Source organism: Echeneis naucrates, chromosome 22 (assembly GCF_900963305.1).
Source record: "Echeneis naucrates chromosome 22, fEcheNa1.1, whole genome shotgun sequence".
NCBI classification, from domain to species: domain Eukaryota; kingdom Metazoa; phylum Chordata; class Actinopteri; order Carangiformes; family Echeneidae; genus Echeneis; species Echeneis naucrates.
In genome coordinates, this window is record NC_042532.1 from 12448624 (window position 1) to 12685939 (window position 237316).

The following is a 237316-nucleotide window of genomic DNA, read 5'->3' on the forward strand; positions in this document are numbered from 1 at the left end:
AAGGTACAGAAGCACACTGGAGCACATGTGTTAATGGATCCAGATAAAACGGGACAAACAGAAAGGCTGAAAGATAGGATGATGCCCCAAACTATGTAAAATAAACAGATTAGATGGGATTAAATTCCCAGTACAACCTTTCTGTACGAACAGAATGCCCAGTAATGTTTCCTACATGTAGAAACCTACAACTGCCACATAGAGGAGGAAGGCCAGACAAATGATGCTGACAAAACATATGAATATTATGACTTATTACATTATGATTATTAAACCTGAACCTGTTTAACGTCTAAAGATCTTTTAGGGGGAGCTGGCAAATTCAAATAGTTAATAGATTTGTTTTAATTTTAAGATTGAATTTGACAGAATTAGACCCAAATTTTAGTTTGAATTGCTACAATGTTATGAAAACACAGATCTGTCTTATCTTTATGGTTTGGTATAGAAGAGCTTCCCTTATGTCTCTTGATGTGAATTGTCGGTACGGGTTCATTTATCTGTTTCAAACTCCACAGCCCTTCGGGTGTGAAAAACTAAAACAAACATGTGATGTATCAACTAATTCATTTTCCATTCTGTCAATGGAGCAGCTCCAGGCGATGCATCAAAGTAACATCTTAAGTCAGAGTTACATTTTTCTCCCTTAGAGAATAGTTTGTTTTTTCACAACGGAAAGGAAGAGGGTTGTGCGGGGTTTCAGGTTTAAAGCTTCCTCCCCGCGGACACCGACTTCCAGATTCCTGCAGCCACAAGTGCTGATGCAGTTTCTCCCCAGTGTCTCCTGGTTTTCGGAGGGTGGCATGACAGTGATGGATAGCTGTGAGCTTAGTACCAATAAATGTCTCCAAGTGGTCGATTTGGGGCCCATGGCTCCAGTAGATGGGCCCTCCAGGAGACCCACTCTAAATTAAATCCTCTGAGGCTGCCAAGCTACAATGATGCTTTCCCTGTGCCCTACGCCCAATCTCAGCCGCTGCCTCCAACCAGCCTCACTTTTGTTCCCCGAGAACAAGTTTTTCCTCTTTAATTAATTCAACAAAAAGTAATTAAACCTTTGCATTTTGCCGACGTGCCTTGTATGCCCCCACCCTTAGGAGACACAAAGAAAAGGTAGGATGGAGAGTGGGGGTGCAAGAAATTAAGAACACTCAGTGCCAAATGACCGTCGGAAGCAAAACAATATTAGCCCCCTGAGTTAGTGGCCAGGACTCATAATAAAGGAATAACAAGGCCGGGCATAGAGCTGAGATGAATGCTCTGCGGTGGTGGTGCAGGTTGTATTGTTCTGCAGGGAGGCGGAGGCTGCTGAGGCGGACGGCCCCAGCTACAGACCCTGCTCTTAATTTGCTGAGTGATGTAAGTCCTCAGGGGTGCATGTTGTTTGGCCCTGAGGGGTAATAATGTACTTGGCAACTTGTTGTCGTCTCCCCTTGTGTTCAACACTTTATGTGGAAATTTAGGGGGAAAAAAAAATGTTTTTGCTTCAGCTGCTTTAGCAGTGTCTCCAGGGGCTCAGATTGAATTTTAGTTACCTGACATTTAATACACTTTTTTTATTTTTTTTTATATATATGAAAGCTTTCAGCTGTAACTTTATCACTGAACAACTGTGATTATGTTTTAGTTTAGTTTTTTTTTTTTTTTCCTTCATGAGTGCCAGTTTTCATATAATGAGGACTACTGCCACTGCCAATCAGCCAAACAGCCTGAGGAGCCGTTCTGTCGATGGAGTCCACTCTTTGATGCATCACAAGCGTAGTGTGGTGGTGTGTGTCAGACTCTTGTTCTCAATATCTTCTTCTCTTGAAAAGGTGTTTTCTCTGGCATCTCCCTTGCGTTGTCTAATCCCACTCAAACTCAAATCGCACTCAGGTGAAACTTCCAGCATGTAATGAGCCAAAGCCAGCACTTCCCCTCATGCTACATCACTTCTGCTCTCGCTAACCCAAAGACACTCTCCCAAAATAAAACCATCAACCTCTACTATATAATGGGTGAAAGATGCGAGACATCAGGCATCTGGAGTTGTACGACACTAATTTCCTATTTTACGTCTTAAATTAAGATGTGTGCTCAGATCTCAGTGTTGTAGTTAAAGTAGTTTAAGGAGTTTTATCTCAGATTAGGAAATCCTAAATAATCAATAACTGACACTAGAGTTATCACCCTTCATGTCTTCAATCTAGTGACCAACGCTGTTTTTCTCATTTGCTTTTGCTCAGGTGCGCTTGAAACTCACTGTCGTCAAAATGTATGGAAATGACACAAAAGGAATTAAAAAGTTCCCAAATTGAAATGATATTATTGCTCACTCTCCTCCACTGGATAAGGTTGGCCTTTTCCAGCTCCCCATGAGAATGTATTTGTAGTAACAGTATGCATGTTTAGGTTCTTCAGACTGTTTAGTTATTACCTGTTTGAGTGGGATCCATGAACCATCAACATTTCACTTTAATTCTAAGCATTTCAGATCCATTTATAATACACACAGCAAGCAAATTCACATTAAAGCACAGTTTAGTAAGACTACCTGCCATTTTCAGTGAACTCTGGAGGTTATAAATGATTCATGTGCTATGCACTGGGTGTGGTGTGGGGATGCCTTGATGGTTTGTCAAGTAAAGAGAAAAGTTGGTTAAGCCCATGTCTTTGAACTATGATGTTGGGTCAGACAGCCAAAGCAGATATTTGCCTAGCAAATATTTTAATCCCCAACTAATCACTTGGTGAGTCCGGTGGGTGGAGGTTCGGGGTTGTGGGGGCTGAGTGCTACAAGTGGGGGCTGCCACGGTGGCCGGCACATTCTTCCTGTCAGTAACACGCCCTTTTTTTCCAAGGGGATTGTGGGAAGAGTCAAACAGGGCGACCTCAGGAGCGAGCCAATGGGTGGCAGGAGGCACTGACTCTGGTCCTGTAGGAAGGCCACGTGGGTGCATGCATGTGGCACCCAAATCCATCAAACTTCCATGAACAAATGCCTGTAATTAATCAGAAATGAGGCTCAGTTTGTCACTGATCTAAATGTGAAATCTAAGGTACAAATGAACTCTGCGAGCATGCGTCTCTTTCATCTTCAGCATAAAGACTCCCTCTCAAGAGAAGCCCTCTCTTTCTGCAGTCTGGATTACATTTTGCTTTGAGTGAAAATGCTGTGCATGCACTGTTCACTCTAAACATTTTTTCCACTGATGCAGAGGAGCACACTCTCTCACGCTGTTGCTCTCCAGATTCCTCAGCCATTCAGTGACTCTTGGCATTTGCTTATTATCAGAGTATTTTTAATCATAGTGGAGACAGTGCCAGTGGAGAAAGCGAGCCGAGAGAGACACGTCAAAACATCTTCAACCGTAAAGGACCAGACAGCAAGCGTGATGGGCAAATTAGTCAGAGGCGCAGCCTAAATGGATGGTGAGGGCACAGGGGGAGAGATAGGGAGTACGAGTGTGTGTGGAAATCGGCGAGGGAGCAGAAAACAGAGAGAGAGAAAGAGAGGAACCTTCTCCATTTCACCATTCAGCAGTGCCTCCTATTCCCGAAGCACTTCGCCAGATCACAACCCACTAACTGATAGAGAAATAAATTAAGGAAAGGCTGCTCAAATAGATATGATTCTGAAGGAGATTTAAGGAGTGGAACTGATTGTGCATGTCTGATTCCTGCGCTTCAGAGTCCTCACCCGGGGGGCTTGGCTTTCAAAGCTGAGTGACTTGCACGGAGAAACACTCCATTAACAAAGTTCAGCTCTCCTCTGAGCCCCCCCCCCCAACAAACCCTCCTCCTCTCCCACCACAGAAGACCTCTCCCAGGCAGCACTGCTTTTTTTTTTTTTTTTTTCCTCCTAATGATGTTTTAGGATGTTGTGCTTTAATAAACAGGAATAATGTACATAAGAGAGCGAGCCCCAGGCCTGGTTAGAGTACTGGAGAATGAATTCACTTTCATGCAACTCAGGTTGTATTTTCATTGTTTCTACAGCTTATGATAACATTGTACTCGCCAAGTTAATTGCTGAGTTCTGGCAGTATGTCACTATAAAATCCCACTTTGGGGAAAGAAACACAAGGCATCAGATTACTAAAACAGAGAAGCACTGGTCTGATGAGGTAAAACCAACAACTCCAACATAACTGACCACATGTGTTGCCTGACCCAACCCTTAGACACAACCCATTGGTGCGTGGACATTTGTCATTGTGGTGACAGTAATGAATGCAGCTTGAAACAGTTTGTTAGGTTTTCAGACAGAAGCTACTTTTAAGGTTTAGGATGTGATCATGGTTTGGAATAACAGGAGTACTTCTAAAGGGTTAAAGGACATTTTACTGTGTTTGCTGAAAAGATCAGCACAAGGCCAAGGTCATGAAATGGTTCACAGCTTGTATCGGTTTTACATGGAAAATGAACCGTGAACTCCTGCGTGAAAGTCCTGTCTTTGGTCAACCCAGCCTCCTTCGAATGCAGATTTCAATAACTTTCTTCTAGAGTCTCGCCACAAGAGGCCACCCAACAATCCAACACAGCTGCTTATATAAATGAATATGGGTGAAATTGAAAGCTACAGCTTTATTTTAACTCTTATAAACATTCATTGTTTCTTTGTATTGCCACAGCAAAACCTGGCATCCCATTAGCTTGCATGAGATGGCAAGTTCCATAGAGAAGGATTTATTCCAACACCCCCCACAGTATTAATGGGCACCCTGAGCCAGGGTATGGGATGCCAATCAGAAGAGAAAAAGTTTGAATCTTTCCGTTTAGTATTAATATCTATTGAAAATCTGTGTGTGCTCAAAGAACCTCCACTCTGTTGCTCCTGTGGAGGTTTAACTCCTCTTGATGTGAGCCCATATTGACTCAAAGCAACAGTGTAAGGATGGAGGGTGCTTTATGTTCTATAGATTGTAAAGTCCTTTTAGGTATGTATGCAAACTAGAGTTACATAAAATTGGCACTTATTCATATTTTTATTATTCTCTCCAATATGAGTTTGACAAATGTTCGCGAAAATCAGTCAGGCTAGCTTTTTACCTTGTCTTGAGTTTTTGATAAGCTAAGTCTGATAGCATACCCACACGACGTTTACCACCAATCTATCTTATCCTATTTGTAATAAACCTTTTTGGTTATTTAAATTTATTTTCTACAAAATTTCTTTTTGTTCTATTTGCTTCATTGGAGCTAAAATATTGGATTCTTAAATTGTGCTATAGGGTTAACGTCAGCTGAGGCAGTTCAGAGAGAATCAGAGAGGCATTGAGCAGGCAGCATGGAAGAGAGCAGTAGCTTGGGTCCCGAGTCCCAGGATTAGAGTCATGGGACTAGGCAGAGGCAGGACCATTACCTCTGAGTGGAAAGGCTCAAACCCAGTGACTCCTTCTCAGATCTGATGGAGAAGGAAAGACTCAGAAAAAGAAGAGAGAGAAAAATAAGTAGGGAGGGATGGAAGGAGGGTTTACATGTCCGAGAAGCGGATTGCAGAAGTGCGGGGCAATTAAGTGTGGTGGGATGGGAAAGATGTGTTTTTATGGTCAGGGAAGAGTCTTGTGATCATTTTGAAAGAATGTGTTCATAATCTCTATGGAGGGGTTACCGTCGTGAGAATGATTTTGGTAATACAGGTCAGACTGTGTGTGAGGAGCCTGAATGGGCCACCGCCACTTAACTTCTTTTAACTTAGTCCTTCTGAATCCATCTGATACCAGCCCCCCCAAAACCTGCACATAAATCCCTGTATTATTCCACCCAGGCTGTTATCAGCTGTGCTGAAACTGTATCACTCATCTTGTGTCTACGACTGAGCTCTTGACCATTAACTCCTTTAACGCATTAATATAGCACTGGAAATACTTTATTTATTTATTTAGTTTTATTTCTTTGCATGGGTGAAAAGAGGAACGTGACGAAGTAGAAGCAGGTGAGTGTGGATAATTGAGCAGTCTGCAGGCATGGAGCCCAGAGATAAGTGAAAGAGTCAGAAATTGAGTGTGATGCTGAGGCAAGGGCCGGGCCCTTTATTTGATGGAGAAAAGAGGAAACGGGTAAAAGGAGAGGAGGATGTCTCTGAGGAGGAGAGATAGACAGCAGCAGAGCAAGGGACTCAGAGACATACAAGGGGAAAGATATGGATGGCAGGCAGCAATTACTGAGACTGAAGCTCAGTGTGAACACTGCCAAGTGTGTGTGTGTGTGTGTGTGACAGTATGCGAGGAGGAGAGAGGCACAGAGTGAGGGGGGGGGGGGGGGGGGCAGAGGGAGGATTGAGATCTCTGCCTGCCTGGGCCCCTGCTGACTCTCATACAGGCAGATCACAGGCTCGTCATGTCAGCTCTGTTTGTGGAAATCCTCCCTCATCAAATGACAAATTTGCTACACGTTTACCTTTATCAGATCTGGGAAGAGAGGCAGAGGAGATGAACAAGAGGAAAGGACTGACTGTGTGTGTGTGTGTGTGTGTGTGTGTGTGTGTGTGTGTGTGTGTGTGTGTGTGTGCGAGTGCCTCTCTCTGTCGCCGCTACTGTCGAGGGGCCAATTACTTGCTCCTCCGAGAGCAACTCTGCCATCTCAGGCCTTTCATTCAGCCACCCACCCTCCTCCTCCTCCTCCTTGGAAACATCTGTCTCTGAATATGCAATGAGCACGTCAAAGAGAATACACCCACGTCCTGCACAAAGCTAATATTTGCTAACATCAAACCTGTCTGTTTTTTCCCCGAGCGCCGTGCACTGCGTTAGAGCAGGATGCCACCAGTGCTGCTGGGAAGCTCTCCCCCTGCTGCTGTATGATTACTGGCCTTGTTACTGACACCATGCCCCCCACCCCCCGCCCGCCCCCGCCTTGGCCATCCTCATCTTATCAATCAGGCTGCCCCTTCATCTTCTTCCTCCTCCATTAAAGCTTAATTAACTGGACTTGGGCCTCATCAGCCTTCTTGAATAAACATCAATATTGACCAAAGTTTTGCGTGACAGTTTAGGTTATGTGGATTTCTATGGCTCATGGATGATGAGTGCATTTAACCTGTCTTTACTTCCTAGTCTTAAATAAGAAAACAGTCAGGATCTTGTGGTGTTCACTGGCTTAATCATCTACTTTGAGGAGAATCCTAAAATCAATAGACAGATATGGAGATTGGATTAAAGCTGTATTGAAAAAAATGAGGGCATTTAGGAGTCCTCTTCTCATATTGATTTTTTTGCTTTCATATTCTTTTGGGCACTCTGACTTTGTGGTTCTTGATTTCATTTGTTTGCTAAATAAATATGGACTGTTAAATAAGTAGCTGGATATAATTTGCAGCCACTTCTTAGGCTTTAAATTCATGTTTAAACCAAATATCTGCAGCCAAAACAACAGAGCTAATGACAGACAGTGTCTGTGTGATATTCAGTGTTAATCTTTGTTGTCACCCTGCTTTCTGTGTCCCAAACAAACACCACCCTCATTCAACTTGAATAACATTTTTTAAAATGAGTCAAAGGGCCAGTGAAGCTCAAGTGCTCCATGCCAGTCTGTAGATCACAACCAGGGATGTGGGAGTGTATCAGCTCCCTCTTCCTAAAATGTTTCAAGCAACTTTTATTTTCATACCTATATAGATGTAGATATGTTTTTCCTCTTTCGGTTTTTCCTTATTTGGGGTCACCACAGCAAGTCAGCTCCATGACTTGCATGATTGACTTGGCTGCAGTTTTTATACCAGATGCCCTTCCTGTCGCAAATCTCCCAATTTATCCGGACTTGGGACCAGCACAAGCATACCAGTGGTTTGCCTTTTGGCTGGGGTTTGAACCCAGGGCCTCTGCATGCAAAGCATGTAGCCCTAACATGAAGCTACGTCCACCAACTATTTCACATTTATATACATGAATAGTGCTTTTTAAACCTGAAAACAAACTGTGATGTGTGAAATTGGTGGAGCTGCTTGGGAAGTAAAGATTTTGCTGCCATTTCTGGGACCCTCTTGATCATATCCCCTGATTGATGTAGGTCGCTATCTGGGTTCTAACATTTTTAAAACGGTGACTTTTCTTAGTGTTGTGGGTCAGACCTCTGCTGTTGTAAATTATAGGACGTTACAGTTTGGAGAAATGAGAGAATAAGGTGTTGGAGAAGACACTTTTTCTGCACTGTGTCTTTCTCTTGACTGATGAAGATTAAAGAGAGAAACAGAGAGGGAAAGATTATAGGAGGGCAGCGACTGAAAAGCGAAAGAGAGAGAGAGGAAGGATGAAGGAGGGAAGGCGGGTGAGGGAGGGAAGACGAAACCATGGATGATAGCAGGCTATGAGAGAGAGAGAGGGGAAGCATTTGCATAATGTCCTCCACCACAGTAAGTCCCTGAGGCTAGCCATGCTGGATAACACACGACCAATACTCTTAATTCAATCTCTTTATTTTTCTAATACTTCATAAATTAATAATTCGTCCCCATTCCACCCCCAGCCACCCCCTCTTGTCCACAAACCACCGTGAGCGTCAAGCCGAGCTGCCTAAGTTTGTAACTTTAACCCAAGAAATTGATGTGAGCAGGCCTTGAGGCAGACCTGCTAATGAATGGATAGAGAGAGAAAGAAGAAAGTTAAAAGATGGTCTTTTATAAAGTAATTTAAGAAAATCCTGTTAGCTGGATCAAGTACAAGAGTATAATTTCTCAAAATGGGAAACAGAGGAGCTTTTGCGCCTCTCCCGCACACTTAATAACAAAATTAAGGAGGTAAAAAGATAAAGAGAGGGAATCAATTAGGCCAGGGCTGGTAAACAGCGCTAATTCTAGCAAGGGTGGGATGGCCCATGGAGGTGGGATGATGGGTATGATGCTCAAGTGCTCACACCCTTGGGTGCCCTAATCTCATGCCACCTCCCACACTGACATCCCGGATGAGCTTTGGGCTGGGTGAGGCCAGAGGGGGATGAAATGCAGGACAGGAATGGGCTAACGGCTCTGACCACACACTTGCTGGATTTGTTGTCAGTGAAAGAAAAAAGTTTTTTGGCACAGCATTTAATTTATTTGTTTATGTAATTTTTTTTCATTGAAATCTAGAACCCTTTCCTCTATTTTTCACCTTCCATCTTCTCTACAGTAGCCTTCATTCAATTGTGGACACCAGTACCTTTTATTTTATTTAATTTTTTTTTCAGCTTTCATGATGACACTATGGTGGAGGTGTGGAGAGACACCCATCTCATAGACTGCCTGTTAACCAGCCACTAAACACTGTGGCGATAAGAGGAGATTATCAGACTGTTATTGTTCCAAAGGGGAGTCCTCTGTCACACAGGCCTGACCAGGCTCAGTCAGTGAGAGAGGAGAGAGGAGGGAAGGGATGGATGGATGGGTTGATGGATGTAGTGCTGATTATGTGAAGAGGATCACTCACTATCTCTTGCTTCTGTTGTGAGCACAACCTTGGTTGTGTTGCCTCCGGGAATGAAAATGAGATAAATGCTGAGGCGGATTGTTGACATTTGTTTTGAAATTGCCAGCATATTAATCAGTGTCAATTGTTGTGTTTCATGTTAATGCAATATTTAGTTAAATTCTGAGGTTAAACCCCTCAACACATTTCTGTTTTTAATTTTTAGAAAATCACTTTATTCACCACTGACAGTTTCAAACAGATCCTGTATGGAACGCTTCATTTACACTATGCTTAACTCCATAATATATCTATACTGTATGCCACACACACTACTTTTACTCAATATGTTTTTGTATGCCTGTTCCATATTATTAAGTTTAAATGCATGGCATATTTTGTGCACCGTTTTATCCAAGTACAACCGAATGGTATCAGTAGTAAAGTTCTACTCAAATTACAGTCATATTTTATTCTAAGCAATTGCACCATTACCTCACACCCAGCATCTACACATACTATCAGAGATTATAAAACTTTGATTTGTAAGCCAATTTTCTTCTGTAATAACCGAAAAATTATTATTTTTTATCAGTATTATAATATACTGTAATCAATCATATAGAAGATATGGGAACAGCATTTTGCCGGATGCCTTACACAGTAATGCCACCAACTGAAAATAATAAATGCTAGACTTTTCATTCAATTTGTACATATTCCCATTGTTTTAAATTACTTTATGTTCATTATTGATACATCTGAACGACAGGTAATATAACTAATTGAACCAAAACAAATTACTTGATAAAACAAAAAGCAAAAATGAATACAGTGTTAAAACATTTCCGAGGAAAAAATAATTGTACTTTACCGTTGATATGTGTATAATATATACCCTTGCCTTACATGTGGATGTGACCTTTTTGACCTTTTATCCAGTGTTTCACTTGTATTCCACTTCCTCAGTAGATAAAAGCGTGGATGAATGGTCTCTGTGGGCATACCAAACACTGAGCATTATTTGATTCCGGCTCCCCTGGGTGTTATGACTGGGAAATAATTGTACGTATTTGTATTTGTTTCTTTTTCACTGTGGTGCGCTCTGGGTAATTCTTAATACCTTCTAGAGATTATACGGTAACTCCCAAACTCCCATGATTATAATTAAGCCTGACTTGGTTATAAAATGAGCAAATAGCAATTTAGTTTTGCATCGTGTGAGGGAGCATCTCTGTGCTCCTGTGCTCCTTCCTCTGCATACATCTTTACATTTCTGAATGGTCTGACTAAGCTTGAGAGTTTGAATATGCACATGCATTGTGTGTGTGAGAGGGGAAAGTGCTGCAGAGGAAAGGCATATATGCAGGGAGGTTTGGTTAGGCTTGGAGACTGCTATCATCTTCCTTCTGGCAAAAAGAGAAGAAGAAAGAAACACAAACATTCCCCATCCATTCTCTTTCTCCTCCGTATTCTCTATCTAGCTCTCACTCGCTTCAGCTTTCTCCCTCTCTCTTTCTGTATCATTTACAAAGGCAGCCGTTTCCTCCAAAATGAGGCCACGTACGGAAGGTATGCAAATGAAATCATTGCTCGTGGATTAGAATGGGACACCATATACCCTAAATCATGATTGTCAATCATGGCTGAGGATTAAGGGATATGGGCTCACAGACCTAAAAAAGCAACATTTCCCCCCACAGGCAGATCCCCATTGTGAGGAGCTCTGAGGAAGAGGGGGCTCAACAGGGGAGGAGAGTAACACTGGAGCACTAGTGCCCCCTTCTGTCTGATGTTCTCGGCACCATTTCATCGTCAAACACAAGCCAATCTGAACAGAAATAGAGGCTGGCACTCACAAGCCTATTCATTTACATTCAATGTAGCCAGAGGCAAAAGCTTGATTAGACAAATGCACATGCTTTGGTGATGCAGTGTTTCATCTTCAGTGGAGGAGAGAGAGACCTCATTTGTTTCTCTGGCATATGTGCAGGCTTGGTTCAACATCAGTGGGTTAGGAGGGCCATAGGCCTTACAAATGTAACAGATGTTTGTTTGCCCTGTGAGTGAATGTGTTTAGCATGGAAGTCCCTCAACCATCAGAATCAATTTGTTCTTTATACTGTCACTGTGATTTTAATATGTAGTGTATACTGTATGTGCACTCGTGCACTGTTCTTTTACGACATGTGCCAATTTGTATTGGATGTATTTAAGAAGGCATCCATATTATAATAGAAAGAATGGAAAGACATTTTAATTACTAATATTGTTAAAGCTAATAATACAGAAGAATATTAATCAAACAGCATCAGTAGCATCAGTGAAAATCTGGAGTTGTTCATGTTTAGGAGTAAGTGCAGCTTCTCACACACAGACATGTTTAGTGGATTGTGTGTGCAGACCCTGGAGCCCTCAGCTAGAGTGCCAGTCTGTTCCTGTGGAGCAGTCAACCAGACAAACCCAGCCAAGAGATTGCAAGGTGCAGGCACCGGGCCAGGAAATAGCACTGGAAAACACTCCACTATGGCAGAGAATTAATAAGGTTTTTTTTTTTGTTGTTGATGTTTGTTTGTTTGTTTTTAATAGGAGAGATGTCATGGTGGAGGGAAGGAGGAAAAAGGGGACTTGTATAGCATCATCAAAAGGAATGCAGGAATCAAGGGAGAGTTTGGTGATAATGAGAAAAGTGAGCCAAGGATGAGAGTTGGCACCATTCACATCCTGCACAGTGCAGCTCCAGGCTGCCCAAGACTGAAGGTGGGGCGGCACCTGTGCCATTTTGGCCCCAGCATCGTATGGGCAGGAGGTCAAGGCCAGGGCAACATCTGCATCACATCAGAGGGCCTGGCTCCCTGCCCACTGAGGTCTCTCACAGAGAAATCCTAAAGAATGGAGTTGAAAACGACCACAAAGTGTGTTCTGTGTATATGAAGCTTTTCCTCCATTGTGAGCAGTATTATTGGTACTATGGAGATTCTTGCCATTAAGCTGGTTAGCCATTAAACAGTTAATACCGATTACATCTGTTGTACCATTTAGAAATGTAGCTGGGTTGAAAAATAGTTAAAAGCTGTACCTGCATGTGAAATTTGGCGGTGTGACCTGTGCGAGAGAAAGACACTCATTGTAGACAACATAAATAAGGGGGATCCTTAATACCATCCCAACCTACTACAGCGAGACCACCTGAGTCATCTTACTGATGCTGGGTAAAATAAACCACTGAAATTGATACGAGCTGCCAGCACACTAAAGAGCAAATCATTATGCATCATTAGGTGAAGATTTAGTTTAAACGTGTTTAGCAGGAATTAAGCAAAGCTGTTGTTGACATGGATTGACTGCTGTAATGCTTTATTGTCAGTGCTCCAGGAGGCAGAGGGAGGGCCGGCCTATTTGGGGTAGCAGCAACGCGCCGAAAGCAAGGATTTATGGGATATGGGGGACAAACTGAGTGTGCAGAAAGGGTGGACAAACTTGAACATATGGTTGGTGATTTGGCCGAGGAGAAAAACAGGATGCATGAAAATGGGTGAATGCATTTATCCAAATCGTCCAAGATCAGGCAGGGAGGTGATTCAGTTGAAGTAGTTTGAAGTTTTAACTTCAGCGTAAAGGCTGAGGTGTTGGATTCTGAATGCCTGAAGAGGAGGTCCTGTTTAAATTTTAAAGATGGGATGTTTTACACTTGATCTTCATACCATTTGGGTTGTGGCCTAATTGTGAGTTAAAAGGTATTAATTCGACATTAAACACAGGTTTCATAGTATCCAGAGACTGGGGGAGATGCATTATACCACGTACACTTCAGTGAGTGTCCGTATTTAGGAAAAACTCTAAACAAGAAACAGTTAAAAGGTGGAACATGAACAACTTGTCCATGATCAGTCCAGCCACGGACAAGTTTCCCTCTCCTGTTCTGATGCCCGTGTTTGTATGTGTTGGCGTCTTTATGTGTCTGAATGTGTATGCAAGAGCTGCTCAAACTGACGAGTAAGAGAGGACAGTCTTATCCAGCTCTCCAGTGTTGACAGTATTACTAATCCCCTCCACCTGCTCAAACACCCACCCCAAAAAACACATCCCTCCCCCTCTTCCATGTGCCCGTGCTGGGAGTCCCTGGGGCCAGGCTGCGCCTCTGCCTTCGTCTCCACACCAGTTATCGTCGCTGGCCCAGCTCCTCTCCCCCAACCCCTTCCTGCACGGCGTACATTAATCGCTGCAAAAACAAATAGTTTTCAAATGTTTAGAAAAGCCCCACTGTTTGCATCAGGGCCTAACAAAATAATTTTTACAAGCTATCCAGTTGTGATTAGGGCTGAGAGAATTGAATTTATGTGGCATTGATAATATTAATATTAACCTAATTAATTATGTTGTTTGAACTCTCACAGCACTGTGTGTACCTTCTACACAACACTAACCAGCCGAAGCTGGAACTGAGCTCTCAGGCGTCTCTATCTCGCCAGCTCTGCCCCAGTCCATGACTACTGCACACAATTCATCAACTCCTAGATATCTAATCCCCTCTGGCTCCGCTCACTTCCTGAAGTCTAAGAAATAACTTTACTCTAGTGGCAAGAATTCCCATGAATACTTGATGACTTCTATAGAAAGGAAGACTGTTTCATCTCACTTTGAAAATGACATTCGAAAACTCGAGTAACTTTTAATTCATAGCTCCGCATCTACGCAGGAGAGTCAAAAGAGGGACAAAAACAAAATGCAATGCCTTTTTAATGAATCACTAATTAAGGTAAACAGCAGTACAGTGGGAGCAGCTTTGAGCAAGAGACAGTTTCAGGCATGAAGGACATGATCTGTCTCTCTGTGAACCTCCAATAAGCCCTGTGTGAAGAAGTCCCCTCTAGTTTGTTTCCTTAATCAGCAGAGGTCAACATTTCAATGTCTCCTGACCCAGAAACACTGCATATCCTAGCAGCAGTGCCTTTGGCCTGTGTGCACTGCTGGATGAGCTAGTGTTGATCTGTGCAATTACGGTGACAGATACTCAGTGACCCATCACACCAGTCATCTGAGTTTAAGAGGAGACCACCCAAATCTCCAGAGAGGATCTAAGACCTGTTAATAGTTCAAATCGCAGTTCTCTGTGATGGTCTCTTGACCTTTACTTTGTGCTAAGGGCTCAGAGCTTAGAGAGGTGGTCATGTGTCTCTCTTAGTCAGACAGAGCTCTGTCTCATGCTTGGTCAGTCTGTCTCTGTTCTCTACAGTTCTTTACAAAGTAAAGCCATTTTCCAAAGACAGTGCTACTGCAGGTTGTTTGATAGTTGACAGTCTTCCCCTACAGCAGCTTTAGCATCTATTCTTGAGCACATTGGCAGCCACAGAATTGATATATTTGGCAAAAATCACAAAAAGAAAAATCCTTTCATGAGCACTGAATTCAATGCTTGATTTACTTATATATCAGAAATTGTAGCCTTGTGGCTTGATGTTGGATTAGTATTTAAAAACAAATTAAATCTTAAGTCAATAGATATTTAAATTTCTTCGGCTTGGAGAAATAAATTGGTAAAATGCACATGTCCCACATTCAAGGAGCAGTGGCCTTTGTCTCCATGATAATACAAAGCAATCCCGGTAAAGTCTGTTTGCTGGGTGGCCAGACCAATGCATTCACGGATACAGGGAGGGGTTTCTTCAAGGTGCATTATCTCATCAAAGTATAGGTTACTGGACGGAGGGCAGCGGAGCGAGTCTTTCACTAACTGAAATGTCGGCCCAGTCTGGCTGAACGGTAGTCCACTCGGAGCTGGACGAAGGCGTGCAGGAGGTTCCGGTCCAGATTGGTGAGCTGTTCACCTGAACAGACCTGCTTTAGGTTGTCAGGGGCAACCACAAGGAGGTTACAGAGGGCGTGGAGTGTGTCAAAGAGCTGCAGCACCAGAGGGACCTGTATCACAGAGTCACAATAACACAAACTTCAAGTTACTACAAGTAAAAATGCAAATCTTTCATGGCTATGACTGTAAAAGACAAATCTTGCTTTCTTTTCCAATTGTAGCCATGGGCACAAAAAAGACAAGTAAAATGTCCCTCAATATATGTTATAGCAACCTCTCTGCCCTAGGTAACAGCAAAACATGTTTTTGCCACCCCTCTGACATTTAGATGAGTGCTGAGAGGATTACTTGTTTAACTGACTAGTTGAAATGTAGAATTAAAAAAAAAAAAAAAGACTGATCATTTTAAGTAATTTACCAAATTCAAATATCAAATATCTGTGGATTCCATGTTCCATCATTTATAGCTTTACCATATCATATAATTACAAAAATAAAACAATTAAAAAAATCAGCTGCCACTAAAGAACAGTTTGGGTCTGGAAATTTGCAATGTAATTTGCCCTTATTATTCTTTTCGAATATTAGTTAATTACAGAATGATTTTAGAATGATTTTTTTAGCTGTCCTTATTAGCAAAGGCTCAAAAACATTTATCTGGCTTGACTGGCCAGTTTATTTAATAACAAACACAGGAAAGAGCCATTGCAGGAACAGTTATGTTTTGCCCTGTGACCACTCTATCCTGGACCTATGCCCCCCCCACTCACCCTGAAGTCCTTGGCGCAGCGTCGGTATTCAGCCACGTCGCAGATGGCCAGCATGCCTCCCATTGAGCTGTAGCTGTACTGCTGTAGGTGCTCATGGATGAGCCGGTGGAAACGCACGCCCAACTCCGTCAGCACTGTGTCCACATTTTTGCCATCCATGGACTTTCGCACATGCTCCACCTGCCGACTGACGTATGTGCAGACCTTGGAGCAAGCCTGCCGGGTAAGAATGCACACAGGGAAACACGTAGATCATGACAAAACAACCGACAGACACCAGAGGCCAATTCAGAAACTTTCTCTGTTTAGTTTAAGAGCATGTGTACAAGCAATGATTTGCAAGTTGCAAATGCTAATTTGTTTTGTTTTGCATATAAACTCCAAGGCATAGGCCTTGTGTGCCTTACTGTAGTGTACTGGATCATGACATTGTTCTCATCTTCAGGCCTGAAGTCAGTCTTCTTCTGCTCTGTTGCCAAGATGTGCCTCATTTGCCCCACCATGCAATTTAGTGTTCTGTGTTAAGAAAATGTATAATCATGTCTTGTTTTAACATTTTACGAAACTTAGTTTGCGACCTGTACAAACATACTGACCTGTCTATTCCTGTATCCAGTTTCACTTCCATCTGTTCAATCACTTCTTTTTTCTTGTGCAGGCATTCTGCCAATTTTGGAGATGAGCTGGGAAGCGATTTTAAAATGATACAATCAATTGAGAGGACAGCCTTTTATCTAAAAATGACATATCCATCAGAGACAGGAGAAAATAGATCACTAAATGCTGTAATTTAAACCTTTAACTGACCTTATTAGTGGCATTAGCTGGTCATTAAACTGCTTGTCAAATAAGTGGAAGATAGAGTTTGCCTGTTGAACAACATCCAAGAAGTACAAATTGGCATTCTTGGCATCTGCTGAAGGAATTGCTGCAGATGAAAGAGAGAGACAGAATGTATCTGGACCATAGACCAAAGGTAGCTTAAAGGATAAATCAATTGTTTGACATAATAGAAATATAATGCGTGACATTGAGATACTCATTTACAGTAATGCTGTGCTTTCTGTCTCTGTCATAGCGGAGAAAATAAACAAGCCATGGTGACATCAGTAAAGCATTCCTTTAAGCAGAATTTGCATTATGAATCAACAAGTGGAAGATACAAACATGTTTTGTTGCACTGCAGATGGTAAGCTGACTCCATATTATACAGCGAAAAAGAGAATGCCCAAGACACAAGCTTCCTTTTCAGCTTAATTGTGAATTTGTTAATCCGTTAGTTATAGCTTTTAATGGTGTCCATAGCAACAAACTTCATCTTGTACCTGTCAAATTGGGTTAAAAGGCTATAGAAAGTGGTAGACACGTGTAATTTACTGTCATGTGGTCAGCATCAAAGGCAAAACAACTGTGGTCACATCACTGATTTGGGTGTGGCCTGAAGGAAATTGAGATGGGTTTAACTTGTAAGCTGCATTGTCAAGTTAATCTGCTACAGCAGGTAGACAAGGCTCTGGTATTTCAAAAACGCACAATTTGTGTATTATTTGGTCATGCTGCAGTTAAACTATTTAATTCTATCGGTCCAATACTTCCTTTTTTTTATATGTTCTGTGCTCTGTTCAGTCTGTTTGAATGAAGCATTGTTAGTTTAATTTGCCTCATGTTTGGGGGTGGGCCAAATCTGGTCATTGCAAAGAAAGCATAGCAAGGTTGATGTGCGTTTGATCGGCTGTACCTGAGAGGCCGATCTCCAGGGCGTAGTCAATGTGTTCCACACACAGATGGTCAACCAGCAGCAGGAAAATTGAAAAGGCGTTCTTGGGCAGGTCAGAAGGATCTGAAAGCTGTATTACACACAAAAAAGGGGGCAGAAATTTAGATAAATTAAGATCCAAAAGGCTTCGTTACAACTTGCTTCAAAGCTAACAATGCTGAGTGGCCTAACCCTGTGGCATCTTTCAAAGGCATGGCGCGTCTCCTGCAGCAGGTTAACAACCAGCTCTGGGGAAAGGAAGGTCTCGCCATGAGTGTCAATGCTTGGGCCCAGGGGGAGGTTGGTGCGCTGTCTGATACGCTCCTTCAGATCTTGAATACTGTAGAAGGATGGAGATTAGGATTATGTTTACGCATTGGATTCCATTTTTGTGGAAATTCCTAATTCTTCTGATTTTTAATAATCCTCATTTGTCACTTTGTGAAAGCCTTGAGGTCTTACCTGCCAGTGCCAATTGGGCGTTTTTGATGGTTCTTGGAGTCATAGTATCGCTGCAGAATCATAGCACCTCGAGTACGAAGGTATTCCCTCTCCATGCCAATGTAACTCTCCAGGTAGGAGGAGAAAATGCTCTTTATCAGCTTGGACAGGAAAGTGTGCTTGTCTGACCCCAGGTTGAACTCTGTTAGCTTGGTGGCCAATGCTGTTGTCCTGGTAAATGTGTAAAAAAGTCTGTTTTATAATAATGAAAACATAAAGATGTTTTCACAGGATGTGAATTAAAGGAAGGGAAGAAGTTGGTTACCTGGTGTAAAGGTCATAAAGATTCTTGAGGTACTGTTCCACATCAGAGTGCCTAGTCCCATCCAGTTTTTCTTTGACGTGGGCCTGCAGACACAAAGCCACTCAAATATAACATGACAGATGAGGCACATCTGCAAAACACTGAGCAAATGCATTAGAAATACCTGTAATTTGTTCTCAAAGATGTTCTGGATGAGTTTGGCCATTACTGTCTCTGGGCTACTGAAGACCTCGCCCACTTGCTTATTGACTCTCTGGCAGAGGATTGCAGTGTCCTCAAACACATCATTTCTCAGGTAGGCACCCTTCGGAGACAAAAAGATTGAATTAAGAGACTGTGGATCATACCATCCGTCAAAAAATTTAATGTAATGTACAAGAGGTAGTTTTTACACTCACTTCCTGGCACTGCTTGATGTAGACATCCACACAATGTGCATAGCCCTTGTGTGAAAAGAGACAGGATTTACTTTTAACTGGAAAGGCTCTAATGCAGTACATCAGGTATAAATCAAGTGATGGTTTCAATTATCAGTCTCAACACAACAAAAGACTAAATAAGAAGGATTCTTCTAAGTCACCTTGAAATGTAGCAGAACTGCCGCAACCTCCCGCATACGTCCAATTTCACCCCTGCGCTGGGCAGCAGTGAATTCCTGGATTAACTGCCGCTCCAGGTCATGGTACTTACCTGCAGAGAAACAAAGAAACACAAATAAATGCAAAAACTCTATTACCAGTTGTATCTAACTTTTATTGTGCTTTTAAAGAAAGAAAGAAAGAAGAACTTTTTTGTGCAGATTACAGCGTGGGATGAGTTTTGTCACAAACTTACTAGCGATTTTGGCCTTGACATCAGCAAATCTATCAAAAACACAAAAGAAAAACAAACACAAATCTCACTATTACTACTACATAACACATCCTAATATTAATGTTAAAAGTTACAGTACATTTTCCTCTACAAAACATATTGACACTGAAATGAAATGCTTAAATGCTTTCTGTGGTGAGCACAAACTCTGAGGAATAGTTGACATCCCTAATACACCACCTTCTCCTTGTTAGACAGTGCTCTTGTCTAAAGCTGCCTCCAGGATGCCTGACTCACCTGTCGAATGGCAGCTCCTGGGCAATGAGATGCAGCTTCTGAATAATATCAGCAGCCTCCTTAATCTGAAGGAGAGAGCGTATGTGTAAATGTGAGTGTGTGTGTGTGTGTCAGACAAAGAAAAAGAGATGTCAGGTGAGGGAAGAAGAGAGAGCCCTAGAAGACCCATGAGAGGTGGACATCCAGACAGAAAGTGGGCAGGCCACCGGCAGTGTCTCCACTTGGGGGATCATCATCTTAGAGAAGCCCTCCTCCACCTCCCCGCGTTGGACAGGGAGCTGATAACAGACCGGCTGTGCTCACCTGGGCATCAGCAGCAGCAACAGCAGCAGTCCTGACTTAGCAGCACATCCAACTCTTTATTGGCATGCCTTTTCTGAATGGGCTATAATCCCACAGGAGTCTAAATCGCCTTCAATAATCTGTCCGGCCAGGGATATCTGTATAAAAAAAAGAGGACCCTGTTGGGACCCTCCTCCCCCCACCTCCTCCTAACATACACACTAGCTGAAAAAGCCCCAGACCTTCGAAAGGCCCGCCGTCCGCAACTCCTCTGTTCCCGCAGATGCCTGCCTCAGCTAACATCATTACTCTGCTCCCGTGAGGAGGATCCAGCCTTTCTGCTCGGCGAAGGTTTTCTAAGTATCTGTCCCCCAGCTAAGATTAGCTAAATCCCATGTAAGTAATGTAGCCGTCTCCCTGCAGTCAGGGTTTAGCAGCACTTGTCTCCACGCTGGCGGCCCAGCCCTCCCTTTCAGAAGGATTAGCAAAGCCACCCCCCTTCAGCTATTCACTTGCAGCTTTCCTCTTTCTCCCTCGTCTGGAGGTATGCTCAGGAAGAGGAATCTGGCCAGATATTTCTGCATGCCTCTCAAGAAAACTAGCTCCATCTCCAGCTCTCGTCTCTGGGATTGACCTCGAGACTCACTGCTCTGCATCCGGTAATGACATTCCTACTAACAAGAATTAATCTAAAGCATTCCAATTTCTTGTTGTCACCTACAAAAAAAATCCAACTTTCAGGGGTCACTTGTCTGAGATCAACATGGCCTCTGTGTAGGCAGGAACTTTGCCAAATTGTGCCCCTCATCTCCCGGCATCCATGTTATTGCCGCCCTGACATGTACCATCATGCCACAAACCCTTTGCTGGAATAATGCGACACAAAGCTGAGGACCAACTAAATTCTTGCTCTCAGACAACCTACTGTAAATGCAATTAGGGTTGACATGAGCATGTTGACATCCGTGTGAGTCAATCAGCCAGCTATTGTCAGACAGCAAATGACAGTTTATTAATCCAAATTAGCCGAGGGATCCAACTAAAGGGATAAACTTGACAAATTAATATGGATGGTTTACCTCCTAATCCTGTTCATTCTCACCTCCAGCAGTATCACAGCATGGCTCCTCGTCAATGGTCACACATGCACACCTCCACTTAAGTGAATCGAACACATACTCACCTTGTCTGGGTTGTTGAAGACATCACTACGTAGTTCTCCGTCCAAGAACTCGTTGAAATAGGTCATCAGACGCTGAGCCTCCACAGCTCTCTGCCGGGGTGTGTTGACCCCCTCCAGCTGGTCGCCAAGGTGACAAACCTTCGTGGCTACGTAGCTAATATGCTCATCAAGCTCTTGGAAATGCTGAAAGGCCACCTGAATTGACAAAGCAGAGTGGTATGGTCAAGCAAGGAGGAGGAAATGTTGTGCTATCGATGTGACTGATGCGATTGATTCAGTTTAACCATATGACAAACCTGGTTGCTTCTCTGCAGGTCTTGAACCTTGTGGGCAAACTCCTTGGCCTCACGATGACACTGATGCTCAAGCTTTTCTACTCGCCGCTGGATCCTCTCATCTAGTTGCTTCAGTTCTTCTATGTGGTTCTCAAACTCTTCCAACAGCCTAACACGGGGTAAAGAAGGTATCTAGATGGAATAAGTCCTCAATAATCATCAGGTAAAAACACAGAAATATTGCTCTTACTCAGAAATAATTGCAGACCTCAAGGTTAAATCTGTCCCACTGACCTCACAGTTATAGTTAATAGATACAAAATAGCACTGGATGCTTAATTCTTGGGTGCCCAGACTTAAGGAGCTCTGGGAACTAGCAGCTTCGTCAGCTGCATTTTAAGTGTCATCAGGACTGCAGAGCAAATGTTCTAAGTCAGCACCACATTTCACAGAGTAGGAAACATCCCGAAATGATGAGTGTATAATCTCTCGACTAATTCTGTCAGCAGTGGTTACAGCTTAAAGACATCTCCCATCCCTTCCCAATAGACACTCATTCCCTGGCTGGTGACTCACAGTATGGTGGCCTCCACAGATATGTTGTCTCTGACTCCTCGCTAAGAGCTTTCGAGGAGGTGGTGGCAACAGTTTTATGAAGGCAGAAGATAAGGCAGGATGGATATACAGTACAGTTAAACTGTTATTGCAGTTTTGCTTATGAGACGTAACTTGGTTCCTAAGTGTAAACACAACAACAAGCAGCGAAAACACTGGAAAGAAAAATCTCAGACATTTTGAGGTTTTCTCCAACCCAACCATAAGAACATTAAAAGAGCAAAGAGTAGACCAAGATGAGCTGACATAGTTTCACTCCAAGTATTTAGCAAGTTCATACTGACAGCGGTAAATGAAGAAATTATTTACATTAAAATATTTTTACTTTTACAACAAGAATTTGGGGTTTTTTTAAAAACCAAATTAGGGGGACATTAAATTATCAGAAGTTACCAATAAGTACGATACAATATTAATAAAAAATAATGTGGACACAGCATTTTCTCCTTGGACTACTTAATAATATTTGTAGAGATAAATATTATCTTTCTTATTAGCGTGACACGATCTAATCGGCATTGCTTAACCTCAAGGAAGAAATCTGAGGCCTGATATATATATCATGGAAGAGGCCATGATGACAGTAAGCAGTATGAAGGTGTTTTCTTGTTATGGAAAAGATTAGAGTGGCCTGGACATGAGTTAAATTCACACACAAGACAAGAATGTTCAACTGGCAAAAAGGCATTGTAACAGAAAAAAAAAAAAGCTGTTTGCTGGTGATTTCAGTAAAAGTTTAGTAAAACTTTGACATTGAACTGAGCTTCTGTCTTGCATCCATCAGCTGCACCGGTGCTGCTGATATTAGATCTTATTTATAAGAACTCCCTGCTGTACCTTTTGGGGTCAAACGCCTCAGCTCCTCCTTTGGAGCCTCCTCCAGGAGTCCTCCACGCCAACCTTTCAATGTACTCATCAGCGTCAAAGGGCTCCTGGGGGAGAGAAAGTCATTAATGTGCTGGTGGTTAACTCTAAATACGATCAGCAAAACATTTCAGGCCATAAAACGCACACACAGCCTGGGGGATCTGACGAAGCGTTAACGGTACAAACGCACACTGACAGCTAATTACATTAGCACTTCTTACATTTATAAAACTCTATGAAATGAAATGTACTCGTCCTACTTTCTTCCTATTTTTCGATTGCATGAAGCCAACATTTCGCTCACTGTTTGAGTCATTATTAATCCTTAGTTACACACTGAGTGATGAGATAAAGATGGTACCGTTAAGCTGCCGTAAACGACAGTTAGCGAACTAGCTAGCTAACACAGCTCCGGTCGTTTTACCTCGAACAGCTGGGCAGTCGTCGCCATGTTCAAGAATCGGCCGGTAGCCAAGTGAAATGCAAATCAGGAGAAGGGGCTGGGAGTCGGCAGTGCTGTCGGCTTCCACATCGATTTGCTGATTTGGTGCAGTTTCGCCCTTTGTTGACAGATAGCTGGTTTTCAGTCCTGCTTCCTGTATGGGAGAGTAGGGTGGGACATCTGCTTGCGAGTGCGCATGCGCGTACGGCGGCTGATTGGTGATTGCTGTCACGTGAAACAACAGCAGGAAGTTCGCAGCATTATCGTAATTCACGCAAATGCACGACAATATTTTATTTTATTTATTTTTTTAGCAGATTGTGAGTCAGAATTTTTCTTAGTTTGAGGATTTATCTGCAGATGGACAAATGAGCTTCCGTGCTTTGTGGATTATTTCTCACGACAAGGGGGAACATGCGTCGATACGCTTTTCAAGGTTTGTGAATTGATCGTCACATGATTACATCTAACTTTAATATCGAGTACTGGAGTGGTGGTATGGTGTCACACAACCAGCCTTGGCTTTTGCTCTACTTTGTGCCTGCGTTGTATTTTAATGTCTTATGTCTCTCCCACCAGGAGGTTCTCCACTGTGGAGCACCGTGCAAAGCGCCTGGCAGGTTCCTCATATGTAGCCGTCCCAGAAGAAGGCACTGTGCTGCAGCTCCTGCTCACTGAGCTGGGCCTTTCAGACTCAGACAAGTCTTATGTGGCTCAAAGAGACGATTGCCTTCGTTGCCATCGATCACCAGCCTTGGAGCTGCAGGTGGATGGTCCTGGAAAGGGAGCACTTTGGCCAGTGTTGACCATCTCACAAGGACCTCTTATCCTGGCTTGCCTGTGTTTAGTGGATGCCCCCCCTGAGCCAAGACCACCCTTGGCTAATTTGCTCTCCATCTCACAGGGCATCACATTCCTGGAGGGCCTGCAAACTTTCCTCCTCGGATCGGGGAGTAAGCCTGATAATGAGGGACTGGTCTCTCGCCTGGCAATGCTGCCCTCTGTAATCCTGCAGGTCTGCCCACTTGGCACACCCCTGGATGTACCAGCACTGGGGGCACCCATCACACCCACAGTGCCCACACCTGCTGGGAACCAGAAGCAGCCAGCCTGGAAGACAGGAGTCCACCGCGGTCGGGCTGTTGTGAATGTGGCACTGATAGAAACAGTACGCTCCATGCAGTATGGCAACCAGAGCAGACAGGACCTCTGGGATGTTTATGGCACAGTGACTTGTAAAGTAAGTGCACAGTGAAAAGGAAAGTAAGTAATATCATACATACATTGCTGTTTACTAACATTTACTTAACTCCACTCATTTTTCTTCCCATCTTTTAATAGTGTGAAGTGGAGGGAGTGCTCCCAAATGTGACAGTGACCCTCACATTGCCACCAAATGGTTCTCCACTGCAGGACATCCTGGTCCATCCATGCGTCACTTCACTGGATTCTAGTATCCTGACTGCCAGCAGCATAGATAACTGTGACGGCTCAGCTTTCTCTGGGCCGTATAAGTTCCCCTTCTCTCCTCCTCTGGAGCCTTTCCGACTATGCAGCTACACATCTCAGGTAGAAGACTCACAACTCCCACTAGCATACTTTCCAGTCCTCACATTATGATCACTATCTTAGGTAAATTTTTATCAATATTATCAACAGGTTCCCGTTCCCCCTATCCTTGGATCCTATCACTTGACGGAGGAAGATAATCAGCTGCGTGTGTCATTAACGCTCAAACTTCATGAAACTGTGAAGAATAGCTTTGAGTACTGTGAAGCACATCTGCCCTACTTTAACAGGTAAACAGCACAGGAGAACTCACGTGTGTGATTATTGTCAGAGCAAAGACTTTTGGTGCTTTGGTGTTATTCATGTCATCTTTAAGTTAGGTTGTGATATTGCTAGCTAATTAGAAATACAGGTATTTTCGATTAGTTAAGGCATTCTTGTATGATAAACTATACATATGTTGCTATAGGTTACTTGATTTAAGAGACTCAAAATAATTATTGTAGGTGCTGATATAAAAGATGGATAATTCATGAATTTGATATTCAACTAGGTTGAATAATCTCTTTAAATTCTGTTGTCCACATGTTCTACCTAAGCCAGGAAGAAAATTATGAAAAGTATAATGATAGAAATGATAGTTTTATATTTCCAGTGCTGCATGATTAAATTGTAATAGAAACACTAGTTATTTATCAAATTTATTTTAGTTTTTTTGCTGAGAATTTTTGCTAATTTTTTCATTTTTTAAATTTTATATTACACAAAACGCTCCTGCATCCCCATTTGAACTGCATAGTTTTCTTTGCAAAACAGTTGCACTATTTAAAACCAAATGAATGTAGGTAAATCTATGAAATTTAATTATGAAAACTGTCAGAACTGGAAAGAATTGTTAAGTAATTTCAGCGTGGTTTCCTTGTGTAGGGATCAGATGGGTATTGTGGATGTAAAGGTGAGCTCAGGACAAATGGATGTTTCAAAGGAGAAAAACCTGCTGGTCTGGACCCTGGGTAGGAAATGTGCTTTAAGATATGAATGCAAAAAGTGTACCTTTACAGAAGCAGTGTATTTGAAAAAGAAACTGAGTACATTCCCCTCACTCTCACACAGGCCAAAAGTTCCCTAAATCTCGGGAAGTCACAATGGAAGGCAGGATCACCTTCTGTGGGCCATCGCCTGGACCTAGTGACCCCCTCTGTACAGATCTTACAGCTTACATCAAAGTGAGTTCATGTGATTATGGTCAACATTCTGCTTCAGTATAAAATGGGCCCGCAAAACTCTGCTAATTTTAGGACTCATGACACTTTGTTATTTTACAGCTACAGCAGGTTGCAGCAAAAGCTCACTCTGTGAGGGATCTATTGTGGTTTTAAAGTTTTGACAATTTTCTTGTTCACTTTTCTCTTCACAGCTGTATTTCAAGGTGCCTGACATGACACTGTCTGGGTGTTGTGTGGACCAGCATTCAGTGCAGGTTTACTCTTCTACCAAACCACGGATTGTGACATGTAAGTTTAGTCTCTTTGTTTCAAAATGATTTTGCAATGTATGGATTCTCTGTGAGGGAAAAAAATCTGTCTGTCTTGTTTTTTCAGCTCGAGAACTTCACTCGGAAGAGTACTTCATATGGAATTCAACAGGCAAGGCTCCAGTGTCCTCTGGACAGATGATGCTCTAGGCTGGATCTATATGGAGTTGCCCAATGCTTTAGTCCATAGTAATTGGACTGAGGGCCCAGTGAGGTACATTCAGTGATCCAGACTTATTGTGTGACTCCATTACATTCTTTGTAAAGTGTTCACACTTGAATAAATTTGAAATGCAGTTTATAGATTTTCCATATTATCTAATATCCATACAAGGACATTTAGGCATATAGGGCAGATCGTGCTGTGAAAGCGTTGACTTATTTTTGTTAATGGACAGCTACTTGCTTTCTGCCCCTGCAGTCCAAATTATTTCATTCCCCAGCCTTCACCCTCCCTCAAATTTATCCCATTGCAGACACAAGGGCCACCCTTCGCTCTGACAGTTGCACTTCAGTGACTCTCCATCAGCCGGATAATTAGCAGCTGGGACCTTGTCATCAGCTGCTGTGGGCCTGGAGGAGCGGGCGGCTGGGCTGTGAAAGGCCAGGCTGCTCTGGCCAGTTTTTTTGGCTACAAAAGGCTCCTCTTTTAGAGCTGGCTGGAGTCCTTACCCAGACCAATCACTCACCCCGCCTCTTTTGACCCCATCCCTGCCCTGTCAACTAGTGGGTAGTTCAAACACACAGCCTCTCCAACCAGACTCTGATTGAGCACTAAACCCCTGGACTTCTGAGTCTTTAAAAGCAGCCTGTGCCATTCAGCTAGTGGGACCTGTCTAATTGGTAAAAAAGTCACAGGGACACTAATGGCTAGGTTGCCTCTTAAAGTTTTAGAGGTGCTTTACCTCAATTAATGTAAAACTTGGAACTACTTGATTTTAATTTTGCCATATCATAAATGTCAGGGTAGACCTTTATTCATGTTTATTTAATTATATTGCAGGAATTTGAAGAAATACATTAAACCTTTCATCAACGTTTCTATAGTTTAGCATTATTTTACACAAATAATAATGAGATACTTGCTAACTGTGTTCCATTTCTGCCACATACCCTCCGCCTCAGTGTATTAAGTTGAAAGGATAGCAGGCAGGCAAAGGGTTAAATCGGAGAAGATTGTACGCCACAATCCCCTAAGCAGCCAGACTCCTCTGAGTGCCCTCATTGTCTTCTGTTGGCCTCTTGTGCCCCTTGCTGGTCCAAATGCTACATTCTCACGTGGATTTCCACTCAAAAGGCTGACCATGACCAATCCTCTGTCAATTGGAATCAATTGCTCACACGGCATCCTTCACCTTCTTTTTATGTAGCAGCACAGAGTGGCAGACACCAAGACCTCTCTGCTCTCCCCCTCCACGATGATTTGGCTTTAAGGCCCAGTGTGTGTGGCTAGCGAACTGGAAAAGGAGAATTTTTTTTTTTTTTTGAGGAGTTGGGCCACTCTAAATCTCTTCAGTATCCCAACATGTGGTCAGTCTGGCTCCTGAATTCTGAAGTCACCAGCCTCTCACTGGCAGACTTCGCTCTGTGGCTGAGTGGCTTGTTAAGTAGATGGACTTGTTTTAATGTGCCGCTCTGCTCCAGTGACTTCAGCTCAGACCTCTGTGCTTTTCAGAATCAATTCAACTAACCTATTCATTCATTCATTGTTTAATCTTATATGAAACATTACACACAAAAGACATAAAAGGAATTAACAGAAAAATGATCAAATACATTTGTGCAAGTAAAACAGTGGTGTACATTGTTTTAAGTTAGATGAATACATGATGAGAAAAAGTTGTTTGTCCTCAAAATCATCTTTCATGCCAAAAGATATTCCATAACAATAACAATAAAAACACGTTTAGTACGCTATCAAATACAACATAACTGAGCTCACGTCACTGTGTCCCTCAGCCCATTAATGACACCCAGTGGTAGAGCACAATATGGATCATCTTAGACTGTTCAGATCTCTTAAATACTGTCCAGTGCACATTTTTGGATGGAAATAATGCCACTCAACCATCGCCAGATCATTTTTGCACATTTAATTTTTTTTCCAGCTCACTGTTGTGTGATGTGATTCTAGAAATGTTCATACAATGCACCATGTCTGAGGATAAGGCATGGTGTCATCTGGTGTGGCCTCAGGTGTTTGGTTGGGGTCCAACTCCTCTCAGCTGCCCTATGTTATCTAAGAGCCAACCTTGGGGAGAACACTTGAAGAATAATGGTGCAATTAGCAGTTTGCTGTTTTCAGTCTAATCATTTAACAGCCGTGTTGAGGGGGAACCTCCATGTGCTGGAGGAGCCTTTTGTCATTCTATAAATATCCAATAAAATAAAAGAACCCGTAAAGTTCAATGATTTACATCTCTTTGAACTGATTTAAAGTTTATTTTGTTTCCTATCAGTATTGTAAGAAGAAGAAGCAAGTTTTCTCTCTTCAGTGTGTCCCTTTTGGCCGTAGAGGGCGCCACAAACTCAGTCATGCAGGAAAAATGTCCTGAACATAATATACACAAGGTTATCTGATGGCACTTCCAAACATCCGACCCACTGACCGTATTTATTTCTAACAGTGTAATGTGTTACAGCAAATTCAGCAAAAACTCCCAAGGCAGTGGTTAGTTAGAAGGGGTTATGGTTAGAGTTTGACTATTTTTTTTTTTTTTTTTTTTTTTTTTTTTTGCCTTAAGTTTTAGCTCTAGTAAAATTATGGTATACAACAGCCATTACTAATTTATATTATATGATCTAATGTTCAAGCACTAGTCGGATCCAGATTATTAGATGCAAACATGCTCTTACTCCAGCTTACCTTAACCGCCCTCCACGGCAGTGTTTGGTAGACTCAGGCCACATCCAACTATCTCTCTGTATTTTTCCCCTATCTTATATAAACCAGGGCTTAAAGTAAGAAAAAATCCTGAGCCTGAATTTTTTTCTGGGGGGTGCAATAGTAAACTATTTGATTCTTATTCTAAATATAGAATAGGAAATAAATAACCAAAAGGCTTCTCGTCTCTGCCCTTATACCGTTTTGTCTAAAAACAGTCCCCAGATTGCTGACCAGTTAGTCCTTCATGTCTGTTTTTGGATCCTTGAGGTTGATCACTCTTTATTACATCTGCTTCTTTGCACAGGAGCAGATGCCATGACTCTAGAAGGCCGGTATCAGCCAGGCTTTCTCTTGCAGTCTCATCCTAACAGACTTTTGTTGGTCTTCTTGCAAGTCTGCACGTCCCCTCTGTATTTGTAGCACGTACTGTTTGAAATCAGTAGGCTATTAGTAGTTAATCAGTAGTCCATATTCAGTTAGACTCTGTCCTGGTTGTTAAAACATTTATATTCTAACCATTAACTATGGAGACAACATTAAGTCGTCTTTGTTCTCTGACTTGTTGGAGGCAGACCTCCTGTTGAGCCTGTTGAGTCAGAGCTGCCTGGGCCCCCAGAAATCATCTCTGGAAATCAAATCAAAACCAGATTTATTTATATAGTGCCAAGTCATAACAAAGTTACTTCAAGGCACTTTACATACAGTGCAGGCATAAGTGAAACTCTATATAGAATTGTTTAAACGAAGCCAACAAATCCCACCATGAACAAGCACTTGGCAACAGTGGCAAGGAAAAACTTCCTTTAAGAGGCAAAGAGGCAGAAACGCCAGACAGAACCAGTTGGGTTGAGAGAGAGCGGGGGGGACAGTGGAATACAAGCAAGTGTACTGATGTTACGAGAATTAATGATACTACTAAAAGTCCATCAGTAAATATCTGCAGTAAGTTAAAATGACAAAGAGAGCAAGAGGAGTAGTATTAATAATGACAGAAAAAACAAAAACTAATAATTATTGCAGCGGCAGGTTTTGGTGATGATGTAAAGTCAGCCAATGTTAAGACAAAGGAAAACTTAAAAAAAAAGTCCATAGAATTAGTAGACATTGTTGCTTGGTACTCTCGCTTCTTCGCGCAGTCCAATTTATGCATTGATGCATTTCCTGAATGGATCAGACCACCTATTACAGCTGTCAAATGCACTCATTGAAATGTTCAGTAAAGTGTTCTACCATTAAATTACAGGGCAAACTTAACTTGATTTGTACTCCAGTAAACATTAATATAGTAAACAGCACGCCCTGCAGACAGAAGTGATCTGGAGGAATCAACATTCAACTTTTCTTTGTGTCTGTGGGAGTGTTTCTAATAGAGGCGCCTTTTCTGTTCCCTGTTCCCTGAAAATAGATCCCATCGAGGGTAAGTCATGGCTGTAGCCCACCCTACTTTCCACTCCACCGGCACTTTAATCAGATCCACTGGGACAGAAGGAGCCCACATTCACAGCTGCTTCCCTCTCTCTTCTTCTTTCTCTTTTCATCTATACTCTTCCTCTCTCTTTCTCTCTCTCTGAAGCTGCATACTTGCATTTTCCTACAGAGTAAAAATGTATTACCTGAATTATTGATGTTATAGATGCACTTAATCTCTTCTGTAAATTGTGCTGATGCTTTACCTGAATCATTCAGTGCCAACGGTTCCTGTTTGGCAGGTTGTAAAAAACTGGTGGACACCCCCATCTGTGCAGGCGCTGTCCTACAACAAACATCAAAATTCATTATTGGCTTAAAAAAAAAAAAAAAAAAAAGTGCAAAGATGGAGATGGTAGGACAGTCAGCAGGGAATTTTTTCTTGTTACCAATGTGGCCAATTTAAAGGGTCAGTTGTTGCAGTGCCTGAGGAAAGAATATGATGGGATGCCCGGGAAAAAATCACAACCAGTTAGAAACAATAATGCAAAATTATGTCTACCAGAGTCCCAGCACATCAATGAAGGAATAAGAAACTTACTAAATAAATTAAGCATCAAGAAGGGCTTGACATACAAAATAATCCACCGCTAGGCAATCCTTGCTTTGCTTTAGTTGCAGGCCGACAAAGCGTGGTTTTTACAACACAGCGTACAAGTGTCACAACACAGGATGATGGTTTAAGAATGATAACTTCATTTGTCTGAAGGGTTCTGAAAAATTAGAGACAAACAAACCTGAATTAGAGGACAGAATGATTTCCTGTTTCTGTGGAGGGGAAGTTGTCCTCTTCTGTCCCGAGGAGCCTGATGGCTGCTCAAGGCTGACTGGCAGACCAGGGAGTGTCCATTGTGATTTGAGCTGTTCCTTCTCTTCTTGAGGTCTATTATATGGGGTTACTTTATGCATCCTGGGTCTGGAACCTTTGGAGCCCATAGCCCTGTTTTCTGCGCCAAAGGCCCGCTAAAATCTACTAGCTCTTCCTCAGTTGTAATAGGAAAAAAAAAAGTGCACCTTTCCTCAAATTGGGCATTCATTCATTAATAAGCTCACCTTTTCAGTCATCTCTCATCACTCAAATAGAAGGTCTGTGATAGAACGTCCACTTGCGCTGACCTATTCTAGTAAGAAAATGTAGAAAGGTTTTGTAAGTCCAGTTACAGAATATCAGTTCAGGTGGCTCCAATTTCAAGACAAACTTAGTTTATCCTGAAGCGCCTCTGTCTCCTGCCAAAGCACAAATGAAATAAACACTTTTGGTTGTGTTTAACAGGGTTTACGTGTACGCCATGCCTTCCTTCATATTTCAATTTCTCATTATAATGAGCAAGGTTTCTATGGCAACCTTCCCTTTAGGTTACTTTGCAACTCATAAGCTAATGCTTGAGAGACCCCGTCATTTCATTTTCCTGCATCCCCTCTCCTATTGGAATGCCCAGAGGGATGCTGAAGAGACAGGTTCTTTAGGAAATTATTACTTGAGTGACAAATTTGACTCTACTGGTGCTCAGAAATCCTCAGGGGGAAGACAAAAGCTGTTAAAAAGATCAATCTTACTGGCTTGCATGTCAGGCGTTACTTTTATGAGCCACCTCTGTATACATTCATTATATCCCCACTGATTGCCTTAAAAATGTAACCTCTGTTCTTCTGTACAAGTGATTTAGTGATTAATCAAACAAGGCTACTTTATATTTTGGCCTTGATATACGAATTATTCGAGGGATAGCTGTGAAAATCTTTACTGACATTCATGATGTTCAAATGATGACTGATCCATTAATTTCCCTTTACCACCACCACAGGTTTGAGATGCTCATCAGAATAAAATTTTACCCCATTTATGAATAAATACATGCAAAACTAACATTATGCTCCCTTGAAAATTAGCAAGTGTAAAAATGCTACCATGCTAAAGTAAAGTGGCTGGCTGTACACAACGTGCCAGACATCAGCATGTTATTAATGTCACAGTGAGCAGGTTACTGTGTCATGCTGATGTTAGCGCTTAGCACAAAGCCCTGCAGTGGCTTACTGCGGCCTGATCGTTTTGCTAACATGGCTGTAGACTTTTTCGAAGTGCTGTTTGCAGGGCCCTCATTTGCAAATGATGCAGATTTTCATTAACCTGTGACCAGACTTCGTTGTAGCGCTTTGCAAACCTTGACAATTTCAGCTTTTATTTTTTTCCATTAACTATCTAAGATTGTGTTCTAAATTTGGTTGTTGTGGCTAAGGCAGTAATTTTAAAAACCTCCTCTGATTAACATCTCATCAGTATCCAGCTGGGTGTTAAGAACCAGCAATCATTTCATTTTCACCCACTTATCAGAGTGTTGGGAGGGCTGGAATCAGTCCTACCTTGTGTCTGGAGCAAGGGCGGGGTACAACCTGGACCAGGTTGCAGGCCCATCGCAGCAATGACCAACATGGAGATGAAACTCTGAACATTACAGATACCAGGGTTCATGTACTTTATTTTATTCTATTAAAATGCCACTGCAACCCTTAGGCTGAAAATGCCACTCAGCGAATACTTCATTAGAGGTCTCACCTCACAGAGTGTAGCCTACTCCAGCATCTGTGGAGGCACAGTGGGCAGACTTGGGAATCCATGTGTGTGACAGAGAAATGCCTGAGTGAGCATCCTACTGACAGTCATCGTCTCCATTGTCATATTTGGACTAACAATTCAATTTGCCACCATATTATGTGACACCAGAGAATCATTTCAACAACTGCCTATCACAGTATTGTGCTCTGTAGGAAAAACAGTTCCCATGGGCTTTTTCTTTATTGCCTGAGAGATAGGCGCGCCTAATTACCACAGATTCTGTCTTTCTGTGAAAGACGATAAATTACAGTCTAAACAATTATTCTCAATCATTTTCAGCTTGCTGTGTGTGTATCAGTGGAAGCTAAGTGCAGCACAGAAAAGCACGTTCTAATATATTCTAGTGAGATGAATTCTGCAAAGTCATCACTGCAAAATCAATGCAATACACTTTACAGATTACTAATAGCCTACAGTATGAGTCACGCCACTTAGTTCTGCTAAAAACACTTGCCCATGATCCAGGTACGGTGCTAACAATAATAATTTGGCTTGTATACGTTTAAGGACACATGGTCAGTTTTATTGTTTGTTTGTTTTTTTTAATAGCCATCACAGCCTGAATTTAGCCACTTTAAGGTCAAAATATTTAGTGAACGAGGGTTTTCAAGTATTTTATTATAAAACCAAAAGAGCCTGTACATTACGCATAGTACATTTGCCATTCTTGTATATAATACTATTCAATAAGATTTCAAATGAAGATTCTTATTGATTGAGCTCTAAATAAATATCATAAATACATATAAGATTGAGCCAAACTGGCCCTGCCAATATTTATATTCACAGAATACAGTCTGCAGAGCAGGTCAGGGGAGGTCTTGGTTCGGGTGCGTGCAAGTATTAGGACTGAGCGTGGCAAGTAGTTCAAGAAAGTAAATAACACTTTCCACCCTTTCAGTTTTAGTAAAATCCATAAATGCCCTCTCTACTTCTCATGTTGTGAAATGACAGACATAGATACACCTCCAGAGTGCAGTTTAAAAGTTCAAGACAATACTTTCTGTCTTCCTGATAGTGAGTCCATGTGGACTGGACATCCCGCCACACCTCCCAGGTGGGCAATGGAGGTACATGAGCAGACAGGGCTCCAGCGCTGTACGACTAACAGAGTTCAACAATGTCACGCCATGGGAATGGAGACGGTTCCATTTGCCCGACTGCGGCTTCGAGTGTGGACGCTGGACTCTGTGAGATCCTCACCGTGTTCCTCTGACTTCTTGTCTGCAATGGTGGCCAGGAAACGCAGCGTAACTGAGTCCCACTCCTCCGGCAGCAGCAGCAGCAGGAAGCCCAGACAGATGATGCAGGTGGCTGCCAGGCGCACCATGCTGAAGATCACCTCATGCTTTAAAACATCCACGGCTACAGCAGGTGAGCATCGACGGGAACAAGAGAGGGAGCCAGAGAGCAGGACAGGGGGAGATTGTGGGGAAGGCAGAGGAGAAACAAAAACAATTTGAGATTAATTACATAAAGTAAGATAAACCACAGGACACTGTGGCTGTGCGGGATGAGCGCAGCAAATGCGGCTTATAATCAGCAGAAGTGATCCACTTCATCTGCTTGTGTTTTTGCGGTCTGGTGCCCTGGGACAAGTTGGCATAACCCACCGTCCTTCACATAGTCCATTGTAGTTAAAGAAAAAGAACTCGTCTGCAGGCATTTAGTGTCGCCTTGGCAACCTGATCCTCCCTGAGCGAGAGAATAGTTGCAGGGTCTGTTGAAGCGCACCGATGATTGGGTTTCCAGGATGAGAGAGGCAGGCTTGCTGCGTAATCTGTTTGTCTTAGTGCTGACCTCTCAATACAAAACCACATCGTGCGTAGCAAACATATTCCTTTACCACATGTTTCTCTCGTTTTAATCTCTACCATAATCATCGAGAGATAATTATCAATGCATTAGAAGCAATACTGAACCCTACCTGCATTTCCTGGCACACTGAGCAACGTCCCTATGGAGATGAGAATGGGGTAGGTCAGCACCACACCAACATGGACCAGGATGTTGAACACTGTAAAAGACACAAAAGAAGTTGAAAAGATCCATCCATCTTTCCATTAGGCAAAATGCGTCTTCTTCTTATAGGGTTTAAGCGTAGGCTGGCTGCCCGTGGGTGAAACTGTAGTACACCTCAGACAGGATGAAGTTGAAAGCAATAAATGTGGATCTATTATATTGAACAAAAAATCTGGTAACAATAGACATTGTTTATTTAAACATATAGTCCTATATTTAACAAACCAAACAATTTGGATACCTTATTGGGTAGCTTGTGGAGTTTTCTCCCGCTATCAGTCTTTTTTCATGTCTTATTCGTGACATGCACATGTGAGCAGTAGCAGTAACGTGCTAAAGAAACACACAATTACCTACAAAGAGCAACTAGCAACTGAACATAAATAGAAACAATGCAAAGGAACTGCTTTATGATGAAGAAAACTCATTCAAGATGTTTAGACTTAAACGTGTTTTGGTGGGAAACATTTTCAGAATCCAACTACAAGAAAAGCCAACTTGATACTTTTAAGAGCTCTGCAAACTAAAAACTTAATTTAAAAACTTAATTTAACCAGCAATTAAAAAAACTGTTGGTTGCGACAATAAAATGAGCTCATATGCTGTGTTCATGGAAACCCATGACAGAAATCATGACCCTCACAATTCCTCAGGCTGTATATGCACTCTCACCCAGCCATAGCCCTGCCAATCCACACAGGTATCCCCAGGGCAGTGAGGACAGAGAGCCCCAGTGCTCCACCCTGGTGAAGTAAAGGATGAGGGGCACACAGGAGATGAAGATGAGGTTGAACATGCCCATGGTGGACAGGAAGTGAGCCACCTCTCCAAGGTTGGCACTGCCCAGGAACATCTTGAACAGAACCTAAATGATGTAGACAGTCAATTTATATCAGTAACTACCCACGTCATTGAATTCAGTGCAAAGAAAAATCACACAAATGGTGATAAAGTTGGTGGTCGGACCTTATATAGAGCTGATGTTGAGGCTGAACCCACAGCCAATGCCACACCCACAAAGGAATCACCATGGAAACCATCTGCATAGGCCATCATAACGATGCCTGTGATAGCCATTATGGCTGCCACAATCTGCAGGTAGAGATTAACAGTGTCTCCTAAAAGTCAAAGAAATTGTCCAACACAATAATGGTCACTGTAGCTTTTTTCATACAGACCCGAACACCCATGAAACGATCCTTTAGAACGATCCAGGACAGGAGAAAGACGAAGGCCTTGTGGCAGCAGTAGAGTGCAGAGACGTCAGTGGCGGTCAGTTTCTTCAAAGCCAGGAGGTACAGATAGTTGGTCAGTGTCCACAAGATTGAAAAAGGTGCTGTTCTCTTTACAAACAGCTTGAGCGTCATCCCATCCTCGCCAAAGAGTTTGCTGCACTCCCTGTTTAATGAGAAGCACCACAGGAGAGTTAAGGATGGAACCTCTTACCTCTGGGAATCTTTGTTTATCAGTTTTGGCTTTGCTACCAAGAGGCTGTTGAGGATGGATATGTTGGTTGCTTAGCTGCCTGGTTTCTTGTCAACAGTCAGCTGACTTTATTTTGTTCCAATTGAGTCTATTTAATATAAATAAATCAGAGCAGTCAGAGGGCAGCACAACAGCATAGTGGTTAGCGCTGTTGCCCCACAATAAGAAAGTTGTAGCTTTGGCCCCAGGACCTGGGGCCTTTCTGTGTGGAGGTTGATTGTTCTCCCCGTGCCTGTGAGGGTACTCTGGTTTCCTCCCATAGTCCAAAGACATGCATGTTTAGGTTAATTGGTAGCTCTAAATTGCCCGTAGGCCTGAGCGTGTGTGTGAGTCGGTGTCTGTGTTGGTCCTGTGATGCACTGGAGACCGGTCCAAAGTGTACCCTGCCCTGTGAAGCTGGGATTGGCTCCAGCATCCCCCTTCGACCCAGGAACGGATAAGAGGTAGGAGATCAATGCCAGATAATTAGAATTTATTTTGGTGTCTGAGTTTCCTGACATGCCTGAATGTAAATGCCCATTTAAGGAGGCTTTTGTCATTTTCATTCCAAAGCATTCATATTAATATATTCCCATTTATTCGTGTACTTATTTTTCTTCTTTGGTGAATGAGTGAAAATTTGATTTTATGGATGAACTACCTGAATTTCTGTATAGGGGTTTGCTTCTCCCGTGTGGTAAAAACATGTCCAGAGTAGTAGATGGGAAAGAAGAGGATGTTCCAGTTGCTGCTGAACCAGGAGATGAGGAAGGGACAGGAAAATGACTGGAAGGTCAGCTTCACTACCTGAGTGGTGCCCACCCAAGAGGACGACACACACAGCACCACCAGCAGACCACCCAGCACCTTTAGGACTGCATTGGTGCAGGTCTGGTAGGATCGGCTCTCTCCACTTGTCTCGCTGCCTGGCGTCTCAGCATGAGACTCCGAACCATCTTCTCCTGGTGAGTGACATGATGAGAAAAGAAAATGTGTTTTAGTGTCTCAGCACATCAGTCTCTGCATTTGCTACTCAACATTCAGTAAGGCTTACTCAAGGATATACACTATGATGGAGCATATAGTAAGACTTCCCTGGCTGGATCCAGCCCATAAGCATTTATTGATCAATCACCCTTTGAAATCACTGGCACAGTGTGCATTTCTTGTTCTAAAAGCACTAATGCATGAGGCATAGCTTTGTTTAAAATGTGTTGGGTTAGCATCAAAGCAGTGTCATAAATAACTTTATTGCCGGTAAATGCTGTTGTAGTCAGATGCTCGGGGGGGTAATACAACTACATGACATTCCACAAGAGTCAAGTCAACCTTGGCAGCCTCTGTTTTGACAGTTGCTATTTTCAAGATGGATGGATAGACGGACGGACAGACATTAGGGAGGTCCAGCGCAGTGCAGTGCAGAATTGCAAGGCATTTGGACCTTAAAAGTAGGATATCTGTAGTGCTCTGTGTGTGTGTGTGCATTTCCTGCGATGAGCTGTGATCCGTTCTTTACCTTTCAACAGTGTGATCAATTTACACTAGGGCAGGAATAAAAGATGACATGTGCCGGGTGTTTGCAGCCTGTGCTCTCTTAGCCAACTCAGCACGTGAATCCCTACCATTTTGACTATGGCTACAAATACTAGTGCCCTGCAAGCACTGGAACTAACGTCCCTGCTACGGTCAGCGCTACTAGTGTGTGTCTGAAGACAGCAAACAGTAAGTGTGTATCATAACTGTGATAGTCACAGGTCAGAGTCACAATGTGCAGAGGTGGAAGACACAGCCGGAGCCTTTACTCGGGTAAAAAGACTAAAAACACAATATAAAAATACTCCATTACAAGTACAAATCATGGATCTGAAATCTTATGGAACTAAAACAGAAGTACTATCAATCTAAATAAAAAAAAAAGTAAAAGTGCTCATTCTGTAGAAACTTGGCATATACTGTATGACTGATATGTTGTCGTAGCTCACATTTATTCACATTTATTCTGAAGCATAAAAGTACCATATATTTATATACATGGTATATATAGTGTTACTGTTGATCAAGGTCTCAGTATTAACTGTTTTATGTAAATTGTTTAGTGGTTCCAGGCCTTGGGAAAATGAAAAAGATAAGTGTCAAGTGTCGTCAGAAATATGAATTCCTGTGACACAGAATTAATATTAAGGACTTTTCTTTTTCTTTCTGCAGTGGAAATGCAGTAGAGCAAAAAGCACTGAATTTTTCTGATAGGTGTATTACAGCTGAAAATGAAACTAAAATATTAAAGTTACATGTAGTTTTCTTCAAAATGCACTTCAGTGGAGTACTTGAGTAAATGTAATTAGTTTCCACCATCGTGTCAGCGCATTACTGGTCTTGAGCCTGTTCACACTGCAAAGCTAAAATTTCCACCTCCCACTAATCACTTAAAGAAGAGGCAAATGTGCAATTTCAATCTATGTAGCATTGAAAATCTTTACTGATGATGACTGCAACAGACCAAATAGTATACAGACTATCACCAAACACCTCAAAAATGTGAAAAACCTCAGATAGGATGCTGCCAGTGGCAAAGCTGTAGTTTACTGGGAAAGCAAAACGTTTAACACAGAGACAGATTTGTTTCTACAGGATCATCAAGGGATTCTGTCTAATTACATTATGTCACGGCAAGGATTCTTAATCAACCTAATGATCTTGGTGGTTTCTAACTGTAAGGCTGATGTCACTAAAAGAGAGAGGCTGCTCTTTTATTATTTTTGTCTTTACATCTTCTTTTTCCTCTTCTACCAACTGAGACGGTTTGTGTTTCCCTGCACTGACGAAACCTGAAGCATTTAGTGTTGGATACTGGCTCTTCTGCAGCAAACTACAGACTGATCAGGTGCCAAGAGACAGTGATGTTATAACTGAACTATTCCCCTGTCTGAGGAAAGCAATCATTCTATCTCATAAGAAACTGTTTCCTCTGACAAATAAAGTTAATGTAAAAGTTGCAGCCCAGGGACATTTCTTTTATCTAAAATTATATAAGATGGGATATATTCATATTCCAAAGGTTGAGTAGTTGAACCCTGATAGCATCATGTTTAACAATAAATAAATGTTCAGTGATAGACTGTCCACATATACTATTTCGTTAGTATGTGCCTAAATTTAAAAGACAAGCTGCTTTCCACCTCAGTTAAAATCAATTTAATCAATCAATCAATCACTATGAACTAGGATACAAACAAATGCAATTCATTACCGTTTTGAATTTGAATATTCAATGATTCAATTGATTCAGTAGCTAGTCAGTGTATTGAAAAATATTAATACTATCCCATTTCATTTCCAAAATCACAGTGCAGCGAGGTATCATTCAGTACTGGCGCCCATTAACATTGTTTACCCTCTCTGTGTGACGCAGTGTGCTGCTCGAACCTCATATTTCACTCCGTTTCATCCTCATCACTGATGCTGCTTGCCAGTGACACTGATGGATGGAGCCTTCCAGTCACGTCCTGCAGTGTGAGGCAGACTGACTACAGGTCAAACAGCATAAAGCCTTTATCTAAATTAGGTCAGATGATGAGGAATGTTTCTGATGATACTGATGAAAGAGTCTCTCTAATCAGTGTTACAAAAGTAAAAAGCGGCGGGGCGGCAGTGTGGGAGTAAGGGGAAGTATTTCGCACAGGCAGACAGATGTGAAAGAAGCTGAGTTGGGCCTGTTTGTTTTTTGAAACGTCAGTAATGGGCCACACAGGGCAGCAAGAAACAACCAAACATATGCTCCTGCTGCAATTTCCTGTCAAAACGTTGCAGCTCTTCAGTAGGAATCTGAAATGACACAAATGCTTCTTTTTTTTTTTTTTTTTTTTTGCACTGTCCTGATGAAAAGCTGCCAGAAGGCCTTGGTGAAAAGAGTGCAAGTCAATAGCTGGTCTGATTTTCTTTGATTTCCATTTATGATTTGAGAGTCAATGCAACACACACAGATTTGAGAGGCAAACGGTCACATCAGGCTAATATATCTGGGAATACATGTGCACTAAATGACATTGCCACAAATACCTTAGCCCCCGCCCCCCCGTCACATGGAAACAGTGTTGTCAGTTGTAAATGCTGTCCATAAAAGTCGAAGTACTCTATAACTTTAGTTCACCTATTTGACCTAACGCTGCCAAAAATTCAGCTTATGCTAAAATGCACCGATATACAAGCACACAGTTTAGTATAAAAGTTGTGCTGGGCCTCCCTGGTCCTTTGAGTTTACCTTCAGAGATGGGGCAGGTCAGGACCTGAGTGCTGTACGAGCTGAGAGGAGCCACTCGGGCTGAGTGCTTCTTCATCCTCCACTGGGGGCACAACACACTGTCCTTCTTGGGACGTGTATGTGTGTGAGAATGTGAATGTGTCTGGGCTGCTGCACGCTCAGCAGCACCTCCTGCTAGCTCTGTGCATCCTCGAACTCTTCACTCCTCCGCTTCGTCTTCACGCTCTTGATTGCCCCCCTCCTCCCCGATCACTGTCAAGTCTTCTGTCTTCTTCCAGTACTCCAGTCCTGACCTTGCGTTGCTCTCCAGCCCAGAGCTGCCACTGTCACTGGTGATCTCTCTGTCTGATAGTGACACAGCTCAGTGGAGAAAGCTCACTGAAAGTGCAGTGAAGGGGCGACTCTACTGTTTCACTGTCATGCCGTGATCCAGCGCTGCCACCGTCTCCAAGGGAGACTGAGCTTCAAGTGTGTGTGGCATGGCGCAATCACTCCCCTCATCTCTCTCTCTCTCTCTCTCTCTCTTTCTCTATCCTCCTCCTCCACTTTTCTGTCTGTCTCACTAGCTTTACCCCTCCTCTTCTTTTACTCCACAAATCAGCAGCTTTGTTTGGAGGGTAACCAAGCAGCCCTGGCTAATTATGCTGCGTTAGCTGCTGCCCCCTTCTTCCCTCCATCCTCTCCCCTCCCCTTTCTACCTAACTGGCTCTTCTCCTTCCTTCCCTCCTCATCACACTCTTTCTTCTCTTTATTTCTGTCCTGCAGTGACTCTTTCTCTCCCCTTGGCACATCTCCTGCTCTTCACTGCTCCTTGAGAGTCAGATTATTAGTAGAGTTCTCTACTGTTGGCTTCACCACTGCAATATTAATCAATTTGGCTCTGAAAAAGACAAAAACTATTGCACCCACACTGCATACAAATAGATGAAGACCTCATAGATGATAATTCTCTTATACACTGAGGTAATGATGGTGCTTTTAGGAATTCTAAGGAGGCCAAAGAGCCTTTTCTACCCACATAATACTCACCACACAGCTGCATTTCTGCACACCTCCACTATAATATACTATGCAGATGATGCCATATTATCCTGCTGAAAGAGACCATTGCCATGCAGTTTGATACTTTATCTGCAACAATATTTATGTTGTACATGTCAATGTAACATCCACATGATTTACAATTTACAGCATCACACTACCTCCACTAGCTTTGCTTATACCCATAGCGCGTCCTGCTGCTCTGCAATTTCATACACACTGACCACCCACATGATGTAAATGAAAGTGCAACTCATAAAACCATATAAATGACATTTCTTCCATTGGTCCATCATCCAGTTTCTGTTGTTCACATGCTCTCCTTTGCAGACTTGAATCAAGCCTGGGCTCTCTGCTCTTTTCTGTCTCTCTTATTATTGCTGTAATAATAAAATTCCACCAATTATATATAGATGTAAAAGATATGCATGTAAGAAATTAACTCTGGTTTATTTTTACATAAAATATTTATAGTAATGTTGCTAATTTGATAAAAGTGAAAAGAACCCCCCCCCCCCATTGTTACACAGTGATGAGAAACCTTCAGCAGCCAATGTGAATCTCAGGAGTGTCAGTCCGGCCTTGTGAGTCAGCCTCACGACTGTGGTCAGGAGTTTCCATCTCAAGGAAAGCCCTCTCCTCATTCTATCTCCAGCTGTGGTTTATCTACATAAAGATTTAATGGCTCTAAAAGTTGCTTAGGCCTTCACATCAATGACATTTCAGTGTCTGGTGTATGCGGTCAGACACACAAGGCCTCGCTGCCTGTAATACAATCTTAATATAACCTATGCTATGCAGTGTTCACCCTCTCACAAGTAAAATCAATATAAGCCAAGTCAGGAGCAGTTGCACTATATATGACCTGAGAAAGAGAAATCACTCAATGTAAACATGTAATACAGTAAGAGCAATGCTGATTTGCTTGGGTTAAAGAAACCCTAAATCAGTTCTGTTGTGTAGTCATGTTTGCACCAGGATTTCTGTCATTAGATCAGTATCCCGCTAAGCGCATCCCCCCACCCCCACCGAATGCCTGTCTACTCTCCAGCGCTCATCAGCCAAAGATCTGGCACTTCTATAGAAAGAATAGCAGATCAGAATATTTGTTCAGGCTGAGCGAGAGAGACGAAAACAGCACAGCTCTAAGTAGTTGATTGTTAGAGTGGGAAAATGCAGAGCCACATCCCAATAAGACCCTGAGAATTAATTTGTTTGAATACAAAATTCAACATTGATGTGACACCTTGAAAAGGCAGAAACACCCTGTTGTGATTCTTTTATGGACCATCCCATGGCAGCATGTACTTGTCCAGTCAGCGTGACAGAATGAGTGCAGCAGTAAAGCTAATGCATTAAGTGATGTCGTGAGGTTCAGCCTTACTTAAAATGTTTGTGCGTTAGGTGTGTGAAGCAAGCGTGGCTGAGCATCATGTTTGATCAGGTGTAAGCAGGGGATGATCTGGGGGTATGGATCCCCTGAGGCAAGGAGGGTTAAATTTAAAAATAGCCCTGCTGATGAGTGGAGCCAACAGCTAGACAGGGAGGGGACAGGGAAACAGCCCAGTCAGCAGAGCCCAGGATGCTAATCACTATCAGATTAAGAGAAGTACCTGGAGCATGGTTGATACGGGCACCCACTTGTAAAATATTAGCCCAAGAACTGTTGAAAATATTATTTCTCTCTGTCGGGTTTCTGCACTGTTCATGTTGTCTAACTTTAGCTTCAAAACAGCAGTTCAGTGCCAGCTCATTGAATCACTTTCATGTTTTCTTTTCTGTTGTTCTGATTAAAACCTGAACAAAGGTGGCAAGTATTTAGCCCTCATTTTCAATAACCCTTTCTGTCCTTTATTTACACGCCAACACATCGTATCCCAGACAAAGAACTGTACACATCCGCATGATACATTAGAATCCAGTCACACCATCAAGGGCAGCTCCAAAATAATTTACCAACACCTCTTTAAAGGGTTTGAACACAAACCACACACATTGACACTGTATAACCTTGCTTGGTGTACCTAATAAACTGGAAACTGAGTGTATATAACACAATGGTGCGGTTGCATCACAGATCAAAGCACAAAAATGGTACAGCATCCTCGCTCTTTACCACCATAGCAACAGCGGGTCCCCTGTGCACACTGATGCTCTAAACCCATTCATGTTCTTTTGTCATTTAGATTAACACATGCTCCTCAGTGTATGGTACACGGTTCTTTGTGTTTGTCACGTCACATCTCGACAACGAGCAGGAGCAAAGAAAAGGGTTGAAGGATGCTGATTGAGGCGGAACCAAAAAGGGACAGGACTCCCTCTGAATGAAGTTCTGGCTATTTGATGCGTTTCCATTCAGTGGACTCCTTCAACTCATAGACCCAACTCAAAGTAGTCGGAAAATTGGAAGATGAGGACACCTAGTGGTGAACAAACGGAGCACAAGCAGGGTGATGTTTATTGAGAATACAATTTGCAGTCCACCTATTTCTCTTGTAGAAAGCAGTTGTGATGAAAACTATTCATGGGGCTGCCTGTAGGTCATCCCCAGTGAAAAGGACATTATTGGAACTGGACTGGACTGGACTAGCCTGGATTACCTCGTCCCAGGATCAAAACACCAATAGCTGTTGTGTTTCTTTTTCAGGACCTCAGACCGTAACTCCCAACACTGTGTAGCTTCATTATTTGCCCAGAGACCAACCAGTGTGATTCAGCTACAATACTATCTGCCACCACCTGTGTCCCTTCATAGCAGTCTGATCAAAAACATCTCCTTGATTCCCATAAAATTTTAATCCTTAGGCTCATCTGCAACACAACATGATACAATGACTCATGGAGTAGCTCTTTCATGATACAGGTGCAAGATTTTTAACAAATTAGCAATTAACAGTTCAGTCATTCAGTCAGTTTTTCAATTAGTTGAGGGTTCATCAAATGACAGTTTTGAGTTCAATCTTTATGACAACAAACGTAATTCCTGTCACACACATTTGTTTGTGTGAACGATGAAACTTTCAGGAACACTCATCTCAAAGCAAGACAGAGATGACACTTTACCTCTCCCCCGGATGTGTCTGAACACAATAATATGAGCATTTTTCATTGCACTGAACTGGAACAACATTATGTAGTGTCCCGTTGTCCAACTGTACAATAAGCTAATGCTACTTTTGGCTGTGAGCGTGAGACTGCGTGTGTGTCTGTAGGCTTGGAAGGTCACTTTATCGTTGTTGTTAGATTAACACACCACAAGAGGGCAATATGAGGTTGCTGATAAGATTGCTAGTGTACTCATACCTTACACATGTCGTGATCTTATGTAATGTCACTTTTTACTCACAGAAACTCTCAACCATGAGGCAAATTGCAGCAGCCTGCTAAAATATACCACTACAATCCATGACCAACAGTACTGGGACATGGGATGTTCTGTAACTCACGTGGAGAAATATTGTATCCATCATTTGCAACATGATTCTGCTCAATCCCAGGAGTGCCTGAGAGTCATTCAGGCGAATCTCATATCCCATTCGATAGTGGGTTGGTTATAAATAGCGCAGAGTGAACAGGCATGGGAACAGGAGAGTCCAAAAAAAGTGCACACTCACACTGAATGTTTGACCTTGAAGAAGAGAAAGTCAAAATTCACTTGCTGCTAACACTGACTACGCAGGGCTTTCAAAAGTGGAAGATGTACCTGTCAGTGCGAGAGCGACTGGATTCAAATGCATTTGTCGCTTCTCTGTGTGCCACTCTACATTTTTTCTGCAGAGTGAAATGCACATAAAACACACTGTGTTACATGCATCACATTTTTCCTGAGTGCCTGGGTGAGCTGTTGTGTTGCTGTGATGCCAGTAGGGAACAGCACAGACGCAGGGCTCAGTGAGAACACCACTACTAAGTAGCCCACCTGTCATTGCGTGCCGTGCACTGCAACTACTACTACAGCGAGGAGCATGCCAGAACTGCAGATTTTTTTACCAATTCAAAACACAGCAGGTGTTCAGGCAGGTTTTACTGGACTCATCGTTGCTGTCCACTCTCACAGGGGCCAAAACAGCTGCTGTAACAATAGGCTGCTCTTCTTTCTGAGTTAAAGTCAATTTCAATTGTTCGCGCAGCCATGAAAGTGTGCTATTATCTCCATGAAGAAGTGCAATTGGAAATATGCAAAACTAAAATGGCTATTACCCTCTTGTGTTATCAGTACAGGTACACTATTACATCAAAACATAGAGTACGTATTACATGTTATGCCCAGTCACCAAATGTAGATCATAATCCCCCTCAGAGGCATCTTCTTATTGAACGCAGATGGCAAGAGGCAATAATGACAAATTGGCAATGGAATCTTACTAAATATATCATTACCCCGTAGGCTTGGCAGGACGAGCCTTCTCCTCCATTTACATGCTCCTTTGTCTTTGTCACCCTTTATGGAAAATGATACTGACCAGTCGTGATTCAGAGCTCAGAGTTTACAACAGCGCAAACCAGAGGTCTCGAAATCCGGTCCTGGATGTTTCCTGATTCAAATGAGTGACTCCTGATAAGACTTCAGCAGAGCTTGATGACGAGCTGATCATATGAATCGGGTGTGTTGGAGCAGGAAATAGTTGGTGACCTCTGACGTAAACCAAAGAAAAAATAAATGTAACGCTTTTCAGACACCAAGAGGCCATTGAGAATTTGACTTTTAAAGATTGTATTTATAAGAATTAGACATGTTTAATAGGATGGCTGGCATGCCATTGGCACTTCAAGCTGACAGCATATGCAACAGTATGTGAAGTAGCTGTTGACTCTGGCAGAAAACTACTCCGTGGATAGATGGAGAAACACGAGGCAACAGATAGTAGATTTTATCTGGGAAATTCGAAATGTCGTTCGAATCAAATAACTTCTTTGCTGGCAGACGCAGTAGGTTTTATGGGCTTCATATGGGTGTTTTTACAATCCACAGCTGCTCCTTAGACATGAAATAACATCACAAGTATCTATCCTCCTCTCATCCCAAAGTATACAGCACGCTACAACATGAGACAGATGGAGGCCTGTCTATTGGAAAACAGGACTGAGATTAACAATGTTTTTCAACACAGATTAGTCAGATGCTTGTTATAACGTACAACAGCTCGAGGATGTAGTCCTGCTTTGCCTGGGAAACAACCCAAACGTACTCTGTTTACTGTGGTATATGGCAATTAAATGCAGCAAATCTCTGCCTCAGAGAAGCTGAAACGTGGAGTTTTGGCACGTCCGTCTTACCTGCCTGTTTTAATGGTATGTGTTGATCATTCAGGCGTGGGCAAAATGAAGCCATTTGAGTTTTTTTTCTTTTTTCGAAACACTAGTCAGGGATTACTTGAAACTTGTTTTCTTTTTTCTTCAATATTTCACCAAGTAGTGAAGACAACATTGGTGTTACGTTTTAAAGTTATTTTCTTGCCTGGCATGTAAGAGTTGCTGTGTCAAAAGTTGTTAAATCTATTTAAATTTTCAAATTTGGTCCACCCTTGTTATTCAGTTGTTAGTTCAGGAGAGGGTTAGGATTAGGATTCAACCGCTTCATCGGGACACGATGATATATTCTCAAACGGAGAGTGATTGGATTCATGGTGGATCTGCTGCACCTGTCAGTTCTAATAAACAGGAGACAGTTAATAAGAGACAGACTCATTTCCTTTCCCTCTGTCTCAATCATAAAGATCCTCTAAGGTGCTCTCATCTCATCTAACTGAGCCACAGCTGGAACTGTTCCTGATTGAATGAGGCCTTATCTGCATGCGCACTCATTTCCATTGAGATTTCCAAGGCTCAGTCAGAGATTTGGGCAGGGATGTCATAATATTAGGAGAGCAGTGTTCTCCTCTTCATGTATTTCTAAATCACAGCTTTGCAGTTTGGCTTTTATGTAACAGCCAGAGGGAGACGTTAAGGAGTGTGTATGAGAAGTCACATTCAGGCGGGGTGAAGTGTATTAGCAGGTGAAAGACAAGATGGTTACATACTGATATTCACAGTTTACATTTGGGGGAATCAGCTCAAGAAAAGAACTAGTTCCTTCCCGCCCAGAATGAAACCATTTAATGTATGATCTTAATGTGTAACAGAGATGAGTCTCTGGCCTCCCTACAGCACCGTCTGAAATCCTGCTCCACACACCTTGTTTTATTACAGCAACGCTTTGCAATGGCTGCGCTTTTTCTCTGTTATAATCCCACTGGCACCGGCCGCACTGTAAAAAAGTGGAAGGCAACATTTTAAATATCACCTTTTATATGAAGTGCATCATCAGCACTCCTGCCCAATCCCAGCCAGTGTCCCTGCATTAGCCTCATTATAGGTACAGTATTGCTCTACTAATCAGAAGTACATTCACAAATGACAATTGCAGAGAAGCTGAATGGGTAGAAGCACCTAAGGAAATAGCTGGCAGGGTTGACATACGTCAGGCGAGGAGCTGCTTTATATGTCAACTGGGAGACTGATTGTTTTCATTAAAATCATTAGGAATCCAGCATCAGGCTGCCATGTAAAACACTGTTTGCAGAGTTCCCCCAATGTGGCTGTTTGATACGGACAACATTAGACCGCAGTTTAAACAGTTTACTCTGAAATTGAATTTGAAAATTGCTGCATAATTTGTGCATGACACTTTCCCATGTAATTGCATTGTTTGATAGGATTGGATTTGTATTAGTATCCTCTCTCACTGAGATGGATAGGCCACTGACTGCAATCCCCAACCTCCAGCTGATAAGGGCAGTGATTGACATCATGCTGCTCCATAACAGCCATAATTAAAACCCGGTTAGTCCAGTTTACAATAGCGGATTTTATGGCTTAATTAAAATGAAAAATGAAAACTAATTTGCAAAGTGCGTTCTTCTCCCGCACAGCAGTGCCCCGCATTACTGTAACATTGTCTGCATTTCCTCATCAGGACAGAATCCCTTCAAAAACACCCTTCTTCAGCACAGTCTTTAACTGACACCTGTCTGAGAAACGCGTAAAGCTGCCGCAGCCACTGCTGAGCAGTCCAGTTAGATTTTTGTGTTTCACTCACTTCTGTGACTGGAGTAACCCGGTTTGTAGCCGTAGTAGCCGGTGATCCGGAGGATCCGGTCCTCTATGTCGTGCACCCCGTTGGCCGTCACTTGGGGGCCGCCGGGCTCCGAGAAGACGCCGCGGCTGCCGCCGGCCGGCGTCGCTTTGCCGGGCAAGTGCGTGTTCTTCAGGGGCTCCAGCCGGATGCACGGCTGCTCTCCGCTCTCCAAAACACTCTCGGTGCTCATCGTTTCAGGTCCGAGCCGGGGCGGCGATGAGAAGCCACCAGATCGCCACCATGCGAGGGGCCCAGGAGGGGGAGGAGGGCAATCAGCAGGCAGGAGGCGGACATCCACATCCACATCCACATTCACATTCCTTCAGTGATGCTCCCGGACGCAGAGGAAGGTTGTCCCCCTCCAGCAGACACTAGGGGGCGTGTCGACACTAACACACGCTGTCTGTGGGAGCTCAATTAGACGGAGAAATAATTGGTGCAATTAGGCTAAAGTACAGTCATTAGAGCCCACTGACATCATGCACTGCATCTCTGGAAGGTTCAGGGAATTCATCTTTCTGTGGCTGTTCAAAAAATGAGCCACTGTGATATTTTTCTTTTCTTTTTTTCACCCTGAGTGGTGTTTGTGGTGTTTTTTTTTTTTTTTTTTATTATTATTGCACCACAGTGTTTTACTATAATAATGTAAAACCCTCACAGATCCTTTGACTTTAAAGTGTCCTTTGGATCTTGATATTTGATTCTTTTTGATGTGAGCTCCCTTCATCTAAAATAAGCTTCTCTCTCAGGTAGGCTACTTTAATTTTAGTTCACAATCAATGAAAGATGATCAGGCTGTACAAAATAAATCCTGTATATCAGTGGCTATTCTGAGGATGAGGAAGATCAAATCCAACGGACTATCTGCAGAGATTAGACAAGAAGCTTCCATTTAACCCTGCACAAAAATAGTCCAGTAACAAGAGGCCTTTTTATGACAGTATTTTCAGCTTCCATTCATCGCTCGCTCTGGTATCTGTGGACTAATGTTGAACTGCTCTCTGATGCTTCCATTTGTTGTTCACGATAAAATATGTATGTGCTCTTTGAGAAACACAGGTTTTCGTGTCATGCACCGCTTCACAGCTGTTGACTGCCCTCTACATTTGAATGTCGGCCAGTGTTACTCATGTTTCCAGCATGTTCACCCTTTTCATTCATCTAAAATAACTTACAGATGATGAAGTTTATATATACGTTTCCATATGGCATACTGAAAAAACTTTTTTTTTTTTTTTTTTGGTATTATTATTTTCAAGCACTTATAATCATATGAAGGTTTATTTATTTATTTTTTTTAGGTAAAACCCAGAACAATCTCTTTCCCGCAGCTGGCCGCAGGTTCTTGTGCTGGCTCGGCAAAGCTCCCTTTGACTGGATCACCCAGATTGCAGTTGATGTGCTAAAAAAAAAAGAAAAAGAAATCAGAGAACTGGGTTCCAAATCCAATAACACAAGATGCAGTATTGCAGTGTCTCCCTGATACGCCTCTTTCCAAGTCCTCCACTCGCTGTGTTAAATTGATTCCCAGCGTGTGAAGAATTCGCGCCCCTGTTGGCATTGTTGTGCAGACACATGCTGGGGTTTATGATGCCCTTGGATGCCAGAAGTGCATCCTCCCCCTCCCTTACTTACTAAACCAATCTCCACCTCGTGTTCTTTTGTTTCAGTTTGTTTGTGCTCCAAAGCACTTATCTCACACATTCAGTTCAGGGACAGCTTTGGGACAACAATGAAATGCCAAAGCCCACAAAGTTTCTCCACGCCTTTTGAGAATTGCTAATTTATTATTGGACTCTCTTTTACAAGACCATGCGGTCCAAAGAAAGTTTTCTTCCAGTTCTTACTTTTGCCGTCCTTCTTTAAAATTCTGTATAGTACATGCAAAACAAAATGTAAATGGCTACATTAGAAGTTTGGTTGCTCTCTATCATGTCTAAATCATAGTTTTCCATCAGATGTTATTGCATTTAAAAATAATTCAGCTCAAGACAAAATTGCCCTCTGACAGCACAAAGCTCATTAGAAATGTCTACAGGAACAAACCAACATTTACAAAACAATTTCTATAAGAGCTGTGCCAGTGTGACTTCTGTCTTTTTACATTTTAATGCAGATTCACCATCCTGTTAAAGTGTCATTGCCAAATAATTTTTTACTGATGTCACAGAATCCCCAGAACAACATCTAAAAAGCTATCATTAAAGGAGGATCCTCGTATCCTTTTTAATATCATCTCTTATTTACCCTCAGCTATTAGGATGGAATGAGGCTGGCAATCTCAAACAACAAGATTAGCATTTAGAGTGTCCCCACAAAATAATCCCGTGCACGGCAATTGTGCCCTCTCTGCGTTCTCTTCTCCTGTTCAAGAAGATTTATTCAACAGGCCTTGTTGAAAAATGATTCATTAGATTCCCAAACATTAGCTTTCACTGTTTATTTTGTTATGATCAAGGATTTTCTGCTATTGTAGAGTGTTGCTTATTTTGTGCAGCCTGTACAGTGAGTATGTGTGTGTATGTTTGAAGATCAGCCAAACTGACCATTGACCATTTAGTTTGACTATTTCTGCCTTGCTGTGGTTGAGTCTAGTCTTCAGTGCTTGTGGTCGTCACAATCTTCAGCCTAAGTGGAATAAAAGGACACAATGAGGAGACAATATGCCCCATGTGACTTCATCCCAGGCCGATCCCAGCGTGCTAGCACCCCCTACAAAGGCTCAGCAAGTCACCTTAAAGATCAGTGACCAACTCCCCAGCCACCTTCTGTATAAATATTCAATGTGCACTAAAGATATCTTGGCTCGTGCAGTGGGGAGGGAGAAAGACGGCTGTCGAGCAGAAGAAGGGCTTGTCATTTGAATATAGTGAGCTCAACGGTGTCTGCATTGTGTGTTGGCCGCTGAAGGTCACGTTTGAAAGCTTGGTGAATATTTTATAACTTTGATCAGCAGGTCTCTGAGGTATTGTATGGCTTTAATTAGAGAGCAATGGGAGGTGAGAAGAATTAAAAATAAATAATCCTATTAGAGTTGATTTGTTAGTTTGAATAATCACTTTTTTGGAGACAATGAATGTCTGATGATGCCAGAAAAGAATGGGATGTTTGTCTTCTTCAAACAGAGACGTTCTCTTGCACAACAAGCATTTATTTTACGTCCTCTCTTTATTGTGGCTGTGCGCAATATAAAATATCATGTCTCTTGAAGCCTGATGTGACCTTTCTTTGTTGTCTCCATGCAAAGAAAAACACAGTCACCTGTTTAGAAAGTCTCACAGAGCATTGAATGGCCTCTAGAGTCCCCCCCCCACCTCCCGTACCTCTTCCCTCTCCAACAACAAGAGCCGATTTGCCTCGAGTATGCAATTGGTGAACAAATCTGCTTTCTCTCTTTTAATGATCCCAGTCCATCTACAAATAAAATATAGAATGACCAGACCATGTTTTTAAAAACAGACAATCCACGGAGCCGTCATGTTAAATCACTCATATTTAGAATAGAGTGACAGTTAAATGCTGTATCCCTGGTACACACTACGGACTGTACATGCTGTCACGTGTACTGTTCCTCAGACTCGGCTGTCAATTATCTTCTTGTACATATACATGATCTTCATTTAACCTTCAGGCATTTTCGAACATGAAAATGTAATCAGCAACTGAGTTAATTCACATTTGCGAATGTCAACAGCTGACGGTACAATGTGATTTATTTCTGCCTGAGAGGTGACGCAGTCAGACAACTTACAGGCAGCTGCTAGTGAGATGAAGATTACAATGTAAAATGAATATATTCAAAACGTGGCTTGCACATATGACGACCCCTCCCCTTGGACATGAGACAATATTATCAAAGATCAAATGTTACTGTAAAATATCTGTCCCGAGGAACATATTGAATACTTTTATTGAATCTTTTTTTTTTTCATCACTTAGCTGAACTAATATATTTCAGCACAGTTTAATGTAATGGGTTTTTTTTTCTCACTTAATGTTTGTTTTAATGTCTGAAAAACCACATCTTAGAGGAGAACAAGAAGAACAAGAGCCTTAATAGCAGCCTTGTGCGTATGGGCATCAGTCTTTTCTGAATCAATCAAGACTTTTCCTCGTTTCTTTTTCTCAGTTATACTGTCACGATACATCATGTTTTTAATCCCATTACACTGATGTAGAGTGTTTCTACTCTCATTTTATAAAAGTGGACAAAGGTCGGGTTCCCTTGAGGGATGTTTGACTTGATCTCGACCACAGAATCTGTGAGGCCACAACTGGAGATTTATAGCCCCTGGACGTAACAAAGTGAAATCCCTCTCTGAGCTTTTCTGCATGCTCCATCCCTCCTCACTGCAGTCAGGATGATGGATTAGGCTGCTAGCGTGAGGGGCCTGAGGAGCAGAGGCTGCAGACAACAGCAGCATTGAACATTTTGTCTGATTGACCAGAGGGGATTGCGAGTAATGGTCACATCGATATTAGTTTGGAGTCCGTCTCACTGTCAGCCACTGTAATTTAAATCATTCCAGGATGTTTATTGCAACAGATTCTGTTCAGCCAATTGCATCCACAGATATTTTATCTCTGTTTCGCTGCTGGGATGCAGACATAAACACGGCTGTACATAATGGATGACAAACACATTTTTTGAGCGGCTTTAAAATAGAATAGATTAATAATAATGTAAATAATACAATAACATAACACCCTCAAAAGGAACCAAACAGGGTTGTTGGTCTTCATTTTCCCCCGTGACATATGACGTGGTTTTTATTCATTTGTTAAAGCTCATAGATGATTAGAAACGATTGGATTTCATTCAAATTAGTTGATGGGATTTTATACAGTTGTTGTCCTCTGACAGTGCTGTGATTGGATTTCATTCAAATTGGTTGATGGGATTTTTCAAAAGCTGAGAAAGCTAAAGTTGTTCATAGCTTTGACTGACCAGTAAAGCATAACTATGCTCTAATTCCCTTTTTGTAAAATTGTCCAGAATAAATAGCATTTAGGTTTAACATTATGTTGTCCTGCATGAAAGTGCAGGCAGTGCTATAGCACAGTGGTGCTTTGAGATGAATGTTAATGTTCACCATCACAGTTTGGCATGCTGGCGAAAAGGTTTACTAAATGGAAGCACAGCTGAGGCTGATAATGTTTTGGTTTTGCAAGAATTTAGTCAGAAAACGCAGTATTGGATTCATGTTAACCTCATGGTGGTGCTCAAGGAGAAGTTAGGCAAGCACAAAATTTATTGAAATACTTTAGTTTGGAGCAGAGTTGTGGAGAAACAACATTGTTATCCCTAGAGTTGTGTTGTTTGAATGACTGTGCTGCGATACGCTCATTAGATGGCATACCACATTTTTGTGCATGTAGAGACACACATACAAAGCTGCACACCCCATACACACACACACACCATCGCCTAGATGAATTCAGGTGCTTGCCTCATACACACAGGATCAGCAGGACATCAGCCCTGGAAGCGGATGAGCAATAACTTGAAGGACAATCAATGAGGACTTAAACCTCAATTCAATTTGCAGCAGCTATTGAACCGCAGCTGACCTTTCTGTCTCTCCAGTGAATGTTTAGCTTTTGAGTTTGTGATGCTTCACCATAAACCAATACAGCACTGTTACAGTACATCAACTCAGCTACCTCTGATGGTTAAAATGGGTGTCTCTCTTAATGCGCTATAGGGTGATAAACGGTCCCCACAAGGCCTTGGTCTAAAGCTGCTCATCTTACAGCTCATTATGTACAATCTAGTACATGGTAGGGGGGGGGGGGGGCTGCGTGTGGAGGAGCCACAGAGGGTCAATTATTGGAGTCAAACTCGTTTAAATCTAATGTGAAAGAGGCCCGGTGACACGGGGAATTCAAGGGCGAAATGTGTATTGATCTGTTAAGAGTGTTTGAAATTCTCCACAGAGCCTACTGTACCAGACACCGTCATCTGTCCTTTAAAGAAGAATAGTGTGGGAAGCAGCCATTGTTCTGGCAGTTGTCTCCTGCGGCGGGCTCCCAGGGCGAGGCATTTAAAGTGCTAGGCGGAGTGCGCAGCAGAGAGGGTCAAATTTAGTATTTCTCTGAATAATCTTCTCTCAGCAGCTTTGCCATTACTGCAGCTACATCCACTCTGATTTATTAAACTCTTGTTCTTTATGGTTCCTCACACACGTAGCCAGTATCCAAGGAAGTAAGTGCTGTCAGGAAATAAAAGTCAGCAAACACTACCAGGATAATGTCTCAGAACAGCATTTTGCAAAACCAATGAGAGTGTGATTATAGTTCTGTTGCAGGGTTTTTGGGGTTGGTTTTTTTTTTTTTGCTGTAAAGACCGATATGTCTTCAAGTGATACAAATTCAAGAGATTCAACAGATTCAAAGTTCAATGTGTGTGCAAATCACAGAGAACAATATCAGATGTCCTGTGGAGACAATCTTCTCATGTCCCCGTATCTTTCACAAAATATCAAACTGCCTCACCTGTGACAACAACGCCTGGTGAGGAGTTATTTGACTGGTTAAAGACAAAGTTTCACATCTCGGCTTGTTGGTTGACTCTTGAATCCCAGTTTGGCCTTTTCATGCTCCGTGCGTGCATCGAGCCAACTTCTTCCTCAAAGGATGAAGTTAGATTAAACCTCTTCTTTGATCGAGGTGTTGTTGGTGCAGGGTCACGCTCTCTCTCATGGTCAGTGTCTCAGAAGAGATGCGTTCGCAGAGGATCGATGCTTGCTGATGGCTCCTTAAGGGCTTTCTCAAACTGCTGCTGTGCAGTCAGAGGCTGATCCTGACAGCGTTATTGATAAATCATTCATTTTGTTATGTGCGGTTTGCTAATGACGCTACACATTTAGACAATCACCGTGTAAAGTGAGTAACTAACCTTCTGTGGCCTTCCCCTCCAGCGAGCTCAAACATACAGTTGTTGTCCTCTGACAGTGCTGTGATGGACGGCAACCGCTTCCAGGAAATAATGGGACACTTTTACAATAGATTTTTATTAACAGAATTACAAATCCATTTACTATAAATCAAATATTTAAATATTTAAAAATACAAGAAATGTCAAAAAAAAACAAAAAAAACAAAACAAAAGAGCACTGAGTGATTCTGAGCGCAGCTACAGCTTCTAATTCAAGCTGCTCTCTTTTTGTTCCCGCTCAACACGAACCCTTCAATTCAGCATTAAACTTTTAAGTGGACTCAGAGTAAATGCAGCCATTACCATATGTCTTCCCATTAACTTTAATGAATAATAGCTTCTGTCCACTGCACTAAATCTCAACCATCAGTGTTAGCGTGACAGATGTTTTTACCACTGTATGAATCCTATAAGTGAGACTTATTATTACACATCAAAATTACACCGCAAGCGTGTTTGTATAAATAAAGCCTCCTACATGAGCCCAACTATATATATATATATATATATATATATATATATATATATATATATATATATATAATGCCATGTGTATGACACAAAGGAAATCATTATACAGAAAAGCTGATGTTAAATCTAAATAGAACTACTTACTCTGTTCCTCCAGCTTGCCATGTAGATTAAACAGATGTGCATTGTCCTTTTACGTTTCCTGGGATAACAATGTGAGTATGCTGCTGGTGCTGTATGTGCATCCTGCCTTGCATGTTGTGTTCTTTACCATTATTTTACAGCTGTTACCAGAGTGCCACCCTCTGGTCAACCTGCTACTCACAGATCCAGGACCGCTCCCACAGGGCCGGTAGTTACAGATACAAAGATAGAGAAGGATATTTAGGACTGAGATCACGTTTGTCTTCAGATGATTCAGAGCCCATTGCTGTCTTTCAGGATTTATAAATACATGTTGTCTTCTTTAAAGATTAAAGATCAGAATTTTAGCATATCAAAGACAACACTATCCTCACTTAGGAGCACAGCACTTCAGAGAAAGCAATGAGCGATCAGTTATGTTGCTTTTCTCTGTTAAGTCGGATTATTATTTACGAAAATCTTTTGTTCAGTGTGCACAGTTCCGACATGCTACTTTTGCTAACCAGCATTATTCTAGTTTTCAAAATGGTCTGCAGAGATAAAGATTGAGGATCATTCTAAAAAGTTATACAACAACTCATAAAAGAGTTATAGACCTGCAGTAAGATGAAGAATACTGTCTGACTAAAATCTATTTGGACCTCCCACCGGAGATTTTGATTGAAAGCTTTTATCTGTCATTCAATAAACCAGGATGGGAGCTGCTTTAACAGCTACAGAGACAGCGCACAAAAGACATAAATAATGAAAATTGGATTTGACGTAAAAAGTTGGAGCTCAGTTAGACTTCATGTCCTCCAAATGACCGTCTTCCTTGGCCAACAGATTAAAAAGTTGCATCAGTTAAATTCCTTTTTATCTCAAGCATTTGCAACTATTTACTAGCTGACAGTTCAATTTAACTTAATTAACTAGGCAATGAACCCTGTGATCTCATATCCAAGGGAAGATGAACTTTATCTGACGTGCATCATCACTCAGTCGTAGCAGTCAAAAACACTGCTGCCTCTCACCCTTCAGCCTGCAGCGTCAGTGTTCACTGTGATTCGACCAGACTTCCCTTCACAAGCCAAAAGTCATCACACTGGCACCTCATGAAAAGCAGAACTTAATGGGTGCAGGAGTCAGGGTGCTCCAACTACATAGCAAGACAACATTTCCAAACAACTTTCTGGGAACTGAGAATACGAGTCATTTCAGATGTTAAACCAATTGCCAGCTGTCCCAGAGCACAGTCCAAAAACCCCAGTTTATATGGCAGGTCTGTGATATAAAATACATATATAAAACATGTAATATATGGAATAGACTGAGTACCATCAGTGCAAAGTGATCAATATCGCTTATGAGACAGTTGGACTGTGGAAACGAAGCTGGAACATAACATATAGTACATCTAAGTAACCAAGATACACTAAAGTTTATAGATCAATAATTTGCAATTCATATAGGCTCCTACTGTGCATATTAGGACGGCTTTTCAAATGTCTTTAGGTGAATCAAGTGTGGCATATATGGATGGTAAATGCATGCTTATATCCCGCTCACATATCGTATATCTCAGCTTCAGTCCATGTTCAGTCGATGCACTTACACATGGACCAAACACTGAGGTATTGTCAGCTCTTCTCCCACTGAATGGTGGCTTCTGCTGAACTGTATAGATTTTATACAGCTTATTTATGACTTAATAACTGGGGAATTATCTCTGTTGACTTTGACACACAACACACTTTCTCAATTTCTTTCCGTTTCCGGGTTGTGGGAGTTGCTGGAGCCAATCCCAGCTCACATTGGGTGAGGGCGGGCTACACCCTGAACAGGTGGCCAGTCCATCGCTGGGCCAATTTAGAGTCACCAGTTAACTTAAGCATGCAGGTCTTTGAACGGTGGGAGGAAACCCGAGTACGCAAGCACATGGAGAACATGCAAAATCTTCACAAAAAGGCCACAGGGCCAGGAATCGAACCCGCAACGTTCTTGTTGTGGACCAGCAGTGCTAACCACTATGCCGCCATGCTGCCCTTTCTGAATTTCTTAACATAAACTTTTAGCTAAATCTTGAGTTTCACGTTTTCTCATACCTTAGATTTTACAACACGTCTTACACATCTTTTTACAGATCTTGTTTTCTAGCGTTCTTTATGCGCTGCATCTAAAGCTAAAATCTTCAGGACAGTGGACAGCGCACTGTAACAGATGTTTCTTATTCTGATCCAGTACAAGTATCGAGTGTCCATGTTCATGTTCTGTTTCTCATTGAAGATAAATCAGTTCAGAGTTAAATTGACACACCCACAGAAACCGATGGCCAAATTGCATAACATATGTTGTCCTCTGTGAGCCAAAACACAAAATTGAACATAATTTAAGATTTTTCACTTATTTTCCAGTGATTTCTCAGGAGACTCTTGAAAGTATCACATCATCTCTCACTCCATCTGCTTTGGATTGGACAATGAGTGTAATACTTATTACTTATATCTGATACATATCTGCCAACCTTTGAAACTGCAAGAATACGAGTAAAACCTTAATTCTCAGAGACCAGCATGGTGAAATCAATTCCATATTCACATGCTATTAGTTGAACAACATGACAGGCTTTTACATGTAAAACATAGCAGCGTGAATCAGATATTTCATGAGTACTTATTTCCCATGCTGTAGTTTCTGATGTCTCACAGCTGTTCAACATCTGCAGATTTCTGTTTCCTGCCCAGAGTAAAAAGGTCTGTCAATTCATGAGCACATTTCCCATGCTTGCGTGCTCAGCCTGATCCTGTTCCTTCCAGGCTCTGTGCTCTGTACCAATCAGTTTCTCCGAGGCCTGTAATCTGATCCTGGATCCAGCAAATGCACAACGCAGATCTTGTAGCACACCATCCGGACTGCCACAAGGCACCCCGTCTCACGGTTATGAGACATTCTGTCCCCCTTCCCACCTCTTGCTCTTGCAAATCCCTTGTCACTTTAGACAGAAGATATACAGCAGGGAGCAAGTTCCTCAAGTTAAGTTGGCATTTCCTTCAGCGACTTCTCCACATTGATAAGAGTCTTCTCGGGGGACACAGTGAGCAGAGGATGGGGGTGGAAGGAGGTTACAGTGTAATTGCAGGTATCACGTGAGCGTGTTGTAACACCCACTTGCCAGAATCAATTTGTCAGAGATTATCTGTTATTTGGAGGACTGTAAAGAGCTGGGCCAAAGGTGGCGGAGTGGGGGTGGGGATGGGGATGGGGGTGGGAGATCCCCAGGGATGGCGAGCCCCTCACCCCTCCAGCCTCGCCCTCGGCAGAGCCATAAAGCTGCTGAGTATCCCTGCAGCAAAAAAAGTTACAACAGAAAGGACCGGGATTTTCTCTCGTCGCAGTGTGGGAATATGTCCTCCCAGCAAGGGGCAGGAATAATAAGAAGATGAGGAAAACCACAGGGAAGAGCAGAGAGGGGGATGGGGGAACCACTTGTAACTGCACCATCAAAGGCGGCAGATGTGGAGCTGCTCCTTCCCCTCAGTTCCCCTTCTTACCAGAAAGGGGAACCCCCTTTGGCTTGAGCTCTCGCATTGAATTCCACATAATGGCCCCATTTAGTCTCCTGCTGTACCCTTTAGTCTTCAGGCCTTCCCGCATATACATTTCTGTGTGTTATGACCACACCGTCACAGTTTCACATAAATCGCCAGCATCGTACAAACTGCTGCGTGATTAATCTCCCCATCTGCAGTGTGCTGGCTGCGCAGGTGCCTGTGGGCTGCTGTTTCTTTTCAGCCAGGTGTAGTGGCGTGTGAGCCTGGAGATTCAAGAGGTTTGACAGTGGGACATTAGAGCAGAGTGGCGATTGTTCAGTTTCAAAATATGTCACAATGATAGATGAGTTTAGTGCAAAGTGCTTGCTCTTTGTGTTTTGAGAGAAAACAGGATCGGGGTAAATAAAAGGGTGCGATTCTTCTCTGATCACAGGCACAAAGACAGCTAATGATTATTTGAGTCTTTTCACGTCAGATTTTCAACATAGGGAGTCCTTAAATGTTGTCACTGGGATCAGAGGTCATCAAACTGCGTATAGTCAGTGTCATCTGTCAGGATATGCTGCTTTATCTAAAAAGCTCTGATCTGTCACTTGTTGTTTCTTCTGCGTTGATCAGCTCAAGACTTGTGGTCAAACCGACCAAGTCACTCTAAGACCCAACTCATTTTCTAATGGTTGTTCACATGCCATTAAAAGCCTTGAAGAATTGAAACCATCCCCGAAAGCATCCTCCAGCCACAATCTGAAACCACTGAGCTTTATCTGGCAAATTGCAGGTGTTGGAATCTCTGACACATTTTTATCACATTACCTCTTCTCACAGCAGGTAATGTGATATTCAATGTGTTCAAAGTTTAATTAGGTAGCCTAGTTTTTATCTTTCTGTTGTGTCTATCTGGCCTGTTTGTTGCGTCGCCATTTGATACGGAGAATTTACCAAATGATTAGTCGAATTAATAAGGGAGCAGCTCTGTGGCTAATGCTTGCAAATATGCATACCACTGGATATCCTGCTGATATGAAAGCACCCTTACAAACCCACATTGGCACCGGTGTGCCATCTGCGTGTCTGTGTGTGCGTGGGTGTGTGTGTGTGTGTGTGTGTGTGTGTGTGTGTGTGTGTGTGTGTGTGTGTGTGTGTGTGTGTGTGTGTGTGTGTGTGAGTGAGTGTGCGTGGGTGTCTGCCATCAAGCCACCATAGCCTCCTTTTAATCCCAGGTCATTCAGGTCTGCTTAAACAGCGAGCTGCAGAATGTAAACACAGCCTTATTAACACTGCCAGACTCAGTAATCTTCCTCAGAGACCTTCAACCATAACCTGGGCTTCAGCTTCACACGAGCATAGTGCTCTGCTCCTTCTAGCACGGTACAGCTTGGTAATGGCCCATGTCTCCATGTCCTGTAGATTTTATTGGTTTCAGTTTGAATTGACACGCACACATTCTGTCTTCAGATAAGTGTCACCAATGGATTTTAAGTGTGCACTTTGACATCTAAGCAGTGGAGAAAAAATTGTCGGCTGATGTTTAGTCGCTCTTTAACACCACGTAAACAAGGCCCCCTTCATGTGCAGATGATGATAAACTGCAAACAAAATCTCTGGCTTAAAACATCCAACTATTTATAAAAGTTTGCGCAACAAGGTCCAGATGTTCCCTGATATTCTCTTGATAATGTTAACTGTCCTAAAATGCCCTCACCGAATCTTTTTTCTTTTCTTTTTTTTTTTTTTTACACTTGCCAGCCGAATGTCATGATTATTTTCTAACTCTGACAGTTAGAAAAACACGCACACGCTCCTGTATAACATTTGAATGTCTGACATTTGCATCAATATGGATGTGCTTGTCTCAAACACAAATGTAGAGCAGTAAAGAGTACGTAGGTCTGCACAGGTAAATTCACTTCTTTCTTGCACAGCCCAAGCCCAACCAACACTGCCTCCTGGTACAAAGTTTATCAGACTTTGAAATATGATGTGTAAAATCAAGTCAAACATGAAATTGAATACAATCTCAGAGTCAGTATCTTAGTTTTTTCTTTCTAAAGAGGGGGCTTTAACCTTCGAGCTTTGCTTGAGGGATGAACTTCCTAACCGTGAGGCCACCCTGCAGTCCTGGCGTGCTCAGAAGTCTCATGCCAAAAATGTTATCTGACATGATGGCTGGAAGCATGGATATTTAACATGCCTCCATGTAAGCCTTATATCTCATCCCTTTGCTCTCCCACCTCAGGATAGCCAGTTAGTCTCATCTCCAGTTGGAGCTCCTGTTCTCCCTCTTGCTGATCTGTTTACAGACCAAACACCCAATGACTGGCCCAGAGTTCATCTCTGTCTGTTTATGCTGTTAGCTGGAGAAAGCACGTCAAAACTGGGCTTCAGGAGCCAAGGGCTGTGACTCTGGGGAAGACGGAGCAGGACTCTGGGGAGCTGCAGGTGCACAAGGCAGAGCCAGAGAAGATTTATGGCTTAAGTACCAATTCTACAGGGCTCATGAGAAGAGGACTAAACTCCATGATTCCTCTTCCTGCCAGTAGTCAGGGGTCATAAACCAGATCATCACTGAAAAAAAAAAAAAAAAAACTGTAAATCTCGAGTCCACCTAGAACAGCCAGCTAACCAGTGCTTGTCCATCTTAAGTGGGAATCTCCAGAACATGACGTTTTTATCAAATCGTCTTGTTTGTGTTTTCCATGAGAAAGTTGGGAGCTCTTGGACGGGGTCCATGTCCTCACAACTCTGTACCTAAAGGCAGTGCCTCCCACAAAAAAGGGCGCCATGGTCATGTGATCGTGCTCAGGGACAGCCACCCTTCCCATGGTGCTCATGTTCCTCCCCTGTCTCTGGGGGGACAAAGGGCCAGGTTAGCTTCAACGAGAGAAGGACAGAATCGGAGTTGGTGCAATAGTGCGAGAGCGAGACAGAAAAAGAGAGACATCTGCTTCTCATCTCGATGGGAAAATTCCCCTGATCCCGGAGATTAGAATGGAGGAGTCCCCCAGACAGAGCAAGCTGGCTCCTCCGAGGCTCCCTCAGGCCTGCTTGGCTTTAATCCAGTCCACTCCATTTGAGTGCTTGCCTCGTAGTGACACACCCCCAACAAGTCATGCAAAGCATGAGTTATCAGCATGAGTGATCAGCGGTCGGATTGTGTTTTGACTTCCATGTAAAACTCTTCTCTGAAATTACCATTTTGTATTTCGTAAATTTTCGTATTCTTCTGATTCTTTGAAAACAAAAGTGAACGATAGATGGCTTGACTGTGCCTCATGATTGGCCTCACCCTCATGCAGTCATTCCTCTGGTTACCACGAAGCCAGTGGGGGGTGCTCTGTTTATTTTCACCTGATTAGCACTGCACATTTTCGCTTGTTCACGGCTTGGTGTGTGTGTGTGTGTGGGTGGGGGGGGTCGGTCAACGAGTGGTCTGTGTTCATTCAACACCAGCTCCTTCCAATGTGGTAAAAAAAAACTTATCATGACACCTTCTAATCCCTCCCCCTCCCAACGCTTTGAGACCTGCTTTTGAGCCAGACAAGACCCATGTTCTGATCTTTGTTGATCTTTTTGTCAAACACTAGTTTTCAGTCATTTCCCAAGCAAACCGATCACCGAGGAGATAAAAAGCATTCACCTATGCAGTAATGCAGGTTTGCATGGTCTGAAAGCAATCATGCCATTAATCACACTTTTTTATATTTCTTGGATTCCACAGTCAATGAACACAATGAATGTCCAGGTCTTTGTCAGAGATGGATATTGGTGGGACTTCATAGTTGGTTTCTAAAAAAAAAAAAAAAAAAAAAAAAAAAAAGATTGGCTATGGATTTGTACAGATACAGATTTGTTTACTGGATTACACAAATCTCTGCAAATGTAAAAAGAAGAATTGAAAGATCAGCATCATCATCAGTGATAAGCTTTTATATAAACATAAAAATTCAATAGTCACCAAATCCAAATCCTAAGAACACAATATTTAATGTCCAGTTATGTGTGGATGAGGGTTTATTCATGTGAGATGAAGATGAAATGAGAAACTACGGAGCAAGAAAACAATTACTTCTAAATGCAGGGCAGACAGGCTCCTCCTTTCTCACAGCCCCAGCCTCACCATCCTGGAAGTCGTATATTTATTTGCTTTTTTTTTTTTTTTTTGGTAATGGAAAATTAAACATCGGTCAGCGTCATTGAAAGTGTTTCCTTTTTAAATGGGAAGTTTAAAAAGTCATTATGTGACAGAGGACTGACACCCGTTTGTCCGAACAGAAGACTATCTTTGGAGATGCCCTGGCCAAACCTGTATTTATCCACGGGACTTAGTGAACATAATGCATGTCCATCCTGCAGACACAGTATCACTGTCTGGGCAATTCATCCACTCCGGTGGTCCTCATTTATCTGTCCCCTCGGGGCAGAGCACCATCTGGGATTGGTTGTCTCCACCATCTCCCTGGCAGCAACACTTCAAGACCAGAACCAGACACTTAATCGCAGGAGTAAAACAACAAGCATACACATTGTCCTGAGTAAGGAAATCTCCTGTCCCAACAAGTGCACAGTAGCCACGGAGCCTTCAGCTCAGTCTTCTTTATACCTGAGTAAATATAATCTAATCATGCTAATAAATGTCACCGCGGCCAAATTCCCATCAGCCGGCTGCATTATTTGTTATTTCAGGTTATTAACTTTCCCTGGCCATTTGACCCCTTCGATTCGCTCCCTGCTCTGCTCCCTGCTCTGCTCCCTGCTCTGCTCCCTGCTCTGCTCCCATTTCCTTGTTCCTTGTTTTACAAGCTATAGCTATTTGAGTCAATGTATTTCTCTGCACAAAAATAAATCTCAGTGCACAATTTTGCTTGGCTGCAGCTTGCATAAATACTTGTGCACAGATGAACTTCACCTAACACTTGCTCAGGCCATGGCCTACTTTTGTAATTGTTCTCTCAGGGCACCTCTTCTGACAGTAACTTGGTTATTTCAGTACAAAACCTCAAAGTCCTTGCCTTTAAATATGAGTCTCTGTGGGTTCCGAACATCTTTTCTTTCTTGCCTTGCTGTAACATTTTAAAGGGCAAGTCTTTCACAGTCACGAGTTCCTTAAAGCAAATTTCCTCTACGATAGATAGAGTCAGAGCATGACATGACATATTCATGTTAACAACAGAAACATGTACTAGAGCTGATCAAAACTTCTCTCTAATGTCATCTTCACATTAACAGCACAAGTATTGCGCAGCTGCTGTCAGCTTATTGGATGCGGCAGAGGTCTGTGTTTATTGAGGAAACTTCTAAATATCTTAGACAAAGTGGCCAAGGAATGATAATGACGCTGAAGCGGTGCAGTCCAGGAAATCTTCTTGCCTGAACTTACGTTTACTGAAAGGCCTCCATCTTTTTAAGAAAAAATCTAATCTCATTGCCAGCTAATCTCAACATTTACTATTAAAAGTAATCCAATAGCTACCGCTGAGCTTCTTTATTTCATTTATAAACATGTCAGAGGGCTGAATCCTGTTGGTTTACAAGGAAGCATGTTTACGGAGTAGTCCGAGTACACCTGCTAGCTCAAACATTATATTTACATTAAACATAATTGGGGGTTATTACTTAAAGAGAATGTTTCAGCGAGAGAGATGTTAAAAACATCTCATTTATCTGTTTAATGGGCCGGGCTGAATCACCACCACCGCCAACAGCGTCAACCAATGAATTGATAAATAGGCTACACATGTGGGACCTCTTAATGGAGTTTAGCGTAAGACCACAGGCCTGACTTATAACCTGTCCTCTTGCTGCAGGATTACTTGCACACTAACTCTTCATCAATAAAGCGAGCAGCTTTTTTGACTGGCGGTGACACTAGGCCACGTTAACTCACTGACAGTGCTGTTTTCCTTCCCAGTATTAACAGCCATGTCCTGAAGGCTCATGGAGGTGATGAAATTTTATTTCAGACAAGCAGTCCGTTTCCTCCTCTGCTGCTGCTGCACAGAATCACAAAGTGATGTGAAGGTTTAACACAGTATCTGTCTATCTAATATATATATATATATATATATATATATATATATATATATATAAAAAGTTAATTATTATTTGTATTTATGTATTTTGCAGGTCTGGTCTGAATACGAAAAGAAAGATTAAAGCAGTTTAATGGTTTTGGAGAAACTTATGTGCTGTAGCAGCTTCACCTAACCATTCAACATAAAATAGCACAACAGCATTAACTCCCAATAAAGCTAAAACTTCTCCATTTTAAATTTCTGTTTAAAATCCATTTACAGGACACTTTTTAAGCTCTGGTAGTGCAAATAGAAGTACTTATTCTTCTCTTTTTTTTTTTTTATTAACAGATCCAGGTTAGTTGTTGGGCAAACCTTTTCCTTGATGTATTCTCTCGGGCAAAAAAGTTAAATCTGTTTTTCCATTCACGGCAAGGGAAGGCATTTCCCCAAAAATCAATGTGTCAAGTCTTTTCCATTCATGTTGGTTCTGCTGCAACCTTTTGTTCAACACCAACTACCATGTGGTTGGCCATGATTGCTCCTAAAATTAAACATGATAAATTGCAGAATATCTTATGTGACATCAAGACTTAAATCCTCATTTAGCCCGCAACAACTACTGCCAACTGACATTGTGATGTCCAAGGCACAGCTGCATGAAGTTAAATTATATGTGGAGGTTTCCACAGTGACTGATTCAGACTAAAGTAACTTTTAATTGTCTTTTAATGTGTTGACTGGCTTCCTACAAAAAGAAAACAATGCTCGCATACAAGACACCGAGCATGAAAACAGGATGACACCTGACAACCCTGGGAAAATATGGCAGATACATAAAAACGTCACTGTGGCATGGAAGTGTAAACAGGATTTGACACATTTTAAATGAAAGAACTTTTTGTGATATAATGCTAATCACCTTAGGTAACAGTAAGCAGCTTTTACTCATGACTGGAGCATTTCCTATTTCCCACTTATTTCAAATATAGATATTACAGTCGGTGGTGGAGGAAAGGATTTGTGGTTTGTCACACCTAATTAATGGCAGGAAAAAAGAGGTCTCGGTGTTACATATCCTGTTTGGGTCTGCTGTCCAGGTGGTTCGACATGAGGAAAATCATATTACATCATCTCCCAGAATCCTCTTGTTCAGGTTGCGCCCTCCGCTGTTATCTACTTTTTTGAGATGATTGTATGTTTCATATATGTATTTGACATTTTCCACAGTTTTAGACCACACCACATGATTAGACATACAAGAGAGGATTCATCTTTAAGAATTAAAGTGATGCTGGGACTACCTTCTTTGCCCGGAGGAGATTTAATTATTGTTAATGAGATCTTTCAAAGTAAGGGGCTTTCTGCCTCTCCACCTTCCCCTTCAAGGCCCCACTGTAGAGGAAACCAAAGTCCGCTCAACAATGATGAATGGACATCATTAATGTTGTTCATCTGTTTACCTTTTACTCAGCAGTCTGGGAAAATGAGGGGTCAACAGCACAAGGGAAATGTGCTTACTTTGGCACTCCAGTTCCTGAGAGCCACCCATTTGGTCCTCACAACATCAAGGGACACCCCAGACTCAGAGGGACTTATTCATTTGACCACCTGGCCTTCAATCGTGAAGCCTCATCACAAAACCTAATTATAGAGGAGGTTTAGTTGACATTTTGGTCCCTATTTTCCATCAGTGAAAGCTTTCAAACATTTTTAATATTAATGAGCACATTGCGGGTCTTTGCATCCTTGTTATGGTAAGAATGTCGTTTTCATGAAAGAGGCCTCATTTAATTAGTTGTGTCTCTTCAGAATAACGCTTTAAAGAGATGAATGTCCAATCTCAGCTAGAGAGGCCCTGTTTGGCTCCCAATACAATGTTTTGCCACGGAACAAGACAACACATATGCTTAACACCATCATGTTTTGTGGTTTTAAAGAAAAACCAGTGCGGGCCCCCAAAGTTGTTTCACACCGACAGCAGAGAGACCCCCCCCCCCCCCCCCCCCCCCCCTCCTCACACACCAGCCACCCCACCACCCAGTACAATATCACTCAAGCCAGATTTGTTTGTCCTGTCAGTCCATATTTATAGACAAAACAGTTTGTGAGCTGGTACACCTCTAAAAAACATAGATAGATCACTGAGCAGTTGGCAAGACAGCATTAAGAGTCTGGTTGTCTGCTGAGCACACAAACAACCCTTTGTGGCTGCTGCAGCAGGGTGGAGAAGCAATGATCTTCAGCTCTTCCATTTAAAACATCTTTTAGACAAAACATAAAACTGACTTGCACTACATCATTATGGCCTTACATAACCCTTTCTAAAAGTGGAGAGATTATTTGCTCTACTCAGGGGAGAGAAAACATCTTCTGTGCCACCTCTGGATCATCTGCACCAGCAATATTTCAGCAATAAGATTGATAATTAGATAGCCAGGAAGAGGAGATTTATATTGCTGTAAAGGAATATGTTCCCCGTCCAGACAATGACAGCTCAGGAAGAATATGAACGCAGGACCAAAACAAAAATAATAATGGAGTCTAATTCTATAAAGAATTACTTCTGTCTGACTTCTAAAGAGCCTTCATCACTGCATTATAGAGATACAATTTAGCTAAAGACTACTGTGATATTGCCCAGTATAATTAGAGGACCGTCTGCACTTTCTGATGCTCTGGCCAGGACGACTGGATAGTATTGGCTAACGTCTGCTTAAAGTGTCTGAGAGGATTAGGAACTCCGCTCTCCTGAGTGTGATCTATACAATAGCAGGAGGCAGCAGAGTGTATTCAGCGGTGCTTGAAGAATGTGTGGAAGCCCACGAGGAATCCATTTTGGTTCAGGGTTTTCTGCAAACACTCAATTCCCACACTGAAGATTAACTCAACGTGTCAACACCAGTGGAATCTCCTTCTCTGTCTCGGCAAACTTGACCAAACACCCAAGCCTCAGAGGAAAATCCCCATGCATCCCAGAGCCCGGTCCAGCAACGAGTATACCAACCATGTCACCATTGAGAAACATCTCTAAATGTTTACTTTGCCTGAATAGCTCTCACACAGAGTCCTCAGAGGAAGATTCTCAGCGAGTCTGTGTATATTCTGTGGCTTGAATCACCTGGACTGTATAGTCTAGAGCTCAGAAATAAAGCACCAAGAGCGGTGTGAAAACCTCTGTGATAACCATTTACAGCATCCCATAAATTACCATACATGCTGCAGCTCAAAGTGGCTGTTAAAAAAGAAACTGGTGAGTTGTGTGGGGACAGATGAGGCAGGGAAGAGAGGAGGACAGAGAAGGGGAGGAGATTTTAGATGGCCAGCTTGTGAAAAAGGTAGTGTGGGGCAATTAGAGAGGCAAGTGTGTGTGTGTTTTTTCTGCCGACTGGCGCTCGGAGCAGGAGTTAAAATTTCTATTTTCTCTCTCTCTCTCTCTCTTTCTCTTTTTTTCTCTTTTGCAGGAGCGGAGCAAAAACTTTAAGACCTTTTTGGACTGAACAGACTGCGCCTTTACTTTGACAGGACCGGCTGCGGACAAAAGCATTGCGCATCGACTCGCTTAATTTTAACAAAGAATGTAACACATTTTTTTGGTTTGTTTTTCTTAATTTATATATTTTTTTAATTTATTATTTCTTTTTATTATTATTATTATTATTATTATTATTGTTATTATTATTATTATTGAGACTAGTCTTTAATTGTCTCCTCCTGTTCGCCTCTGGGACCTTATTCATTAGGAAGCACAGTCTACTTCATCAGGTTACACGCGGAACAGGAGCTACGTGACTTCACTCATTCTCTGCTTTCAACCCAATCTGGAGCAGATGACTTGGAAATTCTCAGTCAGCATCTCTTCTTTTCCTTTATGAGCATTTGGAGACTCTTTTGTTGGATTGTGTTATTGTGAGCATCGGGAGCAGCCAGCCACCCCCCAGCCCACCCGGCCATCACACGCCCCTCACCCCCACCCCCCCACCCCCACCCCCCACACACCCCCTCCTCTCTCTGTCTCTGCCTGGAGAAGTCTCGGTTGGAAATGAAACTCGGTTTTGTCATCACGGCTGCGGTGGCGCTTTACCTGCTGCTCTCACCTGCACAGGTAGGTCTGACACCCGCACAGAGAGAAGGAGGGAGGATCGGTAATAAGTAACAGCGTGGTGAAAGTCAAAGATGTTCATGGTTTATGGTGAAACTGTGTGATGAAGTGCCACCAGCTGAGCGCCACCCTGCTCACTTCATTCATAAGACGGAACGTGACAAACTGCATCACTCTCCCTCTGGAGCGCATGATGCGGAATGACTCACTGTTTTATTTGGCCAAGCTTACTAAGCTCATAATTACAGCTGCATCGTACTTTAAAGGCGAGCTTCGCAGACATGGATTACATTCACTCTTGAATTATGAGGGTTTTTTTTTTTCTTTGTCTCTGTAGAATTCCATCAAAGGAATGCTATGATTTCTATTTTGAATGAAATTGTTCATATTTAATGAGCAATGTCTCAATAATATTTATAACAGATGACATGTCTGCATCTGGAAAAGTATTGATTTAATTGATTCAACTCTAATGGAGTCTTTGTTAAGCACTTGGTAACATATGTCCTCCATAAATAAAGTCTATTATAATGGTGAAAAGATGTTTGCAAAACAGGTTTAAGAAAAACAAAGAGGAAAAGAAAGAATGAAAAAGGAGAAGGTTTAGGCTTTTTTTTTTTTTTTTTTTTTTTTTTGGTTTGGGGTGTTTGGGGGGGGGTTGCCTCCTGCCCTTCTGTCTCAGCATATCTCAGTCAGGAAACATTGAACAGTAAACTAATAGGAGAGTGCGGATGAATTACTAGTGTGTGTGTGTGTGTGTGTGTGTGTGTGTGTGTAAAACTATTGAAACTAAATTTCAGAGGAGTCATATCACTATCAGGCAACAGTGGATTAGTACAAAGCTGGTCTGTTCTCTGATGTCAGCCTTTGCCTTTAGGCTTTTAATGAAAATATGGCCGAACAGGACAAAGCTGAAACTGGAGTGAAGCCTTTCTCAAAGACTCTGTGTTGTGCCGTAGAGACACTCGAGAGAGGATGTGCGCTGGACATCCGGACTTGTGCCAACTCACTCTCAAGCTCCCATTTAGTGTCTGATTTCCACCCAAGGTGGTGAAGGGTTGGCAGCTGTTTCTGATGGCTCTCATGTTTAATGCAACTCCAGGTCATTTCTGTCATTCCGGTTGACTGTCACTGTCACCCATGACACACTGCTGCTGCCTGTTGAACTAAAACTTAATGCTGCAGCAGTTTAACTTTTGCCAGGCCACAGTCTGCGAATGAAAGTGTTATACGGGGATTCAGTCCAGCACTCAAGGTTGGAAAAAGCTCCATATCCCCCCAGATTGTCTAACTAGAGACTTTGCAGCTGTTGCTGAGTTGAGGGTGAGTGGGAGAGGCATGGGATCACCACATCTCCACTAATCCTCATAATCAGCTCATGGACTGCTTAGTCAAAACAGGAGTGACAAAATCCAGGGCCCTTAACACGTAGAAGGCTAAATGGCCCCCCGCCGCCACGAAGACTGACAGGAGATGTAGGTGGCTCATTTCAGAGATTCAGTGTCCACTCCATCATGCAGATGTGCTATGAGGAGCTCAGCTTGCTAATGCTGAAATGTGGATCATTCTTTAACCTTTCAGTTAGCATGAATAAGCAATTTGTTGAAAGATCACCTGAATAAGAAATTATTGTTCTATTTTACTGCTTAACTGCAAACAAGACTTTGGGATGTTTAGCACTGAAGGAGGAACTAAATATTTCACTTTTAAAGCAAACAGGTGGCACTCACAGTCACAGCTCTTTTTTTGCTTATACCGACAAAATGAGACTGTTCTGGTAGGCCGCTGTCCTGCCAGCGGACACAGTAAACTGTCAGACCGGGATACTAAAGTGGAAAGGAGCAAACACTGGCTATGTGTGTGGGGGAATCTAGTCATAAATGTCTTCCTTTGGGATTCTGAATGTGTGCCACTAATTGATACTGATGATCGTTCATCACTGTTACAACTGGCCCTGCCGTCAGCAGCCTCATGGCTCAAACACTCATTCATGTCAGCTATGAAGGTGGGGTTAAATTGAATTACTTAATTATTCTCTTTTATGACAAATGATTTACAGTACCACAGAGCTAACTGCATGTCCTATGTGAGGTGGGAGTCATTTGCGAGCTACAGTATAACAGTAGTTGTTGCATTGTGAAAATTACAATCTATGTGCAAGTTAACAACATTGCACCTTGTATCACTATTATAAACGTGATTGCGATTTAAGTGTCAATATGTGCGATTATGATTCTTCCTTGTGAAGCTCCAGTGGTCCCATTTACAGTATGGCCCCTTTGGTTGTGGGTGGAAGCACCTGGCTTTCCCATCTGAACAATGGTGGCCTCGTGGTCACCCGATCACCCGAACTGTCTGCTGGATAAAATGACACAACTGCCATCCACTGGTTATTTTCCTCGCATTCCTTGATACTCTATTTTCCTGTTTGATTTGTTACTGGCACTTCCTGTGAATGTCGTGCATGCCTATGACTCTGTGGTCTGTGTTTCAGCCACAGCAGTGTGATTATCACTGCCGGATCCTGTCTGCTCTGCGCTCTGTAGCCTTGCCAATAGCGGTGCCTGTTGCCTCCTGCCCATTTCATAAATTCCCCCACCTTATATCTAAACCACTGGAATGTTTGACACAAAATGCCTCTCTTACTTTTTTGTGATTGTGTCTATTGAAAATGCAGGTGAAATCATGCATCAACAGAGCCAAACCTGACTCATGTTAGACCGTGTTCCCACAGAGAAACAAGTCAGTGTGGGAGATGCTGCACTACTCAGAAATCAGCTCAAATCCTTTCAAAACTAATTCTCATTATATGGAGAAAATCAGTGAAGGATAAGAGTTGTAAGCTTCTTTGGTATGAGATTAGAAAATTCTTTGTTGGTGTCTTTTAAAATACGCACTTTCTTCAATTAACACCACAGAAATTTGATACAGGAAATCACTCTTGAAATTTCACTTCTATGGCAATCCTTTAACAAAACCCAAAATTAAAAATGCAAAAAAAACAAAACAAAAAAAAAAAACCCTTCCCTTGTTCTCTTGCATCCATATTTGTGAGGATGTGACATTAAACAGGTGTTTCCTTTACATCAGCAGCAGCAAAGCAGAACTTGTGCCTGTGCCTGACCATCTGCATAGCACACGTGTGGGTGTTTGCGCTCACAGTGTGTGTCTTGTACATGTTAGGCTGTAAGTGTAGCTGGTGGGATATCTCATTTCCAGTTGTTCCAATACAATTACATAAGTGTGTGTGTGTGTGTGTGGGGGGGGGGTTCTTAAATCACCAGAAAACACCAGGTGTGGGTTTGAGCTTTTGTTAGGATGCAGCTCAAGGTATCAAATGCCATCGATCATCAAAAAGACAAGCTCCACCTCCTGGCTGTGTCTCTACCTCTCACATACTTGGTCCTCTTCCAAGCTCAGATGTCTGCATTAGACGATACAATGGTAAAGACTTACTGATAGATCAGTCTTCTCTCTAGCTTCTCTCTAGTTGTAATGTTCCTGCCCAGGGGAGAGTCTCAATCTCCATCAGGAAATATGGATTTCTCCTTCCTCCTCTGGAGGAAAAGGAGGAGGAGCAGCATTGCTTGGGGCAGCCGTCTACTCAGCAAGCTTTAATCTCCCATCTGGATGTAATTTACTGTGGTTTACACAGGGAGAACAGCGTTTACTGTAATAGAGACCACAATTACCACCGGTCAGCCTTATCTCAAGACCTGTGTTGTGCGCGCATGTATGTTTGTGGATGAGTGCACAGTTTATTCAGAGGTTGTGTGTTACTGTGTGTCTTTCGGGGAACAGTTGTGCGTGTATTAATGGACTTATACAGAGGAAATGGTGTTTATCTAAATCAACATTTATATGGACCTTTACCTCTCCTCTGTTTTTTTTACTGCTTCCAGAAAACTTGGTAGTTTGTAACCAGACTGACTGTCAAGGAAAAAATTGTTCTATTGAAGAGATTATCTTTATCGTGATAAAAAATTACTCTGTTTTATGTTCACAATTTGGGAAATATGTTTATTCACTGTTCTACTGAGAGGCCAATGGGGAAATTGATACATGTCTGTGCATTAGATAAGCAGAAGGGGGTTAGCATATGTTTTCATAAAGACTGTAAACGGGGGAAAGCTCCCCTCTAATCACTACGAAAGATCTGAGAGGTATAAAAAGGACACATTCTCATTTATAACAGTTTATATGGCTAAGTATTTCTTATCCAGGCCCATTAAATTCCTGCAGTCTTGTTGTCACCATGATGCCAGACGGTCTTGTAGACTCCAGGAAGTAGTTGAAACCTGCTAAGACTTTATTCTACATATTCACAACTCAGGATTTCATTCTCTAAATTACTTAGATGAGGAATTTTTGTGGCACAACTAGTGCATATCTGTTGAAGTTTGCTGGTGTTATGACGGAGCTGTGTGATCACAAGCCCTGACCTGACCACCCTAGAGACCGGTTGGGTCGGCTGGTTACTGTCAGACCTGTAATGGCACCGCTGTCATTTGCAGTTTTAGCCCTCTTGTGTATACAAAACAGAAACCAGGTTTTTTTTTTGTAGCAGCAGAGAATAGATACAGTGACCTGCAGGCCCCGTGAGAGGCCTGGGGATTAATGCCGTGGTCATGGTGTTGATGATGGGGAATCTGGCTCTCCATAAAGAATGGATGAGGGAGATCGGCGGGCAGACTCATCTAGCTGTCTCTGTGTTGATATCCATCCTGTCTGCACCAGTGCTCTCTGTGCTGTGTGGTCTTCTGTACAGAGTTTAGCACGAGTCAAAACTGAGCTGCTGTCTTTTCAGCCCAGGCTACGTATTGTGTTTTTTATTGAGTTGGAGAGGCAGGTTTTTCACTGGCCTGAGTTATAGACAGGTCCAACTTTTCTTGCTCTACTTCCACAAAGAATTTAGACAATCACCAAAATCAGCTCAAGGACCAAAAGCTTACATCTCATCTGAAGGCCGTGTATCCACTCCATTACCGAATAAGGTTAAATTCGAACTTTGTAAATAATGGCACTGTGCCCTGTAGCTGGGATCATCAGTCAAGAAGAATTGAAGAGAGGGGTTTTCCAATAAATACTCAGCTCACTTTTGCACACAATTTATTAGTTGCTCAAGCACGTACTTGAACCCAAAGGTGCCTAAACTACACCACTAAAGCCACAGTAGCTTTAAATTTGTTCATACACAGTGTACTATACTGATTATACTGATAATAAAGTGTTTGTGGGTTAAGATTTTCACTGTTATTTTGAAGGATTCCACACATTTAGCCACTCCAGTTGCCAAAGGTCACCTAACTGCACCAAATACCAAGCTCTTATACAGTGTATTTTAGCCAAAGTGTCCTGACTGGTGGTTAATCCCAGCCATTAAAATTACTGTTACAGACACTAACACTTCTCAGAGCCTTGGCTCTCTTTCATTATTCAAATCTGTTGGCACTGTTAACCACAGGAGGTGTGACCCAGCATGCCTCTCATCATCTGCGAAGTAGCACATATGAAATCTCCATTCTGTTGTTCTGGCATCAGTCTGGATATTCCTAAAAATCTATTGCTATTGCTATTGCTCAGTGAAGTACATTTTTCATCATGAGTCAAAGAAGTCTTCAACTTCCCTCACTTATTGGAAATAACTCATTCATGGCTGACAGTCATTGTTTTGCAATCGAAAGGAGAACAGAAACCTTGATGAATTGGTCTAGCTTTGCATCATCCAGTCATGCAGGAGGAGTTCTGTCTATTTTGGGTAAACGGTAAAGGAAAGCTATCTGCACTAGATTTGCGGTACTTTACTCGTATCTAGTGCTTCGCGGCAACTGACCATGGTACCTGTTGTTGAATTGCCCATCAACCCTCCTCTCCCTCTGCTTGACCCCATGAAGTTGAAGAACCTTTTATGACCATTATTTTGGGTCCCCATCATGTTTTATTTTTGCTCCCTACGCACACTGCCCTTCCTCTGACAGATGGAGTTAAGCAAAGAGGTTAAAGATGACGCAGTTCAGCTGTGTGGGAGTGGAGAGTAATGAGGCCCAGGGCCTCTGTGGCCTGACAGCGGGAGCCCAGGGACACAACAGGTCCTCTGATGTGACCCACAAGATGTAGCGAACTCTTAGCCAGAAGCTTACAAGCTTATGCTGGAAACTTCAGAAACATGGAAGACTTTGCAGCTTCGCAATCAACCATGATGACCCATAATGATACAGTTTCACTTCTGCTGCAAATTCAACGGATGTTTTGATGTGCAACTTGTTGCCCCTCCCTGTACAAACCAATTTGGTCAGCAGCAACATAGACAGTAAAGCTTCAAATTTTTGCTCATTTAATAATTTTCTCGTAGGGGGCCTGGGAAGATAGGATGGAAATTAGGTTTTTAGGGATAGGGATTGCCATTTTGGATAATATATGATAGAGAAAGCTTGTACATCTTAAAATGGCACTGAAAAAAAAAAAAAGAAACCATCCAGTGAGCAACAGCTCTGTGCGTGGAAACATGTTGATAACAGAGGTCAGAGGAGAATGGCCAGGCTGGTTGGAGCTGACAGAAATGCTACAGGAACTTATATAAGCACTCTTCACGGCTGTTAGCAGAAAAGTGTTTCATAATATGCAACACGTTGAGCTTTGAGGCAGATAAAAAACACCAGAAAACAGCCCGTCAGGTTCCACTTCTGTCAGCCAAAAACAGAAACCTGATGCTGTGGTGGGCACAAACTCACCAAAACTGGACAGTAAAAAGACTCATGAATCCGGATTTCTGCTACTTTACAGTCCCCAATACTAATAAATCATGATTTGAATGCGAAAACCTATCTTGATTATTGCTGCTGACCATGAGAATCTCTTTATGGCCATCATTTACCAACTTCCAACAGCATAACGCACTATGTCCCAAAGCAAAAGTTATCCCAAACTGGTTTCATGAGCACAGCAGTGAGTTGAGAGAACTTTAGCAAACTTTTGGAAGGCCAAGAAACTGCATGTTGTTGGATGTGATAGACCAGGAGTTCAGGAGCATGATACTTCATACTTTTTTCTACAGTTGTGTTACTTCCCTCCGCAGATGCTTTTAGCTGTCTTGGTGTAATCATCTGTTCGTAGCTAGATACCTTGCATTTTTGTACTATAATTCAATCCTGATGTCCTGATGGAACTGATCTCTTCTCCACACCCTACATATCGTGCATGTAATACAGATTGTTCTGAGTGAAGGCATTTCCTTTTCCAGGACTAGGTCAAGTGATGTTTATTTGCTTGGAACTTAATCACAGTTAGCTACAAATGTTTTTACAGGTCCATAATGAAGACAATAAATATAAATAGGTCAAAGCAATATTAAGTGAAACCATCAGTGTAAAGTGAAACCCTGATGGACAACTCTGAGCGTGAGTCTGCCCCTGAGGCTTATTCGACAAGTTTAGACAAATATTAATGCAAAGTCATTCTCCCTGCTCCCCAAGAACTGACACTATTAATCACAGAGTTTTTATTGCAAATGCACAAGGTGGAAGGAATGACTACGTGACAATCTCCATACAGCCTGTTATATTCTGGCAGCTTCTTCTGGCCAGCTCATTCTGCTGTTCCAAACCACAGGAGGTTGCCAAAGATGCTTCCTCGCCATGTCGATGATTAACCCATGACCAAGGTCAGAAAATCTCACCACATTCTCAATGGTAACTGAGGCCAGAGCCAAAAAGCTCTTGTGATGTGGAGCAGTCTCATGAACAGCCATGGACATGAAGCGAGAGAGAACATCATATGCCAATTAACACTAGAAAAGGATTTATTTTTTTATCAGGCTGGTGTTGCTGCAGAGGATGTAAAAAAAAAAAATGAATCGATGCCCCAGAGAGTGGAAGTGACTTTTAACAATAACTTAAAGTGAACTGTGGCTAATCCACGCTGTGCATGAAGAATATTCTGCAAGTGCAGCTTACATCCTGTGGTGCTGCTGTGAAACCAGCACAGTTCAGTGAACGCCACTCTAGAAAAACTGTGCTGACGGAGCAGCAGCTGTTCTCTTTGGCCAGATGACCAGCCACTTTGAAAAAAAAAAAAAAGGGGGGGATCTGTCTCAACAGTTCCTCTTGAACAGGGAGGACTGAACCCAAGTGGTTGACTGGAAGCCCTTGTGTATCTATTGATATGAAATCTGTCATACACTATGTTCTGCTGCGGAGACGACAGATCGGCCCCAAACATGCAGACCTGCCTGACACTTATCTCGGTGACAGTTGCTTCTCTGTTACTCTGAAATGGAAATGTTTGTGTCAGCGTGAATGCATCATCATCATCAAAGCAGGACATTCCTCTTTAATCACATTGTTTGGATAAAAAAGAAAAAATGTCCGAGTATGGCACTGTGCTGACAGATACTATCCTCATGCTCAAACTAATTTTGGTTCATAACAGGAAATGGATTCAATTTAGGAATGGACAGATGGTGTAAAATGTGAATTCTAATTTCCATCATCTGGGAAAGTCCTTGTCTGTGAGTTTTGGCTCAACACTTCAAGTTCAATGTATCATAAGAACTTACACAGTTACAGTAAAAATATCTTTGCATGTGTGTGAGTGCTACAGTAACACTAGTGATGAGGAGGGGCTGCAAAAGCTCGACAGGTTGTCTGCCGCCTGCCCTGCACCGTCTGCCGGAGGGTATTTTATTAAAATGTAGTTTTCCCTTCCTGAGATGGAGTCAACTAGAGGTTTTGTATTTTCCCAGGCGAATGAGAAATGCAGTCTGTTTATCATGAGATGATGGGAAAAAATTAAGACAGAGGAGGAAACCATCAATGGGAAAATAAATAGAGCTGAATCTTACACCACAGGAAACAGATTTTGAACCTAAACAGTTGGGCACACAGGCGAGTGTGATATATATGAGAGAATGAATATGCTGATTGTCACAAAGACTTTTCCAGCAGAGTAAAAAGTAAAGTGTACAGTGGAAAAAGAGTGGATGATCCTTTTTTTTTTTTTTTTTTTTACTTACCTTTCTACCAGTTGTTACCACTGGAGTCAAAAAAAATGCTGACTGATGTCTTCATATACAGGAAATTTTGTATGTATCTTATTTTCAAGTTTGAAAATTGTGGGTGAAGGAACGAGGGTATGCAATGTGTGAACATGTTGCTTTTCTTCTGCTTTCATTTGTATGTTTGTGTTCATATTTGTTTTATTTTCAGCCACTTCATTTGGATGTTTTGTGTGTTTTGCAGAGTCTACCTGCAGCAAGCATAAACAGTACAACTGAAGGTAGGGATTTGTGCTTGTTTCATTTTCAAAATTGGGTAAATAAAAAAACATTTCACAGCATGATAATAAAAGATGACGATTGCAAAAAGAATCTCAAGCTGTTGTCTTAAGGCTCTGTTTCGACTGTGCGTTTGTCTGATGGATGCCAGTCCTGACAGAGTCCCTTCAAACAGATGTATACTCACCTATTCTGGCATCAGAACTGTTGATAAATCACATTTTGTAATGCTTGTATATCATGTATGTGGGTTTTTGGTTTTAAAGAATAGCAGGACATGTCTGCACAAGCAGAAATTACTCAACTGCTTATCTTCTCCTCATATTCTCTTTGGCTAGAAAAGAGAGTTAAATTTGATCCTTGAGATTTGTGGAACTTGAAGCTGGACTGGATTAGGAGGAGAAGCAGTCAGCTCATAGAACAGTAACTGGCCTCTTGAGCTGTACAACATTACAGTTCATGGCCTCTTCTCCTTTACGGAGATGCTTCCCCAGCCATCTCCTCCCAGCCTGTCTGCTTTCATAAACAGCTGTTGCAGTGTCAGGCTCCATTCGGTGACCCCAGGGGTCACTGCAGTCCCGGAGGTGCCTGCGGGGTAGCTCCAGCAGGGTTGTGTTCATGGCCATGTTTCCAGTGTTTGTTTTCTCTTCCCTCTGTGTTTGTTTGACTGTAGTCATCCCTGTTCCTCCCATACAGACTGTGCAACTGGGACACTTTCACACATATACTCCCACAGGAAACTGTACTCTACATTATACAAATATTTTGCTTCAAAATGATAACCGGATACACAGTGGCATATCGCTACTGGTTTAAGGTTTCTGTGTAAATGGTATGAGCATCGCATCACTGGGTTATTGAGGTAATTAGTGATACTGTTTGTGTACACCAGCGTAGGAGGAGCTGTGGAAGTGCTTTTTTTTTTTTGACACTTCTTATTAAGCGTCACCATATACTGGTCTCAATTCTGCAATCCCACTGCAGTCTGTGCTGTGACAGTAATATAGCAAGACTTACAGGTTTCCAGATAGTAATACTGCTGTTAGATAAATCTTGTGTTCCTTTGCCCATACTCCACTCACCACCTACACTGACCTGACAAGTTGATTGGTTTGTAATTCCAAAGTGGCCCATACTCAACATCGGATTTTCATTCACAGTATTGATGTTTCAAGAAGTGTGGGGTCGCAGCTTCTGCCGCACCATTGAGAAGCTTGTGGAGGTGGTGCAGGAGTATCCGACAGAGGTGGAGCACATCTACAGCCCCTCCTGCGTGCCGCTGGTGAGGTGTGCAGGGTGTTGTGGCGATGAGAACATGGAGTGCCATCCCACCCAGACCACAAATGTCACCATGCAGGTAAAATAATGGCCCTGTTCAATACAATCATGATAAATTAGTGTGATCCATTAATGTACCTACTTTATTTGCTTCTGTTGATGAGCTTACCTTTTACTTCTCAGCTTTTGAAAATCAGGCCATCAGAGCCGGGTCAGGAATATGTTGAGATGACATTTGTGGAGCATCGGACATGTGAATGTAGGTAAGAAAAGAAGTCATAATTTGTGTTGTAATAATCCTAAGTATACAATTACTATCTTTGGAAACGACATTTGTATGCGACTGATTTGCAGCAGCTAAGTATTACCACTAAGTTTATTTTTTATATTCACGATGAGGAAAAGATGATCATTGCATTTATCTACCATGCTGCAAAATGTAAACACCAAAACTGACAGCACACACTTTTTTCCCTACAACATCATAGCAGCTGACATGCAACGTGGTTCTTTATGGTTAATTTCGGGCCACAAAACAGAAAGAGCTTGGTTCTGGACAAATACTGAAAAAGTCAGTGGCAACCTTAAGCCTGAAATAAAACACGTTTACCTCATTAGCACCTAACGAAAGCCGCTAGCTTTTTCTAACATTACAAAAATGGCCTTTGTTGACTGACTCTAACCACACAGACTCCAGTCTCCTTCCACCACACCCTCCTTCAAAAGACTAGTGAAACAAATCAGGAGTGTTAGTTTTCAACTGCTTATCCTTCAGGGTCTTTGGGTTCGCTGGAGCCAATCCAGAGTCATTCTGGACAGGTCACCAGTCCATCACAGGGCTGACATATAGGGACATAAAGAGAAAGACAACCATTCACACTCACAGGCAATTAAGAGTCACCCGTTAACCTTAATGTGCATATGTTAGGACTGTTGGAGGAAACAGGGTAAACATGCAAAGTGAAATGGAACTCAAAACCATCTTGCTGTGGGGCAATAGCAACCTTCTGCCCTGCTGCCCATATTAGGAGTGTATAAATGTCATTTCCAGGAGAGAGAGTTAGCAAATATTTACAATGACTCAAATAATATTAGCCCTGGATAATCTTTTTAATTTGTCAAAACATTTGTCCCTCAGAGTGAAGACACCTGTTGTGAAGGTTGAAAGGTAAGAACATGAATCTACTCTTGTAACACTAGTTTTACATTTTTTAAAATACTTTTTCAGTTAACAGAGGCTTACTGGTGACTTTGTTCTTGTTGCAGGAAAAGGCAACGAGGAAGAGGAAGGAAGCGAAAGGAACGACAGAAAGTGAAAGAATGCGACAGGTGATGGCGCAGTGTTGAGAGGAAGAACTCAAATACCCTCAAGCTGTCAAACTGTCCAATTCAAAATGTATTTCGCTTTCTTTTGTCCTTTAGGTGCCAGATCCCTCGCAGGTAACTACAGTGGTGACCCAACCCCCTGCTGCAGTGTGGCTCATTATTTATTTCCAGCCCAGTGGCGGCATCACGAGTCTCTTCCACTAATCCATCAATGCTGCATCTGCAGCCAAAGACTCAAAAGGCTGGGGTGTTTTGCTGATTTGCCCTCCTGCTGACAGGCAGAGCGTTTGTATTGACAAGGTTCAACAGGAGGTGTGTTTTTTAATTGGTGGAAACACTGCTGTGACACACTTGATACAATGGATATCCCTGGGAGCCAGTGCAATGTAGAATCAAACAGACTGATGCCTTTTCCTTTACACTAGTTATTACTGTATCAGTTATTTTCATTTGTGGAATTCTTTGGTATTTAAAAGTGGTTATGTGTAGAATCTATATTTATTGATACAGCTTTTATATTTTGACCAGCAAGCTCTAAAAAGTTTGTCAATCTTTTTCAAACATTATTAAAGACATCTTGACTTGTCATACCAGCATATGTAGGACTGGGTGTGCAGATGCTCAGAACATGCGGTAATCATATGTCTCCCTCTAGTGGTTTATGGAACCACTGCTGAAAACTGCTGTATATGATAATATTTTCTCCATCAAATAACCAAATAGGATCAGACAAGCCCAGTCAATCACACCATCTTGTATGCATTCGTCTATCAGGTAATAACCCTACTCTACTCTATCTCCTCAGTGCCATGTGATCAGACAGCAATTGGAAGTGTTTTACTGCCAATTCACACCGAATTACTAACAATATTTATCAAAAAAGTTTATTTACTAATGATGTCCAGAGAGGATTGTGTATAAATAAATATATCAAATTGTGAAGTATACAAATTGTTCTTTGAAATCAACTTTTATTACTTGTGTGTCGTGGATAAAATACTAGCTGCTTGATAAATAAAGAAACCTCAGCCATGTGAAAACAGTTTATTATGAAGCACACCAGAAAGCCTGCAGTAGGCTGCCAGGTGGACATGACAATACATTCAAGCGGCCACCATTTGATATTGATGTCTACACAGAATAATGATTACAGTTATTCCTATTTTGTTATTATGTGGTTGCAAGGTTATTACAGATACATAAACAGTACAGTACAGGAAGGAGCCAGCTGAAGTCCTTTGAATTTCCCTCCATGTAAGACTCAAAAGACAATCTCTATGAAATTCTAAAAAGTAACATCTCTACTGTTTTAGGATTTTGGTTCATTTAAATATTTATTTTGTAATTAAATTCTTATGGTTGTCAGCTTGTCTTGTGTGATTTAATTGATTTACCACACAGAAAAAACTTGTGACAGCAAATACCGATAATGTCTTCGACACTTTTCACTTTGTCATGAACAATCTTCGACTACATCAATATTTGTTTCATAAAAATGCATTTACAATCAGGATGAAAAGAAAAACAAGGATTTCGTCAATTAGCTTGAAGTTACATTGATGCTACTAGTGATGTGCCGTTTGTGAACGATTCGTTCATTTTGAAATTACCTTAACAGTCACAAGTCATCTCGTTCTTTCTTCCCTGGTCTGCCCACGTGCGCCACACGCCCAGATTCGATCACGAACGAGTCTTTCTGCTGCATATTCTCAGTGTAGAATGATTCGTTCTCATTCCCTCATAACTACGGCTCTTTGGGTCTTTCGTTCATTAATCACGTGGTTACAGCAGTAACATGACCAATGCTGTCTGGAGTCTGAGGGGAGTCCGGTCTGTGGAGGGATCCAGTCTCTGGGGGGGTCTGGTCTAGTCCATAGTCTCTGGAAGACTAAATATGGTGCTAAAACAGCTGATTAATATCCACACAGCTCCACTTTAAGGGATCAGGAAAGGAAAGGAAACTGGAGTTTGAATTTCTGTTTTTTGCTTCCTATCCAGCAGGAGTCAGTCACAGAACAGATATTATATGGACACAATGAACACAGTCTAAACTCCGGGGGGGTCTGGGGGTCCAGTCAGTGGAGGTCTGTGGAGGTTGATCCATAGACAGTAAACTGTTATCAAACTTGTACTTATCTCAGATTTCAGCCTCTTCTCTCTTTCCCTAAACTGTTCAGCTGTCTGTCTCCTCTCCTGTCCTATGTGCTCCATGTCTGGTTCCTCCTCTGCCTCCTGTTTTGATTGTAAATTAGGGCTAATAGATTCAGGATGATGGCAGAAATTAGAGTCGCGGCTCCGCACCTTAGCTAGCCGCCCCCCTGCAGCCGGTGCGGGCCGACCTGAAGCAGCTCCTCGGGCAGCCGGGATCTAGTCAGGGCGGCTGGGTGACCGTCCGAGACAGGAGGAATGGTCTTAGGCAGCGGCCCGGTTCACGTTTCCAACAGTGTCTGAAAGCCGTGCACTTTCAGTCATTACTCAAATGGCAGCTACAGCGCCACACTGGTTCCCATGAACGAATGATTTGAAAAAAGATCCGTTAATTTTACTGAACGAGACATGAGTCAGTGAAACGATTCCCGTCACTGAAGGCAACATTAACCTGCACGGGCCTCTGTGTCCTCAGAGCAGAGCCGTTGTCCTGACAACGCCTCCGGTACGTCCGTCACGACCCCACGGCTGCGGCCCTCTGTGTTGTCTTCCAGGTCCCTGGGCTGATTTAGAATCCATCCTTCGTAGGCATAATGTTTTCTAAACAAAGGAATGCATTGGAAGAGTCTATACCGATGTAAAAAAAAAATAGTTTTAATGCCTTACATTCATAGAAATAAATAACAAAATAACGCAAAATAATATTTATGTCCCAAAGCGGAAATTACACTGGAGAACTGCTGTTGCCTGCAAGACCTCGCATGGGGACAGAGTTTATTGTACCAAGAAGGCACAGCTAACGTCAGCTTGAAAACAGATAATAATAAAACGATAGGAAAGTACAACATTGGGGGCTAATATAAACGCATATATGTTTTCAAGAAAACGACATATTGGTAAGTAAAGAACAAATTATTGTTATTAGTTTCTAGTGTTGCGGTGGTGCGTTTGTTTGCTGAGCTAAATCTTTAAGCTAGCAGGATGTGCTAACAGAGCAGGGCTCGTGAAACACCGAGTGTCGTGGACACAATCAACAGCTAACGTTACTGTTGTTTATCTTGCATTTCAAACACGGATACTCTGTTACACGTCACAGATTAGATGTTTTATCACGTTTAGGTTAACAAACAACCGCTAACAAAGTTAGCAACAGCAACCGCTAGCAGCATTAGGGTGTAATCGACTCCGGACAGCACAGACCCCCAGGCTGGGATATTTATTGTTTAATTTTTTTTCTTCATTGTGTGTAATACACTGCATCCATGTGGTGACGAGAAGCGATGAAGAGCATCTCTAATACTAACGAGGCTGGTTGTGTGGGAGGGGCAGGCCTTTAAGCCTGAGATCAACATAAGGTCACAAAAAGATTACAAGCTGTTGCCCAGTTTCGTGTCCTGTTCATATCATGTTAATGAAACGTTATACTTGATGTCATGCAAGCACAAAGCATTAGCTTTATACGTGCAGTGAAGTCAACACGTTAAACACAAAGTAGCATTTTCTATACGAAACAGTAAGAGAAAAACAGCAGTAACAGTACAGAGTATTGCACTTCTATGCATTTCACCTGACAACTCGTTCTGCTTTTTTCACTGGGTGTAAACGAGTGTGAGCATCACTCATCTACTGACCCACTAGTTATTTCTGTAGATGAAATAGTTGCCAGTTGTAAGTGACCTGTACATTGACGGACCAAAGTGACACAAGAAGATAAAAACACCGTAAATCATAGACACACAACAATGTAATTACAAGATGACTGTGTCTTTTTACTTCCTTAGTCTTAGTCCTGAGTGCATACTATAAAGCAAATTTTGTAATGGCAAAAACATACTCCTTATGGGTTTTGTTTGTACTAAATCTAGGATACTAATATTTAGCTCTGAACCCTTTATTTTCCCAGAGCAGACAAGCATGAGCAGTTTCAGTAGACCCAACAGACACAGGACACTGGCATTCACCCAGGCAACACACATCAGAGCATCCAAGCCTGACCTGGAGAGAGATTCAGGCTTCTCAGGTGGGTTCAGTTATCTTGCTACACAGCGATCGAGCCTTTGTTTTCATATTTTCATATTTTCCTTGACTAGAAAGATCAGAGTCAAGACATAAACAAGGTCAAGTGACTCAAGCAAGTCTGACAGTTTAGGTCAGATTCTTTATGTATGCTGTAATCTAATGGAGCAGTTTTTCCTCATGACCTTTATTACCACTATGAAGACAGACCTGGATTTGGTTTAATCCCCCCTCACTAGGTTAATGATATCCTTTAACATCTGTGACTATTTCCATGATACCCATATTTTGTGTTAGTTACTGTGCCCAATAGAAAGGTCTGTTGTTTTTAAACATTATGAAACCCATATGCCTATCTATTTCTCCTCAGATGCCAGCTCTGAGTACCTCAGCACAGTCGATCTGACTGACTCTGAAGATGCAGGAAGAGCTGGGTCATTATTCGGCCAGGACCCATCTGGTCCGCAAATTGCTTTGATGGGAGGCTCATATGCTGGACTGTCTCCAATGATCATCATGAACAACATAATTCTAAATCAGGTAATTTGCGGCAATGTATATTGTGTTTGTGTTGTGTTTGTCGAGCACCACTTGTTATAGCTTGCATTTGTTTGTAGTCTGACAATCACTTGGTGGTTCATCCAAGTGTGTCATAAAGGCTAACCAAATGAATTCATTCACATTTCCATGCATTGCTGTAATATGAATTATTTCTATCTCCTCAAGGGTGATTTAATCCTTATTTGCTTAATTTTGTCATTACTTCAGATTCAATTCAGAAATGAGATTTTAATGTTATTGACATTAAATATAAGTCATGATTGATTTGCTATGTTTGTTTCCACCTCACTTTGTTACATCTGATTTTTATTGATACATCGAGTTTTTCACCATAGTCTACACAGAGGCTATTCAATTAGCTGCTAAGCTTGAATTTTCACTCCTGTGAGTTTCACTCACTGAGATTGTCGAGGTTTGAGTTCAGTTTTGTTCTCAGTATTTATGAGAACGTCGACTTCTTGTGGTGGAGGATTCACTAGCCAACATTCTGAAATTTAGCTGTTGATTTTTTTCGTTCAGGTTCCTCTCTCTCATTTGGTAATAATTAAGACTACGGTAATCCAGTAAATGACTTTCAGATGAGAGCATGTAAGGATAATTGTGATTGTAGTTTGATTGTTATTTATATTGGTTAGTACTTAGGAAAAAAAATCTGAGTTTTTTTCCCCCAGTTTGAGTGTGATCCTTTGTTTAATGACTTGTATCATACTCAGTGTAGTTTATTATAGTGTAATATTAACACAGATTTTCTTTACTAGGGATCTTCAACAGCCCCAGCAGAAAAACAGTGGGGTTTTCCTTCACCCTTGGAAATGATACCTCAATCACAGGTGGTTCTTCTCCAACCCATGGTATCAAATGGAAGCAGCAGCTCTTCAATGACATGCTCTGAAAATACCCGACAATCAAAAGGCTACATGCCCATTCTGAAGTCTTACCCCAGAATTGCACCTCACCCTGTAGACGTGACTAAGAGGTTGGGATCCTCCAGGGTGAGGGGGCACTCAACGTCAGGGTATGACCAGCAACAGAGGAGGCCCCACCACAGCCACAGGCTCTACACCTCTCCAAGCCCACAGCCAACATCGCAGACTCCAGTCCAGCCCATCTCCAGTTCAGAAGCAGCAAACAACCGGGCGCCAGCTGAGAATCAGGACCAGCTCAAGTCTCTCTATTCACTGCCAGGAACCAGCTGTCTGCCACCCTGCACAGAGGAAATCAGTACAGAGGTTGACAGTGACAGGATGGAAGCTGACACATACCAGGATGCCCTCTCAATGGACAGCAACAAACTGAAACGTTTCAGCAATACCTACAATATTCTCCACCAGTCTGGGTTGCTGGAGATCACCATGCGCACAAAGCAGCTTATAAAAGAGAATAAGCGCACCCAAGGACAGCTGCAGCAACTTCAGGAGCAAACAGCTCTGCTGCTGGAGGCTCTGAACAGCAGAGACCCACAGCTCTGGACTAAAGTCCAGCTTTCTCTGCAGGACATGAACAATGAACAGTGGGGGGCTAATGCTCAGAGAGTCCTGGCTTAATGTATTGGTAAACATGACCAGCAGTCCCAACTCTGGGGAATGTTGGGATGATATGGAAAAAAATATTACTTAAATACTCAAAATAGTCAACACAGCATCTAACATTGTAACGAGACAATAACAAAACCAAACCATATTTTAATGCTTTTGAAGAAGGCTGTAAGTATAAATTATTTCAACATTGCAGATAATGAAGACAAAACCATTGACAAAACAATTCCAACATTGGTTGGAATCTCCAAACATAAAACTGTAACACATCCACTATTATTAAGTGGGCGCTAAGAAGCATGCTTACATTTCAAACCCTTGCCTATAATAAATTTTCTTGCCTATGTTATTTCGAAATAGCAAGTATCACTTGCAATAGGGCTATGCCTCCTATATATCAAACTTTAATTGCATACGCATGCCTTACAGCACATATGAAGACACATGGGGTTTTGTCCCTTTACAAGCCTTGTGTTTGCTGTAGCAAAAATATAATAATAATTTTTACTTTTTAGATCAAATAGAAAATGCAGTATGGATTCACATGGCCTGCATTTTCTCGTTACCGAGATTCATCCTGAATTACTGAGCTTTTCTATATTCTTTGTTTTTACATTTTATAGTTATTGAACTGTAAATGGCACCTTTGTCAGGAAGTGGATTGCTCAGTAGTAGAGTTCAGGGTGAGAGTGAACCAGCTGAGTGTAGAAGAACCAAGTTACACCCAAGCACAACACATAAGGGGGTAAGTTGTGCATTAGTTTGAAATTGGATAAAACGTCACTCCCAGACATACACCCTTCTGGTGCAAACTGCTCCAGGGGTAGGTAAACTGCTGCATAGTTGTTTTGGTTGTTTATTGTTTTTTGTTTTTTATTATTATTTTTTTATTTTTAAATAATCCTGTTAGTTGATGTAAGTGTTATTTATTTTTGATATGGTTTTTGTCCAATACTAAAGCTGTGTGACTCATATAAACAAACCAAGCACATTTTAATAAGTTTCCCTGCTCACTGGGAAAACAAGCTCCGTTATTCAAGATACTTCTAAAGATGTAAAAGTAGAAATTAATGAAAAACTGACCTTGTAGCAATTGAAGTGCTGTAGCCATACTATTGTTTTGACTTTGCATATGTTGCTGCCATGCTCATTCCTTCTGCACTTTTAAGTTGTAGTGTTAGTAACATTAGTTGAATCTTTCAGACTGAAATGACAGCTAAATATTTTCATTTAGTTTCCCATTAGAAACTTGAACTTTAGTTTCAGGATTACTGACAAAATTTTTAGACAAATTATATTACTTTTTTCTCTACATGTCTGTCATCATAAAATAATGTGAATGTAAATGTTTAACTCGATGCCTGTGCCTTTTCAATATGTTTTTGCTTGTACTTCATATCAGTGCTAGAGTAGTTTTCATTTTTGTTTTTCATTAGCTTCATGTGCAAGAAAGTTCAATATATTTTAAGGTCTCCAAAGAATTAATGTTCTTCTTTCAAGGAGGTCAAAACAAACCATAGCTCTCACGACACATTACATTCATATCTGCACTGGAAAGATTATCTCTAAGACCAATGAAGTCATAAAGAATTCAGATTTAATCTTTAAGTCTAGGTCAACAGTTATATTATTTATCTTTGGCATGAAACACTGCGGTCACAGTATTCTTCCATCACAAGTAGTTGTAAAACTAAGAACTAATCAAATCAGGTTTGGTTTTATAAGGGGAAAGTGATACGGTGGTGGGTGGGGAGTTAAAATTACTTTTTAGAGATTTTCTTTTTTCCTGTTACTGTTAAATGTGCTTTCTGTATCAAGTTTAGTCATTTTGACTAATATGGAGCTCTCATAAATGTTTGTTTGAAGATCATGTCCTCTTGGTCATCTATTTCTTTTTCCTGTCACTGGTGTTGATTCTGATACAGCGAACGTCCACGTGGACGGAGCGGTGTGGTTTTCACATCCGGGCACTTGGCGAGGCACACTGCCGTTAGCAAGCTGAGCGACAGCCATTTTCTTTCTCCCGCAACGAGAAGATACCACGCAAGTGACAGGTGATAGCTCACTGTTGATTTTGCACAAAATATGTTTGCGTTGGGTTATTTCAAATACAGGAAAATGGCGATATTATTGTTGTCTTACAGACATAATTACCGCCGCTGTACATGCAGGCTAAGCAGACATGCACCTGCCTGTGGGCGAAGCTAAGCACCCCCCAAAGGTTGTGTTGAAAAGTTATTTTTTTACGCTTTTAATTCGTCTTTCACAAGCTCAAATAATGTCCCAAGAAAGAGTCAATAGTTTGTAGGTAAAAAGAACACCCCCCACCCCTCGCAAATGGTACGGCCCTGCTCGCACACGCTCTCCCAGCACCTGTCACTTATGTTTCATGCTAACGTTAGCCCTTGGCTAGTCTTTGGACACGGTGAATAAACGGGAACGTAAACGATAACTCTCAAGCTGTTTGAGTCCAGTTCAAATGGTTTCCGCCCTGTTAGGTTAGCCTGTCGGTCAATTTTGATTATTTATGTCTTTTAATTCAAATCTTAATAGAACACAGACGCACATGTCACTCCTTTGCTTATGCAATTAGCATTGTCTGTTTGTTAGCAGGAGCAATCAACATGCCCATAAGAGCCCCAACAATGTTCTCAGCCTTCAGGTAAGTGAAAATGTAAGGCTAAAAGTTTCTACAATGTTAGAGCACAAGTTAGATTAATATCCCTCAAGATCAGCTAGAAGTGGGTTTAGTAGCCAAAAGTTGTACTCAAGTAGGAGTATCATGTAATTCTCCATAGTTTTGTAATGAAAGAAATTATACTATACACAAGTTTATTTCCTTACTTCTGCACATCCTGCCACTTCAGCCCTCTACAAACAGAAGACGAAAGATCAGTGCAGCTCAGGCCAGCAGTAATTTTACTTGTCAGTGGAAAATAAATATTTTTGAAGTGATTATTTCATGTACATTTTAATGGTTAATACTAATGGTCCATATATACTGTATCAGCAGCACAGTAAATACTAGTTAAGTATACATTTTGCACCAGTGATTCTGGTCATAACATCATAGTGTTGTTTAAAAAATAAACTGGTGTTAATATTTCACACTGTCGCAGTGCCAATTAATCAAAATTAGTGTCACAATTTTGCACTGAGAGTTTGAAGTATTACTGTTGTAGTGTTCATGCAATTTTATCCTTATTGGTGTCAAAATGTTAGTTTAAAATAACCCTATTGTAGTGTTAACCTAAAATTATCCATATTTGTGTCAATATTTTACACTATTAGAGTGTTTGTAGTAACACTTGTACTAATTAATTTAAATGTGTCCATTTGGGTGTTAATATTTTACACCATCAGAGTTTAAGTAAGCACTGGAAATGTTGATAATCTCAACATTATTGAAAGTGTTAATTTAACGCTGAACCAGTGCTTCCCATATAAACACTGGGTCAGTGTTAATTTTAACTCTGGGGGATTTCAAATTTGCTGTGCTCCGTGTTGAGAAACTGAAAATGGCTGTTTGTATTATGATTTGAATACTTTTATTGGTATAACAGGAATAGACAAAATAGCTCTAAAAAGGATACTTATTGAAATTCAAAACATCTTTGACATGAGCTTGAATATGTCAGTAGCTCTAGTCGCCACAGAACAGTGAGAAGTCCTTGCTATTCTCATATAGGGGCCCTATAATTAGCAGTCTAGTGAATACTTTGGGGTCAGTATGCATGTAAGACACAGTCTTATGGCACATTGTGAATAATACCCTGGACATGGAAATCATTTTCACATTTCCCTTAATCATTATTTAGAAAGGAGCACATAACTATACCCTCATCAAGCTGACTGAGTCACATTCTTTTGAGTAGAAAACATCAGGCTCAACAACAATTCACGGTTGTATTGTCTGTCTCTCGTGTCAAGCCTGGCAGTTGATGCTATAGACTGTATTTTTCTCTGTCTGCTAGCCCTTAATGTCAAAGTAGGTTATTGTCATAAAAATTAATTAACTGAATGTCACATCGTAGGATTCTACAAGTAAGTGTGGAAGAGCAACACACTTTGATAATCTTAAATCAATAGCTTCATACAAATTTGCAAAGCTGTGAATGCATGCACTTATGCAAAGCCATATTTCTATTTTTAATGTCAGCAAGTAATACTGCATGTAAAACTATATCTCAAAAACAATCCCTTTCTTTAAATATTGCTTTTTAAAAAGCAACTCAAAGGATAAACTTACATTATGCACATATACAAAAAGTTCACATTACTTATATGGCTCCTGTCCTTAAAGGAATGTACGCTAAAAGCTAACTATTTTATGGACTACTTTAAAAGTCATAAAGCATCCGTTTAGTTTTCCATATCAATTACCACATAGATCTCAAGAAAGCATTTTCTACAACTTGTGAGAGCTTTTCATATGGCCTGTGGTTCTCACTCAGTCCTGTTTATATGCATCTGTGTCATCAGCGCAGATCTCCACTGTCTGCACAGGCAGGATAAGGCCAAGGATCCAGCGGGTCCCAAAAACATCCTTTAGGTTGGTCCTCCACGGGCTGTGATTCTCCACAAGCTGCCCTCTCTGCATCTGACACCAGGTCTGACCCCGTGCCACCAACAGGACCTGCTGGCAGCAGAAACCAGCACAGACCAGGCCAATGCCCAGCCACACATACAGCATGAGCACCACGAACAGCTGCAAGCCTGAGATTGTTCCTGTGAAGAGAAAATGAGAAGGGGATCTGAATCGTCATGCATCTTACAAGATCAGGTTTACTTGGAGATCACAGAAACTCACCCATGAAGAAGTAGCCAGTGGAGAGTGGGAGAAGAGTCAGGAAGGTCAGTGGGTTCTCAAAGGAGATGGAGTACTCTACTGTGAGAAAAGCCACGCCAAGAACCAAAGAGTACAAACACGTGCATGATGTGTAGATGCAGAACATGATGAAGTACCGCATGTTTTTGTTGCCGATGCAGTTTCCAGTGAAAAAGCAGTGGTGATCCCGCTTCAGAATAACTTTCTTGCACAGTTTGCAGAAATGGCGGCCGTTCAGGAGGTAGTGAGCATCCACCTTATCTGAGCAGTGTGGAGAGCACACTGGAACCGCTGTCTCGTTGGCACTTTCAGCAGGATATTTGATAGTCATTATGTAATTCCCCAGTGCGTTGAACATCAAGAAAAGAAAAACAGCTGTGTGAAGAGTTGTTGACCCCTTCAGTGATGTGTCTGGGTTTGGGAATATTGTTGGGATGAAGAAGCAGAAGTGCAAAATGAAGGTGACTGCTGTGGCCATGATGAAGTACGCAGGTGCGACAGCATTGAGTAGCCTCAGTTTTAACATCCTGGTGAACATATCTGTGTGAAGTGAGTGAAAAAGACACAGGAAGCACAATATTATCATGAACTAGTTACCAAGAGTTCAGTCAATAGTAAAATTCAGTCCATCACAAAATATTTCTTTTACTGCTTTTCTTTATTGCAGCTTCTTTGATGAATTTGTTTCTTCCAATCTCATGAACTGGTTCAGAACATGAAGCCTCTGACTGAAATACATGTAGGCCTACATAAATATACCTTCAATTAGGCAAGACAGATCACAGAATTGTGTGACCCATTCTTTAAGGCAAGACAAGTCTGATTTGATGAAAAAAATAGTTCTCTGAGCCGATGTGGGTTTCGGGATTCTCGGGGGCCATTGAGAATACCAAGAATATCCCAGCCTTTCTACACGTGATCTGCCAACCTGCAACACAACTACACAGCGCAGACCACAGGCTGAGGCCAAAACTGGGTCTCTGTGCCCTTAAACAGGGGTTCCGTCTGAAATCACCGGGAAGCCCCAGTGCAGACGACAGAGAGCATATTATACGACCAAAAGCTTATTCCGCTCTCCTCTTTCTTTCTTTTTTTTTTTTTTCTTCTTTTTCCAGGAGACAGATCAGACCTTGGCCACCGATGGCGCCAATAATTTCATTGCCATGACGACGGGGTTAAAATGATAAAGTCCGCCCTCCCGGTGTCTCCTTACCTGCGGAGCGGAGGAGCTGTCCTTTCAGCACCACGGAGCCTCGGGTCACCGCTCAGCGCTCATCCACACAACGAGCTGCTGCTGCTGCTTTTTATTAAGAAGCTCACTGATCCTTTGTCTACCGCCGCCTGTTGGTCTGGATGCGTCCAGGTTTACATCAGTGTGAGACCACATCATATAGATTAATAATAATGACATCACAAAACACACAGCGGGTAAATCAGGTTGGGTGAAAATGGGCTCGGATTATCGCTTCGCTTTGTTCTGATGGAGTTTAAATGATCTTGTTTGTTACATTCGCCCCTCTCATTTCCCCCTCACTATGTCAGCATTTTTTTTGGCTAAAACTTTGAGTAAAGTATCATTACTTGGCTATGATAATTGTTTATGGCTAATAAAAACACAATTACAATTTAATTAAAAAACCGGGACGAAAGACTTCCCGTAAATTAGCTAGTTGAGGAAAAAAAGACCGCTAATCAAAGACAGTAGACGTTTGCAAGCAACACAGTTTTCCTGTAGGTGGCAATCTTTGGTCATTTTACCTTTAATGTCTGCTGACATGTTACTGTTGGAGTATATTTATAGAGGTTTGTTGTAATATTGCTGGCGGATATTGGATTCCCTCATTGCGCAGCCACTCTCCCTGCCCGCCCTTCTAAAAATAAAAATGGGAAACAAAATGTATATACATACACACACACACAGCCTATCGATGGTGATGCAGGTGTTTAATTGTCAGACGGTCCCTGAGTAGGTGGGAGTCTCTTGTCTCTTGGTGTTGGACTAAAAAAATCACAGCGGCAGCAACTCCATCAGCAGCAGACGCCAGCGATCGAGACGCTTCCCGAGGTGAGCGATGTGAACATTAAAACTCACGGATATTTAGTGATTTAAAGGCGCACTGGGTCGGTTAGCTGGCGCAGTTTGTGGCGCAATGGTTTATATCAACTTACAGAGCTGAGGGAAGCGGCTGTTGTGAGTGCTGCAGCGAGCGGGGGGACAACATAGCCGTAAAAAAGACCTCCCTTTGGAGCGATAACACCATTTTCTCTGTAATTCTAACAGTCCGGGTATCAGATTAAGCCAACGCTTTGCTTTTCTAATGCTCCTTTCCATCGTGCTCCGGTGTGTCTTGGCCGGTGAAAATCAGGATGTGTCTGGCAACGTGTCAGACCTTGACACCCAAACAGGTACAGCCCTGCTCCTGGCTCCTATTGTTCCTATCTGAGTCAGGGATCCTTTTTCTTGAGTCCAACCCCTCCCCTGGTTACAAGGAAAATAAGACAAAGCAAACAAACAAATAAACAAAGAGCATTAGTCAGATAAATGTTTGAGACTTGGCAGGCTGTGGCCATGCTGCCTCCACTCTGCTGTTGTGTTGTTCAGTTTGTTGGGGTTGTGCAGAGACAAAGCTTGAACATATGGGTCAAGGGAGCACCTGGTCTGACCTGTTGAATCCATGTTAATTCTGCTGTGTGCGCTGACTGGCATGCAGGCTTTCATTCAGGTATTTCTCAGGTGAACCAGCTGCTTTTGTTCAGGATGATTATGCACTTTTCGACAGCATGGCCACAAACCCATGCCATTTGCTCCAGACTATGATGAAGGGAAGTGGCATTTTAAAATGCCAGATTTCTCATGGGACTTTTATTTGCTTGATGATCTCAATATTTGGAGTGGAAAGTGACATTTAGATGAATTTTATGAGGAAGCGGAGAGTCATGTTAGATGACTTATGTGTCAGCTAATGTCCACACACAGCTCATCACATCTGAGGCTCAAGAACAGTGATGATGGCAGTCAGTGCTGTTCATTAAAGAAGAGCTCCATCCTGTTTGCTTGGTTCGGTTCCCCTGTCTTGGATCTACCATAAATTTAGATGAATATCTTTTACACGTAGGGAGAACTGTAGCTTTTGATTCCACTATACCTTCCCCTGCAGGTTTTAAAGGTGAAAAGTGTGAAAAGTTATTAAGCGTAAAAATATGGAATATATTGGAAATCACTTCAAGATGACCACAACACTTTACAAGGAATTACAAACTGCAAAGAGACAGTGAGTGACGACATGTTTGGGTTAACTGGTGACTCTAAATTGTCCGTAGGTCTGAGTGTGAGTGGTTGTTGGTTTCTGTCTGTCTCTGTATGTTTGCCCCATGACGAACTGGTGACCTGTCCTGGGTGTACCCCGCCCTTGCCCAATGTGAACTGGGATTGGCTCCGGCACCCCCTGTGTCTGGAAACAGATAAGTAGTAGAAGATGAACGAATGTGGGCACATGTAAACAAAGAAACTCCTTTGCAGTATTAAATGTATCTATTTTATTTTTATTATATTATGTTATGTTATATATAAAAAAGTAATCTCCTCTGTTTGGGCTTTGAGCCCTTTTTCACTTGATTGTTCAGTCTGGGGGTTTTTGCTGAGGCAAAGGTTCAGTCAAAAGCTTTTTCAGTTGCCACTTTAAATTTCAATCTGCAACATTTGCAGAAAGAGTGAACAGTAAGTCTCTCATGAAAAGGGAGTGAATAAATGTTGGCCATCTTAAAGTATCATCTTATGAATCAATATTTCAGGAGAAGATTAAAAGGGAACTTGCAGAAGTCAAATGGATATTGTCTGCTTGTACATCTGACAACTGTTGAACATGAGTTGTACTTTTTGAGAAATTTACAAGCAAACATAAGCCTCTGTCCATATATCTATCTTCTGTGGGTTTTTATGTCTTTCTGAGCAGGTGCACAGACTCAATCTGAACTGAATTATTAAACGGTAAAAACAGCAAGGTCAGTACACACAGATTCTTGTAATTTTGAGTTTTGACTTCCTCTAATGCAAAGTATCATGTAATCTTCTCATCTGCTCTGATTCTCATGAAAATGGAAAGTAAAAAATGCAACCACTGCAACTGAAATGTGTGCATTGCACAGGTTTAAGCTCTTAGAGCATGAAATGTTAAACCAGTAGGAGCTTTGAACATCTCGTTCCTTTGCCAACATTATAAATAGGTATTTTTTTTGTCGATATCCAGACATTACTTCCAGAGAAAGTGCCAAAAATGTGGAATATGCCCCGTCTTTAATGGATAGAAACAATCCTGGACCAAAATTTCACCATCGCTCTCTCTCCTTCCATCCCTGCTAGTGGTGTTGAGGATAATGGTGGTGCTGGGGCGAGCTATGGTGTGCGTGTGTGTGTCTTTAATACATCTCTGTATGATTGCATCATACAAAGATGTATTTCAGAGACTCATCTCCCCAGCCACGTGTCACAGGCTGCTGGGTTTGAATAAAAATGTCAGTAGAGACTATGGTGAAGTCCTCCTGAAGGTTTGAGACCGAACACAGACAGAATATTAGAACAAAACAGCATTTGATGATACATCTTGCGTAGTTTCTAAGTTTAATAGCAGTAAGTACAGTACATTCAAATTCAAACATTAGATGCAATGCCGATTTAAGACACTTTGGCTTCACTTTTTAGTCTGTATCCACTTTCGTCCCATGTGATGGCTCATGCTGAGGCAGCAGGTCCCCATTTTGACTCCTGGCTGGTTTGACATCACCAACACCAGAAGAACACTAGACAGGTGTATATTAGTAACACTACAAGCATGTGTGTACATATGTGATTTCTATTTTTGTGTGGCTAAGGTTAAAACTTACAGAAACATGAACGCCATAGAATCTGTTGTTGTTGTTGTTGTTATCTAAGTTGCTCGAGAATGTGAAATATTGCAGATGGTCAATGGCTAATTGCGCTATGCAGTACTTCAATTACTTGGAAAAGTCATGATATGTTTTGGAATATTATTGGTTGTTGTGTAAGGCAACGACAGAACAGTGCAGATAAATAGTTGTGCCTTTAATTTGAAACCAGCACACATTTTTTGATACACACTGGGATGGGAGTATTGCACAGCTTTTTTGATTGAAACACACAGAAAACACTGGTACTATCCTGTAAAGCAACGTTGAATCAATCTGCAACTTTAAGTAAACAGCTTTTGCTTAAAAACAAGTAACCAGAGAAAGTAACGATGTCATTGTGTTTGGGCTCTATTTTGATCTTGTGTGTTGAGTGATTGTTTTGTGTTAATGCTTTGTAGAGAGAGGCGATTGCTCTAAAAAAATCTTTGCTGGTGAGCAGTGTTTGCACTTTGTGGTGGATGTGGGGGTGAAGATCATTTTCACTCAGAGAGTCTGAGAGTTTTCTCACAGGCCCATTTTGAGGATCAGCTCCAGCAGATTTTGCAGTGTAAGAAGCTGTGGGTGGAATCTTCCAGAAGCTCAGAGGCAGGCAGTGAAAGCACAGATCAGGCTCTTGTGGTTATTGGACTGGTTCGGCGTCAGAGTAGTTTACATGTTAGATTCTAGCCATTGCTGAAGCCAGATGGGTCCTAATGAGCAATGTCCACACAGCAGCAGCAGGGCAGACACACACCGCTCCCCTGGGGGTTTACTGAGCATGTGCAGCAAGACAGCAAGCAGGTGTGTGTGTGCAATCTTTGCTCCAGGCAGGCTAGGGCTCAGGCAGGAGCCAAGCGTATGGAGGGTGGGAGTGTGCTGTGTTAACTCTGAGCAGACACACCTCACTGATCTGTGTTTACATTCACTATGATAGAGAGACGCTGAGGTATGAAAAAAAAAAAAAAAAACAGATTCCTTCCTGGCTCTGCACTGAGCAGGTAGTGTGCTGAAAACCTCTGCCCCATTTTGCCCCTTTGGCTGGACCCCCACCCCACACCGCTGAACATCACCCCTAACCCTAACCCAACAACAGCCATCACAGAATAGGCCTGTAGGTCCAGCAGAGTTTAGGCGAAGGTGCTTCCCCCTGAAAATGTCTAATTTTTAAAGAGACGGTAGACCTAGCCGAAGGTCTGTCGGCATCCCGGTTCACAAACTGACAGTTTCTTCGTTTTGCTCCTGATGTCGTAATGTGGAGAAAATTAATCTTGATGCTGCAGCACTCTGTGGTATTTTGGGAAATGTCGTTTTCTATTTCAATCTGTAAATTCCCCATTATACAAACAAAACAGATTGTTTTCCTAGTTTGTTCAATAACAACACCAGCCAACAGCAATGAATCTGTTTGAGCAGAGTTGTGGAGAGTGTTAATGCAGCATATTATTACCTACAGTTCAACAATCACAGTGTTCAGACCCTCACTGCCATGAATGTGATGCATGAGAGAACCGAGAAGCCTCATCACAATCCTTTTTTTTTTTTTTCTTAAATAATGCACAGTCAAATCTGGCTACAGGTATATTTGAGCTCTAGTTTGATAAGAGTGTATTAAAGCATTTTTTTTTTTGGTCTATGTAGATTATCAGAAGGCTTGCCTGTGTCTTCTAACCGCAGAGATGTCCATTTAAAAATCACCTGCAATTACAAAGCCTGTTGCAACCGTTAAAGGCGAGCTAGCTGCCCTTATCAGTCTGGACATTAGTGTTTTGAGACATTAGACAACTGAGCTCAAGCTGAAACTGCAAGTGCACTTGACTGAGAAAACCGCATAGTTGTTTAATGTGTTAGGTCAGCAGCCTTGAAATGTAAAGTCGTGTGCTCAACAGAGAAAAGTTGACACTATCCAACAGATGTACGTTTACTTTATCCTCACTTTGGTCACCTTTCATACATTCAGCTTAATGTTGAGTTGTATTTTTATACGCTTTGTTTTTATTTGTTTCTATGCTGGTCCGGGAAAATATTCTTTTATATGAAATCGGTGAGAAAAAGGTTTGGGACCACTGGGTAAAATTGACATGAGGCTGAAAAACCCATCTGCAGTGACTGTGGAGATTTCAGAGAAAGTTTAGGGCTGTTAAAGTTGCACCGATCAATATTTCATATGAAAGTTTCATAATGTGACTGTGTAAAATGAAAGCGTCTCCACAGTGATCCATCAGACCTTTATACATTTTTCAGGCAGCTGTTTCAAAATGAGCTTGCAGACAAAGTTAGTGAATAACTGGTATGTAGATTAAAGCGACAAATTCCCCTTAGGTGCTGGTGGAGACCAAAATGAAATAAAAAGGAGACTGAATATTTAACTTCAAATTTTCAGTTGCCCAGAAAAACTGCACACCTTTTTAATGTGTAAAAAGTCTGTTGTTTGCCAAAACTGTATGGAAATGTATACATTGAAATGAAATATTTCTCTTCATGAAGTATACACAGTGATAAAATGTCAGCTGTTATTTCACTTTGTTCAGTTTGCTGCAGTCAAGAATACCGTAATCATTACTCTCATTTGTAGTGATTGCAAGTTGTGCTTGGGATTGTCTTTGATCTCACAGTAACTGGCAGTTGATTAGATGAAGAGGTTTCTCTAGCAATACAGGACCACCTCTCTGGTCCCCTCAGACGGGCGGTGTGCTTCATCCTCATCCAACCAATAGTTTGACGATTGGAGGGAAAGCTTGTTCGAGACTGTCCACCGAATGTTTTACGGTGTCGTTCATGGAAGGCTTTGGTGCAGCTGGGAATCAGGATCCAAGCGCTGAGGCTCCAAAATAATGGTGCTTTGAAACAAACCTGATTTCATAAAAATATTAGCAGTGAGTGATAATAGGATTGGATCGGGGTTTATGGGAGTTATCAATCTTCTGATCTAGTTTAATTGTTTTGTTAAATAACCTGAGGGATGATATCCTCCCTCACACAGACCAGACACACGCAGATGCCTCAGCTGTTTCGGTTCCCCCCCTAGTATGTATAGATTATCTGACATGAGCTCGCTTTTTTTTCCCTTTTTATTTGCTTCTTTGACTCAAATTCAGGTATATCTCACCACCAGCAGATTTCAGCATCTGTGATCACAAAAGTCTTAACTGAGCAAAGGGGAGAGACTTCACTCGTGCCGCCAGCGGAAGGCAAAACACAAGCAGAACATCAGTTTGTAATCTGCTGTGTTGGCTTGTGAGGGTTGACTCGGGGATGAGGAGGAGAGGAACGAGCAGAGGGAAGGGATTAGAAAGGCTCCAGATTTTCAGTTGAATAAGATGGAGAAGAAAGGTACGCCACTGAATGCGTGTGACCGTGTTTATTCACAAAGGATGAGGCAGTAAGAGAAAATCCATGGAGTCAGATAGATAAACTGCTGAGTCATGTGGTGACGTTTGTCCAAATGTTGTGTGACCAGACCACAGTCAGCCTGCATCCTTCAGCATCCTGCTCCGTGCTGGAGGTGGGAAAAAAACAAAAACTGTTGTCATTAGCCAGGAGGCATTTGAAACAAATGGCTCGTCTGATGCAAGAGGAAAAACAACTCAATGAGCCGATAAAGGTTGGTTTAAGCTTCAGCATGTCCAAGTGAGTCTGATTACAGTTTACAGCTAGTTAGCTGGATTTTCTTTTTGTAATAGGGAATCGTTTCAGTTTGTTTTGGCTCCTGTTGCACAGTTGACACAGCTGCTCTGTGATTTGTTTGCTATGCACATCTCAGGAATAGAAAAAGACCAACTGAATTCTGTAGATTTTTTTTTTTTTTACCGCAGCAATTTATGTCAGGTAGTAGAGTTTCCCAAATGAAACTATTTAGACGATGTGGAAGTTTTGGATGAATTCTTTTTAGGTTGGCAGAGCTTCAAAATTGTCTCTAAATCAGTTTGTCTGATGTGCTTCCAAAAGGGGTATTTTAGACTAAGAGTCTCAATAGAACTGTATGTTCTGTCCTTGTCCTGTATATCTATCAGTAGTTAATTCATTTTTAGCAGTAAAATGATCCTTTTGTCCATAATGATGGCTAAGAGAGAGATAGACTGTGATATTGGACACCAGATTCAGTGGAAACAGTTCTTTGGACTGTGTGTGTGTGTGTGTGTGTGTGTGTGTGTGTTTTATGGCTTTTCTTTGGATTCCATCCTCAAGGAATACCCAGTCCTGTGCACAGGGAGGCTCAGATGTTGTGTATCTGACCGTATCTGAATATTGACTGCGTGCCATCCACTCTCATAGCTAAGGAAAATATCCGAGTGGTGCAGAACGCAGAAAGAAAAGCTTGCAGGGTTGTATTTTTAATCCTGTCTTCTTCAGCAGACCTCTCTGACAGTGTGATGTACAGCGGTCTGGCAGCAGTGCCATTGATCAGCTCACCTCCTACACAAGACATCCTACTGTGGCTTCTGTTTGGGAAATGTTTGACCAAGCTGATGGAGCATCTCAGGAAGTGACATCATTGGCACAGTGATAAATCACACCCAGGCTGGGCTCGGTAGGTTTGCCAGTTTTGAGCTTCTTCTGCCCTTTCTCACTCCCTTAATTCTCCTGTTACCTCACAGCTCTTGTGTGAGTTGGACAGCAGAGAAGTGTGATGCAGTTTTGGCTGCCATTTACTGCTGCAGAGCAAACGCCATGTTTACTACGGCGCACGCAATTGATTGATGTCTCTCACTCAGGTGAATTTGCAGCATTGATGCAAAGCTTTGTTAGCACTCTTTGTTTCCTTTGTTGCTGCTCCGTTTTCTCGGACTGTTTGTTCAGAGGAGTGTGCGCGAACAGAGCAGCTTGGAGTCAGGGCTGTATTGATTGAAAGGAGGGAGAGTGAGTGCTGCTGAGGACAGATGGTTCAGGCCTCCTTTCTGTGGTCAAGACAGTGTGAATGATTATATCCTGTGTATGCTTCAATAACAGAAATACGCAGAACGTAGTCACAACCCTCAACAAGCTGTTCAAATTCAGTTTTGTCTGTCAATATGGACAAAGGGGTTGCTTTACTGCAAAAATAAGTAAATAACCACACACTTGATTAAATTAAGTCTCACAACTGGCACATGTTCCTGTCTACTCAGTGAAATGGCCTTCTTAGCGTCCTCCTGTTACATATTAAAGCATTTTAACAAGTCAACAATGAGTTTGTTACTTTAATGTGACATCACTCTTTGAGTTGTTGGATAAAGAAATGCAGAAACAGATCAATGACTGCTAATGGACTGTGATTGTCATTAGACAGATCTTTGGAAATGATATAATTGCACTTAGAGAGAGTGAAAAACAATTCTGATTTTAAAAAATGAGTCACAATGTTAAAAAGACCATTATGTTGCTATTTCAGCAGTAGACTCCATCATCATAACCTCACTCAACGACAACATAACAGGCATCATAAGTGTCATTCTATTTTCTTACAGGCTTGTATAGTTCGTGTATTCAAGAGATGGGAACCTAGCATTGTGGATTATCACAAAGTTGTGATATGTTGGCCAACCCAGTGTGATGATGCTACACAAAAGTGGGTGTAAATGACTGCGATCATTTTAATACTCACTCTTTTTTCTTTTCTTTTTTTTTGTTATTTTTCTTCAGGTATGGTCCAGTGCTGATGGCGCACCCTGAGCTGTTCGTGACGAGAGCACCCCCCACAGTGGAGGGCAGCACTGTGGGCCTCAATGTGCTCAGCTTCCTGGATGCCCTTGGGGAAGAAAACAGCACGGCTGAAAGATGCTACCGCTCCCACTCCCGCAGCAGCGTCCTCCAGGGCCTGCCATTTGGAGGGGTGCCTACAGTCCTGGCTGTCAATGTGGTGCTCTGGATGGTACACACTCATACACACCCACCCAACAATAGACATTTTCACAAAATCCCCAGAGCAGACATGGCCAAGTGACAAATGAATGCAAATCTTAACATGAAATGGTTCTCCAAATATGTTTTTTGTTTTTTTATTTGTTATGAAGCCCGACAAAAATACACAAAAAACTATTTAGCAACCAATACATTTTCTGTTCATCTGCAATCAGCTCTTGTGTTGCCGCAATGCTAAAATTTTAAACTTGATACTGATAACCAGGAGAAATATCTGCTACCCGATACCACTTTCAATACTAGAGTTTAAAAAAAGAAATTTTTAATGCAAAAATAACCATTTCAATTTCAACATGTAACAATTTTCCCTAACAGAACTGTAAGATGCCAGTTAACTATCAGTGCAGACAAATTTAATCCATTTTGTTCGTATTGCAAATAATATGTTAAGGTGTGTTTCTATTGAGTTAAAAGTTTACCTTTGTCTGCTTCACTTTGGGACTTCGAGAGAAATTAGCTCTTATCTGTTAGAAAAATGAACATAAACGTACTTGTCATGAACATCCATTACGTTAATAAACAATGCAAATTTAATACGTTGTTTTAGCACCAACATTAGCCCTGTTATTCCGGATAAAGTACAGAATGTCGGTCCTTAAGATACTTCGCCACCACTTTGTAGCTGTGAGCATACGGACTGATTTAGTATCAGTACTTTCTCAAATCCTATCTGGATGCAGTGTTTTAGTATCGATAATTATTTTTGTATCTATACTTTTGACAATCCTAATCAGCTCTAGTTAGAACCATGTTGGCTCTTAAGCTTTCATACTCCAGATCAACTCATCTTTTTCTCCATCTACAGCTTGCAGGGACCTTGAATAGAAGGTTTCTGAATAATTGCACACTGCCAACACCTTGTTGAGATATGAAGGGCCCTGATACAAACTGACAGTCAGAGGTGCTTCTGTCAGATGGCTGTTTCTGTGTAAGTGAGGTGTCTTATGGACATCCTGTCTCCAGTGGTGAAGTCTGCTCTTGATGATAATGAAGTACAACAGCAGCATCGGGGGTTTTAATACTGTCGGACATCATTCATGAAAGTGCCACATTAATTCTGACATGCTGCGAGTCGGGCACATGCTCACACATTTTTATTATTTTTTTAATTCATCCTAAGGAACTTTTGATGACTTTGTAATTGCTAACCTCAAGCCTGAAAGTCAAGCGCCTACATATAATCGTTATTCTGGTGGTAAATTTTGTCTTCATTTCAACTTGTACCGCAAACATCAATAATGCTTTTTGCAACCTTCATAATAATTTACTAGGACATCACAACCTGTGTTGCTTCCATGTTCCCAAATCCACTTCACTGAAGGTGGGGGGCTTTTGAGATTTGGGTGAATGCGACTTCCGAATAAGTAGACATAATTGTGGAATTTTGTGCGCAATCAAAAGTAGTTAATGCCACAGAATTGGCCTTATCAGATTTAGTTTATGACAGTCTTTGAAGGAAAACTACAAGAGAAAAAGCATTTACACGGGATTTCATTCCTGTCAAAACATTATAATGACGTGCATGAATACACATGAATGCAAGCACGTTATTCTGTGCCAATCATGGGTGTGATTAAACTGCCCAAAAGCTTCATATCTCAACTTCCCCTTTGCATTGTAGTGTTTAAAAACATAGTTGCGTATCTGTCTCAAGATGATAATAGGCTTCCACTTCTCAGTTGTCAACTACCTCAGTTGCACTGCGAAGGCCTTGTCAAGCTTGATCTCTGCACTAATATCGCTCGATCCACAACCCCAGTGTTTTCATTTGTTCATTTTGTTGCTGCCTAGTTGTCAAGACAACACAGAAGGTTGAGCGACTTCTCTTAATGACAAGTGAAAGCACCCCCCCCTTCCTCCCCAGGTGAGGGGAGAGCACGCCTCTGCATTAATTCCATAATCATACAGAATAAATCATGTGTTGGACTTGAGGAGGGTGTGCTCACACATCACAAAGAAATAAAACAACAGAGAGGAGAGAGACACCGAGGAAAGGGCGGGGTAATTATGGAGATGTGTATTTAAAGGGTTTCAGGCTCTGTCTGCTTATGGGAACGCACGTTCATTTTTCATCTTCAAACCGGAGTCACGGTTTCTCTGATTGTCTATGCACGGCTTAATCACTAAAGGATGAATCATTTAACATTCATGTCATCCCCTCCACTTAACTGAATGTCTTCCACAAATGTGCAAAATGATTTAATGCTCTCAATAAAATCAAACATTGGGCAGCTTTTACTCCATTTGCATTTGTCAACATTCAGCCATCATGTTCCAATTATGCTCTTAGATTTTTATTCAGGGTCATTCATTATGATCCCACTTTTGTGTATTATATTGTGTAGTTGAAAAGGGTTTTTTAAACTTCACTGCGATGTGCAGTTTGCTCTTTCTTGGGAGCAGAAATAGGCTGTTTAGCTTTATTCTTGCTATCAACCACATTCATTAATAGTGTTCACATGTGTATGCTGACCTGTTGCTGGTAGTTTCCAAGACAACCACACATACTAAAAAAAGAAGAGGGCTCATTATTTCTGCTACTTTTTGAACCTGTCAGTTACCTTTAGGGTCTTCATGAGGGGAGACTCAGATTGAAAATCAAGCAACATTGAAAGGGTGTGATTGATCTTAGACCCAAAGCAGATGAGGACAGCACATGTGATTTTTTTTTTTTTTTTTTTTAAACCCTGCTACGTCCAATTTCTTAAAGTATCTGCATTCATGCTTTCATTTTGTATTGCAGTTCCTGTTGCTCATCTTCTCCTGTCTGAGGAAGGCTGCATGGGACTATGGCCGCTTGGCTCTGCTGATGGAGAATGACAGGTAAATCCATCACTCTCTGTCTTCCACTAACAAGTTACACCCACTCCCCTGTGAGCCATGTCAACAATTAAGATGGAGTAAAAATCCTCAGTGGAACTGCTCCCAAGTCCCAAAGCTGCAGGCTCCAGCTCCCTCTGCTGAGGTTAAATGGTACTACGTAGAAAAGACATGACTGCAGTAACTGTTAACCAACAGTCCAAACCCACAAGATGTTTGATTTACAACCAGAAAAAAACATTGTCATATCAGAGAAACTACATTAAACCAATATTTGGCATCTTCATTTGATATATTATTTAAAGGACAAGACTTAAAGGCTGCTTTTATTTCATTTTTTATTGTTTTTATAATCAACAAATTCAATGAAGCCATCAAAATCAACAACGAACTCCCACTCCCTGTGTAGTTCGTCATTTCCTCTCATCTCTGTGGCGCTCAAACCAGAGTCTATTGGTTCCTATTGAAGCCATGAGTCTTATAAGATTTCCTAAAACGATTAAGTAAATAATAATTTTACTTTGGACTTTGGAATTTTCAGCTGCGGACAAACATCTGTGTTGCTTGTCAGTTTTTTTAATTTAGGCTTCTTTGGGTATTTTTTAACCAGCAAACAATCAACAGGTGGAAGTTTTATGTTGATTCATTGGTGTTTCAAATACCTTGATGGTTATGAAATGAGTCCAGGATTTCTCAGCTGTATGAGTCAGCAGTGGTTTTTTCTGCTTGACCTGAGTCCTTTGTGTGAGTTTGGTCAGCTCTGCCTGAATGATTGCGACTTCACAGCACCTGAGGGCAGCAGCTTTTTTCTGTTTCACAGAGCGCTCCTCTCTGCAAGTAATTCAATTATACCGTTCAATTAGACATGCTGTTGAACTTTCAGTGTTACAGCCCACAGAGAAATCTCCACAAATTCAATTATCACACTGACTTTATTTGATTTGATCATGTTGTGTGTTTTAATATGTCTTCGTGTACACAGAGAATGATCTTGGGCAGCTCCTATATGAGGACCGTCTGCAGCAGGTTCACTCTGCGCTCCCATACTTGATATACTGATGTCAGGCCATATTCAATGATGCTGCAACCTCTTTGTGTATCCCTTCTGTCCACTTTAGTCTCACATCCCTGTTTTATGGAGAACCAAGTGAGAAAGAGAAGTCCCCGTCAGAGTCCAGCCCCTCTGAATCGGAGACGAAGGACATGGTGAGTTTTGAGTTTGAGAGTTTCTCATTAGTTCAGTGCGACAAAGATCTGCAATTGGATTGTTTACATGTGAAATAACTGTGTGAAAAGGTTCGCTTCATCCACAGTATGTGATCTGCTCTGAAAATAAATTATAGTAAATATAGAGATTATCTGTTTATCATAACAACTTTAAAACTTTGTGATTTAACATATACAAGTTTTTATTCGAAGATTTTGGCTAAATTGCTGTGCTGATGGTGCTGCCACTGTGTTGATTTATAAGTCTCTCCATCTTTAGTTTCATCCACCAAGGACAGTGCTGTGATAATATTTAGATCAGATTTTCCTCTGTGCTCTGGCTTCCTTCCCATGCTGGTCCAGTGACCTGTTCAGTTACCCAGTCACCCTTGTCTGCGGTACAGAAAGAGATTAGCCAAACAAACCCTACCACAGAATGGAAAATGCGCTGCTGTCTCTTCCCTTTACAACTGACGATTGCAGCTCAGTGCCCAGAATGATAATGTGTAGTTTGCTTGCATTACATCACACCACTAAGTTTTACCCTATTTAGATTTACAATGGAACAAAGCCCAAAACGCTCATTTAATGGCTCTTAGATTATATAAAACACAGTGTGCATGTGTGTGCGTCCCCCACTCGGGCAGTGACATCACCACCACACTTTTGGCATCAGTTCTTATGCACATGATGGTACAACACATACAAACAATAGAGGACCTGCTCATCCTAACACTGCTCTGTAGCACTGTCAGTGGTTACAAACTCCTCGAAACGTATAATTAAGAAGTTTAGTATTTCAGGTGAAGACTGGGAGACTCCAGTTTTGGTTTTGTTTTTTTTGCAAAATGTTGTGAGTGCATGTCGTAATATTTAGAATGTGACCGCCAATCTATTAATCTCTCTGTGTACTGATCTATTTACTGTATTTAATACAAGGTGTCAGTTCATTTGCCAGTGATGTATCGATTTCGGAAACGCTGCATTCAGCATTTTATAAAAAAGTCCATTTGTCTGAGTAGCTAACGTCATCCTTAAGAGGAAAGTTTGGATTATGACTCAGCTGGAATATGTGACAGTATGACACCTGTGTGATAGACTGAGGTCACTGCCTGCATGTTTACAACAGTGTAACACAAAGAGTCAGACTGGAGTCATTGCCCTGTGCCTACACAAAACTGAGGCTACAGTAAAGTGGTTACTGCTTCAGGCTAGACCTATTAAACCTCCATCTCTATGTCACCCCGCAGACCTCATTACTATGCAAATGATGGATAGATGCAAGTACACAGATGTGGTGGACACATACCTGCAAAAATATCAGTCATTTATTAGCTTTGTTTAATAGTGGATGAATAATGATTCTCCTTTTGTCCCAGGCCTTCTGCTCGTGGCTCTCATCACTTTACCATATGAAGTAAGTACACATAGCAGCTGCCCTTGTAATTATTTTGCTTTGCTTTGTCTCTGATCTTAGGTTCCATCCCTTTATTGGCCATCTGTCTTCAAAACTGAGGTCACTGTCAAATGTAAACTCTCGTGTTATATCTCATTTAGCAGCAAAAACAAACAGGTCTGGGCTCATGCAACCGCTGGTGCCATGGTTTCCAGTTGCATATTTGCACTTTGCCCAAGTCTGACTGCACACAACACACTTAAGCCCATAAAACAGCGATTTCCACGGTGTCTATGGTTTCCATAGCATTATGGTGGAGTTTTCGTACTTCTGTTTTTAGCCTTCATGCCAGCGGCTCACCCTGGGAAAAGTGCAAACCCACCCTGTGAGTTCGCAATGTGTGGGCTCCATTGAGACTGGTGTACACCTCCTTACTTCTTTATATATATATATATATATATATATATATATATATATATATATATATATATATATATATATATATTTTATTTTATTTTATTTTTTTTTGGGGGGGGGGGGTTTCTATTTTATGACACTGGGTTTTCTGAACCTCCCATTTGGTAACGACAACTCCCAGCATCAAACTGTGGTGCCACAGTTTTATTCATAATGAAGTACAAGCTGTAGATCGTAGATTGTCCAGACTACATTGGTTTGGTTCAGACTGAACCTCTCTGAGTGCTATTACATCTGGACACTTTTGAATTTAATCAGTAACACCTCAGGAACAATTTGTCTTTACTTTCCTCATATTGTGCTGAGAGTTGGGGATGTCTGCTATTTCTCTCTTTCTGCAGGGATGAGGAGATCCGTAGCAAATGTGGCATTGACGCCATCACATACCTGTCCTTCCAGCGCCACATCATCCTGCTCATGTCAGTCGTTTGCTTGCTGTCTTTGGCCGTTATCCTGCCGGTCAACTTTTCCGGGAACCTCCTAGGTATTTTTGTTCTCATACTATGGTCCTGCTGGCCAAATGTCTGAATATCCAGGGATATCCTTAACCTCCAGAGAGGCACCTCACAGGGAGAGAGGCCAGGCCACACAGACACAATCACACACATTTACGTACTGAAGGTTGCACTGGTTACATTCACAGAAACTTGATCCTAAAATAATGTGAGGGTTTTTAAAAGTGTGTGGCAAAAATGAAATAAAATCTTCATTTGAATGAAGTTGAATTCTAATTTTTACTTAAACCATAGAACTACTTTTATTTTAACATGTAAACTCAAACACATGGGGCTGCACTTCTATAGCTAAAGGAAGTTGTAAACATACCAATGGAAATTAATCAAGCGCTTCCAAGGTCGGATTGTAGTGATAGAAAGTGCTTCATTTCCTCTCATGTATGTGTCGAGGGTGGGATGGTGAACAAAAAGAGCTGCTAAATAGCAGCAGAAATGCCTTTTGGCAGTTGTGAGCTTCTTATGTGGGAATGGGATGAAGGCAAGAGCCATTATGGGGTCTATGAGGAGCTGGGCTGTCCGCAAAAGCCCTTTTATTACTGCTGGCTGACATCTTATGAACCAGTGTGTCACCCTAGTCATTAAAAAAAACCAACACCCCTCGACAGGCTGCCGTGGCAACAGAAAACAACGGGTGCCCATAATTAAAGCAGCAGAAAGTGTGATGTTTGAATTTTGTGACATGACAGAGATCTCATTAAATTGGAAAGAAAACATTTTCTCTGAATAGTGGCATTGCTTCATTGCTTTGGCCCCCCCAGAACAAAGGTGGGTAGTGGGGTTTCCATTTAAGTCATTTAGAAATTAAAGTGTCTCGCTCTCATGTCATGTTTCATTATTTCTACAGGAGACAGTCCTGAAAACTTTGGAAGAACAACACTGGCTAATGTTAGTGAAAAGTGAGTGCAACACCACCTGAATGCCAACAAATCTCACGAAATGTCACAGAAGCACTGCAGCTTCTCGTCATACGTTTGATTTACAACTGAGTTTTTGTGGCTGGCAGGGACAGCTTTCTGTGGCTCCACAGCATCTTTGCTCTGGTTTACTTTATCATCACGCTGCTGTGCATGGCTCACCACTTGATACGGCTGGAGTACAGAGAGGACGAAAAGGTCTGTCACGATCATGTCATACTTTTTTAATGATAAGGCCTGGCTCTTCACAATCATCCATCTTATCAAACCAGTTCCTTTGTTTTTATGGAAACATAATAATTCAACTTCAGCCTTTTCTTTCCAATACAATCCAAACAGTCTTTTGGTTTAAGATAAAGGCAGACTGCTGTGTCGGTTATGTGTTAAATGTGAGATTAACTTGAAATAAACTCACTCTAATGAGATTCTTTCGATGTGTTCTTCACTTTAGAGACCCCAAAATGAATGACAAGGCAGAGAGTTGGCTGTGTTGGAGGCCTCAAATTTAATGGCAACCAAAATCTGCCAACTCAGATCTGACTCAAGTCCACTTGATAAGATGGATTTATTTTGCAGTTGATTATAACATCACTACTCATAGTGGTTGCATTATGTCTTGCAGGTAGCGAGGACACTGATGATTACTTCCATACCCAAAGAGATCTCTGATCCAGGACTCATCACCAAACATTTCCAGTATTCATATTTATAACTCTATTTCTGTTTCTCTAGCTTGTCAGAATAAAAGTCAACTTCCTAATGTATCCTGCCATATGGAAGCATGTTTTTGAACATAGACTCACATGTACAATCTCTTACAATTAATTTAATCAGTGAGGCCTATCCCAGCTGCACTGTCACTGACATCCGATTCTGCTTTGATGTCTACAAGCTCATGAAGCTGGACCTGGAGAGGTACAGTAACTGAGCAGAACAACACAATTCTTGGATCAATCTGAGGCTCTTGGCTGATGATGATGCTTTTTGCAGACGCAAAGCGATGAAGGGCAGGCTGTATTTCGCCACAAAATCCCAAAAGGAAGGGAAGATCATGATCAAGACCCATCCATGTGCTCAGATATTCTGCTGTGACATCTGCGGCTTTGAAAAGGTAAGTTTTATCAGCATAATTTGGATTTGTTCATGGCCTCTTTGTAAAATTGTAGCTTATTTCTGATGCACAGAAATTATATTGCCACTGGATGGCACTGCAGTCCAAATGTAGGTAAATATAACAACGTTGCAGTTGCATATTTGGAGATTTGTGAGTAAGAAATACTGTGAGTAACGCATGCTTTTACCTTTTCCCGCAGGTGGATGCAGAACAGTACTACAGTGAGTTAGAAGAAAAGCGGACGGATGAGTTCAACGCTGAGAAGAATCGCATTTCCATGAAAAGACTAGGCATAGCCTTTGTGACTTTCCGTGATGAGAGGATGACTGCTGTGTGAGTAAACAAGAGCACGACACTGAGGTTTATGTTTGTCAGACCCTCTCATCACATAAACCCCTGTCACAGCAGGGAGTGCCATTAAAATTCATGAAGAGGCATACAGTAAAAGCAGGCAGGAGACTGAGTGCTTCTGCAGATTTCAGGAGAACTTTTATGTCTTTACTTGTTTTGTTTTGTTTTTCCAGGATAGTGAAGGACTACAGTCGTGTGCACTGCCGTCGCAGACCTCAGCAGTCCAGCATCACCACTGTGGTGCAGTCTCACAAATGGGGGGTCAGCTATGCGCCCGCTCCAAATGACATCATCTGGTCAGTGCCAAGATCATTTGACACCACATTGTCTTTCCCCTAATCCCAGTCATGTTTCCTTACTTATGGTAGAAGCAATATATTAACATGTCCCATCTGAGAAAAAGAGAATTCAGTGGTAACTCAAGGAGACACAGCGTGTGATATCCAATTTTTCATGTGGATAAATCATTTAGACACATGTCCTTGTAATTAGTCCTGACATGTCTGGTATTTTGGGAAACTTCAAGATCATGACTAGACTTAAAGCCAAAGTTATGTGAGCTTTAATGATGCCTGGGACTGCAGCAGCATCTTATAATGGTGGGTGAATGTCTATCAGCATTTCTATCCCTTTTTCTTCTCTGTTGCTGCTTGTTGGTAACAGAGCTCAAACAACATTACCTATCCACAAATGGAATTAGCCACACTGCATGTGTTTCTTCTTGGAAAGCAAATGCAGCAGTCCCACTGAGATTACATAACAAATGAGTGATGCATATGTATGGGAGATTAACCGAAGAGATGTTAGCGCTCACTGTTTGTTCTTCGCCCCTGACAGGCTGCAGCGTTTTTGTATGGGAGTGTGTTTTAGCTCTAAATTGCTGTAGCGGTTGCAGGCTGTGGGGTTGAGTGGGGATTTCATTCCTTCATTATAACCGAGCATTGAAGTGTGCTGTCTCCAACCTCAGCCACCAAGTCACATAGATGAAACGACTGTTTTCTTATGTCAGTACGTGCAGTGTAGGCATGTCGGGGGAGAAAAATGTGTGAACTGTGGCGTCTGTCCTGCTGTATGATTGTGAACGGAGACTCATTATTTCTCCTGTCACCAGGGAAAACCTGTCAGTGTGTGGATCTCGCTGGTGGCTCCGTTGCGTCCTCCTCAACATCCTCCTTTTCTTGCTCTTGTTCTTCCTCACCACTCCTGCCATCATCGTTAATACCATGGACAAGTTCAACGTCACCAAGCCCGTGGAGAGTCTGCGGGTCAGAATTTGCAATTGATTTCAACTTTGGGACCTCAGCTCTTCATGCTGACCTTCTTCTGCGTCATTAATTAACCACTTTTGCTTTCAAATGCAGAGTCCTGTCATTACCCAGTTCTTCCCCACCCTCCTGCTTTGGGCATTTTCCGTGCTCCTGCCCTTCATCGTCTATTACTCAGCCTTCTTTGAGTCTCACTGGACCAGGTACTCACCAGCTGTGAAATGGAAATTATGGAAATGCCCATCCTTTGTGTCTTTGAATGGATTATTCACATGTAACTGCCTGTCTGAAATCCCAGCATTCCTCTTTTATTCATCTCAATAATTTTTTTCTCTTTCGATCTATTGTTCTTTCTACCCTCTCTCTCCCTCCTTCTCTCTGTCACTCTCATAACACACTGTTTTTCTGAGCAGGTTGTCATAGAGATCTCGTGTGAGGATAATGATATGCACACAATAGTCAACATGTCCAGAGGACAGCTACATGGTGACCACTAGTAGGAGGAAAAGCAAAACAACTGTGAATAGGGAGACAACCTCACACAGCACCTATGAGCACCCTTTCTTTTCATAACCATCCGCGTAAACGTGTTGTGCAGGCGTGATGTGCGAGGGGCCGAATGCAAATCAACTGTTTACTGGAGTGAAACGCGTAGTTTGTGCTAATGAACCCAACAGTCAGCTGACTCTGCATGGCATTATTTCACACAAATGCATTTATTATGTTGAAGGTAACTGCGAAGGTACACTTTAAATGTAAACATGGATTGTACAACAGTGTTCTCATGATCGCTTGCCTTTAATTTCATGTTTCAGATCTGGTGAGAACCAAGTAACGATGCACAAGTGCTTTTTACTGCTGGTCTTCATGGTCATCATCCTGCCATCACTTGGTTTATCCAGGTGCGCATACATTAAATCCACAAACTCAGAACCAACATATAAGCTCTGCTTTTACTCTTTATTTTGCCCACTTCAGAATTTTTTCATTGCTTTCAGAAGTAGGTCTCTTTCATGTTTTATTCTTTCTGTAGTCTGGACCTCTTCTTCACCTGGCTCTTTGATGTCAACTTCCTGGATGAGAAGAATGTCAAGTTCCAGTAAGCTCATTCTGTTTTTATATATATCTTTTTATCTTTTTTCTTTTTCTTTTTTTTTTTTGATTAAAAGAGATTTTGCGCATCCTGAAAAGGCATTTCAGTTGAGTTGTAGCCCATCATGTATCGTTACCATTGTTTTGCCGGTGCAGGTGTGTGTTCCTCCCTGACAACGGTGCGTTCTTTGTAAATTACGTGATCACATCCAGCCTGATTGGTACATCTATGGAGCTGCTTCGTATCCCGGCACTTACGGTGTACGCCCTTCGCCTCTGCTTTGCAAAGTCGCAGGCTGAACGGATTCACGTCAAACGGGTCAGCGAAGCCTATCATGTTTACGCCAAGGTTTTAACGTGGCCAGCGACTTTCAAATTTCTAAATCTTGCTGTGTTTGTGTTTTTGCCTGCAGAGTCAGGCCTATGAGTTCCAGTTTGGCCTGGAGTACGCCTGGACCATGTGTATCTTTGCAGTCAGCATGACTTACAGCATCACATGTCCCATCATTACGCCTTTCGGTGAGCAAGAACCGTTACCCATCTCTATCATAATCAAGCCCATCTTTCTCTCCCTCTTTTCTGTGTTTCCTCATGCTCTAACCTCACTCCTCTACTGCCTGCCAATCCAGTGCAGACTGTGTGAATTTGCTGCTGTAGTCCCAGACACCCAGACACAGCAAGTTGCGAGCCAGACGCCTACTCTGCTCCTGTCTCTGCCCAGAGCTCACCAAGCTTCTATTTACTTCTGCAGGCTAATCGTCAGCCCAAATAGGCTCTATTAAGGCTCATACTCTGCTGCAGTTATTTCACCTGAGTTGATTTAATCACTTCATTGGAATCACCCCAAAATAACCAATCCACCATCTCCAATTACATTTTCAGATATAGTTTTTTTTTTTTTTTTTTTTTTTGGTGGTTATAGGTCTGCTGTATGTGATCCTGAAGCACATGGTTGACCGATACAACATCTACTATGCATATATTCCCACTAAACTCAACCAGCGGATCCACAAAGCAGCCATCAGCCAGGTCATCGTCGCTCCTCTTCTCTGCATGTTCTGGCTGCTCTTCTTCTCTGTGCTTAAATTAGGTATGCCATCACTGCATCTCTCTCCTGTTACAGTTTCTATAACTGATAGGAATTACAAGTCTCAAATCTGTTCCACTCTCTCCTTATTACTAAAGGTCCAGTGCATCCCATCACCCTCTTCACCCTAGTGTCCCTACTGTCCTGTATTGCCATTTCCCTCTTCCGCTTGTGCCTTAGGAAGCAACCAGACAGGTCAACAAGCTACCAGGTGAGTAGTTCTGCTCTGACTCAGTCACATCAGGTTTACCTGAAGAAGCATTAATGGTTACTGAATAGTATTGATTGTCTTTATTTCAGATGTCTGACCAGCCAACAGAGGGCACATTCACTGACGCAGACAGGAGTACTGTAACATCCACCACTCCCTCCAATGTACAGTACCACCTTTTCCCCTATTAGCCAGTATACCATAAAGCACAGTAGTCTTCCATCTTAACTTGAACTGCAAGCATATGTTACAATGAGTGCGACAATATATCACAATCCATGTACACATTTAGAGGCAGTCACATCTTGAGTGTCCTTGGGCAAGATACTGAACCCTAAATTGTTGTTTGAGTAGTCGATAAAGCTAGAAAAATGCAAAATAAATGCAGTCAGCTTACCATTTACTGTGTGACACAATCATAAACTGTATGTTTATCTGGCTCATTCAGCTGTTTGTGGCATCTGTGCTGCTGGAGCCAGAGCTGGCTTTGACTCCGATGCCCTCCCCAGCCCACCACAGCTACGGCGCCATGGCGAGCTCCCAAGATTCAAGCCACAACGAAGTGGAGGAAGAGGAGGGTGAGGTAGATCATGCCCAGACCCATGAGACTGAGCTCCAAGACCCCACAGGCCCCTACTGCTCCAGCCCACTCATGGACAGCCCTACCAGCTACCAGTAACACCAAATCCTGCAAGCTGATTTCCATGTGTCCTTTACCTGGGGAACACAGATTGCTAAATGCCACAAAGCTGCGTCTTTGCCACTGACGTCAGACTCCAACTTAGCTGCCTCAGACCCTGAGATTAGACTTGGCTTTATAGAGAGAATGAAGAACCCGATGGGGCTTGAGAGTGCAGTGAGCAGGAGCCACATAAGAGTCACTATAAATGTATAAACATAGACACAACAGATACGAACCAAAACCAAGACAGAACAAGTTAAATGTCCAGATTACTTTAATTGAACTGTTGGATGCTCCATCACAGGGATCCCATCTTTTCCTGTGGCTTCATTTACAAGTTTAAAAAAAAAAAAAAAAAATCAAAAGTAATTGAATTGACTGAGGTAGGAATTGCCTTTGTGTGTCTACCAGAGATGCCACCTGGCCCTGATGTGGATGTGAAAGCTCCCATCAGAGTGGGCGGTGTGAGCAGGCTTTACCCCGCAGACTGACAGAGCGGTCTGGGCCCTGGGCGGTGTGTGGTTCCTCAGGGAGGCTGAAGGTGAGGGCAGCTAGTTGTGAAGCCATCTGCAGCGAGAGAGCAGACAGACGGAGCGCTGAATGTAACTCTGACATGTACTGAAGTAAATGTACGCTCTCTCCACCGAGGCACAAGCAGCTCGACTGTACCTTAAGCTTGTTGTAATTATTATCAATTCAAGGTTGCTATTTTTGCTACAGTATTTTTGGTGTCGTTGATATTGTGCTTTGGGTTGGGGGCGGGCGCGACTGGAGGTTGAAGACTGGTCTAGGATTTGCAGAGCTGTGACATTTTAATCAGAGTATTCCCAAATTATGCCATTTGACATGCACGGTATATCATTGTATTTATTTATTTATTTTAAATGAATAATTTAACATTTTGGGAAATGTCATATTTTCTTTTCTTGCTAGGAGTTAGATAAGAGTATCAATACCAACTTGTTCCTAGCAGAAGCTGGTTAGCATAGCTTGGCTTGGTTTAGCTTAGCTTAGCGTAAAGGCTGGAAACATCAATCTTTCTATCTAACTTTGAGCAAAAAAATGAACAAGAGGCTGAAAAATTAGGAGCAAGCCCTCAACATACAACACTTTGGACAGATTTCTTTTACCGCTAGAGAACAAAGATATCTCTAAAGGAATATCAAACCATTTTGGAAATGACCTGAAATGTCAGACACCATGTTGTGTCACTGCTAAAGGATTTCATTTAACTGTTTTTGATTTCCAAAATGGTTAAGTATTCTGTTTGAGACAACTCAAAATCACATTTACTTTTTTTCCTGTGTGAAAACATCATTAATGCAAAGTGAAATTCAAACACAATGCTTTGATTTCAGACACAGTTCACTTCTTGTCAACTATGTCGTATAAATGAGGTATGCATTTGTATTCTTAGTCACATTTCACATGCGGTAACTTCATCGGTTTGGTGTCAGGCTGTATGTGTTTGCAGGTTTTGTATTGGGATTATTTAATCTCTTCGTGGTGGAGTGAACGTTTTTCTCATCAAACTGAATGTAAACTAGATTGTTGTCTGTTTTTCATGTCTCTTGCTGTGCCTTGAAGAAAAACTCCCTTTTGTGTGACAATCCAGCATGGCCTGAAATATGCTGCATGGACTGAAAACTAAAGAGCGGGGAAAAACAACCAAGAAGTGAAATCACAATAAAAAGTCAACAACCCACAGTAGTAATTTACATCCTCATAATCAGTCAATTGTAGTTCATTGTGTCAGTCAACAGACAAGTAGTTAAGTCCTTCCACTAACAATCTTGAGAGATTCACTTTCTTCTTTTTCCTGAATTGCTTTCAATCTGATCATGGTCTTCATCAGTAGATTAATTTGCTCAGCTGTCATGAAACAATAGATATTCACACTTTCTACTTCTGGATTTAGGCTTAGGGTTAGTTCAGCCTGGGAAAATATTGGTCATTCAAGGTTCACTTCATTTGGGGTTTTTAAGAATGAGCCATAAGTTTTATGCCAACATGCATAAGAATTAGCATACCAGTTGTGTTGCTTTTTTTTTTTTTTTTTTTTTTTAAAGATGTTTGTAATGTGGCCTTGTTTGTTGATTTTAATAAGTATCATTTTATTTCTCAGCTGCTGACTTCTTTGACTATGTAGACATTAACAGGATGTAACTCTTTGCCAGCTGTAGAAGATGTTTTAACAACAGTGTCAGTCCTATCGATAGGTTCACCTCAGTGTTCTCTCAGAACTGGTTGGTCAGATGATTTGTTCTGTCTGGGAACTTTTATCATAACTTCAGTCATATTAAAGTCACAGCCTGTGCTGTGAAGTTTTTATATATTTTATTCATCTGCGCCAAAATTGATGGTATATTATTTCATGAAATCAAGAGAGAGTCTGAAGTGGTCAGTGCAGAGCATCATGAAGCAAAACATCACCCTGCGGGTTTCTCTTTCAGAGGCCTGTTCAACAGATCATTAAATGTGGTTTCCTTTGAAAAATACAAAATAAAACTTATTAGGATATTCTTAGCTCTAATAGTCATGCAAGGACGGATTGTCCATTTCATGCTTAACCAGCTTATTGTATCCTGTCATGTCTGTTCATATTCTTGCTACAGACATTAGCCCTCCAGATGTGTCCGATCCTTTTTGCTCTTGGTTGTGAAACGTCTGTCTCGTAAGTACATGATTTCAAACTTGAGCCTGCTGTAAATGTGGGTGGTTGTTTTGCTTTGTTTTGTTTTTTTTTATCCCCAGGAAGGTTGAGGTTAATGGACAGTCTGCCTTTGAGATTGATCTGTCAGGCTAACAAGTCTTCATCCGTCAAAAGTGAAGTGCTGTGATCTGAAATTAAAATGAATTCAGCTCAATCCACTCATCTTGTGCCATGACCTCCTTATTACTCCTCTACGATGGCAGCTTTCTGGGAGGTGAGTCAGCGTCCATGTGGTACGCAGCAGTGTAATCTACACAGGATGCCTTTGGGAAAGGAGTAGTTTTATTTTAACATTAGTACTTGTTTGTGGCTACTGCTAAAACAGACTGTACGTATTTGTTTTCATACCATGGGTCAGATTAGAAGATCGTTTTGCTTTTACAATAAATATGAATGTAGAATGTGTACCTGGATAGTTTGAAATGTTATTAAATAATAGGATGTATCAGTTTTTAAACTGCAAATTGCAAATTGTGGCTGATATAACCTGTAAAACTGAAATAAGTGCTTTGGACTCCAGACCAAGCCAAGCAGGTTAACTATTTCCCTTTCCAGGATTTATGTTAAAATCATCTTACAGACTGTTGAGTGATATCAATCAAGAAAACAAATGCATGAATTTCTCTCCTCCCGGGTAATAAATGGAAGTGCATGTCAGCTCAGTATTTGCAAGAGTGTGTCTGCATACACCCCAGCCTCAGGATGGGCAGAACCACACCAGAGGGTGGATGGTGCAATTAATTGCGAAAGCAGCTGCTTGCAAATTGTTAATACAATGGACGATATAGTTCCAGCAAAGCAGTGCATAAGTTTCTTTATCTTAAAAATACCTCTCCTCATTGACCTGGATGTCATTTCCAGCACAGAGAGAGTTCCTACGTAGCTAAAACCCCCAAAGCATGCCTGTCATTACAATGCTACTTCATTGCCAAGAGTTATGAAAGGAGAAGAAAAAAAGGTCCCTGACATTTCCCCTGTCACCCGTGGCAACTGCTCAGAGCCTGTTTCTCAGTGAAAGGTGAATTCCTCTGGGAGCTCCGCTCGCCTTTCTCCTGCCCAGATGTCTAGAATAGACAATATGTTTGCCTCCTGCAGCAACCAGATTGGCATTCCTATGCAAGTTAGTTTCAGCATGCAAATACACAAATTGGTGGTGTATCACTTTTGCATAATTTAGGAGTTCAGCAGCCGGCCAGCTATTTCTAGTATGTAGCGTTTTTGAATCTGACCTAATTTATGGTGTATCTTCCAATATGTATTTATAAGTGTATCTGCTATTTGGAGTACAAACTCAAATCCAGGCTGGATAATGTTTTAACTGGACATTCAGATTCAAGGTTCTTAAAGCCTGGAAATAGCAGTTTTGACCAAAAAAAATAAATAAATAAAAATAAATCTTGGCTCAATTGAGTAGCTGAGTGCTGTAACGCTTCTCATCTACCTTGACTTAAAAACAGACTGAGAGGCAGGTGGTGGCCTGAGAACTGGAGGTCTTTTTAAGAATGTTTCAAACTGTTTCAGTCATATCACGCAGCCTTTGTCAACTTTCAGTCTGAGCCTTGGTGTGACATTGCTTTGCCAGTTTGATAGGAAGAGTTTCAAGCAGGGATTACTTTTGTTAACTGTAGGGGTTTCAGGTAAAAATTACCTTCCAGTGGTGTCAAGAACTATTACCTGTTAATTTTTGGACTACCAGCTGAACAAGAAAATAATCATGGATAATCAATTGTCAGGATACCTCATCCAAACTCACACAGTGACACATTTGTCCTTGAATGGATGAGATTCTCTTGTGCCGACAAAGAACAGTGTCAGACATGTTAGTGGAATTTAATGCAAAGACATCATTGAGATGAAATCACTTTCCATAAGAATGAGTTTCAGCTGAAATGACTGCTGTGTAGAAAGCTGTATGTAATAATCTGTATGTAATTACTCTTGTTTGAGTAACATTTTGAACTAACTAACTAAACTACAGTATCCAGCTGTGCTGCTTGTAGCATTTTGAGCTTTAACCATCGCGAACACAATAAGGAATTCAAGAATTATGTAGATTGCTAAACAAAATGTTTCCAGTCAGAGTATTTGAAAAACGCCAGCCTTCACCTTCAACCGACTGTTCTGCATTGTTGCACTTACTGTTGCAGCAGCTGCTGACAGACGGCCCTTCTGGTTGTTGCTCAGCAGACTCATGTTGCAGGCTGCAGCTCCTGAAGAGCCATCAGAGCAGACCTTATTAAACTGAGGCTCCACACACTCCTCTCCATATAGGCCGAGTGACCGATTCAGCAATGCCTGCCTTTTCCCGTCTTTATTAACCACAAGCACACACAAACATGCACATGCACGCACGCATACAACTCTGGAGCATTGCTTAACAGTTGCCATGACAACATCAAATACCCCTTCATTCCAAAACACAATGCAGACTTTCTAAAAATAATGTGTGTTGTCTTTCCTCACAGACTACTCTCCAGACGGAAGCCTTCAGAGCAAATTCTCATACACAACAAGGAGAGACTGTGGAACTGCAGGGACCGATTAATTAATTACCACAAGAGAAATGAACGCATGCTGTATTTCAGCAAGCAGCTCGCCTCAATTTGTTGCATTCTCACGTGACCTGAGAGAAGGTCAAGCCAGAGTCCCCATGCAGTCCAACGAGCAGACAGCTCTGGTTCAGCGCTCTGTAGGCTGAGGCAAGACATGGAGCAACACTCCAACATAAACACAGCAGACTCCCAGAGGGACAGAGAGAGCGAGGACGCTGTTGGCAGTGCAGAGAGACAGATTAAGGCCATGTCAGCAACTGCTCCAACAGCAGAACAGACAGCCAACTCACTGCAATGTGGCTTTTACGATGATACAATCAAATTATGTACGTGGGAGAAATGGCCCTGTGTATTACGATCACTCATCATAACTAACGTCCTTCCTCCGCTTCCCCTCCAGGACATGCACACAAACTGGTGTTTGAGTAGAAACGCGTGCAAAATATCTATACAAAAAAAAATATACTACAAAATGGTCCACGCTTTAAGAACAGCAATTCTTGATGTTGATGTGACATTGCAATTTGCATGAGTAAGTGGGCTGATGTGCCCGAAGTCGCCCTCATCACTGGAGCCAAGGACGATGAGCCATTTGGATCTTATGTAACACTAAGAGATGGGCTGTCAGTAGGAAGGACATCAGGCATGGTGTGAATGATCAAATGCTGACAAACAATTGTAGAGCAAGAGGAAAACACACTGACCTCATTTAGCAGTAAAATATACACAGAAGATCACTTTATTAATTCTCCAGCAAGCGCACAAAATGTTTTCCTTTAAACTGTCAGATGGAATCAAGTTTACAGAGTGCGTATTAACTAACAATGTGCGTGTTTTTGGTCAAAGGATAACTAGGTGAAGTTATCGCTGTTCAGTAGCAGCTGATAATGATGAGGTAGACAGTGACATATCCATTATGTACAGAGCTGGATGTTTAGGGAGTAACATGCCAGTTGTCAGTCATGCCTGCTAAAAAGACCTAATGTCAGGTAAAGTGGAAACAGACACATGGAGAAAAACAACCTGCAGTGGGCCGTGCACTGATAGTAGGAAAAGAGCCACTATAAATAATACACCTACACAGACAGCTAACAAACATTACACCTGTGGGCTGGGTAGTTCAGACTGAACTGGCTATGAGGAATAAAATATTTCAATAGAAAATGTATTTGTAAGGACTGCACATTTATAAATTAATATTACTTTTACATTGATCAAAAGAAACCTGCTTTCAGTAGCAAATTTGCCTATTTTTGTTCATTAACAGGAAACAAACACAAGATTATATCTCTGGAGGATAAACAGTACATCAATGCTCTTGAACCACACAAACATTTCAGAATATAAAAATAAACTTTAAAAATGTAAACTCAGACTAAAGCGATAATAACCACGTATCAGCAGCTTGGATTTACAGTTGTATTGTGGTATTATCTAATACTTGGCGCACTGTTGCTAAGTTACTTGGCATTATGATCATGAATGTAAATAACAGCTGAGGACGAAACATACAGTAATATGGCAGCAATAATACACATATATTGAATAGTGTGAGCACACAACATCTCTGCAGTATTTTCTTCTCTTCTAAAAATCCAACAGATAACTGCCATTTGTTTCATAATCTAAAACAGACCATGAAGACACTCTGTGTGGCAGAAACACAGGCCACTCTACTTCTATTTACCTCTAAAGCCGAGGTAATACTAAGGTTGCAGCCACAACAGCACAGTTAATAATCATTACTAAGATAAGCAACTGCAGTACAACAAAACTACTTTACACCAACAATGTTTGGAAACTCATAGCCCAAGAACAAATATGTTATAATTCTTCCAAAGTGCCCTTTACCCTTAAACCTCTAATGATCACATAACAGTCTGTGAATGAAAGTTTAACAGTCAGTTGAAGCTGATTGAAATACTCACAACTTCTACAGAGGAGAGCATCACACACCACGTTGAGAAAGGTGCACTTGGATGCCATAACAGTCATAGATCACTGAGGAAAGCTATCAGAGAATAACAGTTCTTGTCATTATCAATTGAAGGTCATTTTTAAACTTTGCTCATCATCAACATGTTAAATTCGATAACAAAGTCTTAAAAAGATAAAAGTGTATCAATAATAAAAAAACTGTAATTTTTATGAGTAAGGTTCTTTCCTTCAGGTCACTTGGCTTTGCCCCAAAAGGAGTTTTAACATGTATGATAAAGTATCACTGTGTTCCAGTTTCATAAAGAGCTGCCATGCTGGAATCAGTAACCATCACAGTTTGAGTAGTGTGTGATGCCTAAATATAATATCTACTGTTTCACAATTGTGCAACTCTTTTAATGTACATCACAAAGACCACTGCAGTCACTGGTATCATTTGATCTATATATATATATATATATATGTATATATGTATATATATATACATATATATACACATCAAAGCCAATATATACAAATAGACTAAACATTTTTCTATGTGTGAGGATCTTAGATTACAGGTTCAAATTCAGATGAACCAGACCAGGCTGGGGCCGTTCCTCCCAGCGTCAGCTGGCAGCTAAACATCCACAGCAAAGAAAATAAACCCTGCCATTGGTCTGTCCGATTGTAAAGTGTAACCGCACCATACATTCGCTACACTATGTGACTCCACTCACAGAGCAAATGTACAGGAGCCAAAGCCACAACGCTGTAAATTACACAACCTTGTTACATGGCAACCATGTTAAGTGATTGGACAGCAACTGCTCAGCAGCTCCCGCTGTGCGCCTCAGTCGGCCTTGTCCTCCCCATTCTTGGCCCAGCCTCGGCTCATGGCTGCTACCACGACGCTGTACAAGTTGAGCCAGGCTTGACGCAATGGTGCCGTGTAGGCCTGGCCCAGACTGCACTGAAGCATGTAGAGAAGGGACTCACCAACCACCTGCACAAGTCCAAAAACATTTTTTTTTCACAGCTCATTCACTTGTAAAATAGCTTTTTAAGAGTTGTAGTATGGCATGTTGTTCCTACAGCAAAGGACTGCGTGCTGACTCCCGCTGACTCATGCTTCCTCCCAAGGTTTAGGAGGAAGTCCTCCAAGGAGTGAAGGTCATCCAGGTGGCTGACTGCTGCATCAATCACAAGCATCACCTGGTATGTGTACCAAAAAAACCCAGAAAATACAGATACACAAGCAAAGTGTTCACAATGATGCATCTGAAAAGAGAACCACGAATTTTAAAGTCTGTATACTTGTAGTGGTCAGTGTGGTGGACGGAGCTCACCTTAGTGACATGTTCCAGGAACTCAGGGCTGGAGAGGCAGTCTTGTGTGGAGCCACAGTTTGGACTGTAGTGGAAAAGACTGAGCAGTGCAGGGTCCAGCTCAAACAGTCTACCACAGACAAATACCACACTGTTCCATAGGTGTATACATACGACACAAGTTGCCACACATCCACACAGTCGCTGAATCAATCCATAATTCATACATCAACAAATCTCTCCTGCTGGCGTCTGATTTTACGGGCGCTGTCTCAAAGTAAATTGTGGATTATTGCAGTCTGTCGCCAAGCAACAAGTCAAGCCTCCAGCGCCTGCATGGTGAAAGTGTTCAGCAAATGATGTAGCATGAATCTGTCTGCACACCTGAGCCATATATTCAAACAGCACAACTACGAAGCAACAACACAGAGAATAGCAGCAATCTATGACCTCAAGTGTTATTTGGAGGAATGCTAATGAGTGTAACTGCACAGAATGGCAGACGTAAGTGTTCTCTTCTCCAACAGTTCACTGGACCGACTTATTGTGTCTGCGTGGTGCTGACTGTGTGGAACATTACCTGGAAAACATGACAACACCGTGAGGAACTTTGTTCTTGCCCAGGCTTTCCCAGCTTCCTCTTATCAGCTCCTTGTCCTTCTCTGACAGTTTCTCCATCCTGCTTCAAGCTGGTATCAAGACAAGTTCTTCGAGAGGGGGAACACACAACTCCTCTACAGGACAAGAAGCTTCAGTTTGAGGACAGCCATAACAGTCGAGTGAATCCACACACGAAACTCCCGCTGACCCACCTGAAAAACAAAGTGGAGAATCAGGTGAGAATATCACAGCTGATTTACTTATGACATTTCAGGGGGATGCAGCTGGATGAGATATGATTCCTACGGTAGAGACATCGACACATACGATACCTTCTTGAAGTCAGTCTTCCCTCTGAACTTCCTCTGGTGAAGCCAAACTGATGGGTTTGTGTGAGACTGTGTGAGTGAGTGTGTCTGAGTTTGTGCAGGCAGCAGGCTTTCCCAACAGTCTGGTGCACTTGCTCTCTTTCCCCAGCCCACAGTGGAGTCAAGGAGACAAGTTCTGCCACGCGCTTATCTGTCAGACTGGCTGCTAACGCTCTCCCCTTCCTGTTTGCCTCCTGATATGCTCTCTCTCCAGCACTGGGGATATTTTTCATGCCACTGAAGGAGAAAAAGAGGGATCTTGCTCTTCTGCTCCAGAGATGCTGCAGCGAGCCACAGCTCCTCCTGCAGGTGAACCAATGATGAAAACACCACAGAGAATCAACATGCGCACTACTCTGCACGCACAACATAAGCTGCACTTATGCAAACACTTGGCCTTTGCACTTTTACTTTACTATCAAAAGCAATCGAATAAACATGACAATAAAATTATGAACACAGCAAAATAAACACCTTAAGTACATCTCATTGTAAAATTGCTGTTGTTTTAATGCAGGTAAAATCCATTTAAGGCCTATGTCATCTAGTCTAGGGTGTGTCCTCGGCTGCCTACGTTTGAAGACCATGCATTTACGGAATTAAAAGTGTGGGAATCTTAATATTGTACAGCGGCTAGAATAATAAGAGACTTGAACGCACCACCTTGGTGAAATTATATTGTTCACCCAGTAAGTAGAGCCACTCCTCAAACAGCGTGATCATAACATTTGGTGGCCAAGAGCATGGCCTCTCATTAATCTAAATGAGACATGTTTGTTCCCTGCCTCAGCCTCTACTGTTTGTTTAAAGACTTGCCACAGTCGTCTGCTCCCTCACACATTTCACAGATACAGGTTCCCACTCGGATATTATCTAACATGTTGAGGGAGATTGGTTTTGTGTTCAGCCATACAGTGGGAAATCAGAGGTGCATAGTGTTTTCCTGAGGGACTATGAAGCGGAGAGGGGAGTGATACATGGTTCCCATGACAACCTGACAGGATGGAGCCTTGAAGCTTTGTCATGTGATGTTTACGATCTCAAGGAAGGGACACAGTGACGATTTACCACATATATAAGAGGTTGTTTTTTTCTTATTTTTGCACTCATGCAAAGTTTATCTTTTTTATCTAGTTTTAATTCCATGACAGTGAGCACTTCTGCAAATCTGTCTGAAGGCACAAATTTGTATTACAATTCTAAATGACACAGCGGACATTTATCTGATTGGTGAATTTCAAAAATACGATTTCTAGTAACATCTTTGATCTGAACTCCGGACACTCCAGACACTTGTAGCTTCAATGTATGACCTACTGGCCTAAAAAAAGCAACCATACGGTATGCAGTGGTCTTCATGATTATATACATATTCAGACATTCCCATCCCAAAATGATCTCTCAGTCGTCTAGAGACAAGCAAGTAGTTAAGTCGTAACAAGAAGAGTATTTGATGTGGGTAAGTGGGTTCTCTGAACTGGTGTGAATATTGATGAACAGTGACAGCTGTTTACTTAGGTGGTAGTGTGGCAGTATAAATATCTGAAAAAGGTTGTTTTCTTTCAGAAACTGTCCACATTAACCTGATTTTTAGAAAAAACTAAATAAAGTACATTCCTCTGGGTGCTCCGGTTTCCTCCCACCGTCCAAACACATGCATGTTTGGGTTAATTGGTAACTCTAAATTGCCCATAGGTCTGAGCGTGAGTGGCTGTTCGTCTCTGTCTGTCTCTATGTGTTGGCCCCGTGCTGGAATGGTGGCCTGTCCAGGGTGTACCCTGCCCTTGTGAGCTGGCACCGGCGACCCGGAAGCAGATAAGCGGTTGACGGTGAATGAATGAAAAGAATGAATGAATAAAATATATGCAAGACCAGTGCTGTGAGTGGTTCTCACAGCAAGTGTAAAATCTTTTAATGTCTACCAAAGGCGTAAAGTCGGTAAAACACAAATGAATGTCGTAATTTTATTTTTGGAACTGTTTATTCCGGGAACCAGGAGCTCATCATCTTCAAAATTACAGTCTTCATATTCCATAACAAAATTGATATCATAAATCCCAAAGCAGCCTTTTCGTTTTATTTTTAATCAGCTTGAGATCTATATATGCATAAGCATACAAGTATATCAAATATATGAATTCTACTTCCTTAAAGCTTTAATCCCCAACATATGTGACTGTAAAGTCCAGATGTTTTGGAATTTCATAATTTATGGTTTTACATCTTGAAATATCAAACATTTAGTGCGGGTAGTTAGATGTGAAATGAATCATTTTTGAGGACAGTGTTGTTTTCTAGTGGAGAAACCACAAAAAACTGCACCGCCTGAGCCTTTTTGATCACAGCATTTCTTCCCCTTTGGACTTCACGCTCTCCCCTTCCACATCTTCAATTTTCTCCCCGTCGTCTACATTTTCTTCCCTAAATCAGACATTTTGGGTAAGAAAATGGCCATATTGTAATTACACCAAACTTTTACTTGGCTACAGAATTTCTCTTTTCTTTGCTAAAGGCTGGCGAGCTCAAAAAATTATGTAATGTAATTTGACCAAACCACATGAAGTCCTTGGCTTTCCAGCAGCAGCGCTATTCATAGTTTTACCGGACACAGTGGGATTACATAGTGGGAGAACAAAACTTACTAAAAATTCTCACCTGCTCTGAATGTTGTTTTCATTGCTGTGGTCATTCATGTTTTTATCATCCTCAGATCTGCTCGAGACTGATGTTTCTTCAGTTGTTTCTCCATTTTCTTGAACAAACTGCTCCTTAAGACCAGCTTTCTTCAGCTTGTCTCTGTATGCTTGCTCTGCATGAGCCTTTGCATTTTTCTGCCAGTAAAAATCCAAAGTTTTAACACTGGAGGTCCATGTCAAATACAATATAATGTTTATCATTCATTTCAGTTACCTGTTTCACCTGTTCAAACAAATATGGCCGTTCACGAACTCGTGCCTTCATTTCCTGTAACTCTTTCATGTATTCTCTTGTCCTTTGTCGGTCAGCCAACCTTCATGTCAAAAAGATTATACTTTCAGCTAGTGTGGTAGGCATGTGTGGTTGGTGTGATGTGAGTCATAAACAGTGACCAGTACTTACATATAATGCTTTAGTTTTGCATCATTCACTTCTTTCAAGCTGCCATGTGGGTCTAGCAGCTTTGCATGGAGGGAAACTGTTTTCTTCATGGCCTCAGACCTCATTTGGTACTTCCTCAACCAGTCTGCACTCTCTTGATTCTTACTATCCATCATCTCCATCGACTTTCTTTGAAGGGAAAACATTTGCAGAATTAACATGCAAATATTTTGAGTTCAGAAATTTTAAAGAGCAATCTAAACTTCAATCATCAGGCCAAAATAATCCAGCTCACCTGATGGCCGCACAGCGCTTCCTCACTGCATCTGTGATGTACACAGGGAGTGTGTCTGTGGACAGTGCCGTTAAGGCCCCATGTGATTTGCTTCTCCTGAGATGACTTATGTCTGGCTGCTGTCAGTGTGAATGAAAGAAAGCTTTTGTCGGTTACAATCAAACAAAATATGGTGTTTTTCATCGTATAACATAATCCTAATAAATTTAGAATTCATTTAACAACCTACAGCGTGTATATGCCACGTTTTGTGGCAGATGGCAGAACATAGGGTGACTGCTGTTTAGTTGCTGTAGTCAACTACTTAAAAATGCATCCATCCATCATATAGCTATTATTCTTACTTGGTAAGTACCATAGAGAAAGAAGGAAACATTAGCTGCTGGTAGATTGTATTCTACTTTGTGTATATTAAAAACAGTCAGAAAATTTAATGCACAAACTCGATTAGTGTTAGATATTTCTAAACAGGGGGAAACATTTAACTATGAGAGCATACAGCATGAGAGTGAGAATTTGTCCATGAATGTCTGACGTGGTTTGCAAAGTAGAATTCTGGTAATCATATAATTTTAGGCAGAGCTAGAAGATATATGAAAGGAAGCCCGACACTAATCACAGAGTTCATCCTACCACTTTGGATCACTGTTAATTAGTGTTATTCTTACTTAATTACTGTTAATTAATACCTATATTGATGAATTTCAATCCACATACATGGAAGTGTAGCTGTGAAATACATAATTTGCTATTTGCAGTGAATGGCGAAAGTCAACAATTTGTGCGTGTTTGGACAGTTTATCAAGTGTTGCAGAGATTGTGGCCTGACCTAAACTTCATAAATTATGAGGTGGATTTTTTTTATATATCTGTCTGTGTGAGGAGAAAGTTCCTTCTTTGGTACGGCAAGCTGCGCATGTTTCACATAACTTTATAGTTCCTATCTGAAGAAAGTGGTTTGAACCACTTTCTTCATCCCATAAATTGTTGGTAAGGGCACAGAAAATAAAACTAAAACATACCTGGTCAAACTACAATGCAAAGTTTTATGAAATAAATACTTCTGGGTGCTGAAAGACCGCAGAGTTACACAGTAAACTGATCTACAATCAACATAATCTGTAAATTTTCCTGGGCAGGTTTCTGTACACAAGAAAGGAGGTAATCAGCATTTTTGTGATGTAAGCAGTAAAGGCTTTAAAAGTTTGTCAGATTTTTAACGCCTTAAAAACATGAACGCTAAGGACCTGATAAGTGGAGGATGGATGTGTCTCAAGCCGTCTATCAAGCAGAGAAAGTGGGCCTTTGGGGAACTGCATGTCTTATGTAACACTTTTACAGTCTATTTAAAACAGGCATTATCATTCATGTTTAATGCTCAGACCCATGTGTACCGTAGATATTGCCTCTGACTGATCTTTAAACTAACCACAGACATTCTTAAACATTAATTAATGAAAGGCAAGAGAAACTACTAAATTACTAAAATTTGCAGATATTCTAGGTTGCGATTAAACCAAACAGCATAGTGAAGAATGAATAATACACTAAAAACATCAACCACAGAAACAATTAGCATCAAAAGTGAAGAACATTTTTTACCTGTGAATTTTCTGGGCTCTTCCTGCTTTGCCTTGCAGGGAGAGCTGATGTCCTTAAGAAAAAAGGCTGACACCTTGTAATTTCTTTAGTTTGTGTTTGTCTAAACATCTGTGTGTGCAAGACCTTGTGCGACCTATGGAAATCAGGAACCTGCTGGATGATTTTTGGCTGAAAACTTGGCTTCTTGTCCAAGAACCCAAGCTTTTCATTCCTGGTGCGCTCAGCAGTGCAAGGTTTTGTGAGACTGGAGGATGAAGTGGAATTCTTCTGTTGCTCTGTTGTTTGAGTGCAGACAACCCTGCAACTCTCCTTCTGGTCTGCACAACATAAAAGATATGGACAGAGAAGGCAAAAGCTTAAGTGCTGCATCAGTGTTGAGGGATCGTACAAATGTATTCAACATGGAACGGTCAACCAGCTAAACAATAGGTTTGCCAGTTACAGGCTACTATTTTAAGACATAGTCAAAATCAGAACAGCACATTTATTTTATTTAGAGCTGGCTTTTAATGTCACATCATCTATATCAATTTTTTTTTTTTTTTTTTGTAAAAATCCAATAAACATCACTTTTTAGTTGGTTCACTGATATACACAACCTCACAAGCCAAAAAAGTTGAGAAACAGTGGCCATTATGGTACTAAACTAGTAATATATGGTGCCAGACACTCTGCTTGCTAGCATCATCTTAACTGAAGCTCATAATTAACTCACCTTTCAACTCAGAATCTAGGGAATCCTTTTTTACTTTGTAAAGAGGTTTTCTAGACGTGTGAAACTTGTTTTTCTGTTTATGTGACACTTGGTTTAACATGGCTATGAGCGTCTCCCTTTTGTCTTTCTCTCTCTCCTGGAAGCTGAAAGGCTTTTGTATGGAGAGCAAGAACTTCTTCCTCTGCTCGTGACTCTGCTTCCGTTCTTTCTCTCGAAGGTCCATCATCTTTTGATAGAGGGGCTGGATGACATGGTTGGGAACAGGGAGGGCACAGAACTTCTTTTGGCATTCAGCCTCAGCCTCCTCGTTTTTACGCATTTCTGTTGTTTTAAATAAAGCTACCTCTTCACAAAGCTGTGTCCTTGTTGGAGTCAGCGGGGAAGTCCTGACTTGTATAAATGAGTTCGGCCTCTTTGGCTGTTTAAGATGATGAGAGGTTTCTTTTTCTGAGGTCAGGCAAGTTGTAGAGATGCATCTCCTCATTTGCACATGACTGTAAAATCAGCGAAGGCCATTTAGAAAATAAGTGATATAAAAGTAATACTATCAAAACAAACTATAAAAGACAATTGAGAGAATCTACTTAGCCAAATGCCTTTCTTCTGTTTTATCATTGGAGACTGGGCCCTTTGACAGGAGAGCATCCTGATAAATCCTCTTCTCCAACTCTTCCGTCTGTCTTTTCTCTGTCTCATGCATCTCCTGTCTGAGGGCCTCACTCAGGGCTTTTAGCTTCTGCTTGAGCATTAACTCTGATCGGAGTCCATCTTCCAGCAAGAAATCAAGCTTTGGCATAATTATCTAACAAAAAGCCAGGGAGAATGGTGTTAACAACAACAACAAATTGCCACAAGACAGACTTAATGCAGACATGACTTTTGAATTTAATTTTTTCCAGTGATCAATGTAGCTGGGCAACAGAAAATTAACTTACAGCAATTTAGATAAAGGACCCTTTGGTTCAGACTTCTTAAATTTGTGTATGAGCTGAAAAGGGAAACCCATTTCTCGCTTGCCTTTTGCATTTCAAGCTGTTAAAAGACCATTCAAGAGCAATCTGAATTGACTCTGATTTGCAGATACAAAAAGGGTTTGTTATTATTTCAAAAATAAAAATATACAATTACATAGAACATTAGGTGGAGAGCAACTAAACAGCAATTTGAAAATGACACCTTAGCATTGTCTGTGAGAAACTGTAGTGGATTATTCAGCAACAAACACAATGTGCAAATATAACACTTGGCGTTTTGGGCATTAAATCAAATATTGCGCTTCACTGCAGTTTTAAGACGCATTTACACATTTACACATTATTTTCCTGTGAAAACATTTTTTCTGTCATGTAGTCCACTTTACTGTGTAATTTTCTTCAGTAATATTTGCTCCCCCGTAAAATCCGCATCGATAACTCCAGTTCCTAATTAAAGATTAAGATTCATAAGTATTTAAAGTCAGACCTACCTTACCACTGAATCAAACAATAAATATATTCTTAAATGAGAAAACTGACCATTTAATTTAAAGATATATTAAACATATATCGTGATAGCGTATAAATAAAATCACTCATCTCAAACTCCACCTGCAGTGAGTCTGCGTCAGGGCGTTACCACGGTAACCAGACTCCAGCGCTCACAACACTGTGCCATGTCCGTTAGCTGAGGAGCTACAGCAACTTAAGCAGGGAAACCGTATTTAAATGTATAATAACATGACCTCTTTCTCTACGTTGTGCCAATCACACGTCATATTATAACAAAGGAAACCGACGAAATTCAACGTAAAAAGCAAATTCGAGCGGCCAACCTGTCAGAGAATCGGGAAGAAGTCTGTCAGTTTTATAAAGTTCTTCCTCTAAACAAGAAGCGCCGCAGTTTGTGTGCTGAGCTAGAGGTGTAGGTTGCTCATAAAAAGCTGACTGTGTAAATATAAGCCTTGAAACGGAGTCTCCTCCACCTGAAATCGGCTGCATTAGCACCGTCTGCGGACAGAAGCGGCAGCGTCTGACGTAGAGAAACGTCTTCCGTGATTGGACATGAAACCGGAAGTGTTTCCTCCGGGGGCGCTTGTCAACACAACATGGCAGGATTACACAGCTGCTCTTATTAGGACGAATCCAAGGGGAATCGACTGCCCGATTGTCACATGAGAGCAACAGAATTGTGGAGCTGGACTTCTCATAGCCGTTTCGCACGCAGCTTATCTCATATGAAGTCAGGCTGACGGCCGACAAAATGCACAAGCTCACAAAGGCGGCGCTGACCTGTCACGGGCTCGGCCGGTGTTTCATCTCAGAGAAGCATGTATCTGCTGTGAAAATCATCAGCCGAGGATTAGTGAGTGCTGAACACGGGGACGTTTATGATGTTATTATATCCGGGGGAGGCATGGTTGGATCTGCAATGGCATGTTCCCTGGGTGAGTGATGCCCTCTGAGCACTAGGCGACCACATTTTAGTGTGTGTGACGGCTATAATTAACCCGTTCACAACAAAGTTTATTTTAGAAGGCAGCGCAATGTAATGCTCTTCTCACCCTGTACTGAGGCAAATTGAAATATACCACAGTTATTATAAAACCTATTAATACTTAATTATAAGATATTATGTGAGGCGAATAAAATGTTGTAAAATGCCTTAACACTAATAGCTACACCACAAGATTTTTAGAATCCAGGAGACATTGTTATGTATGTGCTGTCATTTAACTGTTGACAGGTATGGAGCCCAACTTGGCGGGTAAGAAGATTCTGCTGCTTGAAGCAGGCAACAAGAAAGTGATGGACAGGGTACCAGAAGCCTACAGTACCAGAGTCAGCTCCATCAGTCCAAGTTCTGCCACCCTCCTCAGCGGTACAGCAAGCCCTCTTACATCCTATCAAAAAGAATCAGCCTTACTCAACAGTTTGTGTACCTTTTTTGTTTTGTTTATATAAATCAAGAAATAAATAAAGTTGTTTATCTTATGATTAGCTTCTTTCCTCTCAGAGGCTTGAGCCTGACTCCCTGAAGGTAAGCCAGGGATCAGACACTGTCTTGTTACCCGGGTTTAGTCGGGATCATATCTGACCTTATTTATTTCCCTTCATCTCCTTAATGGTCACCTGAAATTTCAGCCCCCGCAAAAAGTATCTCTCTCAGTTTTACAGAATTCTGAGGCCAGGGAAGTTGCAGAGTCAGGGATATCAGGTCATGTGACTTTAGCTGAGCTTGATAGAGTAATCTGTGAAACATATCCTTTGTCCTAAATTACTGCCTCCGGTGTAGAATCTGCAAAAAAAAAAAAAGCTGAACATGAACATCTGTCCAGACATGCGCATTTTGCCCATTGCATGGAATCATGCAGACAACGATCATTAGGTTAAATTACTTTGATTGTTGGACACTTAAGTACATCCGCATTTATTCTGACTCATGTCTTAAAATAACAACAGACACAGCATGTGGTTATCTGTTCAGCTCAGGGATAAACACGTTGACACCAATAATTACAGAAGCTCCTGGAGAGGTCCCGTGCACCATGGTAATATTTTCAGATAACAGTAATTTTGAAAGTGACAGCCAAATGCGAAAGTTGCTAAAGTCCCTCATAAAATTTGCAGTCCAGGCCACATGTTCCATGTAGCTTTAATTATGCTATATTGATTGATTAGATTCCCATTTATCCATAGTGTTTTACAAAGTTCTACCAATCAGCACAAAGAAGTCAGAGATTGGTGAACAATTTTTTATGTATTTTCATTAAATAATAGTCATTACTGACATTTACCACAACTTTGGGTCCTCCTTTAACTGACAATGATGGTTTTTAGCCGCCTCTCCTGAGCTGTGGAAATTATCACTATGTCACCAGATTCACACAAGGCTGTTGGTCCCAGTGAAGGCGTGACAGACCAGCATTTTGTCAATATATGTCTGCCTTTATTAAATTTTTTTCCTCTTCTTTTTAATCTAAATTTCACAGATTTCATTAGACTTTGAGAGTATAATTAGGCTAATGTGTAATACAATGGCATGTGTTGTAACATTAAATCAGTAATATAATTGTTTTGATATGTGTGTATACCCAGGTATTGGAGCATGGGAGCACATTACAGAGATGAGGTGCAAGCCATATAAAAGGATGCAGGTATGTTGGTCAGAGTGACTCCTATTATTTTGTATTAACGTTTTAAACTACATAGTAACTGCTATTGTACCGCTAGGTCAATAGTTCATAAGTAACTTTTTAAGACGGAAATGTAAAGTTTCTGTAATGCTGAACAGCCCCAAAAAATCGTTCTGTTACACAACTTGACATTTTTGGCATATGTCTTCCCGACATTCTAATTTATAGCCATACTGTATGTATTTCTGTCATTCATCAATCATGGCACCATACAATTTGTGGACAGAAAAATCTGCGCCACTCAGCTTCTACGCAGTCATTCAGGGTAATGAACAAGCAACACAATGCTGTATCATATAATCATGTATATGGTATGTAATTGTTCACATTTAAATGGCAAAGTTTGGTCTCCAGTAACATGCATTTTGTTCATTCCTTTGTACAATTTATGCCTTTCCAGTAGCTATGCAGGCTCTGTGGCACACCGAAAGCCAAAGAACATAAGGTACTCTCTTTAAAAAAACAACAACTGAACAACCATCTGCTGACTCATTCAGAGAACTCGATGACTTTCTAAACACTCCAGTCTTATTTATTAAACCTAGTCTCTCTATGAAGAATAAATAATTTTGACATTTTCAAACTGGGACTCGTTCCCCACGTCTTGTAATTATGAAGATCCATGTGAACAACGGGAATAAGATGAAAGATTAGAAGAGTGGTTGTTTGCGGCAACGTGAACCGGCTTTACGGTTGTGGGTGCAGGCTCAGTCCCTCTTGTAAGATGTGGTCGGTGCGTACCAAACATTCAACCGCAGAGTTTCTCTCTAGGCCTAAGATGTCATCATGCAGTGCTCTACAGTGATTATGGTAGTGTACCTCTTCCATTATACCTTCACTCTGCTGCCACTGTTTTGGCTTGTTTGTCCATTGAATCTCAGTCATATACATCTCAGCCATAGCACTGGAAAGTATGTGCTGCAGGTCAGCTCGAAATAACATTCCTTCCATGCAGTAAAATAAAGTCTTCCACCTTAAACATGCAGTAGAGGGTTTAGTTTTGAAACAGCAGGCAAACCAAGAATTTGCCATGAAGGCTTCATTTTGTGTACTTTTTTTCTCTATAAAGTTGCAAGGAAGTGTATTGTTTAATTGTCACAGGGAAGGTGGTAACTCTATTCCAAAGCTACATTATTTCACCCCGTATTAAACAAACCAAAGCAATTTCTGGGCTGGTCTCTGTAAATCTCTCCTCCCAACCACTTATCACAAGCTGCAACCCCACTGCCATTAGTGGTTTTCTGGAGGGTATATCCCCCTACTTTATGGAAAGTTGGAAAAAAGTAGCGCAGCAGCATATTACTGCAGAATGATGGGGTCTGTCGCCATAGTTACAACCCAGAGACGATTAACCTTGTACACACAACACTCTTCACCCCGACATGTTTAGCTCAAACGTCGATTTCAGGGCTGGAATTACAGTAGCCTAAAACTATATCTCATTCTTCCTTTTTTGGTGGCAGATAAATATTGACTTAGTTTGTAATGTTCAGAAACATGCCATTTGCCATTTGGGCTTCCAAGAAGATGTTTATGTAAATGCACATTGCTAAATGTCATTTGTTTCCTCCTTACTTGTTTCCTCTGAGAGCTACACAAAGCTGAAATCAGCGGCCGTTGGGGTGCTGATGACCCTCATCACTCTGGGTTCAGCGTATGAAGACTGTGCCAACCTCCAACAGCAACTAACTCAATGAAGCGATGTTTCTCTGCCCAGCTATATATTTGGAAAGGGGGTGCATATAAGGATAGACTTGTAGACCGCAGGGCATAATGGGTCTCTCATTTAGGTTTGGGATGCCTGCTCAGACGCCCTGATCACATTCGATAAGGAGAACCTGCAGGAAGAGATGGCCTACATTGTGGAGAACGACATTGTTGTGGCATCACTCACTAAACAGCTGGACAGCATGTCCGGTAAGCACACCGCTTAGCATTAAAACATGAAGCGTCACACAGTAGCGCAGCTCTGTAAGACCCCTTGATTCCTGTTTCATCGATTTAATGGATGCTGTGTATGTCAGATAGTGCACCCTGGTTATTCCATGTCACTCCCCAGGTTTTATTTATTTGTCCTGTCTCCCAGTGTCTGTTTTTGAGGAGATGTTGAGCTCTTGGAGCCGTCCATGTTTTTCTTCCCGTTTCAATCAAAGCCTCACATTTTGGGACATGCAGAGCCCCGACACCCTCCTTGGTCACGTGAAGGGGTCCAGTGACCTATTTAGAGTTGCCATGTGCTCACAAGCTTTGGCCACGTCTTAAGACGCCAAAGAGCTGACAGGGTACGGTCCTGTATTGCTGTTAGACATTAGGCCAACTTTTGTGAGGTTCTCAAATAAAACTTAAATCTGTGTGCTTGACAATTAAAGTGGAATATTTATAAACAGTTTTGAACCTCTTGCACTAAACAACGGATGTGTGGTCAGAGCACGTTTGTGAGTCATGTGCCTCCCATTTGTCCACTGCTCTCACTCCTCTCATTTTAGTAGTGGTGTTGTTATGCTCAAGATGCACTACATGAAAACTACGCTCCCGGCCAGCTGTTTCTAATGTTACTCTGCTCTCCAATCACTGAAAAACCCATATTTTTACATCTGTGTTCAGGAACAAGTAGCCATTCTGTGGATAGGTCCTGCTCCAAGTTGGCATGAGTCAAAGTAGCTGAAAATCCTTTCATGTTTTGGGATGACCAGCTGCCGATATTTTAGCCAGATGGACAGTTTTAGTGCAAAATCTAACAAGCTGGCAGCGTGCGCAAAGTGTGGCGTGGTGAACTAGTAGATAAACACCATTAGTCAGTGCGCTGTGGCAGGCCAGTACCATTAAGAATATTGTCAGATGTGAACTTTGGTAGTCACTATGTGCCAGGGAGGAAAACCAGTTGTGTTTTATGAGATGGTTTATAGATCTTCCACTGCTTTAGCTGCAGGAAAACTCTTCTCTGCTCTCTCTATCTTTTTTTTTTTTTTTAATTTAGCAAAGCACAGATTTAGAGTGATGATGTATACACAGGAAAAAGATTGATCTTTTTGTTGGGGGAGAGTCACAGGAGTTTCCAAGTTATTTTAAGGAACACTTTGTTTTCTTTGGTCTTGCCTTTGTAGTCGACAGTTTTATGTGCTTGTTGTTTGTCAGATAATGTGCAGGTTGAGTACAGGTCCAAGGTGGTGAAGTACAGGTGGCCGAGACCGCACCACATGGCAGAGTCTATCCCATGGGTCCAGGTCACATTGGCCAATGGCAAGACTCTTCAGACCAAGCTGCTGGTCAGTTTGATTCCCCTCGCACACACATTGTGTTTGTCCCTTTTATCCTCCTTGACTTCAGTTTTCACCAATTTCCTTTTTGACATCTTTTTTTTACAGATTGGTGCCGATGGACCTAATTCAATGGTGAGGAGAGAATTAGGGATACCCACAGTCAAGTGGAATTATGACCAGTCTGCAGTTGTTGCTGTGCTGCACTTATCAGAAGTGAGTATCACATTCAACACAGGCATACAGTGTAATTCTTAAAGCTTTTTATAGTGTGTATAATTAACACACGCAAATATTTAAGCAAGTGCTATTGTATGGTAGTGAGTTGATTTACTTTTTATTATTATAGTTATTTTAATGTCACATCTGTCAGCATGTTGACAACAACACCCTTTATAATATTTAGTTTTTCTATGCAATATATATATAAATACGTAATTAAAATAGAGCTATTCAAAGCAAAACATATTTTGTGTAATACTGAATTAAATTAGATTTAATGTAATTTAATTTATGTCTTTGACAGCCCACGGAGAACAATGTTGCATGGCAGAGGTTCCTCCCAACCGGACCCATCGCTATGCTGCCAGTAATATTTCAACATCATTTACTGTAGTGGTAGTTCTAGCAGAACATCTTTCCAACACATAAACATTTGATGAAGCTTGAGCCCTCATGCTCTGTGCTCTCCAGCTGTCGGACACAGAGAGCTCTCTGGTGTGGTCAACAAGCCATCAGCACGCTGAGGAGCTTCTGGAGCTGGATGAGGAGAGCTTTGTGGACGCTATCAACTCTGCCTTTGTAAGCCTCACTTTAACCATTAAACAGCTGATGTCACAGTTACAACCATATTCCACATATGAAACGAGATTTTGCAACATTTCTGTTTTTGTGCAATGCACCGTTCGTGTTAGAGGTTTTCCATAGACGTACTTATGTTTTGAGCTTTTTTCTGTGACTCACACAAACAATACTGCCATTGTTTTTCCTAGACTTTTCACAATACTAATATTTCAGTGAGAGAATGATATACCTATCCATTTTTTTATGTTTGGAGAAACTCCTTTTTCCCAAGGTGTCTATTTTTACTGGGCCTGCTGATGGACGGGGTCAGCACAGTTGAGTCACGTTTGGTTTCGAGCCTGGTTTGCTAATTAAACCTGTGGTCTCCCAGTGTCGACCATTACTGCATGGAATGTTTTTCAAACAGAGCTAATTCAACTGCATAGCCTGGCCGGCATCTTCTTTTAATTAGCCCAGCTCCCGAGGCCCTGCCAAACCAGTTAGTTAGGGAGGGGAAAAAAGTACTTTCGCTGGCCTGGAGTTCAGCTTTGCTCCTACATCAGCTAATTTCTTTGTCCACTCAAAAGGGATAATGTCTGTTTTGTCTCTCTTCTGGTCGTTTTTCATTCTCCTCAACTGTGCCTCTGTCTTCCTGTCTGTCCCTGACAGTGGAATAATGAGAACCAGTCGGAGCTGATTGAGACGGCAGGCTCCCTCTTCCGTGGCACCCTGTCGACCATGATGCCTTCTGCAGGTTCACCTCGACAGCTCCCTCCAAGTGTGGCAGGGATCGGCCCAAAGACCCGTGTCATGTTCCCACTGGGCATGGGTCACGCGTCAGAGTACATAAGGCACCGGGTGGCTCTGATCGGGTAAGGAAGTGTGCAGAAAATAATAGGCTGGACGTGAAATGAGAAAGTCCTAAAAGTCCCCTCCAGTGCACCAATGCAGTGATTTTTGCTGTTAACTGTTTACTTATTTACAAATAGTGAAACTCTCGCTGCATGTGTAAGGAAGTTACTTTTTAGTTTTGCAGTGTGCATGAAAAAAAACAGCGCAGCCTGCACTGAACGCATTTGGACAGTGGAGAATATGTTTGTCTTTGCAGGGATGCAGCCCATCGTGTCCATCCTTTGGCAGGTCAGGGAGCCAACCTAGGATTTGGGGACGTGGCTTGCCTCACACAGCTTCTGAGCCAGGCAGCCTTTAACGGGAAGGACCTGGGTCAGTAGATATTTAAACAGACACAAACACTGCAACTATAGCTCAGTGGTTTCCCTTAAACTCTTTTCCATAACCCCTACTGAAATGCATGCTGTTGATGTGAATTATAAAAAGCGTCAGCTTTTCCGCCAAAATTTATTTGATGTTTTTCTGCTCGTTCTTCCAGGAACAGTATGCAAGTTTCTTTTCAGAAAAATGGAAATCCTGTTATGAAATAATGTGTTTATTTTTCCCTCAGTTAAATGCTATGGAGTGAAAATAGCACCATTAATGTAGAAAACATATGACCCTCATGTACAAATTTAAACTGTTTCCTCAGTTTTTAAGACCAGGTTTTTGATTGTTTGTGCAGGAGCAATGCAGCACCTTTTAGAATATGAAACTGAGCGGCAGCGGCATAATCTGCCCATGATGGTTGCCATTGACCTTATGAAACGCCTCTACTCCACTAACTCGGTTCCTGTGGTTCTCCTACGCACTTTGGGTCTGCAGGCCACCAACATGCTCCCAGCACTAAAAGTAAGCTCTCTCTCTTCTAGTCTCTGCCTCCGAACATGACCTTCTGTACAACCCAGCGAACCTGGCCTTCATTCAGATAATATCAACCACCTGTCAACCTAAGCTCCGCCTCCACTCTGTACTTGCCCTCCACCCTCTTTTCTGATTACACGGCGCTCTACTTTAGCGTCTCTATAATTTCCAGGACTCTGAACCTACTACTATGGCATCTAAGTTTAGCCCCAAATTTAGTGTTACCAAAAGTGTGTGGGTGGGGTGCAGGGCTGGCCTTAGGGCAGCGGACGGTGGTGTTGGCTTGTGTTTTCACACCCCTTTTATTACCGACCACTCATGTGAAAGGGCTTTATTCCCTCGTAAATGATTCAGACCAACACAACTGAAACGAGTTGTAAAGGCTGAGGGGGCACAAAGTGAAACCTGACATCTTTACCATATTAAATAATTTGATTGTACTGGTCTTGTACAGAAGTCTGCTCATTTGTATTAGGCTTTTACCAGGAACGATCCAAAAGTTACAGCATTTGCGACATGATTTCTCTTTTGCCTCTGCAGGAGCAGATCATAGCATTTGCAAGCAAGTGATGGATTCTTCATACAATTGTCAGCGATAGATGTGTAGGAAGCTTCAAAGGCTATAAAAAAATGTGACTGTAAAATAACTAATATAATAAAGTTTTATTTTACTCTATTTTGAATTCTTTTTTTTTCATTTGAGAGCTGCAGGTCTCCAGTAGGGCTGCACAATATGCAATATAAATCATATTGCAGTTATTCTAGCTAGATATTGCATTTAGCATTTTCAGTTTCAATTATAATATTTTCATTTTATAGATATAAATTTTAAATCACAAAGATGCCACTTTTGTTGGGTCTTGTACCAAACAAATGTGTTGAATTCATCTGGAGCATCTGATTTGTCGGCCAGGGCATTACTTATAGTTCAAACAGTGTTGTGACACGTTTTTACTGTCGTTTAGAAAAAATTGCAGCTTCTGCATTTTGTGTTATTTAAATTTGTAATATTTTTCATTAATATTTTGTTTGTGCAGGTCCTGTGATTTGGATATTGAATGTGGTCATATTGCAAGTTTAATTATCTGTGCAGCCCTACTGATTAGCACATTGCCCGAAATTAGAAACATGGGGATTGTTGCTATTCTGTGAAAGTCCTTTACTCTTTGCAGATACAAATTAATTGACCCAAGTTCTAAATTTTGTGTGAATGAATGATGTGTGAAGCACTTCATTCTGAGATCGAGGAAACTGTAGACAGTCATGGATATTATTAGAAAGACTGTGTTGAAAGGGCAAATATATATATTGCTTTGATGAAACGAAAGATGCTAAATCACATTCTTGATGTTTAATTAAAACATACATGTTCAGTATACACTTATTCTGGATTTAATAAAAACAACAATTTACATATTGTCACCATCAGGTTGCTCATACTGATGAGCATAAAGGCATTTTGGAGCAACTGTGCAGCATTAGGTTTTTGCAAAATTAAAGCGGTTCCTCTCAAAGTATTTCACTAATATAAGTTTACATAATGTATATACAGCAGTAGTTATTGAACATGTTGAATACTGAAAAAGACAGCAAGGCTTGACTTAAGGAGCAGTAACACAGAAACTAAAAGAGTTAATATTTGATAAGGATATTTAAAATTCTCTCCATAAAACTTTCAGTAATTAAATATTTTTACAGTTCACAAGAAAAATAACCAACAGAATTCAATATTACTAATGGTTTTGAGCAGCCAGCAACAAGAGTCAACTTTTTTTCCCTTCGTCTTCTTTTTTTTTTTTTTTTTTAAACATAATTTCTGTTTACATTTTTGTTGCATTTAATGGCTGTAAATGATATTGGTGGATACAGTATTTACACTTAATTAGAGGTTTTCTTTTAGCTGGTCTAAAAGATAGTTGAAACCTGGCCCCCTACAATTTAGCCGTGCTTGATAAGGTCTTTTCCAACACTAGACAAAACAAACAATAATGGCTAAACGTGAAAAATACAGGCATTAGCTTCATACTTGTAAAAGCTGTACATAAACTGTGAGCGGCATCTTCCCACAGCACTCTCTGCCCCCCTGAGTCATGATGAATCCAACACTAGTGATGAATATGCACAGCTCTCCTGCTATAATCAAAGCATCTGATCACATCTCAGCTACAATATCTGCAAATAAAGTGTTATGTGCAAAGTTGAAGAAAAGAAGCTGCGTAGTCTTCATCTGCTGAATTTCCTAAAATATCTAAATTGGGGCTAGGGGCAAATGAATTAGGGTCCTGTATGATCATTTCCTGATGGAATTTAAGGACTCATTTACAAGCATTTAAAAAAAGACAACTAACTGCACGCCAGGACCACAGTAAACACCAAAAAATACCATGGCTGATTGTAATGCTTCTAAATTCCCCTCTACACACTTTACAGGTAGGTGAGAAAGACATCTCTGATCAAACACCTATAAGGAATCAAAAATGTAAACGTTTTACAAAAATAAAATCAGCCCATCATTTATGAGCTCAACATACAGTAGAAATAGCTGGCCTTATAAAAATATAGTGATTTCTTTTTCAACAGTTCTTGGAACGTTTGCAGGGTGTTGAGGTTGAGGGAAGGGCATGGTGGTTGAGGAAGCATGGCGGTGGGAGCGGGTGTGTCTGTGAGGGGTTGGGCTTATTGGATGAGTGGATGGAGGAAGGGAAGCCCCACAGTGACAGACTGTCCCTCTCAGTGCCGGCTGCAGCGACCACGAGCTGTCCTTAGTGGATGTTGAGGTTTCTAAAGTAGTCAAAGGTCGCCCCCAGCGCCCAGCTTGTCTCCACATTGTTCACCTTCTTGGCCAGCTGTTGAACAGAGTGAGAGGAGGGTTTCCATCAAAACAACAGAGAAGCAAACAGTTTGTGGCACTTACTGTCATGCAGATTGAAAACCGTACAATCCCTGTGAAATACTGCATAGATTTGCTCTGATTTGCTCACCTGCAGCACAGTGTTTTCCTTGAAGCCAAAGCCCTCCTTTAGCAGACAAGTGATATATGTCATATCCATGCAGAGGAAAGGGCTGATAGCGCGGTATTTGGTCATTTTGTTGCATACTGCAAACACAAAAAGCCACAGTTCCCAGACATGACATTAAGACGGGTTTCACATACCTCTGACAAAAGAAACATTTGTGGCATCAGACAATAGAGTCAAATTCCATCTATTGACCAAAAACACCTTTTCCTAGCCTGTCGCTACAGGATTAAAAGATGACCTTTCTGTTTTGTTTAGCTGAACAAACAGGGAGGTGTGAGGAGAACAGCTGAGTGTTAGCACAAGGCTGCAGCGGGGTGGCAGTGTTAAAGTGTGTGTGTGTGTGTGTGTGTTTGTTTCAGCAGGTGTGGTGTGGCTGTTAGGTGCCCTCCTGCCTTGGCCAGACAGATATCTTAAGCTCAGCTGCCAGCCCAGCCTGAGCTTGTTCCTCGAGACCTTGTGACAGTGATCTCACAATGAAAACAAGCTTATATAGCTATTCAGCCTAGTCCTGTTGGCTACATATCTGGTTCTACAGGACTGGACATTGTGGCAAATGTCACAAACTTGAAATGATAAGTCTGGTCTGTAGTGGTTCAACATACTGAAACGATTTAAAGTGATAACACTTACTTGATAATAGACTGCGTTTTTCTGCCTCCATAAGACATTTTAGCAAATAATCGGTTACATTTTACTGTATTAAAGTCTTACTTGATAGGATAAACCAGACAAATTTCACACCATAGTACAAAGTTTTTTGGACAAAAGTTAGTACTTTTTCTGTTTGCATGACCTTTCAGTGGTTGGCTGATACATTTATATATAATTGTTATGTAGAAAAAGTCAATTTTGATTATTGGTTTCATACACACTTTATTCAACTCTAGACATTAATCCAACATGCAACTCTTACCTTCCTTGGCTCGCTTCTTAAAATCCCTAACTTCAATTGCACCACCTCGACTGCCATCTGTGCAGAAAGAAATGTGCAATTTGAATATCTAGTTTGTGCAAAAGATGATAATTTGCAGGAAAGGTGACTCTTTGGTCGGTGCCCACTCACCGATGAGCCCAGACTCCACAGCTCTGTCGAAGTAGTATGAGAACGCATAGAAGATGCTGCTGCCCTTTACTTCATAAGGCTGGTGCACTATTCCTTTGATGACTTTCATCACCTCATAGTAGCACAGCTTATAGCCTGCATAGCCTGAGGAAAGACAAGGAAGACACAACAATGTGGCTTTGTAACGGAGCAATTTAACTTAATGATGAAACCTGTGAACAGTCACTTTGAAGTGCATGAAAAAAAATGCTGCAAGTGGAGGGCTGCTGTTTGAGGTCAGCCACACGGCGAAGCTGGGGTTCACCAAGGGAAGCCCCACAAGGACAAGTTTCACACAGCCCCATGATTGGCAAAGTTGTGTCAGCAGTTGTACCGGCAAAACCATGTGCTGACAAGAGCAGCAGTTAGCGCTGTCTATTTTTACCACATAATTGTGAGCGGTTCAGATCAAGCCGCTCGTTACACACACACACACAAAAAAAAAAACAACAGGGATAAGCCCAGCATCTTCTGGCTACTTGACTGTGGTATGGGAGTGACTGCCTTATTTGTGAAGTTAACTGACAGTTTTCTTTTCGTTTAAATACAAGGTTGACTGCAGTATAATTGTTCAAGAGGGAAAACAGAGAGCGAGAGAGAGAATGACAAAACATGCATTTGGCGCCAAGGTTACAGGAACTTCAGTGGGTAAATGTCCTCGTGTGAGACTGTATTATACTGTACTCTATTGTGTTCCAAAGCAAAGAAAGGCATGCATGGACTTCTGGATCCAAAGCACTGAGAAGACAATCAAAACCTCAGAGAACTTTTTGTCTTACCGTCTGGAATCCCGCTCACTTTGTAGGTGGTTCCTCCAAAAGTCACATCCTCTCTGAACTTTTTTGGGAGGCAAGAGCTAGTGAAGACTTTCCAATCTAGACCTGGGAAAACAATCAATGTCCAATGATTACATTTAGGGAAAAATAAGTGCATGTATAGGTGACAAAAGGCACTAGATACTCTACCATCAGCTCCTAGTGCTCCAAGAGTTGCCAGTCGAGCAGCGTACAGTCCATTTCCAAGGTAACTGCATAACAGTCACATACAATTATGGTAAGTTTTTTAGATCAATGTTTTACTCAAAGCTAATGAAAATGTATAACCTTTGTTATTTACCTGTGCGTGTAGAGTTGATATGTGTGATTAAACAAGTTGAATCTGGCAATGTAATTGCTGGGAGCAGACTGAATTGTTTTCTGTTAAATAAAAAGCGCTGATTTAGTCGCATATTTTTGCAACAACTTACAAATGGGTGTATTTACCAAATGAAACATTTGACTCACCTTTGACTTAGGAAGGAATGTGATTTGGGTAGATCCTCCACCCAAATCCAGGATCCCCACCGTCCTCCTTGTGTTGGAGTACAAGTGACCTATAGAAAAAAAGCACAAAGTCAAACTCATCACACTGGATGATGGAAACATATGGTAATTTGGATGTATTAGGAGTACATTAAACAACCTGTGAGACACTGTGTCTTTATCCACAGTTTTAGTGACACTGTGTTCCTTGTGAAAGCCACTAGTGTCAGACTGATGCATGCTTACAGATCATTTTGTTTAAAGCAGGAAACAGAAAAATACCTTAAGCTAAAGATTGTTGTTGTTGTTTAAAATAAATTTGTTGGTGCCATAGCTGTGTGAAAAATGCCAGGAAATGTGGCTTGTGTTTGCAACCTGTGCGGGGCCAGTGCTTCAACCTTATAACCACAGACAGGAGACGAGAGTCTTGTCTGCAGGACTTCTGTGTACACTGGAGCCTCAGATATGAGCCTCTTAACCACTAACACTACCATAGCAAAACACAAGCAATGTCTTACCCGTAAGGAAGTTCACTGTGACCCAGGCAAGCACTCCTAAAACAGCGCACAAGTGAAAAAGTGAGAATTAGTAAAAACCAGAGAAGTGAGTGGCCTGTGCTAAAGTTTCCCATTAAAACATATTTAAGCTGGTAATGACTTTTAGTCATGTTCGCCTTCATTAGGCTGATATTAAAGTACCAGTGCTGGTCCAACATGTGGGATTAAAGACTAGCCCTGGTAATTACAACTGTCTCAGATGTCAATTTATTGTACTCGTAAAGTGAGGATAATTGAATGGCACATAGTTATGATGAAACTCAACATAGTGAGGGTGTCTTGATGAGGGATGTGGAGGATAACACTAAATTATTGGGCGTGGGACATGGACTCGTGCTGGCATATCTATTTGTCTCAATGAGGCAATAACAGCAGACCTCTACTACAAACAATTATGAGAACAGCACTGTTTCATACAAATTCAGTGTATGAATCATTCAAAACACCAAGACAATACCTCAGCCAAAAGTCACCAAAATGATCATTGTTAGATGCCTACCTTCATTAGTTCCATTCATGAGAGAAACACTGTTGTTCGGCACAAAGAAGGGGGACTCGTCAAATACCTCTTGTACCTGTGGGGGACATGTCATCATTTTATTGTCATCAAACAAAACGACACAGCCAAATACTCTGTCTGTAGTCTGGAAGTTCTGTTTTAGACTGACGGATAGCGCAGCCGCAAGCATGGCTGGAACAGAAGCCGGCATTTAATACTTTAAATGACAAATATGGTTACTCCACACAACCCAACAACAGCTGTTTTTTTGCAACATGATAGCCACGAAATGGGCAGACTTGTTGCCTTCCCTTTTTTTCAGTGACACTTGTAGGCACTTAGTGGTTTCTCATCCCGTTCCTTGGCGGGACGGGTGACGTCTCTGCCAAACTGTCTGAGGGCAGAGAGAAAACGTGCCTCACCTCCTTAAGGAGAGCGCTGGCCTTGTCTTCAGGCAGCAGACGCAGACCCGCTGTGGCCTTCAGGACCACTGGGGTCCTCCTCCACTCCTCCTCTGGGACAGTCTTCTTGGCAATCTTCAGCAACTGCCGGATGGTGTTACCACCCTGCAGAAGACAAAATCAGTCAGGAACAAGGCAGCAGACTAAAAATTCGTGGTCAATCCAAAAACAACTGAGTGGAAGTGTGTGCGCATGTGATATTTCATAATCAAAATAATAAATGTATTAAAATCGAAGGGAGGTAAAAACAGCAGACAGGAGTGGGCATCAGCAGGAGGCATTATATGTAATTATAATGTGTTTACATCACATGAGCCCAACCCAAAGAAAATCCCAGTGGTTTGGCAGTTTGCAGACAGTGAGCAACTCCCTAATATACCTGATAATTAATAATGAGTGATGGTGTAAACATGTGTACATACCTCTTCAGGGTTGTCTTTGTAAGCAGACAGTCCAGGCTTCACGGCATGGTACATTTCATTGTCCAGAACAGGCAGCTCAACTGAAAGAGAAGTCAGCAGACAGACAGATCATAAACAAGAGGCATAACAGTATCACATTTAGGGACACACAAAACCCTTCAGTATATGTCATTGTATATTTTGCTGGGGTTTTTTTGTTTTGTTTTTCTTTTTTTTTTCCCCCTTGTTTTTTGCAGCACATGATAGTTAAACTGCATCACATCACCCACTTTCTGCCTCACAGGCTTCCTACACGGTTGAGTCAGACAGGCAAATTAAATGTCCACCTTGGTTACTTTTAGAAACCGTACTGCTCATGCAGTTTGCCGGTGCATGTTTGCCCTTCCACCACACAGTGAATGACCTAACAGCAGACAGACAGAGTGGGAGCCAGCTGCATGTCCAAAGCCCAAGGTACTGGCTTAGAGAGGGGAGGGAGGAGGGAAAGGAAGAAGAGAGTGAGAGAGAGAGGGACCAGATGGTGTGCACTTACCGGGGTCTTTCTGGATGAACTTATAGATGTGGATCCTGGTGCCAGTGCTCCCGGCGTCAAACATGATCCCGTGGAAAACCCGCGACGAGGCTTCGGGGACCGGCTGATAAACCTCAGGTGCAGGATGCACCACCTCGGGCACCGGGTGGAAAGCCCCCGGGATGGGGGGGATGACTTCGGGCGCCGGGTGGAAGACTTCGGGGATCTCGGGGTAGGTGGGCACGCCGGGCTGCGGGACTTCACGCACCGGGCTGGAGATCTCCGGGAGCAGGTTCTCCGTGTTGGCGGAGTGCTCCCGGTAGCGGTAGAAGTGCGGGATGTAACGGTGATGCCGGTAGTAGGTTGCCTCGGTCAGGAGGCTCCCGGCCAGAAGCCACAGGGATAAAGTGAGAAGCAGAGTCGGCGAGGTCATTGTTTGTCCCGTCCGCAGAGTCACAGGAGCAGGCGAGCTGAGGAGATGGAGCCCTGATGGATGCTGCAGGGAGAGGGAAGGAAAGGCCTGAGGAGAGAGCAGGGGGGCTGACACGGGCAGAGTGGATGCGATGCACACTCAGGACTGTCCTGCCATCTGTTTACAGTATTTAAAGACATAAGGGCTTGGCATGGGGCCACACTGAGGGCAGTCATCCACCAATCCTGTGGAGGTCCATCCCAGCTCCATCATGAGCCCCCCTCCCCCCACCACCCCTCCTGTGAGCTGAGCTGGAGACAGACTACCTGCCTACCAACAATTTTCCCATCTTTTTTTTTTTTTTTAAAAAGAGAAATATTTTTGGCTATGTTTTTCCCCTCCTCATCTTTACTGCTTATCCTGGAGCCAAAATGAAGAATGGAGTTTATAAAGCAAAGTCAAAATGAATGACTGTGACTGTGAATGGTTCACAGTGAAGAGATTCAGAAGAAAGGGTTTTAAAATACTTTTTATGAGCGTATTTAGGACTTGTATAGTAATTTGACTCTGAAATTCCCTCACGCTGCAACTCTTCGGGCTTTCACAACTTGACAAGTGCTCAAACTTGGCTTCTGCCTAAATTAGGGGTCATGTAGGTTTCTACTGAACAGCTTTGAAGAGTTTAAGAACTGAAAAAGGTAGTTTTCAAAGCAGCAAGTAAAATACTACACTTTCATATGTTCTTTCCTCAAGAATTTTGGAGTGAAACGCTGGTAAGTGTTGCTCTGTTTCAATATTTTGTGGTTTTGTAGGGAATAAATAAAATTAAGTAAACAAACAAAGTCAAACAGTGTTCAGCCAGAACTGCTACTGTACAAAAAGAGTTGTTTTATTATGCATCACCATTTACCCCCAAATCATGTTTGCAGGCTTGAATGAATCATGCATGTATCATAAAAAAAAAAAAAAAAATCTCTGAACCTCCTCTTTGTGATTCTGCAATAATCACCACATTAAATCCTCTGCAGCAGTTTCACCAACCTTAAAAAATGCAAATGCGACCTGTACTCCAGCTGGCATAAAAGTTAAAAGAATGTTAGCAATCATCTCACTCCCACTCATCCCTGTGTTAACCACAGGCTTTCCAAGCGAAAAATATTTGGGCAAGGCACGTTTCATGAGAGAATGCATGAAAAGCATGAGTGCCTGTTTCTTTGCTTTAGGTTGGTGGTTGGCAAAGCATCATATAAGCCATGATGTTGTGTATCAGTTAATGCTTTCTCATGTTTTAGTGCTTTACCTGCAGGATGCAGGGACCTCCAACAGCTGAGAAACACGGAGGCACATCAAGACCTTACTTGAACTGAGATTTGTACTGTGCTGTGGTATTTTTCACCCACTTTGTATCAACAGAAAGACGACAGAGATCTGAAACAGAAGGCGCTGGTGGTCTAGCAATTCAAGCATTGCTGGGGAACTGACCCAATCATGACCCTGACCCAATATGCGCTCACATGAGACACTAACCTCATGTAGCATTGGACAGCGGCAGAAAGCAAGCTTTCTGTCAGCCCATTGAAGAGTGTATGTTGAGGACAGAGGTCCTGTAGACCGGTTAGAAGAAAGCACAGGAAGTCCACAGAAAGGACAATGTGGGGAGGGTGGAGCTTGGAACCAGTGTCCACCCACCATGCCACTCCACTCCCAGGACACTCAACTGTGCAAAGCACTGTTCCAACGCTGTAATTTGAACTAAAAATAATGGACTTTCTTTACTCCTTCCTTTTTTCTAAATACTGTGGCTACTTTTTTCAATCCTGTGGCTCACCAGAATGGTCGTTTGCCCCTATCAAAGTATACACGTGCAGGACCTCTCTAGTGAAGCCGGTAGATAAATGTCTTGGTCTCATGTTACCAGTGACTATGTTACCAGTAATGTGACTAATAACATCTGTATAAAAAGATATAAATTATCTTAAAAACCTTTTTTCTTGGGTGTATGCACAATTGGAAATTGCTGTTGATTATTTTCTTGCTTGTACTGTTCAGACACACACCTTGGTAAATTTTGCAATTAATACGGATATCTTGCAGTGTTTGGACAGCTGCAGTCAACCTTAAGGCATTTGGTGCATGAATCATACTTTAGTTTCAAACTCACACCTTCTTTATTTTTCCACTATAATATGATGCAATAGGATCTCCAGATAACATGACTGGAATTTTCAATCTAACTGTAAACTTAGAAGAAAAAAAACAAAACAAAACAAAATCTACAAAAATGTAGGAATGTGCATTACTGTAAACTGTATGTAAACTGTCCCACTACACCATGACACAGCACATTAAAAGCACAATGTGTTGAACAAGAAGTAGTTTCAAGACAAGGTTTGGTATTCTGTTTCAAAGTAACTGAAACCGTAAAGCACAAGGAGGGACCCCAGCTTTGTAATCTACACTGTCCAATATATCATTAATATGCTGCAATGTTACCCTCAGGAATGTCATGTTTGTGGGTGTCCTACCCCAAAAAGTCCATTGAAGAGACCCAAACCTTGTCATTACAATTCCAGTGATAATGACAGCTTTGAAAAGCTCAGGGTTATTTCAGTTTTCTCTACTCACTGTCATAGTAATTACCTTTAAATTTAGTCTTCAAACTCTGTTCATGATGCCAGAGAGGAGAGCGACCCTATATGATTCAGTTTACAGTAGCTACACCCAACACTTTTGTGATATCCAGTTTTTTGTTTGAAGAATAATCTACACCGGGCACCCTAATGCCCCTGTAGAGACAAGATGATGGAGTAAAGTCGGTGGTTTGGAGTTTGAATTTTGACCTGAGCTAACTTTACATTGTTTCTTTTAGATCTGCTTCTTCGAAGATGTACGCCAACTGCATTTACGTTGACCTCAGTGGTTTTCCCATAACTACAGCACAAAACAACTGTGGGCATGGCAGCAAGATACACATAGTTCTTTTCGGGACAACATGGACAGTATTGCTGACAAGAGCCAATTGTATCTCATGTCATCATGTGGGAGGAGATCATGTGCAAACAGATCCTGTTTGATAGAGCCCAACAGGCTGTAATTACAAGACAAGTGACTAACACAGCTGTTCTGTATAAGTCTAAATGTTGTTGGGGAAGAAAAGACATCTATACCTTATGACAAGCCACAGTCATTGGTTGATTGATTTAAAGTTGGCTAATACATACCAATAAGGAGAAGAATGATCACTAAAACTGTTTAAATTAAGATTTTGGTAATCAAAGTTGGTTATACAATCCACATGTATTCTGAATTTTACATTCTGAGTCCATTAATTGAATAGCCATCTGACAGAAAAATAAATGCAAACCTCCATTTATAATTTAATTGAAACTGACAGAAAATTGTGATGTCACAATTTTTGTCTTTTGGTTGGACCTCACCTTGACCAATATTGATATATTTTGATAGCATCAAAGAGGTAGATTTTGATTTTAATCCCTGGAAAGGGAACAGTGCCACTATGTCATTACATTTGGGTACAGTACAGGACACTAACCAGTATATCAATATTGTTTGAGGGTTTTTTTTTAAGAGGTGAACTATGATATCTGAATTCCATTTAGCTGCTTTATCTTCTAGGTATTGGTACTTTGAATGCATTGTGAATATTATTATTATGTTAAATGTCCTATCCACCTATCAATGTGACCTGAAACACAAAAATCACATGTTAGACATATTAATTTACCTTTTGGGGAACTAAACATGTTGTGTTGTCATTGATGAACCAATGATGGTGTGTCACCATCAGTTCATGGGATCATTGAGTTGCCCTGCGGGAAATAATAATAATTATTATGAATTTTATTCCAGCTATCAAACCCCATTTAATTCTAACCGTGTTATATTGTGTCTCCAGTACGCAACAGGACACCGAGACACGCGACCTTTACCTGGCTCCCTCGTTTCCATGGCAACGGCAGCAGACAAACATCCACAGCACCGTCAGCGCGGCCATCAAACTCCTGCTGTCTGTGGCCTTTTAAACCCGAAAAACGGCAGCCATGGCGAAGAAGAAAGCTGCCAAAGCCAAGAGGGCCAAGCCTGGGTGAGTTCTGTTCAGCGATGTCGTCTTTGGGCCTTTCTGACGGCCGCCGCGGTGACGTTTGGCCTCCGTGTTTTGTCGCAGGAAAGGCAAGAAAGACGGGAAACAGGAGTCAAAGGCGGACAGGGAGTCGGACATGGAGAGGGCCAAGGCCGACGCCGCCCTGTGGGAGCTCAGGCTGCAAGTGACCGACCGGTCGCTGCAGCAGTACCGGGAGGCCTGCGGCAAGCTGGCCGGCCTCAACGACGAGCTCACCCGGCAGCTGTACCGCGCCGAGAAGGACGCCATGGACGTCAGCGCCTTCCTCCAGAGACAGGCCGACGGCAAAGAGGAGAAGGTTCGTCTTTAAAATGAGTGTGAATGTGTGCAAAGCGAGGGCCTCTGCCGCCGGGTGACAGGCCGCCTCTTTGTCCCGCCACAGATCAACAGGCTGCAGGAAAGCCTCAGAAGCCGAGAGGTGCTCGCCCGGGAGGAGCAAAACAAACTGGTGAGTTCGCTTTGAACACGCGGCCTCGCGACAAGAAACCCTCCGTTCACGGTGACCGACCGAGCGACCTGCAGCATCTGAGAAATGTGCTGCGCTGTGTTTTAACAGCTGTCCTGTGTGTAATTATGTTGACGTTTATTATGTAAGAAAACAACAACTAAACAAAGCCACCACCAAAAAGAAGAATAACCTCACATTCCGAGTAACATGGTTTAACGTTATTTTAATCCATGTCAGTGGCCACAGAAAACAAAAAAACAAACAAAAAGAAAAACATAATTTATAAGTCGTCGTGGGGAAAGACATTGGCTCTGTTCATTTGCTCACCATACCTCTCATGTGCACTGATTGAAACCGAGAAAACTTATTCAGTGACATGACACACCAATGCCCCTAAGTGTGACTAATTTTAAACTCACCTCATGCTTGTGAAGCTATCAAACTGACATGACAAAATTCAAGTGGCTTGACTAGACAAAAATGGTACAGAAGAAAGAAACAGAGCTTGTGCTTCTTTTTCTAGCAGCTGTTTTCAATCTCGCAGCTCTTACTTCATGCTGGTAAAAGAGTCCAATAAGCATCTGATGAAGAAATAAGAGGCATGGTCTGGACCAACTTGAAACATCCCTATTTTAGACATGTATGGAGCTGTCACATATGTCCACTCAGTAAAAAACTGTCCTGTGGTTGGCTCTGAAGATGGGAAATCAAGACATGTTGTTCATAGCCCCTCTCTCATTCTGAAGTGATATAATGGTTCATCTTGAAAATTGACTGAGCTCATGGAAACCACCCCATCAAAAGGGCAGGCAGAGAGGTTACAAATTTCCTTGCTTTTGTCTAAGGAGAAATGCAATGAAGCGTTTTAAATTGGGAGTTAGTCAGTGATCCATATCTCTAGTCTAAAAAGACTCTGCTGCTGCAGTTACTTCACAGCACTGGTACAAGAAGGCAGCATGCAACAGTAATCACTGTTAGATGGTGGATATATTTTTAAGCTCATGATTTGATAGACCGCAGAGAGTGAAAATTGCATATGATGCAAACCAACTTGTGTAAATACTGCAGATTGGTGCATTGATGTAGATGAACTTATACAGGGTTATCTGAAGAATAACGATTAGGCCTAAAGTTGTAATCAGATGGTTGATAACCTTTCATTTAGTCTTCATGTACATGTTTGTGGGTGCATGTTTTCCTAGTTTCTCATGACTTTGGTAACATTTGTCACATTTTTGCACAGACATGTTTTTCCACAGTAGCATCTTGAGGTATTTAGGCTGACTAATCTGTGCCTAAAGTTGGTCTCCAAAAGAATATGGATAACGTGAATTTAGGAGGGGGGGGGGGACATTTTTCTTAAAACTGATAGAAGCAGCATTTATGGGAACTTTGCAGAGGATCTAGTGCACAGATTAGTGGATACATTTTTACACTTTTGGTCTGCATTTAATATGTAGAAAGTGTCTCATTTTGTGCATCTAATTATAAGGTTGGCTTCAACAGGTTGACGATTACACACTTAAAATCAACGAGATGAAAGAACAGTTCCAAAAAAGATCCAGTGACTTTAACATGATCCAGGATGGAATGAAGAAAATTAAGGAGTTTCAGAAGAGAAAAGCCCAGATGGAGCAGGAGCTCAATGATGTGAGTGACATCAGGGGAAAAACATTCAGAGGATTAAATGTTGCCTATTAAAGATGGGTTATAGTTTTTGTCGGGGTGTTAAAATGGTAACAGTAACCATGAGTTTTTAATTTATAGATCAGAGAAAGAATGAGCATTGCTGAAAAGGAGCACAGGGAAAATCTAAACAAAATGGAGTACAAATTTTTCAAAGAAAAGGTAATGTTAAAAAGTAAAAAACCATCTAAAGTTTTCCCACTTTCATGTGGTAATGATACAATAAAACCAGCTGATGTGCTGTGTGAGTTTTATACATTTCCCGGCAGGCTCGCCTGGAGAGAGAAGCTGAGCAAAAGATAGCCCTGGTGGTGGACAAGGCCCACAATGAAGCCATTGTGTGAGTGTGTTTCAACAGTTACTTCACAATCTAATTTTATTCGTCAAACTACTCTTTGATGTGCTCAGCCTGCAAAGAAAAAATAATTTACTCGCATAAGTGTTTGTGTATAAATATATATATATATATATATAACCACAACTAATGTTATTTTCTTGACCTCACTGGTTCATCATGATCATTATAGTGTAGCCTGCATCACCTAAAGCCAAGGATCACATCCCCAGTTTCCCCAGAATGTCCTGAAGGGAGGAGAGTATAACGTGTGTGTAGAAGACCATAGTTTATTACGCTTGAGGCCATGGGATGTACATTTCACCTTTGCTATGTTTAGTTATTTTTTACAGCGCATACAACATCAACATTGATACTGGTGTGGTCCTGTAACTTTGGTGTTAGTGTTAGTAATTGATTTTGTTTTGAAGTCTCTCTCACACTCACATTGCCTTTGGAACATATGAACAGTGGCTCAGTTAATACAGTTTTCTGTGTAAGAACTGAGAAACTGAGAGCGAAAATGTGCAATATGCTCATATTTAAGGCCGTTACTATACTGACTAATAAGCAGTCTTAAAATATTATATAAAGCATTTGTTTTACCCTATTTGGGACACCCTGTCCAGGTCAAAATAAATCCAAACTGTGTACAAATGCTGTCAGGCACGAAATTAAGATTCATAGTGGTGTGTTCATAATTAGAGACAAATTTCCCAGTGGTCCATTTGTTTGCACTGTAAACTATTTAGGCAGTTGGACGATGCCTCGCGCTCTGTGTTCAAGGAGAATGTCCGTCTCAATGAAGCACTGAAATATCACATGAAGGAAGCAGAGGACCTGCAGAAATTGTCAGCATCACTGGCAAAGCAAAATGCCTCGCTGGCATTGGACAAGGTACGTTTGAACCATAACACAGCAAACAGCCCCCTCATTATTAGGCACCAGCAGTCCTTGGACAGAGAACATTCACCTCCATAGAGTCATTTCCAATCATTTTAGTTATGAAACACTTGTCAGATCTGTCCAGAGTATATTTCAGGTGGTTTTTCCCTTGTGTTGTTTACTTGTGCTGACCTTGTGTATTTTCCTTGTGGTCCTACCCTTCCCCCCACCTCCTGACTACTACCCAGCCTCTCAGTGGTCAGTGGTTGTGGTGAGTTTCCACTGGTGTATGGGTTCAAATTCAGTGGCTTCTCCTTCACAGGTTTTTGGCAATGATTCTCTAAAATAAATAAATATTGGGTACATTAATCTTACCGGTGATGATGACAGTCAATCAAGGTAGTAAACCCTCCTTGTTGATGCCTTGGCCACTCACTCAGCACAGACTTGCACTGAAATTATCATCTTTATGGGTCTGAAATTGAAAGGATTTATAAGTTAAGTTTCAAATCACCCATTTCACCATTATATTCTTCTCTTTGCTGACCTAGAACACGTTTGAGTTGATGGTAAAGAAGAATACAGCTCAGATGGAAGCTCAAAGAAATGAGCTATCCATATTAAGAGCCAAGGTGGTTTCCTTGGAGCAGGTGCTGAAGTTAAAGGCTGCGGAACCTAAGCAAGAGGAAAAGAAGGAGAACAAGGAGATCCTCATCAGAACACAGGCCAGCCAGGTAGAGTTGGAGAAGCTTCAGAAGGTGCTCACCATGAGAGAGAGAGAATTAAGGCACATCAAATGGCTATCGAGCACAATTGTGGAGCAGCGCACAGAGCTGGAGCAGTTCTTCCATGAATCACTTGCTCAGGTGAAGCAGGAAATAATTGCAGGCAGGCTGAAGTACAAAAAGGAGTCTCTTCAGGCTTATCGCTGCAAACTGAGAGAGGCCACAGCAGGAAAACTCAAGTTCCCACCAATCCGCACCTTCCATAAAAGCCCCCACAGTACCAACTCTGTCTATTCAGACATGGAGGCAGCTGCAACGTGGTAGGTCCTCTCATCATCATTTCCCTGACTTGTACAACTGTATGTTTTTGTAATATTAATTCCCGATGTTTATTAGTGCCAAGTCACCTGCTGCTCTTTCTCATCATGGTTCATCTTCATCCAGCCTATATGTGGAAAGGAAGTCTTGTTATAGCAGAGGTTGATATTTATTTTATTCTGGTTTTTTTTTTAGGGAATATAAACCAGGCAGCAAAGTTGACATCTCAGAGCTCACTTGGGAGCAACGGGAACAAGTGCTCAGGCTTCTGTTTGCTAAAATGAATGGACAAAAGGAGAGGTAATTCAACTCCTCAGTAACTGTTGTTTGACTGAAAAAAACTTGGTCTGGTTGATTCTTCACCACTCATTCACTTCACCCTGGGTAATTCATTAAAGTCCATTTGTAATTCTCCAAAATGAGCTGAAACTTCTGTATCAATTAACTCTGGAGAACAAAGCGAAGTGACACCGAGCAGTAGTTCAGGCTGAACCTCACGTGACTCCTCCCTCTTTCTAATGTCTTAAACAGCCATTTTCTCAGCAGAAGAGGATACCATAAAACTTCAGTTAGGCTTCAACCAATTTTCTTTTCCATCCAGCAGCTTAAAAAGAATGAAGAAAGAGTCTGGGCACAATAGTAAAAATAGGTCCAGCCACAGAGTCGTGTGCTTGGAAACAAACATCTGGTCACGTCGATTTGCTTTCAGCCTATTGGCCCCTCTTCATGTGCCCTAGCAGTTTATTTATTTTGTTCTTTGAAGACCTGTGGTCAAAGAGCAGATGGAAAAATGATTTCTATAAGGGATATGCAGGGGATCTGGACATGAAGGGGTATAGCAGGCAAGGCGAGATGTATATTCGTGTTAACGGTGGTCTGGCACCTAGTCTATCAGGATAACACAGAACATTTGGCAAGTTGGCACTCAGTTATTAGCATCCAAGTCTATTGGTCTCTTGTTGATCCAGAGTCACCCCTTTCCAAGTGAGTGAAGCCTGAGTGAAGATACACCGTGTGCTAAAACATGATTTGTCACAGAGATCTGCAATTAACTGCAACTCTGCACTTTCCTGATAGAAAAGTCAGCCACCAACCCACTCTGTCTGCCTGCTCTGAGGAGAAGAGCTTTATTTTACAGTAATGCTTTACAGTGATGCTGCCTGGTAAGACACTAAAGGAATGTACTACAAAAAAAGCTGTGCAATTATGAAGCCTGTGCAGATTTACTGGCTCCATGTTTGGCTGAGGAAGTATTGGCTGTGAGAACATTAGTGCCTACATGTGATTTATCAAGACAGCCACATTCCAGCATTGCATAATGATGACTGTCTTCCAGAATTAGAGAGGAGAGCTCCCCGGCGACCTTCATCACCCAGGCGCCCGAGTCCGTTCTGCCCTCGAATCCAAACAGCCTGCCGGATATGCACACCACATGACCTCTGTGTGGCTCCTACGTTGCACATCACCCTTTGGATTGTTTGCTTCTGTGCCCTTCCCACAGAATGTCACCCATGTGTGTATCAGAATACAAAATGATTGCTTGTGGTCATAAATATCTTACCGTGCATACATATTTTGCTTGTGAGAGCTGTCTTTTCATACATCCGAGTTGTGTCACAACACATTTGAGGTATCATTTCCCTCAATTCAAACAATACTGGCAGAAAAATGTCCCCCACATAAAACGCAAGATCTCTAAACAGTTGTTGCATAGTGAGAACAAAATGCCACAACAACCTTGACAACTGTATATTTCAGGAAGTGACATTCCCATACTGCCAAATCTGCATACAACTTTTCCAATTTTAAAATGTTGGCCAGAGTGGTATTACCTATAAGATTCTGTTTTTATATACTTATTACATACTTTTTATATAAAAATATTATGAACCATTCACAGGGAACAAATATGTGCCATGTAAATCTGTTTAGTGCATGGAACAGGCTTATTAGGGTGTTAGGGTTTAACAAACTGCAAAGCAGCATTGGAATGGAGTATTTAGCGTCCCATCGTAGGCATGGTAACTGCAGGACTTTTCAAGGTGGCATCCTCAGCTTTCCATTGTGAGGTTACAGTTTTGATCTGTGTGTAGAACTGGATGCCCTAGGCACAAAAAAAAATATTTACGTCAAACTGAGATTGGTAGGTTTGTGCTGTTATTGTTTGGGAGATACCTACTTGTTTTCCATAGAAGTTCATATCCCCTCTGAAGGAGCCTCTGGAACCAGTGAATGAGAACATGGGCAGTGGAACAGGGATGGGAACATTGACACCGATCTGCAGAAAACAAGTATTGTCCCTTTCATGTCTGTAAGCGTAAACTTTGTAGGGCAATCCCAGAATCCCAAATTGCTGGTATGAGTAAGATGTGCCTGATGAGAGTTGTGGTACATCTGTGCTGTTTAAAAAACAAGCTTACATGATCGCAACAAACACAGCTAAATCTGTGGCTTATATTTGCTGTTTTAAAAGCACACCATGCTCTTATGAAAGGGAAGAAAAACGAAAGAAAACATTTTGTTATGAAGGCGATATAGGCATGGCATGGTTGGTTGACAAGAGTTTGGACACACTAAGGCCTTTTGGCGAAGGTGCAAGGGGAGGGAAAAAAAAAAAAAAAAAAAGAGGGAAAAGTAGATGTTTGTTGCATCGAGGTTTGGAGAGGAGTATAGCACATGGCCTGCACAGCATTCCCCGACATGTGAACAGCAAACACAGGGCATAACTAGGCTCCACGGGCAAACAAACAGGGAAAAGATGGCCATATTTATGCTTTAACAGGATACTAGGAATCCCTTCTGAGCTTTATTTAATCTTTTACCTTCTCCAATAATACCTGGAATAATGCTTCTATGTCCCCATGTTTTCATTTAACAGATACATATTTGTTGTAGCTATTTGTAGTCTTGACTGGTGAGGAAGTCAAGGGAATGGGGGGTGTGTGCATTTAGGGTCAGGGGCAAACAAGGCTATACTTGACATGGAAAATCTTTTTTTTTTGTTTCTTTTTTTGTTTTTTTAAGAGGGCTGCGGTTTTCAAACAAAAATGTGATGTGCTCCCTGCTACAGAAGCTGTATAGACTTGACAGAGGGATGTGAATGTCTCCTTTCACCTGAATCAGAGGAACACATTTGGAGACTGCAGCCACTCACCTGGCCCACGTCCACATTGTGAGTGAATTTGCGTGCAGTGGCGCCGTTTGTGGTGAAGATAGCTGTCCCGTTGCCATAGGGGTTCTTGTTAATCAAACTGATGGCATCATCCAGGGTGTCTGCCTCGAGAACAACCAACACAGGCCCAAAGATTTCTTCAGTGTAGCACTTCATCTTCGGCTGCGGGAGCACAGAGGTTAACGCTCGCTGGTTTCTTCTTATGCTACTCTGATGGAAACAGTTATTGAGTGCATGAAATACTAGAACCACATACTGTGACGCTGCCAATGATGGTAGGAGCTACAAAGTTGCCATTCTCATAACCCTTAACTTTAACATTTCGGCCATCAAGGAGCAGCTTCGCTCCCTCGTCCACACCGCTCTGGATCAGACTGCAGACTCTCTCCTTGGCCTGAGGAGAGATCAGAGGCCCCACATCTGCACCAGGCTGGTCTCCTAGTGGGGCCCCAGAAACAACAAGCTATAAGGTTACATGCTGTGGCAGTCGCATCATGTGAGCACATCAAGGGCACTGACACCCAAATAGCCAGGCTGAGGAGAACCCAAAGGCACTCCCTCAAAAATGGATACTTATGGGTTTCCTGTGTACTAAACAAATTAGCGAACAAGGAGAATCATTCTCTATTTTGCTTCACTTCAGTTTTTCTTCTCAAAAGATTTGATGTTCACAACCGCTATTTAGGTCTAGTCCGCAGATCTGGCCACAAATTTGCAGCATGGCTGACTCAACAAGCCCAGCTGACTCCGATTTGAATTTACAACAGAGTAAAAGCCGAGAGGTGTGGTTATGGCGGCGTGGGTGGCCCCCAGATGACTATACCAAAGGTCCTCGAGGGGAGAAGGGGTTTTGAGAGGCAGGGGTGAAGGGTGCGGTTGACGGGGCGCAGCACCTGCATTCACACGCAGATTCTTGGAACGCTCCACCAGCTCCGGCAGCCAGTCCCTTGCCTGGCCTACCAGGATGGCTGTGGACAGAGCCATGCAGCGCTGTCCTGCTGCCCCGAACGCTGCACCAACGAGCTGGTTCAGAGTGTTCTCTTTGTTGGCATCAGGCATCACCACACCATGGTTCTTGGCTCCCTACAGGACATAAGAAGTGGTTAGCCTTCTGCAGCTTGATCTCTACTTTACTGAATGACTTTGTGACAGGTCAGAACGCAAAATAAGGGAATTAGAACAAAATGTTAACAGACTAAATTTGTTTCGTATTTTAGTCCATTTGAGAAATGCATAAAATTATCTAAAAACTAGATGGAAAACTGGAAAAAAAAAAAAAATTAAATCACACTGGATCTCCAGCAGCGACAGTGTTGTCTGTTTTGCATCTTCGATTTTCAACCACAGCGATCACAACAATCTGCAGACCAATGCCGCCACCTGCTGGACACTTACAGTGAGCTGCAGTCAAACTGTTTTATCACTTCATACTCACCATGTTTGACTGGACCCTCTTGCCATTTTTAGAGCCCCTCTCATAAATGTACTCCCCAGCTTGATTCGAACCAACAAAACTTATTGCCTTGATTTCTGGATGGTCACAGATGAAATTCACAGCTGTGGCAGAACGACAAAGAAATGTATTAAGGTAAATGACTTTCGTCGACCACAGAAATTAATAGCCACTGATGTGTAAATTATTGTGTAGCAACGCATTATAAAAGGAAATCATGCAACTAACCCTACAAATGCAATACTTAACAACTGTCAGCATTATGGATTGTTGAAGAATGCTGAAATGAACTTCCTCTTTCATACCATGATGAAGTAAACTTTCACTACATTTAGAGACAAATTCTTATCTCCTGGCAAAATGCAAAAGTAAGCATTCCTCTTTTTTGACAGATTTTGACATTGCTTACCCTGAAAAGTGTGGCTGATTTTTTATTTTTTTTTTAAGATGGATAAAGAAATATCTTCCTTTTACCTCTGTGGTATAACTTTTTAAATTAGTCGGTTGACTTTGCTGTCACAAAAAGAAGGAAAGCACTTAATACTTAGATTAGACATGCTGCATTCAGTAAATGAGAGGTAGTTAAAAAAAAAAAAAAAAAAATCACTGAATAAATTAACCATTTACAAAACAGTAACAGATCATTTTGTGTCAGCCAAGTAACTACCTAGTTGGCTTTTTCAGATTCTTCTTTATCTCCTTGAAATCATACAGTTACATCTCATACTGCCTTGCAGCTACACCTATGAGTAGGCCACAGATGTGTGTATATTCTGACATGCTCGGGCCGAAGGTAACAGAGATCAGTTCTGACCGGCATGTTGGCCGTGGATCACGTTGAGTGTCCCATCTGGTGCACCAGAATCCTGCAGCATCTTGGCCAGCAGCATGGCACAGGTTGGCACTCGCTCTGAAGGCTTCAGAAGGTAGGTGTTGCCACACACCATGGCCATAGGGAACATCCACAGAGGGATCATGGCGGGGAAGTTGAAGGGGGCAATGCCGGCACACACCCCAAGGGGGAGGCGGAAGGTGTAGGTGTCCATGTCCTTGGTGAGGGAGGGGAGGGTTTCACCAAGCATCAGAGAGGTGACGCTACAGGCATGCTCCACAACCTCTGCAGCCAAAGACACAAAGTGCACAACATGTTTGGCTCATGCAACCTTTGCAGATGTGTCAAACTGTAGTAATCCTCCTATTTCGAGAAAAAAAATAATGACAGCTGAAACAAAATGTGCAATAATTGCACTGCAGCAGCAATGTAGCGCTCATGGCCAAAGGGCTCATGAAGTAAGATGACCTTTGTTCTGGATTACTGCGATACATAAAAGCATAATTCATTGACCATTGTTCCAACCACAGAGTGTACATTACATGCAAACATTTACCTATATCCTTTGTTAACGTGTCACTATGGTCGAGATGAGTGACTTTAACTTACGCAATCCCCTGAACACATCCCCTTCTGCATCTGCAAGGGTCTTCCCCTGTTCAACTGTGATGGCCTTAGCAAGTTCTTTCTGAAACAGAGCCATCCACATCCTCCGTGTTCACCTTCAAGTTTGACATCAACTGGATCTATAAACTTGTATCAAATATAAACAGCAGGCTCTGAAGCCATGTTGAATTATTATTCAACATCACTCATTAAATATCAACTTGAGCAGCGCTGAGAAGGGTTTTTCAGTTGCACCTTCCACTTTCTGACTGTTTGACTTACAATGTTGTCCTTGATAAGCTGCTGATAGCGGAGAAAGACCTGCTGTCGAGCCAAGATGGACGTCTCAGACCATGAGCGAAAGGCTCGGGAGCACGAGTTCACTGCAGCCACCATCTCTTCTTGCGTGGCTTTGGGTACACGACTGATAACCTCATTGGTGGCCTACAGAAGGGTTAGGGTTAAAAAAAAAGGTGTGCCCATCAGGGGGATTCAGTTTACGACATCAATGCTGATGAGATTATATGTTTTTAAATGATCGGGGGGCTGTTTTAACCTAATAAAAGTTAGGTAATAACTTCAGCAGATGATTGGCTGAGACCTGTGGACTTTTATACACTTAGAGGTCAAAAATCATTAGAAATACATAACAGATTTCCACATGAAACACCTGTGTAAGTGTTTCTCATTGACTTGCAATGACAGACATTCAGTTATTACTTGGTGTTATGTGTTTTGTTTTTGTTTTTTCAATCATCCATCAACACCACTACATTAAAACTTTATAGGCAATATACCAAACCACAAATTTTAGAGTGGCAAGAGTCTGCAAGAATCAGCTTTATGATGTTGAATCACTGAAACCAGTTTAAGAGATCAGGAACTGTCATTCATCTTTAGGTAACAGGTGAAGCCTGAAACATGTCAGTGTCGTACCATACAGGAATATACCAGAAACACTAGATGTGCAGTTCAAAAGTGAAAGGAACGAGGGCTGCTCATTGACCCTGGTGAAGGTGAATACTTACAGGATTGTGAATATTCAGCCATTCAGAAGTCTTGGATTCAACACACTTCCCATCAATGAAGAGCTTTGTGGTGGGCTGCAAGGAGAGACCGTAACACATATCTCTAAGTATCCATCTACTATATGTAATGTAGACTGTAACAGAGGGCTGACAGTGTGCATTGTTCCAACTCACCACTGAGGAGGAGTAACACATGCGGCCAACGCTCAGTGGCACCTAAGAGAAGACACAGCCAGATCTCTGAAATCATCCAACGAACCCTGAAGCTGCAGCTTTGGTTCACCTATTTTATAAAAACGTTTGTTGCACAGAACCAGTTCTTTCCAGCTGCAGCTTAAAGGCCCACAAGATTAATGAGAAAATACAGTCTTGAGTTCTGAAGGGGCTTGAGGAGGACAAAGTCAAACGGGCTGCAGTGGACTGCAAGAACGACTGCATGTAGAGTTGATCTACTGAAGTTACTGCCATCTCACACTTTGTAAACAATGTCAGCTGTCAGACTCGCCTGTGTCGTTTGCAAGTGTGCACAGTTTGAAGTTTTGGAAACTTCCAAATCTTACCTTGGTCCTTAGCACCGATCTTAATGCTGTTGACGCCATGTTGGAAATGTTTAATGGAGCTGGGTCACCTAGGGCTGACCAGCTCGGTAAAAAGGACGTGAGTAGCAGAAGATAACATTCAGCTGACTGCCACATCAAGTATCACCGGTGGGCGGGCTCCGAGCAAAACGTCGGCCTGCTATTGGCTACCCGCTCGCACTTGGCCTGAGTTACGCCTCCTAATTGGTCCGCTGCAGATGCCTCCTATCCAATCAGTAGTTGTATTTTTATATAATCCCGCGCCAACCACAGAAACTCCACCAACCATTGGATGAAAAAAAAAAGGAAGTTATGCAAGCAGGAGCTGAACTGTGACCGAGAGCTGGACTCGGCTGTAGTCGATGACTCCTTTAACCACCTCACAAATAAAAGTCAACGCAACCACAACGATGCACATGTCCTTAGTTTGCCTCGCCAAGGTACACTTTTATCACTGTTAGCTGTGTGTGTGTGTGTGTGCGTGTGCGCGCGCGCACGCGTCCGCACATGTGGACGCGCACTAGGCCGCTAATATGAACCATACGAAAGCCGAAATGCTGCTTAGTCATGGACCAAAGAGTAGGTAGGAGGGAGTGTTGCGGCCCGTCCTATTGGCTGCTGGGGGATGTGGTACAAGTTTGCAGAAAAAACCGATTGCATTAGTCAAGTCGGAGGAGAACCAGAACCAGACATGGCAACCCAAACCAAGGTGAAGCAGCAGACATGAAGCGGTGACTGTGTCAGGGTTTTGAATAAGGACTGACTGTTTTCTGTGTTGGCTTTCTGTTTACAGCCTGTTCTGTATGGATACTTCAGAAGCTCCTGCTCCTGGAGGGTTCGCATCGGTAAGTCATCCACTGAGTCAGCTTGTGTTTAAATTGTTCAAACATCTTCATGTCAGTAAGATGGTCATTTACTTTTTGTGGTCCAGCCTTTGCTCTGAAAGGGGTTGAATATGACCAGGTTCCAGTCAACCTCATCAAAGATGGAGGTCAGCAGGTATAAGGCAATCATTCACAGCTATGACACGCTCTGCAATTCTACTATTCTAGTATTTGTTGTACAAGATGAAATATGTGAACACATATCAGCTATTAATGCTAGTTTGAATAGTCTTACTATTGCTCCTCCTGTTCTCAAGCTTACAGAACAGTACAAAACACGAAACCCCATGCAACAAGTTCCTGCAGTGGAAGTGGACGGCGTCACACTTTCCCAATCAGTGAGTCCTTTAAATCTTCACCCACACTATCCTAAAATTGCAGTTGCACTGCAAGATAACTAAAAGACAATGTTTCTACTTACACAGCTGGCAGTGATCCAGTACATCGATGAGACCAGACCAGGACCACGACTCCTTCCAGCAGACCCAAAGAAACGTGCCCAGGTTCGGATGATAAGTGATCTCATCGCCTCTGGGATACAGCCGCTGCAGGTGAGTAATTACGACAGACAGGTCAGGTGGCGTCTCTATAGTTTTGTAGTTTTAGGTGTGAATTCACAGTTTAATCCTGTATGCTTCAGAACTTGTACGTGATCCAGAAAATCGGAGCAGAGAAGGTGCAGTGGGCTCAGCACTTCATCGATCGGGGTTTTCAAGGTTGGTGTGATATCATTTCCAAAACACATCGCAAATTTCAAGTTCATCTCTGAACCTTTTTGTTTGTTTGTTTTGGGTTTTTGTCGTCCAGCTCTCGAATCCATTTTAAAGCAAACATCAGGAAAGTACTGTGTAGGTGATGAGGTGAGAGCTTAGTCATCATGTTTAAGTGCAACAACGTGGCTCACAGCAGACACTCCTAATGTTTTACATTTCATACCTTTTAGATATCCATGGCAGACATCTGTTTGGTTCCTCAAGTCTACAATGCAGAGAGGTGAGGTCACTGAGCAGGAAAAAGCATAGATAACCTTATGTTATGTGTTCACATGTCATTCTGCTGGACTCTGTTCAACCTTAAAAACTCTATACTGAAAAAAATGACCCCTTCATGTCTAACCTCTACAGGTTCAAGGTGGATGTCGGCCAGTATCCAACTATCAAAAGACTAAATCAGACCTTACTTGAGATTGAGGCTTTTAAAGTGAGCCACCCGTCTTGCCAACCAGACACACCTGCTGAGTTGCGCACATAGAATAACAGCTTGTCATGCAACATTCATACATTCTTTAATAAATTGCTTTTAAAAAATTAATCTGTTTTGATCACGTTTTAATCACTTTAAGGAATATGGAGACTGAGTTTATAACATTTATTTGCATTTGGTAAAAATATAAATTTTATCCATTTTACTTTACTTTACAGGTCACATTAATGTGTAAAACATGAACATCTGAGATGTGTTTCAAAAGCACAAAACACTTTCAGAGTATTGGCTGTATGGTGGAGGCATGGATGGTTTTTGACCGATGTGTATATAGAGCAAAACAATTTCACAAGTAAAATAGGTTAAGGACTCAAGATAACTGCACTTGGAGAGTCCACATCATAGCATCATCTTAGATTGTTCTGCAGTCACTTGTCACCAGGAACCTCCACTGTGCACTTGACTGTATCGTTGTAGAAGGTACCAGAGCAGTCTGACCCACCAAACACCAGCAGCGTGCACCGGACTTCCACATTTTCACACTGTTCATGCTTGTCCGTGAGGACAGAGCAGTTCAAACTTATCATGCTGTGTCCAGCACGAGGCTTAGAGCTCAGCGCAGGAGATGCCAATGAGCTCCACATGTTGGTATCTGAGAAGAAACAAAACATGTTTAGCAAATTATATGTGGGACTATATGTGGGATTTCAGGTCTCTCAGTGCGGAGGACAAAATTTAATGGCCTAAAGTATATCGCGCCCATACATGTACTGAAGTGTTAAAAGGAGCAGAGACAACTGGAGTGAAGGGCCATTACTCACCAGTGCTGAAAATATGTAAATCTTGCAGAGCTCCAATTGCACTGCAGCCCCCACTGACCAAAATCCTGTTGTCTGAAACTGGGAGTGCTGCATGAAACCTATTTATATAAATGTACCATAATTATTGTGCATTTAGGGCATTCTTTTAAAACTGCACATTTGCATGATTGTACATTCAGTTCAATAAAACCAGGTTGGTAGATGATATTTGTTGTTAAAAGCCATTAAAATTCAAATATAATTCCACTCAAGATATAAAAATATCAAAACCAGATGGGCACAACAGCTCAAGGTTGGAGGGGGGGGGGGGGAAGAAAAAAAAAAAAAAGTTGATTAGCATTGAACTCACCCTCGAGGCAACGGTGGCATGTTTCCACACTTAACAGCTGTGTACTCCATGAATCCTTCATGGAGCAAAGACAAAAAAAAAAAAAAAATATCAGTGCAAACACAGACACATTAATACCCACTTCATGAACCCAACAAATCTTAATCTTACCAAGATCAAGGATGTGGAGATCATTAAGATAGGTTGCACTCTTTCGGCCACCAAAGATTACCAACCTCTGGGACAGAAGTGTGGCTGAATGTCTGTTCAATACAAATTTCAGGTTACTGTTGCAGAAAAAAAAAGATGGCTGCAGGAAATTAACTTTTCAAAAGGTTACGGACCCAAACCGAGGAAGAGGTCTGTCTCCCTCCACAATGGGCTGGTACCAGAGTTCAAACTCTGGGTTGAAGATATACAAAGCATTACTGCAGGGTCTATCAGCCAAAGAACGGACCCCACCAAAGACAAAAAGCTCTTTCTTATAAAACACTGCAGAGTGATATGCCAGACCTGGAACATCCCCCTTTGCCTAAAGGAAGTAAATCCACAAAAACAATCTCTGCATGAGTATTTGCAAAGTATGTGAGAACTGCAACAAGTTAGTTTCTTGGAATAAACCCACGGCAACGCGCTTCCACTTCCAGGTCAGGGTGTTCAGGATGTAAAGCTCGCTGTAGCGCTGACCATCTCTCAGGCCACCGTAAACAAAGATTAACTTGGAGTCTGGGTCATAAGTGGCAGTGTGTCCCCAGGCGCACAGTGGTACAGATCCAGATACAGACGAGTCCATGGGAAACCAGAAGTCGCCGTCTGAGGAGAGGTTAGGTAATCAAATATGAACCCAACTGGAAATGTAATCAACAGCTATTTCAGGCCCTTATTTTTTTGTCATGAGTTGTCTTTTTGGTGGAATGCACTTTAAACGTGCTGATATATTTTGATAGGCTTCAGCCAACAAAAAATACATGGCTGAACAAATAGGTCAAACTCCACTGACCTAACTCGAGTTTCCAGAGTGAGTCCTTGCAGTAGTTTTGATCTGCCGTCTCCCCCCCGATGAGGACAGCCGTGTCTGCATCAGTCAGACACATCGTGTGGGTCCAGCGCGACGACGGATATACTGAAACTACATCAAGATCTTTGCCATATTTGGTGCATTCAGATGTGACCACAAGATGGACGTACTGTTTTTGTGCCTAACCTCTGTTCTCATTCTTTATCTGCACTGTCATTTCTTCTTGGCTGTTCACCCTGGACAGCCTCTTTTTCTTGGGGGCTGAAGCCTGGTCTGTGTCCTCAGTGGGACTGTCCATGTCTTCAGGACTCCATGTCAGGTGGCCCCTCTTGCCAATGACTGTCCACCTGGGTGTCTTGTCCTTATTGAGAGACTAGATTACATACACCCCACGTAGACATTTATTCATTTATACAGAGGACTCTTACCGTAGGCCAAGCTGCAGGTTTATTTCCAAGAGTGGAATCACTGGTGTCAATTTTATTCACTTGAATCTCAGCAAAGCAAACACTATCGGCCAAAGGTGAGGAGTTGGGAGCCATCTGCAAGGTAGGACAATAAAGGCAACATGCAACTAAACCATAGAGAACTGCGAAAATATTCTTAACTCTGCTTATCTTACTGTCTCATTGACGCTGCTTTCATGCAATGTGCTGCAGAGATCAGCTGCATCAGGCTGTTCTGGAAACAGACATTTCCTTTGGACCAGAGGCGTACTGCTGAAGAGATCAGTGGTATCCTGTGGCAGGAAACAACTGATTGCATGAAACAAATCACAGAAAATCTCACAGACTGTGCTTCTAAAATGTCTTCAACTAGTATCAGCATTCATATGATGCATGGTCACAGGTGTGAGGTGCAGGGCATGTTTATTTTTATTATTTTTTATCGGGGGTCCTAAGGTTGTTGCCTCATGGTAACAGGAGGAAGTTCAATGTAGTGAGAACCTCACACCTCTCCGCACACTGTGAGCACAATCTTTCCATAAACTCCTCTCCTGCCTCTCTCTGCTGCCACTGAGACAATGTCCGGGCTCCAGTCCCCTTCCCAGGTCAGACACCTGAGCCCAAACAGGAGTTCACATTTAGCCTCAGAGTTACCCTTCTCTGGTCTCTCCACCTCTCCCCCTCCCTGTACCTTGCTTGAGGTGACAGAGTCCCGATCACCTGGGCCGGCACCTCGGCACTGACCACCACCTCCGCGGTGATGGTGGTGCTGCCGGCCGGCCAGTCCCCCAGGCCGAAGACCAGCAGCTGTCTGGGCAGAGGCAGCGGGACGTGCACCTGGAAGACCCTCCGGGTGGACTTACTGCCGGAGGAAAGACGCAGTCAGTGTCTGAAATGGACGGCTGTGTCCGTGTGTTTGTGGAGACGCCGTACCCGATGAACTGGCGTGGAGGGTCACGCAGGGACCAAAGGACGTAGAAGTTGAGCCTCCCCATGTTTCCTCCGGGCCGTGAGAGTCTCCTCTTCCTGTCTGCAGGGGGGTGGGGGGGGGGGGGGGGTCAGAGTTTGATGGCAGCCGGTGTCTTCATTAAATGCTTGTGATTGGCTGGGCCGCCATTAAAGGACGCAGCTGCAGTGATGTGTCGTGGCGAGAGTCAGGAGCAACGAGTCATCTCAGTGATTCGTATGCGCGCCACAGACTCGGATCCGTTCACGAACGGGTCTTTCTGTCGCATATTCTCTGTGTAGGAAGGGCTGATTCGTTCACGACTGTAAAGTACGGCTCTTCGGGTCTTTCGTTCATTAATCACATGGTTACAGCATGTCAGTCTCTGGAGGGGTCCAGTCTCTGGTCTGGTTTAGTCTCTAGTCTCTGGAGGGGTCCAGTCTCTGGTCTGGTTTAGTCTCTAGTCTCTGGAGGGGTCCAGTCTCTGGTCTGGTTTAGTCTCTGGAGGGGTCCAGTCTCTGACCTGGTTTAGTCTCTGGAGGGGTCCAGTCTCTGGTCTGGTTTAGTCTCTAGTCTCTGGAGGGGTCCAGTCTCTGGTCTGGTTTAGTCTCTGGAGGGGTCCAGTCTCTGACCTGGTTTAGTCTCTGGAGGGGTCCAGTCTCTGGTCTGGTTTAGTCTCTAGTCTCTGGAAGGGTCCAGTCTCTGGTCTGGTTTAGTCTCTGGAGGGGTCCAGTCTCTGACCTGGTTCAGTCTCTGGAGGGGTCCAGTCTCTGGTCTGGTTTAGTCTCTGGAGGGCTCCAGTCTCTGGTCTGGTTTAGTCTCTGGAGGGGTCCAGTCTCTGTGGAGGTTGTGTTGTTACCTCATGTTGATCAATAGACAGTAAACTGTTATCAAACTTGTACTTAGCTCAGATTTCAGCCTCTCCTCTCTTTCCCTAAACTGTTCAGCTGTCTGTCTCCTCTCCTGTCCTGTGTGCTCCATGTCTGGTTCCTCCTCTGCCTCCTGTTTTCATTGCACTTCTTGTCATAGATTCAGGATGATGGCAGAAATGGAGGCAGAAATTAGAGTCGCGGCTCCGCACCTTAGCTAGCCGCCCCCCTGCAGCCGGTGCAGGCCGCCGCAGCAGCTCCCTGGGTCTCGTTATTTACTAAAGACTCGTCGCCCAGTGTAAACAACTGTCTTTACATGAGTCTGAGCCTTACTAGGTGGGAAATGGGAAATCATTTAAACAGTGCCCCTTAATATGTGTCAGAGAGGCTTATTTTCATTTCCTACCATATGGGGAATCACATTACAGATTTAGAAAATAACTGTCATGTAAAAAATTTATATAAAAGCAAAGTTGTTTTTTTATCAAATGGTTGGAGGTTGGATGGAAGGAAAGCAACAGGTTAAAGCTACACACACACACACACATATATATATTTGTTGGGTCTCTTTAACAACTCCATAGTCCATAGGCCATGGAGTTTGGCCCAGACTCACTCTATATATAAACTAACTCTTATAATTTACCACCATATGAATATTAATACATTTGATTTACTCAAGTAACATTTTTGACTTGGCAAGAAAATTCTTACAAGTCTTTGAAAATGAAGTTCAATGCAACGCTATAACTTGCCTTCAGGTGAAAATAAGCCTCTCTGACACATATTAAGGGGCACTGTTTAAACACCAATTTAAACACAAGTGCCACTCAATGGACTGTGCCTGGCCTTTGGGGAGAGCTGGAAATAAAACCTGGTTTCATCAGCCCCTCTACAACAATGACATCAATCCCCTAATGCTACAATTTAATGGAAACACGAGGGACCATCCTGAAGCGCTTTCTAAACCTGGACATGCAATGAGACTGTTAGGAACTGAAAGGCTGTGCAGACCAGTAGTCATAATGACATTTTTCAAGTTGATCATGCTGCAACATTTAGCTTCTGTACAAAACACTACTGAACACAGATGTTCAGTGTGTTGGGGTGTTGTTGTTGTTGTTGTTTTTTTATAAATGTAAAAGTAATCATAATGCCAACTAGACAATCTTCTCTTTATTGTGGAATATAAATTTCAGGAACATGCAGACAAGAGAACATGGTAGAAGCAGTGATTAAAAATATCTTGAAACAAAGAAATTCAACAGAATCAAACCTAAAGTATGTCTGAGACACTGAGGATCTTCAAAAACAAACACAATGACTTCCACTTACAGACCTGCAGCACACAAAATACATTTAAATCTGCTCCTTACTTCCAAAACAGCAAATCAAGGAGGGGGGGGGGAGGCACAAGGCAAATGCAGATTTCAAATCTATATTATATAATAAGAGCTTTAGGTGATAAGGGACGGCTTTTATTTGTGTCAAAGAAAACACACTTTAACTACTTGCTTCTTTACATTCAACTTATATCTTTTACCAACACACCACAATGATTGACAACATGTTTGTGCACAGAGGGTGTAACTCATAATTGTACTTTCTATTATCACATCATGAGATTTAGCACAAATAAAAAATAATTTACACTACAAAACAAAAGGAAACAACAAAGCAAAAGAACAATCATAGAAAGTGAACGCATACACATACACAACAGATAAACCTCAATTTATTTAGGGCACTGCTGATTAAGCGCCTGCCCTGGTTAAATATAGTCTGTGCAGGTGTTCCCTGATCACTACTACCATAGAAATCTTACGGCAGAAGAGAATATATATTTTATGACGGGCACTTGACCAAATAGCACAGTGCATCTGTGGGAACATGGCACCTATGCAAGGCTTCTTCAAAAATCCGCAAGAAGTTGGAACAAATGTTGCATTCAAAACTATCTGATGATATACATAAATTTAACATGTGGCAACTTAAGTTGGTTGTGAAAAAAATAGATATGCAGGTATTTAACTTTTTATATTAACTTCTTTTTCTCAAGAACGGAATCAAAAATAATTCACTGTGGTTAGGAGTAACATTCTTTAACAATAGATTGAAATCTCAGGCACTGTAATAAACCCTGTAGTAGAGAGTTTTATTTCGCCATAGTGAGTAGGAATTGTCAAATTTCAGGAGGTAGGTGCCTTCGCCTGGAAAATCATGGTTGCCCCCGTAGACAGACAAATGACTGTCCTGACGATATACGGGTAAGATTTCAGCCAAGTTTGAGTTGGTTTGAGTTTTGGAGCCCTTCTCAACATCTCCGTTACTGACAGGCCCTGAAACAGAAATCAGCCAAGCCATAAAGTCAACACAGCTGTCCCTTTGATTTCTCATTTGAAAACTCAAAGGGACTCAACTAGAAAACAAAAAACATAAACACAACTAGGGTGTGTTTGATAAAAAAAAAAAAAAAGAATGACTGATGTGTTTTTATAGACGTCATCCAACCAACCTTCAAGCTCCTCCTCTTCTTCTTCGTCATCACTTGACTCACTGATGTGCACTGTGATAGACCGGTTTGTGACAGGAGTACAGTCAAAATAGATTCCAAAGCCAATGTCATAACCATCTGTAGCAAACTCCCAGCACACTTTCTTGGCCTCAGGGACAGTGGGAACGTGAACTGTCATGATATCGCCTCGGTACACCGTCACCACGCTGTCCTTCTCCTGTCGAAGCTTTGCCTTCAGCTCCTTCAGCGCAGCAGATGTCCATGTTGTTGGAGGTTTCAGGGGTGGCATCTGGGCTGCCATCGGGAAGACCAAATGGCAGCCGGGTTACATAAGAGTAAAACAATGACCCATCTTAAATAATGTTATAGCATTGTTGATTTATATCTTTTAGAGCTTGAATTAAAATGTAAACACATTTGAACCCAGTTTACAAAACCTCTGAGTTAAAATCCTTGATGAAATAAATCAGCAGTCAGGTTGGCAAACTCAGCAGGCCCTCACCTTTGATCTCAGAGGAGAGCTGACAGCTCTCAGCATTGTTGTTGTCCTTGCCTCCTTCCCCCAGGACCAGCTCAGCAGGAGCCTCATCATTACCCTCAAAATGCACACATACAAGACAGGCATTACAGAAAAAATTACAAAAGGTTGGACTTTGCTGTTTATTGCCAATCAGTGACAGCTTCTCAAACACACTGATTACCTCTGAACGCTGCCCTGAATCTCTCTGGGTTTCATCCATTTTGGGCTGGTTTTCAGTTTCAGTAAAGCTTTGTGAAAGATCTGTACTCTGCAGCCTGAAGTGAGGAGAGAAGAGCAGCATGAAAATAAATACAAAAATAAAATCCCATTATTTCCAAGGCAGTAAAGTCAAGATGCAGCCGTCCTGACCGACACCAGCACTGTGCCAAACACACGGCGCACGGCAGCAACAGGTTACCTGTCCAGCGGTCTGTTGTCGCACCCCTTGGATGTTATTCCGGGGAAGGAGGAGAAGGAGAGAGATGACAGCCGCGACTGGAGCTCGGATGTGGTCTCTAATCTCTCCATGGCTGTAAAGACAAGGCAAACACCTCAGTGTGCGCGGCTGAGAGGATGAAGCCCCGCCCCTTCCAGCCACAGGAAGGGAGATCGATGACAGCGCTCCGACTAGCCTGCTAGCGCTGCTTGAATAAACAAAGCTGCCGCCCGACGCTAATGGACCGCTTCACCCACAGCACACACTTGCAAATGAACAACCAAGGGCGATCTACTCTGCGTGTGTGTGTTTGGTGGCTGTTGGCTTTATTAAGCAGCTCTATCTCGGCAGACTGACATTAGCTTGCAGCTGATGTTAGCCGATGTTAGCTTGCTAGCAGGCGGTGAAACGTGCAGCCGGAGCGGCGCAGGGTGATCTTACCACGATGTAACGCCGATAATCTGATAACTCCGCTTCACTTCAGTCCAACTCAGCTCATCAGGGAAGCAGACACCTCCATATCACTGCGGTCATATGATCCCTGGGTCCGTTCTCGGAGCTGACAGGAAAAAACAAGCAGATTCTTTTGAGACTTCCGTGTTTTCTCGATTGTAGACGAAAAAGGGCGAACCTGAGGCGATGCAGACATCCTGCAACACACATAACTGATCATCATATCCATATTCATTTGGCTTTAAAATAATTTACAAGAGCCATGTCGTATGAGGAGCGGGGTAGTTTATTTTATTATTTCAACAAAATGGCCTCAAGACATGTTTTCTTTACATTTGCATTTGTAGTCAGCCTTTTTTTTTTTATGAAATAACCCGAGTCTTTTGTTCATTCAAACAAAACAACACTCAATTGAAATTCATTCTTTTATTTATATTTATTACATTCGTATCACATCTGTATCTGTAACATAACAGGTTTGAGTCTTAAATGTCATTCTGTGATGCACATCCTGATTAAAACAATTTACAACAAAGTGTAGCTGTCCGAAGATACAGGTGTCTCCAGCAGGGATTTGTACGCCTCGGAAATGCGCTGCTGCATAGATTTATTGCTTGATAGAAACCTTAGTAGAGGCGTCTCTTTGGACTGGGCGTCAGTGAGAGAAATCCAGGGAAAGGGCCTTTGAGGGAAAGCAAAATAAAGCATAGCAGTAATTAAAATTAGTGCTTTGGTTTTCTTCCTTTATCCTCTCCTTATAAAACCGTCTCTTTTCTCTCGTCTAACATTGCGCTGTAGTGAATTTACGAGCTTATCACTGAACATGCACAGACAGCACCTGGTTAAGGTAAACATCAGCAGCCTTTGGTGGTTTAATTATACTGTATTGCACTCACTCATCTCCGCCAAGAGAAGATGCATGAAATGAGCTGATGAAACTTTGTGCATTTAATTGCACGGTGTGTGTCCTTTTTCCCATGAAGAGGCTGTTCATCAGAGAGAGGGCTTCACTAGATGGCAGACTGGCAGAGGTGCAGATGTTTAATAGGCTGTACAACACTGTACACACCCAGTTCAGATTCAGAGTGATGCCACCTGCGGGGGTCATAAATCACCAAATATTTTCAGTTTACTTATTTAACACAAGGATGAAGCCTCACTATCTCAACTCACATTGTTTCCCCTTTGAATCTTACAAAACATGCTCAAAAATAATTCTACATGACATACCACTCATTGTAAGAGGACACGATGCCTCTATCAGCAAAGGCTCTCTCAAAGCCATGGACAGATCAGTGCAGGACAGCCACACATCTGCAGTGGCACCGCCCACAATGTCATACTGTGGCTTTATAATGAAATCATGTCTAAGAAGTTTAGTCAATCTGAAACAGAAATTCAAGGCAGAAGGATGCACTGATTGAAAATAATGAAAAAAAAAAATCTGTTGTACGTGTGCATGGGTGCAGTGGTACCTGGCAACAGGCACAGCAGAGATGAAACTGTACACGAGGCAGTGTTTGGACAGGCGAGAGTGGAGATCAGCACAGACTTTGGGGAGGTGAGAGGGCAGACAGCAGAGGAACAGGAGATCTGCCCATGCTGCAAGCCTGCCATTGTCAAAGAAACACTCAACCCTGTTCTGGAGAAACTCCACTGAAACACATGGGCAACAAAACAAACACTTTAGTGATCTAAGTGCGTCAATAATACGTTTTCAGTTTCATTTATTCATTCTCATGTTTAATAATTAACTCACGAGTATCTAGTCAGAACTACCACATCAAACCTCACTGCCTGAACTAAACATATTCATGGATTTGCATTAGTGCCAACAGATGGAGACTTTTGTAATTAGTGTTGGGAATAAAAGGATTGTTCGGACAACAAAGAGGAGGTTGTCTGTGGCCTTTTTTCCTGGTATGCCAGTTTTTGTTTACTGATTCACATTAACCCCCCTCTCTTCAGCAAGTTTCACTGCATCAGAACAATACACGAGCTTTGATTTGCCTTGGATAAATATTTATGGTAAAGGTCAGTGCACCTGCATTTTGTGGTCTCCTTGTGGAGACCTTAATGTGTGATGCTTTGATGGCAGTCATGTCCAGCAGGGAGAGGAGCAGCTGCTTCCCTGTGCGGCCCAGTCCCAGTATCCCCACACAGAGGGCGTCCCCTCCTGGCTGGGCCGGTCCGATGGAGCTCCTGAATGAGTCACAGTCAGTGTCAGTCATCATCTCGGCGGTGGCTGAGGGCAGCACACGCACCAAGGGCCAGGTACCTCAGCGAGTGCGCGAGCTTGCACAGGTAGAGCGCGTGCGCCAGCCCGCAGAAAGTCAGCCCGGCTGCGCGCGCACGGAGGGGGCGTAGCTTCTCCTCCTCGCCGGTGAGTCCGGACCCAAAGGAAAGCCCGCTCAGGCCGGCAGCGACGTCCTGCAGCTCCCCGGCAGCGTCCATGAAGCGGAGGGTTAGTGTTGGGCCGCGGAGAAGTGCGTCTGTTGCCGTGGCAACGTGAACAACTTCCGACTTAACGGGCCAGCTGGCGACAAAAGCTGCCGGAGTTTCAGTATAAAAGCCCGACAACTCAACGTATCAAAACTTTTTTTTTTTAAACAAAATTATATTCATCGAAACAAAAACCAGCCTACAAACGCGATTTTTGCATCTCCAAAATCTCCCACATTGAATAAATGTAGATAAGGCACACCTTATATAGTTTTACTGTGACAACCAAAGTACTCATCACACTGTTACTGTGACTTGAACCATTTTTAATTCCTTTCCATGCTTTTAATACAAATTCAAGGATCAACTGTACACATATGTACAAGACATGTTTTTAACCACATAAAACAAGCAAATCAAATATCTGCAAGACAACATATCACACCAAGTGGCAACATTCAAACTTACACTTAAAATAACCCTATCAAGCAGGATATTAAGACTTTGTTGAAGAATATGGGTTTGCTTTTACTTGTATTCATTTGTATGTGCAACTTGAAAATATGAGCAATGAACTTTTTTTTTGTGGCAGATTGGCCACAAAAAACACTTCAAACTGTTCTTAAATGGAAAAAAGCAGCGTTTTAAGACAGCAGCCTCTGTGAAGATTACACAATGTTGAACACAGCTCAAAATAAAAATGAAACTTTATAACAAATTTGGGTAAATAGTCCCATCTATCGTTAATTTGGGCAAATAACCCTTCAAGTCACTGAAAAGTGCTGTTTACACTGTTTACACAAAGTTTACAGAACTTTACACAGCTGTAACACATTCAGTTTCTATTATAGTGCTCTCATCTTTGCATGAAATGGTACATATTAGGAATATTTACAGTAAATAAACATCCACATACAGTACATATTACATAAATTAAGGGTCATTAGACATAAGTGTTTGTCAACACCAAATAGGCTAAGCAAATAAAACCGCATAACTTAATCTCGCCAATGTAAACAGCTGTTTGAGAATGTAGCAAATATTTGCACCTCATGAGACAACAGCATATTTCTTCATGGACTTATACTAAAATTCCATTGTCTATTCTACAACTTGACGAAATCCATGTCAACACAATATGGGGCTCATTAAGTCATCATTCTTCGTAAATCCCTTTTACTAAACACACAGTTGGACTATGCTGATAACCATGAAGGCACTGTGAGGGTACTGGTGAGCTGACACAAGTTGAATCACAGTCGCTCAAACTGCCACATGATGAGCAGACTTTTAACTACGCCAGGGCTGTAATGTACAGTTGAGATGTTCCACTTCAAAATGTATCCAAAGCATTGATAAGATTTTTGCCTCTGCACATCATGTTCCAGGTACAGTATGGCAATGAGAATTACTCCTCGCCCTGTCTCCATTTCTGGGACTCCTCCTGGCGAGCATCAGGGTGAATCTGGTTCCTCATCCCTCCCAAAACATTGGAGGTGGCTTCAGTGGCCATAATGAGTGGCTTTACCACTGCTGGTGGTAGCTGTCGAAGAACGCCACCCACTGCCCCCGTCATCCCACGCTGTTCATGCTCCCGGGTTGCTGTGTCATAGATGGTCAGCGCAGTGTCTGTGATACCCTGTAGATGGAAACACCATTTCATCATACGTACATAAACAATAGCTCATTTGCACGAATGTCAATATTATCTAATCCAGAGGAAATGGCTCATTTAAGGTTGCTTACCTCTTTTACCACAGTATAGGCTTTGGCTACACCTTCTCTCAAGTCCACAGGCTGATGAGCCAGCCCATAGTGGGTGAACCGTTTTATCCTCTTTGTGTCTTTCTCATCAGGCACTGGAGACACCATGTCATACGCTGTCTCTGCTGCTGCCTGAAAATCCGACAGAGCCATGTATTAGTTTGATGCTTCAAAGTGGCAGCACTGAACAGGCTTTTTGGGGACCGTGGAGGGGCCGGTTTACCTGTATAGTCCGCACCATCCTGTTGGTGAGCTCCAGAGCAGCCATAGCAGTGGAGGTTCCAAACGAGGCAGTGCCACGTTGAAATCCGCGGACAATTCGACCATCTTTCCTGTACTGCTCAATTGGGAGCCAGACCAAATCCCTGAATCCCTGAACTGAACATAACATTCATTATAAGAATAGGGAAATACAGTACTGAGTAGAGCTTCAGAAATATGGTAGCAGGAAGAGAAGGAAAGTTCCCAAATAATGCAAAGGAAGGGCAATCTCACAATGTTACTGGTTTGCCTTATTTTTTCATTTATTTATTTATTGGTATTTATAAAACCCATCAATGTGTATCCTAAAATATAAATGCGTTGTACTCACCTAGCTGTACCAGGGAGTGAATAGGCCCTACACCTCCCAGCAGACCCGGTAGCTGGTTCTTCTTTATGTCACTAAGCCACTCATTTATTGCATAGGAAAACAACTTATCCATACCCAATAATCTGAAATTCAAACCAGTATTAGTATATTGGGAAAACAATTTTCTCTTTCTGAACAGTAGCAAAGCAAATGTGGTAGTAAACAACAATAAAGTCTCATGATATATGACTATAAAAATTACCCTTGTCTGTAGCACAAACGTCTCAGTTTCAGCTCTGAACAATTTAGTTGCGTCAACCCAATAATGATGCCTGCAAATGTTCCCTGAAAAAAATCAATTGTTAGGATATTCATGCAGTACTAATAACATAATTTGGAAACAATTGTGCACTAATGCCATGTACCTGCTCCATTGAAACATGTTTGCCATGGTAATCCAAGCGAATTGGAACCTCAGAGGTAAATCGAAATTCCCTGTTAGGAAAACAAAATGGTACTAAAAACAGAAATCATATTTGATTATTTCCCCCTCCAGGAGATTTAATTTTTTAAAAGTTTTTTTAAACATTGACCTAAAGAAGATTGGTTGGTCAGTGAAAGCTGGAGCAGAAGCTTCATTAGTCACTTCTTCTCTGCCAGATGCGGAGAAACTGTCGTGGCTCATACGTCTCTGAGCAGGCACTGAGATGATTGGAGCTGGGTCCTGGCTGCTACCAACATGTTTGGAGAAACTGCAGGAGATTTCAGGGGCAGCTACTTTCTTTGTGGAAACACAGACAGCTGCAAAACAGAACATAATCAGCTGCTTTTTGATGAAGAGGTTTACAACAAAGGCTGTCTGTGTGACTAATCTGTTGTACCTTCTTGTGCAGGTGGTGAGAAAAACTCAACTTCAGTGGTCAGACTAGTAAAGAAGTCCTTCAAGAAAAACAGTGCATCCTTCAAAGAAAAAAAAGGTCTGTGACTTGACTTAAAGTGTTGAGTTTCCTAAAACGTTGAAACACTGGAAAAGGCTCTGAATCAAGTACTTTACCTGGTCGATATTGAGACGAAGAGGCATCAGGGAAACACGCAGACAGCACTCCTGAGGAGCCTGTCCTGACTCCGGACACATGTGCAGTGCCTTAACTGTCAGCTAACCGCAAAAACAAAGAACAAGTTACACCAGGCCAGAACATAAAGACAGTATAAATTTGAGCATTCAGCCATTCTCACCATGTTAGAATGGGCTTTGCGGGGCATTTCTTTACTAGAATACAGGTAAAGAAATTTATTCATCTGTGATGTAGCCAGTCTGTCTCGAATCTCCAAGTCCTGCACAATAAACACCTGCCGGGAGACTGGCTGGTCCACTGCTGACCCAGAAGCCACCTGGGCCTGTGGGTACACCTCATGTTGAAATCTCAACTGAGGTAAAAGAAATGGTGGTAAAGAGTGAAGTAATGGCCCAATGCATTTACATGATCTGTATGACAAACACAATAATTATTTTACTTTGCTGAGCTGGATTTCCATCAGGACATCAGGATTTCTTCCTTTTCCTCCTCCTGCCCTTCCTGATACCTTGGCCTGTCGGACTGGAGTTTGAGAGGGGGAGCTATAAGGTGTTGACCTGCGAAGGAGAGAAAAAAAAAAAGAAAAAAAAAGAAAAAAAAAAGAATAGAAATCAAATCAAACAAATTCATCAAAAATTTCTCTGCACAATTTAACAGCACATGACTCACCCCCGGCTTCTAGCAGGAGAGGCTGTGAAGGTTGCACTTCCAAAGTCTTTCCCACCATAAAGATGCCAGATGACAGAGATCTCCTTGATGAGGTAGCGCACCTCCGGGATGGGAAAGTTCACGGCTCCACGACTTGAATCACTTCCATCCACAGGCTGGCTGAAGTGGTCATCTTTGATTTGCACTGGGTCAGAAGTAAGCTGCTTCACCATTGGCTCCTGATCACGATCCTGAAATGGGTGATATAGAAAGTCATTAAAAAAAAAAGAGAGAAAAAAAGTCATCACTATAGTGCTGAGGAATAGTTCTGCGAATGAGTGTATCCAAACCTCTGCTCTGGAATTAGGTGTTTCCAGGATACAAAAGTCATCTGTCTCTTGGGCCAAGTTAGGGACAGGAGTAATGAGAGGAGAGTGGAGCATGGGGTAAGTAGGGCTCGAATCTTGGTTAAAATTGCCACTCTCATCTGGGAAGAGGAATAGGTCTGATCGAGGTGGGTCATGGTCATGATCCTGCTCCTCATGTGCACCTGCAGGTGAGGGAAATGTTAGAAAATCTGCCAAATGAAGGATGTACAACTTTTAGGAAATGTTTGTTGAATAAACTCCTCACCATTCTGCTGTGGGCCTGGTGTATGCTGTCCGTCAGTCTCCTCCATGGCTTCACTCATCAGATCCTGTAGCATCTGCAGCTCAGTCTCAGCAAGCAGGGACGTCTGCGATGTGGGTCGGCTAGGAAACTCCGCCTATATGGAAATATACTTAGACTCAGCATATAAACTAACAGGGTGTTGAAGTTGTATTCTGACTGTGCAATATTAGCTCATGAATGGTGTGCTGATGGATTTTCACTGCTGACCTTAGTTCTTTGTGTAGTGCTGCTGGCCTTGGCCTCTGGTTCTCCAGTGGGTAGTAAATCCCCATAGCTAGCTACATACTGGATAAGGTTCATCAGGGCGGCGCAGGAGTCTGAACATGTTCTTATATGAATCACATCACTAGAACAGCGCAGCTCAAATCTGGGCTCCGACTGTCACAAAAACAAACAAAACAAAAATAAAAAAGAGAGAGAGAGAAGAAGTGCATAGCATATGTAATCTGTGCTCCTGAGAGAAAGGATTGAAAATGTTGATGCCATGTAGATGGAACTCTTACCAGTTTTCCATCCACTCCTGGTTTGACAGCTGTAATCCTCAGCTCAAGTGTTCCCATGTCTACTACTTGCACATAATCTGCAACAGAAAACAAATGTGTTTAGCTCTATTAAGTGTTTGCAGTGCTGACCAGTTTATTCAAAACCAGTGATGTCCACTTACCACGAGCTAGATTAACTGAGACAGCATTACTCTTGTCTGAGAGAAACAGAGCCGCTTCGTCCAAAATGATCCTGCAAACAGCATCTTAAACTTAGCAAAGACATGTTTCTACCCTTAAGCATCCTTGGTTGTTGTATTAGCACTAAAACCAGAGACTATAGGCTGTTACGTACCTGAGTGTGGAAGAAGAGTGATCTAAAGAGACACTGCTGGAGATGCTGAAAGTCTCTACTATCAAAAGCGATCTGAGTGGCAGATGAAGGGGTCTGTCAAGAGAAACGTAAATATCACATGAGAGTAAATTCAAGAATAACACTTAGATTTGAAATAAGCTCGAGGTTTTCTTTACCTGTAATCTAGAGAGCAGCTCCATAGATGTAGATGTAGGGTGGTAACATATGTAGGAGGAGCGTAACCCAACACAGGCTCATCAGAAACATTCAGAAAGTCAACTATCTGTTGTACATAAATTGGCAATAAGATTAAAAGTGTCTGATTTTCAAATGATCTTTAAAGGTTTCATGTGAAGGTCAAAGGATAAAAGAGCTTTGTAAGAGCTAGTGAAGTGGTGGACCCATTTTGTTTTACCTGGTCATACCAGCCCAGACTGGGTGGAACAACTCTGTGCTGAAGCGTCGCTCCTCTTACTCCAACAGCAACCAGAAATTCCTGCATCAACATGTATCAAAGTCAATAGCAACCTAAAATCAAGCTGACTGATATACCTAACAACTTCTGCTTCATTGGATGTGGATATTGCACAAAATCTGTGTGAAAACAGAGGCTACGCTGGGTGTTGTTTTGCAAGTTCAGTTATTGTATATAAAATCAAGTCTGGGGATTTCTAACAAAAAAAAAAAAACAACAAACAAACAAAAACATGTTGACTTAGCAACTATTTTAATACTCACGTTAGAGCACTGTGGTTAGAACAGGGTCAATGTTTGGTGTGGAGGGTAGAACCAGAAAAAAAAACCAAAACAAAACAAAAAAAAAAAAAACATACATTTTGACTATATCCCCATCTACAGGGCGAATGTGGCTATGAAAGGGTTTGAGATTGAGACTTAAAGTAATGATTCATACATTTTATGAACACAGATCATGATGAGAGGTGACCATGTAAAAGCAGTTCAGTTTCCTACCTTGACATTGCGTTCTGCATTCTGTGATGAGATTTTGACAGCGACAGACACCATGCTGCGGGCCTCCAGTCCAATCCCCTCTGACGGTGTTGAGGATCTCTCGGGAGGTGTCTCTGTTTGGTAGATAGTTGGCTCTAGCCAGTGGGGATGTGCCCTCGACGGCAACTTGATGTCTGCGACAGAGGTGCCTCCATCCATAAGTCCTGAGCACATTAACAGTGTGAGACATCAGTGAAAGATGAATGATAGATCATGAATAACTGCAGAGATTTACTGTGGATACAGAACAGGTGCGCTCTCTATGTCTTTGCATCACAACATAAACAACATAAATTTATAGTTAATCAGTGCAGTTTGTTTACCTTGGTGGTACATGCAAATGCTGCTGGTGTGGAAGCAGATGTAGTGCTGGTCTTTATAGCCTTCATATTGCGTTACACTGAAGAGCACAGTGTTTTTTACCTCCATCCAAAACTCGCCGTGTTTGTTTTTCAGTACAGTTTTATCCTCCTTCTGGAAAATAAACAGGTGTAAACTAAACCCCCCTGTCTGATTAAGTCTACGTAAAGTATACCATAATAAATCTGTATTTCATAAAGAGTGGAAGATTACTTTTGCATTAGTTTGTAGAGCCACCAGGCCATGGTTAACACTGAGGATAACTGAGAAAAGACTTTGGGAGTTCTTGCTTTGGGTTTTGGGCTTTTTCTTTTTGCGAGATCTGAGGCCTAGATCAGAGGCTGGAGAGTAATAGTGCATGTTCTCTTCCTCTGAGCCACTGGTCTCCTCTGAAACACACAGCATGTATAAGAAGTGATTAAAGCTGCTGGCTTTTTAAAGTGCTCTTATAGCAAACATTTTTACCACAACATTTAAAGCGTGCTAAATAATGTGTTTTTGCTGCCTCACCGTCAGGTCCTGTAGAGCGAAACTGGCTGAAGTTGTCTTTGGAGTAAGTGTTGATCAACTGACTAGCAACAGATAGGCCAACTCCATATGGCATGCTCTCCACAGTCTCCACTGGAGATGGTGCAGTGGGCTCCCACAGCAACAGGTCATTGTTTATCCTTAATTATTATGAACATTGATTTTAGATGTAATCATGTCTACAATGAGTATGACAACTAAATATTGTGAGTGGCATCCAGAATGTTAATATAATGTAAGTTCCATACCTGTTGTGAAGTTTTTCATAAAATGACTTGCTTGGTAATGCTAATTGCACGTTGGGGAAACACAACTCAAGGATGAAGCGGGAGTTGTTCATGGTTTTTTCCTGGAACTCTGTCATCTCAGCAACATCCCCAGGAATGACCATCTGGATTAAAAATAAACAAACACCGAGTAATCACCACATGTTCCGTCAACAGGTTAGGAATGCAAAGCAATGCTCATATTGCTTTTTGCATAATGGTGCATCTGCTGGATATTTTGTCTTGCTCCTGAATGCAAATTCATGCAATTCCTGCACCTGCACAAAGTCCACCTGCTTTGCACAAATCCCATCATTAATGCTACAACGCCAAATCCTTAATTAACCAAATTTTAAAAGAAATATAAGGGAATACATTTTCAGCTGCATAGCAAATGAGTCTTTTCTTACCTTTTATGCATGTGCCTGTGTATGCCTTCATAAAATGCAAGCTTATAATGCTCCATTTTATTTTGATCTTAAAGACGATTTCTTTATAACTTCTAAGCCAATACATCTAGCAGATAGCTCCACTGAATTCACTTAATGTGTGAAAGGAAAAACACAATAAGACAACATTGGGTTTATTTTTTGTTTTTTTACATTTTTCATTAATGTTGCCCATCAACCACGACCCACCTCTTCATTCTCGTACATAACCCTACGTGAAGAAAAAGGTGACGGCTCTGGCTTCCCAAAGTCACAAACATCCTTCAGTGAATGAGCAGCACCTTCTTCCTCTTCCTCCTCAAGAGAATGATCCTCAGCCCCCTCATCATCTTCAGCTGTGACACGCTCAAGGATTGAGTGGACTGCAGTGGGGTTCATCTTCAGTACAACCCTGCTCAGAGAAAATTAAAATCAATGACATACTCCTGTACTCCTATATGGACCAGGTCAGTTTGATGCTAATAAAAAGTTACCTTGGCCAGTCAAACTTTACACTTTCAGATGTTGTCATATCACCATCCATGGTGTGAGACACTCTGAGGAACTGTGCAGCTGGTTGATCTGGCTCCTCTTGGAACTTCCCTTTCGAAATGAAGAAAAGAAAAATATAAATTAGAGATCGCCCATTAAAAACCATTGAACTGTAGTTTGGAAACTTTTTAGTTAAAATACCAATAACATCTCTAAAGGTGAGCTCCATCTTGGTTTGATTAGGAGAGCTGCCACCCATGAACTCCGTTTTTACTTCCAGGTCTTCTAGCTCCAGATAGAGCACTTCCTTCTGCAGGGACTTCTTGAACCAGGGGCCCCTTTCCTGATCTGAGCGCAAGTCAGGGATGGGGAAACGGACTACAAGACCCAGCACTGGAGCATTGACAGTCAGTGATACATGACAGTTGGTTGGAGTGTGACTGTCATCAAGGAAAACCTCTGTAAAAGCCTTGTGCTGTGAAATGATTGCAGACACAATGATGTAGATTATATACAATATTGTATAGTCTCTAAATATGCAACTGATTCGCCTTAATCTTAGTTTCATACACTGATGATAGGACAGTTATTTTTACACTAGTTTTTTTTTTTTTTATACAGTTCTAAAAATGAATTCATCTTAATAGTTCAGGGAAAGATCTTACCAAGCTGACATGTTTATTATAGGAGGTATACATATGAGAGGCCATCATCTCTGTTGTGGCCAGCTGCTGGGGTTGTAGAAGAGAGTTGAGACGGTCTACAATGCTAATGTCAATCTCAGAGCGCAAGGGGCCAAGCTCAACCTGGATCTCTGCTTTCCTGGGAATAGTGCTGAGGCGAACCTGGCCGCCCTGCTCAGAGAAGGAAAGCCCAGATTGAGTACATGCCGGGCAAGAAAGTCACAAAATAGTAAAGAAAATGTTTATAAAAATGCTGGTGTTGTGGTTTTGTATTTGACCAACACATTTTGTTACCTGAGGGCCCCTGCGCTCAGCCTGTTTGTAAAGCAGGTGAAGGCAGGTGGTAAGCGGTGCATCAGCACTGGCTGTGGTATCAAATATCAGGAGCTGAGGTGTGACAAAGAAACTAGTGAGAAACACTCCAAATGCCATGCTAGCTGCAACTGACTTGTATCAAGTGTTGAACTAGTTGAAGCTCAGTGCAGTGCAAAATGTGTTTGGCTCAAGCTTGAAACTCTGACCTCAGTGTACTGAATGCCTCTTTGGGAGCCACCAGCAACAGTCGCAGAAGGAAAGAGACACTCAAGAAATTCCATCTGGTTAAGGGAGACGTCTGTGCTAAAAGTCCGCAAACTGGATCCCCGACAGTGCTCATAGTTCATCTTCAGACCCTGACTCACAAACCTGCAGGAACACGGACAGTACGCTCAAATCCCAGTCCTAAATACAATTTAACACTTGATCTGATCCAAAAAAAAAAAAAAAAAAAAGCATACCTGAGGTGATCATGGGGACAAGCCTGATTGAACACAGTCCGAGACTGAAGTAACGCAGCTGTAGCGAGCTGGCCTGGGCCCACCATGCTGAAGAAATGTGCAGCCATGGGACCGAGGGGACTGGGAGCAGCATCTGGTGGCGGTAATGGGTCAATGTGGAGCACACAGACTGCCAGGCTGCTCAGTGTCAGCCTTAACACCAGCTCTGGCCTTGATTCATCGCCATGTGTTTTGGATGGATGGGCTGATATAAAAAAAAACATTTGAAAATACATATTACATGCAAATACTTCATTTTAACTGTGGTAAAAACTCCTGGCCCACTGACAGATTAGACACACTGTATCTTAGACACACTGATATCACTGATTACCCCCGGAGAACAAAGAGGAGGAAATAAGCCGAATGAAAATGCTCAAATGTATTTCCTTCTATCAAAAGCATGACTGCAGTGGGACAAGTATGTATTAAGTATGTAAAAATATATTGTCATTTTGTGAGACTTACAGGTCTGTCTGAGTAGTTTTTGAGGGAGTTGTGAATCCCTTGACTGGACAGGTGTTTCGGTAGCCTGCTTCTCTCTTTGTCTTGGTACATCCATATAATCGTCCCACAGAGCCTGCTGACAGATATATTTTCAGATTACAAGAGAACAGCTCATCTGAAATATTTTCACCACATAAAATTCTCACAATCCAAAACACAGAATAAAAACATCTTTGTACTGTTGATAAGTGATCAACTGACCGAAAGCAAGACAGTCCAATGTGCCCAACAGCATTATATTGTGACTCAATTACTTAAGAACTCACAGCAGGGTTTCCAGAGGGAGATTCTCCTGGGGAGGCAGAGTAGTTGCTGTTAAGTGACAAATCCAAGTCTACAGTAGGGGGTTCCCCCAGTGGTGGCAGAGATGACAAACTGTGAGACATGTCCATGTCAGCCATGGAGAAGAACACGTCATCTGAATTAACCGAAAATTGAGAAAAAGGTGAATTTTGAATCAGATTGAAGCAAATATAAAATTACACTTTAGCGGCTTGGAGGGTTTGAGTCCAACCTCGACTTGAAACAGTTCTGGTGGTCTGGCTCTCAAAGAGTTCAGCGTCTGTTCCTGGCATACCAGTGTCCTTCTTCAAACACCGGTTAAGTTCCATATGGAGGCGATACTCATCTTCCTGCTGTATGGGTCGACTCTTTCTATCCTTAGCCCATTCCCGTGAAGCTTCACAGAAAAAAAAAAAAAACAACAAGAAACTGTCTCTTTACTTTGCAAAAATTGCTCACTAAGGGACATTTCTACCCTGTTTGATCCATGCCATCCATCAACAGATTGGTCCTTACTTCCACCAGAGAAAGCACCAAACAAGTCCAGAAGAAGATGAACTTGACGTGGAGACAGCAGGAAAATCAGAGTATCAATATGTCCGACAACATCGAGCTGAAAAGCAAAGCATGTCAGACAGCCGGTTTATTCACATTACAAGTGTGTAATTCTGAATATGTAATCAGGGAATTGTTTTGTTATATTGGAATCAAGATTTAAATTACCTTTGCTCCAGGCATAGCTAGGTTGTTTTTCAGAGTGAGGGATAACTCAATTCTACCATCAAGACTCCCAACTTGTACAGGTTCAAAGGGTGTAGTAGTGGATACAGGCTCTGTGAACTGGGGATGAGGTTCACATATAATTTTGGGATTCCAGCTTGGAGAGAGCTTTGGCTCAGTTTCCTGCAAAATAAGGGATAAACATATGTTTTAAAAGGCCATTAACTACTACTACTATTTTTTTTTTTTTACAATTTGCTACACCAACCGTTGGAGTAGGTGAAGATTTACATCCAGCTCGAGATACATCTGAAAACTCGTCCCAAAATACAGTGATGCCGTCCATCTGCAGGTTTTTATGTGCAAATGTGGTTGGCTGATGCACATTCACACTTGAACTTTCCTCACCTGTTTCATCGCAGTAAACAATCCTGGAAGTTGCCAGACAACACATTTCATTTGACAGGGATCTATAGTCCAATTCATCCACATCTGATTTACATTATTTGATATACACTACATTTTGTGGAAGTCTTTTAACATCTAGAGGATAATTCTACTTTTTATGCTTCTCCTAAGCATAAAGTTTTAATACCAGTTACTGATTTTTACCAGGATTCAATCATTTGGTTTTGCAAAAGGTCTTAATGTTAATTAACTTACTTGTTGATCCGTATCTCAAGGGCAATTCCAGTTTTAGAATTTTCCGGAATGTGTTCGACTCTGATAACAGTGTCCAAAAATGTCACTTTGACCCTTCTCAAAACTGTAAGAGAGAATATTTTGTTTATTCAATATGACAAAAAAACTACATAAGATGTTGGATGACATTATGATTTCATTACCCGTCTCTATCGTTTCTGCAAATTTCTCCAAACCCTCAAAAGGCTGAAAGCTCTCTCCAATATCGTCAGTGAGTTTCTGGCTCAGACATTCTTTAGCAAGCTGCATACTGCTTGTCATGAAACTAGACCAATACATGGGCTCAATGCCAGATGCTGAAAAAAAAACAAAAAAAACAAAAAACAAAAACAGCCACTTGTGACACATTAATCAGCTTTCCAGTAAAATTGAGTCCCAAATTCTTTCTATGCAACTCAATACCATACCCTTTTAATAGGGACATATGTTTTCAGGCGGACAGTGTTGTAGTGGCCTTACCTGCTCTTGGTCTGGGCCTGAGCACCATCTCCAAACCTTTGACCTCTAGGGCACAGTTCTCCTGCAGTAGGGCTGCCCATGGGACAGTCAGGGAAATTGTCTGGATGAACCCTGCAATTACTTCAAAAGGGGCATCTGCCGTCTCGAGGAGCTCATTCAGAGACTGGGAAATGATGATGACATGATGACACCCCTCTTAGTTCATCAGCTCTGTATTAAAACCAAATACATTCATCTGCTGTAATTTTGATGCAAAGGTAACATCACATACCCATTTATCCAAAGGCACTTGGGCAAGTGATCCTGTGCCTTGATAAAGGTCTAAGCTGAGCTGATCCATGCTTAGCTTCTCCTCCAAAAAGTTACCCAGGTACCGGTGCAGAAGGTATCTGCAGGCCCGCTTCTTGATGGACTCCGAAAATGGCCAAGGCATTTTAACAGGTCAAGACCAAACGGGTGATGAAAGAGATTTTGAAGCTCTGTGGTCGGAATGCTATAGCTACTCAAACAGCTAAAGTAATCACTGTGTCACAGTTGTGTCATCCTGTTGACTTAAACACATCAAGAACTCGTGAGTTCAAACATCCTTTAGAGGGTGTGATGGCACTCTGGGACAGGTGAGGAAATCGGTCCGGCTCCAGTTTGCTGCGCCTACAGAAAACACACACACATGGAGTGCCCTGTTTGTAATTTGACACTTGAAACAACACGAGAAGAAACCCATGATGTTTACACCACAGCCAAAAACGCTTTCGTTTAGGAACAATCCTGATTTAAAGTTGTCCTACATTACGTTTTTATATGAGCAATAGAAAATGCCCAGTATTGTTCTCAGCACTCATTTGCCCCCATTGTAGATCCAGTGCGGACGAGATGAATGCGCTTGCGAAATAGCCGCTAGCTTGCTGAAATCTTGCTAGTCATCAACTACTGTCAGATGTGTTTACTCCAACAGGACTGTCACAGTTAGGAGACGGCGGCAGCACCCCTGACTGTCGATTAAACAGAGGCATGTCACTCAGCTAACTAGCCGGCTGGCAAGTGCGAGGCTGCTGTCGAGCTACTGTCGGCAGAGTGGGGGGCGTTAGCATAGCCGGCTAACGACAGGCTAAGGTTGAACGATGGATGCTTGCTGGTTAAGCTAGCTAACCAAAAAGCCAACATTTCCCAGGTCACCAGTCATCGAACGACAGATGCACACAGACAAAAACAAGATATTATCTGTCCATTAGATATGCCGACATACATGGGTTTGTGAGCAGAGTTGAAGAGGTTAATCCAGCTCTTAAGTTACCTTCTCACTGAATTGTTTACAAACACTTTCATGACTCTGCACTGACTAAAGCCTGAGCAGCCGGTCTGTCGCACTGCCGTTGGGGGTATGGTTTCCGTCGTATCGATATATCGATACTCACACGCTACTCATTTGAATATAGATATAATTAATAAACGCGATATAAAAGCGCATGTGTCACTTCCCACTTTTATGTAAACGTACTCCCTGGTTTTGTGCAGAAATAGCACCCCTGTCAGCATAAAATTGAACTAGTCCATCCGTGTCACGTGACCAGAAGAGCGGCGACTCAGTTAGCTTTATCTATTAGTAGTCTGTTAACAACAACTCGGCACGTGTCTAAGAGGGAAAGGAGTTTGGTATGGAAAGTACTTTTTACGGGAAATAGGTATAACAAAGCAACAACACAAATAACCAGTTCAAACACCTGAAAACTACACACCCACCCCGATCAGGGGAAAAAAAAGCAAGAAGCAGAGAGGACTGCATCATCCGTAGATGGTGCAGGTCCTGCAGCGTCTCCATCCGTCCGACACAGGACTCCAGGAGAACGGTTTGATATCGGAAAAGTGGATCCAGGTATGGGGTCTGTGTCTGTGTGCCCCGAAATACAGAGACATTACGCTCTTTATGCGTTTTTCTATATTCGGCAGTGGAGTGTATTAAACTAAGTGAACTGTGCGCATTAAAGCTGTTAAATAGGTATAATTTAGCATGTGGTTTTTAAACAATACAAATGTCCAAACTCAAGATTCAGAAAGTCCAGTTTACATTAATACTCACTGACTAACAAAGTTTAATAACACTGCAACATGTTTGTGTCTTCGCAGTGTGAGATCTGACACAAGCTTCTTTGTGGTTTTTGTCACATGTTTAGCACAAATGAAAATCGTCTTCATGCTTCATGGCCTGCAATCATTAGCCAGCAGACTGCCCAAAGTATATTTATGCATTAAACAGACATGGCTAAATTTACATTTAAAGCTTATTTATTAAAAAATGGGTCATTGCCAGTGTGTCCAAGTCGAGCAGTGTTTTTTTTTTTTTTTTTTTTTTTTTTGGTCAGTCAGCATGCATTACAATAAAATGATAAAACAGATGTGTGGGACTGTGTAATGTAAGCTCAAGCAAAGATATTGGACCAACATTGATGGGATCATCATGTGTTTCTGGTTTTCTGTTGAATTGAAATGTATTATTTATTTAAATTTTAATGTATGCCAGAAGAATTGCTCATCTCTGTAGCACCTGCAAAACCTCACATCCTGTGACTAGAAATATCATGAGACTTGTAAAAGTGACAACGAACAGTCAGTTGTGGGATGAATAATGTTCTTATGTGCACGAAAAAGTTCCACAAAGGTGGGTGAAGGCTCAGGGGGAGGTGACCATTGACATCCAACAGTCATTTCAACTATTGTTTATATGACATACAGAAGGAACATCAGATATTTCATCTTCATCACATGTACAGTGAGCTGCAGAGGTTTTCAGTCGTGTTTCAAAGGTTACTTTTTCAGTGTTTCATTATTTAATCTTCCTTATCATGGGCTATTGCACTGGACTGTTGTTACACTAACAAACCATCGGGGGGGGTGTTTGAGTCAGGCCTGGGAGATTTGCTGGTCTCCTCTATTGATGTGCTGTTGAGTCATTACATGCACACACACAGCAGGAAATAGCGAAGTGTCTGGTTGTAGATTAGCTTCGCCAACATTTAATTATTTAAACGGGTAGGATTATATAAGTTATACTTCTTCCTACTCCTTTTTGCTCATGTAAACAGTTTGTATGTGATGCAGGTTACTGTTTTGTGTTGGTTTTTAATTCTTGCTGTTCACTTTTCTATTATTATTATATGTTTTTTGTTTGTTTTGTTGTTATTGTTGTTGTTGTTTATATGATTGAAATATTGGTATCAATCAATCAATTATGTTAGAAGCTGCATGTTAGAAGATTTTATTATTTTATCCAACTGTCTTCAGCAACTTTATACTTTGCAGTTGGTTTTAGTTCTTTACACACTGAGTAACTGAGTCACACCCTAGTTGCCTTCCAACTAATTCATATTACAAAATACGTAATTGGATAATGTAATATTTTTGTTTGCCCACTTCACCAAATAATAATCTTCTTACCGATTGCCAATTGCTGAGCAAGAATATGAGAATAATGATGATGTCTTACTACAAATGCACTTCATTAGAATCTGAAAGCCTGCTGAGAAAAGTCCGAACTGAGAAAGAAGAAAACCACAAGATAGTCATCACAGTCAAAGTTAACATGCTGACTTGACTTTAATGTTCCAACATCTTGGAGTCGCCATTGTGCTTTGTCATTGTTACCAGATCTCAAGCTTTCAAATCATAACAAGGATACTTTCTCTTCTGTTTCTATAGTTAGTAATTCAGTTGAAAATAACTTTTTATGATTAGCCGAATTAATAAATCTAGAAAATTTACAAGAAGGTCCTTTCACAGACTTTGAGGATATTTAAGGTTACAAGGAAGAAGAGAGAGAAATTTTTCTTTCTTTTTTTTTTTTTTTTTTTTTACATTTTCCATCAAGTATTATTAATTATTTTGCCATAATTATCAGAACCTTGTGTTGACTGCTCTGTATGGAAAGCTAATGTTTTGTTTGGAACATAATGTAAATGGTGAGATTGGGCAGAGGAGATGTGAACAGATTACACAGCCCCGCCATGACAGTCGATAATGACAGGAGACCTGAGACACCTCCACCATGTAACAAGTTAGGCACTAATGCAGATTTCACATTACTAATTCAGGACTGACTGCAGTTAGACTGTTATTAATGTTTCACCATGATGAGGGGCCATAAATGGAACATAATTTATCTGTAATCAGTCTTCACTATGGATTAATTTTAGATAGTTATGAATGTTTCTGTGAGCGGAGAAAATGGAAAGCCACTTGAACACAGTTTTAGCAGGGATCCAAAGTGACTTTGAGTGTTTCCAGTTTCCCTCTAAAAATCAGCATTTTAATTGTATATCATTTCACGTATCATTGTTTTGGTTGGTAAATGACGTTATAAGCTTTAAGCTACGGTAGTGTTCCTTCATGCACTGAAACAGCTCCCCAGTGCTGTCAAAGTGTCTTGCAGGGGGGTGAGAGTCATTCAACAACAATAATGAGAGCTTCACTCTCATCTTCTCACCCACCACCTCCAGTGAGTGAGGAGGGCATCTCAGGACAGAGCTTGTCTTCTTAATCAATTTGTCAAGTCTCTTCCTGTCTGACACTGAGATGCTGCTGCCCAAGCAGACAATTCAATAGGAAAGGGTAGATGCCACCACATATTCATAGAAGGTAGTAAGACATACCAACGACATGAATGTCAAGTGATTAAAGGGACACCTTCACTATTTTCTGATTGACCAGTTGTAGATGGATAAAATAACACAAGCATGGCCTTCAACTTTGCCAACCCAAATCAACGCAGCACACTGTTTTCATGTAGCATACCTGCTGTTATGAGAGAACTAGGTCGATATTTTATGTACATCAAAAGTCCCAAAATACAAACAGAGCAGGAATGTGAGGCCCAAAAAAAAAAAACAAAAACGTGTGGCATGTACAGATCTTGTAAAAATCACTTAGGATAAATAGTTTATTTAAATTTTTGACCATATATGGTCATGTATTAAGACTAGCTTTTTGAACCTTGTATAGCTATTTATCACTGTAACTGATCACTATAAGAAGCTTCCACTTGATATACTCTTTTATATATTAGAGTGTCTACAAAGGTTAAATAAAGCATGCATGCTGCTGTTGAGATTTGCTGGTGATAGGAAATGGTTATCCAATAACAAAACTAACAATAGAAATAGAGATAAGCTAAAACCATTCAAAATACAATTGGGGAAAAGTGGACTACAACATATTCATTTTGCAGCTATTTGGAGGAATTGAGGTGTTAAAATTGTCAGGCTGTGGTGATACATTCAAAATTATTTTAAGCTTTTTTTATTCTTACTTAAAGTTCTAATTTAAACCTTTCCCACAGCTAATGTGATCTACTGAAATTGCACGCAAGCATGCAGGAGGGGAAGGGGTTAGGGGTGTCAGAAACCACAGTGAAAACAGGCTCAAAAGCATTGTAGCACCACGTCTGGGGCTGATGCACATATATCATAAAACTATTTTGTTTGTATTCTTCTCGAAATGCCTGAAGGAGCTCAATCTCAGTATGAACGGCCACTGTTCCTGTCCTGTCTGCTGTCCTGCTGTCCTCTGTTAGCCAAGATGTTTTTGCAGACCCGTGGCCACACCACTGCTTTCTTCTTCCAGTGGTTAAAACCTCCACGGGGTGCCTGTGGCAGGCGCTTGTATGAGAATATTTAATTGAACGATGGGCAGAAATGCTGTGGCCAGATCTGGAAACTGACATTTTAATGACAGAAAGAACATTTGAAATGTCTCTGAAGTACAGTTTGATCTCCATCTTAGTTCTCAGGGTCTCAACAAGCTGGACAGGGAGGCTTTAAAGTCGTTCATGTAGACGCTTCATTGATCAGAACACCTCTCAGCTGCAGCTTCCTCACAAGGAATGTGCTACATGCACAAATGCACAAATGTGCATGTAGCAGATCTCTGCTTCACATACAGAATTTTATACCATATAAAATTGGTAGTTAACTTATTTTTGTTTTACTTATTCCAATTTTGTTCAGTTATCAGTGAAAGCTCAATGCAGCACACTTACTCTTACTTCCACACATATATTCAAAAAGACTGTGCTAAGAAAATAACCAGTTACACACATTGACACTGTGAATAGCTCATATTTTGTATTTCAACCTCAATGTACTATTGTACGATTTCTTTAAAAAAATTGAGCGACTCATTATGCTTTTGTGTTTGAGGAGCCATTTTGGTTGGCGGGTTGTTACATTGACTTTGGTGTCTCACTTGCACGTCAGTTTCCAATATCGACACCTTTAAGTGTTAAGTGTCAACCATTGGTGGCTGTGGTCAAATTTCTCTGAGTTGATCAGTGTTATTTTCCCACATCTTTCTCTGTTGTCATTCAGGGTTGCAGGATTTTCACAAATGCCTACAAATCTATTAAGTTTGTCCTGAGACAATATGGAAGCCCAAATATGTTAACTTTATAACGACGAGCCACGTTTAACCATGTCTTATGTAAAATACAAACTTTTTGGTTACAATCATTTTTGTGGTTTTTATTTGGCCATTTGCTGTGTGAAAATTATGACTAAACCAAAAACCATGACCCATATTGGACCGACTACAAATACCATGTCCTTCACAGATGTGCAAAGCAGCCTTCCTTCATGTGCTGAAACCAAAATGTGGTGTGCTTACCTCAGTCAGGCAGATCTAACACTCAGATATTAAAAATGAAGACTTCAGATCAGATTGAATAGTCTATAACACAGAGACTCTGGATATTAAGACACCTGTCAGTTACTCTGCACTGAAACATTTACTGTTAGAAAAATTTGTAAATTAAGCATTAGACATACCTGAAAAGTGTTCATGTCCTGACTGATCTCACTGTACTATAAGCATTTGGATATAGGCTGCAGAAAGTCTGGAAATCTTTTATAAGTGTTTTATTTACAGTATATGTAAAAAAAAAAAAAAAAAAAGAAAAGTAGAAAATCTACACTAACTGCTTTTTTTTTACCCCAAAAAATCACAAAAATGTGAACTTTGTTTCCATTTCATTACAACTGAATAAAAATATTGAAATATTTAATCTGCAATAGTAGAGCCCAGCAAATCCATTTTCGACATCCTAAAAGTGAGAAATAATATGGTCGAAAGGATGACACCTAGTGAAGTGCAATAGTTTGAATTTATTGAATCTTTTATCTGGCAAAATTTTCAAATTCAAGCATTCATTGAAATCTTCAATGGGCAGTAAAAAAGGACATAAAAGCTCGCTCAACACAAAGCAAACGTTACCATTAAAATAAAGCTGGAAAAGATCATAGAAAGTACTTGCAATTTTGAAATGTGTGGCCGTTCACTCACTACCAGAGAGAAGACCTGATTAATCTTTTTTTTACTTTTTTTTACTCATGCATACAACATCAGGGAAAATCATACATTTCATTGCTATTGTAAAAGATGATTTGTTGCAGATTCATTTTCCTGAAGAGAGATGAGAAACACAAAGAAAAATTGCTTAATTATTTGTGGTGTATGGAAAGTCAACTCATTCAAAGTTAATCAACACTAAAAACATTTAGTACAACATTATTATTGATGTAGTAATATTAAAGTGAAGTTTAATGTCAGGGATGAATTTGTTTAGATTATTGGGGGGCTTGATCCAGAACAACTTACCTGCAGGCTTTGGCGTTCACACAGATAGTCTTCACATCATCAGTGGTTGTGAGCTCTTCAATCAGCACCTCCAGGTTTTTTCTCACAAATCTTTCACATAGACTTTTTAAGAGGCCCATTTGACTGCAGACTGCTGTCAACTTCTTCTTCACGTACTGAAAGAGGGATAAGAAATGGACTATTCCCTCTTCCAAGATGTTCTATATCACCCTGTCAGTGTCCTTGATACTTACGTCTTCTGTGTTGTTTCGTTTAAGAGTTTTTTTCACCTTGTTTAAAGCCCACTGGCATGCCCAGCACAAGCCTGGAAGCTGCAAGTGAAGGTGAGTCTTGATTTTAATACTTTGTATGTGGAAAATATATTTCAAATGACTGTATTAGTGATTGTTTTGCATTTTATTTTCATTGACAAAAACATTTTTTTTGTTTTGTTTGTTTGTTTGTTTGGCCTTGTATAGAACAAATACTTTCCTTTGCATTTGTAGCGCCAGAACACTTATGGTGCAACAAAACACTGCACAAATAACAATATTGCAACACATTTCACACTTTGAGCAAGATTCTGCCATTTAGATTTTTTGCCATGTTGGGGTTTTGAACATATTTCAATTAATTGATCAGTCCTCGTTATTACTAACTAACTAACTTATGTAGTTGGGACTCCTGCCCCATACTTTTGTCACATTTTGTGTATATATATATGATTTAACAGTTCCATAAAATTGGAATTTCAAATAAAGCATATTACCTTGCGGGCTTCCTTGGAAATTTCCATTTCCACTTCCTCCTGATCATCAATTTTAATCTCAAGGCTCCTGCCATAGACTGCCCAGACTGTGAATGCACAAAAAACAGTTAAGTGCACTTATGACAAAGACAAAGGACAGAGAAAACATGGTGAAAGAAAAGCAAACCACTGATAGACACCTGAACATGTCACCAGGAAGGCAAAGAGAACCAGACGCATCTCCATTGCTAACAGGGAGCAGTGACCTCTCGTCTGTCTGACTCTTTCTGCCTGTGACCCGTCTTTTTATACACGGCAGAAATGAGACGTTACACGGCAGCAGAAATGTAACCCACAAATTTTCTGCACAGCGTCAAACTACTCAAGTGGTTTTGTGGAATTCACACAACTTACATTTACACCCACTTTCTTTGGACGATAATATTTTCCAGTCATGTATTTAAATTTTTTGTGGTGCATATAGTGGTGTGGGTTTTGTTTGTTTAGCATGTGGTTTGTTTCAATATGAGTCACAGCTTTGTGAAAAAAAATAAAGAAAGAGAAATAAATAGATAAGTTTGTGCACAGATTACAATATTTATTTATATGTTACCCACTACTAATATATTTTTCATAAACACAATCTAGTGGGAATTCTGATCATTAATGTTACAGCCTCCTGATAACTGAATTAAAAGGATTGAGTTCTTCATACATAGAATTAAAATACTCAGTTTGGGAACCTGAGTTCTGGAGGAGCAGTTCACTCCAGATATTTAATTTCTGTGGAACCACACAAGTTTTACTTAAATACTTAGATGACCAGCAGAGAACAGGAACAGAGCGATATAAATGGCAAGATTCATTGTTGCACATTCATCAGTCGTCACCGGTCTTGAGTTGTTTGTTCTACAGCTTTTTAAACAGTGCAGCTTCTGCAGCTTGGATCTCAGTATTGTCCATTAGCTGTTAATTTGCCACAAGAATTTTGCATGCAAAAGTAAAATAAAGATTTTTTTTTTTTATATTTCAATCTTATTTGACTTTCTTTTGACCAAACTCAAGATCCAGAATTAGTCCAGTTTACTTTAACATTCACTGACTAACAAAGTTTAATAACACTGCAACATGTTTGTGTCTTCGCAGTGTGAGATCTGACACAAGCTTCTTTGTGGTTTTTGTCACATGTTGAGCACAAATGAAAATCGTCTTCATGCTTCACGGCCTGCAACCATTTGCAATCATTAGCCAGCAGACTACCCAAAGTATATTTATGCATTAAAAAGACATGGCTAAATTTAAGGTTTACATTAAAAGCTTATTCATTTCTAAAAAAATAATTGGGTCAGTGCCAGTGTGTCCAAGTCGAGCAGTGTTTTTTTTTTTTTGGTCAGTCAGCATGCATTACAATAAGATGATAAAACAGATGTGTGGGCCTGTGTAATGTAAGCTCAAGCAAAGATATTGGACCAACATTGACGGGATCATCATGTGTTTCTGGTTTTCTGTTGAATTTAAATGTATTATTTATTTTAATTTTAATGTATGTGTTTCTTCCAGCAATGCCAGAAGAATTGCTCATCTCTGTAGCACCTGCAAAACCTCACATCCTGTGACTAGAAATATCATGAGACTTGTAAAAGTGACAACGAACAGTCAGTTGTGGGATGAATAATGTTCTTATGTGCACGAAAAAGTTCCACAAAGGTGGGTGAAGGCTCAGGGGGAGGTGACCATTGACATCCAACAGTCATTTCAACTATTTTTTATATGACATACGGAAGGAACATCAGATATTTCATCTTCATCACATGCACAGTGAGCTGCAGAGGTTTCAAAGGTTACTTTTTCAGTGTTTCATTATTTAATCTTCCTTATCATGGGCTATTGCACTGGACTGTTGTTACACTAACAAACCATCGGGGGGTGTTTGAGTCAGGCCTGGGAGATTTGCTGGTCTCTATCGATGTGCTGTTGAGTCATTAAGTTATACTTCTTCCTACTCCTTTTTGCTCATGTAAACAGTTTGTATGTGATGCAGGTTACTGTTTTGTGTTGGCTTTTAATTCTTGCTGTTCACTTTTCTATTATTATTATTATATGTTTTTTGTTTGTTTTGTTGTTGTTGTTCATATGATTGAAATATCGATATCAATAAATCAATTATGTTAGAAGCTGAATAACGAACCTGCAGAAAACTATGAATCCACAGCAAGACTGTCCATCGAACTTTGGACTGCCGGGCATGTCGGGTGTCTGTTCACATGACTGAGTAGAACCAGTCAGGGTGTATCCAGAAAGATGGGAGATCTATGAGATGAGTGGATCAGAAAATGGTATGGGCCAGTGGTCTTGTTTGTTTTTTTTAGTCTTAGTCGTGGACCAAGTGTATAGCAGATAACCCAAACTGTATGTCATTTACAGCAGGCGGCTACAGTGCAGGATGCCACAACAATCTCCACTCATGGTCCACTGACAAATGGTTTTCTCTCACTTTTGACTGTTAATCAGCAGCACAAATTTTCATAGTTGACACTGTTCTCAAGAATATTTGTGATGAATGTTTTCATTAAACTGGAGAGTCGGCATGTACTTTAGATACATAGAAAAACCAGTCGACAACATAATCAATAGAAACTGTCAGTAGTTGCATGTAAGTTTGTGTAAAGTGTAAAATATAGCATTCAGTATTTTTAAGAGGAAACTTAGACATGGCAACCTGTGACATATAAAATTTTTCGATGCAGATTTTATTATTTTATCCAACTTCGACAACTTTATGCTTTGCAGTTGGTTTTAGTTCTTTACACTCTGAGTAACTGAGTCACACCCTAGTTGTCTTCCAACTTATTCATATTACAAAATACATAATTGGATAATGTATCACTTTTTGTTTGCCCACTTCACCAAATAATAATCTTCTTACCGATTGCCAATTGCTGAGCACAGCAGTTAGAAGAACCAGGGTGGAAATATTTTGAAATGATTGTCGTGATGTAAGAATTAAATTGTGGGATATTAGATACAGTGAGACCCTGCATAAGAAAAGGAGTGTGAGACAACAAAAGAATAATCATAAGGATGGTTTTACTTATTGTGATGAAGAAGGAAGTTTAATCTTGTACATATATTATGTACATTATAGCAGTCTTGGACACTCAATAAAGCCTACTAAGCCTACTATCTACTATGATATCTATTATGATGATGATGTCTTACTACAAATGCACTTCGTTAGAATCTGAAAGCCTGCTGAGAAAAGTCCGAACTGAGAAAGAAGAAAACCACAAGATAGTCATCACAGTCAAAGTTAACATGCTGACTTGACTTTAATGTTCCAACATCTTGGAGTCGCCATTGTGCTTTCATAAGTCATTGTCACCAGATCACAAGCTTTCAAATCAGTCACAAGTCTCTGTCCTGATCATAACAAGGATACTTTCTCTTCTGTTTCTATAGTTAGTAATTCAGTTGAAAATAAATTTTTAAGATGAACCGGCATTAATAAATCTAGAAAATTTCAAAAATGCAAAAGTGTTCAATTGGATCAATGACACAGTTTGTGTTTTACTGCAGCAGAGTACAGAGTTACTGAGTCTAACAATGATAACCAGTGTGTCACCGTGATCATAAAATAAAATCCCGGCTTGCACTTATTATCTAGGTGGGTAATGAGGGTGATATTTTTGGAAGTCCTGTTGCACCGATGTGCTTTGCTGTTTCTCACCTGTTACAAGAGATTGAAAAAAAAAAATACTTGTTTGGATTGATTGTGTTTGAATGTTCCTGTGGACAAGGAACGTACAGGAAGGTCCTTTCACAGACTTTGAGGATATTTAAGATTAAAGGAAGAAGTTTTCTTTCTTTTCTTGTTTTTTTTATTTTTTTACATTTTGCATGAAGTGTTATGAATTATTTTGCCGTAATTATCAGAACCTTGTGTTGGCTGCTCTGTGTGGAAAGCTAATGTTTTGTTTGGAACATAATGTAAAGAATTGGAAACTTAATAATTTGTAGGGAATGACTGGAAACATTAACAGCAATCGTAGTAAGTGTTTCCTGTACTCAGGTATGAGCAGCTAGTCCAAAATAAACAGTATGTAGTAGAATTAAACTAAGGGAAAACACACAAACACACACACACACACACTCACATACACTCACACACACACACACAAAAGTACACATCAGCGCTATAAATTAAGTCATATCCAGTGATACAGTGATCTCCTGTCAACTTATCAACAGCACATAGCGCTCTTTGTGCCCAGAGAAAGTGAGGAAGGTGCAGAGACTTCGACCTGCAACAAAGCGGAGTCCTCAGTGACAAAACCAGCGTCACCTTTAAGTTCAAACTCCAGTTTCTTCAGAGGGGAAACCTCTCAGACATTTGGTATGTTCAGTCTCTTCCTCCTCTGGCCTCCAGGTGGCTGATCCAGCTTCTCTTTCTCTCCTTCTCTCCCTCTCTTTCTTTCTCTCTCTCTCTCTCTCTCTCTCTCTCTCTCTCTCTCTCTCTCTCTCTCTCTCTCGCCCTTTCTCTGAGTGTCTCTCTCAAATGATTTCCAGGACATCACAGGGAACAAAACCTCTCTTCTTTCCACTGGCCACTCGGATGAAGCCGCTGCGCTCGCCCTCACTGCTCACACAGATCTGATTGCAGAAGAGAGATTTTGCATCAGCAATAAATGACAGAAACGTGAACGGAAAATATGGATTACAAAAAATTAAATATTGCAGTAAGACACAAGCTCAAAGTTACTTCTTTGAGCTCATGTTCTGGCCATAACAGCAAAGCCAGACCTATGATATGTAATGTTCTTGACTGAGTGAGTGAGTGATCAGATTTCCTCCAGTGTCAGCTATTGCCACATCAACGAAGTGGGTTTTCTGGTGTGGTATGTAAGGCCTCGAAGGTCTGTTATGTTCTCGAGTTGAGCTGACTGGAGACAAAACGATTGTTGATCGCAGAGAGAGGCTGTCCACTGTGTAAAAGACAAAGGTATCGTATTGCCCCTCACTTTCATTCTGAGTGATGATGTAAACACCATGATATAAAAAGTAAATATGACTGAGATCACAGGCCAGTCTTTTTCTGTAATTTATGTGTTTGGTGAATTTGTCAAACAAGGTTGCGGTTATAAAGTTAGAATGTGCGTTTGGAAGGGGACGAAAGCTGCTTTACACAACATTATGCCCCACCAACCTTAACCTTGGTGGGGCATAATGTTGCTGGTCTGTGGGTGTATTCACAGATGTGGGCTTGGACCCCTTAATTCCACTTTTAAACAGGTGAAGTATAACATATGTATCATAAATTATATTTATGGTAATAGTATATAGTGGCTTTGTGGTGAGAATCTGTTGATTTGTTGCAAAGAGCTAAACTGGACTGCTTTCACTGCTTTACAAATGCTACATGGTCACGAAGGCCCCTCCAATATTTTCATCATTCATACTGTAGAGTCTAGTGAATTGGTCTGGAATTGTTTTATATCTAACTGACTTATTAGGCCTGCATTAACATGAATGAAAGGCACAAGACTCTGTTGAAGTTTCATAGTATAATCTGCAAAAATCTGCAATCTGCAAAAACACCAACTCTTGTTGGTTTTAAAAAATGATGATGATGATAGTGCTGTAATACTGATGATAATCAGCACTAATCGGTTGGGTTAGAAGTCACTTTGAAGCTTTTAAGTGAATGGGTTAGATTTTGAGCAATAAATGTTTATTCATTTCACTCACTGACCCTCGTAATTGGCCAGAACACACTGTGTTTTCAGGCTCGCTCTAGGCACTCTACAACAGCTTCCCTTGGGTTTTTGGGGCTGGAAAAGAAAAGCAGCAGGTCACAGACCCGTCTTGTGTTTGGCGGTTTCAACTCCACTGGGGGTTACTTACTTTACTACTCCACTGAGTCCCAACATGTGGTGGAAAGTATTGTGGGAAAAAGGGAGGCTGATATGAGCACGGCTATTATTTCAAAAAATGCTAATGTAATGGTGACTCCTGTGTCAGTAAACTCCAGTCAAACTTTTCAGTTAATGTAAAGCTGCTAGATAATGACTGATAATGAGAATTACACACAGGTGAAGTGTGGCAAATTTAATTCCCGTGATAAAGGTTGTTACTTTCTTGTCACATGATGATGTTTACTGGATTACCTGGATTCATTTTTGGTGTCAATTAATTATTAAATGTATCTGTATAGGTCCTAGGGTCATGCAGCTCATTCCAATCATATTATTACTTTCTTAGAAATTCAAGAAAAAAACCTTTCGTTAACTTCCTAACTTCATCATCATCATCATCATTGGTACCTGTCCTTCCTTCAGGGTGATCTGGCCTTGTTCCTTACAGCCGATGAACGTCCTGTTACACCTGAACACTTGGTCCCCGGTACGCACCTGATGAGCAAAGGCTGCTGGGAAGAAACCGATCCTGTCCTCAATTACCCCCTGGAAAAAATTATATTTGTCAAACAATGAAACAGCTGAAGCATGGACTGACTGCAAAGGAAATAAAGGGATTGTATTTTACATTTTTGAAGTTATATTTTGAATCATAGTAACTGATATTGATCCATAAAACAAAGAGGATACAGGAGATATTTTTCACATATTACACGCAAGTGTTACATCAGGTGCTGATATTTCCCTCTAGACTTGTTTAAGTATTCATTGTTCAAAGACCATACAGGCCACATGCTTCTGTTTATCTGCAGCCTGTAGAGACCAACAACAGCATTAAAATGCATGATGAGTGACTTCATGGTCTGGTGGCAGCAAGCTGCCTCTGTACAGTCACGTTTTGGCCCTGTTGTCTCCCTAATTTATCTGTCACGCATTTGCCTCCTGAGGCAGCCTGCTTCCTTCTTCTCCAGTTGCTTTCGATTCAATTTGTTGGCCGGATATTCCTTCTTCTTATAATCTGCAGCTAGAAATTGTGTAATTTATCTTAATTAGTTATTTTCAAACCTCTATGGAAAACATATTATATCCAAAATGGGCAACTACAAACCTGCAAACTTTATCTTTGTTTTATTCTGGTTTGTACCTACCTTCCACCAGTCATCATTAGAGTCATCAGCCAATAAAATCCTATCTCCCGCTCTGCAAAGAAAAGGCAAAACAAAGTCATATTCAGCCCAAAGGACTTTTTTTCGATACATATATACGAGCAGTGTAAGGAGAGTTGACAGGGGCATATTGACCCCCCTGCTGTGTTTGTACCAAATGCAAAGATCTACTGAAAAAACTGAGATATCGTGTTCACAGGTCACTGTGACCTTTGACCATTAAAACTTTACCAGTTCACTGTCGAGTCCAAGTGAATGTTTTAAAGGAGTTCCTCAAAGTGTTACAAGGCGTTTACAACAGTGAGATAGAGGGACAACCAGACAACCTGTAAGTGTAATGCCTCTAGCTGCGGCTATCGTTTCCATTATAAGTCCAAAGGAAACTGTCCAGACAGTTTGCATTAATCAGATAGTTAGAGCAGCTAAACTCAGATAGCAATGGTTATTTCAGTTTTTCCAGCTAAGATATCCTCTTGCATCTAGAATATTAATCAGAGCAGGAATTATAATAGTGTTTTCTCTGATTAAATTACATATGATAACCCTTAATCCTGTTTGCAGTAAGAAATTGTTATTTATCCAGGAAGAGCATGAATCACAGTGGCCAACTGATGTGTGCCATAATTACTAGCACGTGTTCAAAGTCGTCAGCTTCGATGTTAAAAGCTCCAGCTAAGCCAAATTTTTCCCCTTTCTTCCGCTTGTAGTTCAGTTACATCGCAGGCCGTCCTTGGCTTTGTAATAAAGATCATGACTCACAAAAAAGAAGCGTTTATTGAAGGTGAGAAACGGCACAGCTGTAAAAAGTGGCGTAAACAAAGCAGATACATGCGGATCCAATTAGAATAAGAGGAAATGGGGGGACAAGCATTTCCCTGAAATACTGCATGCCAAAATCTATTTAATCATGAAAAAAGTAAGGATCACATTTTAATCCGTTAAACAACAAAACAACGAAAATCATTGATTAAACCATTAATTTCTAATTCAGTCTCCTATTAAAATACATTTCTGAAGATAATCACAGTCACCACATAGTTGAAAGTAATCAAGTAATCAGACCATATGGCAGCAGAGAGACTGATATTCTCATTTAAAATGCTAATTCAAATTGATAGATTGATAGATTTTTTTTTTTTCCATTTGTGCAGGGAAGAGAATCATTAACATCGAGGACCGAGGTCCTGGAGGAGAAAAATCAATGAATTTCAAATGAGAGAGAGAGAAAGAAGAAGTATCCTTGTATGTGCCTGCATGTGTATGAGTGCATTTGTGCGTGTTTGTGCAGGAAATAGAAGGAGGGAACCAACAAACATATCCTTAAACCCTTTGAGGATTTTCCTGAGAACCTGGCTACTTTGGCTGAAGGACTGTTCATGATGAATTGTCTCACTCTTGGGGGCCTGAGCTGTATCAGTCACACTAAGCTGGGGACAATATCTGCATCTCGTGATAGACATTCAGACGTTCATGCACTGAATAATGTTTCTTTTTCAACACTTCCAATAAATATCATAGACACAACGCGCCTTGGTTTCTCTCACTGCTGCTGTGTATGCATCACAGGCTTGGGAAACATATTAATACATTCTGATTTTAGTGTTCATTAAAAGTAAGACAATAAATCTGCTGCTCCTTTACCATGCAATTCCAAATGACTGAAAAATGTGTGTGAAATCATTCAAACTAGTTATCATAATTTGAAAGAGTGCCAGTAACTATAATGTTTAGGAGCTGGAATTGCAATTATTTGATGCATTATACTGTAAAAGTGGAATGAGAAGCCGCCCTGTTTTAGATGTTATCTCGAAGCGGACCTTTAGGGACCACATTTATGCACAAATAAATCAGCCCTCCATTCAGTTCTTTATCATCAGAATTTAGACACCAATATGTTTATTTAGTTTATTGTTCTGAACAGTGATTATGCATCAAGAAAGAAATATTTTAGCCATTTCAGAACCAATAATTCATTAGCAGGTCCTGGACAGATGCTGTGAGTCATGTCAGTGGGTGGTGTGGCAGGATTCCTTCAGTAAATTGATATGTGTGTGCAAACTGACCTCATCTCCAGGTCATGGCTCTCTTGGGCAGTGAAATCGTACAAGGCCACAAAGGTGTTCAGCTTGAGGATGTCTTTCTGTAGTTGACTCTGCCCCAACTAGTCAAGAGAAACAGACCTGTTAGCACAGAGATCTAATTTTCATGAAGGCGAAGACACAAACACCATCCACTTTCGTTGAGGTTGTATCTTAAAAAAGTCCTTTGGCATTTACAGGAACAGGAGAAGCCCTTGTTTACAGTACATTAATAGACCACCAAGCTGCTTTGGCTGTTCTGCAATCTGTTCCTATTAATCCAGCGACAACATGAGTGGGAGAGGCAGGATCAGGTTTTCAGGGATGTTCAGGAAGTTAAACGGCACGGGGTTGTGTTAGCACAATTAGCAAGAAGCTATTCTGCTATTCTGGCGTTCTTTACACCTGCTCAGAAACCTGGTGGGTTCACTTTCCCGTTTCATCTCCAATACCTTGAGTCTGAGTCCTGCTGGTTCCCTGAAATCACTTTTAATAAGAACTTTTTGTGTTAGTGGGTGATGCCTGGAGGAAAACTGTGCTAAAAGATACTTGAATGAGTTGACACACTTTTAGGTACTGTATTTCTTCGAGTTGGTGGTAAAGTGGCTGATGGATGAGTTAAGGCCAACCGCCTCTGTGACCTCTGGGTGAAAGCAACAACATCTAGAGGTGGCAATCCAGTGCAGCTAACTGAAACACCAGAAACAATGGTCTTGTGATGGTCCTGATCCTGCAGATGCCTCGAAACGTGGCTGACAAGATGACAGCCAAGATAGCAGTCTCCCTTTTCCTCTGTTCTTAAAGAATTAAGCAGGTGAGGGAAAATCCAGTGAAAGGAAGCCATGCAGTTAATTCTTTTGGCCTGTTGGCTAATATGAGCATGTTTTCCAACAGCTGCAACATGTCTGTTCGAAGTTTTCGACCTGGCGAATGTGAGTCCAGTATCAGTTGACTGTTCAATAACGAGTGCAGTGATGCAGAAATAAAATTCAAACTATGAGCCAAAGGATGCTATACTGCTCCCTGGTTCAAGTTCTCTTTGGGGTCAACAGTTTTTGGGTTTGTTTTTTGTTTTTCAGCAAAACACACAATTAATGGTTTGTTTGAAGCATGCTAAATAGAAAATGATTAACTAGTCGAGCTTTTGTTGCTATTTTCCAACACCTTTATGCCTGTAGCTATAATGCTAGAATAGATTATTTGCTCGTAGCAACATCTGAACTGAAGTTTGTTTGGAATAAACACAAACTGCCTTTGATGAGCAGACAAACAAAAATAGCGTCCTCTACACAGGATCCACTTTTCTGAGTGGAGAATTCAAGCAGGAGCAAATCACAGCAACCAGACTGGATTAGACCGTGTTACCGTCAATTGAGCTCAGGGAGCTGAACACAAAACCTGAAAAATGTGAACAGATGGTGATCCTGTGTGCCACTGTGCGTATTCTCATTTGTGCGTGTGAGCTTCTCATCTCAAATTGGAGGCCCCTTCTCTAGTGAAGAAGCCGCTTTCGAGCGTTTTTCTCCGCTCATTACCCTGCCGAGCCTCCATCTGTCTGTCTGCCAGCCCGAGCTAATGGGCCTGTCGGCTGACAGACAAACAGCCTGCAGCCAGCTGCTCTCAGTCCAGCCTGATAATGCCACACAATGCACTTCTCTGCTCTGACATGGACTGTTAGACCGTGCTGCAGAGGGTGTGTGTGTTTTGCCTTGTATGGTTATTTGTTCATTTTTGTGTTTGTCCAAGTATCTGTGGTTCTTTTTCCACTGTTGACAACGGAGATAAACATGTTAAACTGTAAACGTAAACATGACAGTTGGCTCGACATTGAAAATTGTCCAAATAACATTGATACTGAAAGCACCTCTCCACAGATCCCCCCACGGAGGCTGAAAAGATGCAGGGTGTGATAACAGAGTTACAGACATTTAACCATTTTCTATCCCTGGCATGGACTTTGCACCATCAGTGCCAGTAGAGAATAAAAAGTGGCAGCACAGATCCCCAAAACTGCAGATCCAAACACTAAGGTCAAGACTTCACCATATCAATACAGTCCAGTAAGCTTGGGGATGATTTGTTACAGCAGGACGGGAAGTTTCTCCCTCAAAGTCCTGGGAAATTCAGCATTGATGATAGAGGCGAGGGGCCAAATGCATGCTTAAGGGATGTGGACTGGACGAGCCGGGTAGCAGTTCTCAGAGAGTTCACAAGTTGGTCAGTTAACAAAGTCGGTTCTCAGCAGTTTCCAAACTATGTGAATGATAATAATTATAGTAAGACTCTGCAAAATATCAAGCACTGCAAAAACTGTGTGACCAAGCTGACTGATGAGGTTGCTGCCGTGTAGAATGGAAGAAGAAGAGTATTTCCTCTACAACAGAGCGTTCATTTACTTATTTCTTTTTCCTCCTCATGTGGCAGAGAATTGTCTCTGCAGATGAAGGGTCTTTACCTCACAGGGCAGCGTTGTTTTTGTTTTGATACAAATTGAAGAATTGCCTGAAACCTTTCCTGCAAATGTTGACGACTCTAAACTGTTGCTTACCCAGGCATATATTAAAAGCCAGCATTAGACACCATGTACTCTGTGAAACTATGTGATTGATGAGTATCTTACCGGCAGATCGTCTGGTTTTCCTTCTGGCTGATGGTAATGCTCCGTCCCATTCTCAATCACTGTGAAAACTAAAAAAACAAACTAATTAATGACCTACCAGCAGAATTAAAAGAACCAAAAATGCAATGACTCAGCCTCTGGGGTTCATTAATATCATTAAACACACGTTTTGTAGTGCTGTCCTTTTTCCATGAACTCAAGCCCAATAAACAAACAACAAACAGGTTTGTTGTTGACACGCAGCTCAGGCTAAAAAGGTGTATTTTCGTTTGCTATTTCAGCAGCATTGCGGCTTTGCTTCAGACAGCGTTTTTCTAAACTACAGATTATCTTGGTGTGCCCTACCACTCTTCTCCTCTTCACTGCTCAGGGCAAATACATCAGACAGTAAAGGGGTCAGTGCTTTGCCCTTCAATACAGAGACAATTGTGCAGCAGAAAATCAACAGCATCATTAGATCAAAAGCAACACACAGTGCACAGTACGCTTCTGTGAGCTTTTTCTACAGGTAAGAAAAAAGAAGAAGAAAAAGGAAAGGCCATGTTACAATCTGTGGAAAATAGTGAAGAATCTTATTTGATGGTTCACAGGAGCAGAATTTGATGTTGCAACCTTCTCAGATTCAATTGTGGAATAAGCAGACAGTATTTTTTCCCCCTGTATTACTATGTGGCTTTGATCCAGAAGCACACAGTGCACCATTACGGGTACTTACCATCATCACTGTGTTTTCTCAGCAGCTCCTGCCTGCTGCTGTGAGCCACCACTTCCTCTGGAACTTTATCCAAGTCACTGGTCTGCAGACATTATTAGATAAAGTATATTATTATGTTAATAATTGTGTGTGTCATATTTCAGTCTATTTACGTCATAAAAATGTCAAAAATGCCTATCCCAGTTGTTCACAGTCCAAAGTGATGTGTCTAAGTTTGGTTTGTTCAACCAACAACCCCAAATATGAAGATATTTCCTTCAGTGTAATATAAACAATTATTTTGACTTAAAAAAAAAAAAATGGTCCAGACTAATCTCTGTGCCTCTAATATAAAGATGGATAGAAATATATGAAGATATAGGACCATACAAAAAGGGAAACAGGACGGGAAAGCGATAAAGAGAAACAGAAATATACTGTAAATAGACTCAAATAACAGAACAAACTAAAATAAACCCACTTTCTCAGACAAACCATCTTTTTGGAGAAATCTGTAATGTGGCACACACACTGTTTTTAAGTCTGCATGTGGAAACGATTAGCTTTACCCCTGTAGAGATCACATTGTCTCCGAGGCTCCTCTGACACACACACAAACCCATTTACTAAAAGCTACATAGGACAGAATGGCCCAAAGCCAACAACTTTCAGATGCCATCATGCAGAGACTCATATCCAGCCTGCTTATACAGTTTAGCTTACATTGGAAGTGATAAGCTATTAAACACAGATTTGCTTGCGCATTAAACACAGAGATGAAAAGGAGACTAGAAAGGACTGCAGCTCAAAAATCAGTCCAGTCCATCTTCAGAAGTGTAACATGAGCGTTTGCACGATCATCATCCGTTATGGTTGCCTGGACTGGACTGCCTTTATTGGTAGTGTTTACAGCCCTGCAGTGGTTGTATCTATTTTGACGATCAGCTCCAGTGGAACAAAAGATAAGCATAACATCCAAACTGAACGGAGAGAATTTACGAGTGTGTCTTAATTAGGAGAACAACTGGTTCAGACAAAGCTCTATGAACAACAATCAGTTTGCATTCAAAGTTGATGGAAGTACGATGGTATTACGTGCCAGCCGTCGTGTATTATCTTTTTCTTACCGAGTTTCTGTGTGGAGACTCAGAGCCGCTTGCTCGCTTGGCCTTTTGTGCCAAAGACGTTCCAAACCTTAAGGCCTCATACACAGGATCCACCTTATTTCCGCAGGCTATAGAAGAGAGTGATGCAAAACATAATGAATGATGGCCAACAAATATTAAGGTTCAGATTGACAATACTCCAACACTGATTAGATACTATAAATCAGTAGGATAGTGGTTCTGGACAGGTGGAGCCCAGTTTCACTCCCATCCCACACAGAACTGAGCTTATTATGAAGCTCTAGACTCCTCACCGATGGGCATTACTTCTTTGATACAGCCGTACTGTTCCTGGATCAGCAGTGGGGAGCTGTAGTACCGCCGAAAGCCTTTTGGCTGAGGAGATTAAAACAGAGAGGGGAAAACAGAGAGAGGCACTAGACATTAGAGGCAAATCAATATGCAGCACTGCAGGCAACGCAGCACTCTGACACTGAAATACCGCACATAACTCTATTGAATCAAACTCTTCTGAACACAGCTGACATTGTAGTGCTTAAGTTCTTCAAACTGCAAGCTCAAGCATATTTCAGCTTGAAACGGAGCACTATATATGGATAAAACATGGAAAAAACAGTGGCCTGTTAAAAGCGTATTGCTCTATCACAACCAAATCGCCCATTTTGTCACCTGGTCGCTCTGCATGTCACACGTTTTTATGTCTGTATCATGATGGTGTATGTGGGTGGCAGGGGCATCTCTTTCAACCTTGTAAAGTACTTTGTGCTACATTTTATGTATGAGTGTTCTATAAATGAAGATTGATTGATTTAATTCTGATGATCACGGTAAACTTTTAATGTGAGAACATAAGCATGGCTGTAATAATGAAGATGTGAATGTAGTTACCAGAAAACTACACCAGCATCTCGCCACATTATCAGGCAGTATATTATAAAGTTAATAATGTTTAGCAATGAAACAGAGAAACACATGTATGTTTTCTACTGTAACTGACTACCTGACACACACACACACACACACAGAAAAAATGATGATGTGAAAATTACACAACTGCTGTTTTGGATAGCTTGAGGGGGGAACAGCAGGAGACACAAAGAGGGTGGAGCTGCAGCGCAGATGCTGGACAGGCTGTCAGCCTCAGTCCACATTGTGGTGGTGCACTGCTTCAGTTAAATTTAAGCACATTATCAGTTTATTAAATTCATGAAAAAGATGTATAAATACGACTTCAGAGCCCAGGGACATCGCTCAGTGGAAAAGTGCATGGTTTGCCTGCAGAGGCCACAGGTTCAAGCCCCAGCCACAAGACAAATCAGTGGTAGGCTTGTGCTGAGCCCAAGTCTGGAAAAACGAGGAGGGTTGCAACAGGAAGGGCATCCGGCGTAAAAACTGTGGCCAAATCAAGCTGTCCTGCTGTGGCGACCCCAAATATGGGAACAACCGAAATACAATTTCAGAATGAGATAAAGCAATAAATATTTATACACATAGTTGAAATCCCAACATGCAGGAATAGATTTGGTTTATCTGTGATTACCTGCCAGAAAATTGCCTAAATATACCTGCTGGTAAAGCTCTCTCATTTCTCAAGGATTTCAAATAAATATCATCTCTATATCCATTAACTGCCCACACCCTGACCAATCAATACTTCCCCATCAGTTCTGAATCCATATTAAGCCCCGAAGAGACTGAAATTCTACCCAAACTATGAAGATGTAATTTTACCTGCAGCACACTGATGGTATCAGGTTTTGGCAGGTGTGATGTTACTTGATTACAGCCTTTTTTCTAAAAATTCACCTTCCGTGCATTCAAGTGGCAGATGGTGAAATCTGCGCTGCTAATTATTCCTCCTTAATTCTTCATCTGACACTCTTCGTGAAGATGAGATGGCTAAAATAAGCTACCATTCAGCTCCCTGAGCTTATTGCAAGACTTGACGGCAGCCTTTTAGTTGCAAACTAAAAAGAAGTAAAAAAAAAAAAAACCCAAACAGCCACTCAGCATTTTAAGATGCACGCGCTGTTGTTTCATCACAGCTGTTTTGACAGAGGAATAAAACAGAACGGCAATGAAGGAATTCAGGATGGTCATTTAGTTGTACTTTACACTTATCTGCTACAACTGAGGTGCACAATTTCATTGTTTGCTGATAAAATCTGAACTTTATTAATACTGTAAATAAATGATGGGCGATGAGCTGCAATCTACCTTTGGAAGTCCGAAGTCCTTTCAACAACCACTTGTTGAGGATGACACAGAAAGATGGAGTAAAAGATGTGGTTGTGAATATGGGCAAGGTTTTTCATTGTTATGGCTACCTGCTGTTATTGTGAGTGTGAGTGACTATCTTGCTTGTAAAAACCTGAATCAGTTCATCTTTTTGAAATTTGCCTGCAAATGATCTGATGCAAACTTTAATTATTATTAATTGCATCTATAATCGATTTTCTAGGGACTGGCAGGCCTCCCGGAAACTTTAATGGAGTTGTCATTAATGACTGCGTTCCAGTTTCCTGTCAGCTTTTGGTATTTAAGTGACTAATAAACTGTCCCTGCAAACTCAACACAGACCCATAAAAAGATATTAGTTTGTAGACTGTTTCTTAAAGATTAATATTTTTTATGTTGTCACCAACACTAACAACTACAAATCAGCGTTCTCGTGCACATATCTGAGGCAATAAATGAAGCCATGTTATGTAACCAAATAGTAAACCACAGAAGCCTGCACGTTAAATCTCACAGGTACCTCAGATACATTAGTTAAAGAGTTACCATTGTCTCCGTAAGCCCAGAAACTTGGTGAACAAATGAAGATGCACTGAAGATTCAGACCAGGAGCTTACTTCATGTCTTTGCTCGAGGGTTCTCAAGCCAACAAAAACAAGCATGGCTTCAGAAGTGTCCAAGTTTAGAGTAAGTTGAATTTAGAGCTGTACTCCGCTGGGGAAACTTCCCTTTTTATGCATGACCTCTCAACCTCATTTTCCACTCCTGAGAGCTGATCACATCTTCAAGCCTCATTCCGCAGGCATGTAGTGGAAAGACGTCACACCAGGAAAGGAGAAAGGAGGCTCTAAAAGAAGTGCTACATTGTAGATTTTTTCAATTGATTCCAGCCAAACGTTTTACAAGCAAGGTGCAGTCAGGTTAGACGGGACAGCAGCTCACACATGATATGAGCTAACAGCGCCACAGTCTGCAGTGTGGCTCGTGTGTGTGAATCACTATAAGCACCAGTTCAGTCCTGACTGCCGGTTTTCTGGGCGTCTGTGGAAGTATTTATATCTGTCTTACACCAAAGAAACTGGCCGTTAAATGAGAATAATTAACAGCAGATTGTCAATATGCTGTGATATTATTTATGCTGTATAGTTAACACCAGTCAATATGGCCACCTTCTCCATCTAGCTCATACTTCAAAACTCTGCTCTTGAATTTAATACTTAATAAAATTATGATAAATCTCAATACTTAGCACCCTCTAACACTGAAACAGATTTAGGCTGAACTTATATAAAAAAAAAGACTAGGCATCAGAATTCAAAGTGTCTTCAGTAGTGGTGATAAAGCTGCATCAGATGTGATGACATTGATCCTGAGTTAATAATAAATGTGGACAGCAGCATAGCAGAACTCGGAGGTGAGGCCGAGGCAGGTATTTCTGAAAATGGCGTGCTGTAACATTCTCCCAGACAAAGGCCAACAGACTGATGATGTAATGATAATGTGGACGATGACGAGGATGGATGGTGGTCACAGATGTCCTGGCACGCTAACGCGTAGAGTGTGATTTCTGAATAAGCACATTCTGTTGGGAAACGGACAGGCAGCCAGCTCTCATATGTCAGGCTTGGTTCAGACCAGTGATTATGTCTGGGAGTCTGCTGACAGAATGTGCTGTCGATATCATGCCTTGTGTCTTTCTTTGTGTGTGATGCATCTCACCAGTTTGCCCATGCAGCGCTGCTGTCCCACTCCGTTCTCACATTTGTGGTGGAGGCTCATTTTGCAGGCTTTGCAACGTAGGCCGTGCTTTGCTGTGTTTCCCGCCAAGAACACCACGTGTTTGGCCGTGGTACCTGAGATACACACACACACACACATTGTGAAGAGAGGCAACAGGTTTAAATCTCTGCTGTCAGGAACTGAACTCCATCTCATTCATTTATTTAGTGTTGAAAAGCCAGAGCCATTAAAAAAAAGCTGTCAAAATTACATGTGGAACATTTTTACAGGGACAAAATTTAGCAAATGCAACACGATATGTGCACTTCTGCAAAACCATCTTAAGTCAAACTGACTTTAAATGACCAGCCTTGCTTATTGCTGCATGACTCACTGTGGCAGGAATTAATGTAGATTAATCTCTTTTACTTGTGAACCAATGTTACATAACATTGATTTTTGTGTGTCTGTGTGAACAATCAGTGATACAGGGAGATATTGTAGACGAAAAATGGGAATGGCAACCTTGTTTTTGATAGCGATATGAGATTGTAAAAACAGGAATATTGACAGAAGATACATCTTAACAAAGACAGGCTGGCCATTAATAAAAAAAAAATGACAGAATTAAATAAAAAAAAATACTTCTACCTGCTCAGGACAGAAAATTGGCCTCCATGAGCCACCATAGGCAGAGAGTCTACTCTCCACTGAGGCTGTGAATGCTTTTATACTGAATATTCATTTCATATTCCGCATTCATACAAATAATATGTATGCCAGAGCCAAACTTTAATTTAGTAGTTAAGCTAATAACAAGCTATCACTGGAAAGTAGAAGATAGTTGCATAACCAAATATATGTTTTATTCATGTTGTGTCGCCCTGTCAAATGAATGATGGTGGCCTAATTGTCAGGGAAAATAAAAGAAGAGACGGGATCCTGAGAAAAGACAAGTTCCTTACGAGCCCACGAAGCGCTGTGTGTTGCACGCTGCTGTCTGAGAGCAGCGGCTTTTGTCATCGTACATCACATGAACCACAGAGGACAGTTATCAAATGCCAGAACTGTTAATAGTTGCAGTCTGGCAGCGATCCGCCTCCAGCTCTTTATTGATTAATCAATGATCACATGCACACACCCTCCATGTGTGCATGTGAAAATACGGATATGCACAGGAATCATTGATCCCCTTTAGTGGGCGTAAAGAACAGGAGGGAGAGTATAGGACAGATTAAACAGGTAACCCTGGAAATGCAGCATCTTTAGCTAATATGTTGGGTGAAAAAGATCAGCTGGCTGCAGTGTAAACATCAAACCAAGCAGAACACCTGATCCTCAAACAAGACAACAAACACAAGATATGTGCCTCACCTCATGTGTAGTTAACTCAGCCAGAGGACAAAAGAAAACCTCGGCATGCTCTTCACGTGTTGCAGTGTGACCTGTGTCACGGCAATCTGGAGCTGGACAGCAGCGAAACTTAGTAATGTCTGGAAAACTGGATCCGCTCGGCTGAGCTGGCAGAGGTAATTACACTGAGACGGAAACTGCGCGCAATGCGATCCCAGCCTGAGTGGCTGCCGGTCAGCCACAACAGAAGCCGAGGCAATGAGCCCAACCTGCACTAACTTTTTTAGGTCACTGGAAATGAGGTCAGCTGATGATAATGTCTAATGAGCACTTTGGGTTTCATTCTCCATCAGGTCAGCAAACTGTTTCTACTCTGGGGCCCATGTCCTCGCCTGTCTCTGTGGACGCACCAGAGCTGGGAGCCAGTGACGCGACTGTCGAGCTGACTCATTCCATCATGGGAGAATAACAAGACGCCTCCATGTTAATTAAAACCACTAAGACATCATCACGCTACTGTGTTTCAGCAGAACGGTACAAAAAGCTGACCTAAGTGATGGCAGTGTGTGTCTGTTTAGGTGTTTTTTCCTCAGGGCTCAGGAGGCCAGCACAGCTCTGGGGAAAGTGGCTGACGGGCGCTGCTCTTGCTGCCATTTGCTTTTTCTCAGCTTCTTCACCTGTTATTCATTTACGCTACAGAAAAAAAGAAGACACCTGTTTCTCTGATTTCCATGCCTTATTGATCTTTTCTCTCATCCTCCTCCAGTCACTCTTCCCGCCTCCACTCCCCGTCTTTCTGCCCTACAGTATCTTTCTCACAGTGCTCATCCGCTTTGCTGTAGCCACATGCTGATCCATTAAGCTGCTGCTCTCTCTGATTTCCTGTGCAGCCTTCATTGTGCCAGTGACCCCTCTGGCTTTTCTGTATTTTAAGCTCCTCCAAAACACTGACCTTAGCATCTCTCTTTAATATCATTCACAGACATGAAATAGTTATTAAATTTTCTCCCACCATTCCCCCTCTGGGACATGCCTAACACCATACTACAGCTGTTTTTATGTATCTATCTGTGATTAGAGGTCTTCTGAAAGCAGAACAATCTTCTAATATATTTCTTACAAAATACCAGTCAGAGGCTTAAATAGTAATTAATAGAATAAATACACTTTTTTTTTTCCAGATGCTGCCACTAAATAAAATATTACGTTTCATAACAATCCATACCAAAGTCGGTGAAACAGAACAACATATTTAGATCATGATGTAATTAGGGCAAAAGTCAGCAGAAGGCTACATAATATGGGAAACATGTATGTCGGTACGAAATTTGTTGCCAAGCCATCAAATACTTTTTGAGGTATTTCAGTCTGGACCAGGTCCAACAGATGCACTTCACCCTCATGACACTGAAAATAGCTACCTCTGACTTAAGCCAAGGCTCAAATTCCTGATCTGACATTTTTAGATATTTTCTCCACAAGCTCAACACAGTTTGTCATGATGCTTTTTTGTGAAACATGAGACTGAAAGCCAATGTGGCATTTAGCTGTCACCGAGCCATCAAGAATGAGAGACAAGGTCGTAACTCAGAAGTGGTATCCAGTCAAACTAGTAATAAAACACATCTCTGACACAGCGGAAGTGTTGTACACGTGGAGGAAATGCTAATTTGCTAATTGATTTGCAGCTTTAAGGATCCCCCAAGTAAATTGCTAAAGCTAAGTAAAAATATGTTTTTGAGTGATGTTTTTCGAAAGTATGGTAAATGATGGCACGTTCCATCTCCATGTATTCAGCATATTGTATGCAATATTAGAAAAGGCAGATAACTTTAAATATAAGCCAGTCTCTGTATACAGATAATTTTATGTGAGTCAGCAACCTGAAAGTTGTGAATATTTCATTTTTATCAACCTGGCTCTTAAAATTGGGGGAATTTGTGTCAGTTAAATGAAATCAAATAAAATGCATAATAGATGTAAGAATTGTTAAATTCTCTCAATTAAATTAAACTGACTTAAACTCACGTAATGGAACAACATTTCCAAACGTGCTCCTTAAATCCATGAAAATGAACTTTTAATTGAATCTATGAAATAAATTAGATGTTACAGATAAACTAGGGACAATCACGGCAGACTGATTTAGTCTATGTGGGGAAAGACAGCAGGCGAATAATATGTCACATAATTGGTCAGACTCAAACCAGCGACTCACTGCCAAGCATATGTATGACCATGTGATATCTGCCATAACCAGCCAGCCTGTCTGTCCACACTCATACTGTGAAGTGTATTTATCATCATCCATAGAATACCTCTTGACTTCCAGGCCAAAAACCTTTTTTTGTGATGTCACAGTGACATTTTTCTCTCCAAATCTAATCAGCTCATGTTTGTGCCTCATGTAATGAAACACCATTCAGGCTTTCTTATCTTGAGATACTGTATTGAAGAGACATGGACAGAAAGACTGCCCTGAAAATCCAACCAAAAAAACAGACACGACTGCCTCTTCTGTAGAGCCATAAAAAAAACAAAAAACAAAATCATCACAATGGCCAACCGGTAAGAGGTACTTGAAGCTTGAAGCATGATGATGATGATAATTAAATCACAGTCCGTGGTTCTTTTTCTAAATTCTATATTTGTGTCTGGTCAACATGGCTTCATAAAACTTTTACCTGTCAAAAACCATCAACATCCAGAGAACAATCAACTTTAACTTCTGTTTTGTATCTGTGTTTAATACAGTGACAGTTTTATTATTCTGATGTTGAAATACAATTGTTCTCATCATCTGAACACAGCGGATGAGGTACCCTCTTATATACAGTACAAAGGTTTTCAAAAACCGATGAAGCTCTTTCAAAACAGATCAACACCCACGTAAAAATGGTAATATGTTTATGGCGCTATCAATTATTTACTAATGTGCTTTACTCTGCCTTCTTCTCGTAACACTAATGGATGACTCAGAGAGCAGCATAATACAATTCAGCTTCTTATTTTTATTATTTATTATGGGTGACACATTAAATTTGAACTTACTTTTATCGAATAATTAATCCTCCTGTAGGGAGAAAATAGATGCTTTTTATTACCAGTCTGCTCTTTTCCATATTAACACATTAAGGGCTTATGTTTTTATATATTATTGAGTATTAATGTATCTTTTTTCTACAAAAGTCACACTGATTAAAAAGATTAATATTCACACATTCTGATTTAAATGCGCATAGGCCAGACCAGGTTTGTATAAACTAATACGTTCAAGACCTAAATCTCCGACGCGAGGGATGTGTAACTGCTGCGTCATGTAAACTTCACAAATGAGTGTGATTGTACCAGTTTGCGTCTCCTTTACTGTCCCAATCTCTCTCCTGTGTGTTGGTCTCTGGCTCTGAGACAGTCTGACTTCAACAGCACTAAATACAAACACACACAAAAAAAAAAAACTGCCCAGGTCTTTTCCCCCTCTCTCTCTCTCTCTCTCTCTCTCTCTCTCTCTCTCTCTCTCATCTCCGCAGGTGATTGTGTTGTGTTCTCATCAAAACAGGACAAATGGAGAAGAGGGCAGCATCTTTTTTTTCGCCGGCTGCACCGGAGGGCACAGCAACTATCACAGTCCAGGCAAACCTGACATCACACTTTCATCACCAACAAAACGCCAGAGGTCCATTCAGAGCTCAGGCCAATCAACACACATCTCTGACCAAGTTATGTAAAACAATCTGAGCAATAAGGACTATTATCCTGTAAAATTTTCAAAATGCTGGAATACAGTTTTATTTCAGTGGTCTTGCTTTTCAGGCCAGGCTGGATGATGACAATGGCTCAGTGCGACCATTACTTCTAGACCTTTGCTTCTTTTGGAACTTAATGCTTGTCAACCTTTGAACCTTACAATGACATTATTTCAGCATGTGGAAACTGGTAACCCTGTAATAGCTGTCGTGTCAGGGCTGCAGAAAGCAGTCCACGTAGTTTTAATAAATAATCGCCTATTGATATTGGAAAGTTTTTGGTAAACAGCTGCAAAGGCTATGGAGCAACATTAACCTTCTTTCTGAGTAGACTCCAGCTGGTGATTGAAAATCTTGAGTCGCTAAATGCTCAACTGTCCTCAGCGCCTTATGGTGTCTGGCTGCGGTTTGGTGCATGCCAGTCGTGCAGAGGATAGAGCTTTTTGTCTGAAAACAGCTGCATTTTCACAGATCTAAGTGAACCACAGCAGACTATAAAACTAACACAGAAAGATGCTAGAAAGCCCAATAAAACTGAGAGGAATGCTAAATATTGTACTGTCAGGTCGAAATATTTGATTCTCCTACCTAAGAACTTTAACTTCAAAAAGGTGTCAGAATGCAGAAAATACTTAACTGTTCAATTTTGTGATTTTTAAATGAATCGTCTGAACATGGACTCCATCTGTGCAAAAGACTGCTGGAAAACATGAGGCTTTTAACCCCAGCAGGAAACTGGGTTTGTACACGTGCACATTTTTACCCTATACTCCTCCCAGTCTAGTGTCTTTTATTTGCTACCACCCTTGATATTGGGGGCTTAATGAACAGATGGCACGGACAGCCTTTGTCATTATTGTGCTGTAGAAGCCCTGAGATATAAGAGCCAGTGGTCCCTCAGTGCTGATGGTTAACAAGGAGGGGAGCAGCCACAGAAACCCGAACATCTGGTGAGGGGGGAACAGGCGACGACACACCTCAGATGGAGCGACAGAGTTGCAGTTTGGGAATAAGGATGGAGATACTTCTGTCGCATGTCTGCAGATGAAGGCGGGTAATGTCCGGTTCGGGTTCTGTCTGCATGTGTGTGTCTGTGCACTTTAAACTACTCTCACTGCCTCACAATATCGCCTTTGCACAGTAAAACAAAGGTAGGGACTTTAGGAAACAGTAACAGTTTACTTCCTGCTGTTTCTATATTAACTGTGCATATTATTATCACCTAATAATTTTAACTCGGATGGCTGCTGGCTTCATTAGATGATGTGCAGCTTTTTCTTTGCTTTACACTATCACCTTGTCACTATTGCTATTCTGATCCCCGCTGTGAAGGTGTAAGGCGCCATAACCGTACCTACGATCATGTGGTTGCAGACGTCACAGAACGTGGGCTTCTTGAAGATGTGCTCCATGAAGCAGTGTCCTGCCGAGTCCACCTGCAGCGGGTTGCGTGCCTGGGAGCGCGACGTGGGAGGTGGAGCGCAGGGGATGGCTGGGGGGACCGGGGGGATGGGGAGGTTGGTGGTGTGCGGCGGGGCCATCCCAATGTTGCAGAGATGGCCCGTACTGCTGCTCACATCAGAGAGAAGCTCCGTCTTGTTGTCGTTGCTGGTCCGGAAGAAGTTGTCGGCACTCTTGCTCCGGACGCTCTTGGTTTTGAATGACAAGGAGCGTTTGAGTCTCTGCAGCTGAAAAGAGAGATAAAGTGTTTAAGAAAACCGGAATAAGAGGGAACGACAGAAGAAAGAGAAACGTGGGATGTAAAGTAATCAAATTCTGTAGTAGCCTAAAAAAAGTACTGGATTCCAAAGTCTATAAAACGTTCGCACGGTTGTGTGATGGCCGATAAATGGAGCATTACTGAGGGCAACTTATCACTGCACGGTGGAAAATCTTCGAGGCTGCCTGCCGGGAGGATAATGTGATTTCCAGGTGCATCATTCCAATGCTATTTCTCACAAGCTATGCCATCTTAGAGCGTAGGCCTCTATCAATCTCATTAGCCTCCAATTTTACAATATGCTATTCATAACACTCTACACCGACAACTCCTCATTTAACCTCACAGTGTGTACTTCCTCCCCTGTGAAAGCCACTTAATTCTGGGCTCGCACACATCATGAAGAATGGCGAAGCTACCGAACTGTGATATTACGGTCCGGGTTTCAGGCTGGAGTAGGGAAGGGCTCCTTATGATGTTTTATCCCGTTCTATCTGAATGTGAGGCCATAAACAGGTAGACGCCCTGTGGGGATTAGCTCTTGTTCTGCTGGTTGCTCAAGGTTGACCCGTTCCCTTCGAAGTATGTTTGCCACAAAGTAACAGCCATGTAAACACAGACATAGATCACATCAACTAATTCTGCAACGAGATATTCTTATGAATTCCCGTATTTTTGTTGCCCTGCTAGGAGAGTAAACATTCAAAACGCACATTGTTTTCTGTTGATATTTTGGCAGACATGGCTGAGGAAATAGTTTAGAGTGCTTATCATTCCAGCTTTGGCATGGAGTAGATCAATCAGCTCCACAGGTCACTTTGGGAACAATCAATTTGGACCCTTTCTCTGCCGTTACTACCCACACACATGAACCCACACAGGTCTGCACACAAAACAGACAATGACATGCAGCACACATTCATTTTGCTGCAACCTATTTCAGCTCTTCAGTGGCATGGCTTTTATACACCCTGAAAATAAAAATAGCAGAAGAACATCATGATAATACAAACACAACTGGTTCTGGATAATAAAGTTCCATAGATATATCTCTGTAAGATCTCTTTGTTGTATCGAAAGATGCTGTGATGGTGAAGGATGTTACACCTCTGTCCTGTCAGGTGATAGTCTATGGATTTGTATAAGAAAAATAAGACTCTTAATAAAAAATATACAATGCAAAATCAGCAAAGTGAGGGGCTGTGCATGCATCCATGGGGCTCATGCTGTAATTGACGGCACTACATCCATAAGATATGTGCTTGGTCATAAAGCTGGGGGTAATGGGAGCTGAGCAGGGGAATGCAAAAATAAAAATAAAAATAAATGGAAGCATAATATAACATTCAAATCATTGTAATTACTGATGCAGCCCAGGACCAAAAGGAGCCCTCTACAGTGGTGATGGACTTAAACCTTACATGTCATCTGAAATATCAGTCATCATTTAAAAGCAGTTAAAGTTGTATTGTGAAACAGCTTTTATCTTCGCGTACATGCAGATATGCTGCCATGATGGACTAAAACCAGCAGTACTCTACAGTTTGCACAAGAGTGGAGGCTCACCTTGCGCTTCTGATGTTCAGGCCTCACAGTATTCTTAAGGGAGGAATAAAAACACAAACACAGCTTTACTTTACGGTGTTAAACTTTTTCAGCCAAATAAGGAGCTCGCGCTGGTTTTCCTGTTGGTAAGACGATTAAACACTCTCTCAAATCCCTTTTTTTACTTTTTTTTTTTTTTTTTTGTGAGGTGTTCCGCCTACAACATTGGAAGTGATTGTGGCTGTTTGGCAAGAGCGTCAACATTAAGTGAAAAGTCAGCCAGGAGTTTTTTGAAATACCCAGTGACTGCATGCCGGAGTAAGAGACATAAAGCAACAGAGGAGACAACCTGTGTCACCCCATTTCAACCGAGAAAGCAAAGGCTAAGCATGAATGAATGTAGAAGCTGTATCTTTAGAGACAGTGAACGAGAGGTAAGTACGAGTCTCGTCTGTCATTGGTGAGCGCTCTCACTGTCACTATCCACTGTCATGATGATGGGTCCAATATTTTCCTGCTAATTGTAGTAGTCTGGACACCATGTGACCCAAATAGATGGCAAAACGCCCGAAGCGGCTCTGGAGCTCTAACACACAGCCTACTTTCCTATATGAGCCACAAGTAGAAAGTACAAATCCCATATATTACCTAAAATACCCATGATAATAATACTATACTGCTTACTTTCCCACTGTAGCACACTTATATATACACTTATACTATTATAAGCAGACTTAGCTCTTCCATTCTCAGTATTTTTACATGAAAACGATTAGAAGCTGGTGCCTGTACACAGTATATAGACTTGTCCCTTAACAAAAATGCACAGCACTAATATTGATTTCAAAAATAATGAGATTTTGTGGCACACAACAGTGAGTTTAAAGTGATTTGACTTTTAACTAAGGGGTTGTTTCCTTACATCAATACCATAGAGTTATTTTAAAGGGTCACCCACACTCAGATACTAAAATAATTCTGTAATAATACTCCTCATGGCACTTTTTTTTTTTTTTATCTCATTTGTACTACTGATGATAGTCTTTAGGTGAAATAGGTTGTGTGTAGTCAGAAATGTGCTGCTGAAGCTGCAGCTAAAATCAGTGTTTCTCTGCTTCTCAGCTGCTCCCTGTCGAGTCGGATTTATTGTGATGTTAGAAGTTTGTTTGCCCGGCTCTATAAATAAGAGTTGGGCCGGAGCACAGTGTGATGATGGTGATCATCTGATGGTAAATAAGAAACGATGAGAGCGCAGACCTACCTTGGTTTCCTGCTGGCTGCCGTTTGCCTTCGGAGATTTAGGAGTCTCATTCTGGTCCCGTTCGTCCTCTTTGCCCCCACTTTCGTCCTGAATCATGTTGGCCGGCGGGATCATCCTCTCTCTTCCTGTTTTCACTAAAAAAAAAAAAAAAAAAACTGCCCACTGCTCAGTGGAGTTTGTTTCCTCTCCACCAGCTGTTTACATCGCTCTGTAGCCACCGTGACCCGAGCGAGAGAAGACGGGGAGAAGTCATCCAGATCCGCTGGGTCTCACAGGAACAGATCAGAAAAGAAGAAACTGAGAAATCGCTGCTGGCCGAAGTGTTTCTCGGTCCAGCTCGGAACTGTCCTGTCCGGCTATCACACGCTCAGACGTTGATGCTGCCGTCGTGCGTAATCCTGCCAAGACATCTCCAAGTGCACGCTGCGCGTCCGGCACAGCCGATACACTGCTGGGCGGAGAGCTGGGGGAGGCAGGGGGGGAGGCAGGGAGGATGGATGGAGGGAAGGAGGAGAGATATGACACAAACACTCCTGCCAACTACCATATGGCCAAACTGCATCACCAAGTCAAAGACAAAGAGGTTCGTCCTGTTTCCGGAGTAAATCCACGTGTTTTTCACTCATTCATCTTCCCGAATGAACACAAAGCCAAAGTGAATCTGACTTGGGTCCCCCAAGTAAGATTTGTAAGATCGCAGTGAACTGAACAGATTACTGACCTTGACCACAGTTTGAATTGATAACATGAATACGGCTCAGTTTTTTTTTATTTTTTTTATTTTATTATGCCAGCAGCCAGTTAGTTTAGATGAATTTATGATAAACAGCTATCCAGGCTCTTTCCAGAGGTAGATAAACCAAAAAGAAGCAGCTTTACCCATCACTGAATATCAAATCACACCAAGATAAATTCATGTAATCTCAGAGTTAGAATAATTGTTGGTTTCCCTTGTGCCGGTGTCATTCACTGCTAAGCTGTAGGTAGGGAAAGTCTGGTTTTCATGAAAGCCCTCGCACGTCTGAGCTAAAAGCGTTGAAGTTTCTTGGAATTAAAAATTTCTCCTATTTGAACATTAGATTTGTTCAAGATCAACATCACACAAGTTATTACGCATTTGTGGACACTGCACTCCTATACAGTCCCCATTAATAGTTTTCTTTGATGGAAACAATTCAAACGTTAGGCAGGTAAGATGCTTCTTTAAGGAAATGTAGCTAATATGATGTTTTTATATTTTGGTCTTGCTGGCGTTTATTGATTAAGACTGGTGGGAGAGTGTAGTGTGTGTATCTGTAGTGTGTGTATCTGAAACTACTTTTTGTGAACGTATGCTCTCATATATTAACACATAGGTCTGCCGTTATTTAGGAAACCCACAACGTCAGGACACCTGAGCATGAGCAGTAATATATGAGGCAGGTGTGATGCCTGCTGTAGTGATACATCACTGTACCTCCCTCCAGGCTCCCCTGTGATGTGATGTCCTTGAAGTTATACTGTGGGACGAAGGAGGCAGACTGCAGTCTGCTCACTCTGACAGGAATGCAAACACCCACACAGTCCCCGGGAGTGAGTCTGCATATCCAGCTCACTTTTTTTTTCCTTCAGATCAGAAGGGATTCCCTCCCTAAAAACTCAGCAACATCCTCTGAAATAAGACAAGTGTGTCAAAGAACGAAAGGCCACAAAATAAGAGGGAACACAGAGAATAGGATGATAACCTTTTTTGTTTGTCCAGACATTTTGTCTGTGGATGTGATTCTCTGACTCTCCTCTGCTGCTTTTGATAAAACAAGCACTTTGCAGTTTTCAGAATCATTAAAAAGGCCTAATCTGAATGACAGGCTTTTCTGGGATTTAGGATTTATCTCGGGGTTCCAGAGCCATGCATCAGAAAAAGCCCAGCCGGATCGATGGAGTACAGGGAGGTATGATGGGGCTGCGGCATAATGCGCTGCATTGTGTAGTAAGTCAGGGATGGAGCCGAAGCCGCTTGTTGTTCAAACTGCGTATGAGTCATTTAGAAGGTGTGAAAAGGGTTGGAGTTATTTGTTCACAGCTGTCAAGAGGCAGAGAAAGTCACACCAAGCATTTTAATGTGTTTTGAATGAGCTCTGTCAATCAACATAATCAAGGTTGTGAATTTTGAGATTTTGAGGTCAAAAACCACACGGAGGAACTGATGTGACACGTTTCTCTTTTATAGTAGAGTTGGACGAAAGTGTTGAAAAAAGCTTCCTTCCTCCTCGCTTAATCTTTTAATCCCAACGTCAAGAATGAATGCTAACCTGTTGAAATGTCCAACCTGTGTTGAGCTCATAAAATGGGCCGCCTGTGAAATGTCACTCTGCTACAAATGGCGGTGGGAGGAAACTTGTGCTTGGGGGGGGGGGGATGCATTCTCACATTGACTCACCAACTGGAGAAGACAAGCCCTCAGAGTTGGTTGGTTGGTTAGCCAGACTAGCAGTGTGAGTCAGTGCTTGTAAATGCATGTCCATGTGGTGTGTACGTGGTGTGAATCATGTCAGCAGAAAAAGCTACATGCATGGCCGGTTGTGCCAGGAAGTAAGAGGGCAGAGTGTGAACGAGAGACACAGATAGAACGGTATAATTTCCTCTCAGCTGCCCATCGCAGTAGGAGGAGGCCCAAAAGATGAGAGAGGAACACAAAGACACGGAGGAGGGCAGGACTGGAGCAGTTGGGGTTAATTATTCCAAATGAAAGGTTTCATCAACACAATGTGAAAAGCCAAGTTGTGGTTTTTAATGAGTCACGGTTGGTGGTTGTTGTTGTTTTTTTTTTTTTTTAAAGGATTCCTTCCTCTTCTCTTCTTTCTTTATGCAATTGTTTTTCGACGCTTCATGGTTTTTTTTTTCACATGCAGTGACATTAGTATGACTAATAAAGAAACCAGATACGCTTTGGTCTGTTTAAACCTTGTGTTTACCTGTCATTCCCATCAGATGAGGCCGCCAGCAAAAAAAGTATTTCAATCGTTGACAGAAAAATTCCACCCAGGCCAATTTCCATTTGGAGGTCTGTGGTCAAACTTTCCAGAAACAACTCTTGATTTGGCTTTTATAACGTCCTGTGGCCATTTTAATCCATTCCTCAGAAAGCCATTTACTCAGGAACTGTGACTGTGTGAAGACCTGTTTAAGAATAGTGCATGCACAAGCACAATGATAGATATAATTTCTATCGATTAATTCCATGTGCGAGCCTTGTTTTTTTTTTTCCCCCATATTAATGCAGAAGCTGAGGTTGACTGTCATAATAACAATATAGTAGTTTGCAAATACAACATGTAATCATAGTATCTGTAAAAGTATTTTTCCTGGCTCACACTTTGATTTACGCATGCAGAGGGCTTGTTGACAGGACTGTATTGTCAGATGTACTTAATGTGCTAATAATAGTCAATAATAACTGTGGTTCACTTGCTGTTTGCAGGCTGCGAGTTGCAAATGGTTGTTACACAGTTTGAGTACCTCACTGCATGTTTAACGATTTCACACGTATGATTACATGCGTTGTATAAATCTGTCACTGCATGTTGCAGCACTGCCTTTACAAAAATAGATGGAACCTCAGATGCTGCGGCCGATTGTATGTAACAAATCTCTACAGATTCGGCGTGCACTTCATCTAACCAATTCAACAATTTTTATTGACTTCACTCCCTCTGTGTTTTTGAGTAAATTCCATTTGTACACACTATGAACAGGACCAAAACCTGCAGTGTTTATATTCAGTCATTTGAGCTATTACACAAAAAGGATGTTTTTCCTAACAGGGGATGCCATTCCTCATCCCTGGGATTGTTGATTAAAAACATTTTTGAGGATACTTACAGCCCTGGAAAAATGTGACACTGAAGTTATTTTATTTCATGACTCGACTATGCAATCTCTGATAGTCTTCTTCCAACCTAACCAAAAGGATAAAAGGATTTATGAATATGAACATTTGACATACTGGAGGGAGTTGCAAAATTTAGCAAATCAAAATTTATAAAACCTCAACTGAAGCTGAAAGTGAAAAAAATCCCAGATACTGCTGTTGCTGTATTTGTACCACAATTTAGTTGAAATTATTTGATATTAAAGCAATTTATTGTTTTTTTTTTTTTGAGTCTGTAAGTTTATAACAAATTCTACAAGTATTTATATGGTGGAAGACTTGTTGCTCATTTTGGTGGGCTGTTGTCATGTCCCTGTAAACAAAACACAGCATGTGGGTTAGAAAAGGTTACTTTTTCGCATAAACACTGCACGGCCGATAGATCGGCGACATTTCCGCTCATTGTGTCTCATGCACTAGGAGTTTATGAAATCCCCTCTCCAACACTGTCACACTTCGATGCGCCAAACTCCACTTTGTGTCTTTCTGCTGAGTTTTCAGCTCCACTGGGAGACTCAACATGTCAGCCAGTTATTCTTGGAGCGTAGTTTCCTGCTCATGGTGTTGGCATTCAGCTTCTGGTGCCCAGAAGACATGATCAGTGTTGAATGCTGAATGTCATCATAAATAATTATCCGTATATTTTTACCTGTATTCCTCCCTTCAATATTTATTACATCAGTGACTTTTTAAATAATGGAAAACTGATGGGAAGGTGACTGTCTAGTCTAAAATGGTAGATTAGTCTTGTCATTATTATTATTAGTGGACCGTCTGTAGCATGAAAACTTTAATTTAAAACTGCAGCAATTCTATCATTTCTATGGATCATAAGGCAGCGCAAAGCATTTCTGCAGAACACTGTACACACGGAATAATTTCAGCGCAAACAGAAATATCATTTTTGATTGATATTCCCCGAATGAGTGGAACTCTACACTGAACTGAATGATATTAAATGGTTAAATGGCCCTCTAAGGCCTATCTAAACGTGTGCATTATACATTTTTTGCCTTTGTCAAAGCAAAGCTGAAACTTTTAGCAATTACCAGTGATCCTGGCTGACATTACACAGCACACACACACTTATATGTCACAGCATGTGTTACAGTAATGGGCAAATAGATTCCCTTCCCTAAGAACCAAGGCTAATTAGCCCATCTCATAATGAACCATCCAAGGAATAGTCTCTGCGGGGCACATGACAAAGTAATAAGAGATAGGCGTACATACACACTGTGTGTGTCTGGGAGATAGAGAGCGCGCAGGAATGAGATCTGACTTCAGAGAAATACGATTTTGAGATCTTTAAAAAATGGACAATGACAAATCTAATTATCTGGCATCTTGTGGCCTCAGAAGATAATATCCTGAATATAGAAGAAAGTCGTATCTCGTAGCCTGCCAATTCAATTCCAACAAGAAACCTTTATTTTCTGAGATTTAGTTTTCTACCGAGGTTTTCATCTCATTCTTTAAGAAAGTTGGATTACTTTTTCCTCTCAGAATGACAGCATGGTTAATAATTGGAGCGTTTAGGTTGCTGGAACATTAGTGTAGTAAACACAGCTTAGTTGAAATAGTTTTTGTAATGGCAACATTTTTGGTAAAAGTTGTGTTACAGAGCAGAAGATAGATTCCACCAATCAGGTGAACATCCCATTTTGGTAAATTTGTGGGGGAAAGAAAAAACACTAATGTTTTAGGTTAAGTTAAAAAAAACTGATTTTGTCACAGTTTGTATCTCCTGATTCACAAATCCTCTGCTTTGAGATTTTGAACACTAATTTTTTTTCCCCCCTCACCGGACACTGATTGTGACAAGTTAGAGCTGCTGTTGAAACTGGAGGATCATTGTTTCATCAGTGACTGGATCATGGCTGACCCCCTACGGCCATATAACTGGTCTCCAGCTGGTCATTTCTCAGTCTTGGTGCGTTGTAGTCCGAGCTAATGAAGCTAAAAGCAGCACAGAACAGCAGGTCATCAGCTTCATCCTGTGAGGAAGACTGGCCTACTGTAATGAACACTGCTTTTTGATCGTATTTTGATCCATCCATCTTCATCTGCTTATCTGAGGTTGGGTCACGGGGATTTTTGAACATGCAGCATTTTTTTTTTCGTTGAATAGCCATATATCTGAAATAGTTTGCAATCACAAGATGTTTAGCAAAATAAACTATGTATGAGGAATGAACTATCTGGAACGCAGCGCTGAGAAAAACATAGAAGTGACTTTGTTGGCTTCGGAAAACACTAAACTGGTGTTCATCATAACATCATTTCCAATGACATCTAAATACATCACCAACAACTTAGGGATGAAATTGGTTTCTTGGCATTTACAATAAATCCTATTAAAGAATTAAATCAGCAACATGTTATTCGGCCTCTCCATACTTTGTGACTTCAGCTCCCTGTCTGTGGCAGTCAGCCTTAAAGCCACTAGCTGCTACTGAAGGTGTTTGAAGGTAGGTCACAAAAAGGATGAAAAACAAAATATCCAAAACAGCTTGGCACTTTTCAGTAAATGCTACCGGTGCAAAATCCTACATTTGTCAGGGGACTATTTTCAGCTGCGGATGAATGCCTATTGCTCCCCCAGTGAGAGCTGTGGGAGGGAAAGACTGAAAATAATCTCCTGCGGCCAGGTTCATGGTATTGAAGGATCATGCCACCCAGTGTGACTGTGAGCAACATTGGGTTGGGAAGTGGGCAGGTAAACCAGGTTTTGGCTCGACAGACAATAGATGCTGATTAATGTCTTTTGTTTCCATGTTATAAATACACTACACGATACATGTTGTTCTTTAAATTTCAAATACAAATGTTGACATCCAACATTCGCCAATTGTTGAATAAATACTATATAAAAATTACAATGAAAGACTCAAATGATCCGACAAAGACATTTGCACAGTTACAGAGTAGAACATTTGAATTGTTTTCCATGAAGAAAACAAGACCGTTTTCTGACTGTTGGCATTTCATGTTTGATGGATTTTCATCAATCATGCAGTAGAATCGCCAGTTTTACTTTGTTCACTCTACTTGCCTGAAGTGAGATGCTTTATTTATACCATGGGTCGTTTGAGCCAAGCAATGTGATTTATTAAAGATGGGTTTCAACCGTGCTTTTAATCCCCATAAAACATAGCCTAGCTTGGCTTTATTAGATTCCATGCCAGCTTCCTGTAGTAACAAGGGAGCTAGTTAGCAGCTCCCCTGTTTCTCCTCCGCCTTTGATTTAAATGTATATGCACTGTTCTGGAGATACTCATTATACACTTGAGGATGTTTCTCATTGTGTATATGCCAGCTGGATGAAATAGTAATGTGATGCCCAGAATCACAATTTTAAAGTTAAATGTGTAGATGATGATATACTCTGTGCTATCTCCGGTCATTCTGGTCCTGCTGCTTCTTTATCATACTTTTGGTATAATCACATAAATTGATATTGTATCATTACTCATATATTTGGCCCTTCTGGATAATATTCCTGGTGGTGAACCACCAATTTGATTTAACATGGCTGAGTTAAGACTCAGGGAAAATGGGAGTCGGCAGTTGTAGCTGTTAAACAAATCTTCAGCTGTAACAGCTGCAGACAAAATTGACTATGATTTAGTGACACAGCTGCTTTTATTTTCTTAAAATTTCAAGGAAACATATTTTCACTTGCTCCTTTCCTAGAATATGAATAATATAGGGGTTCTCTGTTTCGAACAAAAATGAGCAGTGCTTTATAAATCTGTCACTGTGTCTGCATCTCTACTGCATCATCAGTGTGTGAATAGTATTTAGGGAGCATACTAGTTTCTCAGATTTTGTGGTTGTTTTTTTTTTTTTTTACACTAACTGAATCATTTATGAGTGACTGCCACATTGGCCATGTTACTGGGGGACCATCTGGGACTCACAACCCAACTCATATCTATCTCTCATCAAAACGTGACTCGTGAAGGAGGGAGGGGGGGTTGAGAATGGGAAGAAAAGAAAAGTGAAAGCACTCCCTTCCCTTAATTACACCGTCTCAATATCTTTGAGTGAATTCCTATTTACATTCTCATATCATCCACATTTCTTTCCTCGATTTACCAATTATGTTTTTATTCCACTCTTTTGACAAGTCATAAATAAAGCTGACGCTGTCCCAATTTCTACCCATGAGAAGCTGGTAATCTAAAACAAGGCCATGATGATGAGTTGCTCCAATTAATGGTGGAAAATGATGGATTTGAACGCACCACAGGTGCCTGGGTGCTGCACTGTCCCAATACTGATCCCATCAGCTTCATCTTTAATCCCTCATTACATGATTAATAGCTTTCTTTTTTTTTTTTTTTATTTCAAGATGAATTTAGCGCAACCTCAAGAGCAGATGAACTATTCATCTTAGTTTATTTTATATCTGATGATAAAAATCACACATTTTAGCCTGTTCATTAGGAAGCATACTGAGTTGGAGCACACCATCGTAAAAGCAGCAACAGGTTCATCACAGTGTTAGAGTGAGACAGCACTTCCACTTATGGACGCAATTTACAGTGCACCACAAAGCCATCATGTTTAGAAGGCAACTCACTAATGAGACACTAACACTACGAAGCCCCCAAAATAGAGATAAAACTGTGAATTCAATGGAGCTGCAGCCACTCTTGTGGAGCTGTTCCTGTTGTGACTCACGAGTGAGTTTTGTGTCTTGATGACGCGGGCGGATGCGTGGGTGACACTGGGGGAGGGTGGATGGGAGCAGCAGATGCAACGCTTGTGCTCACCCAGACCTTTGTCATCCACTTGGTCTGGGCTTCATTCGGCTGGTTGTTGCTACGATACAACATGGGCGATGACACTGGAACTGAGCACGCAGACAAAAAACACAGAAGGTGTTACGTTTTTTGCGCATTTCTGGGAAGTCTAGTCTATTTTAGGCACAATGGAAATATCTTTCCCACATTAAGCTGTTGCGAAGTCAAACTAGGACTGTTCACTAAATACCTATTGCTGCTGCAGTTAAAAAAAATCCCACATTAATTCCTCAGACATGATTATTGTGGTGCTTTTTCCTGTCGAATGGTGACGATTACACCTCGACTGGATTTGGGTGAACAGGGGAGCTCTGATGTTCCCGTTGGTGCTTTCAGGTTTCTTCCTCTGAGGAGGACAGAGTTTGGGAGCTGTTTTGATCATCACAGAACTCACAGCACTTTGACTCTGGTAGTTTTTCTGCTAATTCCAGAATTGAAGGCCGTTAAAAAACCCATTATTCCTTTGCAGAGAAGCTGGCT

The 237316-nt window shown here is 41.6% G+C and overlaps 20 protein-coding genes across 29 annotated transcripts; 7 read left to right on the forward strand and 13 right to left on the reverse strand.

The window, feature by feature from the left end:
• Positions 1–14084: 14084 nt before the first annotated feature.
• Positions 14085–23403, reverse strand: exoc5 (exocyst complex component 5). The gene is made up of 18 exons (XM_029494453.1): positions 23220–23403; positions 22766–22860; positions 21335–21482; positions 21039–21233; positions 19574–19638; positions 19298–19326; positions 19044–19153; positions 18862–18906; positions 18627–18767; positions 18464–18546; positions 18160–18369; positions 17890–18037; positions 17680–17788; positions 16749–16869; positions 16538–16624; positions 16349–16457; positions 15942–16157; positions 14085–15281 (listed from the first exon to the last, which is right to left on the reverse strand). The coding sequence occupies exons 1-18, from the start codon at positions 23244–23246 to the stop codon at positions 15093–15095; spliced, it is 2127 nt and encodes a 708-aa protein (XP_029350313.1). The 5' UTR covers positions 23247–23403; the 3' UTR covers positions 14085–15092.
• Positions 23404–23486: 83 nt separating this feature from the next.
• On the forward strand, positions 23487–34354 carry ap5m1 (adaptor related protein complex 5 subunit mu 1). Of its 3 annotated transcripts, none has more exons than XR_003840350.1 (9): positions 23487–23673; positions 23817–24477; positions 24579–24806; positions 24897–25036; positions 25674–25759; positions 25860–25972; positions 26164–26260; positions 26348–26494; positions 34267–34354. XR_003840350.1 is itself a non-coding variant. In XM_029493460.1 (8 exons), the coding sequence occupies exons 1-8, from the start codon at positions 23606–23608 to the stop codon at positions 26428–26430; spliced, it is 1476 nt and encodes a 491-aa protein (XP_029349320.1). In that variant the 5' UTR covers positions 23487–23605; the 3' UTR covers positions 26431–28662. The 3 variants fall into 3 exon arrangements, 1 of the variants encoding a protein (XP_029349320.1); XR_003840351.1 differs by lacking the exon at positions 34267–34354 and adding an exon at positions 26757–28662; XM_029493460.1 differs by lacking the exon at positions 34267–34354 and having other exon boundaries at positions 26348–28662.
• Positions 33920–49476, reverse strand: slc35f4 (solute carrier family 35 member F4). Of its 3 annotated transcripts, none has more exons than XM_029493461.1 (7): positions 49112–49476; positions 37396–37696; positions 36449–36668; positions 36237–36362; positions 35943–36135; positions 35176–35265; positions 33920–34613 (listed from the first exon to the last, which is right to left on the reverse strand). In XM_029493461.1, exons 1-7 carry the CDS (start codon positions 49338–49340, stop codon positions 34372–34374), a joined length of 1401 nt encoding a protein of 466 aa, XP_029349321.1. In that variant the 5' UTR covers positions 49341–49476; the 3' UTR covers positions 33920–34371. The 3 variants fall into 3 exon arrangements, with proteins under 3 accessions (XP_029349321.1, XP_029349322.1, XP_029349323.1); XM_029493462.1 differs by lacking the exon at positions 49112–49476 and adding an exon at positions 40966–41068; XM_029493463.1 differs by lacking the exon at positions 49112–49476 and having other exon boundaries at positions 37542–37669.
• A 20746-nt stretch (positions 49477–70222) lies between these two features.
• Positions 70223–83516, forward strand: pgfb (placental growth factor b). Its single transcript, XM_029493464.1, has 7 exons — positions 70223–70348; positions 79582–79618; positions 80777–80973; positions 81078–81157; positions 82033–82062; positions 82161–82223; positions 82317–83516. The coding sequence occupies exons 1-7, from the start codon at positions 70286–70288 to the stop codon at positions 82336–82338; spliced, it is 492 nt and encodes a 163-aa protein (XP_029349324.1). The 5' UTR covers positions 70223–70285; the 3' UTR covers positions 82339–83516.
• Positions 83517–85140: 1624 nt separating this feature from the next.
• cipca (CLOCK-interacting pacemaker a) lies at positions 85141–90216 on the forward strand. The gene is made up of 4 exons (XM_029494103.1): positions 85141–85264; positions 86272–86388; positions 86755–86924; positions 87704–90216. Exons 1-4 carry the CDS (start codon positions 85240–85242, stop codon positions 88487–88489), a joined length of 1098 nt encoding a protein of 365 aa, XP_029349963.1. The 5' UTR covers positions 85141–85239; the 3' UTR covers positions 88490–90216.
• Positions 90217–92930: 2714 nt separating this feature from the next.
• zdhhc22 (zDHHC palmitoyltransferase 22) lies at positions 92931–93846 on the reverse strand. The gene is made up of 2 exons (XM_029494423.1): positions 93291–93846; positions 92931–93208 (listed from the first exon to the last, which is right to left on the reverse strand). Exons 1-2 carry the CDS (start codon positions 93844–93846, stop codon positions 92931–92933), a joined length of 834 nt encoding a protein of 277 aa, XP_029350283.1.
• A 1491-nt stretch (positions 93847–95337) lies between these two features.
• Positions 95338–117631, forward strand: tmem63c (transmembrane protein 63C). Of its 4 annotated transcripts, none has more exons than XM_029494419.1 (23): positions 95338–95373; positions 103833–104061; positions 106855–106934; positions 108050–108137; positions 109517–109554; positions 110352–110494; positions 111370–111421; positions 111529–111637; positions 112062–112135; positions 112274–112354; positions 112430–112550; positions 112753–112886; positions 113078–113200; positions 114016–114169; positions 114266–114372; positions 114985–115071; positions 115203–115268; positions 115418–115580; positions 115675–115780; positions 116184–116351; positions 116447–116559; positions 116649–116723; positions 117008–117631. In XM_029494419.1, the coding sequence occupies exons 2-23, from the start codon at positions 103849–103851 to the stop codon at positions 117236–117238; spliced, it is 2526 nt and encodes an 841-aa protein (XP_029350279.1). In that variant the 5' UTR covers positions 95338–95373; positions 103833–103848; the 3' UTR covers positions 117239–117631. The 4 variants fall into 4 exon arrangements, with proteins under 4 accessions (XP_029350279.1, XP_029350278.1, XP_029350280.1 ...); XM_029494418.1 differs by lacking the exon at positions 95338–95373 and adding an exon at positions 102579–102741; XM_029494420.1 differs by lacking the exon at positions 95338–95373 and adding an exon at positions 102579–102741 and having other exon boundaries at positions 103833–104049.
• Positions 117632–125070: 7439 nt separating this feature from the next.
• On the reverse strand, positions 125071–126523 carry ngb (neuroglobin). Its single transcript, XM_029494192.1, has 4 exons — positions 126332–126523; positions 125773–125881; positions 125519–125638; positions 125071–125429 (listed from the first exon to the last, which is right to left on the reverse strand). Exons 1-4 carry the CDS (start codon positions 126427–126429, stop codon positions 125277–125279), a joined length of 480 nt encoding a protein of 159 aa, XP_029350052.1. The 5' UTR covers positions 126430–126523; the 3' UTR covers positions 125071–125276.
• Positions 126524–128896: 2373 nt separating this feature from the next.
• fam161b (FAM161 centrosomal protein B) lies at positions 128897–133205 on the reverse strand. Its single transcript, XM_029494326.1, has 8 exons — positions 132994–133205; positions 132410–132903; positions 131695–132011; positions 130093–130211; positions 129819–129986; positions 129630–129729; positions 129375–129550; positions 128897–129140 (listed from the first exon to the last, which is right to left on the reverse strand). Exons 1-8 carry the CDS (start codon positions 133203–133205, stop codon positions 129059–129061), a joined length of 1668 nt encoding a protein of 555 aa, XP_029350186.1. The 3' UTR covers positions 128897–129058.
• A 1272-nt stretch (positions 133206–134477) lies between these two features.
• Positions 134478–143051, forward strand: coq6 (coenzyme Q6 monooxygenase). The gene is made up of 12 exons (XM_029493710.1): positions 134478–134831; positions 135131–135265; positions 136483–136541; positions 138371–138497; positions 139716–139846; positions 139946–140053; positions 140364–140426; positions 140531–140638; positions 141290–141492; positions 141729–141844; positions 142197–142363; positions 142916–143051. Exons 1-12 carry the CDS (start codon positions 134648–134650, stop codon positions 142943–142945), a joined length of 1431 nt encoding a protein of 476 aa, XP_029349570.1. The 5' UTR covers positions 134478–134647; the 3' UTR covers positions 142946–143051.
• A 1069-nt stretch (positions 143052–144120) lies between these two features.
• On the reverse strand, positions 144121–150812 carry entpd5a (ectonucleoside triphosphate diphosphohydrolase 5a). Its single transcript, XM_029493451.1, has 13 exons — positions 150270–150812; positions 149738–149817; positions 149277–149420; positions 148855–148930; positions 148317–148352; positions 147781–147869; positions 147614–147693; positions 147463–147524; positions 147277–147378; positions 146459–146602; positions 146309–146365; positions 145357–145472; positions 144121–145221 (listed from the first exon to the last, which is right to left on the reverse strand). The coding sequence occupies exons 1-13, from the start codon at positions 150679–150681 to the stop codon at positions 145138–145140; spliced, it is 1482 nt and encodes a 493-aa protein (XP_029349311.1). The 5' UTR covers positions 150682–150812; the 3' UTR covers positions 144121–145137.
• LOC115035565 (basal body-orientation factor 1-like) lies at positions 150256–160770 on the forward strand. Its single transcript, XM_029493450.1, has 11 exons — positions 150256–151433; positions 154577–154765; positions 154847–155099; positions 155184–155249; positions 156756–156899; positions 157017–157097; positions 157205–157275; positions 158022–158166; positions 158706–159199; positions 159393–159497; positions 160534–160770. Exons 2-11 carry the CDS (start codon positions 154722–154724, stop codon positions 160631–160633), a joined length of 1503 nt encoding a protein of 500 aa, XP_029349310.1. The 5' UTR covers positions 150256–151433; positions 154577–154721; the 3' UTR covers positions 160634–160770.
• aldh6a1 (aldehyde dehydrogenase 6 family, member A1) lies at positions 160333–166989 on the reverse strand. Its single transcript, XM_029493449.1, has 12 exons — positions 166849–166989; positions 166463–166504; positions 166289–166363; positions 165543–165704; positions 165264–165342; positions 164637–164939; positions 163805–163926; positions 163263–163452; positions 162626–162807; positions 162352–162531; positions 161377–161475; positions 160333–161301 (listed from the first exon to the last, which is right to left on the reverse strand). Exons 1-12 carry the CDS (start codon positions 166981–166983, stop codon positions 161197–161199), a joined length of 1674 nt encoding a protein of 557 aa, XP_029349309.1. The 5' UTR covers positions 166984–166989; the 3' UTR covers positions 160333–161196.
• A 217-nt stretch (positions 166990–167206) lies between these two features.
• gstz1 (glutathione S-transferase zeta 1) lies at positions 167207–169183 on the forward strand. 2 transcript variants are annotated; one of them, XM_029493777.1, is made up of 9 exons: positions 167207–167306; positions 167660–167711; positions 167798–167865; positions 168008–168088; positions 168176–168301; positions 168391–168466; positions 168558–168610; positions 168694–168743; positions 168875–169183. In XM_029493777.1, the coding sequence occupies exons 1-9, from the start codon at positions 167229–167231 to the stop codon at positions 168999–169001; spliced, it is 711 nt and encodes a 236-aa protein (XP_029349637.1). In that variant the 5' UTR covers positions 167207–167228; the 3' UTR covers positions 169002–169183. The 2 variants fall into 2 exon arrangements, with proteins under 2 accessions (XP_029349637.1, XP_029349636.1); XM_029493776.1 differs by lacking the exon at positions 167207–167306 and adding an exon at positions 167325–167575 and having other exon boundaries at positions 168875–169179.
• On the reverse strand, positions 169092–172614 carry LOC115035774 (rab9 effector protein with kelch motifs). Its single transcript, XM_029493775.1, has 13 exons — positions 172500–172614; positions 172258–172428; positions 172075–172180; positions 171743–171859; positions 171549–171662; positions 171307–171481; positions 171103–171231; positions 170728–170915; positions 170447–170634; positions 170274–170365; positions 170124–170178; positions 169775–169872; positions 169092–169605 (listed from the first exon to the last, which is right to left on the reverse strand). Exons 1-13 carry the CDS (start codon positions 172559–172561, stop codon positions 169382–169384), a joined length of 1719 nt encoding a protein of 572 aa, XP_029349635.1. The 5' UTR covers positions 172562–172614; the 3' UTR covers positions 169092–169381.
• A 1928-nt stretch (positions 172615–174542) lies between these two features.
• tmed8 (transmembrane p24 trafficking protein 8) lies at positions 174543–177454 on the reverse strand. 2 transcript variants are annotated; one of them, XM_029494044.1, is made up of 6 exons: positions 177294–177454; positions 176835–176946; positions 176598–176691; positions 176399–176492; positions 175897–176190; positions 174543–175720 (listed from the first exon to the last, which is right to left on the reverse strand). In XM_029494044.1, exons 2-6 carry the CDS (start codon positions 176942–176944, stop codon positions 175503–175505), a joined length of 810 nt encoding a protein of 269 aa, XP_029349904.1. In that variant the 5' UTR covers positions 176945–176946; positions 177294–177454; the 3' UTR covers positions 174543–175502. The 2 variants fall into 2 exon arrangements, with proteins under 2 accessions (XP_029349904.1, XP_029349903.1); XM_029494043.1 differs by having other exon boundaries at positions 176399–176691.
• Positions 177455–177830: 376 nt separating this feature from the next.
• Positions 177831–179759, reverse strand: noxred1 (NADP-dependent oxidoreductase domain containing 1). The gene is made up of 6 exons (XM_029494327.1): positions 179566–179759; positions 179350–179507; positions 178781–178961; positions 178536–178690; positions 178202–178400; positions 177831–177987 (listed from the first exon to the last, which is right to left on the reverse strand). The coding sequence occupies exons 1-6, from the start codon at positions 179757–179759 to the stop codon at positions 177831–177833; spliced, it is 1044 nt and encodes a 347-aa protein (XP_029350187.1).
• Positions 179760–180067: 308 nt separating this feature from the next.
• On the reverse strand, positions 180068–194055 carry atg2b (autophagy related 2B). Its single transcript, XM_029494015.1, has 43 exons — positions 193815–194055; positions 192840–193219; positions 192569–192731; positions 192253–192405; positions 192071–192173; positions 191676–191838; positions 191411–191590; positions 191186–191300; positions 190920–191078; positions 190672–190823; positions 190367–190478; positions 189860–190103; positions 189605–189767; positions 189378–189470; positions 189066–189254; positions 188602–188875; positions 188403–188511; positions 188119–188320; positions 187463–187605; positions 187197–187354; positions 186900–187075; positions 186650–186800; positions 186288–186490; positions 185731–185811; positions 185492–185598; positions 185316–185408; positions 185143–185213; positions 184982–185058; positions 184686–184856; positions 184440–184572; positions 184157–184356; positions 183828–184057; positions 183598–183715; positions 183319–183510; positions 183137–183238; positions 182964–183042; positions 182676–182883; positions 182508–182577; positions 182345–182427; positions 182104–182225; positions 181735–181889; positions 181494–181643; positions 180068–181386 (listed from the first exon to the last, which is right to left on the reverse strand). The coding sequence occupies exons 2-43, from the start codon at positions 192999–193001 to the stop codon at positions 181156–181158; spliced, it is 6240 nt and encodes a 2079-aa protein (XP_029349875.1). The 5' UTR covers positions 193002–193219; positions 193815–194055; the 3' UTR covers positions 180068–181155.
• A 5874-nt stretch (positions 194056–199929) lies between these two features.
• gnly (granulysin) lies at positions 199930–201202 on the reverse strand. Its single transcript, XM_029494155.1, has 5 exons — positions 201137–201202; positions 200958–201043; positions 200443–200520; positions 200210–200364; positions 199930–200014 (listed from the first exon to the last, which is right to left on the reverse strand). Exons 1-5 carry the CDS (start codon positions 201180–201182, stop codon positions 199954–199956), a joined length of 426 nt encoding a protein of 141 aa, XP_029350015.1. The 5' UTR covers positions 201183–201202; the 3' UTR covers positions 199930–199953.
• A 2972-nt stretch (positions 201203–204174) lies between these two features.
• On the reverse strand, positions 204175–228229 carry stac (SH3 and cysteine rich domain). Its single transcript, XM_029494125.1, has 12 exons — positions 228116–228229; positions 226876–226908; positions 224944–225277; positions 218491–218624; positions 214827–214908; positions 214534–214640; positions 213428–213509; positions 212713–212780; positions 210078–210175; positions 207997–208048; positions 207257–207394; positions 204175–205586 (listed from the first exon to the last, which is right to left on the reverse strand). The coding sequence occupies exons 1-12, from the start codon at positions 228227–228229 to the stop codon at positions 205488–205490; spliced, it is 1341 nt and encodes a 446-aa protein (XP_029349985.1). The 3' UTR covers positions 204175–205487.
• Positions 228230–237316: the final 9087 nt, after the last annotated feature.

Excerpts from the sequence above, each read along its gene's own strand:
- atg2b (XM_029494015.1), bottom strand. The coding sequence starts at position 193,001 with ATGCCTTGGCCATTTTCGGAGTCCATCAAGAAGCGGGCCTGCAGATAC. Across the intron at positions 185,812-186,287 it reads ATGCAGAACGCAATGTCAAG|GAATTTCTGGTTGCTGTTGG; the intron begins GTAGGAAACTGA and ends ATGTTGATGCAG. Across the intron at positions 181,387-181,493 it reads CCTATACTGTGGTAAAAGAG|GGTATCACAGACACTGCGCT; the intron begins GTAAGCAACCTT and ends TTCCATCTACAG.
- LOC115035774 (XM_029493775.1), bottom strand. The coding sequence starts at position 172,561 with ATGGGGAGGCTCAACTTCTACGTCCTTTGGTCCCTGCGTGACCCTCCA. Across the intron at positions 171,232-171,306 it reads GATAAAGAATGAGAACAGAG|TTTCAGTATATCCGTCGTCG; the intron begins GTTAGGCACAAA and ends ATCTTGATGTAG. Across the intron at positions 170,179-170,273 it reads TCTCCACATCCTTGATCTTG|GATTCATGGAGTACACAGCT; the intron begins GTAAGATTAAGA and ends TGCTCCATGAAG.
- entpd5a (XM_029493451.1), bottom strand. The coding sequence starts at position 150,681 with ATGACCTCGCCGACTCTGCTTCTCACTTTATCCCTGTGGCTTCTGGCC. Across the intron at positions 148,931-149,276 it reads CCAGCGCTCTCCTTAAGGAG|GTACAAGAGGTATTTGACGA; the intron begins GTGAGGCACGTT and ends TGTCCCCCACAG. Across the intron at positions 146,366-146,458 it reads TGTGGAGTCTGGGCTCATCG|ATGGCAGTCGAGGTGGTGCA; the intron begins GTGAGTGGGCAC and ends CTTTCTGCACAG.
- gnly (XM_029494155.1), bottom strand. The coding sequence starts at position 201,182 with ATGGAGATGCGTCTGGTTCTCTTTGCCTTCCTGGTGACATGTTCAG. Across the intron at positions 200,521-200,957 it reads TTTCCAAGGAAGCCCGCAAG|CTTCCAGGCTTGTGCTGGGC; the intron begins GTAATATGCTTT and ends CTTCACTTGCAG. Across the intron at positions 200,365-200,442 it reads AACGAAACAACACAGAAGAC|TACGTGAAGAAGAAGTTGAC; the intron begins GTAAGTATCAAG and ends TCCCTCTTTCAG.
- fam161b (XM_029494326.1), bottom strand. The coding sequence starts at position 133,205 with ATGCCAAAGCTTGATTTCTTGCTGGAAGATGGACTCCGATCAGAGTTA. Across the intron at positions 129,987-130,092 it reads AAGCGCTGTGCGGCCATCAG|AAAGTCGATGGAGATGATGG; the intron begins GTGAGCTGGATT and ends TTCCCTTCAAAG. Across the intron at positions 129,551-129,629 it reads TGTTTGAACAGGTGAAACAG|AAAAATGCAAAGGCTCATGC; the intron begins GTAACTGAAATG and ends TTTTACTGGCAG.
- pgfb (XM_029493464.1), top strand. The coding sequence starts at position 70,286 with ATGAAACTCGGTTTTGTCATCACGGCTGCGGTGGCGCTTTACCTGCTG. Across the intron at positions 81,158-82,032 it reads CATCGGACATGTGAATGTAG|AGTGAAGACACCTGTTGTGA; the intron begins GTAAGAAAAGAA and ends TTTGTCCCTCAG. Across the intron at positions 82,224-82,316 it reads AAAGTGAAAGAATGCGACAG|GTGCCAGATCCCTCGCAGGT; the intron begins GTGATGGCGCAG and ends TTTGTCCTTTAG.
- tmem63c (XM_029494419.1), top strand. The coding sequence starts at position 103,849 with ATGGCGCACCCTGAGCTGTTCGTGACGAGAGCACCCCCCACAGTGGAG. Across the intron at positions 116,352-116,446 it reads CTTCTCTGTGCTTAAATTAG|GTCCAGTGCATCCCATCACC; the intron begins GTATGCCATCAC and ends TTATTACTAAAG. Across the intron at positions 116,724-117,007 it reads CATCCACCACTCCCTCCAAT|CTGTTTGTGGCATCTGTGCT; the intron begins GTACAGTACCAC and ends TGGCTCATTCAG.
- slc35f4 (XM_029493461.1), bottom strand. The coding sequence starts at position 49,340 with ATGAGCACCGAGAGTGTTTTGGAGAGCGGAGAGCAGCCGTGCATCCGG. Across the intron at positions 36,363-36,448 it reads ATCGTTTCATGGGTGTTCGG|ATTGTGGCAGCCATAATGGC; the intron begins GTCTGTATGAAA and ends CTCTACCTGCAG. Across the intron at positions 35,266-35,942 it reads ATTGGCAGGGCTATGGCTGG|TGTTCAACATCCTGGTCCAT; the intron begins GTGAGAGTGCAT and ends TGTCTTTTACAG.
- cipca (XM_029494103.1), top strand. The coding sequence starts at position 85,240 with ATGTTTTCAAGAAAACGACATATTG. Across the intron at positions 86,389-86,754 it reads GAGAGATTCAGGCTTCTCAG|ATGCCAGCTCTGAGTACCTC; the intron begins GTGGGTTCAGTT and ends ATTTCTCCTCAG. Across the intron at positions 86,925-87,703 it reads ACAACATAATTCTAAATCAG|GGATCTTCAACAGCCCCAGC; the intron begins GTAATTTGCGGC and ends TTTCTTTACTAG.
- coq6 (XM_029493710.1), top strand. The coding sequence starts at position 134,648 with ATGCACAAGCTCACAAAGGCGGCGCTGACCTGTCACGGGCTCGGCCGG. Across the intron at positions 135,266-136,482 it reads TTCTGCCACCCTCCTCAGCG|GTATTGGAGCATGGGAGCAC; the intron begins GTACAGCAAGCC and ends GTGTATACCCAG. Across the intron at positions 138,498-139,715 it reads ACAGCTGGACAGCATGTCCG|ATAATGTGCAGGTTGAGTAC; the intron begins GTAAGCACACCG and ends GTTGTTTGTCAG.
- gstz1 (XM_029493776.1), top strand. The coding sequence starts at position 167,492 with ATGTGGTACAAGTTTGCAGAAAAAACCGATTGCATTAGTCAAGTCGGA. Across the intron at positions 167,712-167,797 it reads CTCCTGGAGGGTTCGCATCG|CCTTTGCTCTGAAAGGGGTT; the intron begins GTAAGTCATCCA and ends TTTGTGGTCCAG. Across the intron at positions 168,302-168,390 it reads CTGGGATACAGCCGCTGCAG|AACTTGTACGTGATCCAGAA; the intron begins GTGAGTAATTAC and ends TGTATGCTTCAG.
- tmed8 (XM_029494043.1), bottom strand. The coding sequence starts at position 176,944 with ATGGAGAGATTAGAGACCACATCCGAGCTCCAGTCGCGGCTGTCATCT. Across the intron at positions 176,692-176,834 it reads GACAACAGACCGCTGGACAG|GCTGCAGAGTACAGATCTTT; the intron begins GTAACCTGTTGC and ends TCCTCACTTCAG. Across the intron at positions 175,721-175,896 it reads AGAAGAGGAGGAGCTTGAAG|GGCCTGTCAGTAACGGAGAT; the intron begins GTTGGTTGGATG and ends TTTCTGTTTCAG.
- ngb (XM_029494192.1), bottom strand. The coding sequence starts at position 126,429 with ATGGAGAAACTGTCAGAGAAGGACAAGGAGCTGATAAGAGGAAGCTGG. Across the intron at positions 125,882-126,331 it reads GGTGTTGTCATGTTTTCCAG|ACTGTTTGAGCTGGACCCTG; the intron begins GTAATGTTCCAC and ends TGTCTGTGGTAG. Across the intron at positions 125,430-125,518 it reads TCAGCACGCAGTCCTTTGCT|GTGGTTGGTGAGTCCCTTCT; the intron begins GTAGGAACAACA and ends GGACTTGTGCAG.
- ap5m1 (XM_029493460.1), top strand. The coding sequence starts at position 23,606 with ATGAGCTTCCGTGCTTTGTGGATTATTTCTCACGACAAGGGGGAACAT. Across the intron at positions 25,037-25,673 it reads CATCTGCCCTACTTTAACAG|GGATCAGATGGGTATTGTGG; the intron begins GTAAACAGCACA and ends TTCCTTGTGTAG. Across the intron at positions 25,973-26,163 it reads ATCTTACAGCTTACATCAAA|CTGTATTTCAAGGTGCCTGA; the intron begins GTGAGTTCATGT and ends TTCTCTTCACAG.
- zdhhc22 (XM_029494423.1), bottom strand. The coding sequence starts at position 93,846 with ATGTTCACCAGGATGTTAAAACTGAGGCTACTCAATGCTGTCGCACCT. Across the intron at positions 93,209-93,290 it reads CACTGGCTACTTCTTCATGG|GAACAATCTCAGGCTTGCAG; the intron begins GTGAGTTTCTGT and ends TTCTCTTCACAG.
- exoc5 (XM_029494453.1), bottom strand. The coding sequence starts at position 23,246 with ATGGCGACGACTGCCCAGCTGTTCGAG. Across the intron at positions 22,861-23,219 it reads CGACTGCCCAGCTGTTCGAG|GAGCCCTTTGACGCTGATGA; the intron begins GTAAAACGACCG and ends TCTCTCCCCCAG. Across the intron at positions 16,458-16,537 it reads CTGGATACAGGAATAGACAG|AACACTAAATTGCATGGTGG; the intron begins GTCAGTATGTTT and ends TTCTTAACACAG.
- LOC115035565 (XM_029493450.1), top strand. The coding sequence starts at position 154,722 with ATGGCGAAGAAGAAAGCTGCCAAAGCCAAGAGGGCCAAGCCTGG. Across the intron at positions 156,900-157,016 it reads TGGAGCAGGAGCTCAATGAT|ATCAGAGAAAGAATGAGCAT; the intron begins GTGAGTGACATC and ends TTTAATTTATAG. Across the intron at positions 157,276-158,021 it reads GCCCACAATGAAGCCATTGT|GCAGTTGGACGATGCCTCGC; the intron begins GTGAGTGTGTTT and ends TAAACTATTTAG.
- noxred1 (XM_029494327.1), bottom strand. The coding sequence starts at position 179,759 with ATGGACGCTGCCGGGGAGCTGCAGGACGTCGCTGCCGGCCTGAGCGGG. Across the intron at positions 178,401-178,535 it reads GTGTCCTCTTACAATGAGTG|GTGGCATCACTCTGAATCTG; the intron begins GTATGTCATGTA and ends TGACCCCCGCAG. Across the intron at positions 177,988-178,201 it reads TCTTCTCTTGGCGGAGATGA|GCCCTTTCCCTGGATTTCTC; the intron begins GTGAGTGCAATA and ends TTTCCCTCAAAG.
- aldh6a1 (XM_029493449.1), bottom strand. The coding sequence starts at position 166,983 with ATGTGGCAGTCAGCTGAATGTTATCTTCTGCTACTCACGTCCTTTTTA. Across the intron at positions 163,927-164,636 it reads GATCCACGGCCAACATGCCG|CTGTGAATTTCATCTGTGAC; the intron begins GTCAGAACTGAT and ends GTTCTGCCACAG. Across the intron at positions 163,453-163,804 it reads AGAGGGTCCAGTCAAACATG|GGAGCCAAGAACCATGGTGT; the intron begins GTGAGTATGAAG and ends TATGTCCTGTAG.
- stac (XM_029494125.1), bottom strand. The coding sequence starts at position 228,229 with ATGATCCCGCCGGCCAACATGATTCAGGACGAAAGTGGGGGCAAAGAG. Across the intron at positions 214,641-214,826 it reads CAAAGAAGTAATGCCCATCG|CCTGCGGAAATAAGGTGGAT; the intron begins GTGAGGAGTCTA and ends TCTCTTCTATAG. Across the intron at positions 205,587-207,256 it reads TCACCCTGAAGGAAGGACAG|ATCTGTGTGAGCAGTGAGGG; the intron begins GTACCAATGATG and ends TTCTGCAATCAG.